At 42.4% G+C, this 273,901-nt stretch overlaps 4 protein-coding genes across 11 annotated transcripts in view; 2 read left to right on the forward strand and 2 right to left on the reverse strand.

Moving 5' to 3' along the window:
* Positions 1 to 40,999: 40,999 nt before the first annotated feature.
* Positions 41,000 to 106,461, reverse strand: SETD3 (SET domain containing 3, actin N3(tau)-histidine methyltransferase). Of its 4 annotated transcripts, XM_064659115.1 has the most exons (13): positions 106,333 to 106,461; positions 79,723 to 79,832; positions 78,010 to 78,102; positions 74,712 to 74,860; positions 73,590 to 73,662; positions 72,817 to 73,073; positions 55,716 to 55,774; positions 53,740 to 53,854; positions 49,592 to 49,666; positions 46,695 to 46,861; positions 45,960 to 46,045; positions 44,127 to 44,287; positions 41,000 to 43,533 (listed from the first exon to the last, which is right to left on the reverse strand). In XM_064659115.1, the coding sequence occupies exons 2-13, from the start codon at positions 79,823 to 79,825 to the stop codon at positions 43,090 to 43,092; spliced, it is 1,782 nt and encodes a 593-aa protein (XP_064515185.1). In that variant the 5' UTR covers positions 79,826 to 79,832; positions 106,333 to 106,461; the 3' UTR covers positions 41,000 to 43,089. The 4 variants fall into 4 exon arrangements, 3 of the variants coding, with proteins under 3 accessions (XP_064515185.1, XP_064515187.1, XP_064515186.1); XR_010431495.1 differs by lacking the exon at positions 106,333 to 106,461 and having other exon boundaries at positions 43,460 to 43,533; positions 44,127 to 44,309; XM_064659117.1 differs by lacking the exons at positions 41,000 to 43,533; positions 44,127 to 44,287; positions 45,960 to 46,045; positions 46,695 to 46,861; positions 106,333 to 106,461 and adding an exon at positions 53,584 to 53,632 and having other exon boundaries at positions 49,599 to 49,666.
* Positions 106,462 to 106,715: 254 nt separating this feature from the next.
* Positions 106,716 to 126,881, forward strand: CCNK (cyclin K). 4 transcript variants are annotated; one of them, XM_064659121.1, is made up of 12 exons: positions 106,716 to 106,858; positions 108,635 to 108,901; positions 109,906 to 109,987; positions 110,586 to 110,717; positions 111,543 to 111,648; positions 111,790 to 111,847; positions 113,960 to 114,129; positions 115,626 to 115,912; positions 119,942 to 119,975; positions 120,571 to 120,645; positions 122,819 to 123,447; positions 126,276 to 126,881. In XM_064659121.1, exons 2-11 carry the CDS (start codon positions 108,705 to 108,707, stop codon positions 123,439 to 123,441), a joined length of 1,764 nt encoding a protein of 587 aa, XP_064515191.1. In that variant the 5' UTR covers positions 106,716 to 106,858; positions 108,635 to 108,704; the 3' UTR covers positions 123,442 to 123,447; positions 126,276 to 126,881. The 4 variants fall into 4 exon arrangements, with proteins under 4 accessions (XP_064515191.1, XP_064515192.1, XP_064515188.1 ...); XM_064659122.1 differs by having other exon boundaries at positions 126,628 to 126,881; XM_064659118.1 differs by lacking the exon at positions 126,276 to 126,881 and having other exon boundaries at positions 122,819 to 124,141.
* CCDC85C (coiled-coil domain containing 85C) lies at positions 124,225 to 234,397 on the reverse strand. 2 transcript variants are annotated; one of them, XM_064659124.1, is made up of 6 exons: positions 233,255 to 234,397; positions 166,083 to 166,159; positions 149,631 to 149,732; positions 136,051 to 136,146; positions 129,561 to 129,659; positions 124,225 to 127,972 (listed from the first exon to the last, which is right to left on the reverse strand). In XM_064659124.1, the coding sequence occupies exons 1-6, from the start codon at positions 233,964 to 233,966 to the stop codon at positions 127,883 to 127,885; spliced, it is 1,176 nt and encodes a 391-aa protein (XP_064515194.1). In that variant the 5' UTR covers positions 233,967 to 234,397; the 3' UTR covers positions 124,225 to 127,882. The 2 variants fall into 2 exon arrangements, with proteins under 2 accessions (XP_064515194.1, XP_064515193.1); XM_064659123.1 differs by having other exon boundaries at positions 149,631 to 149,735; positions 233,255 to 234,389.
* Positions 234,398 to 258,973: 24,576 nt separating this feature from the next.
* The window catches only part of HHIPL1 (HHIP like 1), a 19,884-nt gene continuing 4,956 nt past the window's right edge, over positions 258,974 to 273,901 (forward strand). Inside the window, exons 1-7 of the mRNA XM_064659125.1 lie at positions 258,974 to 259,470; positions 264,185 to 264,831; positions 267,111 to 267,254; positions 267,534 to 267,862; positions 269,707 to 269,833; positions 270,167 to 270,312; positions 273,324 to 273,405. Coding sequence (XP_064515195.1) covers positions 259,177 to 259,470; positions 264,185 to 264,831; positions 267,111 to 267,254; positions 267,534 to 267,862; positions 269,707 to 269,833; positions 270,167 to 270,312; positions 273,324 to 273,405 — 1,769 coding nt within the window. The 5' untranslated portion in view covers positions 258,974 to 259,176. The remainder of the gene's footprint in view (positions 259,471 to 264,184; positions 264,832 to 267,110; positions 267,255 to 267,533; positions 267,863 to 269,706; positions 269,834 to 270,166; positions 270,313 to 273,323; positions 273,406 to 273,901) is intronic.

A 273,901-nucleotide genomic window follows, 5' to 3' on the forward strand; every position in this document is an offset into this window, starting at 1 on the left:
TTATGTTTAGAGTGAGTTAAAAATCCTCTGAAAAATGCAGGGGCTTGTAGCCCTGGTGGCTGAAATCATCTGTTTATTCATGTATAACTCAGGCACATCAGTGTGCCTTAGCACTGAGCTGAACTGACACAACAAGTGTTGGTTTCCCATGTCTAGCTTGTGGCCTCACTGTTATAAAAGCTACTAAGCAGGTCAGCTGTGGAGACATGCAGAAAATGGACTGTAGCCCCCTCTGCTCATTTCCCACAGCCTGCCATGCTCAGTGCAGTCAGAACTGGAAAGCAGTGACCTGCAAGCTGGATATAGTTCTGCTCTTGTTACTCCAAATTTGTTTTCAGTTAAATTGTTCAGGTGGGAAACTGTAGTGTCACTGGAATGGATGTCTTGCTTTTCATTTACTTCCAGCGTGAGCTAATGCATCCTCAGCTCATCCAGATGGAAAACCAGGTCGCTTTATTCCTATTTTACAGGTAGCAAAATTGAAGCAAATTTAATTGACATACTCTGAGTCATAAAAAAAAGGAAGCGCATAAGTATCTTAGAAGCAGAAGTCTGCTATTGTAAACCACCAATTCTGCTTCAGTCCAGGAAAACCAATAGTGCATTTAGCTTTTACCCCTTCTGAAATACAACTTCTAAATATCTGTTCATCAAGTATCAGCATGAATAATCTTGCAATTCTTTGATGTTCTTTTCCCATAAACTGTCATGACTTTCTCTACCAGCATTAGGTCATAAAGGTTTGGATTGCACAATAAATGCTGCCAGAGAGATGATCTCTGTTGCTCTCTGGCACCAAATCTCTAATTGGCTGGTGAGATTGATTAACATGTGAAGCAAAGCTAAGGTCTTTAATCAATCTTAGAAGTCATTTATTGAGAGTATATGACAAAGCCATAAAGGTTATTGCAAATTACATATTTTAATATTAAAACCAGAGCCTTCTGCCTTTGTAGAGGTTTGAATATGCTTTTTCCCCGTGTTTATAATAAATTAAGATTAAAATTAAACAGATACAAAATAAAAGGACGATTCAGGAATGTAAGTCTCTTTATCACTAGTCAGTAATATCCAGAGCACTGGAATTCCTTGCCCCAGAATGCCTCAGAGCCCTGCCCAAGGTTCATTCACCCCAGCTAACACCTGCTATCACTCCAAAGTGGTTACTTATCATCATGTCTGATCTTGATGAGAAATTGGAAAGCACTGTGCACACTATTCTCATTTCTGTCTTTGTAGAAGTAAGATTGAATAAAGTATAGGTGGTTACATGAAATGTTGGTCTCAGCATATAAAGAAGTCATATGCTGAGGGCTGATCCCCTGCTCTGCAAGGCAGAAGGGAGCATTTATCCTGCATACATGTCAGATTCAGAATGGATCCTCAGGGAAGGCTGGGGGTTGTAAAGATAAACCTGTTCCTAAATCTGAAAGCTCAGCCTGAGACTACACTTCTATGTAAGGAAGGGATATGCCAAGAAATTGCATAAGCATCTGACAGCTTGCTAGCTGGATGAAACAGAGAGAGACACCTCTTGGGTGATCTAACATATAGATAGTTATAATTATGTTTTTCTATTTCTATCCACCTGTCTTAAAATTGAGTAACTATGCTGTTAAATTTGGATTGCAATAAAACCAGTCTTCTTTGCATTTACCTTAGCGTTTGCCTTATGTTAAGAGTGACTTTAGAGTAACTGAAAGTCACCCCATTGTAAGGATTTGAAGAGCCTCAAAATAGAGTCCTGGACCAACACCTAGAACTTTCTCACAGGCAGAGCTGCACTGGACCGCGTAGTGACTTGTAGTTCAGGTCCTCAAGGACACCAAAAGAAGGTGTCCATTGGCCCAGGAGCTTCTCCAAAGGACCAGTGCAGAAAGCAATAGCCAGGATAGGAATTTACTGGTATTTATCATTTTCCCAAATCTCACATTTGCAGTATAGCTCTGACTACAGATTTCTTACCACAGAGTTTTTTGTTTGTTCAGCTGCTCTTCAGCTCCTTTTCAGTCACCTCAGGTGAAACAAAAGGCCAGTCACATTCAAGATCAAGAAAAACTGTCAGAACAAGGATTTCCAGGATGGTTCAGAGTAAGCCCAAATTCGTCCCCGAATGTAGATAATATGAAACAAGGAGCAGCCAAGTGTGATTTTCACATATCTCGCAAAGATGAAGGTATTTAATTCCATAACATTTGCTATCTACATTGTCAGATGAAAAAATGAGGAAAATTAGGCACAGAGAAACCTACAATTATTTTTTCCTGTGACCACACCAAATAGCAAAGGAAAATTAAATGCAATTCCAAAACATTCACCATGAGACCAACCTTCCTTTTTTTTTTTAATACTGCAGTCATTGACATGTAGAAGAAGCAACTCTAAATGCATGTCCTCAGCACTGAAGCCATGCACATAAGAAGTGAGGATTTCCATGGGCAATTGAGTGATCTGGTACAAAAGCAGTTAAGTGAAAGACCCTGGTGTTGTTGGCTAGAAAGATGGTGTTTGACCTAAGAAGAGTAAAACCTACACTTTTTGTTTCTTTGACCAATGTAAAAGTCTCCTAAAAAAAAAAAAAAAAAAAAAAGGAAAAAACTAGCAACAGATAAGAAAGGACATGGAGATGTGAAGTTTTGTTTCTAATGATGGAGTCTGTACGACCCTTAATGACCTCCTCCCATCTTCAGGCTCTCAGTGCCCTGAAGAGCAACAGATGCTCAGCTGGTAAGGCTAAATCAGGGCCGACAGCACAGCAAGACAGACAGGGAAAAGGCGAACATTTTTTTCAGATATTAAGTCTGGTATTCTGCCTTTTATTGTGCAGGAGTGTCGTAATGAGGGAAGTGTGCATATAGAAATTAGAGACGGGAAAGGCTGTCAGGTCATCTTGTCCACCTTCCTCACAATGAGAGAGGTTCTGAAAGAAATATACCATTAATGTGGGGCCAGGGAACAGAAGAAAAGGCAGGAATGAAGTGAAATAAGCTCCAAAAGCATTAGTGGCTGTTATAGGTAATACAATTTAATAAATAACAGTAAGGCGGATGTGGACATTAACTGGCCATTTAGATGTGCGTATGTGAAGTTATTAATGACAGACAACTTCTAATATATCCTGCCCATGTCCGCAGTAAAAGTCAGAAAGAGTCCTCATTCAATAGGATAATAAGGCAGTCAATGGATGATCCAGCTATTTGACCTGTATTTTTAGTGCATTTAAATAGAATAACTAAAATATGTTAACTACAGTTGATATCCAGCACATAAGAGAGAGAGAGAGAGAAAGGAAGATGGCATGTCTTTGCAGGGAAAAGGGCTGGAAGCATTACTTAAAACTTCACACTATGCTTAAGGGTGGCAGGAAGGACAGTGAAGAGATTGTATCACACAAAATACTGTACTCTGAGAACCTCTATCATGGCACAACCCTGGTTGGAAATCTTACCATGGAAGAATCATATCCTGATCTAATTCATTTTACCAGTGTTGACTGCAAGCCAATGCTACCTGTCATGGAACAGGGGGCTGCTCTTGTAGTTTAGATGATTTGGCAGCTCTGTGCTGGAAACACCTTCAGACATGCAGGACAGTGGTTCTGTCATAAGCAGAGAACAATTTGTGACAGCTAGAGAGCATCCTACAGATCTGTTCAGCTCTTACCACCCCTCAAAAACCTCCTCCATACAAGGAACAAAATATAAACCCAAAACTTGGTCGTAGTATTTCCTCTACACACAGTGTGTGACTGTAGGTGACACCGCTTTTGTAAACACAGAAGCTACCCAGACTCCCCATGCTTGACAGTCTTAGAAATTCTGCATAGGGTTCATTTGCAGAGCTGATGCTCTGTCCCAGCATCCATCTCTGAACATGTTCTCCAAGCAGATGACCCAACCACTTTGGCATCCACCATGACAGCCTGAGAACAGTAGGGTGGGATCAACTCCACTGGCACCACTGGGCTTATGAGACAGGAAAGCAAATGTCGTGGTGTGTGAACACAGACTGCGTTCATTGGAAGCAAATAGCATGGGTATAAAGCTTCTTTTTTGATTGGGGCCAGAAAAAATAGACACATAGAAGAAAGATGGAGATTGTGGGCCATTAGGAGAGGCAAAAACCAGTTCTTTAATGAAAAATAATTTAAAAAAATTTTAGTCCTACAGCTTAATACTGTCCAGTTCTTTTCGGATTCAATCTACTTGATGATGACTGCTTCTTGTTCCAGTCTTTAGAAAGGGTTTGGGGGAAAGGACATCATTTAATCTCATGACTGACCTTTGCAAAGTCTTTACATACAGAAATAATTAAAACCTGCATACCACCTCTCCTGTTTGCCAACTTGTCTGGCTCAGTAAGCCCCTCCTGAAGAACCATTTGCACCTGCAGCAGTCCTGATCCCTTCCTGTCTCTGTGAGTGTCTTCCTGGGATGCTGATTCACCAGGTTTTTGGGACTGCAATATTGTGTGGGGCAGTGCCAGCACTGGGGCATCTAAATGGCAAGGTCAGTGCAGCCCGAGCACCAGGCCTGATTCTGAGGCGCTGACCTTAGCTTCTGAGCAAGGACATGGAAATCTCTCCAAAGAAGGAGTTAAGGAAAGTAAATCCCAGGTAATTCCAAGATGTTTATCTCTATGCATCAAGACAGAAGGCCACAGATATTAAAAATGTGTTTTTTAAGAAGGCAATGAGTGTGATGTCCCTTCCTTGTGGGAGGAAGGTGGCAGGTGATGGACCAAAAAGCAGTATTCCCATTCTTTTCTTTCCCAGAGAGCTGAGCTAGCATATTTCCCACCCTCCCGCAAGGGTTAATGAGAAACCTTTTTCGTGCCCCTGACTTTGTCTTCCACCCTCTCTGTATTCTTGCTTCCCTTGCCGGATCCATTTGCAAATGATATCACTTGTCTGCATATTGTCACTTGCCGCCTGCCCACCCATTTATCAAGTGTCTGCAGCTCGGCGCAGGCTTGCCCTGTCCTCCTTGCTCCATTGTTCCTCCTGACCCAGGGGAAGGCGCGTGTGAGCGGGGAGGGAAGCGGGGAGGGAAGCGGGAGGGAAGCGGGAGCTCTCCCGCAGCCCCGAGCCGGCCGTGCAGTGCGCGACGGGGCAGCTGGGAAGGGACAATGACACCGGGAGACTGACAGCTCCCCCTCCCCGGCTGGCATTGACAGATGACCTTGCAGGGACAGCAGCCTTGGGCCTCCCCACAGACATTAGTGATATAATGGGCTAGACTGGACATGCCGTCCTGGGAACGTAGGAGGTAGGGAAATCATCCCGGCCCGGTGGAAATAAACTCCGCCATTTACTTTCACAATAGGTTTTTCCTCAAACTCATGAACTTGTTTTTCAGTAACCCTAAAGCAAAATGATCGTGGAATTTGAACACAACATTTACCAAGTCCTAATGAATAACATAATTATCACTTTATGCAAATCAAAGCTCATTTGCATCTGTGAATATTTAACTATTAAAAACAACGCTTTGATCTTGAATAAAAATATGTATATCACATAATCATAGCCTTATGGAACATGAAAACTATCTTTTTTTCTTTCTTTTTTTTTAACTCTACAGTTTTGCTGTGCTTGGGTTTGCTGTTTGAACCTTCTCAGCGGGGACTCCATCTATGGAGCTTCTTCCCCAAGGATGTCCACTGGGGTCTCTTGGTGGCTGTCATCCCAGCTGGGCACATCAGGCCTTTCTCTTCAGGTCACTTCATCATTGGCATGGCAGCCTTCCTTCAGTTTCCTTTTTTCTTGCCCCGTACTGTTTTACTCTTTCATGACAGGAGCAAACCCCAGCTCTGGTGCCCAGGTGGCCTGAGTCCTCCGGTGTCACACACCACTCCGGAGATGTTGCCAAGAGATAGGTACTTTATACATTAATTACAGAGTAAAGGAAGAAGTCAAACTCTGCTTGCATATTTAAATCAAGCCACAGTAATGCAGATTTTTCTCTTAGGGAAAGGTTACCAGTGATCACAGAGGAAGCATGAGTCTTACATGGGAGATTTCCCCGCTGAAAGCTTTGAACCTGGTTCACGGAACAGCCCTGTAAAGGATCACTTTGAGCCAAGGATCTAGAAGTATCCAGGTGCCCAACACTCACTGAAGGCACCTTAAAATTACTAAGAAGCAGCTCTGGAGATTCAAACCATGCACTGTGAGATGTTGAATGATAAACCTCCTGTTTTCATAAAGTGGAGTTATTATCACTAGTTGTTCTGGCTTATACTTCATTAAAAATAAAAATTAGATTTAAAAGACCCCTCAACTTCACCAAATAACTCCTTGCCTTCGAAGTCGTTCATAGGATATTTAACCAAATGAACTAATAGACCCAAAATTCCCCCAAAGGTTGTCATTGAATACAGGCCCTGATCAACAGTGTTGTCTAGTAAGTGGCCTCTAATGGGCTTACCAAATTGGGGTGGGTAAGGAATATCAGGCCATTGATTGCCCTTTTCTTCTATCCGATGGCTTAATGTGCAGGAATGTGAAAGAGTGGGCCCTCCTGCACTGATAGAGACACCCCTTCCCTGCTCCCCCACCCCATCATCCCCTTCCAACTCCAGGCTATCACTTATTGCCCTGCCCTGCCCTGCCTGCAGTAATCCTATATGATAATGGAGCCAGACAGGGACACAAAGCATGTCCTTGACAATAACTTAGTGTGGATGTAGGTGTTCACTTAGGGAAAAAAAAAAATTGGTTCCAGCTCTTAGTTACAATCCCTGCTTAAGTATTCTGCCCTAATGAAGTTTTTCCTGGAGCAAGGCTTGCTAGCCATGTTTCCCTCTTCTAGGTAATCTTGCCTGAGATAAAAAAAAAATCACACTCAAATTCTTTTTCTTTTTTTTTTTTAATCTAGCATTTGGTGAAAACAATCCCTGCAGGACTGTCTAAAGGAGACCCTCCTGAGCACACCCTGAGAGTCTGTGGGCTCAAATGCTTTTCCATCTCTCCAAAAACCGAACTTGGGTCATCCCCATCCTGGCGGAACACAGTAACCGCTGAGCTGTTGCAAAAACTAGGAGTGGTGATGAAGGAAACAGGTGGTAGCACTTGCACCTCTTCTGATATTTTGTAAGCAAAGGCTGGTGTAGAAATTTAACTGCAGGACTGCTTATAGTGCCATGATTCCCAGTTGGACTTCAGTGACTTTAAAGTCTGCGCTGTTTAGAATTTGAGTGTTGGTTTGAACTTTGCAGTTTGGGCTTCAGTCTAGCAAGTGCATATTTTAAACAAAGAAAACATTTGGCAAATAGTTGATTCTGCATGCAGGCAATGTCCCTCTGCTCCACACAATTTATTTTTATAAGGGTCTAAGGGAGATACATTTCTCTAAAAATAAAAGGCATCTGCATGAGGCTGAATTATTCCTTCCCAAACACAAACTGATCTTTTGCTTGTTTTCAAGCACTCTATCAAATTATAACAACAAATCAGCACTGTACTCTTAAAGTTAATGAGCCTATGGCTTCACCACAATCTTACCCTTTCCAGCCCCAAGACACATGCCTTGCTCCTCTAATGCTTTTGTCCATCAGAATTGACATCGTGACCCCTGACCCTTGAAACTTTACAAGTTATTGGCGGCATTTCCTACACACTATGTAACGTGGCAAAGTGCAGCTGATGCAAAAATAAATGATAGGAGAAGAGTAAAATACCAAGGATCATAATATTTTTTTAACCTATGGAACTTCTCTTTGCAACAAATATAGGAAGATGATTTTTTTCAAATTGCCCAAGACATCTTAACATGCATAGCATACAATTTAGTGATGTACAAGAGAGAAACTCTTGTAGATCTCTGAATGGGACTAGAGAAAACACAATTCAGATACCATCACTAATTTGGTATTTTTAATAGATTGCCAAAAATTTTCCAGCACATGGTGAGTTGACTCTCGCCGGATGTCAGGTGCTCATTGAAGCCCCTATGACACTTCCCTCCTCAGCTGGACAGGGTAGAGGAAGTATAAGGAATGGCTCATGTGCCGAAATAAGGACAGGGAGAGATCATGGGAAGAACAGATTCAGCTTGAGGAAATTGGTTTAATTTATCACCAATCAAATCAGAGAAGGATGATGAGAAATAAAACCTAAATCTCAAAAAACACCTCCTCCCCACACCTCCCTTCTTCCCAGGCTTAACTTCACCCCCATAATCTCTCCTTCATCCCCACCAACAGCGCTGGGGAAAGAAGACTTCAGTCAGTTCATCAAATGTTGTCTCTACCACTCCTTCCTTCTCAGGGGGAGGACTCAGCACACTCTTCCCTTGTTCCTATATGGTGTCTCTGCCACAGGAGAGAGTCCTTCACAAAATTCTGCGTTCTGAGTCCTTCCCACAGCCTGCAGCTCTTCATGAACTGCTCCAATGTGGATCCCTGCCATGGGGTGCAGTCCTTCAGGAATAGGCTGCTCCAGCGTAGGTCCCCCACGGGGTCACAAGTCCTGGCAACAAACCTCCTCCAACATGGGCTCATCTCTCCATGGGGCCACAGGTCCTACCAAGAACCTGTTCCAGGGCAGTCTTCCCATGGGGTCACAGCCTCCTTTGGGCATCCTCCTGCTCTTGAATTGGGTCCTCCAGGGGCGGCAGGTGGATCTCTGTTCCACCGTGGACCTCCATGGGCTGCAAGGGCACAGCTGCCTAACCATGAACTGCAAGGGAATCTCTGCTCTGGCACATGGAGCACCTCCTCCCACTCCTTCTGCACTGACCTTAGTGTCTGCAGACTGTTCCTCTCACACATTCTCAGTCCTCTCTTCAGCTGCAACTGTTCTGTGCAGCAAATTTTTCCCATTCCTAAATATGTTATCCCAGAGGCATCACAGTCATCACTGATGTACTCAGCCTTGGCCAAGTATCCAAGGATCCAGCTTGGAGCTGGCTGGCATTGCCTCCACTTGACACAGGGGAAGCTTCTAGTAGCTTCTTACAGAAGCCTCCCCTATGGCCACCCTCACTACCAAAATCTTGCTATGCAAACCCAATACACAGAATATATTGAATAAGTGACTTTTCTGTTTACTTGCCGAACACAAAGAAGCAGAATCACTCTGCTGGGTCACCTCCCTCCTTCAATCTGCAGGCTGCCCCTCAGGAGGGCAACCAGAAATGACCTGCAGAAATTTATGCTTGAGCATCTTGATTCAAAACATGTAGGAAAACAGATGAGAGAGGATGTGAATTCAAAGTGTGTTTGTCATTGCCCCCCTTTTTCTCAAGGTATAGAACAATGAGGCCCAGATGTTATGATTGCAGGAATGCTAAAAATTTCATGAGTTATTCTGCAGGCAAGAAAAGCCACAGAAGGTCAGGCCAAACAGGCTTAGGGTTTGCATAGGGCAGGAGCTGTTCAGAATGAATCTTTTTAGTGTGCAGTATCCATTATCAATTGATGTCAGAGATCCTCTTAGAGATGGATCATCAAATGTTTTTTCTTAGAAGGCAGAAAAATATCCACGGCAAAGTTTCAACATATGTATTTGAAGGGATAGTTGGAGTTATGGAGACACAACTTCTGTTTTGACCAGCTCAGAGTAGCAATTTCAAGTTTTATTCTGCTGTCTTTCTTTCCCATGGGAGGATGATAATGAATTTAAAAAAAAAAAAAGGGTTGTAAACTAAGCTGTGTAAGAAAAGTCTTCTGGAACTCTCTATTTCTGGGTGACAAGTGAACTAACCCTGCTTTCATCTAGTAGCCTGCTGTCAAGTCAGTAGGTTTGAACAGGCTCTGGTCTAATAGTACATAGAGTGCAGCATGTGTTGGTCTGTGTTTTAGGACAGAACCCCAGCTAAAGCAAAGTTCAAGGTTATACCCAAGGCAGAACCATGTGGATAGTTTTCAAAGAACCCCTAGCCTCCAGCAGCTCCCCAAAACTGCTGGGTTTGCTCAAAATGATACCCAAACTGTGGGCATGCTGTTGTCTCCTGGCTCAAGCAGGAGTTGAAGTTTCCCTGCCAGGATGTTTCTCATATCACAGGGGTTTCCCACATGAATGTATCTACACACCAGTGTCTGCAGTGGTGGCTGCAGGAGCTTCTGCTTCTCCAGGCCACATCTGAATCAGAATCCCACCTATGCCTTCTGTTTTAACCCCTCTTGTGGCCTCCCCAGAAAAGTTTCCTATCCCTTCCCCCTGACATCCAGAGCAGTTTTAGGAAAATACCAGGCATACTTGATGGTCTGAGATAAAGATGTAAGAGTCAGCACAACTCTGGCCTCCTCGGGGAGTGAGAACCTGGATACTGCCCATGACTTTGATGGCTCTCCTGCACATCCAGCACCCACCTCTGCCTTGGCCATCCCACTCACAGTGTGGCCACTGACAGCACATCAGCCCCCCATTCCTGAAGCAGAAGGACCATACACACCAGGAGTTTCCCCTATGCCCTCTACTTTAGTGTCAGCACACCTGCAAATATTTCTTCCTTGGAGCAATGCTTCCCCATTCAGAGCTCCTCTTTCCAGCCCATCCTTCCCTGTTCATCTGTCCAGGGTCACCCTCACACCCCCATCTCTTAGTCCATACTACCCACTGACAGAAGAAACTACTGACATAGAGAAGATTGACCAAAGAGGAGCCAACTGATGTCTTCCTCCCATTCAATACAAAACAGAGTGCAGGAGCAGAGGGTTTTGTCTTGGCTAACTGGGGTCATACACACAGCATCTGCTTCGTTTGCAACCAGCTCTGTCTCCTTTCCTTTCCTATGACAACACTCCAACAAGGGTTGGAAACAAGTTGTTCTGTGCACCAGCAAAGCCCGACTGTGGATGGAGAAAGGTGAAGATTCCACAATGCAAACACCTTTCTCTGGCTTCAGTATAGTCATGTAGCTCTTGCTAATGATGAACCTTTCCTGGCCACAACATTTGGTAGGACGAAAATCAGGGTCTCACTTACTTACTTTTCTAATGATTTCTTTTTAGTTTGTCCTTAAGTTCATAGAGACATTAAGCTTTTTTGCTATATATATATCAAGCAGAAATACATTCAACCAGAATTGTCTTAATAAAGGTTAAAAGATTTGCAGTGAAGACGTGTCAAAATACAGTAGCTTATAATTGCCCTCAAATATGAAGTTTTATATATTTACTTCATGGAGAGGAACATTGGTATATATTTAATAAAAGAAATGGAGCCTGCAGGAGGTCTTGGAATGGAACTTGTATTTTGGTTTGGGGTGAATTTCACAATCTACACTATGGTTTTATTAATCTCCCCAAGCATGAACAAACTCCGGCTATTTATGTAGAAAATGGGAAGGAAATAAAACTTAGAAGCCTTTGGAAGTGGTTTTAAACATAGCAGGAGAAATTACAATATTTAATGTCAGAATCTAGACAATTATTACAGAATAAATGGCTGCACGCAAGAGAAATAAACTTTGAACCAAGACTGCTAATTGATACTTCAACAAAGGATACATTTTTATGAAACAGAAATTCTGAAGCAGACTTTAAGCACTTTTGTCAATTAACCAACAATAAAGGTTACAATCAGCACCAGGAAAGCCTACAGTATGATTCCTGTTGAGATAATATTTTTTGATTGAAGCTAGAAAGGTTAACCTGAAGACCTGCAGAACAGGAGCCCAAGAAGTAACGCTCTGGTGAGCTTCCTAACACCAGCTACTGGATCCAGAAGAGTGTGCAGAAGTGTGTCACTTAAAAGGTTAGTTGGGAGATGATATACAACTATAGTCAGCATGGCAGAAAATGGTGCCATGCCCATTGGATCCACAAGACTTGTGGATCACCTTTTGTAAGAAGTGGAAAACCTGATCTTGTGATGCAACCAAAACTGGGAAATGCACACATGTAATGCACACGTGTGCCAGGGACATCAGCACGTGGGGAGTAACATTGCAAACTTTGAATCTGAGGACTTGTTCAATGGTCAATGAAAATTATCATCCTTCTGAAGGGATAGAGTTAGGACCTCACTGGGGCCAGTAAGGATGGGCCTGGGGTGTTTACAGGGTAATCTGTGGTAGGAGCATGTTGCTATAACCTTTGAGTTGGCTCAGGGAGAAGGGTGACTCTGTCCTGAAACAAAGACTAACGCTTTTCTTCCCCTCTTTCTTCTTACTGAAATGCCAGGGCTAGAGGAAGAATAACCAGAGCAGTGAAGGTGGTGAAACAAAATGTTACAAAATGTGACTGATTTTATTTGTCAGGTAGGCTCTGGTGTCAGTCGCAGGTCTGAAAACCAAGCCAACCCTGTTATTTTTCACTGCTTTATTCCTCCTTGTTTCTACTTTTTCTCATAAGAAAGATAGTGGAGGTTAATATGTGTGGGGAAAGGGGATATTTTCCACCAAAGTAAATGTAATTTAAGTGTAAGAAGGAGGAATATAAATTTCCATGGGAAAAAAAAAAGAATTTGAGAAACATCCCATACAAAACCAACTTGTTCATTTAGAAGAAAAAGCCTTCAAGAAATATGTTTATCATTCCCTTTCTGATAACTAAACAATTTTTTGATCCATAAAGCCAGAGTCATGTACCAGTAGGAGTACAGGCATTACATCTTACCAACTCCCTGCAAGTCCCATACACGTGGCAGAAAGTATAAAGCAGGCTGAGTTTAACAGCACAAAGACCTTAAACATGTCATTTTAGCCAAAGGGAACTTATTACTGAAGATCTGAGGCAAAGAGGATCATAAGGGTTGATTAATTGTATGCATGCTTCAGCCAGAAGTACTGCTTTCCTCGCTGTCCTATATGTTCATAACTGAGGTAAAAGGAGATTTCACACCAAAAGAGGAAAACCACACTGCTTTACTACCTAACTTCCACCTATCCCAGTGTATACTGGAATCCTCAGCTCTGGGTTAGAGACACAGGCATCCCAGGGTGTCAGGTATGGGAGAAAGTAAATCTAATACCTCGAGATAGAATTAGAGAAGCTGGAGAGTAGAAAAAGAAGCTGCCCAAGCTGACGGATAAGAAGTGTCTACAAGAGGCATGAATGGTGAGAAGTATTTAGTGGTGAGGCAATTAAGCAGAGACAGTTTTAGCTACCGCTGGGAGAGAAGGTGGCACCTATCTCCTTTGGGAGTCCTGGCTCCCAAATCCTTTCCTGGAGATAAGAAAAAATACTAATAAACAACTAACAGTAATCTCCCCCATATTTTTCCTTTAGCCACATAAGAGGTAGGAAATTGCTTTCAAGTCTTCCTGCTCTCTCCTCGCCCACACATCTGATTAGAAAGCAGATTTGAACCTTAGTCTCCCATTGAGGAGAGTGTCCTCACCACCACCTTCTCAGGTATTTGGAAACAGGACTTTCCTAATATATTCTGCTGAATCTGATCTACTTTACTGTAGCTAATTAAAGACCTGCATTCATTTATAAACCAAACTTGACTCTCTCACCTTTCTCTGTAAGGCTAAAGGATGAGGATATATCCCCAGAATGAGAGACTCAAGTTTAAAACACTTGTCTCAAGTTTTGAGGTCAGATGGCTATGAGGTTTGAAAGAACTGGTTCCCAGAAGACCTTATAGTATTTCCCACTCCTCTAAGCAGTTCAGAGTGTGCCAGGAGATGAACCCATGTGTTTTCCTGCACCATTGTAGTATCAGCCATACATGGAGCATCCATCATAGGTGCTCATGTCACTAGTTCAATTGATGCTGTCAGTGGATGTCTGATGGGTCACATACCTTCCCAGGAAATCTAGCTGGAGCAGTGCTCCTCCTCCTGGATCATTGCAACAGTGATAGTGTTTGTGCTCCTTGCTCCACAATAAGTAACAGTGCCAGGAAAACATTTTGTCAAGGATAGGAAAAACTGACTGTTCCTCTACCTACTTTCAGTAGCAAGGGGAAGTATTAGAGTTCTCTTAAAGAGGAGAAAATTCATGGACATGAAAATAAGGTGGGAGGATGAAACCTGTCTGCATCAGGCATCCTCCTCCCTCCAGTACTACAGATGCCCTATCAAGAGGAAAAGGTTATGTAATGTAAGAAGTCTGCCTACAAAGCCTGCTGCTACAAGAGTTTGCCAAGAAAAGAGACTCGAGAGAGAGTACCTTACAACAGCCTTAGAGCAAGACATTGCAAGATAGAACCTCAAAGCAGGATCTCTGAATAATAATCTAGAAGGGGTTAAAAGGGTAGAAAGACCACTGAATCGACCAAGAAAGCACATAATGGGCCATCTCTGGAGCTTCTCACTCATCAGTTTTACTGCTAGTGCTTCTGCTACTGCAAATAATAATAATAATAATAATAATAATAATAATAATAATAATAATAATAATAATAATAATAATAATAATGGGTTTTTTTGGTTACAGTAGAGTGTGGAGGCCTGAGTGACTGGGACTGGTTGTATTTAGAATTCAGCCAGCAAGGAGAGAATTTGAATCTAACAGGAGGATGGACAAATTATCACACCGAACTTCTCTGGTGTTCAGTGACATGTCCTTAGGCCCATCTAACAATTAATATTAGGTGACCCATATGACTGACATGATCATGTAATAAATGTGGTTAGTATGACCAATGAACAAAGAAAAATACTGTTGCTGCCCAGTACCTCCCTGTTGTCCAGGTAGTTTTGTTTTGCCCTGCATTTGTTTCAATTCTGTTATTCTTTCAGACAGGACCTGGATATGCATTGGCATGAAGGAAGGAAAAATGAGGTGTTTAAATACTTAGCTGCCTGGTAAACCATGAAATAAAATACTCAGTCCTGGTTTGATTCAAATTTTTATTAACAGTTTGACATTGCCAGAGACGGATGCCAGGAAGATGATTACTGTACCCAGAAGTGGCCAACTTGTGATACTTCACTGATACTTCTGGAACCGTTCATCATTTGTACATACATGTGTTAAGTATACATTGCTCTCTTCCCTTGAGCACTGTGATTCACATACTGATGGTATCAAGAGATCCCAGTGAGATGAGGGCCCACGTGGGTTTGGGACACTTACCCGTGCACTTGCTCTGTCTTTCTGAAAGAAAAGCAAGGAGGTAAATAGCCCTGTGCCCTCTTTACACACACGCAGAGCTGAGGTACAAGTGAACAGATTTACTCAAGATGCCACAGGCAATCCATGGTGAGGCTGGGAACCAAATCTAGATTTCCTGAATCCTCTCCAGTGTCTTAACCTCAAAAGCACCCTTTCTCACTAATCAGGTATATCAGACGAGTCATCAGACACCTATCTGCTTACCCTCAGATTTGTATACCTCTGTGGTCCTGAAAACTAGTTTGTTCTCTCCTGCCTCGCCCACAGAGGTTTGGTAGGGTGGTAAAACCAGCTTAAAGACTTCCTTTGTTCTGATGACAGGCGCTGCAAATTGCAACTCTGCCCAAGCCTCTGACCTTGGCCATGAGGTCTTGAGAGATGAAACAAATGTCTGGTGGGCCATATCCATATGGAAACTTCCTCCCAGTTTGTGCCATGTTAGGTGTCTCTTGCAGTATCGGTGGCTGGATGTGTTGTCTTAATGAAAGCAGTGTAGGCAAACCAATGAAAGAGGCTCATCAGCAGTTCTCCAAAACCACCTTACCTGTAGACAGAAGGTAGGCAGGACATGGTCTGCTAGTTAGAAAGCGCACAGATCTCAAAAAGAAGCCAACAGCCTGGAAGTTGCCAAAAATCACTGCCAATGTCTGCAGGTGAGGATACTGTTACCTTACCCTCAGTAAATTATCCCAGATTAGACAAGCACAGACTCAAGAGCCATAGGAAATCTCCAGGTGAGTTTGTTAGCCTTGGCTCCATTACTTAGTCAATCTTTATGAGCAGAATATCTGCCTTTCCATTTCCTTTGAAAGCAGGTGCTGCAGACCTTGTCTCTAAGCACAATCAAAGTCTGCTGTGTTGAAAAGAAAGTTGACAGAGGTAGCAATAGGCATGACAGGAGCATATGAGACTCCTTAAGCTAATCATTAAAGCCAGGATCAAGAAAGCAAATGCTTACAAGTGCCTCTGTCAGTCTTGTCAATCCAAGAGAAAAAAAGGAGATGGGGGGTGAACTCCTGAAAAAATAACAGCTGAAAAGTGAGGCTGGTGTGATAAGATGGCAATTCCCGAAAAAGGTGATTCAAGCAGTAATATATATTGGTATTAACTAAAAACACGAAAAGCACATAAGGAAAATGTTGTGACACTGGCAATCCTGAGTGGAATTTAAGAAGAAATCAACAGTTTTGAGACATTAGCCTATCATCCCCAGAAAAATATTTTTACTCTTGACTAGAAAAATAAAAAGAGGATAAGTTTTAGAACTATTGTAGCTGGTGGCAAAATTTCTACAGATCTCAGTGGCACCAAGACTTCATCCTGGGAACTTTGTTATAGGAAAAGAAAACACCACTATTTTGACCAACTGAAAGTCTTTAGCGGGGAGAGCCCAAGCTTTTCAACTTCGCCACTGTTCCCACCGCCCATGGATTTTCTGAGCTCCCCATAACAGCATCATTCCCGAAGATTTGAATAGCGTGTGGATGCATCTGCACTGCCCATTATAGCACTTAATGAGCTAGGTCTAAAAGAACTAGCTTGAGGACGAGAAGCAATCCAGACTTATTAGCATGGTGCTCTACCCATGCTAATTTATTGTGCTAATGTAGCTATACCACTTCTAGGTATCCCTGAACAACACAGTGTTGTGAGATCTGGATCTGCCAAGAGCACAGATGTGTCAGTAGGTTGAACGAGGAAGGTCTGAGACTAACAGGTTGGTAATGTGAGGTACACCGAAGGAGGCTATTACTTTGTGCTGCTTTAATGCCTTCTAATTTTTTTAATTAAAGCTTGGTTACAATATCCTGTAGGGAAATATCCCTTACTGGCAAAAAGAGTAGGCTAAGAAACCTCACAAGCTCTTTTCTGGCATTAATGTCTATTACTCTAAGTCCAGCCCAAACTTGCAGGAGAATAAAGTTACCACACTCCTACCGCAAAGACTGTTGTTCTTTGACAGTAATTGCTGTTTTTCCATATACAAGGACCAGATCATCTACTTTCATTCAAAATGACTTCTTTAAGATTAAGGGAAAACAGCAGCAAGAAGAAGAAAGGGGGGCAGAGTGGGGGGGGACACGGGGCGGTGGTGATGGAATTAAAATAAAATGCAAGGTCTCCAAGAGAGACCAGTGTGTGTTCGCTTCTACGACAGGCTGGAGCAGGCAAGAGGAGAATGGCTGCTGCCTCTGCACACATGCAGAATTTCTTTGAAATTTCCCGTGTTGCTGGCAGGCTTAAATGTTTCCTTTATTACACAGGCCTTTCAGGGCTCCCAGTCATTTGAGTGTGCTGATATCAAGCCTCACAAATGGCTGAAGTCCAGCGAGGTAGCAATTGGATTCATCTCTTTACTTGGGATCAAGAGAGGCGCCAGCTACATAAGCGTTTGGCTCTATCAGACCAGCAATGCCTCCATGAGCACCCCCTGATATAGTTAAGTCTGAACTGTCCCTGTGCTGCCCCATGTTGCACACTGAGAGAGTAAATCATGTGGGGAAGAAAAGAAGCATCTTGTTATTTCTATCTTCATACCATCTTAGTGGTGGTTGACAGTCAGATCCTGTCAACGTCATTGTAACACAGCACTAGGAACAAAAACCAGAGAAATAATTCAAACATGATAAAACTTTCACTGGAATTAGTCTGGGAGTGAGCTGGCCCTGGAAAAGGCAGTGGGACAGGCTACTGGCAGCTGCCAGATCCCCACTAGAGGTAACAGCAGTGGTGTGAAAAAGGGATTGATCTGTGGGGCTCAACACGAGAGCTAATTTATAGCTATGTGGATGCATTAGATAAAGGAGCTGTGGCCTTTTCCTTCCAGCATAGCTGTGGTCATCACTTTATTATCCCTGAGAAGGTGGAAAGCATTAAAACCTCAGGAAACTCTTGTGCCTGTTGAGTGCAAGAGTAAAAGCGTGTTAGGCAGCCAAATTTACCTGCTAAGAATTAATTTTACTTTCTCTGAGGCTCAGCTCTTGTTTCCACCCCACATGCACGTACGCTGTGGCACGCATAGACAAATATATGCACGTAAATACTAAACAAATACATTCACCTTGATAGTGTTATTGAATATTCGATACGGTCAGATTGCTGAAGTTAAAAACTCTCCAAAGAAAAGAGTTTGCAGATTTCTGTCAGCCAGAGATCTATTACTCATGCTCAACCATCTGGTATTTAATGAGAATATGACAAGCTGATTGTTGGTTGTTTTTTTTTTCACATGGCAAATTGAAAAATGCGACTTTTTGATCTGTATTTTAATTACACCCCCTCTGATCTCTCTCCCTTGCACTTTCTTAGTAATATGATTTTAGAGAGTAAACACACTCTGACTTTCCCTATTAGCCCTGCCTCTCGAATGGGTAAAGAAAATGTCATTTTTTTACATTTCTCTGATTTACCTGTGTTCTGTGGAGGTTTAAGAAACCTCTTTTTGTCACAAGTAAAGAACTAGGGAAGAGCTTCCAATGGGAGGTGAGTCTGCTTGACTCTGCAACCACCCTCAGTCCTTCACAGCTCCCTGACACCCTGCTTTTTCCATGCCACTGCCACTCTCATGGGAGGGGAGTTATTTCATGTTACATTTCATGTTATAGGCATTGCTATTATCTAATAAGCTTATCGTTTTGCTCAGATACTGGCAACATAATTAGAAAAAAAACCAACAAAACACTTCTGCCACAAAAAGAGGGGAAGATTTTACAAGTCCTAGAAACCAGGGTTTTTGTCAGATTGACCCTGTTCAGTTCATGACATGTCAGTGCCTGCTTGGTTGGGCCTCATGCCTACAGTTGCAGCTACATCAGACAATATATGAAAGCCTGACTTTAAAGGGACTGGACCCAATCACATGACATCTTTTTGTCCAAGTTCCACTATCATGTGACAATCTACAGTAGATTTATGAAATTAAGCACAGATGGCTACTTTGTTTTTGTTCTTTGAACTGACAGCTGCTGGTGTAAAAATAAATTAAATTAAATTTCATATAAGTCAGACTTTGAGGGAGTTTTTTTTTGGTTAAATAATCTTTAAGGTCCCCCCCGCACACACATACATACATTTTAATATTTTACTGGTTCTTGCCTTCACCCATGCTCCCAGCATACCCTCAGGAGACTTCCCCAGCCACCCTGGCAGAGACCTCCTTCCTCATCTGGGCACACACCTCTCAAGGAACACTGGACATTCAGCCCCCATACCCAAAGAGATATCAACTTGTGCCAAGCCTGGCCAGTGGGCATAACTGAAGTGGGGCCATTTAAACCCACTTTCCATCAGGAAACCCAGCTAAAAGAAGGGAAAACCCCATGAATCCACCACGCTGCAAGCCTGAGGGAGAGTATTTCTAAGCCCTTAGGAACTGTCAGCTCTGGAAGGCTGCATCTGCCAACAAAAGTGGGAGGATTGTTAATAACCAAGCTGCTAATAATCCAATATATAGGGAAAACTGAAGGAAGTCACTTCTAGGTAAGGAAAGTAATGGCAGGTGCATAAAAGAGAATGAGCCGACTTTTTAAGAAAACAATGTTTCAGGATTAGCCAAAGGGTTCTCCTGTATTCACAAATCTCCATGGAGCACTTTAAAGTCTTCTGTGTTTGTATCATTTAAAGTGCTGCTATTTTAGGTCAGTGTAAATAAGTCATGTGTGCCGTCAGCCTTGTACAAGTGCTTTCTGCTGCTTAATAATACATGTGCTTGTCCATTATAGGGGCTACACGGGTATGTGTTGGGATCTAGAGGCAGTCATGCAAAGATCCTGTCTTTGGCGTGGCTACTTAATGCTCTGAGTTAGGGCATAGGGTGTATAGTTGAGATGACCCAGAGCAGGACAGAGGCTAAACAGAGCTCTGATCACAGCACCCAATAAATAATTCATAAGAAACTATCTCATGGTATCACTACCATCAATCCAGCACTATTGCCTTTTATTTTATTTATACAGAGATATCAGGGTTCTACATAGCAGGGGGTTAATTGACCACATCAGAATTTTGCCATTTCAATTGCATTTCATCAGTTTGCTGGGGTTTGGTGGGTGTTTTGGAATTATAATGTCTCAAGCTCCTTCATGGAGATGCTTGGCACAAATGATGCTATTCAGATGCAGCATCCTACAGGATGCAGCAAGCGGAGCATCTCAAGCCTGACAATCCCTTTGGATACACACAGATACTGAGCTGCACTCTCAGCTGTAGTTTGTGCATCCAACAGACTCCCACCCGTGAACAGTATTCCAATGATTGGCCTCAAGTGGGAGCAGGACATTCTGAAGCCAAGCTGCCCACTGACCTGGCATTCTGGGCTTCTGTATTGTGCACTCCTTTTTGTGTCCCTGCTCTCTTTGGGTCTCTTTTTCCATCTAAGTAGTATATTCACCAGCATGGGGACTCTAACTATGTGCTTATCCAGAAATTAGCACAATAGGGTCCTGTTCCCTGTGGCCCTCTAGGCAGGACAGCAGCAAACACAATTAGTTTCAGTAAGTGCCTAAATGACACAATAGTGTTGTGCAATAGCCTGAATACAGGACTTTCTAGATCTCAATCACTTGATCATTTTGCAAAGTCACAGTGAAATGCAGAAGTGATGGCAAAAAACTAGGCCTGTCCATGATGCATAATTACTGAGTTAGTGCTTAAGAAGCACTCAGGGGTTGGGAGCTGTGAAGTCCTGCTAGGAAGCCACTGTGCCACATTTTCTTCAATACATCTGCATGTTGCTGCATCCAACTAGGTAGACATCATCCTGAATTAGAAGTGTGTTCTCATTTTATGAGCCAGTTGCTTTACCTTGGAGTCTGTGGGGAGAAAATGAGTTGAAGTGCCTGTTTTTCATGATGGACATCTGAGACAGTTAATAAGGTGATATTTGTAAAGGATTTTGCCTTGTACTCCTGTGATTTTGCTCCCAGAGAAGTCAATTCAGATTTGCCATTCCTCCAACAGAAGGAAAATTCAACCAATAAAAGAGCAAACTATCATACTGGAAAAGCCAAATCTCCAAGTCTGACTTGCTGGGAGGGAGATGCCAAAATACCGTTACAAATCTATGCCTCAGTACGAGTGTCAGGTTTGCAAGGTGCAAACACTGTGCTTATGAGAAAAAAATGAAGAGGGTTTTGTTAGCAAAAGGCTTGCCCAATCACACCTCCACAGACCTCTGCAGGCAACTGAAACTGAGCACAATGGCTGTGAAATTAAGAGCTGAAGAGTAACTTGGTGAAAGAAAATGGTGAGAAGAAAAAAAAATAAATGTAATTTAAAATTGTCCTTTCCCCTTCAAATGTTACAGTACTGATTTCTTTGACAGAAAAATAAGTATGTGCGTGCGTATATGTGGTGAGTTTTAAGGAGAGGTTTAGAAACAAGATTTTTTATAGAAAACAAAGGCACATCAGTTAATAAGTATGCAGTAATGTTGAAAAAGCCCCACAATAGCGCTTCTCATGCATATGTGGGAGTGAGTGATTGTAAGAACAAGTGGTGGCTGGTTGCCTGGGTTTATCAAAGCCCAGTAGGGCAGGATCACCTCTTTGTCTTTGCTGGGCTGAGAGTCATCAATCCCTCCTGTTCCTTTTCCGAGCTGTGAAAATGTCAAGGGAGAAACTCCTCCTCCTCTAACAAACCCCAAGTGCCGCACAAGCCCCAGCTCCAGGCAAGCACCCACTGCACCGTGTGGCTCACCGGGGCCTGGGGGAGCCAGCCAGGTTTCACCGGCTCTGTGGGACAGCAGAGATGGGCAGAGCTCCTGGCTGGCGGGATCCCACAGCTTCCAGGGCTGGGCTCCCTCCAGGGCTGGGCTCCCTCCGGGGCTCGCAGTCCTCTGCAAAGCAAGTAAGGGCAGGCCTGGCCCAGGCCCATGGGAAGAAAAGGGACTTTATGCTGCCTTTTAGCAGGGGCTGGCCCCATTTCCATACTCTGACAGGGCAGTGCTGGAGGCAGCTTTGTTTTATGGTTGAGCTTGCACCTGAAACCACAGCTCCCAAACAGCCTTGAGACTCAAGTGTGTCCTGTTCTGCAGGGTTCCTGTCCCTTGCTCCCCTTCCCACCGACTCATCCACTCAGTCATAGACCCCAAAGACCCCTTCTTAACAAGGCAATCCACAAACTGTTTACCCTATCTCCTCAGCCCCCAAACAAAATCCTGCTGAACTCCAGCTCCCTGAGACTGTTCCAGTGCTCATGGAACCCTGAGGAGTTGCAAGTCACCTCAAATACAGGAGGAGGGAAAGGGCCCTTGCTGCCTGCTGGGAAGAGCCCCCCATGGAGAGCCGTGGGAGACTGGCCCAGTCCATTTGCAGAAAGACACGGTCTGTTAGATGCTGTGGTGGGAGGCAAATAGGGCAGACGAGAGGAATGCAGATGGGGATGGCTGGAGGGGCAGGGAGGAAGCCAGAGGGTGGCTGAGGGCAGGAGGGGAGAGGAAAGGCTGGAGGACAGGGAGGAGGGTGGAGAGGGTGATGAGGTACAATATGACGTGGGAGATGTAATCTATGGCAGAGCTGTCCAGAGCCTCCAGGCTGGGAACTGGGTGACTGAAGATGATCTTGGGGAAGCAGATGTTTTCACCGCACCTGAGGCACAGCCCCCACCCAGGGGAAACAGCACTCACCATCTCCCTGCCAAGGCACTCTGGATCAGTGCAGCCCGTGTGTGGAAGGCTGGGCACCAGAGGAAGGAAATCGCAGAAGCATTACTTCATACAGAAGTGTTGGCAAGCTGGAAACTGAGATTTTCTCTTCTTCTTTACCTGGCACGACACTGGGACAGCGCGGAGGGATTATGCTGCTGGTTTCCCCAGCAGGGCCTGAGCTGGTGGCTGGTGGCCCGTACTCCCTTACCATGGTAGAAATGAGTGATGGTTTGCAAAGGCACTTGTGCAGCTCTGTGGCCTTCTCCAGGAGTTTAGGTAGAGACTAAACTCTCCCTGATTTTACGTGGGCAGAGCAGAATTTTCCCAAGTGTGCAAGTATGCCTAGCATGAGAGAGAAATATTTCTCTGCCCTCCATCATTTTATTGCAAAAATGATTCTACCAAAAACATTCAGTCCAGGAAGTGATTTCATGAGGAGACAGTCAAAGACAAGAATCTGAACCAGGTAAAACCCCAGAGCAGTAGCACAGGATTAAGCACAGGATTTGCCCCAGCTTGATAGTGTTACTGTGCTTGTAATTAAAAGTCTTTTTTCTTCTGATTGCAAAGATAACCATCTAAGTGTTGCCAACCGTAATCCAAATCAGTCTCACATACCTAAGCCTCTGAGAAACAGATACCATTCTATTGCTGTCAACAAAGCATCATTGCTGGTGGCAATCATTCACTGCTTGAGTGTTCAGCTCTTGTTTTTTCTTTGCTGCTGCTGGACATAACATCAGACACTGGTGGTAATGTTTTTAATTGGTGCTGACATTGCCAGGAGAGTTCATGACCCTCAAATATTTTATATCATGTGAGATCATTTAGAAGGGACAGAGAAAAAAGAGATTCCTCCTTCTCTGTAAAATTTACTTCTTAAAATTTCAAAATCAAATATTAGCTCCTACATCACCTTCATTGCCCAGATCCTCTCCTCTCCTCCAAAGCAGCCTATAGCCCACAGCACATCCATCTTTGTAACTACTAGTATAGACATATATTCCTATGGCTTAGAAAGAAAGAGAGAGTAAACAAAGTAAACCAGAGAGTTTCTACAATGGCAAGTAAGGAACCAGGTGGATTAAATGATGCTTTTGAGGTGTATCACACATTAAAAGGATGAAGCCATTGTCCTTCCAAAGGGACACTGTTAGGCAGTGTACCTTCTACATTCAACATAGCCCATTTTTAGGAAAAAGAAACACATCACTATATATTGGCTTTAGCATTTATAAGGAGAGCAAACAGGTAAACCTGTAACTTCCGTAACTTCCTCACTACACAAGCAGAGTTAGGGGAGATAATCTTGGTCTCAACAACAGCCAGGACTGGCCCACATCCCTTCTGCCCCTGAGCATGGTCTTGGCTACCTCTGTCAGCTCCTGTTTCTTCCTCTTGTGCCAACCACCTCCAGGGAAACAGTTCAACCCAATTTCCTAGAATAGAGACATATATTTCTCCTTCTGCACCATGAGTAGCTGCTGCCGCCTATGGGAGTTGTCATCCTTCCTACATAGGAAAAATACAGTGAAGGGAAGAGTCTCAAATCCCATGCAGGTTTAAGAAAGAGCTTATTTCTAGTCTAGGGGAGCAGAATGTCAGCCCCACTGTGTCCGATGGCAATCCCAGCTCAAGAAAGCAGAATCTGCAGCACTACCAGAGATTTCACCACCTTCAACAGCTACTGATAAGCCATTAAAAGCTACTTCAAATATATCAAACTAAAAAATAGCCCTAGATTGGCTCATAGTTTCAATACACATTAAGAATTTATGCCTGTCAGCCCAAAGTTTGTAGTAAGAGATGTTTCCTAGTGACCTGGGAGTAGGTATGTAAATAGTGAATTAGCAAAATGTCCGGATGACACAGAATTTTTTAGGTTACTCAAGAATATGGGGAGCTACGACATGTTCCAGAAAGACTTGACCAGACAGCATGATGGAAGATGAAATTCAGCATAGACATGTGCAAGCTAATGCACACTGCAGGAAATAATTTAAGCTTTCATACATGCCAAGGGACTGTGAATTAGTGATGAGAGGCATTATGGTGGACAGACAATGCCTTCTGTGAAGCTGGCTGCACAAAGTACAGTCCAGGTCAGCTCATGAATGAGGGGAAATTCAGCTATCTAAAGGTGAGTGGGCTGGTACTTACATAGGAGAAATCTTCTAGGTCAGGCTGGAACATAATTTAAAGCTACCTGGGAATGAGGCAGCTCTGGAATCAATTCTCTCCCTTTGCCTCAGCCAGGTCTTCTGGGGCTCACATCTTACACACTGAGAAGGTCAGGATAGTTGTCAAGCCTTGTAAAAGAGCTGGACCTCACTGAATTCTTTTTCCATCCATGAAGTCCTTGTAAAGTGACAGATATCCTGACAAGGGCTCAAACTTGGCAATTAAATTCCCATGAGCTGGAATTAGAAAAGGTGTCCCACTTACATGAATAGATTGCATAAATTGTATTTGGAGGTAGTTTCAACAAGGCTAGTTCCCTGGGTTTTGCTGTGAATGAGCCAAATGTACCTTTAACATAGGGCGCTATTGAAGTATTACTAAAACTGAACCCCTCTGGAGTGGGAAATAGAAGATCTTTTTTTATTTTTTTTTCTTCTTTAAGACAAGGAGCATAAAACAATGGCTGGGAGTGAAAGCCCTGTAAATTAATTTGTATTATAATTTCTGCAACGCCTTTGTATATAAATGGAAGTTACGTACATAATTTATTGATGCTGGTATATGTGAATTGGAGTCTCAAACCCCCTCAAACACGCTCACTCAAGCATGATGTGTAGAGCACTAACACTCTCAGGCAGTGTGCAGATTGCAATAGTAAAAAAAAAAAATCACTCTAATACTGTGAGTTAAAATAATAAATGCAGGAATTAGAGGTTTTTACCTCTCTGTAAATAAATTATGCATATGTAGTTTTAAATTAGCCAAATTAAATGATTAAAGACACTCCATTCCTTCATAAACTTGTCTCAGGAGTAAGGAATGCAGCATACAAGCAGAGTTCTCTGATTCCTCTGAGCCTCGCTGTTTCATTTGAAGCAGTCTTAGATGCACTTCCCTTTTCTCACAGCTTTGCAAGGACAGGAGGAGTTTTTTCTTTCAGCTAATTATTTTGAGATAAATGCAAGTGTTGAGATTAGAAGCACTACTTTTGTTTGCATCCCCTCGTTGGGATGTTGCTGGTGCTGGAGAAAGTAGCACGTGGCTCCTCAGAAGACAGCCTGCCCATAGCAACTAGTTCCAACATTTCTGCCTCTGGATTTAACCAAGGGAGTCAAATAGGCACAGCTCTTCATGGCTGGGCTGGCACCATAAGTGGACAACATTCCTGAAATGCAGGTCCACAGAGCCTTCTCTGCACAGAGTACTGTTGTCCCATTCTGGCAATGATTCTGTGATTTGCTGTGGACCGTGGCACTGCGGTACATTGGTACCGTGACTCACACTTGGCTACAAACATTGTTGCCAAATTTCCTGTGGGTGGGAGTTTAGGCCATCGCTCAACAGATGCATTTCTTACTCATTCCATGAAATGGCACTGCAGCCTTGAGTCTAAACTCACCAGTTACAAGAAGAAACTGCAGAGATTTGAAGTGTTTCTTTCCCAGTATTACCAGTGCTGTCCTACCACCATATTACCAGACAGGGCTTGACTGTGCTATGTCCTAGATATGAAATTAGCTCAATTCTTCTAGGTAATATCTGGACAGTATCTGTTACTCTCAAAGCACTTAGCTCAAGCTCATTTTATAGGTGGAGAAGCAGGCACAGAAAAACACAGCACCTTTCTCAAGGTCACAGGGTAGGTCATGGAAGAGCTGGGACACTTGACTATCGCTGTATGTCCTGCCCCCCAGTCAGCACCACCTCCATGGTAATTTCATTGGCTGAAAACAGAGTTCTCCAAAACACCAAGAATGGTTCGACAGACATCTCTGTCTTACATGCAAGATATTGCATGATGTTGTTTCACATCTTGCCACTGCAAGATATTGTTTCAACTTTACTCAACACCTCCTGAGCAACTTGGTTTCTAGACAGCTCAGGCATTTACAGATGTTAAAACTGCTTAAGGTTATATTACCAAAAGGGTCTACTGAAATCCGCATATTAAAAAAAAAAAAAAAAAAAAATCACAAAAAAACAACAAAACCCCAAAAAACCCAGGAACGCCCATCTTAAATAGCTTTCAATTGGATTTTGTGTCTCTACATGCAAAGAGTATACAAACTTATTACTCTGTTAAAAAATGTGTATTTTAGTGGAACTCTCTCCACAAAAATCAGCTCAAATGCTGATGGTCAAAGCAATGTGAAAGCAGAATGATTTTAAGTGAAGGCAGTGCAGGTATGGCACAATGCACAGAGCTTGCTAGCATTTCTTCTTTAATTGCACCTGTAAGTACAGTGTGCTGTTATATGCATCCATTCACTGTATTTTGACCATGTTTCCTCTTCTTGTCATGAAACCAACCTAGGCTTAACACGTTGCATGTAAGACAGAGATGTCTGTCGAACAGTTCTCGGTGTTTTGGAGAACTCCATTTTCAACAGCAGGAGTTGACTCTTCACAGCATATAAGCAGTGCTTTGGGAATCAAGTTCTAAGTACAGGCAGTGGAATCAAGAAACATAACAGATTTTAAAGTGCAACTTCATGAGTTTATGAAGGGAATTATAGATAAATATGAAAAATAGTATCTTCAGGGAATCAGATTTACTAATCCAGAGGTTCCTGAGCATAGTATGCAACCCATCTTTGGAATTAGGGTAGCTGTTCCAGGGTAACTAAATACTAAGGTTTTTATGATTCAGACACAAGGTAGTTACAATGGACTCAGGTCAAAATGAAAAGAGTTATTTTGAACTTTAAAAAAAAAGTATTATTCATTTGGTTTAAGCTTTGGAAGAGAGTAGGGAAAAATTTTAGCCTCAGAGTGCCAATAATGATTCTGCTTGATCCTAACTAAACAAGCTTCAAACTGCTTCCAAGATTTTTTTAAATGCTATATAAATCTGTCATTGCAATCTTTACTGCAAGTTTTTGAGTACAAATACAGCCTCATGATGAAACGGAGATTATTAGCTCATTACGTTTATAGCATGAACCAGAGGTTTTGGATATTAATGGGGCATATACACTGGAAAGAGTCGTGATCTTCTATTCCAGAGTTTGCTGCAGAATTGGAACAGTGGAATGTAATGTTCACACAAAACAATGACTGGCCATTAGGCTATGAGCTCTTTGGAATTTGGTTCTAGTGTGATGGGTCACCTATTTGCCATGGCCTCCAGCATCAGTTCAGTACAAATAGTGACACATTTTCCTTTGCCCACCTGTTTGCAAAGCTTACTAGGATGTGTTTTCAACATCACAAGAAGCTGCTACAAGCTGACATCCATGTATACATACAAAATGTGCATCACAAGGCCATGAAAACCAGGAAATACTTCACACTTTTAAATCACCTAAGTCCTTGGGTTTGTGTTTGGATTCTGTGAGAGATACGTGTGAAAGACATATGTGAAGGGCAGAGATTGTGGCATCTTTGATGGCAGGTACACAGTGGGGTGGCTGAATGAAAGTGCGGGAGGAACTGAGAAAAAGTCTGAACTAAAGAGGACATGAAAAGCCTGGCTCAGGATGGGGAGGGGCAGGGCTGGACCTCTGCTCCACATGTGTGTGGTTTGGCAGTAACCTACGCAGATCAGATCCTTCTCTTGCCTGATTCATGTCCGTGGCTTTTTCTGCAGGTGAGCTTCAATAGAGCAGCCCAGAGAGCCAACCATACCCTGGGCTGCATCAAAACCAGCACGACCAGCAGGTCCAGAGAGGTGATTCTTCTCGACTCTGCTCTTGTGAGACCCCACCTGAAGTGCTGCATCTGCCTCTGGGGCCCCCAGCATAAGAAGGATGTGGACCTGTTGGAGTGAGTCTAGAGGAGGGCCATGAAGATGATTAGAGGGATGGAGCCCCTCCCCAACGAGGAAAGGCTGAGAGAATTGGGATGTTTAGCCTGGAGAAGAGAAGGCTCCAGGGAAACCTTATTGAGGCCTTTCAGTACCTAAAGGGGCCTACAACAGAGCTGTAAAGAGATTGTTTACAAGGGATAGGACAAGGGGGGATGTCTTCAGACTGAAATATGGGATGTTTAGATTAGATATTAGGAAGAAATTCTTTACTGTGATGGTGGTGAGGCACTGGAACAGGTTGCCCAGAGAAGTTGTGGATGCCCCATCTCTGAAAGTGCTCAAGGCCAGGTTGAGTGGGACTCTGAGCAACCTGGTCTAGTGGAAGGTGTCCCTGCCTACTGCAGGGGGGTTGGAACAAGATGATATTTCAGGTTCCTTCCAACCCAAACCATTCTGTGATTCTATGGTTGTGAAGGCTTGCAGAGACCCTGCTAAGAAACCATACAGCTCTATTTGCAAACATCTCTGGCCTGACACTTGCCTGACTGAGCAGAGGCATTTCTTTCAGACCATTTCTAGGAGATGCTTGCCTCAAGAATTGCCTAGAGCAGATGATCCATGTTCTTCCTTACTGAATGGCTGTATAAACTAGCTCCTGAGCATGACCATATTTAACAAGAGCCACAAATACCTATTCTGTACAGTCCTTATCCACAGTAAAAAGTGAAAGTACCTGGAGAGACAAGTTTTGATTCAACCCACTATTGGGAAAACTGAATTTGGAGCTGAACTTCATAAACTTTGCAAGCAGTTCTGTAATGTTATTTTTCTAAAATTATGACTAAATGTGAAAAGTGTGGAGTTTAGCAATCTCTGATCCAAAAAATGTACTGGAGAACATGTCCCTATTTTTATCCATGTAAGTAAAAATATTCCAGAAGACATTAAACTTGACTGTAGAATTTCTTGTCAGAACATGGCATGCAGCACACAAACCTAGGGAGATCAAAAAACCACCAACACTGGACTTATAAAAATAAGGAAATTCATCTAAAAAAATTAACTGAAGAAGACGTAACAATTTCAGGCACAAAAAATTAAGATAATCATGGGCCTTTTACATTCTGGTCCAACATACTTGTTAAAAGGGACAATGAAACCTGAGAACTTTTTAATGCACCAGAATTCAAATCCAGATGCCTAGAAACCAAAATACAGGCTCCACCTGTGAACTGTGGAAACTGTATCATCAGTAGTCGTGATGGAAACAATGAGTATGGAATTCATGAGACTGTCAAAGTAATATCAAGACAAAAAGGACTATTGAAGCACTTTAATATTTGACCAGGCAAAATGGCAATTAAAAACATAAATACCACCATAAACAGCCTTAGTGTTATGAGCAACAGCATATATACCAGTTGAGGAATCTTTGGAAAGTACTGAAAAATTAGAGGAACACAGAGGGGACATCCTAAAATGACTCTCAGGCTGGAGGAAACTTTCAGCAAGAGTCCTTCTGTGCCTGTCTCATCAAAAGAAGCCTGGGAGGTAAACTTAACTATTCCATACAAGTATATTCACAGAGGGAAATTTCCAGGGACTAAAGAGAGAGCTTTTGCATCCAGCAAAACAAAGCAGCACAAAATCTACCATTAGGACCTGAAGCAATAGGAAAATTTTGTTTTTGAAAGTGAGAGTCATCAAATATTGAAACAAGCTGCCAAGAATAGCAACAGAATCACCATCTTTTCCTATCATTGTATCAGCATTTGTCTTGGACAAATGCACATTATGGATGTGTATCAGATAACTGAATTCAGCTGAGGGGGTCGGGGTCAGTGATCTAGTGGACCCTTCCAGCCTCAAGGTATAAATCTAGAGCTGGTGTGGTTACTCCTAGTGCATTCTGGAAAGGATATAATAGCACCTGCTCAGGCTTCGGGGCTTTCATTAATCTTTTTAAAGGATCAGGATAAGGATCTTCAAGGAAACAGCTTCCCAGCTGGTTCCTGAGCTACTTGTTCTACATTTCTATTAAGCATCAGTAGTGTAGACCCTGCCTCCTTGTACTTCATTGTCTTTTTCATGGTCTTTTTGGCTACCAGGCCTCTTCAGACATGCCCGTAGCTAATAGCAACTTACTGGTTACTGGAGAAGACTTCTCACTTCTACAATATCATCCAAGATTCACAGCTTGTTTCAATAGGTGTTCCCCTGCAGCCCAGGGTTAGCTAATAAATACCTCGATTACAGCACTCATGAGAGATGATTTACATTTTTTCATTAAAAATGTCACTGGAAGTCCAGTCTTCCCTTGCAAAAAAATTTGAAGCCACTGACAACATCATATATGGCTGATATTAATTAAAGTAGAGGATGACAGTACTTGGAAAATGACCTTTAACGAGTGCTTGTTCTTTAGTTAGACTAGGTCATTACTAGAGATTACTGAGCACTTTCAATAAAGCTGGAATCTCTGACTCATCTTCAGCTCTAAATTTGAACTATGAAAAGTAATGGAGACTCTTCATCTACCCCTGCTACTAGCCTGCCCCACCACAACAGACTGCTAGTAAGCCCAGTGTATGATTTGCTCCAAGCAGCAGAAGAAAGGAGGTGGTAAGCTTCACTTTCTCCCCCACAAGCAGAGTCTTTTCTTTGCTGCACAGAATCAGTCTTGGGAAGATTGAAGACAACCATCCCCGACATATTTCCTTTTATCATCAACACACAGGTTGTGGAAAAGGGAAAAAAAGCAAGCTTGCAGTCTGTGTTGTCACAGGCAGCAGCCATGTCCAAACACAGAGGCAGAGTTACTTTAAGGAGCTGCACTGCTGCACCTTATCCATGGCAGTACCTTCCCTGTACCACAGCTTCACTCCAGGGCAGTGAGACTGCAGTTGGCTGTGCTCTGAGCTCCCCGATGCCATGGTTCATCCTAGTTTCTTCTGGGGAAAGAAGAAACCTTAAAACACTGGAGTTTCAGTGTGCACTGCTGGAAGAAATTCATTTAGAGAGGCTCTTTGTGCTCGCACTTCAGTCACACCAGATGTCATGGAGCTGAGGACAAAGCTGCAAGCATGGCAAACACCATGCAGAAGAAAGGACAGTGGGGGGCAGTCACTCTGTTCCAGTACCTCTGGACAAGATGGGGTGAGCAAAACAAAAATCTCCCAACCAAGTCTCTCTGTTTAGGGAGCAGGGCTTCCCACCATGCTTGACAGCCAGTGAGTGGGCTCCGCCAAATCCTGCAACTTGCTCCTTTCTGTGTGAGCCATTAAATGAAGGTTCTGGGCATAAACTGTGCTGAGAAATTATGCTGCAGTTTAAGAGAGTCAGAACAGAAGGCCTGCTTAGGAAGCAGTTTGAAATTATTGAGAGCAGCACTTCACATTTCCACAGCAGAAGCCTTTATAGGCTGGAAGTCTCAAACCTTGATCACTTCCAATTGAACCACTTATAAAAAATGTGCACTGCTGGAATATTTTAAATGACTGTGTGCAGTGTGTACTGACTGAACATTAGGGGCTTCAATTAAATAACAGTTCAGAACATAATGAACTGAAAAATTTCACACTCTCTAAAGTGAGATAAGTATGAAGAAGAGAGAATTAAGAAGTAGTGCTCTGAAAGTGGCACCAGCCACTGCCTGACAAGATTCAGGCAGTAACATAACAGAACAGTTTGTGAATTAGTGTGTTATGCTTGGTTCTGGGATTTTTTTCCAGACCCCTCAGAGAGCACAGGAAATGGTCAGGTCCTTTTATGAAAAAAGGGTGACAGTACTTGTGCTGAAATTGGGGATAAAACTACCCTGTGAGCTTGGCTCAGTCATGTCTGAAGTTAGGCACTTCTGGAAGCACAGTTAGTCAGCTGTTCCCTGCTGTGGGCTGAGCGGATAATCTGGAGCTCAAGTCCAAGGTTCTGGTTTGAGATTTAGCTAATACCAATTCCTTCTGCAGTTCTTGCATTTACTAATGAAATAATCTTTTCCTATGACCCACCTGAACCAGACACAGTACAGCATCTGAAACTGCTTACAGGGGTGGAGAATGACACAGCAAAGACTGTACCCAATGCCCATTTTCTCTGAATGTCAATGAAAAGAGAAAAAGGAAAAACAAAGGTAGAGATCCTGCACCACTGAATGAGGCCCTTGCTCCAGAATACTGCAGCATGCTTTACAAAAGGAAAAACTGACACAGAGTGCCAACATACTGACTTCGAACTAGGGCTGTTCTCCTTTTGTTCCATGGTTGGCTTGTTAGCTTTGGAGGTAAATCCCTTTACAGACTTCCATGATCTCTAGAGCACATTTATTTGGTTTGAAATGGAACAAAATGAGAGATCTCATTCCAGTAAGTACCATATCTATCCTATTATGAGAGAGGGCATGGGTTTCTTTAGAGATCTCGCAAATATGAAAGATGTTCAAAAAAACCCAACAAACTAAAAACCAGAAAAATTGACACACTTCAGATTTTTAGGGTTATTAGGTTTAACATTTCTATGTTTGAGGTTTTAACAGACTCATTGCTATCGTTCTGTATGTATTACCTCATATCAGCCTTACAAACATCTTGGTGGCACCTGCTCTATGTGTGTCCTTCTCCTTCATAACTGGTGAGATCCTATAGCCAAGTGCCAGCTAACCAAAGCAGCTGTACTTTTTAGGAGCCCATGAAGGTTGAAGATGATGGACAGCCATATCAACCTCTACCAAGGTTGGTATATCACTTACATGCTGCATTTGACTTGATATTAGACTAAAAAAGTCCGATAGCTTAAAAGCATGTGGATCTTATTTAGTGGCTATTTCAAGTCAGAGAGAGTTAACTCAGTTTGCCAGCAAGTGTTCATGGGGATATTAATAATCAGATGGGAGTCAGGAGCAAGAGCCTGCATTTATTCCAGTTTACCTGACATAAACCCAGCATATGAAAAAACTGATCAGATTACAAAAACCATTTGTAAGCATATGCAATAAGCTTAATGATTTAGGAGTTCTATAAAAATTGTAAGTGTGCTCTGATCTTCAAAAAAAGCTTGTCAAATAAAATAAAATAGGAGGGAAACTTATGCACACTTCCTCAAGCTCCATATTGCCAAACTGATGAGCCTGTTATCAAAGACTCAGTCTAACTGGTCTTTTGAGGAATGTAGGAAATCCAGCCCAGACCACTGAACTTCCATTCTGTCATGCATAGAAAAAGCATCAAAAGCAATGCAAAAACCTTGCTCCTCAGACAACCATGTAATTACCTGCCCAGGGGCTAAGTTTCTACCTTCCCCCCTCAATCTAAATCGACTTGTAATCTTAGGGCTGAGGACTAATTGTCATCTTAACTTTGCCTATTTCCTTTAAGAGAAATTTGAAGCATTGAGAACAATGCTTTGCCTTTTCAGACGCCTCCTAAGTGGTGGGTTTCTTGTTTTGTTTGCTATAGCATGAAGTGTCAGTGGTCAACTATGTTTTATTGGGTCAGTTTGAGGTTCTCTGCCTTTCAGACTGTCTCTTGTCCTCCTATGTAAAGGAGGATGAATGGTACTGTGGCTGGACCAAAAATCAACTTTCCAATTCAGATCCAAGTTTGTTCTTCACTTTGCAGCAAAATTCATTCTTGATCACTTGTACCAGAGGACAAAAGGCTGTTAAGATATTGATCTCTTTGAATCTTTGACTTCAACATTTCAAAGAAACGGGTTGAAGTCACAGAATCATACTACCTTACACTCTCAAAAGGTAATTTCAAATCCAAATCAGAGGTTTTAAACTCAAGCTGCTTTTGTGAACCAGGCATGCTTCTTCTGACTTTCATGGCTGACCACGAACTGTGATTAGGGCTGTCTCCACATGGATTTTCTGTAAGATAACAACATATAAGCTTATGAAGCAGGTCTGTCCTTAAAGCAGAGCACTACCAGACTGGTGATTTTAATGGGACTCAGCAATCTCTGAGCTTTCCATAATTTTGCCAGGTTTGAAGATGACCAACAAATTCTTCACAGTTAACACTTAAGTAACTTGAAAAATGTTTAAGCCACATGTAGGGAAATGCAGAGATCATGTTGCTGCCCAGGTTTTGTTTTTTTAACAAATCAGAGCCTCGAAACATCAAAATAGGATGTCTTGATACATCAAATGTTTTCAGTTTTCTACACAAGGAAGATATGCTAAATCTCACCCTTTCCTACAGATTTGTGCAGTTTAGACTAACACATCCCTGAGAAACATTTTTGTGAATAAATCAACAGTTATGCCTTTCCTTAAACACCTTTTGTTACTTTTTATATCTGTATCACAACTACTCATTACCTCAAAGAGTCTTTAGAGGTTCTCTCATATAGAAGTTCCACCTTGACTTTGTTTTCTGTATTTGACTCTTTATATCTTCTTGGAAATGGGATGTTCCTCAGTGTTTTCTAAGTTATTTGCAGTTGCCATCACTGACCAAACCCAGGGAAGATGCCAGATCAGAACAGGTACAATTACACCTGTGAATGCCAGTCTGTCCTTGGGGGAGGCTCAGCACAGCCCTGCTGTTATAGCAATACTTTCTTCCCTCAATCCATGACTAGGGAGAAAAAACCTGCAATGCTTAAATATCTTCTATTCCTAAAGAGGAACTGCTTATTTTAGTAAACATTTGTTCTAAACATGTAGCAGGCACATCTCTTTTTCTCTTTCTAGAAACAACCTTTTAGTTTGTTCATAAAACTATTATTTCACATGAACCTGAAAATGAAACCATCTCTTGTGACCAGCACCACAGATGCAGGCTCTGCCACCTTATTGTAGTCCCTTCTTCATGTCAGAAAACATAATAATGCTTCTTCATCTCAGAAAAGTACTGCAAAAATTCAGCTTTGTGAGAGCTGCAAGGCATTTAGAAACCATCGGGAGAAAACGTGCCATGAAAGTGAATGTCTTCACTGCGGGATGCAAATATATGTTAAGCAATAAAATTCTAGTTCCTAAATAGGCTTGTCTTGCTTTGATATTCAAGGATATGAAAAAAAGACATACATACTTCTCATTTAATCCTGCCAAGATATAAAACTTGCCTATTTTTATACAGTTGCCCAATATGGATGACAAAAATAGCTTTCTTAATAAAGAGAAAGAAGAGGAAAAGACTAGCTAATTTCTTCTGATGCAAAGGCATGAGGTCCACCTCAAGCCTGCACATCATTTTTAGGCTGAAGTTCTTACCTGTTGAACCTCATACCACTGAGAAAAAATGCTGCTGCTTCTTGAAACTCAGCTTAAGATGTCTGAATTGTTCTGTCAGAGAATATTACTACTCCCAAAGGTAAAATCCAAAGAAAAGATTGATATACTTTGCTGAGAGTAAGCTTGATAACTATCACTGTGCTGTGTATTTGCTTCTTGCAGCAGATGACATTTGATCATTTGAAATTATTACTTAGATTTAGCTGAAAATATTTTGAATCAAGTGACTCTAAATCATCTGTCCCACAAGTATTGCTACTAACTAGTGAGCATTTAGACAGCATTAGCACAGGTTAATAACTCCCCTCAAAGGGAGAAAGAGCAGAGAGTACCTCAAGTGAGATTGTGCATGTGTAAAAACCTCTGGGGACAACGCAAGAGTTTTTAAAGCAACAGCAAGACCTCTCCTGTGAAAAATAAGCCACAACAGTGCCAAACTGTGTTGCATTCTAAACTCAAAAACCACTTTTTTTTTTTTCCAGGAGGAAATAATTTCATCTAATCTTGAGTGATGATATTCAAATATAAATGCTGTGCAATTACATTGGTGCACATGTTAATACTGCTGGACAGTTTGTACCCCTGTACTTGATGTGAGCCTATTCAGCAGCACAGGACTGAGAATTAGTGACAATTATATAGCCATTTTTAAGGTTTGGGTAGTAGTACTTGCACTACTTAATGAAAAAATTATACAGGAAACACTATTATTTTCAATCCACAGCTCCTTATTATTTGAAAGGCTTGTATGTCGTTCCTGCACTGAAGTGTTCAGCACCAGCCTATACACTGCTGCAGTAATACTACAGAAGGATTCACTGTCTTAGTCAATACCTAAAAACTTAAAAAATGTATGTAAAAAATAGGTTTCCAAAAATCACTCAGCACTGACATAATACTAAAGATGCAATGATTTTATTAACATAGCAAATGACTAGTTCTGATTCATCTGCAAACACTTCTTCAGTGGATGATACAATTTAAAATTAATAAATATTCTTTTTGATAGATACTTTTCAGAGGTTTCAAAAATGTCAATGTAATTTTTAAGCAATAGCTTAAGAGACAAAACATGCCAATGTATCCTTCAGGAATCGATGCCGCTACTTTTAACTCATCTTGTGGCTTATTGAAATCTAGGTATTATTAAAGAATGCAGTATAACTAGGCTTTGGTCATCTGAAAACATCATCACTGTTTCCTTACTTTGTTTTTTTATGCCTTTCAGCTGTGGTTAGATGCTGTGTTAGAACTGTGGGAAAAATCACACGTGAAAAAAAGGGACAAATTATGGATTTGCACAATTAGAAGCTAAGGTAGAGTAAGTTAACAGGGACATAGGTGGAAATTATTTTAAACAGCTTACTGTGATGTATACTTTTCTATTTCATTTACCTGTAGTCTGTTTTAAGCTATTCCTTTTATTTCAAATCCATAGCAGTTCTGGCCCTTTTGTTACTAACCATTCAACAGTATCTTGACAGCAGAACTACATCTTCGTTCTCATTTAATAACTATTTATCATTCTGTATCTGCCCATTTTCAAGAAGGAATAAAGTTAAGTGTTCCAGAAATTGGAAAAAATTGAAACTTGACCTTTATTAAGTGGGTTAATTGTCACAATCTCAGCATGTACGAAATTAATGACCAAAAAGTGGAACTTCAGAGTTTCAGAAGACTAGGTTAATGTCCAAAAAAGTCTAAACTCTGACCTTCTTGACATATGCCAAAAGAAACAGCCACCCTAATAAATTACTACCTGTGTGCAATTATAATAAACCATTCCTAGCATCCAATCACTTGAATTAATTGCTGCGAGGCAGTGGGACTTTCTTACACATATTCAAGGCAATCTAAAAATTCCTTTGCAGTTCATAGGAGGCTATTTGTGCATGCCTGTTTCAGCATGGAGAGTCAATTTTAAGGCACATTATTCATACCTTTGGACCACAAATCTGTATACAACCCCACTTACTAGCGCTGAAATTAGGAGCCTTACTAACAGCACTGAAAGCGGTGAACCAGCACAGAATAAAGCAAAGGGAATGGAATTTCCCTTAACCCATATCATAAGGCAATTGCTGGGTACAGGACACCTACACAGTTTCCAAATTTCAGCCTTACAGAGGAGAAACAGACAACTTTTGTGAATATGACAGCAAACTGCAGCATATTTAAATCAAACAGCATTTTCAAAAAGAAAGCTAAAAGAAATAAATAAATACTCCATTTGCATGGATCCAAGTCAGCAGCACAATGCAAAATCAACTGACTTCCAGAGCACCATGTCAAACACTGATGAATGGGCCAAGAGGACAACCCACACTTTCCGATGCATAGCGACTGCACCAAGGGAGAGGGCAAGCGGCCCCAGCCCAACACAAAGCAAGAGGCCACCTGGTCAGTAACATCTGTAAGTGAAACAAGGAACCAAAATGGAATTAAGCTACTCTTGGTCTTTTCTCATGTATGGGTTGCTACAGGGAAACGTGCTTTTTGGCCCTGTCGATCCTATTCAAAGGGCATATGACCTGTGTGTTCATGGCTGTCAAGTTGGCCCATTTTTTAAGAACAGTAATAATAAATAAAACACAAGTGTTTTAAGTTCAGCTATCTAATTCTTCTGGTATTTGAATCTGTGCTTAAATAATGGTGATTCAGATGGGAAATCAACATTACTCACACATGCAAGATTCTATTCCCTATCCTCATGCACATTTTAAACACCTTTCTGAAGAAGCAAAGTCAAGTCTCAAAGGGCTACAGAGATCTGTTTCATTCCAATTCATGTTAAGGTGCTCAAAGGCACAGGATGTGGCGGTCAGCATCATCTACTTTGCCATGTCTGAACTGGATTTAATTGGAAAATGATTCTCTGGTTTCTCCACGCTGGAAAGATAGAAGACTCAGGTTCAAAAGCCTCTTCTGTGCTTGATCAACTTTATATAATAAAACTGTCCTACACCCAAAAATATCATGTGAATGAAGGTCTCTAAGTCTAGGCACGTTGCTTCAGGTCAGTGCCCTGAATACAACGCTTATCTTCTATTTTCACACCGCTCTCTGTGGTTTTGTCCAATCCTTCCATGTTGGATTAGCAAAGCCTTTCCTTACCCCCTAGTGTCGAGCAGTTGTCCCACAACGGCAGAGGAAAAGTTAATGGACAACAATGACTCCAACCCAGACTCCCTCTGGTTGCCCCAGCACTGCACTGACAGCAAGGCAGCAGCCACTTACATCTGCTCTTTGCTGCCAGGTCAGCACAACACAACTGTTTGCAATCTGTATGTTTTCACCAGTTCCTAGGGGAAGTGAAGCCCTTGTCTAATTGTGAAATCAAAATCTCACAGTAATTACAGAACTGACTGGAGATGCTTTTATTCTAGAACACTCACTGAAATAATTCCTAAAGTTCATATTCTTCAGAACAGCAACCTCTGCCTCCCAGACAAGCTAGCTGCTGTTCACTTGTCCAGCTCTTATCTTCCACTTCAGAAAGGATATCTCCTTGCTTTCCTCCCCTATCTAGCTTAATCTTCCATGATTAAAAATGACACCAGGTCCAGAAACCAGGACCATTTGTGGCTTTTTTTTCCTTAATTATGGATTAAGATTTATTTTTTTTGTTTTAGCTGAAAAATCCTCCACATGGTTTCCAAACTTGTGGTATTTGTTAGGAAATAGATGTAGAAACTGAGAAAAGCTAAGAAAGCTCTTCTAACCATGAGTCACCAATTTAATGTGCTGTACTTTGCACAGCACACAATGCATATAAAGAAGAAAACATGATAGAAACTATTAAATATAGATGGTAATTATGTGAAAATCATGTGGTCATATCTGACTTCAATAAGGATCAGTTAAAAATCTTCCAGAGAAAAAGGGATGGGTATTGCTTCATCAGATAAATTCAGCAGAGCATGTTTTTTCCTGAAAACTCCTGTCTGGCACAGAGTACAAGAAATAGTTGGACTGACTTTCAGTCCATAAAATCAGAAAAGAGCAGTGGATTTTGGGAGCACTTTTCTTGTGTCTGACTGAAAATATTTCAAATAATGTTTCATAATTACTTTGCATGTCTTTCTATAAAATAAGAGTGGATGGAAGGGACAGCAGCAGATACTAAATCCTGTTTCTAAACATGTGAAATAGAAAAGTCTGTGTAACCTAAATCTTCCAGAGTACCACTGAATCATGGAGGTTTCATGATTCCATGATGATCATTCCTCTCTAAAGGCAAATTAGCCTCAAGAAGGCAGTCACTGTTGAGCTGCACAGATTTTCTGCACATACCGTCTTTTAATGATGTTCAAAGGAAAGAATACTTATTCTAGCCAAGAACATAAACCATCTCACCTCCACAGTCAGAAGGCTCTCATTTCTCCCTCACTGATGACAGCACTAAAGCTAAGGTTGCATTTACACTTTACAAACATTTTTCAGAGTGGAGGTTGTTGCTCAATTTTGTATATTTGACTTTATCAACAGAGGGATATGGACACCATCTCACATACAGAGCCAAACTAGTTATAGGTTGTTAGGGAAACGATTTATCAGTAGGTAGGTTCATGTAAAATTCAAAAGGTTTTTTTTTCCCCTGTTTTGCTTTTGGAGAACAGTCCGAGAAATCCAAGTGATGTCTTTCTTACAGGAATACTTTAGATAGCTAAACAGAAGCAAGATTTGGCATTTAGCCTGGGATTAGTGTGAACAGCCTCTTAACCAAACAGTATGAAGAAAGTTAACTTTAAAATGCTTTGAAAGGTCTGTTTTCATGACAGATGGTAATAAGGGCTCATCAGTGCCAATTTTTTTTGTTTCCACCTCAGTTTTCAAAAGCTTAAGTTTTAGGTTAGTGCTTCTGAGGAACCGTCACATGCATAGAGGAAAAATGCAAATTACAAAATTAGATTACGCACTATTTTTATTGTGTGTAACATATTTTTCTAAGTAACACTAACAAATGAAAAGTAAGAATTTGACCATGCATTCAATAGAACACTTTCCCTTTCTGTTTACTAGAATATTTTTCTTCCCCCCAACCCCCCCAGCTATTTCTCCTTTAATCTTTATCTGTCTACCTGAACAGGTATTCCTCTTCCCACAGACCCCAAAAGATACAGCAGTCAGTAGCAGGTAGAGGTTTTGGTTGTATAATACACTCACTAGTGAAGACATGGTAGAACTATATTTTATTCAAGAAAACCCACACATTCTGTCCTGTGGTGACCACAGGCTTTGCTAAGCCATAGATATTAGCAAATACTGGAACAAAATACAGTGTATCAGATTGAATCAAAGCATTTAAATTCTGAATTACAGTTATAATTTTCAGGGAAGGCTAGTTTCAGAATTGCATCATAATACCTAGTACAATGTTGTGCAATGTAAGTGGCAGAAACAGAAATGGAATATTGGTCCTAATAAAAACCAAAATGTAATGACTTTTGTATGACATTTAAATTGTCAAGACAACAATTCATAACATTCTACCAAAGGCAGCATATAGTTACAAAAATACTGGTCCAGCATCTTGTTAGTGATGAAGCAATATCCAAGGTGCAATGGCAACGTGCCATTCTTAGTGAAATATTTTTTAAAAAACTATTTTTTCTATTTTCCCCGCACTGATACTAGCTGAACACCAGAACTGCTATGACAACCTGAAAGTCACTACTTAAACGTGCATTGCACCAAAGATTGATGCAAAAGCACATTTTCCAAGTTGCAGTATAAGAGAAGCAAAATCTAATAAAACTATGAATATGCCAAAAGAGATTTTACTGCAACTGACCTTGGATGAGCAGTTCGCAACCTCTACTGAGCTTTGAACAACTGTCCAAGCTTTCCATTCTATCCATTATCGTGAACTTAAGGATACAAAGGCAAAAGACAAAGTCCTTAATATTGAGAACAGAATTAAATCACTTTATACTCCTCTAAATTCACCAACAAAATAAAAATATTCCACCCTCCTCTCCTCCCAATACCCAGGTAATTTCAAAGTCAAGCCTTGGAATTACCCTTGTTCTGATATTGCACAGTGCTAGGGTTGTATTGTTTCCACCGAGAAGTTAAAACATATAGTATGAGGGTGACCAAAACTGCTGGTGACAGTAGACCTGCTTAACCTGTGGAGGTATCCCAGGAAATGTGCATCAGATGAAGACACAATCTAAATGGCAAAGCTCAAGGCATACTTGGCTGAGTCTGGACTTGGGCCAAAATTACATCAGCCTGCTTGCCATTTCCTTTGAGAAAGCAGTATCAATTAATATCTTAACCAAAAGACAAAGCTGAGTAAGATCAGGTAACCATGTCACATTCAGTGTTACATCCTACACCACAGAAATGAAGGAGTAGCAGACAGGAATATTAATAATATTTTCCTTTTAATAATGGTTTAGTCAAAAGTGTAGCTTTGAAAATCTCTAGCTAGTTGTGAAAATCTGAAGAAGCTGGGAAGCGACCTCACTTTGATGAGTACAGTTTAAAGCTGTGGTTTGGCCTATCTGTTTTCAAAATCTCCAGAAGCTCTGCCAACCTTGTAAATAAAAAGTACTGCCTGGAAATAAAAAGTAGTCAGCCTTTAAAAGTTGGTGAATGTTGTACTGTAGCAGCCTAACTCTGACTGAAGAAGATGAGATACTTTTATACAGTAAACAGAAGAGAAAGTAAACTGAAATCTTCAGAGATCACTTAAAGTGTATACAGTTTGGATTCTCATCAACATTTAAAACTACCAATCATAAGGTTGCCACCTTACCTTTTTCTGGACTGGCACACCTGATTTTAAACAGGTTTTCCCCCAGTCTCCCAAGTTTCTGATCCTCTCATCCAGTTTTCTGCTGTAATGCTCTCCCACCTTCATGCTGAATACCGAGTCAGTCCTGCCTTCTGCTTTTCTTGGCAGGAGGCAGTGCAAGCTTTTAATTTCGGTAGTCAGAGTGACAGAACAACAAACGCACAGCAGATAGAAGAGTTTAATTCTTCCCCAGGAAGAAAATACATTTGGTTCAACAAAGGGCTGCAAAATCTTCCAAAGGCACCTCTTTCCCCAGTTTTTGCCTGAAAGCAAGATGGCAATCTTAATTGAAAAGGGATGCTAAATCTTTTAAATAACTTAAAATTCAATTTTATATAAAGCAGCAAAACCATTTTTCTCTGCAGAAAGAGAAATGTTAACAAAGAAACACACCAACATAAATGCACTGTTCATAAACTTCAGCTAGTTTAATTTCACAAGAAAGTAAAATTTTAGGACTATTCTTTAACCTCATCATTACTTTCTGAAGAAGATTCTTTGGCAGCTTCAGTCCCTCTGTTGCTTTTCTCTTTATTTAGATTTTCACTTTCAGATTTGGTCCCATTAAATAGAGAGTTTTCACTGTTTACAAACCCATTCTCTGTGACTTCAGCATCAATGGCTTCATCAATCTTTAAGTCCCCTTGCTCTTCCACATCTTCTAGGTTTCTCAGGACAATAGGGAGTCTAGAGTCTGCCACAGTGTTCTCCAACAAGGCAATATTGCTCTCTTCATACTTAGGAAGCGGAGCTCCATCTGCCATTTGTTTGGTATAATACTCTCGGCTGGCAGCTGCACTCTTCACTGCTTTCTCTAAGATCTCTTTTTCACCCAAGCGCAATTTGATAGCCATGACCGCATGTGGAGTAAGGTCATGAGTCTCCAAGAAGGACTTATCACCCTGTTAGGAAAAAAAAAAGCAGGTTTGTTAGTAACAACCAACACAATAAAACAATCCTTCACCTTTCCTCTCTTTCTGTTAACAGTGACACCAGGATTTCCAGGCTGAGACAAATGGACATGAGGGGGTCTGCAAGGAGTCCCAGTCAAATTTGTCATGAATTCGTAAAGAAGCCCAAAATTTCTCTCTATAAATCAGTCTGCATAACAAGCGAAGTCAGGTGACTTCACAAATATATGCAACATGTAGGTTCACTTATACACTTGCAATAGTAGTGCATTTTTTTGCAGACTGTAGAATGCAACTCCAGACAACAAGTTGAAACTGATTCCCCATCTTATTTGCAGAGAAAAAAGCAGGTAGTCTCTATTTGGAGAATCAAAGAAAAAATACATTAACAAAATTACATTAACAAAATTTTCTTTTTTGCAATCTTATTTGATTTTCCTTAGATAATGCAAAACTGTTTCTACACTTTAAAAAGTACAGAATGAATTATGTACTAACATTCAGATTGAAGTTTGCAAAGACAAGATGAAGGACAGAACACAGAACAGTTCAGACACTTAAATTACACATAATGATGACTTTACCTCCACAGTTGTTTTATAGGTTTTCAAAAGAAGGGATGCTCTGGCTTCTAGGAATGTCCAAAGTTTAACTTCATTGTCCCAGCTAACAGGAAACTCAGAGTTGCCCAAAGTGAAGATTTTGTCAATGGCATGCTCACCTATCAAGTGTTCCTTCAGCTCTTCTACAATAAGTACAAAACCAATCTGTTAAAAAACAATCTGCTTTGAGCAGCTAACAAAAAATAATCCTCTCCTCAAATAAGAATTATCAGATATGCTGGCTATTTCTAGGGTTTGGCTCAAAGAGACAACTGAAAGTCTTGAGGTCAGCCGAAAATCGGCATTCTGCTCCACTTGGAAATAAAGATACTTTATAAATCACAGCCTCTCATACACAGCAGAAGCCTGTGACAGTGAGATGGAATGTTCTGTAAAATACTTGATAAACAAAAGGGACTAAATGTTTAAAGAGTTCAGTGAACTTTTTGATAATAAAAGGAACAGGCCAAAGAGCATGTAAAAAGCAGTGGAATTAATTTTCCTATTGTTTTGGTAATCTTTTTCAGTAGCAGAAACTTCCTACAGGTGGTCAGAAAAGACATCCATCAAACTTCACACAGAGCAGAAAACATTTAATCAGCTCCTTGACATTAGACAAATTCCATTAATCTTTCAATTAATAAATTTCACTCCTGCAAAGCAGTTATCACAAACTTCACTAAGAGCTTGCATGTAGGTTCTTGGTATTTTCTTATACAGTATTTAAGACATAAGAATAATCTGAGCACAATCATATACCAGAGAAATGCAATTAAAATGTTCACTGGATATATTTTCCTCTCCAAGCCAAAATTCCCTTCCTCATTAGCATCCTAAAATTTTCTTTACTTGAGTTTACTTCCCAGAACTGTCAGGCAATTGGAATAGATGACTATTGTAGCTCCCTTCCAAATGAACTATTCTAATATATTCTAATTTCTTTATAAGTTCTAAAAAATGAATGACAGGAGCAACTGAAGACATGACACTAAATAAGGTATGCTGGTTTTATTAAAGAAAGCAAATAGAGCACATGCAAAAACTCAACAACTTCAGTATTCCTACTGGTACTAAAATCCACATCACCTGCACAGTTTCCCTAACTGCAAGAGAACTCTCTCACTATCATGACAAACTCTCTCACTGTCAAAGCTACATCTAACCAGCAAGCACCCATTATGAATATTATGCACAAATTAGGTGAATATTTATTAATTGTACACATATTTTTACCCCACAAAAAAAGTAACATGAGTACAAAGTACTCTGCAAACAGTACAAATACAGTTTGCAAATACAGAAATTGGTTTTAAATTAAGAATTACCAAAATATTGAAAATACTCATCTTTGAAATGTCTCTTCCATATTTCTCCTACAGTACAGAATATTCCAATTCCATACTTAAATGCTTCCAGCAGTGATGGCTAATGTGCTATGATTTTAAGCATGTAAACCCCTAGGCCTTGCATGATCTTGTTCCGTGAACTATTTTGAAACCTAAGAACTAGAGATCAAGCTTGAAAGCTCACTCATTCACAACAGCCTGGGAGATTAAAAGAAATAAAAAATTGTATCATCTCATGCTTTAGGAGTTACTGAAATATTCCCTCAGAAAGCATAGCTAAAAATTGGGTTTCTCACTAGCTTATAGATTCCTTTTTAACTTAAACTCCTCAACTTTTCCGATCTTCTAGCTTAATGTTTTATATAAATGTCTATCAATTTCTGGGCTAACAAAAAAAAAAAAAAAACAACCAAAAAAACCCCCACAACAAGACAAACATAAATTAGGTTATCTTCATAAAACATCCTACCTTCACTCATACAAAACACTCGAAGGAAAGCCAAAAGCTGGGCAGAGATTGCAGGCTCAGTGGCGTGCAAGGCAAAAACACTAGAACTAATAAAAGAAATAATCATACAACAACAGTAAATGCAAGTTAAATTGTCATATCTTTGAACTTATTTCTACATAAAAGACCTTAAAGTAAATGTACTGTTACAAAAGTAACTTTAAAAAAAAAGTAGGTAATACTAGTTCAAACTGAAAAGCTTCCCTAACCTGGGAAATTGAAAAGAAAAGAAATTTCTGAAAAGAATAATTATCTCTACAATTTTACACTTAAAATTATTTTACACAGCTTTCATAATAAATTCATGAAAATGCAATGTTTCATGTCTGCTGCTCCTAATAGTACCCTCTGGACTGAAAGACTAAAGGAAAATGCTGTGATTCATATACTGTAGTATGTCTGCAAGGGATAGAAAAGAAAGAAAAACCACAGATTGCTTCAAATTAATCCTTCCTCTGTTTTTGTTAAAATGGTTATTAAAGCAAAGGCTTTTTTCCTTATATATGGTTAAAATTAGATGATAATATAGCTCAGAGAACTTCTGTAAATATTATTACAATAACTTTAATTTGCTATACAAACAGGAGAAATATTACACCTAAGAAAACTATCACAGAACAGTCTTATATATGCTCTACTGGACACTATATACCTTGGAAACGTTTTAAAAAACCCATGGCATTGTGTTTTACTTACGTTGGGATACCAGCACGAGCTAAGACCTCTGCCTTCATAGCATACAGCCTGTCACTTTTACTCACGCCAAGCTTTATTTTCACTCTGTCATGTGAATTATTATCAAAGAAAAAACCACTGTGGATCACAAATTCAGCGTTTGACCGAGTGCCATAAAAAATGTAAATCTAGAAGGATGAAAAGAGAAGTGAAGGGACAGGAAAAAAGCTTAAGATCAGCTCACAAAACTGACATAATTTGAAAGTTATTTCCCAAAAGAGTTACTATTCTGAGTACAAGGTATATTTGGTTATATAAAGAAACATGCTTTGTTTTCTGGTATCGATACAAATGGTGTATATAGTGTGGCAATTATACTTTAGAGGTAGATTTAAACATATCCACATAACAGAGAGTTTGAGAGAAGTTCTTATTCTATACTTTAAAATAAAAATGATTTGTTTTCTCATGCTGTCATAAAGTATCAGTATATGGAAATAAGCTTTCAAAGGTCCTATGCCTTATAAAGGCTAAAAAAATAAAAGACAAGGAAGGTCCCTTAAAAGAAATGGTGTTTCTGGAGTCATTTTCCCCAACCAAATGTCCACCCAAAGGAGTAACCTATACTGCTGATGGATCAACTTTGCTTTCATTTTAATGTTACCTTAAGCTATGGATATACCACCGTGTATCATACAGAGAGATCTGAGCTCTGTTCAGGCAGTACTTATTTTTGCCTTTTACTCTGAACTCTTTTATCTAAAGCATACAGGTTACATTATTTCACATTAAAAAAGAAGTTCCTAAATATAACCTGCAGAATGTGTTTAACTCAGGGCTAGGCTGTATGAAGTGCATGCATGGGACTAGAGGTCAGAGTAGCAATTGTCTTCTCCCACATCAAGAGGATATTTTCCCACTTCTGTTTGATAACAGAATTGTCAATTAGAAAAGGAAGTTTCAACAGTTACAGAAGTCCTTTCTGAACCTCAGGGTACAGCAATGCTCTGGATGCCTGCAAGCTTCCATTCCTCTCTAGCTGACAGGGAAAGGCACAGTGCTCTCTAAAGGGCTCAATAACAGCAATGATGCCATTTACTTTCTTTGTTTTCAATTTTATATTAGAACTATTTATCCTAAGCACTAAATGCTTAAGGATGATATTAAATTATAGTAAACATTATACTGTAACACACTCATATGATGAACACGTGACCTGCCCAGGCATATTAAGGCAATGGTTAAGGAAAGAGATGCTAACCCTCTCACGTTTTAAAACTAATGTGATACATCTCATATTAAACTAAAAGTCACATATCATGCGTAGATTACACAGTATACTCTTATGCCCCGTTGACTGTTTTGGAAAAAAATCCAATTAAACAGAATGAGAAAGTTGCTTTATTTCAGGCCAGTGTTTGATAGATTCTGTGGACTTTACTACCTCACATTTTTCAGTAGTAAAAGCATGGATCATACACTCTTCCTGCTGAAACTGTAAGAAATAACATCTGTACAGTATATTAAAGGACTGAAGCATTATATAATTACAGTGCTTTAAAGATGTCACTAACAGTTAAAGTTTGCACAGAAATTTACAAAAAAACAACTCTGATAAATAGCAGACAAAGTGAAACTACTAAAATAAAATTGAAATAGAGGAAGCCTCTATAATTGAAATGGAGAGACCGGCCAGAACAGCTATATGCCATTGCCAGCTGTGGAAAATTATAAATTGGATCACTTCTGGAAAAACTGTGGACCCCTTTTAACTCACCACACCACTGCTGGAAAAAACAGCAAATATTTGACTACCATAACAAATTCTGAGAGCAAAAATACACAATCACTGTAAACCCCAGCATAGCAATGAGGATAAAATACCCCTGGAAAGACACATTAAAAAAAAATTCCAGACACTTCCTTGCTAAAAAAGGTAACAATACATAAGAAAAACAAAACCCAAAATACTATAAATTGTAAGACTGGCAAGATTATACAGTAAATGTAATAACTCAGAGACTGAGTTATAAAACATTTAAGGATGTTTCATAGACAAAGCCTTTGTCTGGCCATGCTGACTGCAGTTGCTCAAGCAGTAGGAAAAAAGGAGTGCTACTACACTTGAGGGTTTAGGCTGGCTGCTGACACAGCACAGGAGATTTCCTACACTCCTGAAACCACTGTCTTCAGCGCATCACTAGTTTGAACACTTGTTTTTGTTTCTTAGCAGTTTTGATCAAAATACTGGATTCTGAACTGTTCCATGCATCTTTACAAGACTCTCCCTGTATTTCAGGGTGAAGAGGTAAAGGCATGCATGCCTCTGTGAGAGGGAGGGAGTATATTTTTAGGTCATTTCTCATTTTCACTAAGCATGACAATGACAACATGGGTAAAATGACTGGCAACTCTACTGCATTTTGCCTCTTAAATGAATGAACACTAACAAGAAACAAGCCAATAAGATTGTTAAGAAAGACTCTGTTGAAATCTCTGAAATCTCTGAAATCTCTCTGAAATCCACTGTTGCAGACAAAGTGCTGCTCCAAATCTAAAAAATATTTATCTTTGGTCCTTTGCATATGGCCTTTTATTAAGCTCCTCCAGAATATCAAGCCTGATGCCTGTGTATGTGCACTTACCAGTGATTAAACATTTCAACTAGTTCTCTAAAATATGAGGAATCAAACTCTCCTATAGCTGGGGTCTACCAAGTGATAGAAACTATTTTATTCTGCAAAATGTACACTTGTTTAGTTTGGTACTATTTTCACACAGAATTAGCTCAGCATATTAAAATGCAAATGTAGCAGGGTTTAACCCACACCACTCTGTCATCAAAATTTTGTAGGGAGTTACCAAGTGTCCACAGAACTTAATGAAAGAACAATTATGTAGATAACTGTTCACACTACCTGTTCTCCAGCCTTGAAATCCTGAAGTGCCACACATTCACACCGGTCATCTTCTAGATTGTAGCCTGTAGTGATCTATCCAAGGAAAGAGTGGCAAAAGCACTTTTAGCATTTTATATTTGTCTCTCCCACCATTGACACAAAATTTCATATTGGAAATAGATATTAACAACAGAAATTGCATACGTTTCTTTCTCTGCATGACAGAATATAGCTGGTAGTGTTGGCTTTACAACTCCTGAGCAATCTTCGCATTAAAGGAAATAACCTACCTGAAGCGAGCAGAAGGCTCTGAGGGAAGTAGCCTCCATAGGCCACAAAGTGCCATGCTAAAGCCAGCAGCTTGTTATAAAGTTCTGGAGCTTTCAGTCATTCCCATGAGGCCCAGGGGAGCAAGGCACTGACAGCTCTATATGCTGTGCTTTATCCTTCAACTGCCAACACATTTTTGATCTCTCAATGAAAAAGGATTAGATAACTATGGATCTTTAGGGGATACAATCTTCAGAGAATTATAATTTACTTGAAAATAATCCCTTTATCTAAAAGTTAAGTAATACTCTTAAAATGCTAAAAGGATTTTTGTGATGGTAGCAGGCAATGGAAGAGGATAAACTCTCTTAACAAACCTGTATTTTTCCAAAAACAATTACTAAACTGTAAAGGGGTCACACTAACAAGTAAAGCTATCCTAAAAATGTAATATTTTTATAAAGTGACAAACAACACATTTTTGAATATTATTGCCAAAGATGCAGCCACAGGATGGAACACAAGCTGCTGAAAAATCAGAGAGCAACGTTTATGGTGGGTAGTCTGAATTCAGCACTGACAGAGCTAACTTATGGAAAAATATGCTCTGGGCCTGGGGAAAAACCGGGAAGAGGCCAAAGATTCTCTCTCAGCCTTTGAAAATGAAAACATACTTTTTTTGTAAGCTGGCTGATGTGAGCTGCAGTATACCCTGATTCCCATCTTGGATGCAGCTTGTCCAAAGACAGAACTCCACAGATTATATTGAAAGCCTGGTTGATGGCTTACACATTAATAGTTTCGCACTGCTTGCATCATCAAATGTGCATTTGTCAGCCAAAACAGTGCTTTCAAAGTGAGCCTGGGGAACTTGCCTCTGATGGAGCAAATCCCAAATGGCAGCCCCAAGCACAGGCAGCCCAGCCCTGCAGACACCTGCGTGTGGGTGCCACCACTGCAGGTCCACCAATGGGTTCGTGGTATGTTGAGATCAGAAGAGACCATGAGAGTCATGAAATACAGTCCACTGAGAAACATAAGCTGTAGTACTTGAACACCTTTCATTCAAAAAAAAGGAACTCTTGACCTATCCTGAAATTTTCTTAGTGCGTAAACTCAATGAAATATTTCTGAATGTGAAAAGTCCATTCCAGTCCCTCGAAATGCTGGTGGAACAGGAGACTTTCACAGATTGGAGAAATTCCAGTATTTTAAAAGGAGCATTCTGTCAGTTTAAGCATGCTTCACTAGAGTACTGATTTTTTTTAAAATTTATTTTTGCCTTTAAAAAAAACCCAAAAAACAACAATGCATGAAACCCAGCAGCACTTCTGAAAGATTTTTCTACAAAGCATAATGGAGTGCTAGATTCTTATTTCCTCTTTCTTTTAATAGCAGTCACGTAAGAGAATTAACAGGGTGTTTACTTCTCTTCCCACATGATAGCTGACAAATTGCATCCCTTCAGTTTATTTCTGAAGCAGACTGATACATGAATTTCAAGTTGTGTATAAAGCATGCAATAGTCTGCTTGGTCAGTGATTAAGGATGGACCCAGCCCAACAGGCAGAATGTAGCTTATTCAAAGCTCTGTCAGAACTGGTAATCAACGTCTGACTGTCAAAATACAATCCCACTAAAGAATAACAATGAGAAATGCAGGAAGACAACCATTTTGAAATAGTTCTTAGAGGCAGGTTGATCTAATTAATAGTGTCAGAAGCAACAAAAAGCTGGATGGACCTAGCTCCAGTTAAGATCCATAGAGCATTTTATTATCTAGATCATGGAAAGAGGCCTTTTGGAATAAAGTGAGAACAGGGACATACAGTAGCTGATTGACTCAAGAAGTATTTCAGCTCTACATTTGGAATAAAGTAGACAGGGGTGTGCATTCAGTGCCATCTTTTCTTACTGTCCTGCAATGAATAACGATTTCCTTCATGTATTTTAAAGGGTTGTGCTATGATTAGAGCTCAGTTCACCTTCATCCCACTCTACAATAATATAAACTACAATACAGACAGCTTACAGTTATCTTAGCAGTTTCCCCCCTCCCATTTCTAATAGCACATGGAACTAGCACACAACAAAAATTGTTTAGTAGCTTTTCTTAACCCATTAGTAATATTACAGTTTTCTATCCTTCCTAAATGTATATCCACTTAAACTATTTTCTGTAGAACTATGAAATAAATGACTGAAGTCTTTACATACATACAAAACTTTAAGTTCAGCACAACCCCCCCTGTCCTTTAGGATACATTTCAGCATAAAAAAATGCTTCCAGTCCTGATCTACTACTGTATTAGCAAGTTTGGCTCCAGAGGCTGGCTCTATAATCAAACTCATTGTTAAAGAGCATAATAAAAATAAAAATTACTTTATCAATTTAAATAGAAGTTTGAATGAGTAAAACAACATAAATAGCTGCTCTTTTAATATATGTTACTTAATTTTTTCCCTCTCTGAACCTTAATTCTCTTCCTCTTTCCTCTAAATCCAACTTTGAAGGCATTCATTAACAGTTGTCTAATGACTACAGACAAGTCTCTGCAAAAGTATCTGAAAGAGATGCCCAGCAGGAAAAGGGTACAGGAAGTACTGATCCTTGCAGCTACCACTTGTATTATAAAAACACACATTTCTAAATTTTAAGCAATTTTCTTTATACTGGAGACTCTCATGTGAACTTTATTTCTAAATCAAAGCTGTGAGATTGCATAACAAATAGGCAAAGGCAAGAATCACTGTTAATGAACAACATCTAATCACCTTGCAATAAGGAAAAATAAATAAATAATAAACCCCAAACACTTGCAACTTCGTAGCCTGGCCTACCGTGCTGTAATTGGTACAGTCATAGTAACACTAAATTAGCTAAATGTCAAGTGAAAAACAAGTTGCTTTACAATTTATTTATTTAAAACAGACTTTACTTATACCAACAACACTAACACATACTGCTGTCCTAACGCTCGCGTCAACTCTCCCACAAAAGAACCAGATTACTTGAACAGTATGGTCATGTTCAGTGCTTACAATAAATAATACTATCTACTGAAAACACAAATAGAGGGTATGAATTTTGAACTGTATATGAGCACGACTAAATAACATTGATAAGCCACCCTCTTCTGGGTTTCCTCACTTCAGCATTAACTGACCTGTTAATGAAACCAGGAACTCATTTTCTGAACTGGCGCACATAAGCCAAATGTCAGCAGGTCTGACTTTCTATATACATATGTCACCTTTTAAATGTTTAATATGCCCTAAAGTAGTATTTTTGCATTTTGTTTCTTTGATGTACTAACAGATGTACTGTTTTTGTTGAACCAGGCTTTGTTCTTCTTGTTGCCTTCTCCATAACAAGACTCTGTGGGCATGGTTAGGAGAGCAGGCAGTATTTCTTAGTTGCAAATCCCTAACCACTTTCCCTAGTAGTGGTAGCTACAAGAGGCAACCTCCATCAATGTCTGTTTTCTGTTCTCAGAACAAATCTGTCCAGTATTGTGAACCATTTTCAGCCCATCAAAAACAAAGGTCCATGTCAGGAGACTATTCAGGCTTGTCTGGAAAAAAAGGTATTAACAAAAACTTTTAAAAGTACGTATAGGTATATAACATGCATATAAGACCTAACTTTACACAAGTATCCAATCACTTGAAAAGTTTTCTCTAGATGAACAAAGCTCTCCCTGAAAAGCTATCGTAAGACATTTGAGAAACTGACAAACCTTTCTTTCAGATATTGGGTTTTTAGGCTCACTTGGGAAGAGAACATACCTGTGTTAAGAAGCATAATGCAAAATATTACTAAACTGTTCTACAGCACTTGAAATGCTTAATACTTAAGCCCTAAAGTCTTTCAGCAACACTGAAGAAATCCTTACCAGTCCATTAGTATGATTACACATGTCCCACAAAGGTATCAGAGCAAGTGTAACTCTGGAACCATCTTCTGTTGGAATCTGGTTCTGCCGTGTCATAACAGAGGAAACTGCCCATCTGCAAAAGTTAAAAACAGTAGATGGTCAATGTTCAAAACAGTAAAATAAGATTGGCCATAGTCCCACCTGAGGAAAGCATTTAGAGTGGGAGTTTCCAAACTTAGTTTTATTAAAGATCACACTGACTACAGGCACTATAGAAGGCGATATAACTTGCAGGAAAAGCAGCAGCTCCCAGGTTTCCAAGACATGCACATAGACCAAATGTCCTCTTCTGTGCTGTTTGCAAGAGAACCTTCATACCTTCCATTGGTTCCATTCCCCAACCAGGATCCACTCCGTCACCTTCTGCTTCCCCAGCCCCTCACTGCACACGTATCTCCCACTACACATCCCAAACCTGGGGTCAGCTATTCCTGCAGGTTTCAGAGCAGTTCACTGCTCAGTAGCAGGAACTCTCATCTGTGTGTAGACTTTTGTAAGAGCCAGGGTGTATTCTACCACTCACTCTCTAAAAAGCTTATGTACTGAGTGAACTGGAAACCAGTGTCACCACCTGACACATGCATGGTATTTTGTTAAGTGTTTCTCTTCAGTTTGCAAGCTTTTGGCTTAGATCAGTATTGCTAAATTTTCTGCTTAACAGAATTGAGAGAAAAAAAATCTGCAATATTCCAAACAGATATCCAGGTAAAAAGCATGAAAAGAGCATAACACAGTTTAGTACATAGACATCATTCAAAACTCTTCTAAGTCAGGTGAAGTAAATTAAATGACAGCTACCTATTCAAACATAAAAATCTTTATAAGAGCTTAACATTTCAGTATTTTCTAAAATTTCATTTTTTATTTTATATCTGACAAAAAATGAATATTAAACATCAAAGGAAAAAAAAAGAATTTTAGTTTCACCATGGTCTGGCCTTAATACATAGATGTGTTGTGGGTTTTTTGGAGGGAAAAAAAAAGGAATGCCATCAGAAGGTCAAAATAAATTTAATTCCCACAGACTCCAACACTAACACATATTTAATATACGGAATTAGACTTCCAGAAGGATTTCTTCAGGAGGACTACAGATTGTTTAGAAAGACAGTGTCAAACTGAAATCTACCTAATTTCTAAAAAGAAAGTTAAAACTGTGGATAATTTTGATAAACAAACACTGTTTGAAATATAATAGCAATATGCTTCTTGTTAATTGTAGTAATTTGTCTGTAAAAGTTTAGACCACTTCGCATGTAAGTTGGCGTGTTTCTCAGTGACCCTGTAAGTGAAGGAGGTGTGCTTTCGAAATTCCACTTTCATAGACTTACCCAGCAGCACAACTAGGCTAAAAAATCCCTCATGAATGCCTTTTATTCATGCTCTTTTAATCATTTAACAGAATTAAAGCTCTCATTATCTTAATTATTATTCTTTTTATCTTAAATTTGTCACCCCTTATAGCACCTCCAAGTGACACTCATGCTTCATGTGAATAACTTCTGTTCTCCAGCTCTCCTGTTCAACAGCAACAGCTCTACATATTAGCTTTTACTACTCTGTGGTCGTAAAGGCTTTTATTAAAAAAAAAAAAAAGAAATTAAAAATAAATTCCCCAAACCCCAAAACTCCTTCAACATTAACTGAATTATTTTCTTAAGAAACAAAGAATTACCTTAGTCATCTCAGACTATGTGTGCCAGTTAGCTAAATTAACTGCTCATAATGACTATTCTTCTGTAACAATTAAAATCCACATATTTATTTTATTTTCTTCTTCATTAAGGAGGTGTATCGGTATCAAATCCTACACTTAACATTTCAGTGACAATAGGGCTTTCCCACCAATGAAGAATTTCCAAGGCCCCACAGTTCACCATATTAAAAAAAGAAAAGAAAGAAAGAAAAAAAGAAGAATTAAAAGACAGACCAACCTGTAGTCGTCATAAGTGAAAGAATCCTTTAAGGGCAGTTTGCTGGCATTAGGATGGGTCTGCAAAATGTAAGTTGCATAAAAAGGTGAAAAGAGGAAGAAAAGAGAAATCAGAAATCAGTCAGCAGAATTTCATTATTTAGCTGCCTAACAGATCCTAACAAGAGCCAAATGAAGCAGGAGGCGTCCAGCCGCGCTACAGAGGGATCATCATGCTATTATGCTCTCATACATCACTGTCAACTTAATTTGTTGTGCCCAGCAGCCGCCATAAATCTGTTTCTTCATATTTCAAGACTGGAACCCACAGACATTGTACAAAAATAAAAAAAATTTAAGGTGGACTGAGGATGTGAAGGTAAAACAAAATCCAGCCTTTGATGCACAGTGGAGGAAAGAAATCCCACAACAAGCGTACATTAGCTTTCACCAACTTCCACATTTTCCTCTCCTCTGGGATATCAGTAAGGTATTTCACAAATGCAAGAAATATTATACAAGATTTTCAATTCTCCCTTGACACCTATAATGGTGTTATTCAGTAAAAGTTGCACTATACCTCTGAAACAAAAACAGATTAAAATATTTAAATAGCTCTGGTGAAAAACACTGATTAGACAGTATCTACATGAAGCCATCTACGCATACTCCTACCTAAAAGTGGAGCTATGTCATTTGAAAATGCATACTGCAGTTGTCATTAACAAGCAAATATTTAATTTCTAAAGGCTTTAAGAATGTGTGATACCTGTTACTTTTCTGACTAATTAACTTATTAAAAGTCTTGAAGATACAGGTAGCTTTAAGCCCACATTCACACATTTTCTTTAGAACTTTGTTCCAATTCACAAATGGAAAGCCATAATAGCATAAATTTTAACCTTCAGGTTCAATTAGGTCTCCAAGATGAATTGAAGTAAATGATCAAACGGTTATTTCAGAAGATACAAATGATTTTTTGCACAGCTCTATCTTTGCTAGCTCTTAATGCATGAAGCTCTATGTAGTAGCAGTTTTTTACTCTTGATGCATTAGCATCACAAGTACGTGGTAATTTATCATTTCTCACTGTAATGTACTTGCTGGCACTGTGTGCAGGACAGTAGGGGATGAGGTAAAAGTGGCTCAAACCGTAAATCAATTAGAAAACAAAAGCTTGTGCTCAGTGCGCAATTTTAGGCAAATTATATATTACAAAAGACTGCCAATTGGGTGTGAGGTCCCAGGTGGCTGGTCTCCCTCAGCCCCTCCGGTTAACCCTTTGGATGGGCTTTCCCCAGAACACGACTGAAGTTAACAATTCCAGTAGCTCCTGTCCCTCCCCTCATTCTTTTATTTTTTCCTTTTACAGCACTCTGCCTTTTCGTACGATTTTCACTCACATCGATGACACGGTCATTGCATAACAAATCCCTTCGAGTTTAATTGTAGCAACACATTGCACACCGAGTTATTTCTTCTCACAAAAACGTTCAGCACAAGCCCAGGACTGAGACCCAAACCAAGACATTTCAGGAGGCACCTTCGCTGCAGTGCTGCACCCGAGTCCAGAAATGAACGTGGAAACTCAGCCTTCAGCTGGAAATAATTGTTACACACAAATGCCACCGTATAGTATTGATTTATGACAATTTAATTTCAACTTTTATTGTTAGTATTTTAATTAATAAACAGTAGCTTGATAAATTAAGCAGGGAAACCCCACCAACAGTGCGAGCATCAGCCCCTCCGTTTCCCTTTAGACCGCTTTTCCACGCGGTCCGTGGCGATCGGTGCGAGGACTCGGGGTCTCATTCTGCACCTCAAGTTTTCAGAAGACATTTTACACTCAACCCCCCGGATCGCCCTCGGTCCGTTCCCTGCAGACCATGCCCTTATCCCGGCGTTCGGATCCCGCTCCCGCCGCCCCCCGGGCCCTGCCCGCGGACAGCGGCGGCCGCGCGGGCCGGCACTGCCCCCTGCCGGCGGCGCCCCCACAGCGCGGCCGCTCGGCCCGGCCCGGCCGCGGCACCGCCTGCGGGGCGAGGACGCACAGCCCGGCCGCCTCCAGCGCCCCCAGACCCTCGCTCTGCATTACCCACCTCCGGGGTAAGCAAGCGAACCCCCCGTCCGAGCGGGGTCCGGCGGCTTCATCGCAGGAGAAAGACGCTGGGAACGCAAATACCCCCGTCTGCCTGCTCTGCCCTCTTCTGCTCTCCTCCCACCCACCAAGCAGCGGCTATTAGCAGAACGTGTTGTTTTTGCAAGGGCAATAATCGCTATGGTCACAATGCACTAGAAGTGAAATGCACTAGAGACTGCGCTGGGCTCAACAGCCTAAAAGCGACGGCTACAGACATTCCCTATGCCCAGCTCCGGACCGGGAGCACGAGCTAACAGCTTCGACCAAACTTGGAGCAAACAACCACAGGACGCAAGACATATACATGTTGTCATTGTCCTGTCTGTGACAAACGTGTATCAGATCAGTGGACTGCAGTGAGGTCAATTGTTCATTTGACACAGGCAATCCCTCTGTAACATCCAACTTGAACACCCAACCCACAGGCAAAGATTCCGGATGCCATCAAAGATCCCGGATGCCACAAAATGCTCTGTAACCGTCCCCATTTGTAAATCTGCGGAACTGAGGTACTGCCCCTATATGGACACTATCCGTACGTAATTCACATAAAACCAATAGTAAATTACAATAAAGGACAAAATATATGGTCTTAAAAAGACACAAGGCAGAATAAAATCCCAGTGTATGTAATTACCATATTTTACAATATTCTAGTGGCTATTTTAAAGTTAAGGTATGTCAGCATATTTGGTCATGTTAGATTTCTGACTTGGTCTATTTTACTATGTAACTTAAAAACCCTATAGATTACAAGAATCTGAAGACACACAAAAAGGAACAATATTCTGATTAAAAATTTGATTTAGTATGCAGCTTCTCTTTATAGTCCCTTGGTAAAAAAGAAATCTCCCTAACAAACACTTAATAAAACCTGTCAATATATCTAGAAAGAAAAATGACACAAATGCATTAAGTATTAAATACCCTTGAAAAAAGTCACATATTCCATGAATTTTTGATGTACTATCTTGACATTAATGTAAAACCTTGATATTTATAATTGACAGATATTTAATAAAGTATAGAAGATGACTGCTGCATAGCATGCAAATTGCTCAGACTGATCAAAAAAGATACAGACATATTTAAACTAAACAAACACTTAATACGTAAAAAAAATCAGATCTAGCTTTTACAGGTTCACGCAGCTAGGTCTCTACAGATTAGCTTTCAAATGTGACATTATCCACTGCATGAACCCTAATTTTAACTTACCAAGTCTGTATGAAGTAGTTTCAGAAAGTTGGGAGGGGAAGCTTTAAATAAAAAATGGGAACATGAAAATGTGAATATATTCATTTAGATGCAGGTCCTGACATTCTACTGAAAGAGTTATTATAAAGAACAAATACCATCTATTTCGTTACCCTTTCTGTGAAAATATTGTCAGAGCTGGCAATCAGGGTGATGACCACTGCAAAAACAAATAGTGGCATGCTGAATTTCATTTTCCTCCTGATGCTGCTATTCTTAAAAAAAAAAAAAAGGAATAAAAAAAAATGCTTTTTTCCCCTTCAGTGTTCCAAGCCTTCTTTGAGACATTTGGAGGATATCTCAAAATAACCAGAAATATTAAAAAGTAACAGTGATTGCTGCCAGATTGTCTGCAGCCACTGTGGAAAGAGACAGACTGTTATTCTAGTCACCTAAAACATTATCAGACTAGAAGCCAGTTACTCAGTATGGCAATCAGAGAGGGGGGGGAGGGGGCGGGAGAAAAGGAAAAAAAAAATTAAAAGGACACTTCCAGACATTTTTTTTCTCTTTCTGTGAAGCAGCAATATCCAGGGGTTCATGCCTCATGTTTAATGTCTCTCAAGTCAGCAACACCCCCCCCATGCGCCATAGGGGCCTCTGCGCGAATAATTTCCCCATCACATTTTTGGTGGACATCACAAGATAATGATTCTCAAGTCCCACAGATTAGATGCTCGGGGACTTCTCCACTTTTGAGAGGACTCGTTTTCATTTGAATGGCATGAAGGCTGCAGTGGAGAAAGGGGGCGTGCCTTTCTGGCTGAGAAGCCACATAACCTTCACTTCTGTTGTCCAGCCTAAGGGCATTAGACCCCTGTAAAAAAATTGGCCAGACTATCAGAGGCAGTAACCCCCTCCCCTATTCAATCATAAAATGCTAAAGCTCATTTATCAGAGCTCCTAATCTTAATGGGCAATTTCCATTAAAATTAGCTTAATATTTGCTTGTTTACCAAGTGATGCAAAGTACAAGTCCTATTACTGTAACACACAATAAAATGTCTCAGTAGAAGGAAAATTTAAAGTTTACATAGTGTTAAATCTGTGTTCTTATCTACACTACTAGATGCCTTGAAAAGAGCTAATGTATTTTGATGTGATGTCATATTGACCAGTATATTCCTTTGTGCTATTAACCCTTGTACAATCCAAGTAAAAAAAAATTAACTGAATCACTGGATGTGATCAAAGCTAGGTTTTTTTATAAAAGGGCACCACCTTTTAGCTGAGATAAAGTGACCATCGGAGTCACCTACTACTCCACTGTAACACCTAGTTAAAAAAAAAAAAAAAGATAAAAAAAATCCTTGCTTTGTTTGGTTTCCTGAGCTTATAGACACAGAGATGCTTGGATTTCCATGAAGAATATTTCAAGTACTCAAAAGTCCAAGGCAAAGTTGTGGGCAATCACTGCATCAGTATTACTAAATGAAATTTCAGTATTTTCAAAAACCTCTTGTATCCCACTGAAGTGGAGACAGCTCCATTTCTATCTCAGAAAAGTATCATAACAAGTGTTGAGATTATACTGAGGCCATCATTGCACTCCCCTCACAGCCCCCAAAACACTATGGGTGCTTGAAACAGTTAAAGCCCAAACCAGTCTAAGCTTCCACCTTGTTAACTTTCATTCCTTTGAACATAAACCCCAAGGGTTAGTTGCTTTTGACCAAACAATTTTTTCCTCCTCTTCTTTGCGCATTCTCCCCTTTTCAATGTACTCATTAACATGGGGAGATTTCGTTATGAGCCTTGGTGGATGCTACTTGATGGTTTCAGGCCAATGTGTAGGTGTACAAAAACACAAACACACACACACTTTCAGGGCCAGAAGCAGGAAGATCTGTCAGCATTTGCTGGTTACTGTCCCTTTCCCAGCTCTGGAAATCCTTTGAAGCAGCAGCCTTGAAGAGAAACTCCTCTCTGTGGAGCTGCTGAGGCTTTAACTGCCCTAAAGCTAAGTAAAATAAAGAATTCAGAATGGAGGATCCTAGCAATCTACAGGGAAACAAGAATTCACTTTTTCCATTGGACATACGCTGTCTAACCTAATGAGGGAAGTCAGTTCACTGTGCAGGACAGGAGACAAAGCCAAAGATTATTTCACTTGGTAATAACAGTTTATAAGTACAGAGGCATGCTCTGGAATTTTCAAACAGCCCAATTCATGAAACACTAAGAATAACATCCACAAACTTGTGCTGTTATATGACTTTTCTGAGGGAAGGGAGATGATTCTACTTTGCAAAACCTAATAGAATGAAGCTTAAAATAAAAAAGGTACCACAGGATTGAAACTTATTAAATCTAAATAACATTCTTGCTTATTCTTTATGTCAGCAATTTTTATTTACTTTATGCCAATATACACAAGAAAGCACTGTTCCAGACTATTAGGGGATTCATGCAGCGGAAGCAAAGTGGAATGACTCCTTCTGGTGCAATGGAATTTAACTGCACAGTCCCTTTTTTCGTACCTTCTACCTGCAAAAATTGTTCTTAGTTAATGAAACAGCAGTGGCCTAACAGACACTCAAACCATTAACTACTAACTCAAGGGTCTGAAGGACTGACAACCCACTTCACAAACAAAGTGGACGTTACCATTTGGTTGACAGTGTACACAGAAACAATTCTGAACTGACTGCAACTGAGTGCCCTGCCTACAGTCCCATGGCATCTCCTTTATTAAACAGGCAAGACAGCAGTGGAGTTCTCAACATCCACTTCTTGATCACTCCATTTACAGAATACTTCTTTAACATACATAATTCTGAAATACTAGTCTTTCCTAAAATAGAAGACACTCAGAGTATTTAAATTAGTGACCAAGTTTTCTTGTCCTTTCAGAAAACCACTTAGAGCCCCATTAAGGGCTGAAGTGGGAGAAGCCAGGCTGAGACTGGACATGTTTTGCAGCGAGACAGATTCTCCACTTCCTCCCATGCCCATTCACGTAACAAAGACACACTAGGTCCATTATCTCCTGTGGTAAATCTCCTTATGAAATATGAGTTTATTGTTCATTTTGAGCCTTAGATTGATAGGTTCAGTCTGCAGTGCTTCATGCACACAGGTACCGTAAGATATCTACAGTAAATAGCTTCTTCGCAAGGGTCTATGTCTGCATACCACAACATATCATTTACTCTTTAGGCTGTCCCTGAGGTGTAAGGTTTACCTTGAGCATTTTTCATTTCAGGAAATATTTTACCTTGTTAATTTCAGGAGCTGGACTTTGATGATCCTTGTGGGTCCCTTCCAACTCAGAATATTCTATGATTCTGTTTAGTGCAATGCACAGGCACTATGTTCATGCACAAATTCATCCCACAACTCTACTATTAATTGAGTGAATCACAAGCCACAAATAAAATGCTCTGATGGAAAGCCTGAAGCGAACTTCTTTGAAAGGACAGGGACAGTATTTTCTATTCATAACCACTTCACAACCAAAGAGTTTCCTAACAAGCACCAATATTATGCAGTATGGCCAAAGTTTGGTTACCTGTGAATCAACTACTCAAGCCTACAAACAAATCATACCAGGAGCCATTTAGGTGGAAGCTTGGATCATGATCATCCCCGCTGCAAAACTGCTATGGCACATGGGGCATGGTAAGTCCTGGAACCAGATGTACTGGGACTACAGTGGCACACACATCCAAAACTAAAAACTTGTCATTTCCTTTTCAACTCACATTCAAACCGTAGTACAAGAAAATAAACTTTGGTTTACTTAGCAACATATCAATGTCCTACTGTGTGGAGTATTAGCATTGGGTCTGACTGAAGAGGATAATCCACTTTGTAATTTAGTTAAATTACTAATTTTAACAAAGATAAGTACCCTGTATAATTTTTCAGTGCTTAAAGAATACATCCTTTGAGTATTTCACTCTAAGAAACATCAGCTTGTTATCATATTTTAAATTTATGGAACATTTGTAACTGCTGTTATATCAAGAAAAATATTGAATCTGCACAATAAGTACAAACTTTATATGAGAAAGTATACTTGTAAGTGCATGATAATCTCCTGATGTCTGCTGAGGCACTCACTTCCACAACAGACACAGACAACATCTCCGGGGATAAACTCAAATGTCCCGGAAAGTGCAACTCAGTTAAAAAAATAAAAATAAAAGCAACTAACAGAAAATCAAACAAAAAACTGTCCCCACTCTATTGGCTGTAAAAAGAGATGCTTATCTGCATTCTCAAGCAGAAGAATGGTTGAGAACCCCATCTTCAAAAAAAATGCCTTAAAAGCCCATAATACTAACAAGAGAACGTATTATTCCTCCCAAATGTGATTTAAACTGTGCAGAAACAAATTTTGTTTTGCACTGGCATATATGCTTTGAAGTACATCTCTGCTTCTCTGGAGGAAAGCAGGCGTTTAGGCGAGCATAAGAGAATCCAAACCATCCAGAATATAAAATAAATTAAAACCTACTGATTAGGAGTTCTTAACAATGACTGTAAAAAGAAAGATAACATCTATATCCAAAATGAAAGATATGTTTTATCCTGTCTGTCCTCCAACTTAGGAGCATTTTGACTGTAAGAAATAGCAGACTTCAAGTAGGACGTGCCTAGGCCAGCACGGTCCAACTGGCGCCCATCGCCTGAATCTGGACCACAGGATGCCTCCATATGGCCTGCCACCTTTTCCTTGGAGGAGATAGGGAACAGCTGTTTGAGGAGCAAACGCTGCCCGAACAGCCAAACACCTCCTCCTGTGTCCGGCTGGCTCAAAGCCCAGAGCTGTCGCCGTGTTCCTGTGGAAGGCAAGGAAGGAACAGGGGAAGGAGGCAGCAGACCTCCCACCCACGTAAGGACTTGAGCTCTTCATTTGTCTGAGAGGGACAGACGCAACCCAGCAAAGCCTGGAGCTGCTTCTGCGATGGAGTGGGGCAGCCACAGGAATGGTCCAGTGAAGCCCCAGGATCTGCTGTTACTGTCATCATAGCCGGGGGTGGGATATACCAGAAGTGACACGAAAATCAGGAATTTGGCACACGCTTGCAAAGCCTAAACCACCTTACAGTAGATACACTAAGTGGTACAGTACAAGCATACTGTCAATCTTCAGCTTGCTGCCAGCAAAACAGATTAATACAATATTTTGGCCTTCACAGAAGAAAAACACAGAAAAACATAAATATATTCTATTATTAACTGCCTATTGATTTATTATTGATCAAGCAGAACAACTGAGGCACTGAAATTCAGACAAAGCAAATTAAATAGCAACACTATTTTACCTTTGTAGCTGCTCACTCCATGCAATTTTAAATCTCTCCTTAAGGTGACATGTATAGCAGAGAAGTAAACAAAAGGTAAAGATTTTACAGGGTTTACAACTGTGCCATCTTTCTTCTACCCATTTTTCACAGTGTTGCTGACATCACTTCTGAAAAAAGCTATTTGACTGGCATGCCAATGAGTATAAATCAAGTAGGGGGGAAAACTGAGAATCCTAAAGACCTACCTAGTAGAGAAGCAAAACAATTCTGCTTCCAAATATATTTGCTTTTGACTGCATATTGGTTGAACTCTTTAGAAGCATTAAAATATTCTCTATTATATCAACTTAAAAATAATGAGCAACTTCCAAACATTTGAATAAAGTGTTTTAAAAGGCAGGATACTTGTCTGCATTCAACTCAATTATCATTTAGCACATGAAAGTTAAATGGTGGTATCTTCAAGCCAAGTACAGAGAGACACCAGACGTTCTACTTCACGCTGACCTGGAAAATCATATGCTTATGGCAAAAGGATAGATTAAAAACAGCACAGAAAAATAACGTAAGAGCAGCATAAGTCATATTGAAAGCATCATCACAACTTCAAAAACTGGTGTAAAAATTAAGCTAGAGATGTGAATTCTCAGCTAATACAACCAATAATGAAGAGTTTTAAAGATGATGCTATAATATTATTTTGAAATCTAGAATTTGATGTGTTAAACATCCTAACTAAAATGATATTCCAGTCTCCAACAGCTAATGACTGGATTTTAGAATTTCATTCACGCTAAATCAATTAGTCAAATTTTATATGAATAATAAATCAAATTTAGTATCTGATCAAAAGGGATTACAGCCTCCAGGAAATTAAGTTCTCTGTCCAATACGGCACATAAACAGATCAAAACATCTTTGGATGGAGTACTGTAAAGCTTGTATTCACAATGGGACTACAATAACACTTTCACAAACAGTGTCCAGATGTCAATACACGCTAGTCAGAAAACTAGTATGAATGTGTTCTTGTGGAATACTGGATGAAAGAAAACTACAGATAATCTAAAAACTTCAAACCACTTCTACCAAACAGATTCTATATTAAAAAAAAAAAAATTAAAAAAGGGTGTGATTCATGGGGCAGCTTCTGCCTTCTTGAGAAAGAGTAGCTTGACAGAAGGCAAAGAAAGCACTGGCAAGTATTTGCTCATTAACTTTTCAAAGAAGCATAAAACCGAGTCAAAGAAAATAAAACTTACTTGCTAAAATGTTACTTAAATAGGTGACTTTGCTTTCTCCATTTGGTTTAATTCTAAAATTCTTACTGATCTTTCTTCTATTAGTGAGCCCAGTGCAGGACACAGCATTCTGGGTGTGGCCTCACCAGAGGCGAGTAGAGAAGGATCACCTCACTCAACCTGCTGCCAACACTCCTAATGCAGTCCAGGATGCCATTAGCCCTTTTTTGCTGCAAGGACATATTGCTGGCTCACCTTCAACTTGTCCCCAAACATACTAATGGGATTATTTCACTCCAAGTTCAGGACTTTGCACTTCTTGCTGAACTTCATCAACTGGCAGCCAATTTCTCCAGCCTGTCAAAGTCCTACTGGACGACACCTTCCCAAGGACTGAAGTGAGGCTGACAGGCTTGTTGCCTAGGTCCTCCTTCTACCCTGAGGACAGGAGTGGCATTTGCTTTCTTCCAGTCCTCAGGAACTTCTCCTAGTCATCATGATCACTCAAAGATCATCATAGAGTTTGTGCTGGAAAGGACCTTTAAGCGTCACCTCGTCTAATCCCAACCATTATGAGCAGGGACATCTTTAACTAGATCAGGTTGCTCAGAGCCCCATCCAACCTCACCTTGAATGTTTCTACTAATGGGCATCTACAACCTCTCTGAGCAACCTGTGCCAGTGTTTCACCGTCTCTTCCTTAGATGTAGTCTAAATCAACCCTCTCTTAGTTTAAAATTATTACCAGTTGTATTCTTGCAAACAAGCCCTGCTAAAAAGTTTGTCCCCATCTTTCTTATAAGCCCCATTTAAGTACTGAAAGGCTGCACTAGGGTCTCCTTGCAGCCTTCTCCAGGATGAACAGTGCCAGCTCTCAGTATTTCCTCACAGGAGGGGCGCTCCAGCCCCCTGATCATTCTGTAGCTGTCCTCTGGACCTGCTCCAAAAGCTGCATGTCCTTTCTGTGCTGGGGACCCCAGAGCTGGGTGTACAGTACTCCAGTTGGGGTTTCACCAGAGCAGAAGGGTTGAATCACCTCCCTCAACCTGTTGCCCGCTCTGCTTTTGATGCAGTCCAGGGTACAATTGGGTCTTTGAGCTCCAAGCACACGTTGCTTGGTCACGTTGAGCTTCTCACCCACCAGCACCCCCAAGTCCATCTCTGCAGGGCTGCTCTCAATCCCTTTAGCCCACAGCCATATTGACAGCATGGCTTGCCCCGACACAGGTGCATCACCTTGCATTTTGCCCTGTTGAACTTCATGAGGTTCCCATGGGCCGACTTCTCAAGCTTGTCCAGGACCTCTAAATGGCATCCTGACCCTTGGGCATGTGAGTCACCTCAAAATAACCCTCAGCACTTGTCAGTGCATCCCATCAGGGCCCATGGACTGGGTCCTGGTTTGCTTAAATATTCCCTGACCTGATCCTCTTCCACCAAGGGTACATCATCCTTGTTCCAGCCTTTTTTCCTGGTGAACGGTACCTGGGATTCCTGAAGGCTGGTCTTACTAGTAAAGACTGAGGCAAAGGAAGGCATTTGGTACCTCAGCTTTTTCCATGTTCTGTGTCACCAGGTCCCCTGTGCCATCCAGCAACAGGCCTACATCTCCCCTAGTCTTCCTTTTGTCACCTATGTACATATAGAAGCCCTCTTGGTTGCCTTTGACATCCCTTGCCAGATTCAGTCACTGCTGGGCTTTAGCTTTCCTAACCACATCCCTGGATAACTGGACAATGTCTCCATATTGTTTCCAGGTTACCTGTCCCTGCTTTCACCCTCTCCATGCTTCCTTTTAGCGTCCATGCTTCCTTTTTGCCAGGAGCTCCATTTCATCTATACAGGTTTCCTGACATTTTGGCCTGACTTCTTGCTTTTTGGGATGGAATGCTCTTGACCTTAAGGAGGTGATCTATCCATATTAACTACATTTTCTTTCTTGGGTGCTTCTTCCCTCCAAAGCCTTAACCCACAGAACTCTTCAAGCAGATCCATGAAGTGGCCAATACTGCTCTCCTGAAGTCCAGCATTGTGACCTTGCTTTTTGGTCTGCTCCCTCCTCTCAAGATCCTGAAATCTATCACCTCATGGTCACTACAGCCAAGGCTGTCTTCAGCCTTCACATCCCTGACAAATCCTTCCTTGTTTGTAAGTATGAGGTCAATGAATGGAAGTAGCACTTCTCTACTGGCTCCTCTATTGCTTGGACAAGGAACCTGTCATCAATGCTCTTCACACACCTCCTGGATTGTTTATGCCCTGTTGTGTTGTTCCTTTAACAAATACCAGGGTGGTTGAAGTGCCTTGCAAACATGAGGCTATTTTTAGCTGTGTATAGAAGGCCTCATCCCCTCCTTCCTTCCTCCTGATCAGGCAGCTTATAGCAGATGTCCACTACGATGTCACCCATATTGGTTTGAGTTTGGATGTTTGTTTGTTTTCTTTATGGACAGATAGTTTGCTGGTGCTCTTCAGAAAAAGCTGCAGTCCCTCAGTGGACCAAAGACTACAGGCTGAAAACACTCTCGAAATCAATCCCAGACTGCCATCCTGGACAGTCCTGCAAAACTGATCTTTTTTCCAGTACATGAGAGGCAGCTACATGCAGATACCACTTACACATAGAGTGCCACTGAATGCATATACTGGCTGCCAGGGCAAAAGCTATGGCTACCTAATGGGCTCTGCTGGTTTCAGACTTATCACTTCAAAGATTTTAAAAGTCAACTAAAATTATCATAAAATTGCCTTTTATTTAGGCAGGTAATAACAGCCTTTATTAGAGCTGGGGAAAAGATACAATGCTGCTTCAGACCTATTGTGTTCAAACTATAAATAGTTTGGGCCCTTCCACCTTTTCTAAGTGCACTCTTTGTCTTCATGTCTTGTTTTAACTTACAAAAGCCCCTCTGAATCAGGGGCACACAGATACACTGGAAAAATCAAACATGAAGACCACTGTATAGTCTTTCAAAAGAGGTTCAAACCTGATTGTGTTTTCTTTAGGAATATAATTTCACTGTGAATGTCTGTAAACTATATGGCTCCCTCTTGTGCCTATTATACCACATTTCAGTGTACAAAAATTTTAACATTAAGACATAAATATCTGGGCTTTGTTCACCCTTCAGCAGGCATGCAATGCCCATAAATGTTAATGGAAGTCACATACATACCTTCCTTTCTCTTCCCCTGAGAAGAGAAAACCCTGCAGCTTACAGAATTTCTCTTTGGAACAAACTACAAAAACATCTTGCAAACTACAGGTCTGCAGCAATGAAAGCAGTCTTTTGACCATTCCCTGTATTTTCATAGCAACGCAGAGGCCAAATGCACCTTTAAAGTACATCTGTAAGAACTTTTAACTATTTTTTAGTTATCGAATTACATATGTTTAGAGAGGTGTCAGGGTGGTTTATAGAGCCTGGCTAACATGCTCAAGGGTTTATTTTTGTCCGCTTAACATCCCACCTGTTTCTGCTTATCAAAGCAGACAACAGTTTAGCTTGCAACAGCTGTGAAATTCATAAATCTGCCCATTCTTCATGTGCACCCAGACTAAGCACTTGGAGAAAGAGTTAGAACTGCAGCAGTCACCCTTATGGAGAAGTTAAGGAAACAAAACAGCACTTCTCAAAGTTTAAAACTGCACACCTATCAGAAGCCAAATTATTTTAATAACAGTCTATCAATCCTATTTGAAAAGAAAATGAAGCATTTGAAAAAATGATTTGTTAACTCTTTTATTCCCCAAGCCATCAGAAATATTTTTTAGACTAAAAATGCTGCAATTAAAATATTTTGCCTGCACAAAATAGTCCCTTTTTGAGTATCTTTAAATATCAACAAAACAACTTTTATTTTAAGATGCTGCTAGTATTACTTTCTGCATTAGAACAACTATCAATAAAGTAAGTATAGTTTTAAGATTTTTGTATTACAAAAAATGTATTTATACACTTAAAAAAAAATTAGTCTGCATATTGAAAGCAGTATCAAAATCCTGGTCACACAGGACAGCTTTCATTAAAAGACTTACACTAAAGCAGTAGTAGTACTGAATGAAATGATGCTAAACAACCAAATCTAACATTCACTTACATAAAGCTTACAGAGTACACTGCTTTTAATAGATAAGTTGGTTTGCTTTGCTTTTTTCATTTATATGACAAATTTTTCTCTTGCTACTTCTTCCCTTTTCCATATGCTCATGAATTACACTTAGCACCAGTATTTTGTGGGTCAACTTTGTTCACGAAATGATATGAGTGCATGCAAGCTGATACTAAAATTAATTTTAGCTTTTCTGAATAATGAAAAATGGCACTTTGTTTTTAGGGAAGAAAGAGGCTTTTATTTTTTCTCTATTAACTTTTTTTTCCACCATTTCATAAATTACAAGCTCTTATTTTTGATAGCAGAAACAGAGATCAAAAATTTTTAAAACTTAAGGAAAAATTTTCACCAAAATCATTAATAATAGGTACCCAGTACATACACTTGGCACTCCTGAAGCCAGCTGAATTTATATAACTTTCTAATGGGATATTTACTGAATACTAGTAAAGAAACATTCAGCTGAAATGTGGTTACTTGGCAGTGCTGAAGCAAGGCACCAAACAACCAGAACACACTTAAAATTTACCTAATATTTATTACATCTCCTTCTCAAAAGAAAAGTAAATAAAGCAAATGATTCCTACTTGATCTACCTTCACGCTCACATTCAATGTGAAGCAACATCTATATTATACAAGAACACAAAATGTATAATTTTTCAGGAGAATAAGAAAAAAAATCTGATCTAGTTTTCTGACCACATCTGACCAGAATCTGCATTTTAACAGTTCATACAAAAGGCAAGAGTATACTAAATACTTTCGTGAGTATACTAATGTAAAGCTCAAAGAGAAGACAGCCATTTATTTGAACATTATTTCCACAAAAGCTTCCCACTGCTGCAGATCAAACCGAACTAAACCAGTCTCAACAATATCAGTCTGAGAAGTCTTCCTCATGAGCCCCCATATCAACTTCTATAGAATTGCAAATTTAAACCAGAAAATATAACAGTGCACAGTATTAAAGGCTTGTTACCATGTACAGCACATCCCCATCACTGGAGTTCTAAAGACATTCTGCCCCTGAACTCATCTAATGTACATTATTCTCTTTGTTCAAACTGTCCCTTTTCTTAACAGTCAACAGTAGACTTTGATGTGGAATATAAATTATTTTTTAGTGAGATGTTACTTTGACCACATTAGCTTAAATGCTATACAAACAATCCTTCATTAACTTTAGGGGACAATAAGAGAAATAGCATGCATTTGCTATCCTTTTAACAGATTATGTGCCCCAGGAAACTTTCAAACAAAAATGTTTTGTCAAACATTTAAGATGCTTTTCACATAATAGATATTTCATGCTTCAACTGATGTCACATTACTGCATTTTATTTACTTTCTTCAGCTGTGTTTGCATCACTTTGATATCAGTCTTTATATATTCATCAGTCACTGAGAAGAGGTTCTGAAATACTGTACACAAAGCAGTCAAAATCAAGGATTTTATTCCAGATCTTTTTTATCTGTAAAACTGTATTTCATTTTTTTTAATTAATGTTGTGGTCACATAACCTCTCACACACAGGACTAGTCAATGAAAATAATGGAACTAGTCATAGTGATAGTTCAGCTACCTGATTAAATACTGCAAGAGCAAGAATAGCAGTTGGAAGAATTGGATAATGTTCCACAATATTCTGCTAATAACAGAAGACCTTTTTATGGGTAAAAAGATGTTCTAAAGACACAACATTTAGAAGCTCTTTTTGCTCAAGAAGTACACTTTGAGAGACAAAGTGAAAGGCTGGAAGGTGAAGTGTGGACTGGCAGCCTAGGATAGCACATGGCAGGAAAAGAGAGTGGCTGAACTATTGTTTCCTGAACTGTGATACCTGGAAGAAAGAATTTTGTTCCCTTCTGACATCAAAGACACTGTTTATACCCTACTCCTTGTGCATCTGACTTGGCTTTCACCTGTTTTTTTTCAACTACTTGAGTTTTCAAAATGTATCCCTCCGTTCCTTACATTCAGCAAACTGACACTGTGTTTGAAACTCAGTTCTTGAAACACCAAACAGCTACATAAAATAGTTTAACCTTTGTTGAATTAAAACAGTTAATAGAAAAGCTTTGGAGCTCTGGTAACACTGAAGGAGAATAGAATTGCCTATGTCTTCTCATCTCTCCTATGGCCAAAGAAAATATCTCTAGATTACACTGTTGGGAAAATTCAGCACACAGAGTCATATGCTTTTTACACAGATTGTGCTACAAAAAGCTTGGGATGTTTGGACATTGAGCACTCCCTTGAGAACAACATTTTACCATTCACTTACAACATCAATTATGTCTAGATATCAGTCAGAGTAACACAGTTCTATCTTAGAGACTCAATTTAAATCATTACTTCAGAACACAAGGAAAAGTTCACCCATCCCAAGCCTCTCCATACTCAAGTTGTTACCAGATGGGTTTATCTTTGTGTTTGAAAGCAATCAAAATAATTATGCTAAATAGAACAGAAAAAAACAGTTAATCCACGGTCACTGGAAATACAACATATGCAATGGTTTTATTCTGTCAATTAATAATTATCATTTTACTTTGTTAAGTGCAAACTATATTTTTTCAAAGAATCACAGAGGCATAGGTTGTAGATCTCTGCAGGTTACGTAGCAAAACTTCCCATAGGCAAACTTCTGGAAACCAGCAAACAGTAGCAAGATGAAAGCAATGACTGGATCATCCCTTATCTCCTTTTCCCCAGAACAAACAAATCCAGCTCCCTCAGTCTCCCATATGGATAAAGGGCTGAAGCAAGTAACATCTTAACAGTCCTCCTCTGATCTCATTCCAGTTTGTCAACATCTCTTTTGTGCTGGTGGGACCAAAATTGTACAGTATTTTAGGTGAAGCCTCACCCAGTTTCAAACAAAGAGCTGTAATCACTTCTCTCAACCAACTAAATACATTCTTATATACTCATTAACCTACTGAACTGCAAAATTTTAACAGCAGTTCAAAAAAACAGCAGAAAATTGCTTTAATGATTCAGACTTTTAAGAGCAACACTCTTGTGCTGTTATTTAGTATCACTGTTTTCACACCTTCCTCAAGGACCATGAGAACAATATGTATGTATTACATTTAAGATGCTTACCTGAATAACTTTGTAGAAATAGGCATACTGCCGAGCTGTATTTTTATATTGGCTAAAAACATCATGTATGGCCTGAGTTGATTGAAGATACTGTACTTCATCCTCTTCAAAGTAGAGAGGAGTATCATATTCACTGGGGAGTGTCTGGATGTAGGGCAGCCAGAAAGAGTTGGGGTTGGCTCTCTCACAAAGGAGATGGAATGCCAACGTTATATTGCCCATGGCTTGAAGAATTCGATCTTGAGAATACAGAGATCCTGAATTAACCAAAAAAGGTGAGGCACTAAATTAACTGTCCATGGAAAATATAACCTTAGATTTACCTTAAATTAACATGATGAAATAACATGTAAGAATTTAACAAAAAAAAAAAAGCTTTTCAGGTTTCTAAAATTTTTAGCTGCCTACACTGTATTGTGCTGCCAGTTTTTTAATACAGCAAATGCCTTGTGCACACACATGATGGAAGACATAAAGAAACTAGAACAATACTCTCAGTACCTCAGAACATTTTATCTCCAACAGTTATACAAGCTACATTGTATGTGTTCAAAATAACACACACTTGTGGAAGATATTTAGTGCACTCAGCCAAAAACAAACTGGGAAATTTAAATTCCACTGACACTTCAAGCTTCTAGGTATTCCAAACCTGATGGCTGGCATGACAAGTAAGTCCTGTAATAAAGAAGATCAGCTAAAAAAAGAAAGTCTCCTGTTGAATGATCCTATAGATATTAATTTCTTGCTTAAGAACTTCCTGAAGCTCTTACCTAAGACTGAATTTTTAGCTGACTCAACTGTCATCAACAGTTTTCTAGGAACCCACAGAAACAACTCTTCAGCCTACAGAAAGGAAAAATACAGAGGGTCAGTTAGCATTTATATGATATGCCAAGTCTCTCAAATGTACATTGACTTTAAATTACAAGTTGTATTCTCTTTTTTTTTTTAATAAAAATATTCTGAATCAAAAATCTTCTTCTCTTCCACCTCGAATTAAACAAACAAGGTATGTTTCATATTGTGCTAACCAAATGTTCTAATCTGCATTACACAAACCTTTGAAGACAGACACGTAAGATTACAAAATAAAGTGCTTCAGTTTGGAACTGCAAACATGTAGGTTGCCCACATTACTTTAAAGTTATCAGACACATTATATTGCTAATAATTATGTGGTCGAATGCTTTTTCACATTCGAGTTTTTTCACATTGGCCGTTCTTATTCTAGAAGAACTGCTCAGGATTTCTAGGAGCTTATTAACTGTGAGCTATTAAAGCCCTAAAATGAATATACTATGCTCATTTTCTAATATTCTTACTATAACAGCTGATTGGTCTTCAAAGCTGTAACATCTGCAAAATGGGAATGGAAAGACAATCTTAAATGCTTACTTTGTAACAGTTGGGTAACTGCATGTGTCTATATTCCTTACCTGATAAAAGATATTCCTTACAATTATTGTAATTTTGGGTTTTTTTTTCATTTTCACTAGAAAATAGGTATTGCAAATACCTTCTTCTGAGGCAAAAAGACCACTTCTTTAAAAGAAGGGACATGAAAGAAGAGACTAAATAGTTAGAAAACATGGAAGAAAGGGATGCATAAGCAGGGTAGAGTACTCTGGTGATTAGGTAAGGAGTATAGACAATACAGAGGAAGAAAAAAAGGAAGACTAATTGAAAATTCACAATACTATCAGTAGTCATAAAAAATAATACTCAATTTTATAAATAATTTAGTTTCTCAAGAAAGCAGAGCTGAGAACATTTCAGAACAGCAGTTTCACAAGCAGCAAAAACGGGGAAGGGAAGGTGGTGAACATTTCAGAGCTCTGCAGATATATTCCAAACACGATTTTCTAATCTAAGTCAAATGTTCACATGCTCACCTTTATCTCTCTTGTTGCTTTCAAACCAAATCCCTCCTCTTCAAAGTTAGCTATTTCAAAACCCTCTGTGGATGCTCCATTTTCAGTTGCCCACTTTATCAATTCAGGGAAGTAGTCATCTCTTTTTCCATCAAAGACAATAGACAAACCTATATACACAATTTATTAAAAAACAAATGCAGAAATAAGAGGATCTAGAAAGATAAAGAACTTCAATATAAAAGCCCATGGAAAAAGTTATCTGCTATCCCACAGCAGTGCTACTTTGAAGTAGCTGAGTCAGAACTGGTCTTTGTTAAGTGTTACTCAATACTATACAAATGTCACACCCAATTTTCATCAACTTCAATATTGTGCCAAACTGGCTTACCATTCATCTTAAAAACACAACCACCTAAACTGAGCTGTGATGAAATATGAAGCTCTCCTCCCCTTTCCCTTTTAAATAAGAAGAGCGAAAATATTTCCAAGCTTAATATTGATGATAAATGCAATCACCACCACGTGTTGATACAGACACAAGGAGGAATTTGAGAGGCAAGATGCAATTTCATTAATTCAGCACTGTGAATGGTGATAAGCAGATCTCAAGGCAGTTAGCCTTTTCCTGTAGCATATGGATGTACTAAAATATCTAGAGACTGATCATCCTCCTGACATCACGGAGCTTGCTTGTGCAAATTTTTACACTTTGCTTCTCCAACAGGCATTTCCACCAGCGAAATTACAAGCTTCATTCATTTCCTCAGCTTTCCCCTTTACTGTCATCTGATTTGAACCTCTCCATAACAGTTCCTGGCTATACTCAGCCAGCTCCTTTTGTACCTCTGTGTGTTCTCTTCAACCCAAAATCTAGTGGCAGATCACTTTAAAAGTGTCCAAAGGCCCCGGAATGCTCCAGCTATTTTATGAGTGACAAAATGTCATCAACAAGATGCTTACATCCGAAGACACTTTGGTTAAACAGAGGTGATAAAATATGGTTTTAGATTAAAAGGATTTTAAGAAAGGAGCATTAGTGTATTTAAAATATCCCCTGCCTCCAAATTTTGCATTTCAAGCCCCAGAACCAATTAAATCTGCAGTTAACTTAGAAGTGCAAGTATCATCTAAAACTATAGTCTTTGATGATGCAGTATAAAAATTCAACATTAATAAAGTATTTTTTGGAATGTAATGACCTCACAAATCTAGAAGACTAGTTGCATAGTTTCTACAGAACTTGGCAGGTGTTTATACTGTCCAAGACTTTCCTTTTGATTTCCAACTTTTACTACTGTATAAGGCTACTGGAAGCTTTTAACACCCAGCTTGTATTTGGGGCCATTCTGTAAGCATCTTTGAAATTCTACCTCTGTTCCTCATATACAATGTGGTCCAAATTAAAGAGAGGATCAGGTCCTTTAAATTTAAGCACTATTGAAGAACAAGTTGTTTCTATATTGAACAAAATATAGCTATCCTATATAGAAGAAAATCTATACTGAAAAATTATTTAATATTTTCCTAATGAGTCAAGGAAAATTTTAAAAATTAAAAATACTCAGTTTTCAAATTGTTTTCTATACTGAAAATGATTTTAGTTCATGTTCTGCAACCCAATATTCTAGTCAAGAAAAGCACAAAGTATGACACTTTTGGCAAAATACACTAATTTGTACATCTCAGAGTTCCCAATAGGAATTGATACTTCCTCTGATAATTGTCTAAAGCCTTTATTGAATGCGAAAACTGCACAGTATTACTGTGTTCCACTAAAAAATAGTTCTGAAAGACACCATATTTTCACACTCACTATGTACATAAAAATGTTACATTAAAAGAAAATTGTATGTCAACATTGTTGTGCTTAGTAGGTTTTGCATCTTTCAGGGAAAAAAATACGCTCTATTAACATAATACTATCAACTAATTCTACCATCTCTGCCAGCAGCCATTTTCCCCATGGATGGTTTGATCTTTCTGGTGCAGAAGAAAGATACAGTGAGCAGGCCAACCCCAATGCTAACTCTGCTCTTATAAACCCAAACTATGATTTACTATAACACATGTATTACATCAAAGAAACTTGGACATGTACCATAAGTTTATAGAAGTCATGGCACAGTAAAAAAAACGGATCAAGTTCATCTCTACACCACTACAGGATGCAGTCACTCAAACAGTACCATTTATTCTTCCATATGCCCTCTGCCAATAACTGATGTTCAGAGGTTTGTAAGTCCTTTCATGAAGTAAGATTTTTATGCATCAGTCAAATATATTAAAACAGTGTGAAAGGGAAATTTCAAGCCTCTTAAGTACTTGCTTTATCAAGTAATGCCATGAACCAGTCGAGCTCCATTTATATGCAACTTGGCTTTTTTGCTGTTACTGTACAAACACCAGAAAAGAAAGAATTGTTTCAGGACTTTTCAGGTATGTCCAACCCAAATCTATTCATCGCAAGGTTAAAAAGACATTTCTCAGCCATGAAAACACATCAGTCATAAAAGAGGTTAATTTTACTAAAATTGCATGAAAAGCCTTTTCTAAAGCATGCCTCCAAATACAGACAAAAATAATACGAAAAAAGTATCATCAACACCGAGCTGTAGCAGGTCATACTGGAAGAAAACTGTACTAGTCTGAAAAATACGTATACCTTAAATTTAGGAAAGCTGGCAATAAAACTCCATGTTAGCTGTGGTATAAAAAGCATTTCTTTATTTTAATTATGTGCTTGAATTATAGCAGATAGATTTATTAGCTGATGTATTTATTTTGTGCATTTACATATTTTTGTCATCACTTAATGTCACAATGTTGTATTGCTGTTTCAACATTCAGTAAAGTGTTGATGTAAGAATAAAATAGTTACAAAATTAAGTTCAGAATGCCCAGATTTATAGAGGCAGAGCAGCAGACTAGGCAATCAGGAATCAAAAAGGCCTATTATTCTCTGAGGACTTTTACTTCTAGTCCTTCAGATTGTCTTCTTATCACAATCTCAAGCTCCTTTTTCTACTCAGAATTCTCACAAGATCACCTGCCTGTGATAATCATTCAGAATTCTGAATATTAAAATGGTTAATGCCAGTGGTCATGCCCACCAGAACATTTCAGAAACACTTGCAAGTGTAAAAAGCAACTGCATGTCAGAGAGTAAAGATTTCTTTTTTGACACAAAATAATAGGATTGCATAATATTTATATAACAACGGCAAGACAAAGAACATTCCATTTTGCTGTTAACAGACAATTCTTTAGGCAAATCAATACTCAGAACCATTGTTATCTTACAGTCTTTCATCTTTACCTTTTTGCTTTTTGCGAATTTTCTCAACAAGCGAACGGATCTGTACATATTCTTCCCATTCCTTTCCAGGACCTGGGGGAGGACTGCTGCATTCTGGAAGTAAAAATGCCAAATAAAAATGTTTTCTTTCATAAAGTAGATTCTATCATTTTAACATCAGAGTTATGGCTTCACAGCAACTTAACTGAACTGCAGTACTACTTGTCCTTCAAATATGTTTACATGGCAAATAAAATGATCTCCACTGTTAAAAACATCCCATTATATGACAGGTTAGTAATTCAGGCTTTTGAAATTTTCACAGTATAACTTACCTGAAGTTATTTTATTTTTGATATTCTTTATGACATAAGAAAGAGCAAATGTCTAAAAAGCTAGGAAGAAAAAAAGGTAAACAACCAGGCTATTGAGTAGATAGTATCCCAAATAAGACAAACAAAGAAAAAAGTCTCTGTTTTCAATAATTCAAGCAAAGCATTCTGTTTACATTAGCCTGCTTGCCATCACTCTTGCTGTAATGAAAGCAGACAACAATAGCACAGAGCTTACCTTAAGTAATTGAGAAATTTGCTGGTACATACATTTGACCTGCCTAGTCAATACTGTTTTCACAGATGCATTGATACTGGAAGGACAAGCAAAGGAACACAAAGCCATGCTTTAGCTTTAGATTACATCCACAGTGTCTCTGCCAATATTCTAAATGCCAAGTGTGTGGATTTCTTGATCTAAGCCATGTAAATCCAAGTGGACAGCTGAAGATTACCTTGCTCAACCGATTTGAAAAATCCTAGCACTGATAAAATATGGAAGCTTGACAAAAAGAACAGCTGATACTTGTCTTTGCTTAGCAAATTAGATCTATGTTTTATTTTTGGTAGCAAAGCAGAGGCCAATGATAGCATAAGCATCAAACTGCTTTGACAACTCCTTGTCTTCTCTTTGTGAGCAATGCTAAGAAAAATTCCAATTTTTCTAAAGCAACATTTTGATGTGTCCAGGATATTAAAATCTGGACTTGTGTTTCAAAAAGAAATGTAGCTCAGCACAGTTACTAATGACAGTAGAAAGAGTGTAAGACAGTATTTTAGCATCATCATATGAAATTACTCTCTGCTTTTCATCTTTACTAGAAATACTGGATGAGTTCCAAGTTCCCCAACAAATGAAACAAATCTTTGGTCTATACACAAGAACTAAGCACCACGAAAAGTTTCCTAACAGCAACAACAACAAAAAATTTATGTAAGTGACAAAAATATCTGTGCAGTTGAACTGAGTTGTATTGCTGCTTCACACAGTTAATTTCTCTAATATCAGTTCAAAGTACTGTTCAAATGATAAATGGAAATAGTGCCATTCTTGAGGTCTACAAGAAAAACATTTTTGATAAAGCTTCAATGTCAAATTATCTAGTTTTTTAAAAATCTAATCTCACCCAGTATTTATACTTGTGTTGAGATGTAAAGCCAAAAGCTGCCACAAATATGGTATGTCCAATACATACACATTTAAATAAGCTAGTAATGGTATATACTAACAGAGACAGTTCAGTATGTATCTCAGAGTATCTGTCTTAATTTAAGCATTCTGAAATAGCAAGCTTGGCCACTTAAAGAAAATGAATATAACTCGTTGGCTTCAGCAAGAGAATGTTTTTGAGTGGTTTGCACGCCATCCCTTTTCCCCGAAAAGCATAAAAACAAAACTTACTTTGCAATAACTCACTAATTAGATTCAACATTTCCTTTGGAGATACTGTTGCTGTGGCTCCTGTACCCGACTTCTGAGTTTTTACTCGGCTCTTCTTCCCCATCTTCCAACTAAAAGAGATTAAGAAGCACAGTGCCACCAATTACTATGAAACAAAATATGATAAATATGAATGGACAAGATCTTCTCTTATTAGTCACTTATAAAAAAAAAAAAAAAGATGAGGAGTTGTTTCTTGCACAGGTATATGTGCAAATATTATTTGTATGGCCTGAATGTAAGAGCCATACAGTGCAATCCAAAGCAATATTTCATCTAGTTGCACATTAATTACTTCAGGATAATTAGAAACTAGAAATCTTAGAGAGAAAAAAATTATTCAAATCTTGTGCAAATTTATTAGTTTTGAAAAATATTATGGATTCCAAAGTATTCATCCAATATAAAACCAGGTTATTTTACATCATCAGCTGCACAATAGACATCAGCTAAATTAGTATTTTGACTGCACGACAGCAGTAATTCAAATTGAATCAAAAATAAAGTATCTCATTTCAAAATAAAATCAAAATACCATATGTATGTATATATCTTTGCAGCAGCTTCTTGGGGTTCAACACAAATAGTTACGAAAAACCTGTTTTCAGTTCCCACAGTAAATGGGACATCATCCTAGGCTTGTTTTCAAATATTCAGAGCCCCTTCTTCTCATGGAGGACTTAAATCACACAACACCTCCCTGGAACATCAGTGCAAGTAGGGTGTGAAATATCCAGGGAATTTCTGACATGCACTGGGAGTAGTTTCTGATGCTGGCAGTGAACAGCCTTCTAGGGGAGGGGTTGTGCAGGATCCAGTGCTCATGAACAAGGAAGAACTGCTCATGCATAAGACAGCCAACAGCTGCCTTAGATGCAGTAATTGTGAAATTGTAGTGTAAGTCTTGAGGAAAGAAAGGAAGGAAAGCAGCAGAGTAAAGACTCTGGACTCACAGTAGATAAAGCTGGGGATTGCTCAGGGAATGAATGGTAAGCAAAATGCCCTGGGAAGCCACAAAGGAGCACATGACAGCCAGTCATCTTCTTGAACTCTTCTCTGAGCACAAAAATAAGCCTTCCCAACATGCAAGAAAATCAGCAGGCACAGCAGGAGGCCAGCTGACTGTACACAGGACTTCTCACTGTTTCAAATGAAACAGAAATATATGTACAGGGGAAGTGGGGACAGGCAGCTGGAGGAGAATACAGATGCACTGTCTGGGCAAGCAGAAAATGAAGCAGGGAGGCCAAAGCTTGTCTGGAACTGATATTGAAGAGGGATGTGAAAGGCAAGAAAAAACATTTCTACCATGAGCAGAAGACAGATTAGGGAAAGTATAATTCAGCTGCTAAAGTGGGAAGCAACCTAGTGATGAAAGGTACAGAAGAAGCTGAGGTACTCAACACCATGGTCTTTACCAGCAAGATCTGCTATCAGGTTTCCCAGGTTTCTGCATCTGGTAGCAAAGTTTGAGGGAGAGTAGCTATCAAATCAGAAGACTATCTAGGTAAGCTGGACCTATGTAGGACCAGATGGCAAACATACAAAGTACTGAGAAAGCTAGTTGATGTCTCTGGAAGGTTGCTGGCTACCATCTTTGGAAAGTCATGGTAACTGCCTATGACAGGGAACAGGTAACTTAAAAACAAACAAACAAAATCCAATCTAAAAGCAAGGTGGAGGCAGGAGAGGATAAAGGATCCAGGGAACTAGATAGTAGTGAGTCTCACCTCGTTTGCTGTACAAATTGTAGAGTGAGTCCTAAAAGGAAACTATTTCCAGGCATGATGGACATAAATGTGACTGGAATTAGACTTTTAAAAGCAAACCCTGTACAACCAACCTGACTGCCTTAAGCAGAAAATGGTGGCTTTGTGGACCAGGGAGAATTGGTGGTTGCCAGTGCTTTGACTTAAGCAAGGTTTTTAACACTATCTTCCATAGCACCCCGGTTGTCAAACTGAGGAGATGTGAACTGAACAGGTAGGCAAAAAAATTCCTTGGACCATGAAGTTTAAAGAGGTATTGTAAATAATTCTAAATGCCAACTGGTTAGATGCAGTATTCCTCAGTGGCTGATACTGGCCAACATGATCAGATTTGGATGCTAGGACAGAAAGCATCCTCAGCAAATTATGGGGAAAGCAGTCAACATGTTGGAGGGGAGGGTCACAATTCAGAAGAACCTCAGCTGATTGGAGGAAGCAGCAAACAGTAACTTTGTTAAGTTAAACAAAGACAAATGTAAAATATCCTGCATTTGGGAAGGAAAAGATCCCATACAGCTTTATTGCTGCAGACTGGACTGGCAGCAGCTCTGCAGAAAAGGATTTGGAAATAGTACCCTAGGAGACAGCAAGTTCAAGCCAGCAGTGCACCCTAAAATCAGTGAAAACTAACTGTAGTTTGAGCTGCATAAGCAAGAGCACAAACAGCAGGCCAAGGGAAGCAATTATTCCCTTCTGCTTGGCATTCGTAAGGCCATGTTTAGAATATTGCAGTTTTGGGCCATGCAGTACAGGAGGTGCTGGCAAACTGGAGCAAATGCAGAGGAAAGCCACTAAAATAGTAAAAGGGCTGACACATGACATGAAAGACGTGAGGGAGTTAAGTTTGGTCAGCCTGGAGAACGAAAAGGAGCCCACTACTGCTTTCACCTATGTGACAGGGAGTTATACAACAGGTAGAGGCAGATTATTCTCAGGGAAACAGTGAAAGCTCAACAAGCAACAGACTTAGTGCTGCAAGGGAAATTCCAAATAGATATAAGGAAAATCCTCACCATGAGGGTAGCTGAGCACTGAACAGGATGGAGATTTAACAGCATCTCCAAGCAACCTTGGAGATTTTTGAAATTTGACTCAGCAAGGCCCTAAGCAACCTGATCTAACTTTGAAGTTAAAGCAGAAAATTAAGCCTCTCAATCTCCAGAGATCCCTCCCCATCTACATTTTACTGCAACTACATTCTACATGTTACTGCAACTGAAATTTTCACCCATATAAGGGCAGCCTAAGTAGTCTATATTGGTAAATGATATCTTTCTGTACAGCATAGAGGATTCTATGTCCAGTTACTTTGCAGTGAGAGGAGAGTCAAGACACATTCAGGTAACTCTGGATATCTGAAAAATTTCAACTGTCTGTCTAAGTCATCAAGATCACCTCAGCCAGAGCAGCTTTAAGTTATCACACACTGCACAGTAAAATCCATAAAAATGCTAAAAATTACTGTACAGAAGTAGTACTTTGGATTCCAGGTGTTCTGAGAACTTTGTATATATAAAAGGGATCCTTTTATTCTTGGTCAGTGCATTTTCCTCTCATCCTCTATCAAAAAGTTTTGTTCTTTAGTAGCTCATATTAATACTGGAATGTATTCACAGAATCAAATGGGTTGGAAAAGACCTCCAAGATCATCAAGTCCAACCCTTGATCCAAAACTACCATGGTTACTAGACCATGGCACTAAGTGCCACATCCAGTCTCATCTTAAAAACCCCCAGGGATGGTGAATCCACCACTTCCCTGGGCAGCTCATTCCAATGTCTGATTATTCTGTAAAAAATTTCTTCCTAATATCCAACCTAAACCTCCCCTGGCAGAGCTTAAGATCATGCCCTCTTGTCCTACTGCTGGTTGCCTGGGAGAAGAGACCAACCCCCACATGCCTACAGCCTCTTTTCAGGTAGTTGTAGAGAGTGATGAGGTCTCCCCTGAGCCTCCTCTTTTCCAGGCTAAACCCCAGCTCCCTCAGCCTCTCCTCAGAGGACTTGTGCTTGAGTCCCTTCACCAGCCTCGCTGTCCAAGCCATGGGCTGCCAGCTTTTTCAGGAGTATGCTATGGGAGACAGTGTCCAAGGCTTTGCTGAAGTCCAGGTAGACACATCCACAGCCTTCCCCTCATCCACCAGGTGCATCATCTGATCATAAAAGGAGATCAGGTTGGTCAGACAGGACCTGCCCTTCCTAAACCCATGCTGGCTGGGTCTGATCCTTTGTCCATCCTGTATGTGTTGTGTGATTGCACTTAGGATGATCTGTCCCATAACACTGAGGTCAGGCTGACTGGCCTGTAGTTTCCCAGGTTCTCCTTGCAGCCCTTCTTGTGGATTGGCATGACATTTGCCAACTTCCAATCACCTGGGACCTCCCCAGAGAGCCAGGACTGTTGGTAAATGATGGAGAGCAGCTTGGCAAGCTTTTCTACCAGCTCCCTCATCACCCTAGGATGGATCCCATCTGGTCCCATAGACTTGTGAATATCCAAGTGGCTCAGCAGGTCACCAACTGTTTCCTTCTGGATTACAGGGGGGCTATTCGGCTTCCCGTCTGTCTACCAGCTCCAGAGGCCAGTTGTCCTGAGGATAACCTGTCTTACTGTTGAAAACTGAGGCAAAGAAGGTGTTAAATACCTCAGCCTTTTCCTCATCTTTGGTGACTATGTTCCCTCCCCCTGTCCAATAAAGAATGGAGGTTTGCCTTGCCCCCCCTTTTGTTATCGATGTATTTGTAGAAGTACTTCTTGTTATGCCTAGCAAAAGTGGCTAGATTGAGTTCAAGTTGTGCCTTTGTCTCTCTAATTTTCTTTCTACAAGACCTAACTATATTCCTAAACTCTTCCTGAGTAGCCAGCCCTTTTTTCCACAGTCAGTAAGCTCTCTTTTTTCCCCCTAATTTCCTTTAAAATTTCCGTGTTCAGCCAGGCTGGTCGTTTTCCCCACCAGCTTTGCACACTGGGACAGCCTGCTCCTGTGCGTTCAAGACTTGCTTCCTGAAGCAAGTCCATCCCTCCTGGACCCCTTTGTTTTCAAGGGTTGTTTCCCAAGGTACTCTCTGAACCAGTCTTCTGAGTAGGCCAAAATCTGCCCTGTGGAAGTCCAGGGTAGAAGTTTTATTGATGGCCCTCTTTGCGTCCCTGAGTATTGAAAACTCTATCATTTCATGGTCCCTGTGCCCCCGACAGCCTCTGACCACCACATCTCCCACCAGCTCTATTCTGTGAACAGCAGATCTAGCAGGGCCCCACCCCTGGTAGGCTCATTTACCAGCTAAAGCAGGAAATTATCCTCTATACACTCTAGGACTCTCCTGGACTGCCTCCTCTCTGCTGTGCTGAGTTTCCAGCAGACATCCGGCAGGTTAAAGTCACCCACGAGCACAAGGGCTGGTGATTTTGAGACATCTGCCAGCTGCTTGTAAAATAATTCATCACCCTCATCATCCTGGTTGGGTGGTCTGTAACAGACTCCCACCAGGATGTCAGCCTTGTTGGCCTTCCCCCTGATTCTGATTCACAGGCACTCAACCTTATCATTATTGACTCCAAGTTCTACAGAGCCAAGAGACTCTCTAACATATAGAGCTACCCCTCCACCTCTCCTACCTTGCCTGTCCCTTCTGAAGAGATTGTAGCCACCCATGGCAGCACTCCAGTCATGAGAGTCATCCCACCACGTTCCCGTGATGGTGACTACATCACAGCTTTCCTGCTGCACGATGGTTTCCAGCTCCTCGTTTGTTACCCATGCTGCGTGCATTGGTGTACATGCACTTCAGCTGGGCTGCTGATTTCACTTCTAACTCAGGCTTTCCCCCTTAGGCTCATCTCTGGAGAGCCTGGTTTCAACCCCTTCCCCCTTCAAACATAGTTTAAAGCACTCTTGATCAGCCCCAACAATTTACAGGCTAGAGTCCTTTTGCCCTTGCTAGATAAATGAAGCTCATCTGACTCTAGCAGACTAGGTACCACAGAATTTGCCCCGTGGTCGAGCAGCACCAACCCTTTAGCCACCTACTGATGAGTTTTCCTACTCCTCTCCTCATTCATCCCTGCTACTGCAGGAACTGAGGCAAACACCACCTGTGCTCCTGTCCCATTAACTAATTGACCCAGCGCCTTGAAGTCCTTAATTATTGACCAGCAGCTGAAAAATTCTAGTGGGAAAGGGACATAATCTGGCTGCTTTCCTTTTCCATTAAAATTAGAAGGAACAAGAAAATGCCAAACCCAAGGCTTATTTTAAATATTAACTTCAAATGATAAGGAAGCAAGTTAAGGTTAACATTGTTAACTTATTAATTCAAAATTAAAGGAGCTCAAAACTGACTGAAGAGCAACACCCCATAAAAGGAAAAAAAATAAGGCAAAACTATATGGTGTTTTCCGAAGGGAAGACAAACAAAGCAGGACTTTCATCTTCTCATATTAAATACAGTGCAAGGACAAGAGTACCTGAGTACATGGAGACTGTGAAGTCCTGGGGCACACCCACATCCCCTGATTTTAGCATCTGACGGATATCAGAGGCTCAAACAACCCAACTGCACTGCTTAACTTTATCAGTCCCCCTTGAGTTGCATAAATTCCTTTCCCAATACAGTTTCTACCATGAAAAGCCCACACGTGAAGGCTGGTAAGGAGAAATCCCACAGATTCGGTGTGGGAATCCCTGTCTGGTTACATCCCTTGAAGTTTGTGAATGAACACTTGGACATCCTCTTGAAAGCTGTTGCTCTACCACAAACAGTTACATTTGTTATGAGATTTCTTAACACTTTTCAGCTCATATGAAGGAGCCAGTAACAATCATCAAGAAATCCATGTTGAATTTATAATAGTAGCAATTGAAAATAGCATCAGTATAAGTGGTCAACCTGCCATAATGCAGTGTGAGCAAAGATATAGAATTCAAAGTTTATTTTCATCATCTTCCCATAATACACTCTTTCCTTCTGGTTTTTTTTTTCATCTTTATCCCCCAGTAATTTTCTCATAACTGTAAAAATATAAACAGCTCTTGGTCCACCTTCACAAAGACTTTATTTGCACATCACCTACTCACTTGAGTGTTCTCCTCCCCCATATGCCATCCTGTTACATTTATTTTAGACTCTTCTGCTCTTAAGAAAAATCAAGTCAGATGGGTCTGTCATGGATCCAACAGCAGGTTTTGAGATGGAGTCCAAAATCTTAAGGGCAAGAATAATGCAGTTCGGTATTGATTCACACAAATGGTTTTCTACATTCTCTCTAAGCACAATTCCTTGCATCTTTAGAATCGTCACAAAATTAAAGCACTCACACATTGTATTTCATCTTAGAAGTTATAAACTTTGACATATAGTTTATATCATGCCACTCAAAAATATTAAGATATATAGATTGAACAACCTTGGTTTCTCATTTCTAAGAATGAAGAAAATTTATCAATCAACAAACTGGGGAAAAACAGTCTCAGCAAATGTTCTGTATACGCAATTACCAAAATACTACAGGCTTTTTTCTTTACTTTTTTTTAAGTTGTATTTAGAGAAAAAATCTGCTTGAAATACAAGCAACCATCAGTAGATTTATGAGAGAAAAAAAAGAAAACTGCACATGGAGACATGAAAACTGCATTAAGCAGTCAGAACAACAATACAGCAATGCATGAAGCTGTTAAAGTATGGTACAGAGCACTAAATTTTGAATTTTTCCTTGTATGAAACATGTTAGTAGGGAGAATCTACTCTTGCAATGAAAGCATTGCCAAGAATTGCCTAAAGATAAAGCTGATTTTAGATTATGTGAACTTCAGCTTCCCAAATACGATGAAAAGAAAAACTCGAACAATGCTTTGTCTTTGCACCACTATCATAAATGAATATTGTTACAGAGGCAAAAAAAAATATCCTTAGCTGAAATCTGCTCTACGCAAGTAAAAAATTCAAGGCAAGATCTGTCCCAGCTACTATTAATGCTCAGATAACAAACAGCAAACATACCACAGGAAAAAAAAAATGTTCAGTGAACACGACTCATTAGATTGATGGCACCGCAATCAGAAATGTATTTTTTCAGTAGGCTGCCACCAGTATATGAATGTGAAATAAGCTCTGTAAATATCTCTGCTCTCTCCTTTGATACATGTATCCTGTCTATTGCTTCTTAGTCATCACAATTTCTAGAGAGGAAATTTTTTGCATGCATGATTAAATCAGCAAGTCTCTCTCACACAAAAAAAGCAAAATGAGCAGACTGATATCTTGAGATATCTTGTTAAGGAAGTATTTCCTTTTAAGGAATCATCCATCTTGATCAAAACTGTTCTTTTTTATCTAATTCCCAATCAGAAAACCAGGTTTCTACTTCCTACATACCTATCCTCATTCACTGCTCAGTTACATGAAACTGATACAACTATTTAAAATCTAATGCATCTGACAGCTGTATTGTGTAGTAAGAGCCATAATTTGAAAGGGTTTGCTGCTATACATAGCTGTCCAGAAAATGTATTCCAAATACCAACACAGTGAAGTCTGTGTAGCATTAAAAAAAAAAAAAATCACATTTTATAAAATATATAAACGTAGATTATGAAAGTTTTTTCAAAATTTCTGAAAACAAACAGAAAGCATAATCTGATTTCACACTCAGAAAAAACCAGTTTAGTTGAGCAGTGCTCTGCTGTATTTAACCAGGAAATGAGTTATAACGATAGCAGGAGACCTAATATGGAGAAAGTAAGTGTGGTTCCTTTGTGAACCTATGTTTTGTAATTCAGTTCATGAAATAGATTTTAAAGTTAAATTTCAATTAAAAAAAAAAATCCTGGAATTCCAAGAAAGATTTGCATCTTCAGAAAAAACAAAACAATATTTTTTTATTTTTAAATAAAATTTCAGATACTAAGTATCTTTTTTTACAAGTGACTAAAACTATTGTTTAGAAAGAAATAAAGTGAGCCCTCTTCTCCACACAGCACTGAAAAGAAGGCTGTTTGCCAGTACATGCATGACAACAGAAACAATAAATACATATAAAATAGATATATATAAAATATAGCTGCACAACATGTGGAAAAAAACCAAAAAATCCTTCAGATGAACTGTAAACTTGATAAACATCTGAAGAAGCAGCAGTACATATTTCAGTGGAAAAGTGATTTGGATTTCTTTTTTTTTTCCTTTTTGAGTTTGGTTTTCTGGTTGTCTTCTGGCGAACATTTCTTAAATACTATGCCATGTTTTCTTTCAAACGAACGTTGTTGAAAATTCCTGAAAGCATTTTGCAAAGAGCAAGTACACTGACAGCAGTGATGAATAAGCTTGGTAACACAGAACGAAGCCACATTTCCAAATATAGTGTATCAGCTGGCTTGGCAAAAAGAACCATGCCAAAACTGGCAGTGAGCGGTGTAAATGATCCATCCCCCATCTAATACTGCTATCTAAGTGCAGTTGTGTTGTGTCAGACTTTGAACTTGTTTCCCCATTGCACACAAATAGTATTTTAATGAGCTGAAAAATATGCCTCCTCTTGAGTTACAGCTTTAAAAAGTGAGCATGTTCACCCAACAGCTTTAGAAGGTAACCATGAGAAGCCTGCAGAAAAATCCCCAAAGTATTAAAGAACTGCCACCCAGTGCATGTGTTTTTGTTGTTTTGGGTTTTATTTTTAAAAACATGACTGCTTCAGCATTTTATTTAAGAAAACTAATATCTATGGTATTAGAGAACTTGACTACATCACAGGAACACATTTCCTTACTGAAGCAATGCCAGGCTCGGATGATAAAATACAGATCTTCCCAAATAATACTTCAGAAAAAAATAATCCATTTAATCATTAACGATCCCCCCAGCTTTACATATTCACATGCCAACCAAGGAGTTCACTGCAGCACTACCTAGAGCTGCAGTTGGGTTTGACAGAAAAAAAAAAATCTATCCTAAAGCATTGTAAAGACACCTACCTCTTGCAACCTTTGCTACAAAACTGTGAATATATGGTCACAGTGCTGAGCAAACACTCTATTAATTTTCAAGTATTTTAACTGTGCTAGTTTTAAAAAAATATCCTACATGAGGTAGAATATATGAAGTCTAATTTCTTCTGGAAATGTATCTACCTTTCTTTTCCAATGGCCTCAGAATCCCTGCAGGGCTCTGTTACCTTCCTCATCTCTTCTGAGACGCCACGTTGCTTTCAGTTCCCACCCCACACGACCACACCAGACAGGCAGCATCTTCTTTTGCAGGTTTCGATATAACTGCACATGTTGGGCAAAAACATCAGCACACACGTTCACTAACTAACAAACAGACCAAGCAGATACTATTTTCAACACAGCTTTTTCTCTAGCAAAAGGGCCATCTCAACTTATTTGAGTTCTCCCACTGTCAAAGTCGATTGAAAGCATCCAAGTTGATGGGTAAAGCAGGAAGGACTGAGCAGCAAAGACAACTGACATGGTCCTCTAAGCCTTATTTGCTTCAGCTATTCCTTTTTACTTTACACAGTAGTAAACCAGCTACCCAAAAGTTTGCCGAGCTTTTACAATGCCAATCAAGTTAGGAATTCCCACAGCAAGAGCTATCCATCCAAGTTTAACTTTGCTTCAAGGACTCACTATATTTCAATGCAGTATCTTAACATTGAATCTTCTTTAATTCAGATCCTTGTAGATGCTAATTACATTATGTTCTCATTATTACATAATAGTTCCCACTCCACACATCTACTTGGCACACACTAGCACAGAAGGCGAGGGATGCAGATCTAGAATCAGTATTAGAAGGACAGATACAGGTCAACAAGGGCAGACAAGGGGAAGATGAGGGAATTCTCAAGCCATGCAAAGAGCAAGGAGAGGTGAGTATAAGTAGGTGGTTGTGGGATATGTTCCTTGGCTTCATCGAGAGGGAGGACAGATGAGTGGGATGCACACAAATGAGGCATGCAATTTTTTCTTCTAGTTTGATTGCCTAGATTAAGTCCTTTTCCCCTCTACTGCAGAGAAGGAAGTGTATCATCTCTTATATCAACATATGTTAAGAAGCCCAGGGTCTTAAGGGACAAGCTTAATGCCTCTAGGCAACTGACAGGAGTTCTCCAATCTGTATGTAGGAGAACACAATTTTACACTTGATATGACCAGTTTTACACAGAATGTGATCTTTTGCTTCCACTGATCAAGGTTTTTTTTCTCTAAACTTGAATCTTATGACTGTGGCTAAAAAGATAAATACATTCTATAGCAAATAGAAAGCATGAAATCAAGAAGTGTAAGAACAGTGTGGGTGGAGGAAGAGATCTGTGATCTTTAAGAAAAACTCAGCTTATACAGTTACAATGAATGCTATGTTTTCTTGTGAAAACCACCTACATTATGTCACTTGGAAACCACATTAACATTCTCATCACTCCTAAGGTATTAATCTAAATGTTCCCACTAAATAAATGACTAATTAGTTACTGATTCAATCCCTTTCCCTCCACCTCTCTCACCTTTGCTGTACTCCACCCCTTCTCTTCTTGCTATTAATTCTCCTCTTCTACCACTGCCCTTTCCTTTTTTCTTCTATTTCCTCTATAAACTTGCCCCAAAAGCTGCACTAAATACAAATGTCATTTTAGTTCACTGTGTTTGTGTATTTTCTTCCTCCACTATGTTTCTGTTCTTCTATTTAAGCTGCAAGTTCTTTTGGAAGCGGGACCTCCTGTGATTATAGAGGGGTTATAACAAGGAAGCCTTTCTTTTTTTTTTAAACAGGATCTGAAGTATTGCCATAACACTGATGACAATGCTGACAAAAATGACCTACAGAAAGCACTAATAAGATTAATGATAGAAAAGCCCATATTGTTTCCACTTATGACTGCATTCCACTTAAAATACAATGTAAATTTATGTTTCCCAAGAACTCCCTTAGCCATAACCCACACTATTTCCTTCCCTAAGAGCTAGCTTTGATATACTTGCTCCTTGTGGCAAGATACTGTTCAGAATCAGTCTATGCACAGCACAACTGATACAGTTTGCCCTATGTTTTTCTGCTCTCCCAGAACAACTTGGACCCCTCACATGCAGTCCATTCTTACTAGTTAATAATCTGTACACTTTTTTCTATATAAAATATAAGGATCAGCACACTTAGGTTTTCCATTTGAACATCAAGTAAAGAAAACCATCTCCAGCAGCAGCCCACATCTCCAGATACACATTCTGCAGAAGAAGGAGATCCTGGAACACGAATATATTGGTTACACAGTGTCGTTTTTTTCCAGTTCCATCTTACAAGGTTCTGATTACCATTCCTCCCTCCTTTTCTAATGTCTGTTCCCTGGATTCGAGAACCCCTAAAGTCACAGGTCTTTCTCCCCAGTTTCTCAATTAAAAAAAACTTACAATATTCCCTCATATCTTCCCACCTCTGAAGAATTGCACTGAGCAACACCAACCATCTCCCAGAGGAATAGTGAGATCAGAACTTGCTCTGCTCTGTTTCTTTTTAAAGTCTACAGTTTTCATCCTTATCTTAGCCTTCTTTATTTCTCTTCTCCCCTCACCCTGTCTTTTACCAGAGGAAAAGTAACAGTGACAGCAAGCAAAAACAGGTAGAGACCTACAGGAAAAGCATGACAGAGGGATTTTTCTCCAGTATATTCACCCCGTTTCTTGTGGCCCAAGCTGCAATGTAGTAAGCTTCTCTTCTTCATGAGGCCTGTGAAGTTACCCAGGTCAGCTTCTCCTACTTCATACACAAACTCACTTTTATTTTCATTTCAAAAACCCGTACATTTCCTCTCTCAGGTAAAGCAAATGAAATAGGTTGTCACCTTCCCTTCTTAACAAGAACAGTATTCCTGAGATAAGCTTTCCATAAGCCTCAAGTTTTTTGATTCTAGTATTTACTTCCCACACCTTTTCTTTCACAATCAGTTAGCAGATGGATTTTATGGCCTTCAGGAAGTAGGTACCCTTTACCTGTCTACAGTCTCTGGGCTACTTGCTTCTCCTAAACATCTATTTTCTTCAAGCAATCTACCAAGCCAGTTGTTGTAAGCTTTGCTGTTCTTTAAAGTAGACACAGTGCCATATGAAAAGTACAATCATCTAAATAAATGGAACTGGTTATGAATAAATTCTTAAACATTGAATGAGTAAACAACCAAAGGGGGAAAAAAAAAGACTGATACTGAAAATGTCTCTCTAGCTTTCACTAATGAAAAGAATGTACTGGCAAAAAAAAAATCGTTAGAAATATATGCCTATATTCTTAATGCTTCCAAATGAATGCTTTGTTTCTTCTCCTATGGGATGGGTTACACAGTTACAGTGTATGCATCTGTTACTGCTTTAAAAACAGTTACCATCAACTAAGTAAATAAAAAGAACATTGTCAGATTACACTTTTGCCCTTGTACTTATTCAGAAAAATCCAGTTCTTGCAAGCCATCTGTTTTTCAATAAGATCATCTTTTTACTTAATTCTACAGCTGGGCTGTTTTCTAAGGCATAAGACAGTCACATGATTGACTTGTGTTTCAATACACCCAGATGTAAAATACATTCTTAATGTTTGTGAGAACACTAGTTACATGTTTTATTCTGGAAGAGCTGTAATCCCAGAATAAACACCCTCAACATATACAAGAAACTTGGAAAAAATTTTGGTCTACAAAACATGTAAGATTAGGTGTTGTCAAGACCTACCCTCCCAATGCTCACATAAGAAAAATTCACAAATGGTGTAACTATAAATATGGAAATGTTAATACGGCCCAAAATCTTTATTAGCCAGTATGTCATAGCTACACAAGACTCACAGTTAGAAAGTTACTTTGGTTTTACCTGTTATCCTGTACACATACATACTACAAAATGCTTAGTTAAAAATATTCATATGCTAAGACATGAACTAGTAACTACACACTACCTTTGCTGTACTTAAACTGATTTGTAAAGATCTAAATATTCCACAAATTTCCAAAATAGCTCCTGTGATGTCTTAATGCAAGCTGGTTTGTTTCCCACTGAAATGTGCCAACGAGGCTCAAAATCACTTTAGCACATTATTTCAGTGACTCCTTGACCCATGCAAGCAGCGTCTTCATGTAAACCAAAGTATCAACGATGACTTATGAGATCAAGAACTGAGACCTTCTATCACCAATTCCTGTATTTTGCTCGGAGTCAGGCTAAGTAACAACACTAAGAAAATTAGTGACTGATGATGACTATGAAGGCAGGAGTTAAAGTTCAGCAATACTGTGTTAACAGAGGTGCAACAAAACACTGTAGCACTCATTACATTGCCCAGAGTGAACAACTGAGAGCAGAAGTTCTGTCCCCATTCAAGACAGCTCACGTACTTCAAAACTTTGACAAGGCCTTGTATGCAATTACGAACTTTAGGATGATAGTGTCCCAGTACACATTTCCATGGGAATTGATTTTAACTCAAAATGTACATGATGCATGGCTCACTGCAACTGTGTTTCGGTCACTAAGAATCATAGCAATTTTAACCACCAAAAAAGAGGTGAAAGAACTTCTAACAAAAAGTTGACCCACTCCTCTATTTGTGTTAATGGGGGGGGGGGGGGAAAAGAAAAAAGGTATGTGTTTGTAGCATCAGATTTTTTTATTATTACTAAATTCTGTAGGATGCACAGAAAAGATTGATGCATATTGATACATATCACTATATACTTATTGTACCTGCTTCATATAACAGCCAGAGCAGAAGAAACAGAGCCTGCTTGAATAGTTTAAAAAAAAAAATCTTGGGTAACACTGCATAGGTTTTCTTAAGTCCTTTTTTAATTGCATTATAGTCAATGGCATAAATAATACAAAACTAGGCAATAACATATTTTCCAATTAACCGGACTGTCTTCAAGGAAGAGATTTAAAGCTGAAGACACTTAATGCCAAGGACTACTGTTTAATTGCAACAATAATTCCACCTAAGTGGAATGCCCTCAAGCAACCTAGTAGCAATTGGGCCCATGATTATTGCTATGCACTATCAGTTCTGCTTAGTTTTTGTCTTAACACCTTTGACTCCCCTCTTGTTTTCTACACATACTGCGATTCCAATACGATTTACTATTGCCTCCTGGGCTGCTCCTTTCCAATCAGATAATTATCTAGGACCATCATACTAAAAAACCCACATCTCCAATCTCGGCATAGGTAGCAGATCTATAAAAGGGATGGTCACAGTCCCTGGGCCCTTCTAATGTAATTAATTCCCATGTTGAAGTTAGTCCTCCAAGCAGCCAGGTGATGCAGATGTAACTGTACATCAGATACACCACATCCCTTTCATTTAAAAGAACTTCCTACCCACAAAGTCCTTGCAATATGTACACGAAGTGGCAAGAAACCTCTCGCAAATCACTCATGAAAAGGAGGAAAGGAAGATGATATCTACAGCAGAAAACAAGTATCTACAAGCTTTAAGACCTGTTCTGTGCTACATGGCAACATAAGCAATTCTTGCTCTCAAAATGAGTTTTCAATGTACATTCATGTCTTGTAACAACTTAAATTGGCTGAATGTTTCAATACCACTGCTGGAACCAAAAAACCACTTAAGTACCTATATTTGGACACTGAACTGACACTACCCAGTGTGCACAATTAAACTGTGCTTGAAATTATAGATATCTGAACTCAGCTACAGTTTTGTGTTGCTTCCTGGAACACCCTGTTCTTACGGAAGGGAATCTAAGCAGTTTTAAAGTAACTGCTGTATTTTTCTCTAGCTAAGACTGAAGCACAGCTGTTCCATCAAGCTTCTGCAGCAGATGAATGCCTTAAAGATGTAGTCAGAGGTGGTACTGCTGGCACTTCACCCTGACCAGCAGTCTTAGGATCACTATCAGACCACAACAAACAAAACACTTGGATGGTCCAGAAGTGCCTATTTAATGCCCAGGGCTTCCAGGATGCAGCCAGGAACTGTAGCACAAAGTAGTGTGACCAGGAAAAGGTAAGTTTGGAGAATTCCAGTGGATATTTGTGTACCTTTTCTTAACCTTTCAAAGACATGTGGGGATATCTACACCAGTTAATGTGCTTGCTCCTAAATTATATTGTGTGCCTTGTGTAGTTCTGAAAGACATCTGACAGCTCATGTTGAAATAGGACTGAGTTCATGGTCACAGGGAGGAAAAAGTTTGGAGTGGCAGTGCACCTCTGTGGGACTGTGCTGTACTATTACCCAATCATATGGTACACCTGCCTGCCTTCCTGCTCTGGGTGCAGAGTGACATCAGCTAGTTGTATAAATTTATATAAAAATGTATTACTGGACATTCGTGGAAACAATGAATGAGCATTACTATAATTCATTCCACGTGTACCCATGGGAAGTTTGAGGAGAATTGAGTGCTTTGTTATATGGCAAGGTCATACAATGGTTGCCAATGTATAAATTGTTGCAGTGCACAGATTTACTGCAATGCAAGTGGTAAGAAGTACTCTGGGGATGCTCTTTAATAGCTTAAGAGAAACATTTTACCAATAAATTTATTACAGAGCTGCTTTATTCTGCTGAGAGAGACCACAGCCCTCAAGCCCAGTTACAACTACACTTCAAGCCACTGTGATTTTAGTGTCCTTAGAAAACACCATGGCAGACCAAGCACTCCACATTTCTAAATCCCAAAAGAATACTGTTTTGACAGTTGGGTGAGGAACTTCTGACAACATTTAAATGCTTTGCACATTGCAAAAAAAAGAACTTAAGAAGCTTCTGGTACGAATGCCTTATAAGTGATGTAATTGAAGGCTTAGCAACTGTTGGAAAGTCTTCCAAACCCACTAGCCTTAAGCCCCCTCCCTAGCTAGTGGTTAAAATGATGACTATTCTAGAAAGTGTGCCTAGAAGTTTCAGGTGAAATACCAGCAGTTTTTTGATCTTTTTATTCTAGGCCTCGAAAGCAAAGTAACATTCTTTAAAGCCCCTTTATATCTCATGGCATTCACAGTTGGCAACTTGAGCCCTTACAGTCCCCTCCACGTTTAACTCAAACGCTGCAATGGTTTGAAATAAGGAAGCTTTCAAAATGGACATTTATTGGACTCTCAGAAACAAGAAAGATGCAGCAATATTAAGTGTTACATGGCTTCAGATTTTGATAAAGTAATAACTGAAGTGTATGTGGACCACAAGGTACTGTAAACTGTTCAGAAGAATGATGGTAGAACTTTTCTGTATGCTTGCAGGTGACAACATAGACCAAAGCAGAAACATTACACACATTACAAAGTACGGGGCCTACGTTAGTTCCAAAACACATCTAGGAAGGCCACACAACTTTCTGAACAAACCCCTCCTCTTCATATTAAGGCAGAAAGACTGACCAGCATGTTTTCACAAGATAACTGCCTCTAGTATACTAATACACTGTTAACATGCCTGCTGAAAATGTTTTCCAGCCTAATTTGATGCAAACCCTAGCCCTGTCACCAACCTATCCCTTTGACCCCTAGGCATGCACTGAAACCCAGAGTAGATCTGACCAGACCCTACAAGCACTATTCCAAAGTGTTCAGATAAGGAGCTGCAATGATTTCTGTAGCCTCTCTGAGAACCTCTACAAAGCCTGAGTTTGTCTTGCCTCCAATCCCTCCAAACTGAGACTTCAATGTTGTTATTTGTAAGTATCTGCATTCCCAGTTCCCTGGGGCTATCTCGCTCCTGCACAACCAGCAAAGATAAACCACTTGCATCAGATTCCAGCAGTTAGGACTTCAACAGTCCCAGGCTTCTGGAGGCTCAGCACCTTTCATCTCATCTGAGATGTGCATGGCTTCCTGAGCTGCAGCAAGGAGCCACAGTTCAAGCAGCAGCCTTAAGGACTCCTACCGCAGCCAGAGCCCGTCTGCCTCACCAGGAACACCACCATGTCTTCTGCAGTAAAGGACCACAAACTGGACATTACATTAACCAACAAGTCACACTTGCAAGATGAAATTTATATCCATCAGCCCAAAATGAAAATTTGTTCCTACCAAATATCATCTCAAGAACAAGGGGAAAAGCAGCAGCATGACTCCTGACAAGACTGTCTGGTAGCGCTATTACGATTCCCAGTTCTTGTAGCTGAGTTTCCTGCTTCCACAGATAGAATCATCATCTACTAGTCTGGCAAATTTGTAGATAGAGATGACTTCCACTCAGACCAAGTAATTCTTCCTTAAAGAGGACAAAGGACAGAACTGAATACAAATATCGTGACTATTGCAGTGAAGCCACTCTTGACATCTTGCTGCAGGTGATAACTGGTAAATCTCTATCCACTAGAGAAAAATGCACTCTGGGAGCAACAGTACTTTCCAAAACTAGACTGCTCATGTCCTATGCCTTAGGCCAATGTGTCACATACTGTCAGGACAGAAGTCTGTAGAAATGTGTTCAAACCAGCTTTTTGTTATTAACCTGATCTGCCATTTGAGAGTTTTCTGGAAAAGATACAACTTTATCTTTACAGAAGGTAAAATGTTCCTCTAAGTTGCACAGAATTTTGCTTTATTGGGAGTGCAACAGTAAAACCCTGGTAAAACAAATAGAAGTGGCATCACTGCATTACCTTCCCACTTTCAAACTCTGCATATGCCATACTTTTAAGTCTACAATCACTGTTTACTAGGTTTTTGGCTGTTCATATCACTATATGAAACTCTACCCATACATCCAAACCACTTGCAGAGACCAACTCCAAGATATTACAAAACAGAGCAAGCAGTTATTGTATTAGTCTATTTTATTTTTGTCTTCTAAATGTCCAAACTTAAAGTGCAATGGGCCAGTTTTTCATATTCAGGCATGAATTCAAAGACTCAAGAAGCACAAGAAACAGGTTGTACAGGCCAGGCATCCTACAGTGACAGAAGGAAATTACAACAGTATCTGTCATTGTCTTGAAAGCAGGAACTCTATTTTCTAATAGAGCATTGACAAATGCAAAAATTGTAATTTCATGAGCCCTTAAAGAGCTCACTAGTATTACAAAACATCAGCTGAGAACAAAGTGAGAAATAACTTCGTGAATGCTGACTTTTGGAAAAAGGGGCAGAGAACAGATACAATCTGAATCTGACAACCACATGAAAATCCAACAGTCATTTTCTGCAACTGTTTTACAGTTTTATCAGTGTACTCATTGTATCAGCACACAAAGCTTCTCAAACTGGTCTGACAACATCCATTTTACTTGCTCCTGACTGACAGAATCAGGTGCAGCATACTCCAGAGGAAATGGATGCTTCTCTATTTTAAGGAGAGTTAACATATTAATATGCTATCAATGCAACTCTGCTTAGCAAAGGGGAAGATGAAACGTTGTAGGTGGTCATCCAAAGTAGCCAACCATTTCTTTCTTCACCAGCCAACTCTTACTACTTTCTGCAAGTCTAAAAATACTATTCCAGTACGCAAAGTTCCTTGAGCAAAGACATTCACCCAAACACAGCTCAGCTTCCTGCTGAGTTCTACTTCATTTGAAAAAGGCAGCTTCCAAAGAAAAGATTATCCCATTGCAAGATCACTGATACAAATACGACAGCCTCCAAACATGAAGACATAGCAGGAATATCCAAACCCAGGCAGTGTTACTCTCCACAGTGAGCAGTAGTAGTTATAAAAGGGCTGGGGGATTACAGAGGTTATCAATGGAGAGCCACAAGACTGTTGAAATTAATCATTCACCAGTTTCCTGAATCCTAGCAGCTCAAACCAAGCCACCTGGAAGCTCACAGACCACCCAGATGCCATGGTCTGTACAAGGCAGTGGAGTATTGACTCTGAAGGTTGTGAGCCTATTTTGAAAAGTCAGCTTTGTTTTTTGTAAAAACCTAAAATCTGGACAAATGAGTCACAGGCTTTTAGATACAGGCCAGTAGCTATTTCTTAATAACATTTCAACAAGAAAGAAACTATGCAGATGCATTAAAGAAATGCTTTCGAGTCAAGCGTCCAGTTGGCAAAACTGAATAAATAAACCTGCAAATATCTGCAGGGCACCAGCAAAGACTGGAAGATCTGAAAATTTTATCACTAGTTTTGAAGAATTAAGAAAACCAACTTTATGAATATTAGTATCAACCTCTATCCCACTCTCAGTAGTCAATGGAAGAGCATATTGGCGACAATTCATTATAGCCCAGTGAAAGTCTGGAAAAGCAAAACCAGAAAAAGGTGTGGTGACTATCAAAGCAGTAAAACAGAACCATTTTGACATAAATCCTGAAATGCTGTCTATACAGGTATCAAAAACACAGCAAAATCATCTATATGCCTAAACACTTTTATCTTCGGATGATAGTTTTCAAAATGATAAATCATATTCTGTTGTATTTAGGGGGGAAAAAAGTAACATCAGATGTTCCAACAAATCTTATATAGCTTCCTGGAACCAGAGATTTGATGCAAGAGAATAACTTGGTATTTGTTCATTCAGGCATCTGTTCATTGTTTCACAAAATATGCCCTAGTGGATTACTACTTTCACCTCTTCTAAGAGTATATAATTGAAAACTGAAAGATGGAAAGAAAGCTATTCTGCTACTACTCCACCATTTTTAACATCTTAAGAGGTAAGATTTAAATGATCACTTCCTCAGGAAGTGATCTCAGGAATGCCTCTATGTGCAGGATGTTAAGTGAAGATGGCCAGAGGTCTGCATGAATGGACAAGATACTCCTGACAAAACTCAAACAAAGAAACAGAACAGGTGGAAGCAAGGCCAGGTTACTCAGGAGAAATCAAGACACTCTGAGCATGCAGGGTTGGGGACAGGAAAGCTAAAGTCCATTTGGAGTTGAATCTGGCAAGGGACAAAGTACAAAAAAGACAGTAAGAATGGCTTCTACAGGTGCATCAGGAGCTAAAGGAAGACTAGGCAAGGTGTGAACCTGCTGTTGAATGGGGCCAGGGGACCTGGTGACAAAGGAGACAGAAAAAGGATTTTGGTATTCTATATTTTCTTTAATAATAAGACCTGCCTTCAGGAACCCCAGGCCCTGAGACCTGGTGTAAGGAAGACTTATCCTCAGTGAAAAAGGGTCAGGAAAATAAACATTTAAACAAACTTTAAAAGAAAACCCTCACATTGAAAAGGACCACTGGAGACTGACTTGTTCAAACCATGGAGATTCGGTCACCAGCCAGGGTTTAACTAAAAATGTGTTTTCTGATGCTCAGAAGGAACATCCTCTCTTTCAGTCACCTCTTGTCACTGGGCAGCCCTGAGAAAAGCCTGGTTCTGCCTTCCCTGCAGTCTCCTTATCGGGTATTTATACACACTGAGAAGACCCTGCTGAACTTCTTTATTCTCGGTTGAACAGTCTCAGCTCTCTCAACCTTTCTTCATATGAGGAAAGTCCCTTAACCATTTTGGTGGCCCTCTACAGGAGCCTCTCTCACACTGGGAAGCTCAGAACTGGACACTGCACTCCAGATGTGGCCTCATCAGTGCTGAGTGGAAGGAAGGTGCTAAAGCAAGTAAACTTCGAAGCCATTCCCGTACAAATGAAGGGCAGGGTGACTGGGAATAGTCAGCATGGATTTATGAAGGGGAAGTTGTGCCTGACCAACACTGTAACCTTGATGGGAGAGCAGTGGATGCTGTTCACCTCCACATTAGTAAGGCCTTTGACAACATCTACCATCACATACTCATAGACAATCTGATGAATTACCAACTGAATAAGTGGATAGTGAGGTGGACTGAAAACTGCCAGCACTGCTGGGTTCAAGAGGTTGTGGTGAATGGCACAAAGTTCAGCCAGAGGCCAGTCACACAGGCATTAATACTGGGACTAACGCTGATTATCACCCTCACAGATGACCTGAACAGGGGGACAAAGTATACATACAGATTCACAAATTATATAATTGCAGACACTAAGACACTGTTTACTTGAATTACCTAGAGGCAAACCTGTAAAACCAGATCTTTCAGAAGTCCTTGTCAGAAATATTTTAATGCAAAAGTTTTTAAATGCAAAAGCTTCTTCTCTCAGTTCCTGAAGTTATTATGTGGCTACATCTATAAACTCTGTCATCAGGTAAAGATAACTAAGTACCTCCAAGAGTGGCCATAAAGACAATTAATCGAACTCCCAGAGGACCTGGCGCAGGCAGGAAACAACCTCATGCTGGGTTGGCACCAACCCCTCCCCACAAAGTAATTCATATTCCCTTAACTTACCATCAGAATGGGCACACTGAGAAAGACAGGTTCCATGGAAGTGAAAACCCACACATCACATCCTCTTCCTACTCTACTAAAACACTACATGAAAACTTTGGGCAGTGGTGCCATAAAGCATTAAAGGCAAAGCAAGATTCTGCTACATTTATTAACTAAGAAATACAGGCAGCATTTGCAATGTAAGAGACTTAGTTTTACTGAAATAATTCCATCACTATTTTTGATGTTCTAAAATATATACAAGCATATAAAAAGCACAACCTACAAACTAATCTGCATGCAAAAAGCTAGAATCAGACTGCTGACACAAGAGCCCCAGAGATGGACTCCTCTCCTTTCAGTACAAGTTATCACACTCTTAACAGAAACAATTAAAAAGCAACTAAATAGAACTGATAGAGTTTACAGTCCATCTTCAGTTACAAAAACAATTTTGGCCTATATTAAAACACTGGCAGAAAACCATGGTGTTCAAGCACTGCTGTTCAGGCACTTCCAGAACAGGTCAGCCAATTCAATCAGAGATATTGGGAATACATCCAAGAATAAAATAAGCCAGGAAGTAGATACTTTTCTATCATCCCCCAATATATAGCAGCCTTTAGCATCAGGCTCAACAAATCCTCTTGAAAAGTAAAAATCCTTCTCTCAAATTAGAAGTTATACTGTATTTTGATATTTAATAGGACATTAGCAGCTACATTCTCAGAAACATGCCTTTTCCTTTATTTCTGCCTTGTGTTTTACCTACATCTGGCCAATTTCAGGGCATGTAAACACCTGTTTGCATGTACTCACTGGAGATAAAACTGATCTCAAGCAGTCATTCCCATCTCTGCATGCTTCAGCCCAGGCTAGAAATACAGGTGGAATTCTCCCTGAAGTGACAAGTCTGGGATCTGTTACCAGGCCAGAGCAGCAGAATAGAAATGCAAGACTACAGCCCTAATTCTTCCTTATTTCAAAGAAAGAAAAAGCATTAGCAGACTTGCTGAACAGTATGGGAAGTGGTAAAGGACAGACAGGGGTAGATGGAGCAACTGGAATAAGTCCTTTGGTAGAAGAGATGCAAGCAAGAGCCAATGTAGGGCAGAGCAGCTAAAAAAGAAAAAGGGAGCAGAGAAGGTTACAGCAGAGGAAGGGCAAGAGCAAAAATGTAAAGCAATGTTAAAACACACTTGGGCATGAACTTGCCTCTTAATTACTACAAACAAGCCTCTTCAAAGTCTACCTCCAAATACACAAGACTAAGGCCAGAAAACACTAACAGGGCATTTTTATGGAGCAATGAACTCCTGCTGTACTTTCAAATTTGAGAGATCCTTTCTTACATTTCACACTTAGTAGTCTAGGTTAAAACATTATTAGATATATAAAACCAAACATAGAAAACTGAAGTGTCTCTAAGTTAGCTGGCAAAGGATGGCCAGAGTCAAACTAATAATCCCACTTGCTATAACAAGCTGTATCACCACAGGTTTGCCAACATGAGCACAAGCCTAAAGCATATGGAAAAGAGGAAAGACTGAACCACTGCTGTATACACTGCATACATCTCTCCTGCAAAGAACAAACTTTGCTAATCTCATTTTCGTTTCAGGTTAAGGAAAGAATGATGGTAGATAAATATTGCTGTGTTACTGAGACGAAGCCAAACCTATAAAATAATATCAAAAGAAGTTATTAAAATTAGCTAAATGTTTATTTTGTGCACTTGAAAAAAGCACCAACTCCAAAAAATATAGCTAATTGCTGGGAATCAAATTCCAGAAGACCTACTCTTATAATTAGAATAATAAAAAATAACCAAAAACATGTATTGACAATATTCTTACTTGGGATGCTCCTAATCTGCCAAAAAAATGAAGTAGTGTCATTTTGACATTATTTCCCCCCCACCCATTTGAATCTAGCTAGATACTAAATACAAGACTGCCTCATGAATTAAATATAAACTTCTGGTAAGAAATTATTAATTTGAAGGTAACACAAAATGCTGAAAGGCAAAGAAAAATGGCCACATCCAAGAGAACAGCTCAAAGAAATGTATTTCTTAAATCACTTTTATCAGCTTGCTAATTCTGAACTATTATATTATTTACTACAGGATTGTCCCTACGTCCCTTCACCTTCCATGAAAGCTCTCTTAGGCACAAAGGGTGCTTCTTACTATAAACACCTCATTGATCTTCTAAGGGAAGATAGTTTACTAACTGCTCCACAGGAAACAAACTCTTTCTTAAAGATTAATAACTCCACTGTCTCTCTCTTGAGCCAGCTCCTCAGACAGCTATTTGAGCAGGAAAGAAAAAATATTTACTCTTTGCACAAAAGAAGTTGTTAAACTCTACCACTTTGCCAAACCACTTTTGTCATTTCATTTCTTTGCTTGAGTTTTGTTCCTCTGGAAGACTCCCATAAACTTTTTTTCTCTTAATTCCTTTTGAGCAGAATTAAAACCCTTCCTGTACTGTTTTTATTTACATATTCCTAAATATGTTCTTAATTTAGGAAATATTAACCTCTCTGTATAAAATATAACTCCTCATTGAGAAGCAAGCAAAGACAAATTGACTTCAGCCACCAGCATGGTCAGACTTAACAGAATTCCCCAGGCCTCCAAAAGCTCTCAGTGCTTAAGCCACAGGCATTGTGAGGTCTCCTTTAAAAAGCACTATGACAGTCTGAAAAGATACAGATCGCCCAAGATCTCCAGTACCCTTAAAGTGCCTCTTTCTTTTTCAAAGAGCAACCCCTAGAACGCTGAAACCACCCAATTCATCAGTTGAGCTACATGATCAGCACAACTATGATGTATTACAGAGATACAGTAGACATGTCTAAATAGATTATATTTATTACAATAAAAATATCATCCAGATGTACATTTCTGCATGCAGAGAGGTATTACACGGTTTACTTTTAATTTATGTACCATACCAAAATTGGAAGTCTATTTCAAGGCACATCTGACTTCAACTAGAGACCAGGCCACCTCTAGGAACAGTGACATCCAGATTATGAATGATTCCAGGGTTTCTGGCATTTCTTCCTCCAAAACCCTAAATCTCTTTCTTGGCACACCATGTCAAGAATGTATTTTCAACTGTGCTTCAATATACACTTCAATCCAGCCTGCTAAACATAACCGTAAACTTTATTAAAGCACAAGCTGGCACGCTTGAATCTCTACCATATTAAATTACTTAATTGAGCAAACATATCAGGAAACACCCCCGCCTTCATGCTCATCACGCCTTTCCCTCTAACAACTTGCACACGGGCTTACTATTTTATACCAGGAACCTGATAGCGGACACACAGAATGCCGCAGCTGTTTACTCACCTACAAAATACTTATGTTTCACTGTTGTGAGTTATGAGCTCACAACAACTGAGAGCAAAAAACACTTGTGAGACATTGAGCTAATATTTGTAGCAATTGTCACAGAACAAAACTGTCAATCAAAGAGACAGGTGCTTGCTTACATTACATGCTCTTAGAAGGATCAAAGACAATTCGCTTTCTACTTTGATCTCATGAGCAAGCTTAGGTCCTATGGACAAGTCCACCCAGAAGAGCAGACACCACGCCTGGGGGAAGAGCAGCCTTCAACTACGCTGTGAGAGACAACTTCCAAAAGGAAGAACAGAGCTTATCCTGATGGCTGAAAATCCCCTTACGGTAAAAAAATCACACAACAAATTCAAAATTCAGGAAGTTGCTAAGAACTAAAGGCAAGGCAAAGCCTCAGCTTAAGCAACTCTAACCAAGTGCTGCTGCGTAAGAAGGAAGAGGAAGGAGGGTTCCTCAGATGGGTCATCTCAGCAGCTCTTGTGGCAATAGGGGAAGCCTAGAACACCGAGACTGCTTTAGGAGTAACGCCCCTGCAGGATGAACAGTTTAGATGGTTTACTGTAATTTTAAACCCCACCTTTTTTCCTCCAAAGGCTTAACCCCATTACTAAAGCAGGCTGCAGATGGGGCAAGAAAGGAAAGGAACCAGAGCACTCCAGCCAGAGGAGCCACACACTGAGTCAGACCCCAGCGCTGCAAGCACGGGAGCCTCTCCGGGAAGCTGGACTAGGAGAAGAGATCATTCAAAATGTGTCACACACAAAAAAAAAGAAAAAGAAAAAAAAAAAAAAAGGAATTACATCACGGGGAAAGCAGCTTTAAGCCATTTGTTTTACTCTGGTTTCTGATCACCCTCCGGGAGGGGCGGGGGGACGGGGCCAGGGAAGCGCCAGTGCCGCCGCCTCGCTCACTTTAACCCCGCGGAGGCCGGGCTGGAACGCGCCGGGGGGGCCCTCAGCCCCTCGGGCCGGGCGGGGGGGAACGCCACGGCGAGCGGGGCCGGGACTGCGCTGCGGGGCCACGGGGAAGGCGAGGAGGCCCGGCCTGGCCCCAGCCCTGCCCCGCGGGGGAAGGCGGGGGCGGCGGGAGGGGGTGTCCGGGAAGAGCAGCGCCTCCCGCGGGGTGAGGTCGCGCCGGGCGGGCTGAGGGAAAGGGCGCGGGCCCAGGCGGGGCTCTGGGCTCGGGCAGGACAGGGGGCCCGGCCGGCCCGGCCTTACCTCCCTCCCTGCGGCGGGCGCTCCCGCGGGGCCGAGGCGGCGGCGCGGCCCGAGGAGGCTCAGCCCGAGCCCCGCCGGACGCGCCGCCCGCGCTGGGAGGGGAGGGGCGGCCCAGGCCCCGCCCCACGCTGCCATTGGCAGCACCTCCCCCTCCGGCACCCGCAGGGACCAATCCGCGGCGAGCACCGCACCGGCAGCCTTTTGAAAGGGCACGGCATTTAAACCCGCCTCGGCATTTCTATTGGCTAGAGCAGCTGGCAATCTTCCCCTTCCGGCTCTCTGATTGGTCCACCTCGAGGTTGCGTCAACGCGTCGCGCGCCTGCCCGGGCTCGGACGCCATTGGAGGGGACGAAATTGGGCGGGGGGGGCGGGGCGTCGTCCTCGCGCTAGACGCCCTTCCGGCGCGATGACGCAGCGCGCAGCCTAGCCTGGCTCCCAAGATGGCGGCGCGCAGGGCGCGGAGGCCGCGCTGCCGCTGAGAGGTCCCGCGCTCCGGTGCCGTCCCCGCCGCTCCCCGTGGACCCTGTGAGTGCACGGGGCCCGCCCGGGCCGAGACCCGCCGCCAGCGGAACGGAGAGAGGGAGCGGGGACGACCGCGGTGGGGAACGAGCGCCTCCGCGGGCACCGGCAGCGCCGTGTGCGGCAGGCGGGCGGGTCTGGGAGGGGCTGAGCAGAGCTCGGGGCTGCAGGGGACGGAGCCGCGCTCGCGGTCGGCGGGGTCGTCCCAGGTAAGGTGGAAAAAAAGCTGCGATCGAGCTCCAAAGCTCTCCTCCGGATTAATGGGGCGCGTAAATAGACAAGGAAAAGCTTTCGTTGTTCTTTCCGGGCGGTGCGGGCTGGATTGGGACCTTGGAGATGGTTCGTTTGGGATGTTTGCGGGGTGATGGTTTTCATTCATTCCCAGTTCTGTGATCGGAAATGCTTTCGGCGCTTACAGAAGCGGATCATGTCGCGTCAGGCGCTTTCGAAGTTAATTGTTTTTTAAGCCGTTTAGATGTTAGGAAGTGAAATAACTCGTAAAGAAGAAGAAGCCTATCAGTAGTAAAAAATAGCGCTTTTTCTAGTAAATAGGATGAGAATGTGCGCTCGTGGCACGGCGCGCTTTTGTTGGTTCTGGAAAAAGTTTTTAGTAGCCATTTCCTTTTTTTTTGGTGACAGTTTTCGTCTGTCTGTGACCGACAACACGCGTTGTGAAGGTCCTTCCGAAGCCATCGTGGGGCAAAGACAGGTTCCTTTATTCTGGAAAAGAGAAAGTTTTTGGAGTTGAGCGAGGTGCTGACTGTCGGCATCGGAGTTTTTTTTGGCCGTTCACGTGATCTCTCTTCCGTTTTCGGAAGAGAAACGTCTGGAAAAGCAACAGCTTGATCATAAGAGTTTTACGTTTGTTTTTTTCCTGTGGCTGTTCAGCACAGAACGAATACATTGCATCATGTGTTAATCACTATTTGTTATGCAAACCCTTGCAGGTGACTGCAGTAAAATGCATAGTATCTGTAGTTTGTGGAATTGCAGTGAGAGTGGTTTTGTACCTGAAAGAAATAAAGGCAGCAAGTCTTCATTTTGTCTTTAAATTGAGGCGTGACTGAACATTGGTCATAATTCAGACACCAGAAAGCTGCTGCAGAGCTTTGTGATCCGAGTGTTTGTACACAAAGTGCCGGCTGGCACAGTCTTGGAGTGTAATCAGCTGCCTTGTTTTGAGGCTGATTTTAGATGCCCCCTTATCCTGCAGACTTACACCAGTTGTCTTGATTTTGGTATCTGAAGGAACACTGTTTTTGTTACTTTTTTCCTTCAAGTAAACACAAGTACAGATCACTTTCCAAAGCTTTCTGCCCAGCGGTTGCTCCTCTTAGCACCAGGGATATCGGTGAGAGCAGGCAGGTATTTAAACGGACGTTCAGACTCACCTCACCAATAGGTTTCAGGTTACCAACAGTGAGTAGATCCCCCCCAGATTTTCAAATCTTGCTACTGCCATCACTGAATTGTTTTTCCCTATTCTTATGGACAAAGTAGGTGGAAATTATTCTACTAAGAAGTAGCAGATATTGTTTATTATGCATTCATGAAGTTTCTTTATTAAATAGAGAATAGGAAGGATAACCTATGGCTGTTTCTTTGACTGTGTTTGCAGTATATGGGGAGGATAAGGGCAAGGATATTTATTACTTGTCTTTGAGCTCAAAAAAAGTCCTTTCCAATGGGCAAGATTAAACGCTACTCCACTCCTCTTTGAGTAAGGGGGAGTGGGGAAAGTCCTCTCCATTTTTAACAAAATCCTTTTGTCTTTTCTTAAAGGTCCTGAAGCGACTCTCTGGAGATACCCTTTTTGAAAACTTAAAAAGCAAGGACAATTCTGTTTTAATAAATGAAGGAGAATAAAGAAAATTCCAGCCCTTCTGTAAACTTGGCAAACCTGGACCATACAAAGCCATGTTGGTACTGGGATAAGAAAGATTTGGCACATACTCCATCCCAGCTAGAAGGGCTTGATCCAGCTACTGAGGCTCGATACCGCAGAGAGGGGGCCAGATTCATATTTGATGTGGGAACACGTTTAGGGCTGTATCCTTTAAACTCATGTTGGTGTGAAATGTTTGTATGAATGGTGGGTTTTCAGAATAAAACGTACAAGAAGTGTCACGTGCTCAGTTAGCTGTTCAACCATTTTTGAATCATTTATAAAAAATATTTTTGTGTTTACTTGCCTTTTGATTGAATGTTTTCCTGCACAATTTTTATCCATTCCTTGGATAAACAAGGTTGCAACTGAACCATTTTGGCAACAGAGAAGTAAGCTGATACAGACTTGCCAATTAAGGCTAACTTTTGTCAGTTATGAAACTCAATGTCTTAGTATATTAATCTGTGTAACTTCTCAAATTTTGATTTTTGCACTCATTTTTCTATGGATTGTGTATCTGAGACTTCCAACCTCTGCCTCCTCAGTCTTGGTTTATGGTGGCTGGTTTTTTGTTTGGTTGATTTGAGATTTACAACTTTGTACATGTTAGTAAGTCCTCCCAACTGTCCCACTCTCTCATAGACAGCCGCTTAAATTTTCTGCTTCCTATTTTTCTATGCTTCTTTTAATCTCCTTAGTTCTTCGTTTAATAAAATGTGATGAAAATTAAATTTTACTCTTCTTAAAGAGAAGGTTTTATTTGCATTTGTAGTTGTGAATAGTTAGTACTTTCCTCCACACCAACACTTTAATGTGAAGTGATAATTGTTCTGTTCCTTCATGTACCTGCTGCTGGTTTTGACCTTCTCTAGAGCAGGTACAGTGTAACACAAGGATGACCTTGTGTGGATCTTTCTGTGGGGCTTTGCACACCTCCAGTAAATGCTTTAGGTATCTACTGCATCTAGGCTGAATCAGTATTTACACAGCTTTAAGGAGGTTTGTGGCTTTTTTTTCCTAAAGCTCCTGTTTTACTTGCAGTGTTTTCTGACTGGTCACTGAACAGCCAATTACTTGAGGTACTTGATAAAGCAGAATCCTTCATGTATGTTTGGTTTTAAATTTGTTTTATGTCCTGTTTGAAAGTCCTTATTCTGCACCACAGACATTATGATACTCTAGCAACTGGAATAATTTATTTCCATCGGTTTTATATGTTTCATTCCTTCAAACAGTTTCCAAGATATGTAAGTATTTATAATATTGATGACTTAATTCAGTGACTGCACTAGGAATGGACTACTTGAAATTCTGATTAATCAGTTGGGTACTACTGCTGTCCACCCTTCTGAATGATGGGAAATAAACAGTTTGTCTTTTAATCATTACAGCTTAAAATACACTGTTCTTGCTTGTTTACACATTTCTGTTTACACTTAGAGGAATATTGACATTGCAGTTATGTCTTACTGAGACTGTTCTTTGAGAACAGTAACAGCTATAGTGCTGGCACTTCTGTGTTGGCTGAAAGGAAAAAAAGAAGTGTAATACCATCGTAAAACTACTTGACAGACAATGCTGAACCAGGACAAATTGTGCTTTGGTTTTCTGACCTTGAAATGAAATTTTATAAAATGGATAGTCCTCCAAAATCTGTATCTTTCCTTTGAGAAAGTAAAAGTTTAAATTACCACTTTATTAAAATTAGAAATTAATATGCACATTAAGTCTTTCCTGGGAGACTTCTGCTGAACTGTTAATGGAAGCTGACAGTGCTTTTACAATGCTATACTATATTGCATATCTACACGTAGACAACTTTTTGAAAGCACTTTGGTTTTTTAGGTGACAGGAGCCTGCTGTCTGTTCCTAGCGGGAAAGGTTGAAGAAACACCTAAGAAATGTAAAGATATAATTAAAACGGCTCGTAGCTTGCTAAATGATGTACAGTTTGGGCAGTTTGGAGACGACCCAAAGGTAAAAATATTCATGTTGAAATTATTTCATCCTGTTGTAGTCCAGCAAAGTGGCATATGTTCTTTAGAGCACTGGCTAATTTTCAGTTGTTCTAAATTAAATTAGATGTTCAGCATGCATTTATGTCTCTTCTGGATGAAGTGATGGGTAGCTAGGAAAATAATTCTTCCTAATACAAATAGCTTTGGGAGCTTACTGGAATAATTGTTTTTATAAAAAATTTACATTTTATTTAATGTAAATTCTGATGTTATTTTGCAAGTCAAAGGAAATTTGAGTAATGTCGGTCAGAGCAAGAAATGTCATCAAGACATAACTCATATTTAACAATCTTAATGTGATTTTAGGAAGCAATTAATAGCAAATCTTAAATAAGAGAACTAGATGTCAGAAGTATTGAGAAGTTTCCTGTATAGGGTGTTGACTTAGCAAAACTGCTTCTCTCAAAATTTCCTTGTTATAAATAACAGAAGTTGCTGAAACTCATGAGAGAAATGTGATGAGAGCTTACATTTTTATTGTGATTTTGTGTATTTGGCACTTCCGTGCTGTGTCTGATTCAGTTCATTCTGCTGTGGAGAAAAAGGAATTTTAAGCCCCACATCCCCTGTCCTCCCTCAAATAAATGTGAAGTAAAGGTATCTTGGTTTAAAATGATATTTTAAGTTGGAGAGATTTCTGTTCTCCTTGGAGACAAACCCTAATCAAGCAAAAGCAGACAAACATCATTGTCTGGAGGTGCTGTGTAGTCATGCTCTACAGTAGGGTAAAATATCTCTGGGTAAAAGACGAATAACACTGTGGTTACCTTGTAACATTCTCTAGGAAGAAGTGATGGTGCTTGAAAGAATCTTACTACAAACAATAAAGTTTGATTTGCAAGTGGAGCATCCATACCAATTTCTTCTCAAGTATGCCAAACAACTCAAAGGTAAATTATTGCAAGCTGGGCAAGTAATACCTGTTATTAATTTTCAGAACTTAGTATACATTAACAGTACAAGAATATTCTATTTCAAACTATTTGTCCCTCCTGATTTTATTTCTTAATTTTTATCTGCTTGTTTTTCAGGAGACAAAAATAAAATTCAAAAACTGGTTCAAATGGCATGGACATTTGTCAATGACAGGTAAGATAGTGTAGGAAGCTTTTTGAAAGTGAAATAGTTACTGTTGCTAACTTTGTTGTGAGATTAGATATTTCTTTGACAAAAGTTTCTTATTTGTTTTCTGCTTGTCACATGTTTTCCTTGTCGTGTTCATCATTTTTTCTTTCCATCATTACCATGATAGTTCCATTGACCACAGAATCCAGAATGAGTACAGAAGTAGACTATTAAGACCTTTGCAATTTTGTGGTAGTGATTTAATGCTGCATTAAAAAAAAGAAGTTAAGTTTGAAAGGGCCAAAGCAAATTGTAGATCTCCAGGATAGAAGCTGGTATCTTGCCCAGTCTGTGATATGTAGCACATTCTGAGAAAAGGAAATCATTTCTCAATTCCATCATGTTGATCAATGTATTTTTAATGTGGCATTTTGGTAATAGTGAGGTAGCCATTAAATTCAATAAGGAATACGGTTCTTAGCACTAATTTACAATTTCTTGAATAATGAATTTGTAATACAAGGACTACCTCAATTAGCAGGAGTGTGTATAGAAGCACTTCTCATGTGTAGTGTCCTGTTAAAAAAAACCCAACCAAAACAACTCGACACACTTTAGTCTTGTTAAGGAGGATTCCACAGAGCTGGGCAAGTTAATTCACCGAGGATGCTTAAATGTAATTTTTTATTTCCATAGCAAACTCTTAAGAAAATGTGTAAAGTGGCCTGACTGCTCAGAAATGGTAAATACATGGCTTTCAGTCATGGCTACAGCAGTAGAACATCATAAAAAAGAGGTGTATTTCTACTCATGTGCCTGATTTGAATTAGCCTTGTATAGGTTCACATTCTGTAAATATCACCTGAACTGTCCAAATTAATTTGAGGGAAATTAATGTGTATCTCAAGAGATGTTTACTTCAGCTGCTGTCAGTCTTGCAGGTGATGATCTTACAGGTGGAACAAAATTATGGCATGACTGTCACTGCTAAGTTTGTCAGGGAAAACTGCTGTAGTGTATCCATCAAAATTTTGGCACTATTGTACTTGGAATTAGATAGTGTTTAATAATTTTTAAAAATGAATAATTAAAGAAAATGCACTTCAGAAAAACACTTGTATGGAGTTGGAGGGATCATTCCAAATAATGCCTAATACTTACCTCTGTTCTGAAGAGGCTGTGTTGTGCTTACTTAATAAGCACCTTGTTAGAAGTTTACTTGTTTTCTAGGGTCCTGGGACAATAATTCTGTGCTTTGCACTACAGCCCTTTAGAATAGGGGATTCTGTTCTTAGCACAGCCTCAGTGAATTCACAAAAACTCAGCTGGCTAGCTGGATCTAAAATTCATAAGTAGACCATATGTTACAGAATCTACGGAGAAAAAAGAAAAAAGGGAAAAGAGAGAAAAAGTATTTCAAAATTTAAAATTGGTAACAGGAAACAGTAACTTTGATTATGACAGAAACTTATTGAGTTAATATGAATAATACTAATAATATGAGTTATTTTATCATTAGCTTTAACAAAAGCTATTCAAGAGATAATCTTTACAGCTTGATCTAGAACTCGCATTGACCTTACAAGTTGCTTTACAAGTTCATGTTGGCTGTTCTGTGGGTTTGGGGGGTTTTTTTAGTACTCGTTTACATTTTATTGACAAACATTTGGAAACTAAAATCCAGTGTGGGTAGCATTCCTTTACCAGTGCAATGCAGTGACAGCACACAGTTGTGTAGCAATGAACATGAACACTATATTTACTGAACACTACAGGTGAGACTAACTGCCCATACTTGAAATATAATGCTGTCTTTTCCCTCTTTTTCCATATAGTGTTATGTTTTGTGGTTTTAAACCCCAAACTTGATGTTCTTGTGTGTTGTATTGCTTCTGTAGACTGATTCCCTCTCTATTATTTGTGCAAAATGACCTTGTTTCATGATAGTGGTAGCACAGAAACAGTTTAGTTTTGTAAACTCTTCTGTTTAATAAGGCTCTCAATGCCCAAGACGTTAAAAGTGTGGTGGGGATTTTATACACTGTTAGTTATAGCTGTTGTACATTAAAGTGTTGTACTGTGACATTTGGGTAATCTTCAGGGTTGTGTTTTGTTTTGGTTTATTTTATATTCTAGTCTCTGCACTACCCTGTCCCTGCAGTGGGAGCCTGAGATCATAGCTGTTGCAGTGATGTACTTAGCAGGACGTTTGTGTAAGTTTGAAATACAGGAATGGACATCAAAACCAATGTACAGACGATGGTGGGAGCAGTTTGTCCAAGATGTTCCTGTTGATGTTTTGGAAGGTATGAAAACCGTTTACCACAAACAGAGGAGTATTTTTTTTACTGTGTGACCTAGGTCATAAATAAATGCAACTTGCTTTTTATCTAGGTTTTAGTCTAAATAATTATGTGTCGAGTATGTAACTCAGGTAGTATGTGCTATACCTTAACCAGGTTTTAAATTGAACTTACTAGACTGGCTTAATCTAGAAGCATACTTACTCATCATGATTAGTCTTCTGGTTAATATTTGCTTTACAGCTTGGTTAGTTTATAAATCGTCATGGTATGTTTTCAATTTTTTAATTATTCCCTTCTCCCCATTTTAAATGTGACTCTACAAACACTGGAACTAATGGAGCCTGGTTTCCAGTGGTTTTCTCATTGATAATTGACCTCTGACTGAATTATGCTAGGTTAGGGGTTTTTTTGTGAATTTATTATCGGGGATGAATTCAGATAGAGGATGAGTTATGGATCTTTTTTATCAATACAGCTCTCTTAAACTTGTCCTCTTGAGGGAGAGAACCCCAGGAAGTTCATAAAATAAAGCAAGACCTTTCTTGACTCTGTTTAGGAAATTGTGGTCATGTGGCCAGTCGTTTGTCTTCATTAAAGTTTTTATTGACTTAGAAGTGTCAGGCTAAGCATGCTTTAGTACCATGAATTGCTTTAGAAATATTCTTTAAAAATTTATGGTTGTCACAATCTGGCATTGCATTCTAGGAAATTAGAACACCATGTGTTGCTGTTCAGGTGCTTTAGCCTTTGTTGCTCTTAGAACTTAGGTGAATACCTTACAGTTCTGATTTCTTAAATGGTTACTTGCCTTGGCTTTATTGCAGCTTTTTTTCAAAGTTCCTTCACTTTCAGATAGATCTTCCTCTGAATCCATGTCAAAGAGGGTTGTAGAATGAGAATTTCTGCAGTTTCTGCTATAGCAATAGTGAATGCTTATGGAAAGAGCTCATTTGGCTTTTTTTAGGAAGGTTTTCTTTTCTTAAGTGCTGTTATTACACCTGGTTATCAGTTGGATCTACATGTTTTCTTGCAGACCTTTAGCTCCTAACGTGTTGGAAGAAGATATTTGGTCCTTTACTTAGCTACCTGAAACTTTTTTGACTGGCTTAACTAGATGTGTATCTTTTAGCATATAATCATTTTTCACTCCCTTTCTTGCTGTATTGCAATATTGTTAACATGGTTACCTGGCTCTCCAGGCACACAATAATGATATACAATGTATTAATACCAAGACACTCTGTTTTTCTGAAAGGTGTGCATATACATCTACATATTGTTCAGCATAGGCAGAAGAAACTCAGAAATGCAAGTATAAATTGAAAATTAGTCTGTTTAAAAAAAGTCAAATCTGTGTTCACTGTAACACAGATTTGCAATGAATTTTTCCAGAGTTGATGTCCAGTAAAAAGCATAGTTGATAATTGTGTGTTAAATGTACACTTGTACATGAAAATGGTATAATACTTTGGATTTCTTTTTTCATTATTATTAAGATATCTGTCATCAGATCCTGGATCTGTACTCACAAGGAAAACAGCAAATGCCTCATCATACTCCTCACCAGTTGCAGCAGCCACCATCTCTTCAATCTACACCCCAGGCACCTACAGTACAGCAGTCACAGCAGTCCCAGAGTTCAGAGCAATCACAGACTCAGCAGCAAAAAGAGTCGCAACAGTCAGCACAGCAACAGCAGCAGCAGCAGCAGCAAACACAAGCACAGCAATCTAAAAAGCCATCTCCCCAGTCAAGTCCTCCTAGACAGACTAAAAGACCAGCAGTAAGTTGAACTTTAACTTTCAATTTATTTTCAGGCTGATCTGATGCCCACTTGATTTGAAGGCCACAGTGTGCAGCAGACTTGTGTTTGCTTTAAGAATGAGCCTGGTAATTAATTTTATATGGTAGATTTTCATTGGTTATATAGCAAGTATGTTAATGCAGAACAGCCTTTACAGGTTTGGCATATCACATTCTTATTCCACTTAAGGCAAAACCAGTGGAGAAACAGCATGAGCTATTAAGGTTCTCGGTGTTTGTGGTTCTGTGCTATCAAACTTTCTTGTTTTCTCTATTAAGCAGGCATGGTTTAGGGAAGGTTTCTTGTGCTACACCTGAATGTAGAGATGTGCATAATGATGATGAAGACGTTGACTCTTTGATTGCAAATTTTAAGAGAACAGTGGCCTCTAAAATAAAAGTGTGTCAAAATTCCTAAAAACAGACTTTCAAAATAATCTAATAACAGTAGAAGCCTAAATGTTCATCATACTTTAAAGTCTCACTTTGTCCGTACTGTCACTTCATAATAAGTGGTCCATTAGCAGTTGGATAGTATCACAAGTACTCTGAGAGCTTTTCCACAGTCATCAAGTTCAAATTAACCTTTCAGACTTTAATCTACACTTTTTAGGATTATTTTTTATTCACTTTAAAGTTATCCCAAGAAAGGGCGAAAGTGTTACCCAAATCTTCTTGCATGTACTTAGCAAGAGGAGTGCTTTCTGAAGTAAAATCTTTGGAACAAGTCTATGTAGGAAGTAAATTTTGTACAGCTTTTACAGCTTTTGCTTTAACTTGTAATTAATGTGGGCCCAAACTAGAGAACAGACATTGGGGGGAAAAAATCAAACCAACCTAAAAACCAAATAAAACCAAAAACCATGAGGAAGCAGCAAATGCTCGAATGCTTGAATGAAATGGATTTGGAAGGGTGCAGCATCTTCAGGATAGCAGCCTCCCAAAAAAGACAAAAACGAAACTCTGTAAAATGTTGATCTTGTAATTGCAAAATGCAGCCTACTACAGGAAAACACCTGCACTGAAATTTTTAGTTGTTTCACTGAACTTTAGCACTGTGCAGGATAGAAAGCAGATAACGTGTTAATCAGCTTGAAAATTGTGAGAGCTCTTCATAGGTATTGTGTATTTCTTTTCATGCTTTTATGCCATCAGCACAAATTCTGTTTGTGTTCTCAGACCTCTAGGGCAGGGAACTCTCTTGGCACATCAGAAACTAGCAATAACAATTTGGGGTTTTTGATGTGCATCCATTGGATGTTGTTATGAATGCCTGTTCATTCACGTAACGGCCTTTACAGTACTACTGATTTTGCCCCATCACATGTTCTAATGAACTACCTCATGGAAAAAAGTGATGCCTTTTGCATGAATACTATCTGTTGTTCTTTAACAGCCACCTTTGGTCAAGCCATCAGAGGAACTTAGCTTTTCTTGAAATTAGTTTCAGGTCTATCACCTAATAATTAAGGAAGTAAATAGCACAGAGAAAAAGTTAAATCCTAGTACACTGTAGTCATCCACAACAAATAAAAAGCAAATGGGGAGTCAACAGGAGTTGTGTAGGAATACAGCACAAACGGCACGAATTGGAGAAAAGCAAATATGGTGATCTGAAATTGTTCTTTTTCCAGAAAGCAGTCTGGGAGAACAAGATGTGTGGTGGTTGAAAGATTTACTTGGTGCTTCTAAAATGTTCTTCAGTTAGATGTACCATAAACCTTACTTAAAAATTTTTGCCTCCTTCTGTAAAGGCTTTGCATGACATCTTTGGTTTGTGCAGAACAGAAATACGCTTTGTTCCTGGAGGCCAGATTTTCAGTTTACAGGAACTCTTATAACTCTGTTACCTTCTACTGAGCCAAGATACTTTCAAGCAGCTGAGGCATTGGCCCATGACTTACAGACCCACACCAGATGTCTAAAGCATCTGCACATCCTTTGCATCTCTAGTTGTGAAGAGTGCTCAAACTTTCAGTTGATTTCACTAAAAATATATTATGAATCATTAGATGTAAATAGTTCATTTAGTTGGATTAAACTAGAAATTGTTAGTGGGAACAATTTTAATGCGCTAGAAATAGCAGTGAAAGAACAGCTCCATTGTGGTTTGAATTGAGCTGAAAGTATTAAATATCCATCAGAATGCTAATAAATAAGGTTGATTATTATTATTTATTATGACCCTGGGATGTCCTGGCTGGGCAAATACAGAGTACAATACAGTAGAAGGACCAAATAAATGCTCATCTCTATTTTAGCAGCCGCCATTAGAGGTGATTTAAATGTTTATAGATTTTGGTTTTGTTGCTGCTTGATTCTTTTTTTTTTCTTTCTTTTTTCTTTAGCATAAATAGAGTTTAAACTGATGTTTGCTTTTCTGTCACACGAGTTATTTGGCTTCAGTTGCTTCTTGTTCCATTCTAATGGTGTACCTCAATTATGTTATTTTTTGAACATTGTTCCATGTTAACAAATGCACAGTAATTTGATTTCTTATCACCTGATCAACTGATTTCACAGAATGACTGATTTTTGGAAAAGGTCCAATCAGTAGTGGAGATTTGCTTCTGTTTGAAAGTGCAGGAAGAGCTGATGTTTGTGTGCAGTTTTACAGGCAAGGAATTAGTTTAGTGCTAGAAAGTCAAGAAAAGACCACCCAAGTAAAATGAAGGCAGCAGATGAATTTGTGAGAGTCACCAAGAAAAAAATATGTGTGTTTGAAATAGAAAGATAAAGATTGTCCTTGAAAAGCTGGAAAGCAGCTGGAAGGTGTCTGGAAAATTTAAATGACTATCAAAGGAATATAAGAAAGAGGTTGCCTCAAGCAGGCAAAAATGGGACAGCAAAATTTTTGAGAATACCTATCAGAATTAAGGAAAATTTGTTGTTTAAGTTGAATTGAAATGTATGTCCATTCTTGCTGTGGAAAGTGAAGGCAACAGAGCAACAGTTTGTGAAGGTAAAGCTACTAGAGGTAAATAGTCCCTTGAAAAACCCTTTTCATCGAAAAAACGAAGAAGCTGTGTACCATGCCCCTCTGACCTTTATCATTAATTTTAAATACATTTGTACTTAAAATTTCAGTTAAGTTTTCTGCTTTTCTCTGAGACCATTAAGTCGTCATCTCAGTGGGACTGTGTAATCTGGAAAGATTTTTTCTTACTCCATTATCTGAGATTCTTTAAAAAAACTACAATACACCAACAACCAACCAAACAAGAAAAAAACCCAACCAAAAACTTGTGATTGGAAAGATGATGTGAGTTTTTGTGGGTTTTGCTCAGAGTGCATAAATTTTTTTTGCAGGCATTACATTTGGTTTTTATACAATGCTTTCCATCTGAAGGCTTCTGAAATGTTCTGTGCTGTGCAACACTTTCACTGCCCTCCTGTCTTGGTAAATAAAGCATAAAGGCCTGAAGTGATTTTGGCAAAGGTTGAGTGACAGGTCAAAGCAGAACCTGGAACAGAGGCCAGGTCTCTTGTTTTCAGCTCAGTGAGCAGCGTACCAGACCATGACAGATGTGCAGTGGATGATAAGTACATTAAATGAGATGCAATACTCCACAGTGAGAACAGCAGAAAATGCTGTCTCTAAAATACCTGCTATTTTTCCAGTCATCTCATTCTGCCAGTTGAGCTGGGCTTTGCCAATGTGATTTGAGTTTATTCAGTGTTTGTCTTGCATCTGTCGAAAGACACCATAGAATCATTTAGGTTGGGAAAGAGCTTTAGGTCATTGACTCTAACTGTTAATGCTGCACTGTCAAGTCCACCACCAAACCATTTCCCCAAGTGCCACATCTACATGTCTTTAATACCTTCAGGGATGGTGACTCAACCACAATATCTGACCACCCTTTCCATGATGAAATTTTGCCTAATATCCAATCTAAACCACTCTTGGAACAACTTGGGTCTGTTTCCTCTTGTCCTGTTTACCTGGGAGAAGAGACTGATTGTAATGGTCTTATTTTAATCGTTTTTTTTTTCCCTCTCCAAACAGGCTGTATCTCCAAAAGAAGAAACAAAGACAGCAGGTAAATATTAATATTCTATTCATATTGCTTGCATTTTGCTGTTTAAACTAGAATAAGTCATTTGCTGACATGCACTTTGTTTGCTTACAGGCTTGGCAATTCTAAACTATTTTAATCCTGATAATGCATCTTTAAATATATACTTTAAATATATTTTTCTTAGAAGGTCCTAGCTGCAGAACTTGAAATAATTGAGTATAACTCTGCCTCAAGGGTCTCATAATACAGTCTTAATTCTGTCAACTTCTTCTGAGATGTTTCAACTATTTACAAGTTAAAGTGTTGAGCTAGAAAACATGTACTTGCTCATCTTCAGTTACATACTGTTATTGGGACAGTTTGTCTCTAGTTAAAGTTGTTTGGACTTGTGGGCATGGGTTCTTTTGGAAGACTTGTATGGGATACTTGATGCCACTTTATTTATACAAAGATGTTGATTTTAGTTTTCTCTATTAAACATACCTAGTATATAGGATTTCTACTGTACTTCTGTATAGTGTAATATGATATGATAATCATTAGTGTGAGACCAGAGTTGGAATTTGGAAAATATTGCAGAGCAATAACCAATTAGGAACTGATAAATGTTTTTTAGAACCACCGCCACCATCTAAAATTTCTAAAATTGAAACTTCACATCCACCAATACCTCCTGCACATCCCCCTCCAGGTAAGCTTTTATTTTCTTCAGCACATTTACTCTTGTTGTTAATTGCCTTGCTTTTCATCCAGGTCATGGTAGGTAACAGTGTGGGGGCAGGGGATTGTTGCCTTGATTAATCAGCTTGGCAAGTTAAAATGTAAGTTCAATGAGCTCTAGAGGGAATTTCATGTTACTAGCACAGGCTTTTCCAGACAGAAGTAACAAAACTTATGATGGAAACAAGACTATACTGGGTGGACAAGGGCAAAACAAAGCTGCAACTCTTAAAGGCCTAGGAGACTGAAACTAATTGTCAATAGCAGGCAAGAAGGGACTTGTGATCTCAAAAGGAAGGCAGATGCCATATTAGATTACTAGATGGGCTTCCAGCTGTCCTGTAGAAGTCCTCCGTGCATCTGTATTCCTATACATCTCTAGTATAGGAATTCTGCAGGTGTGTCACTTCTAAATACAAGGGACGTGTTCTTTGCTGCACATCAGAAGATGACTTTTATCTGCCAGAGAACAGTAACACTGCACACATGCCTTATGTTTGCCAAATAAACTGTACTGTTGTAAAAATGTGCTTCCAGCGCCTTGATGCATTAGCTGTCCTTCCAGTGACCCTTAAATATGACATAAATATTTTACAGACCACGGTCCATAATGTAACTGTAAGATGACAGCTCAGAACAGGAAAGTACAAGAGAGAAAAGCAGTGCTCTGAAATACAGTAGGACAATTTTTCCCAGCTGTTAAAATCTAATGAAGAATGAAGAGTTTTTTTCTAAATACCATGTTCATTATTCCTTCAGTTGTTAAATCTTGAATGCACATCTTGCATCCAGAATGGTTCTGAAAATAAGCAAATGGAGAAATTACTGCCTGCTATAATTTAGGAGCTAGAAGTCATTGAAATCATAGGTACCACAGCCAACATACCCACCTTGTGTGGTTAATTATGTGGCTGTCCTAGGGGATGACTTTGCTGTTAAAATTATCACTGTTTAGATAAGGTAAATCCTACGTAGGCAGGTAATAGATTTATTTCCCTTGTTACCTAAAATTTTCCTCTTTGAATTTGTTTCTACAAAAATATGATTGTATGAGCATTGAAACATTTTCAGAATAGTCTTTAAAGGGCAACTCTGTGGAAAAATAAGGTGAAAAACAAGAATGCATATTGACAAAATTAACACAAGTACTAGGAGATGGCTTTATCTCAATTTTTGTTTCACACTGACAGTTTAGTATGCCACCGGAAACGACTGCCCTATACCTGCTTCTAAATAACTTTTCTTACTGAACAATGTTTTAGATGCTTATATATATGAGCAAGATGGATGTCAAGATGCCCCAAAATCTTTTTTGTGGGCCATTTTAATACTGCCTCTGTCCATACAGAGAGGTTGCTATTAGGTCAGTCATCCTAGGGGTATTATTTACTTTATAGAGTCTGCATTAAGTGGGGGGGGAAATTCTTATTTAAAGAGAAGACAGCTTAGAACATGTCCTTTCCAGAAGTGGCCAAGTGTAATTCTTTAAAATGCTGACCTTTTTATGAACTTCTCCAGAGTGTCAGGTGCTGAGTTCCCTGAAACTAATCAGTAGAACAAAGCTGATAAGATTTTATGTCCTTCTTACTTACCCTCCGGTTTTCCTTTTGTCTTTCTTTTGGTAAACAGGTGTAGAACTGAGTGTTAAAGACTTGAGACTTTGGTCTGTGTTCTCAAATAATATTTCCCAATATGGGAGGCAGGTGAAGTGCAGAGGGTAATCCCAGGATACCTCCTGGACTATCAAAGAGGTAGAAAGGAGGCCTAGACTAAAGAAGATGGAAACACTGACCAAAAGATTTTTGGTACCTTGGATCCCATGACTTTTTAAATCCACTAGTTGTGATTCCATCCATCCAGTCTGCTAATTCTGCTGATTGTACAACAATATGTAAATTACAAAAAAATAGTAATAGGAAAGGAAGCTGAATTTAACTATTACAATGGGAAAAGCTGACCTTGAAGCTTTGTTAGGCAGCTTAGTTGTTTTTCAGTGACCTAAGAAGGTCTGACTGGATACCATGTGACATTCAGAGACATAGAGAATTGAGTTCTCTTTTGCTATGTTAACTGGAAGAAAAATACAAAGTATTGAGAAGCTGTTATTGCCACTTCAAAAAAATAAATGAAATTTTCTTTTCCAGAGCGGAAGCCTCCTTTGACAACTGCAGTTTCAATGGGAGAACCAGAGCAATCTACTACTGTGGACTCAGTAGATATGCCAAAGGTCCAGATTCCTCCCCCTGCTCATCCTGCCCCAGTACATCAACCTCCACCTCTGCCACATCGTCCCCCGCCCCCGCCCCCCACCAGTTATATTACAGGGATGTCTACTACAAATTCTTACATGTCAGGGGAGGGTTATCAAAGTCTTCAGTCAATGATGAAAACAGAAGGACCAACATACGGAGCTTTACCACCGGCCTATGGACCACCAACTCATCTACCATATCATCCTCATGTCTATCCTCCCAACCCTCCACCACCAGTTCCACCTCCTCCCCCTGCTTCTTTCCCCCCACCCAATATTCCACCTCCTACTCCTGGATATCCTCCTCCACCTACATACAATCCTAATTTCCCACCTCCAAGACTGCCTCCAACTCATGCAGTACCACCTCATCCACCTCCAGGGCTGGGAATGCCACCAGCTAGTTACCCCCCGCCTACTGTTCCCCCAGGTGGACAGCCACCTGTCCCACCTCCAATTCCACCTCCTGGTATGCCACCTGTAGCAGGACTGGGACGTGCTACATGGATGAGATAGCATGAGGTAATTTGCACGATACGTATATGTTGATTAGGCAGGAGTAGCTAGCCAAAACCTACATTGTAAAGATGAAGAGGAGGGTAATCTGTATAATTTAGATGAAGAAATGAGAGTAAATGAAAATTTAGCTGATCTGTTTGCAGTATTGTTTATGGTGAGTTATATAGGCTTTTAGATTTTAATCAGCTTTGCAGTATCTATTCTAACTTTATACATTTGACTTAAGTTTAAATTGTCTTGACTTATTCCAGCACTGGATTACTTTGTACTAGCAAAACCAGCCATATTGGCTCAATTATATCAGTAAGAAGAAAATTTCCTTCTAGAAATCAGTGCCTATTTTTGAGTATCAAAATAGCCAGATACCATGATATGTGATCTATAATAAGAAACTTCATTTTTAGTAATAATTAAAAGAACATGATGTCAAGCATGAAAGCTGCTTTATTTAAGGGAGATTCTGAATGCTAGCTGACTGGAATAATTTTGAGGTGTTTGCCTTGCTGATAGTTTTGGTTTGGAATGTACTGGTATCTTAAAATATTGTATGTTTACACCTATTTGCAAATTCCTGTACATAATATATATATTTTCTAAGTGTTGAAGTCTGAATGTAACAGCCTACTGTGATGTACATCATAGTTATAAATGGGACTACTTTGTTCACTCTACCCAAATAAAATTGGTTCTGAATTTAGTGGATTTCCAGATTCTTCATATTAGTTCAGAATTCACAACTATGGTACTTACTGCAAGATATTTCAGCAGTGGTCTCCCAAATCTTATTCATCAGTTTATTTAAAAAGAATGTATTTTATTTTATTCAGCTAGAAGTATACACTATCACAATCAATTTCTTACTTCATTTTTACTAAAATATTTCAAATGAATGTTTTACACACATTATCAAAAAAATCTGTACTATTACTTTCCCTCCCCAAAAAAGCCAGAGTGGTTCAATAATAGGTAAAAACGCGTGCTAAGGTCTAAAGAATTTTGCTATATACACAACAGCAGGTGCTAACTTTTCCAGTTCATTGTAATTCATATACAGAAAATATAGCAGGGCTGTAAGATCACAGGTTTAACAGAAATCAAACTTTAAACTGATTTCTAAAGCAGCACAAATAGACTTTCCCCACATTATGAAAAATATACAATTTTATCACTTTACAGTCATGCACTTTGAAAAAGATCAGTAGTACTCTTCCCCCACAGTTTCTAGAAAGATAAAAGGTCACTTTAACACTGATTTCTTTTAATATCTAATATTTGGATAAAAATGTGCCATTCTCAAACAAGGTTGTGCTCGGCAGTCTTATCAAGGTGCGAAGAGCCAACTGAAGCTGGTTACACTGCAGCATTTCAGGAACTGTTAGGAAAATGCTGCTTACTTCAGTCACTCCAACAAAAGTCAAGGATGTGATTTTACTTTTCTTAAGCAAGCAAAGTCCTTTTGTAAACAGTGGATGCTTTCTTTGCCAGAGGATTGCAGAACCCAGGGCTTCAATCTTGAGGAAATTGTCTTGGGCTATTGCGCCAAATATATCAATTTAATGGCCACTATTTCAAGGGATGCTCTCCTCCAACTTAATGTACAAAGCTCCTCAGGTAGTTTTCACTGGAGACTTAGCACATAGTGAATTTAAATATGCATATAAAATACCTTTTTAAACAGCTGAAAATTCAGCACCCAAGTCATCCCGTAAAGTCATTGATCATCATTTTACCCCAGGAAGACACTTAATAGCTCAAATAGAGCTAAGTATGATGAGTAGCAAGCCTAAAAACCTCCGAACAGTAACACCCCAAGGTACAGCACTGTTGTGTTCTTCTGCAAATTCAGTGATGCACATCTTATATTGAAGATGATGCTGCCAAATAGAATCTTAAAAAATCAATGGGCAGTACCCTAAGTATAAAGGTTGTTCAGATGAATTGCTGGCTACCCTGTAAACTGGCTCTCCAGGATTACTGAATTGACCTCAATCGCAGCACTGTTTCCCCTGTAGGTGAGATCTGCAGGTAGAACAAAACAAGCTTTGCTTGAAGTCATTGAATAGACTTTGAGAGAAATTTGATAGCAGGAAATATCTGGTGAGACCAGTAGTCTGATTAATGTAGCTCTTCTCTTGTTGAGAGGACCTGCTAGCCTAATATACCCCTTTAACAGCAAGCATGTTATCAACACAGTTAACTTCATGTGCTGGCAACATTTGCGTTGCTTTAGTTAAAATTCACTGACATAAATTAACCTTGTTCCAAATATACTTAAATTCTCTGCTTAATCCAGTGATTAGATGCCATCAAAATTAAAATGGGCTTTCAAGCAGATAGATTAAAGTAACCCTGTTTGACATTAGATGTTAAGAAAGAGTGATGCCTCTGCTTTGCATCACCTTTTCTGGTATGGAAATCTCAAGGTAGAAATTGTACAGTAGGAAGACAAGTAATTGTCAATGGTGACTAGAAACTGGAGGTCAAAACAGAAAGCGAAGACGGGGAAATCCAGAATCCTGTAAAGTTCCTGTGCCTTAAGGACACAGTCAGACTCTAGAATGGATTTTTCCATACTCCATGGGATGTAAATACTATTAGACTGAGAGCTAGCTAGCTCAGTGTTCACTGACTGAGCAATAGGAAGAAATCTACTGGTGAGTGTGTGAGTGAGAATATGTGCTTGTGTTTCGGGGGTGGCTCTTGGTTGTTTTTAAATAACCTACTCGACTGTTACATTTTTATTTCTGCAATGAATAATGACGTGGTTCTTACTCTTATGGGTTACTGTGTATTTCGGTTGTATTCCTTCTCTATTTTTTGACTGGTTACAGGTTTCGGCTCTGACACTGCAAATTCTTCACCCAGGCAGCTAGTTTATTGTACGCCATAGGACCAATTACCTTTCATAAGTTGCAGCATGGGCTCCTTGGTATTGTATCGGTGCTCCTTGTTAATACAATACCACAAGTCAAGAACTCAAATGGTAGAACAAATTAATTTAAGAGGAAGAACCGGTCCAGCTAATTCAGCTGTCTGTAGCTGTGACTGATTCTTACAGAGAATAAAAGGAAAGGAATGGTGTTTGAGGTCATTACATCTTCAAAATAATCACTAAAATCAATGCAACTTTTGAAGAGGAGGCTTTGATCTTTTCACATGCCTGTCTTTAAAATTATGTTACAGAAATGAGTTCTAATAACGAAGCCCCGCTTCCTTGGACTATTGGGAAAGAACATCTAATGAAATACAGGGACAGCTGCTGTGACAACTTGGAAAAGGAGGGAGTCAAATTCTTACAACTACACAGGCAGCTACTCCACAATAGCAAAATATAAGTCCTATTGTTTTATATACAACCATTTGAAGAAGGAAAAACTCACTTGTTTTGGTTCATTCACAAAAATAAAGCTTGAATGGCAGGAAGCAGTCTCACCTGACAGCCCGTGTTTATGGAGTTTTTATTCAGCTCTGCAAGGTTGTTGTTTGGTTACCTTACACAGGAACCAGTATAGGTGAGGGATCCAGCAAGAACATTAAAAAAACCCACCCAAATCTTCCTTATGTGAAAGATGAGCTGCTCTTGAAGATCCTGTGAAAGCCATAAGCACTGCTAGGATGGCAGTTTCTGCTGAATTACTTTGTAGTGAAAGCTTTACAGGAAAAGTGTTGCCATATTTGTAGGGAATACTGGTGTGTGGCTAAATGACTTCATTCACATTACAACTGCAGAAATCTTGTGTCATTTGTTCATGAAAAATAGTTCATTAACAGCTGATACAGAGTCTCAAGCCTTTCTGTACGCTTGTGTGATGAGCACCACCATATAAAGTATGGTGGTACAAGTGTTTTTAGCTTGCCACTCAATGTTTTACACAGAGCCTTGTGAAAACAGTTGCATGTCATTCTTCAAAAGAAGGACCTCCAAAAAAAGTGTTAGCAGCTCATGAACTTGGCAGGCAGTAAGCCAATGAATTTGACTTGCATTTTCCTTGGAAAGTGCTGCCTGGAGCCACTAACCCAGCTATGAATCACTGACAAGTGGGTGGACAGGAGCAGTAGAAACAGTGACTTCTCCGCAGGTCAAGGGTTCTTCTTGTTCCTCTTAGAAATTCTCTGGAGTTAGTTAATTCTACAAACAGACCATTACAACAAAGCAGATTTGGACTACAATACAAATGATGCAAGTCTGGCATTATTGGATGGTTACCCATTGAACAGTAGTTCCAGAGCACCACAGCCTGGAAATCAGGCCTTTAGCTGCCATATTTACACTATTGTTACAAAAAGAAGCTGGGGAAAAAAAAAAAAAAGAAGAAAAAAAAGGAAACCCTGAAAAAAACTCAACCCCAAATCCTAAAGAACAGGCAGCCAGAAACACTGAGCTCTGCCTCTTTAGTCTTCACAGAATCCATCACTTCCAGTCACCAGGATGGTGTTCCTACAAGGGACCCTTGAACTGGTTTCCTGACAGATGTTGCCTGATGGAGGGTTTGGAGCTCGCAGCATCACCCAGCTTTCGCCAGACAACCTGTAAGAAAAAATAAAGTCATGAGGGAGAGAAGACAAGGATTAAAAAAACCCAAACATCAAAGCCTCTGAGGAATTGCAGTATTTTTTTAATTGCAATTGAAGTCAAAACCAGCCCTTTCCTGGATCTGGGCTGCAATTCTCAGCAGGGACACTGGATGGCATCTGTGCACCATTTTCCAAGAAAAGAAACCATTGATGCATTTTTCTAATTAGTCCCTCTTGAAATTAGAACCGTTTTTGCCTGGGGTAATAGTATAAAACAAATACACTAGATTCAGAAGTTAAGTTCAATGGAAGGTCAACCCTGCCATGCTCACAGAAAAGATGCTACCATGAACAGAAAAGATAATGAAAAAGATAATGATTAAAATTATATACACATGACTTTCTAAAAACATACATTTTATCCCTCTAGGGCCACTGGGGTAAGGGAGACTATTTAAAAATAAAACAAACTGCAAAACACTGCCTTGAATCTACATAAAATGAATATTTAAAGAAAAAACAGCTGATGAGAGACAAATAGAAATGAATCAATTCTGGAGGATGAAGTTATGGTATTTTACCTTTCCCCTAGCATAGCTATAAGGGACTGTGGCATCAATATCCAAAAAAGCAGGCTCTCATTTACTCTGGTCTTGGCTCTGCTTATCAGGATCCAGCAACCAAAGCGAAGTGCCTCCGCCCTTGCCAAGGATGCTCAGAGTGATTTAGCTCTGCAAGATGCACTTGTGTTCTTTCTACTCTCCTTTTAGGACTGAGGTGTATTTCAGAATTTAAAACAGAGCATTAGGCTCCTCTCAGCTGCTGGGAGGCACTAAATGATGCCACTTGGGCTGACCTCCAGCGTGGGCTTTAAAAAAAGAAGGCTCATAAGCATCATCCTCCCTGCTGTGGGCAGTCGAACAGCACATCCCCAACTGTAGGCATCGTGCAGCTCGGGCTGTGCTCTAGCAGAAATCCCAAACTCTTTGTTCAAAGCCAGAGCGTGGCCAAGGTGCCTTGAGGCTGGAGGCAATGCCATGACAGCAGACACCCAGCAGACACCTCAGAGCAGTGGTTTGGTACAAACACTCACCATACAGGATGTGGCCAGCTCAGTTAACAGTGTGGTTGCCCAAAACATTGGCAGTGCTAATAGCACCCCACGTATCATAACAAGAAAATTCTCCCTCTGATGTTATCTTATGGTTTAGGTTCAAACCCATTCAAGCTGTTCGGCTTTAAAGATGGCAATCAATTGCTGCTTGGCCCAAACCACATCCCTAACGGCACAGGTGGAGACAACTGCTAAGAGGACTCTCCTAGCCGGGGAGAGCCCCGTGCACATCTCTCAGTCAGCTACAAGAGCTACTCCACAGCCTTGAAGGCAGCAAAGTGGGAACTATCTGCTGAGCAAAGGCTGCTCCGTGCAGTGAACAAGGCACTCATGTTACAGACACCCAAAACAGTGGTCAGCAGAGCCTCCACTCTTCCCTTGTGCCTGTAGGCCTCACAAGGCTTACACACAGCAGATCCCTGCTCCTCCATACTTCTAACAAATGACCACAAAAGGAACCCCAAGAGTTGCTGAGAGGAGTTATTACATTGCACATTTCGCGAACAATCGCCTTCTCCTTTTCACTTAGGTCTTCTTCATAATTGTCTTGCATTTGCCTGTCCAGATTTTCATGGACCTCAAGGACCTACAAAAAAAAAATATTAAAAAAGCATTATGATCCTCAAATAATTATTTGTGTCCCTGAGAACACCATTAACAAGTATTTAAACTGGCAGGATTCACAAAGCCTCAAGACGAGCAAAGACGAGCGTGACACCAAGCTCAGCACCTCCATCCTCCCTGTTCCCCTGCCTCTGTCCCACCACCTGCATGCTGTTGCTGCTGCCACAGTCCTGGGGGACCATGTGACAATTGGCAGCAAATTGCCTGTGTCCACAAGCACATCTCTTCCAGGAAGGCTGCTGGTAGCCCCACGTTCCAGGCAGCCCCCCAACAAGGCAGCCCCCCAGCAATTTGTGCTCCCTCCTTTCCCGTCTTTCACAGGAGTAGGGCTACTCTACTCCCTCCTACTAATCCAAGTCATGGAGCAACTGCAGTGAGCCCAGGCCAGCAGCCTTTAGGTCTGACGGTGTTTTGGCCTTCAGGGAAAGAAGGGAACAAGGGTTTGTATCACTGAAAATCCCACTGTGCAGCTGAAGTGTGTGGTCTTCGATCAGCCACGAATTTGCAGATCTTAAACAAACATGGCTAATTTCACTCATCTTTTGGCTGAAAATTGTTTCTAACTCAGTTTCTCAAGGGAACCCCTTGGAGGCCCACAGTGACAGCAAGAGCTGGGCTGTTATAATAGAACCCTTGGACCCTGAGATGCCTATGTGATTCCCAGCTCTTTCCCACTCCCCCTTTGAACTGGTTGCAGCCAGGCTGTGAAGGGGACGGAAACAGGATGGGGAAAAAAACTCCATCAGCACCACTTCCACTCACAATGCACACATGTAAAGGTAAAGGCCTTGGCCAGAGCTGGCACATGAGTGCATTGCCTGCACACACCCCTCCACCCAGGATTGCAGACACAGCTACAGAGTAACACCAGCTGCTCAGTGAGTTCATCTGGTGCAAATACTGATGACCCCAGACTGCACCCACAGTGGTGATGCCAGGCACATGCCTGCAGCACCCTACCCACAGGAGACTCTAGGGGAATGAGGTATCACTTTTCCCTCCTGCTCGTGACTATGGGGCTTTTCCCATTATATTCATAAGATGAAAGCACTGCGAAAAAATGGAGACATGGCTGTAAAGGACAGGAAACCCTTGAAAGGGAGCGAGAGAAGGATCTGAGACTCTCCAAGGGGGCTCCACTCTGTGGCTCAGAGGGCATCTCCACTGGGCACTCCCAGATCTGGGAAGAAGCAAGTTTCCTTGAAGAGGTAGAGAGGTGACACAGCCGCAGTAGTGACATGCCAGAGTGACACATCCAGTGCTCATGTTTGTGAGCTTCTGGATGCCACTCAGCCTGGTGGCTGGGCCACACCTGCAGATTTGCTTTGGGAAGACAAGTAAATATGCTGTGAAAGCAGCTCAAAACACTGCAAAAAAATAGTGGAAACATCCTGCCTGTGACTTATTATCTTAGATTTCAGCTTGGCAAAGTTTGGAAATAGAAGTGTGACTTTTAACCTCTTTGCCTCAAACAGCACTTGGAGACATGCTCCCTGGGCACTGATTCCCAGGCCACACAAGTCTGGTAAGATGCTGCAGGTCTATGTGGTTGTTGTGCCCCACCATATGCTGCCCACACCCTGCACCTCTACAGCCACTCAAGGGGAGCCAGGGCCCGCCACATCCCACCTGGGGCACATACTATCCTGGCCACCTCTACAGAGCTCCTCCAGGGAGGCAGTGCCCAGCTGTGGCCAGGTGGTCCCTTGATTACAGAACAGAGGCTGCCTGTGGTTAAAAGCAACCTTCACTTCCCACTGGAAACACACTGACGCGAAGAATACCCCTCCATCACATCAGCATGCATTCAGAGAGCTCCTCTGGATGGGCATATTGCACAAGCTAGGCATAACTCAGTGCAGGACTGCCTCCAGATTTTACTGCTGCCTCTATACACCTCACCCAGGGTTTTGCCACTGGTGAGCAAGGTGGTCAACTCAGTGTGCAGGGTCAGAGCTCCTGGAATTACCCAACGCCATCAAATAGCACAGCACATGGTCTTATTCGCCACAACACATCCATATGCATGTGAAGATGTACGACAGGTGTAGTTGTATGCACAAATATTCCTATACCTCCTAGGGAAGTACAGAGCTAGATGCAGTGGTAGGATGGTTTCACTCTTTGCTGAGGTGTACAGCAAAGGCTTCTCCATGAAATGGGATACCAGGGTAGATTATCCCCTGGTCTGCTTCAGCACAGCAATCTTGCTGTACTGGAACTGTGCTACAAACAAAAATAGGTCATTCTCCTAGGGCCCTTAACCCACTTGGGACCAATCTTGCACATATAACAATTATCTACATCCTTTCTAAGAGGAGAGGAAGGGCAAGAGGGATGCAAAAAGCATGTACGTGCTGACAAAGGGAGCATCTATATTTTGCTAAAGAGGAGGGAATTAATTATTGATTCAGCTGGACTCACACATTGAACTTGCTTGTCTGGAGTCTGTGTGCTTCCGATGCTGGCTGCAAAGCCAGCAGCCTGCAGAATCACATCCTGGCGTGGAGCGCCAGGGCTGCCTGGCTGGCAGCTCAGCACCAGCTGTGTCCACAGGGCAAGCGTCAAGGACAGCCATGGTCTAGGTTAGTTAAAGATCACATCAGCTCCAGCCTCTGCTTCACACAGCCATCCATCTTACAGGCACAGGAGTCTCAGTGGACTAAAATAAACTGGTTTTCTACTACTTGTGCTTAAACTAAAGCCACACTCCTTAGTCCACGAGGTGTGAAAAGGTGGCACAGTGTATTTCTTTCAGTGGAAATGTCTTTTAATAGTGTTAACCAGGCAGAGCTGGAGCTGAAAGTTGATCAGATGGAAGTTATGTTTGTACTTAATTTCCTAATCTCATTTACTCTGGAAACTATCCTGCTTCCCAGGCCCACCCCATGTCTGGGTAGGCCCTTTGTAAAGATGTGTTAGCATCTTGGGTATGGGAAAAAGGGATTCGGGGTGATAAAATTCAACAGCCTACCCTGGAAAAGCATGTTGGAAGAAAATGCACTCTGAAGACTGAAATCACCTCCTGAAGAAAGACAGGAAGGCCTTTTCTTAGTGCTGACCCAGCCTCAGCCATTCTTAGATCCTGCCAGGTGCCTCTTGGTCTGTTTAGAAGGAGCAGGTTAATGTTCCTCCAGTTACACCACTGGGGACTATGGACATACCTTCCCATCAGCTGTCTATGGCTCACCTAAATTTCAAGGACTGTGCATTCAGTGTGGGTCTAAGAAACTGGGGTACATCCTCCTGTGATTTCTGATGCTTCCCAACCCAGGGAACTTTCTGAAGACAACGTGCACCTTGCTCTCAATGAGCATGCTGGCTCATCTGGCTTTCTCCCTGCCAATACATAAAATAAGGAACATCTCAGGTGTTCTTTGTGACTGCACTGACCTCTGTGACCAAGGCAGTGTCACCTCAAAATCACCAGGTCCGTCACATCCACCTCCTTTCTGACTTGCTGTACTGGCCCCACATGGCCAAAATATAAACATATTTTAAAAACAAACCAACAATCAAAAAAACACCACCAAAGAGTCCGAATGACAGTAATAGCAGGTTGGAAGAGGAGTTGAAAGTTGAGGTACTCATTTCTGCGACAAAAAGCACTCTGGGATTGAGGAATGATTTCCAAAGGGTGCAAACCTCACTGATTTTGTTGATTCATAAGTCAGCTGAACAAAGCACTGGGGAACACAGCATCCTACTTCAACAGTGGAACAGTCCATATGACCTGCTAGGATTTTTCCCTAGTTTTGGAAGGCTAAATCCTACCTTACCCACGATTAGTGGGAGTGATGATCACCTGCTTGATGGCTCTGTGAGCATGGAAGAGGTCCAGGCTGCTGCTGTGGGGGCAGCTGGGTTATAGGCTAAATGTCATTCTCTTACATTTGTCTCCTCCTCACCTCCTCATGTCTCTAGCAGGTTTGCTCAGTTCCTAAGAAAAGTGCTTTGATGTTCAGTGAGATACTGAGCTGTAGCATATGTACCTTTTATTCTTCTTAGCAAAAACAGCTGTTAGAAGTGCCAACCTGTCATCTTGCTCCTTATTTAGTAGGTGCAAACAAACAAAACTATTTCAGAAGCAAAAATAAAGAAAACCCTAAACATGCTCAAGGAAGAACTTATGGTAAATTGCAGGCAATGCTTCAGCCACATAGATAGCATTCAGCTGCCAGAAAATCCCAAGGAAAAAGTCTGGGGTACATTACATAGGTGGGTGCAGACAGAAGCAATCCAGAAGCCCTGCAAATCCATGTGGAGTGCACAGTCCCTCAGTGACCTTTGTGCGGGCATGGAGCTGCATCCTGGCAGCCACATCACTTCTGGACAGACTTGCATGCAAGCATCCCACAAGACAAATGAAGCCAACTTCATTTAAGCCAACAGAATAATAGAATGGTTTGGTATGGATGCCATTCACTAGATCAGGTTACTCAGGGCCCCCCATCCAGCCTGGCCTTGAACACTTGCAGGGATGAAGCATCCACAACTTTTTTGGGCAACCTGTTCCAGTGCTTCACCACCCTGTGAGTTAATAAATGTCTTCCCAATATCTAATCTAAACCTGCCCTCTTTCAGTTTAAAACCATTGCCCCTTGTCCTGTCATTACCTGACATAAAAGTCCCTCTCCCTCTTTTTTTATAAGCCCCCTTTATAGTACTGGAAGGTGCTGTAAGGTCTCCATGGAGCCTTCTCTTCTCCAGGCTGAATAACTCGAGCTTCCTCAGCCTGTCTTCATAGGAGAGGTGCTCCATTCCTCTGATCATCTTCGTGGTCCTTCCATCTCTCCTTGCCTTTTCTTACAGTAAGGAGCTAACCTGCTAGAGCCACAAGGACTTCCTTTCACAGCCAAGAAGGGCTTTCCCTAGTATCCGATGTGGTATAGCCAAAGCACAAAGTCTCATTTGTAGGCTGCTCTCTTCTCCTCCTCAAGGGAAGGTCATATCACAGGAGGTGAGGGTCTAAGCTAGTAGACCAGCTAGGTCTAAGCTAGTAGACCAGCTACATGACAGGGCTGGCACAGGAAAAGCTGCCCAGTTCTGCAGGGTGCAACTAAGACCCACTCCACATGCTACAGCATGCTATGGCCTAAAAACCAATCTGCAGCTGGAGACCACCAGCTCACCACATTTCACTGTGCCACAAGGGAGAAGAAGAGATTCAGACCATGACTAGTTTCCTCAGTCTTTTCAGTTTTCAGATGATCCTTGGAAATGGGCCATAGGATGAAAAACTAAACGCCTTCTCATCCCTCCACACTGACCAGCAGGAGAATTTCCTCCTCACTTCAATTGTGAGAATATTTTTAACCTCAAGTCAATGAGCAGGACACATCACGTGAGCTCATTTATGCCCCATGAGATGTGACTGCTATTTCACCTGCTTCCTGATTCAAGCCATGGCACTTGAAGACAGACAAATTTACCCCACTGGCCAAATTATGAAATCGCAGAGAATTTCATCCAGCTCTTTCTAGGAATCAACAAAGCTCTGAAGTAGAGGGATTAATAATAAATGAAAACAACCAGTCATCCAACTTCATTTCAATTCCTTTATATGAGTCATTGCACCAGACCTTCCAAACCTAATTTTCAGTTTCCAAGAATCTTCCTCATTAATTTCCAATCCTTTCCATAAGCTTATCAAACTGCATCTTAAAACCATTTATGTTTCTTGCCCTTACTAATAAATTCAGTCCTGTAATTCCTAAAGCGAATAAGAACCTAATTTCTCCCCAGAATATGATCATAATCAATTTATAAGTATTTGATCTTATAATTTAAAAACATTGCCAACTCTGCTTAATACTATCCCTCACCACCACCTCACCAAATGCAATGAAGAGCAGGAACAGAAAGGTACAAACCCCACAGTTTGGGAAGAAAAAGCCCACAGCAGTAGTCTGGACTGCATCAGGGCTTGGATGACTAAATGTAATAAAAAACAAATTAGTACAAAGTGTCAGAAAAACAAAGGTATCACATGAGTTTGCAACGCTGTGCAAGGCATCAGGCATCAGCATTTAGTTCACTACTGTCACCTCAGAGACTCAGTTTATGCAGGACTGATGAAAAGAAAGGGTAACCAGCACCTTCAGCATCAGAAGCCTTTGTTGGAGGCTTCTCACCCCAAAAAATAGCTGTGCATAATCTTGCTTAGCTCTGCAACTATTTGAAGCAATGATTATTCATCATGATACAGGTGCTGGTTACCAATAATCTGCCTGAGTACTAACTTTCCATTTTCAGTTGTTTCCACAAGAAGAGCAAATGGCCAGTTCTGCCACTCAGCTTTTTGCACCACCTGGCACTGCACTGCCTGGCTGTGGGGGTCTGCACAGCCTTACCTTCATAGCATGCACCACAGCCTCTGGCTTCTGACCAACAGGGACATACCCTGTTGCAGGAGAAGATGCAAGATCAGATGTCATGCGACCCGGTCCCTGTTGAAATAAGAAAAGATATGCTTTAATTTTTTAATATCCAAAAAATTTGAGCACTGGTTTGTCTCAAATTCAATCCCCTTCATCTACCTGCAAAGACAAAAGACACCATCACCCCTTCCTCACAAGCCACTTGATTTAATGCCACTTAAGTGTACCATCACTCAGTCTAGATGTATTTAGGCAGGAGATCACCCTGGTTTAAAGCTAAATTGATTCAAGAAACATTTTTTTTGCTCCCTTAGGATAACTTTGTACAAGGACAAGATCAAACACTAGTCATCCTTCTAGACAAGGGAGTAAGGCAAACAAGATGATTTTCCAGCTTAAAACAGTCATTTCTAAGAAGCTGCATTTATGAAAGAAACAGTTGGCATAACTTCATTGCTTCTCTGGCAACGTTTTCCCATGGACATCAAGTACCAATCTTCAGCTACAGAGAAAATTGTGAAAGCAACCTTAAAACAAGCAGATGTCCAAACCTAATGTTGGTTGGGTTTGTTTCCAAAATGCTGGCCAGTCCTCCTGCATGAAGGGTCCCATTGGGAAAGATGCCGAAATTACATTCTACAAAAGATTTCTTGCTGTCCAACCAGCCTTGTAAGCACTTTTCATAGGGCTTTCCTTTTTTTACAGGCATCCAGTTTGGATTATGAGAGACACAATATCTTTATTCAATGAGATGCACCCTGCCTGTCCCTAATATTTTTGCATTGCTTTGTAGCACTGGGAGAAATCAACAATGAAGTCATTGACCAAACTTGTATTTAGTCTTCACATCCTTTAGGAAACACAAAGAATTATTATACTTGGGGGCCTCTGAAAGCAAATTAGGATGGCAGAGCGGCATGTAGCACCATCCCAGGAATGCTTTCACATACAACACACGAGACGCTCAATTCTCGTCTTTTCCCTGTTTAAAAACACAGCATGTTTTATGCTTTGTCTCATCATTGTGCCTTCTGTGCAAGCTAGCTATGCCCGAAGAATCATAGAATAATAGAATCATAGAATGGTTTGAGTTGGAAGGCACCTTAAAGGTCATCTAGTTCCACCCCCCCTGCCATGGGCATGGATGCCATTCACAGGTTGCTCAGGGCCCCATCCAGCCTGACCTTGAACACTTGAAGGGAAGGGATGGAGCATCCACAACTGCTCTAAGCAACCTGTTCCAGCACCTCACCACCCTCAAAGTAAAGGAGGACCAATGGAGGGGCACTTCATCACCTCTCATTCTTCCAAATGTTTTAAGTTGTAGGGGCCTTTTTACCAATAAAAGTGTTTGTGTGCATATATTAAAGAAAAATATGGGCTAATCCATTAGGCTACAGACAAAAAGGCATGGAGCTTTTCAAGCCCTGGCCACTGATCTGTGCTTAACCCACATCACGACCAACAGCCATTTACTCATAATAGCAAACCATGAAGTGATTTGCTGGTGATATAAAAACTTCCTTCTGAGAGGAAGGCATCTCAGAAAAAGGAAAGTTAGGTTTACTAATCCCACAATAATTCTCCAAGGTTATTTAACAGATTGGGAAAGCAGAGAGACCCTGAGATGCTCACATGGTTCTGGACCTGCTGGCAGAGGGTTACAGCTTGTTGGAGCTGTGCCCACCTGGGGACATGTCCTCAGCAACCCCATCCATAACATCATACAGAAAAGGCAGAGGCTGGGGACGGAGCACTAAGGGCTGGATCCAGCCAGTCCACAACTGGCTGCAACTTAAGACTGCAAAATGGGTTAAAAATTTCTCATGGGGCTGGTAAATGCAACAGAGTCCCTTCAGAATCAGCATCTCACAGAGGTTAAAGACACCAATACAGGTGTTAATTACTCTGATTTCATCATGAAAGCTGCTTTCTTTCCAACAATGACCAGAATCATGACGACTGAAAGCAGAATATTCACGAGTTTGTGGCCACTAACCATACTTGATATGGATCTTCCCCCATGGCCCTTTTCAGAAGTATCACAGGAAATACCAAGGAAAGGTCTAACATCCAATATTTCTTCAGAGTTGAGAGTAATTTGACAAAGTAAAAGGAATTCTGTTGGATACTGCTGCTGACAACATTTTAAATACAGTTTTCTGGCCAAAACAGGTAGATCACGAAGTCTCCTGTATGACAGGCAGCACTAGCTTCTCCTCACAGAATTGAAGTCACTAATGAGCTACAAAGCACTTCTATGATCGCAATCACTCTCAAAATTATTACAGAATACAAATGAAACCAGAATGATTAGAGAGAAATGTTTTCTAAAGAGCTTGATCATACCTAACCAATCACCATACTGACAAGATAAAAGTAATCCTTGCAAGCACAGTGATGCACTGGATATATTGTATCACACAAAAAACATTCAAAGGGTCATCTTTCTTCTCAGACAAGTGGTTGAAATCACACAAGGCCAATCAATTGAGCAGCCTGTGAACACAGGTAGAGGATTTGACTGAAGAAGGGAAAAATAATGTTAAAGAATGAAGGATGCAGCAAAAGAGGCAGACCCAAAACTTGCAGTCAGAGTCTAAGTGACAGATTACTTCATTTCTAAAATAGGCATGATCCTTGATCCTTAGCTTGGAAGCCAAAACCCCCAGCCAACTGAAACAGATGTCCAAATTGCTGAGTGCAGTCGTCAGCAATGGCAAGTGCACCACACAGCCATGCCACTGCCTGCTGTGCCCCAAGGCACAGAGACCTCACCACCATGCCAGGCTGTTGCTACAAAAGGCCAAACATGCACACAAAAAAAATGGGGGAGCAAGCAAGGATCTCACCAACATTCCTGCTCTTTGCAGCTGTAGGATGCAACCAGAAAAAGCAACCACCATGCTAAGGCTGGCTTAATATTTATGACTGCACTTAGTGTTTTTGTGCAGCTGCGCCCTTAGGAAAGGCTCTTTCTGGAGACACAAGGAGCTGGCATTTTTTAAAGGGGGTTGGTGCTTCATTCCCACTGATTTCAGTGTGGTCCACAAAAAAAAAAGCTTCAGCCAGACTCCTATCAGCTTCCTGCACAGTGGCACACATAAAGGAGGCCAGAACAGACAGGACTGCAGTCAGCAAGGAAACAAATGACAACATATCCAGCAGGATGCACAGCCAGCCTTTGGAGGATGGAGGAGAGGAAAATGGGCAGAGTTCACCGATACTGTTAGCTGAAGGGGAGGAAATGGAAGGAATTGGAGATAAGGTCAAGGTTACTATACTGGAAAACTGCCAACACTGGGAGAAGGGAGGGAATGGGAAGAAAGAGGAGGATGTGTATTTTGCCCAGCAGGAAACCAGCTGAGGTGAAACTCAGGGGAGAGGGAACCAGAGATCAGAGATATGAGATTGGAAGAAGAGCAGGAGGGCAGGGGAAATCTCGAGAAGTCAGCATTAAGGCAGTAGGTGAAATTGCACAGATAGAGAGGATTCCTCATGCCTAAAACAGATGCATTTGGAAACTGGGTAAGAATTACCACAGCTGCACCCCAACACTCTAACTCAGCTAATCTGAAGACATCCATCACTGCAGAAAACCATGCCCTTCCTGTTCCCTATAGCTGACATTTTCACAGCCATGGGAACACAACTGACTCAGCACCCTGACAGACAATAATAGCAAGGTTAATCTGGTTACATCCCAAGAAGAAGAAATTGTCCATATAGGCAAAAAGCAATATGGTGGGTTTTGGGGCATGCATCACTCTCAGTTTCCTCTCCCTGTCTGGTTATCTTAAAGACATCATCTTTGTATGGACATATGGCTTTTCCACTTGCTAGGTTTTCATAGTGTTTGGTAGCTCAGAGATGGTTCAGTCTTCAACTTCAGACATGTGGCTGAGGCACCACATAATTATATAAATGAATGGTGCTATAAGACAGCTCAGAAATCACCAAAGAAGATGCCATTAAAATTTATAATAAAGTTGTTGAGAAATAGCATACCCCTTTCTGCTTCAGCCACAGCCACAGTCACCCCACTAAAAAGAAGAGCTGCTCAGTGGTGAGATCACCAGTCTAATTAAGGTGGGGGAGGGGAGGCATCCAGGTCAGGACTCAGAGCTCCAAAGCACTTGGAGCAAGCACCTGTCTTCCCTATGCACAGGGTTTGTTGACCACTGCACCCCGAAGGCCCAAAGATACTTCTCCAAGATACATTTTAAGTAGCAAAAGTCCTAGGGAAGCAGAGGCTTGGAGCCCTGAGTGACCCATCCAAAGCTTCTTTGGCAAGTTGGTGCTTTTGCTTCTCAGCAGATCACTGTGGCTGTTCAGAGCATTCAAGAGTGTTGTAGCATGGATCTCTGATAAGTTCAGCCCTGGAAACAACAGCCCTATCTCTGCTGCCAGGATGGTTCTGGGACTGCAGTGTCCTGAGAGGATCCTGGTGAAGCTTTTTGCATCCCTCATGGGAGGCCAGTGCCAAGTACCCCCATATTCAGGCCCCCTCCCACTGGGGAAACAGCAACAAGAGCTATTCCTTTGTGACCTCTGTGCAGACAGCAGTACTGAAGCACCACGAACACATTCCCCTTTCAGCCCTTGCCTGCTCCTCCATTTCAAGCACATCAGTGCCAGATATTTGGTGGTATTAGTGATGGGACCAATGCACTTCTCAGAGCTTACTGTCCCCACACGCCATCAGTCCCCTCCCCATTCCACCAACCCCATATTGTGCATGCCCAAACCACAAATCCATCAGAGAAGCTAAATTCTGTTCCAGACCCTCCCGGAAACCTCTCACTGGAGCCTACTGGGCTTGTGGTTCAGCCTCCAAGTCTGTAAGGAGATTCACAGTCCAGCTGTATCACTGACTAAGAAAAGAGAGAGAACCTCTGCAGATTCTTATGCCAGAGCATTCTTGAAGCTATATGCTACACACAGGGGTAAGTTCCCCAGTTCTCTATTGCTAGAATGATGTTTGATCCACTGACAGCCTCCAATCCAAAGCAGAAAACAAAGCAAATCAAACTAGCCCTATTCACTGCCCCAGCCAAGAACCCAAAATTCATCAGCAAAGTAACAGTGCTAATGTTAGAAAGGAAATCCAAAGACCACAAATACTGCCAATGATCCTTTTTAGTCTGACACCAAAAAATGAAGAGCAGAGGCCTCAACTTGCTGTACCAAGCCACAATGTCATTACCAGTGTCTAAGACCAAGTTGCCTAATGAGTCCTTGCTGGCTCTCTCTGGTTGCATGGGATACGGTCCAGCACAGATGTGACAAGCACTGCCATCAATACTCCCTTCCTATGTGTCTGGAGGAACAAAATTAATAAGAGTCTTTGTAATAGGGCACACCGCAAAGTCCCGATAATGACACACCTCCACAGAGGTAAAGTAAGGCTTAATAACAGTGGGAATGCTTCGGAACCCAAGAAGAAAAGAGCCTAACTAGGGACGACAGGTGTCTGCTCTTTTAGAAGTTTTGAATCGGAAATCTAAAAAAGAACAAAGAAATTGTGATAAACAATTTCTCCTTCATTCCTCCAGGGACCTGAAAAGACATGAGACCTTGGTCCTGCCATCAGTTTTCAATCACTTTCTGCTCAATTATATTCTATCTTTTAATGACACCCTCTCCTACCTCAGCTCCAAGAGAGCTATTTTTGATCTGCAGAAAGGCTGCAAAAACTAAGTTTCAAAACCCAGAGAGAACATCATGCCAATTTTACTTCAGCTAACAGGCACAGCCCAGGTACTGAGGATGCTTCAGATCAACGTGGAGCATACAAGCAAACATTAATGCTTCTGAACCTCACGTCATCTCCTTGCCTTCTATAAATGTTTGTCTACCATTTCAAAAAATAAGCAGATATTTAGAATTCAAACCTGATTAAATAAGCCACACTTTTCTAATGGCATACCTCAGACAACATTAAAGCTCAATGGAGTCATATCAGACACTGTGAAGTTTTTATTGCCAAGACAGAACACAGAAAATTACATTACATCAGGCACTGCCAGACAACTCACAATAAAGTTCCCAGGCACATCTATTTATCTCACAGTGGTTTTGTTTGCCGTCTGCTTACCCAGGTTTGAATTATACTTGGACCCTTCCTTAGCACCTCTCACCATCCAGGTGTTTTACGTAAATAGAAATGTCAGTGCCACTCTGCAAATTAGGAACTGTTAAGGGACAAGCAGGAGGCAGTAACATGCTGACAGTTCATGGAAAGTGGATGGCAGAGCTGGATAGTACCATGGAAAGGTGCCATGTCTGGCACCCAAGTCCCGGTGTGCTGACAGAATGGGGGGCCCAGCACATTTTGTTTTTTTGAATAGTGCATGTGGCTACAAGTTTAAGGAAGCACCTGGAGCAGCTCCAGCCAGACATTGCTGGGGGCAGATGGGAAAAACTGGCAGCAAAATCAAGGACTGAGAGCACAAGGCCACTCTGGCATGGGAGAAGGAAAGCACCAAAACCCTGAAGCATGATGTCCCCATCAGAAAAGCAGCACAGGCAGCACCAAAGGCAAGCACTGGGCTCACACAGACTGATGGTCCATTCAGAAAGAGGTATCTCCCTTCACACAGAGATGAGTGGCATTTCTGGGCAGTCACACACAAAAAATATCTCCTCTTACCACCAGCCTGAGAAATTCCCTGGGCCCCACAAAGGCAGATCAAACCCCCTCATTGTTTTGCAGCCCGGGCCACATTTCCTGCCCTCCGTTGCCTTGCAGCTGCAGAGGGTTGATGTCTGAAACAAAGCGCCGGTGCCGCGGCGCTGAAGCGTGACATGACTCCGGGCTGACATTTCGCCCTCCCTTCCTTCAGAGTCCTTTTCCTCTCTGTTGCATCTTTGCATGCCCGTGGCAGCTCTGCCATTGCCACCATGAGTGGTGCTCCTGAAGGGGTCCAGTTCCTCTCACAGTCCTGCAGGGACAAGGCTCCCTGATGGCACCCTGGCAGCAGCCCCAGGGCTCCTTGCTGGCTACAAGATTTCCTGGAGGCACAAAGAAGCGTCGGCTCCTCTGCAAATCACACCATGCAAAGAACAGCCTTTTTGCCACCTTGCTGCAGAGATGCCAGACGTCTGATATCTGAGCATGGGACACCATCACGAGAGCCAGGGAGCACCCAGGTCCTTTTTGTGTCCTGTCTGCCTTGCAGATGATCCAAAGAGATGATGAGACTTGGTTATTGTTATTCCATGCCTACTGTGCAGAAAGCCTGCCAGCATCCAGCTCAAAACAAACCACCAGCTCCCTTCTTGTGGGTTTAAATGGCTGCACAGCCCTACATTCCCAAAGACACAGGGGGCTGCCTTGCAGCTGCGAGCACTTGACACTGTGCCACCCTGCCACCAGGCACACCAGAAGAAACATGTGGAAGATCCCACAGACAGCTGCAGCTGCCCAGCACAACATAGGTCCCAGCCACCAATGGGAGTGAGTGCAGAGCCATCAGCAGTCTGTATTAGCATCTTCCCTATCAAATCAAGGGACTTTATCGCAGATGCTAATCTCCTTTGGCATTACTTAATTTGCTGCCTTTAATCGTAGAGAGCAGCTGGTCATGTAAACATTCAAATTCCATGAATTAACTGCTGGGTCCACAGAGGAGGCAGACAGAGCCAGTCTGCGTAGCTCAGCCACCTCCTGCATCATCGTGGTCTTCCTGCATGTCTGCTTAAGTAAGAAAAAGGGCTTACATGGCACTTTCTGATTAATAATGAAAAAAATTAACTGTTTCATTGCTTTCTCAGCACAAACATCATGGACACCTGACAAAAGAATAGCCCTTCTCCCCAGCAGGCATGTATGGGCTGTGCTAGGGCACTGAAGGGAAAGGAAGATTTTGGAGACTGTCCCAAGCAGAAAACAAAGTCAGGACATTGTTTGCAACTGGATGTCATTACAAACAGGAAGGGTGTCTTTTCTCAGTACCACACACTCACAGAAGATCTCAGCTCCAGGCTCGGGAGAATCCTTGGTGCATGCACAGCTGGTGAGCCGGCTTCCTCCAGCATTGGCAGGGGAGAGGAGGGCGGTCACTGCATGGGTTGGTAACAGCCCCGGGGAGCTGGGGCAGGTGCACACTGGTAAAACGCCCCACCAAGAGCTTCAGCTGCCCCCTCAGACGGTGAAATTATTGCCAAAATGACATATTCAGAGCAGTTGCAGCCCATAACTACCTGACACAAGGGAACAGAACAAGAACAAGTCTGTCCGGACAAAGCAAGCCCACGCTTGTACCAGCAGACAAGTGCACTAACTCTGACTGACTCACAGGGGCACTGTCAGCGTAAGGATTTTGAGAGGTGCTACTTCTTTTAATAAAAGAACATCAAACAAGTTTGTTTTCAGAAGGAAACAGTGGATATTTTTAACACTTTCCTGATTTTGAAGCAAATCTGATTTGGGGATGGCCCAGGTGAAAGCCTCTGGGTGGGTAGAGGATGCATGCAGACACAGGAGGATACCTGCCCACACCTGTATTACCCTTCCATGTTTCCATTTCAGCCTGGCTGCCCTCCCAGGCCTGGGGCAGAGCAAGGGTCTGCTGTGCCTCTGCCTGTTCCTTGACCCGTTTCCAGTCCCACACAAATGCATGTGACAAGTAAGCATGAGAACCTACAGCAGATCCTCAAAGCAGATGCTTTTTTTTTTGCCTCCTGTGGATATCTGTAAAGGCAGATTATGGATACAGTCTGTCAGTGCCTCTTTTGCTCATCAAATCCCCAAACTTTGTCTTTGGCAAACTTTGTACACGTTGGCTGTCATGGGGAAAAAAGCAACCCGCCGCTCAGAGCCTCTGGAATAACAGCTGATGAAGGGCAGCTGCCTTCAAAAATGGATCAGCTTGTTCTCAGCTGCTGGTAATACACTCTGAAGCTTCCCAATAGCACTCCCCAGTCACAAATGGTGACAAACCTTTCATTTTACTTTCCCTTCCACAGCCACTGTTGCTGCAGCAGCAAATTAGCTGCCTTGAATTTCTCTCTTTGTCTGCTCAATAGCATCCTGGTGGTATCAGTGAAGCTGGTGGGAAGGAGCTTCTGCCTTCTGCCATCATTGTTCCTCAGTCATTGTTTCCCCTGCCTAAAAAGGGACCATGGCCATCACCACCGTGGGAAGGTGAGAAACCAGCTTGGGGTCGTCCTCCAATGCACACTGGCAACACTCAGCTCACCTGACAGCCACAGAGATGGGGCACAGGGATAGGAGAAGGCAGGGGGACCATCAGAGCACTGCACAGGATGGGCTTGGTGGAGCAACAGAAGGGGCTGAAGACATTTTGAGAGCCACAATGAGATGCTAAAGACACAAAGGCGGTCCTGGGGATGGCAGAGGCACCAACCAGCCCAGGGACTTCATGCAGCACTGACAGGGGCTGGGGGGTCCTTGCTGGCAGTGGAAGGGTTTCTGTCCTGTGCTGTGCTGTGCCTGGGGCCCTGCTAAGGTCCTTAGTGCACCAGGTGACTCTGCAGGGGTCTTCTTGCCTATGCCAGGTTGGTGCAGGAGCCAGCTTGGTCCTTCCTCTGCAGGGAACTGAGGGGGAGATACCGAGTTACCTTCTCACTTTTCTTCTGCCTTGGCCTTGTATTGAAGAGGATGGAGACCATCATCTTTCCAGCCAAAAGGAAGAGATAGGATGGTCATTGGTTTAGCTACTATGTGCCCTCGTATCACCTCTCCTCATCACCACTCTCATAGGCTCAGCAGCCAGCCAGTGCTTCAGCCAAGGACTCTCGTCATCCCTTCCCACCCCATCTAATGGCTTCTCTTTACACCTACATACCACAAACATTTGGGTTTGTTTTTGCAATAGCATGTGTGCCATCTGGCACAACGGAACACACCTCCCCCGAGTATCTCCACAAGGCAGAGCTACAAAACACGGCTCGTTGTGACAGCATGGTGGGAATTAAGGGAAGGAGTTGGTGCTATAGCCAGGCAGTCAGAGGTGTCTCCCAGGCTTTGCATCCTGCACGAAATGCACGCTGGAGAAAAACACAGAGACAGTGCCAGGAAGCCAGAGACTCAGCAGCCCTCTCAGTCGAGTGTTCTCCACTACATAACCACACTTCTGTTTCTCTGCACTTTCCTATGGATCTTGATGTTTTTGAAGTAGCTCTAGGGAGGCAAAAGAAATTGTGACTCCCCAGTCTGGCCTCTAATCTAGGCTCCTCAGAGACACAGCTTTGAACATCCAAATGGAAATCTCACTTTTATCCAGAGATACTTACTGTAGTCCTCAGGAACATACAAACGCTGGGTATTGGCACCATCATCATTGTCTTCTCAAAAAGAGAGAACTTTTCTCAGCTTTCACAGAGTGTATCTTCATATACTTTCCCCAGGCATTCCCAGCTCCAGACCCCAGATGAGCACAGGTCTCTTCCTCCAGCCACCACCTATAGCACCTGCAGATACATCCTCCTGCACCCAGACAGAGAACCACTAGGAACTCCTGCTCCTCAGCAAGGGAACGCTACAAACTCAGTACAACAACTTAAGGAAGGAGAAGGTGATGATTATTTTAACCTGTTGCTCAGGTTATTTTAACCTGCACACCTACAAACTCACACATTCACCAAAAGGTTGTCAGGGTCACTGCGTGTGACACAGAGGACAAGGGACACCCACTAGCAAGTCCTAATGACAGCTCTGGCATCCCTCCTCGTTGACAGCAAAGAACTGGGTTCTGGGACACATTTTTCACATGCTTTAGGAGTCCCTCAGTGGTTACTACAGGCTGACCTTTATCTCAGCATCTTGGTTACTCACCCTCCATAAACCCTAGGAAAGCTGCTGCCTGCTGCTTCCTTTTCATCATTTTGAGCACATTATCTAATCCTTCCTCTTGGAACCAGAGGAAGAACAATCATGGTGTAACACTGCTCCCACTATCAGGGAACAAGTCTTCTAGGGATGAGCCATCTGTGCTGTGGCCTTATCACAGCACAGACCTCCTGGTCCTGACATAAACCACTCATCCTATGGTGTTTACCCATTTGTTTGCTGTCAGTCATGTCTTTGGCCATGAGCACAGGCTAAAGCACCCCTTGCTCCAGAATTCCTGCTGGTGTTTTTACACACACTTTTCCACCCACACTCATTCCACACCAACCTTAGTACTTCCATTACAAATCTCTACAGTGGAGTCAGCCTAGCCAGCTTGCTCTGCCCTTCTCAACCCAGGGAAATATAAGTCCCACAGGGAGCTTGTTGCCACCTCCTCTCGTGTCTGAGCCAAAGAAAATCACCCTCACCTCCCAGTGGACACAGGGAGCCTCTGACACACCATGAGATCACTCTGGGTTGCAGTTCCCAGCGCTGGGGAGATCAACCAGTCTGCTAACATACATATCACACCTTCCCTTTCACAGGCCAGGGTCTTGTAGGTTAGAACTAACCCCCAGGACTGCTTTCCCTGGATATTTGGCAACCACGGCAGACTACAGAGCAAATCTACAATTCACCCTTCCAGGATCCATTAGAAACGCCAAAGTGTGTCATTAACTGAGGTACGTCAGGGCCATGGAGAGCTGGAGTGATGCCAGCTTGTAAACTGTGACAGTGAGGGATGTGCTGAGGAACTTCCTCAAGGAGTTGCACAGGCAGTGACAATGATGAAACTCTGAATGGATGTGACAGCTTTGAAGCTGACATCAATTGTCCATCAGTCACCCGCATGAAGCTTGTGCAGGCACAGAGAGAAATGATTTCTCACAAACTTAGGCCTGCTCTCAATAAAAAAAAGCTGCAGAGAAACTCCAGTATGTCTCAATGTCCACTTCTGGGAGGTGCCTAAGACATTCAGACATCTGCATGAATTTGTGATCGTTGCCCTTCATCACGAAAACATTATATCATGTCAAGCCAAAAACCAAAGGGATTTTGATAGGAATAAGTAAATAAATGGCTATGTAAGTATCCCAGAGGATGTGGATTTGGATGCAAAGCTGGTTTTGTTTTTTCTCTACCATCTTCCGGCAAAGAAGGCAGAACACAGCCAGGGTGACAGATGAAGGTGAGTGTCACACAGCACCCAGGCCTCTCCAAAAATGCCAGGTGCCACCTCTTCCTTAAGGAAGGAAAGAAAATAGGGACAAGTGGCCAGGAAGGGGTCCAGCAGGCAGCACCATCTGCTGCCAGCCCTCACAGAGCCCTGGTGAGCTGCGGGGGCTGATGCTCAGGCAGAAAACTCTCCTGCCAGCTCTCAGCCCCAGCACAGCTCCTCTGCAGAGAGCTGCTGGCTGTATCCCAGCCTGACTGACAAGATAAACATGAGTGTAGCACCACTTCTTGGGGCAACCAGCACAGGCTGACTCAGCGTTGCCTGCCTGGAAGCTGGAGATCAAAATCCTGAGCATAAGAGAAGCAAAGAAAACTCCCCAAAACTGTAAGGCTGGCACAGCCAGACAAACATCTTCAGGTTCATGTCTTTCTGCACTCCCTGCAACGTCTACTGTCTTTATACATGGGGCACAAAGTTGGAAAAGTGAATATTCATTTGGATGGTTTTATTCTCTTTTTTTTTGTTTAAAGCATTTGAATCATTTGGCTTGAAGTTTGCAGTTCAGCAGGGACAGAAAGGGGATCTGCTTTCATACTGGAGTTTTATTTACAGAAACTTTCTTAAATTATTATTAAATTATTATTGCTCCCTTCTTTACTACTCTAATATATACACTAAATCTAAAGAATGACTTTTACCCAATCAAGCAGCCAACATACAACCAGCCTACAGTACCCACAGCTCTGCTGACCAGTGCCCCAGAAACAGGACAGGGAGGTTTTCCAGCTGTGCTGTCATCAGGCTTCTGTTCACAGTCACAACACTCACAGCCAACTCCCACCAGGACTCTCTGACTGCACCTATGCTCTGCCTGTAATCTGGAAAACAATGTCACCAAGCAAATGCAGAAGCCCAAGCAGTGAAGGGAACATCTGGAAGGCAATCATCTACCAGGGCTCGGGATCCTCAACCATGCCTGGTACATGGTGCAGGAGGAGTCCTGGCACAGCAGCACAGTATCCATCTTCTGCAACAGGCTTTAATAGAGATTATTCTGTTGCTTGAGAAGAAGCAATGCAGGCAAATCTTAGGAAACATAAACCTCATCTGTGATACAGAAGAGCCTAAGAACTTATTTGCTAAAGCAACCCTGATCACACACTGCCAGACACCTGGCAAGCCTCATCCACAACCAGCTTTTTTACTGCAGGCCCGGGGCATTTACAAAGAAGCAGCTGCAGGTATAACAAGACTCACCCTAGCTTTAAAGATGCACAGCAGTGACTGTCAGTTGACTGAAAACCTACGCTGGGAAGTTAATGATCCAAATTCAGGTAAAGACCAATGTTCCAGGGGCTCCCCACCCTCCCAACAGCTGCAGGTATTAGTTGCACATTTGCACCACCAGTTTCAGGGTGAACTGACACCTGGAAGAGCTCCCCCATAATCTTCACATGCCCCTTCCACTTTCAGGGAAACCCACGGCTCTGTCTACATAGGTAAGGAAACTTCTCTTACATTTTGCAGGGCATCTTGATACTGTGGCAGTGATGAGAGCTGTGACTCAGAGTGGTACGGGGACAATCCTTTCCTCAGAGTCCTCAGGTCCCCCGTGCTGGACTGCTGCAAAGACAAGGACAGAAAACAGGACACTGTATCAATGAGATAAAGGAAAGCTGTGCTGCTCCTGGCCCTGTCCTGGCTTTTCCCACGACCACTTCTGACCTGTTCTCATTACTTCTGCCTGCAACAACAGTGATAGTAAACACTGTAACAAAATGCTTTTTTCATGTCCAGACCTGGAGAAAACACCTGCAAGCAGCTGGAAGTGAACTGTTCAAGACCTATTCCATTAGGTGATACAGCAGGAAGGCATTTTTGGTTTACCTAAGTTCCTACACATTCATTAAAAACATTTGTTAGGATGCATATAAAAAAATATTTTTAAGATCTCAGATTAAATCAAAATCAGAAAAAATATACATCAGGGGACATTGTTTAGATTGAGAGTTTGTAAACAATGCTACTATGATTCACCTAAACTTGCAAAACCTACCTTGATAGAAAGGGTTTCTTATTTGGTTACAAATTTGCCTGCAGCCACAGGTCTTTAGCAAAGTCAAATACATAAAGGTCATCTATATGACCCTAGAAACCAGGTAAATGCAATCAATAGTCTGCACTCAAAGGGAGAAGCAGCACTGGGTGTTAGGATGACTGAATAATCTCCCTGGGACAAAGTTTCTGCATTGTGTTGTTAGCTAGCTCAGTGATTTTGAAATGTGACAGTCCTAGAATGAGAAGAGTTTTTCATTTATAAAAGTACACTCACAAAAAGTCAATACTCAAGTAGCCAAAATCAAAGGTCTGGGAGAATATTCTTTCTTTATTACCAATAAACATCCTCATTAACTTTTCATATTTTTAAGAGTATCAAATACTGCACTGTCCTCTACTTTAAAGCTACCAAACATGACCTTTCAGATTTTTATGCTCCATTAAGACTTTCAACTTGCTTTTGCTGTAGAAATGATGTTTTCTACTTCAAAAGAACCAAAGAAAAATCATTGGTGCAATAAAATTTAAAAGGAAATCTCATAAATCAGCTCAATTGTATAAAAAAATCCCTCAGTAACCCAAAGGCCCAAGCATAACTGAGACTTTAGAGACTGTGGCCGTGCACAGATCTCCGGAAATACTGAAAGTTCATTTACATTTCCTGCTCCAAGAGAAGAATTGGTGCAGTCAGAGTGGATACGTCATTTTCTATCAGTGTCAGAAACATTTTCTTGTAGCTACATGGCCTGTTTAGCACACATTCATCTTTGGTTTTATTTCAAAATGTTGTTTTAATACGTGAAAACTTCTACAGTGACTCAGTGCTTACACAAACCTTCTGGAGCCCTCACCCTATCAAATTTCTTTTTATAAGCTGTAAGGAGAAGGGAAATTTTCAAGAAAGCCATCATGAGAAATGGATGCTAGTCCAGTATCATGCAATCTGCTGGGAAATGTTGTGTCTCACATGGAATCAAGTGATACAGAATGACTTCACCATATCAGATGTCTGGGATTCCCTTGAATTTACGAAGTGGCATCAGAGAAGATCTGGTCTATATTTCTTTCACATTTCACAATAGAGTCAGAGAGAGATCTGAAGAAGATAACTCCTTCTGAGGCCGAAAAGTGACTGCTGCAAAACTGAGTTGCCACCACTATTCCTGGGAGGTATTTCAAAGGAAGGTTAGCAGGTCACAAAGGAAGATGATGAGAAGATTCTTAATTTACTGGCAGTGTCCCAGGCATGTGATGTCTCTTGCTGGTTATCCTGAAAGAAATTTACCTTGCCTGGTTTTCCTTCCACTGCCCTGCTGTGTGCAACCTCTTCTTCACTACTGTGTGGCATGGGGACACAGCAACCTCCTGGAGAGGTCCTGACACTCTGCTATCCATTCATTTAGGTTGTCAGCTCAGGAGCTCATGCACCTTTCTCTGATATCCATGATGAAGGGGCATTTGCACGGCCAAGGCAAAAGCAGAATAAAACAGCAGAGTAAAAATGTGAGGCTATAGCTTTGTGATGGAGACCCCAAAGGTTGCAGATCTCCTCGAAGGCTCCGCTCCAGAAGGGCAGGCGTTGCCTCGACAGTGTTTAGAGGCTCTGGATTGCTCAGACTTATGCAAAGCACAGAGACCTGCAAGATGCACAATACTTATGGGGCAGCAGGAGTATAGAAACAGGCCCAAGAAAGAGAGATTTGGTAAACATTTGTTTGCATCCCAGAAACTTGCTCTCTTGCCACCAGCTCTGAATGGGTTGGTCTACATTCAATGCACCACATGTTTCATCACGCTACAGCTTGTCCTCACAGAAAGTCAAAACACTTTGTCCACCAAAGGAAGGAAGGCAACAAAACCCAAATGTAGTCAACATGCAATATCACATTATTGTGCCTAAAAATACGCTAGTTTAAATTGATTTAATTAACTGCCCTATGCTCCTGCCTGGAGCAAAAATCTGCGTTAATTTCAATTTGTCTTAAATTGGTTGAAATTGTGTTGGTAAATACACAGATACAGTCAAAACTCTGCTCTAACAAGTGTTTATAATGGATTAGTTCTATTGCTTTTTTAAAGCAAATCCCATTTAAGACAGTGCACTAGTGTGTGACAAAACTATTGTTAGGTTGTTTCAGTGACTGCTGATTATGAATATGACCTAATGCATTCAATTTGATGGAAAGATTCCCACTGAGTTCAATGAACATCAAAACAAGCTCTTAATTAAAGAATAGAAACAAAAAAGAGAAAAAAATAGGACAAGACAAAAAAAAAAGACATCTAAGAAATAAAAATGCTGAACAGAGATCTATCCAGAAGGGGAACAAGGTGTTTGGGGCATAGAGTGGGTTTGCTAGGGCAAGAAGAATTCTTCATCTGCCACTATTTATATGACATCCATGTTGGAGATGGCCAAAGTAATACTTTTTCCTCCCACTGCCTGTCATGAAGATAGTCCCTTTCATGAGCAGTCCATTCAATGCAATTTTCCTTCTATATTTTCTAGAAGTTATTTCAAAATATATCTTACTCTAATTGTTTGGGTTGCTTGCCTTTTTTTTTTTTTTACAACAAGCTACCAATCACAGTTCTGCACTATTTATCTTCCTTGCATTGGAAGAAAATATGTATTTCTTCACCATAGAATGAAAACTGCTTTTTTCTTCCTTTTTAAAATTAAAATAGTGCAGTGACACATCTTCAACAGACCCCCCTAAACATTTACACATTCCTTGGGCTTTGCTATCAGTGTTAGAGCTAACCAGGAAAAGAAAGTGAATCCCTCATTAAAAAGCAATATGACTAATGATGCATCAGAATGAGTAGCCATTACTCCACTTAAACCTAAATTAAAAATCCTGATATTTGCATTGTCAATTCATTCACAAAATGAAATCTCTTATTACCTTACCTAATTTTCATTACTGAGATGTAAGTGGATCCCAAATTGCTTTTCTACTCAGAAAGGCATTTTAAAAGTACAATCCATGATCATCTCTGTTCATCATCATTGCTGGAGATTATGTTGCCAGCTAATGGGCAACATGTCTATAATAAATTATCCTTCAGGTAAAATCACTTCACATTTCTGGAGTTCCAAGGAATTTATCAGCAAAATCATTTTCATCTGAACTAAAGCTCCCTGGGAGCGTGCCGTTTCGATTAAACTTTTATTGGAAACATTTCCTAAGCTGAGGAGCAGTGAAGAGGGAGGGAGACAGCAAAGGAGACCACGAGAGAGCTGAGGAGACTCACAGTCAGTCTTTATCCAACCTGATCAAATTGTGTAACCTGAAAAACACTTGTCCCTAGCAAAAGCCAACAAATGGCTATTGACTAGTCCAGAGTGGCTCTTGCTCTTTTATGTGAATTTTTTTCAAACGCTAGTTTCATCCAAAAGCTAAACAAAATGAAACAAAACAAAAAACAAACCAAACCAACAAACAAAAACCCCACCCCAAAAAAAAGCATCTCCCAACTTTCCCAGCAGTACAAAAGTGCAGGACCTGCCCTCAGTCTAACTCAGCACTACTCCACATGGCATTGCCTCCCTTTCCCAGCCCATGAGCATGGAGACAAGACTGCAAACCCAACAACTTTTCCTGCAGTGCAGTGCAAACCTGTGCTACCCACTGCCAGCTCCAGAGTGGTCACTCCAATACAACTGCTCTTCAATACTTGGAAATAATGACATGACATTTATTGCTAAATTTTTCAACTAGGTTGAACCTAGAGTGACCCCAGAAGATACTGTTCTTGAAACAAAGCCTGAGATCTTTGTCCGCCTTTTATGAAAGAAATGGACACAGACATGCCCCTCCCATTAGGGAAGGGAGTTTGGCCTACTCATATCAGTGGGAAAAGAAAAGGACCTACAAATCAGGGTTTTAGTAAAAATGGACTGCAAACCCAACTGCTTTTTTTCTGTCTAGAAAACAGAAGCAATTTGATTACAGAAGCAATTTGATGGGTGGAAAGTGGTATTTTCCATAACAAATAATATATAATTTTAAACATAAATAGAAATTGAAGTCTTGATGGTTACCAATGCTTAAAATTACATTTTAAAAAAAAAAAGGCAGAACAAAACAACAAAAAAACAGCAAACACTTGTTCCTATCAAAGCTTTCTATCCTGCTAGCAGGGAGAAGAAATGGTGGCCTCTGACTTTTTGACCCACTGTGCTGAGTGATTCAATTGAAAAATAACACAAATAACACAAGAAGATGGATGGTGTTTGGGGTATTTTAAGGTCAAAGTACTACAAAGAAACATTTATTTTCCTTTCTGTTTCTGTCCAGTAAAGTCAGATCAGCACTGTGGCTATGTTGAACCAACTGCAAAGATAAAGTGTTGAAAACTTAGAGACAAGTTAGACAAATTATCTTTTCTGTTACCCTTCAGTGTTACTTCTGCTAGAATGGAGAAAAAGGAAGAAAAAGATTTAATTTTTAAACACTTTGATGTAACAAAATGGACTGTTCTTAACAGAAATTAAATACAGAAAGACAGAAATTTACTTGACAGAAAGTCCTCAGCATTTACAAAAGAGATTAGCAAAAAATCTATTTCAATTAGAAATATGTGTTGAAGGGACCAAGGAAAATTAAAAATCAGCACTGTCGGGTTCCAGTAATTCATGAATTAGCATTCAAAACAAGGTTGTTACATAAGTAGCCTTTAATTGAAAACAGTATTTTCTCCCTTCTTATAAGTTGTAACAGATGAAGACTGAAAAAAGTTTAAAAACTGTATTTAATCACAAATTATCAATTTGACTGTGTACCCTGTGGAAGTATTAAAGTCATCAGGGCTACAGCTTCCCTTCTCCCCACAGGCTGTGGGGTCATCTGGGATCAATTTGGGTGTCTAAACATGGGCATCCCATGCCTAAGCATATCCAAGGCACTCTTGGAGCCTTGGTAGGTGTGATAAAGAGCTGCTGGAGACCTGCATCCTTCTGCTGCACAGCAGGAGCAAGGAGGGTCAGGCCTGGTGTCAGCTGAGGACTACAGCCGAGCACCTGAGATGTTGCTCTCTTCACCTCTTTGTAGCTCATTTGTAACCTCCTGCATTGTGAAAGCTTTCTCTCCTGGTCTACACTTCATTTAAAAAAACCACACAACGAAGCACCAATTCGAAGGCCAGAAGTCCTACAAAGCCCCTTTTTGTTTACTTCTGGGGAGTCTCTTTATAAAGGGATGGCAAAATGTGTCCAGAATGCAGAGGAGAATCAAGCATACATGAGTCACCGACAGCAGACTTCCGAAAGGGCTGTCATTTCGGAGGGTTTATAATAATCAGCTTCATTTTCATACAACAGAGACCCACTTGCACTAAGCTCAAGAGATGGCAGATCACACACCACACCACTTAAATGTATTAATATTATATCCACATTTCAACATAACTTTAGAAGAAATTATGTAACAGCATGAAATGTAACTAGATGGAAAGCAATCTTGTGAAGAACTCAATATAGACAAGAGAAGATACCCTTATTGACACCAGTTCAGAAGATTTTCTTTGGACAAACAATTATGCCACACCATCATCCAGCCTTCTGACAGACAAGCAATTTCCATTTTTTAGTGGTTACCTCCCCTTCTACAAAGCACAGGATTTCCTTAAGACATCATTTAAATATCAGAGTGAAGCTGGTCCTCATCAACAGGGCAAGGGCATGGCACCCTGACCATGTAAGCTCAATAAGGATTTGGGCTTATGATTCGGGTAATTCTCTCTATGTGAAAAAAAAAGTCTACATGGAAAAAAAAATCTCATTCTTACTTCAGATTCTACTTTCACCCCATAAATCTAGATAGAAAACTCTGTTGAGACCTTGGCTTTTGGTTATACACATTTGTGAAGAGGGAAAAAAATTGGAAGGTTTTATTTCAGTCTACTTTGTCGGACTGCCTTCATCTTTATGGACTCTTGTACTGCCCATTACCTGGATTACTTGCCCATCACTGTAATATAAATTCTTAAACCTACCAGCAACAATTCTCTAAACCATAACTGTTCCAGTAATTGAAACTGCCTCAATTTTGACACTCAACAACCCATTGTTTGCAACTGGGTAATTAAATGGAAGGTTTAGCTCAAAATCTTTTCCTGTTATTTCGTGCAGCAATTTAGCTGCCAGCTTCTCTTCAGGTAGGCAAATGGCTTTGATCTGAAGTTGGCCAGAACTTACTAACCAATGTCTATTGCACAAGTACAGGCAGAAATAAAAATAAATTAGTGGCATATTTAATACATTCAGATGATTAAAAAATGGAAATCACCAACATTAGCATGTAAAGAACAAGCAATCAGAGCCCCAAACAACCAGCAACAGTATTAAAAGAGAGCCCCTAGATCCAAGAAGCCGTTCATGGATGCATTAGCTCTCTGTACCTTACTGAAATTTCATGGCAAGCTGTTGCAATCAGCCAGCTAGAAGGGAACAGAAGAATATAATACATTTGGAAACTTAATAGAAAAAAGTTATTTTATAATCTTGAAAAAAACCTGTATCTTTACCACAGATGACCAAACCCCTCTTCCCATATTCATGTACAAAGCCTTGCAGCCCATTATTATCTGCACAAATATTAACATCTTACTATCCAGATTTAGAGCATGGTGACCCCACAAACAGTTGATAAAGCTTGATCACCTTATTCTTCTTCACAACTACAGGTATTTTATCATACCTGCAGAGTTCAATGGCACTCTCAGAACACATCTCTCTGTAAGAATGACCTGGCCCAAGATAGCCTTAGTAAGTCCAGCAGAGCAGTGATACTTTGCTGAGGCAAAGCAAAGCAGAAACATGTCTCAAATAATGTGAAGGAGACATTGCAAAGCATCTGCCTTACACAGCTCTCACATGGGCAGCAGGGCAACAGCCCCTGTTTCTCATGACCTCAGCACCACACATGAGTGGCCCTGTCAGGCAGCCTTGTGCCCCAGAAAACATCCCCCACCACACTACCTTGCACAAACACTTCCTCCTTATCTCATTAACCTATGTTTTAGTGTCTCATGCACCAGGAACCTGAGGGATGGGCAATTTCCCTGTGTGAAGCTAGTTAATAATTGAATTAAGGTTCAGTAATTGCAGTTATCACTACAAGATATATTCAAGGAAAAATAAGCTCAGCAAAGCACATATCTGACACATATGTGAAGAGTTCCATTAGCTTCAACAGCATTTATCAGGCATATTGGAAATTACACACGAGAGTGCAATAAAAAAAAATCAACGTATTTGATTTTGAAAGAACTCTGCAAATAAGAAAAAAAAACCTAAGGGATGAGATTAAAACTATTTAACATCTTCCATGTCATGCAATAATATGAGCTTTCTGTAACAGGAGAGATTAAACTCCTTTACACTGGTTCATATCCCTGTTGTATATGTAGCACATCCAGGGATCATTCCTGAATTGGTGACAAAGGCTTTAGAGGATAAAGACACCTACTCTCCTGATCCCCTCCCTGGGATTCAGACAGGAGGTCACAAGCACACCCTCACCCAGTTCCATCAGTAAAGCCATTTTCAGCAGTTCATGCGGAGTTGGGAATGGTGTGACCCTGAGAATGAGGTGCACAGCCGTTGTGCAGCAGCAGCACAGGGGGCTGTGAGGAGGAATTTGGACACTGTGCCATGGCTCGATCTCAGCCATTCACAAATGTAACGCACGGACGAGGATCCCCAATTCTGCCTATGCTCTGACTTCCCCCTCACATCATGAGCTGCATTCATACAAGCTGGAGGGGCAACCAGATTTCATCTGGTTGCATTGGCCACAGCTGAAATTTTCTACTGTGGGGGGAGGTAACAACCTTGGGAAAGGCAGAAGACAGTCAGTAAGAGGCTTAGCAGATTTCACCATGTAAAATCACTACTGGAAAAATACTTTTATTAGTATCTCAGTGGGGTACAGGCGATAAAAGCAGTGCAAATTTCAAACCTCTCCATTCTCTGTAGCAACGGAGGTAGGGAACTTTAGTACACTCTTAATACTGTATTTTTGTCCTCTTGTTTTAGATCTGCAGAGAAAGATCAAACCCATAACTCATGGGAGACTCAGATAATCAGTTCAAACCAAATTGCAGTATATAATTATAATCACACAACTGGCAGGCTTTGCTCAAGAGGAAATATGAGCTGGCACAGCTGAGAGATTCAAGTATCACAGCCCATAACCCAAACAGAAATGCAGATCAATAGTTAACAAAGCCAAACAGAGCTATAACCATTGACATTTGGTGTAGCCCCAGTCTGGTCTGCAGCTTGCATGTCATGAGTTTCAGAGCCACAGACTAATAGAGCCCATTCATGGCTCATTAGAATCAAAATTAGTGTCTTTATTAGGGATACCAATGGAGAAGCTAAGGAATGCTGCCCCAGTTCCTCCAGGCAAGTAGATGTAAATGTGGATGTAGTATTAAGCATAGAAACAAACTCAGTGCACCATCCCCTGGAGTCACCTTTCATTTTCTCCTGTCAACTGCACTCCAGGCAATGAGGCCAAAGGGAACCACACTGCACCTCCTCCAAAAAGCTCAGCCACAGCAATGCCACTGGGATACCTTTAAGGCACTTCCCACATCCCACAAAACAACAGGGGTGGGAATGAGAAAAATAAAGATCTGAATACCCTCCTGATAAATCAACAAAGGTCCCTTGCAGGCTTTAACTAACGCTGGACACCAGCTGACCAAGGGCTCTGCTAACCTTCTCTCTCTTCTTTCAAGCAGCATTCAGGGCAGGATGGGCACTCAAGTCCCTTTCTTCTGGAAGACCACTCAGATATTCAAAGTTCTCTGCTGAGCCAGGATTTAAACAGTCAGAGACAATCAGTTACAGCCAGTCTCAATTTCTATGAGATAGTTTGAATATTCTTTAAAACTCTCCTATAAAGATTTAGATTTGCATTTTTGGCTTCGTGAAAATCAAAACAAAACAGAAAATCTTGTCACAAGCTTAGAGTTTTGGGTAAAGACACTATTTTTTTCCAAAGCAATGAATGGTTAACATCCTTCCCATACTTCTCCAAGTTGTTTTCAGATATCAGACACTGAATGTTTCTTGAGCTGGGCTTGAATTTGGCATTTAACTCATTGCAAAAATCTGTTTCTAAGCCTCTGCAGCTATTGCTTAGTTTCCCCTTGAGACATTTTTCAGTCCTTCTCAGATGGACTGATCACTGAGATTCTGTGTTCTTTGAACCTCTCTACATGTTACAAAGACACAAAAAGCTGCTTCTTCATAGCCTGATCTAACTCCAGTTAACAGCTTTTTCCCTGGCCCTGTCCTCATACCGAGAAAAAAGTAGAATCTAACGAAATTATTACAAAGCTGGTTAAGCACAGGATATTACTAATCCTGTATTTCACAGCTGGAGGTTAAACTGAGCCTCATTAAACCCAATGTTCTTGCTTTACCCACAACAGAAACAAATGGGGCATGGCAGAGCTTTGTGTGTGTGCATCTCTCTCACACACACCCGTACACAGAAATTCAGCTCCAGTCCTTTCAAAATTTAAGTTGCAAGAAATTATACGATTGTCTCAAATTTGTAAGACTCAATCAACTGAGTATGTCTCTGTCTATCTGTTAATCAACTTCTGGATCCAAATCTTCTTGAATTATAAATATAATAGGTTTTTAGGGAACTCTATTTATAGTCTCATAAAATCCCTGGATACCACGGGCAACAACCCCAGAACACACAGTACACCATCCAGATGTCATTACAAGTTGCAAAAGCTCATTTTTGTCACTGATCATGCATTTTAGATATGCATGAATGCAAGGTGAATGTCAGGAGAATATTTATTTTGGTAGGTAGCAGCTCAAGACCCTGATGTCCAGAGTCAACAGAAGGAAATCCATTGTCTTAAAGGGCTTGAAGGTATTTTGGATGCACGTCTGAGACATGTCTGAACTGCTTCTATAAACTGTACATCTCTTATTTGGGGAGGAAAAACACTTTATTGAACAAGTACATATTATTTACTTACATCTCAAGTCAATCTATTGGATAGCAAATTGGTCAGATCAGTCTTGTCATTTTAATTCATAAAAGAAGGAGGTGAAATGAAATACACTGGGACATCAATTGGTTTTACATGCTATGTTTTCTTGAAGATTCTACTACCACAACTAAGGAAAGAACATTTGAGAGATTCTGTTAACATCTTTTGCATTTATGCATGTAGACAATGCAATGCAAGTTAGAGGCTTAAATCAAAGTTTTGAGAGTGGTCTCATGAAAGGTCTCATAAGAGAAGATCTCAAGAGAGAAGGTCTCATGAAAATCTGGTTCTGCTAGAGCTGTACTCCAAAATGCATGGAGTCCTGTAGGAATTCTCACCATTGACTTGAAAGGAATATTTGGATGTGATCTCAAACATTGATCTCCTTTTTTATTACTTAAAATTAATATGCAGCTAAACATTTAAACACTGCCTAAAAATGGTAATATAGTAACTGAGGGCACGTCCCCTTCAGTATTCTGAATTTAAATGGAGACCAACTGCCTGGAAAGCTTTTCATGTCTGAGTTGCTCTGTATTACAAAAAAAAATCCAATTTCCCTTGTGAGACCTTAAATTAAAGCAATTATACTTATCCTCCTCACATACAAACAGTAGGTAGACTTTGGGGAAATTAGACAGGTTTGTAATTCTGTTCCTGTCGTGGTGAGCGTGTGCAATGCTCCTGGCACAAGCCATGGCCTCACAACAAACCTCCAGAGCCAATTCACAGGGAGGCCCAAAGTTTAAGACCTTACAGCAACTCTGAGAGCAAAGAGGCAACTCCACAAGAAGGAACTGTTAATGGCAGACTTGGCACAAAAGCAACCGATAATAAAACAACATAGGAAATTGCAGTCCGACTCTCCCAGAGCCAGCCAGCACATTGTGGGCAATTTATTTTTCTCCTCCATCCTCCGCTCCTAGGGAAGAGATCGGGCTCTCCACTGAATGGCATTTACATCTTTCTTCATCGCAGTACTAACAATTATGAGGCTCTTTTCGATCCTGCAGTCCACATTTCCCCCCCTTGTTTTCAGACCTATATGCTGGGAGCTGCCTGCTGAGTGCACGGTTGTGCCAAGATCCCACTTGCCTAAGAACTGCAGCAGCCTGCAGATGCCCTGGCCATGGAAGCTCCCAGCTCAAACACCTCAGCTCTGTTTTAACAGCAGTGTTTACACCCATTGCCCACCATCATTTTACTATCTGCACAGCTGCAGCCTTCTTTTAATTTAGGCTAAGCATGCAGTTTCTTAAAAACAAGACCAAGCATAGTTTTCAAGAACTTCTAGGGATGCTCCAAAGATCTTCCAAGGATACTCTAAATCCCAGTCAGCTAGCAGGTAGACACTGAACTGCTGTGAATGCTGGTGATACTGAAGTCTATTCGCAATTTTAATTAAATACTCTTATGTTCTTCATAAATCCCAAGGGCTGTCACTCCACAGAGAATTTTTTTTAATTCTGCTCTGCTCCAGGGGACTTGAAATTTTCCCTCAAAGATGCGCCACGACCTCATTGTCAAACGTCCAGTTACTCAGAGCCTCACCTGCCCAAAAATCTGCTCTGTTCAAAGCTGGGCTTTTTGAAACAAAGGTGTACAATGTGCCCTGGGCATCTTTGAACAGAAAAATGCCTCTGGCATTTCTGTTCTGGAGGGAAAAGCCAGACACAGCTCAGCAGAGACTATAAACCAAAAAGAGTCCCGATAGCCAGCTCATGGGGCACAGTTGTTAGTTATAAGGAGAGAGAACAGGGTGATGAGCCCACAAAGCCTATAAAATTCAGTTTTATTTGAAAGTGCTCAATCCTTGCCATTGTACAGAATGAGCTGAAAATGCAAGACAATGTGAAAGAATAGCCAGAAGTTTGTCACTGTTATTATCTCTAAAATGTACGCATTACTTATAAAACTAACCAGAAATGGCCTTTGGAGTTCCTAAATGTTATAAACACAGGTCTCTCTAACCTTAAGGGGAAAGTGTGTAATTAAAAATTCCTTTTTAGTTCAAGGGTCAGTGTGAGATGGCTTAAGGGGTCTATTTTCTGCTTGGACACCTTCAGCTCAGGGGAATGCCTAAACCTAAACCAAATATGGTCTCTCCCACCTCAGGGGTTATATCTTAGCAATACGGAAGGTAACCTCACCTAGTCAACCACATACCACTAAAGAAAGGTTAACACCAGCTCTCCTGAACACTTCCCACAAGACACAGAGGAAAATGAGGACTTCTCCCACGTGATGTTGCACAGATTGACTGCATGAACACAGCAGAACTCAGTGCACTTCTTCCCTGGAGAATTTGAGACTATAAAAATGATGCCCATGAAGCTCCCCAAAATCAACACACAACATTCCTTGGAACTTGCATTCATCCTCTTTATACTTCAACTAAAACTTCCAGAAACCAGCTACACTTGTGAGAAAGGCTCACACTGTCAACCCCAGGACACAGTCAAGTCTCCACTTGGCTTTGTGGGGTCTTTGCCACTGTGGAGACATCTACACCTACCAGCACTGGAGAGCAGGGACTGAGGGGCCTTTTCTGGTAGTAGCATTTGCTACAGCATTTCCCAGAACTGCTGCCAGAGATTTTGCCAGCACAGCCATGCCACCCAAGAAAAAGTATGACTTTCCAGCTAACACGGCCATGCCAGCAAAACATTACAGCATAAACTTGAGTAAAAAAAGTAAAAATTGGAGTAATTTCTCCTCAAAGGAGAATGGGAAGAGCAATCTTTACTGATGGGTTAGCAAAATAAGAAGCAGCTCATTTCACAACTGGAAATACACGTCTCCTCCCCTAGAAAGCAAAAGATGTCAAAACAACAACAAAAAATCCTATATGGCTATCATAAATAACACCCCATCTCCATTTATTTTCCTCCCACTGCAAAGTGTGGCTTGTGAGATGGTATTTCTTGATCTCCCAAGAGTAAGAAAAGCTCTCTCCATTAACCTGTTCAAATAAGTCACTAGAAAAACAGAAGTGTGAATCCCCACATACTGTGTTGCAGGTAACATGCACAGCGCAGAGCAGCTGCCAGGCACAGGCTGGAGAGCTTTTGACTCTCCCACTGAGGCTTTCTTCCAAAGTGCTTATAGAAGAAGGTTATGTCGGGAAGCAGGAGAAAAGTGCAGGCTCAGGACCTCCTGCACCAACTTAATGCCACATCAGAAGTGGGTACAAAGACACCACCTCTCAGCAGCACCACCAACAGATGCTGAAGAAAAAGCAACAAATCTTGCTCAAGATGCACCAGCCAGCAAAGGGGTATTGTGTCACTGGCCACTGGAATATAAATCCTCCTTTAAAGCTTGCAAATATCCCTTGCAGCACCGGCCTTCTCGGGTTTCTCTGGATGAAGCATTATTTCAGCTCTATGTTTAGCACTTGGAAGGAATCCAGGAAGACTTCCATAACCACCACTGATTTGTTAATCCCTTAATGCACAGGCACTGTTTGTTACTTAGGATGTCAGGTTTCACCGCTCCTCAGCACGCTGGTGATAGAACTTCTTGACACCAGGCTGCAAATATTATTGCAAAGTCAATACTCCCAGGGAGAAAGACAAGCTGAGTTAAAATGTGACTTTGGTGTTGACAAGCCAGTTTGGCATTGCAAAGTTCAAATGGCCGGGATCACCTGGCAACTTTCAAAACAGAAGGAAGTTTGCCAGGATCCTTTTTGACTGGAGTCTTATCCCAAGATCCGCATGGTAACAGCTAAATATTTTCCAATCAGACAAAGCAAGTAAGAATACAGTAAGTGGATTATAATTTTTTGGGCAAGTGCTGGGAGCTACATGTACATATGCGTGTCAGTTTGTATCTATACAGATTTTCCTAATCTTTCTCACTGAAAGAGAAAAAAAATCCAAATCTGGGTATGTGGTATGACAGACTGGAGGTGATGCAGCTCAGTATTCCCAGGGAGTTCACCCAGGTTATGGTAGCTTCAACACTTCTGTTGCCCTAAGGAAAGCTGACTCTTGGCTCACAATAGATAGCATGATCTAAAATAGGTCGGATCCTGGTCTTTTTGGAGGGACGTTAAGACATCACACACAGGCTGCACAGCAGGTCACAGCCAGGGTAGCATCAGTGCCTGCTGCTGCTGGGGAGGTGGCAGGCCTTCTCCAAAACACAGAGTTATTTTAAGGTCATTTCTCTCCCTCCTGAACTCAAATGTTTGTAGTGACACAGTCTGAACGGTGATGACACCTGAGTGGAGGAAAAGGTACAGCCTTCACACCCAGGACAGTGCAGAGTTGAAGGGCTGATGCATTAGCCTGAAGCAGCCCCACACACCCCAAAGCTAACTGGGCTTCATCCTCCTGATGCAATAAGCCCAGGCAGCTATTCAGCCCCTATTTATTACCATCATTAATTACCAACCACTTTTTTTTGACCTCATAAAGCAGATCAGACAGAGCAATGTGCTCGGCTGTGGCAGGACAAAGCTAGGCCAAGGGCACATCAAGCCCATCCCCAAATCCATGCACATCCCAACTGTCCACACACAGCCCATCTGCTTATCAATAGCTCCAATTAAATAGTCTCGGGGTTTCGACCGCCACCAGACACCAGCTCACTCTCAGTTTGGGAGAAAGACAGAGGAAGTTAAAATTAAATTAGCAATCGATTAATACATGAAGCAACTCCAAAGCTGTTGAGTTGAGCACTCTTTTGGGGTTTAACCCTTTGGTGCCCTATGAGTTTCGTTTCATGGCTAGCAAAGTCAATGAGTACATTGGAAATATGGGAGAATCTTTAAAAAGGCTCACAATCAGATCAAATTCAGAAAAACTAAGGTTTGACAAAATTATTTTATTGAAATTTCAGTAAGCATAGAGCTCTTTATTATTTTTGTTTGTTTATTTGAAATGGGAATGTTTTAGAAATATGATCCTGGAGCAGTCTATTTTCAGATTTGGTGAAAAGAACAGCACAATATAAACTGGCAAAAATGTATTTAAATAATTTTAGAAGGCCTATTTTATTTCCAGTCCTTATAATTGGAAAGAATCTGGAACAAAATCACTGTGAAACTCGGTGCTTGAAGTAAGAAGCAAGGTATAATAAAAAAGCCTTTAAAGTGCCAGGAGGGTAGAACATAACACAGTGGAAAGATGCAAAGAACAAGAAAAAAAGAGTAACTTTTCCAATGGTCTAAATAGACAGTGCTTCACTGAATGCAGCAAAGCTGCCCCTGTTTATACTAACTGCTGGGTTTTACAGGGGATCCAGAGGACATACCAGACAGAACAACTGCTTTCTTCCCACTGTTTGACATTGTTCTATAAAGACAGGTAAGCATCAGGAGTAATCAAAAGCCCAGTGGCACGTGGAGTAGACTTTGAAAGGGAGATGTAAGCAAAAAGTGCCACTTTAGAGAGGTCTGTTCGGATTCAAGTAAGATCTCAAATAAAAGCTGGGAGCCCATACAGCACAAAACTATTCCCAAGGCGGTCCTTTGAATACAGTCTCCTCTTTCAACAAGATAAAAGTCAATGTAGATGGGCAAGCAAGACAAAATCCTACAGCAAGGGCACAGGAAGCGCTGGGCTCTCACAGCATCCCCAAGAGCAGCAGTGGATCAAGGAGCTCTGCAGGGAGGCATTAATGCATCTCTGAAACACACACGGACACTAACAGAGGATTCAATTTTTTTGTCCTACTTTTTTTTTTGTTTTTAACAAAAGCAGACCAAATTCTATCTGTGGGGGCTAATATGAAAAGACCATTATGTTCTTCCTGGGTAGGATGTTTACCAAAAGCCCTTGTGCATTCAAATGGGCAGTCAGACACAGCCATATGGAAACCGCAGAACTGAGCCACACTACCACCTATGAGGCAATAAAAACCTACCTGGGAAAGAAGCTTGTTGTCATCCTCCAGCAGTTTCACTTTTGTCTCAAGTTGCCTGATATAGTTGGAAGACGAATCTTTAGAAAAAGAGAAAAAAAACACATTTAAGCTTCTTGTATTAGAGGAAAGCATTGTCAAACAGTAAAATGTTTTCCCACTCTGTGGAAGGCAAGTTTGGGAAAGACCTAATGAATAAAACCCCATGTGCATAGGGTGAGGAAGGGAATGTATCACAATGTTTTTTTCACTAAAAAGCTGAGGTTCAGCAGTAGCAATATCTTCCGTGAATCCTTACTGGTGCCATCAGTTTTAAGAGTGGGGGGATACAGAAGGAAAGTGAAGTTGAACTACTGTGGCTTGTATTTTTATAAAAGTAATTTCCTGGGTTTGAAAGCAATTCTCATTCATCTAAAATGCACTAAAATACTCCACAACAGAACAAGATGTTTCCTTTTAGGCCTGAATAAACAACCCCTCCACACACGTGCCTTTTGCTTTCAAAAACAACTGAAAAACTCACAAAAGTAAGCTGTTGGCACAGCTCTATGAGATCACTGCCACAACTTCCAACTGCTGTAAAAAGGAAAGAAGTGTATTCAGCAAGGCCACAGAGCTGCAGCATGCACACAACAAGTACCTCCCCAGGACATCTGTTTTTTCTAGTGGAAGCACATGACACTAACCAGAAAAATACCAGGACAATAAAATACAGAATATCCTCACATAATATGGTAATATTCCACCTGAAGGAATTTAGTGGCCAGTTTACCATTGCAGTTAAGACAGCAACACCAGACAGGGTGGCCTAGCATAGAAGATAAGTTGCTGGAGAGCATTGTGGGTGGCTTACTGCTCTCCAAAGCATCTGGCTTTTGTTTAGAACTGTGCTTTGAAACAACACATTTGCAAATTTCACAGGGGAGAAAATAAAAGAACCTCGGAAAACCTTTTCTCCATTTTCATTATAGCTTAGTGACTTCCTTCCATCCACTTGGAACTTTGCAAAATTTCTTCTCCATTTGTAATTTGGGTAGCAGAGGCCATGAGTTGTTACAGCAGGAGGAAAAAAGTTTTGCAACATAAGCATATAAGAACATCAAACATCTTCCACACTGCTAAAAGGGCTCTGAAAAGTGGAATTGAATTTTACCTCATTTCATTTATTATGGCATGACTGCAAAAGACACTATTCAACCCCAGGACTTCTTGACAAGTGTGTATTGGTGAGGAACCAGGTGTTAACAAGGGCACCAGTGCTGGTCGATGTGTGCTGCCCCTGGCCAGTGCCTTTCAGGATCAGCCCCACTATGGTGAGCAGGTACCACTGGCTGCAGCTCTGCACACACCAACACAAACCCCTGCACACGTGTGAGGTTTAAGCTGGCTCTGTGCTAAACAGCTTCTCTCTGCCTTTGCCAGTAGCTGCTGAACGCACTCAACACTAAGCCTGAATGCCTCTTTTTGGCCACCCTGGGGACAGTTCAGCAGAAGAGCTAGCATGCAAGCTGCAGCTAATCACTGAGAGTGCTTTGACCATTCAAGAGAAAAACTGGAATATGCTTGAAAAAGTGCTACCATAGACAAGTGCCAAACCACACATAAAGGAACAGCAGGAAGGATCCGAGTCAAGTGCCCGTCTAAAGCACAAACACTTTCAGAGGAAACATGCTCACTTTTTTGTCTGGATCATGCTTTGTCCAAACCCAGGAAATCCAAACAAGTCCTCATGAAAAAGGTTAAGAAGACACCATAGGAGGCTATGCCAGTTCAGTGAACAGCTTAAGTGGTTGTAAGGTTCACAGCAACATCGCCCTCAGCTGCAGGGACCACAAACTCTGCCCAACAACCACTCTAACACAGGGGGAGTCTCCAGGTCAGATAAGAGAGTAAACCAAATAGGTTATAGAATCAATCTATAGCTTATAGAATCAATCTACAGCACCTTCCCTGTGAAGGCCTCATGTCAACAGCACCACAAATTTAGCCATGCATAGCTAAAGGTGGCAAGTATAATCCTGCAGTAGTGCTGTAGTCAGCAAGATTTCAGCATCAGCTTGAACAACTTGCTGAATTAGTAATGAACCTGTCCCCCAGCAGGGTGTGAGGAGAGTTTGAGATTGTTAAACATAACGGAGGAGGACCATGGACCCTTTGGTCTGACCTCCTCCGTGCCCCAGGCCACCACACATGGTTAACTTACCCCTAAATTCAGTCCAATAATACCCATTTGGCTAAACAGTTCCAAAACCAGTCTCCATATCTGTTTGAAGACAGACAGAGACTCCACCACTTCCATTTGTGTGTTGGATACAACAGCTTCCATTGGTAGATCTGGTCAGATTAAGGTGTCCTTCCCATCTGCACTTCAGCTTCACTGATGCCCTCATAGTGCCAGGGTAGCAGCGGAGCTGAGCACCTCTACAAAGTGAATGCAGTAACCCTGATAATACAACAGGTCCTGATTTTTATCTCAAAGTATCTGGGCATTCAAAGCAGCTTCAAGGAAGGATTCAAAGTGATGTCAAAGATGAGGCTCAATCCACATCTGCCTGGGAATCAGAGCTATGCCTCTGGACCAAGCACAGTTTCTGAGTGCACAAATTGCACAGACAGCAACACTTGTATAAACAAGTGCAGAAATGCTCGATAATGCTAAAGAAGATCCCAATGTGATGCTGATGTGACGCTGATAACAGACAGAGGCTCCACAAGAACCACAGCACTGACTAAGCCTGTTAGCCCATTAGTAGTCCAAGCCTGTTTCCCAAGCACCAGGGAGCCTGCTATATGCAGTGGCCCCCCTCACCTTTGTACTCTCTTATCACTACTAAGTGTTTATAGTGTGGACTACCATACCACATTGTGTGCAAAGAACAGCAACAAAAAAAAAAAAGAAAAAAGCCTATGGGAATTATTTCTGACGCAAACAAGCCTTTTCTCACAGTTCTGAGCCCACAGAGGGCAGAGAGACTGGACGAGGTCCATTTCAGCAGCTCTGAATTCAAGCATTCAAGTGGGAAGTTACCCAAAGTGGAGGCTGGCAACCCAGACCTCGTGAGCAACCTCTTCAACATGTGCTTGTGGCAGGTTCCAGCACTGCTAATGGCTACAGGAAATTTAGGTTAAGCAGATGAATGGTGACACAGAAGCTGTTGTGTTCAGGTCCTGAATGTTGTGTTCAGGACTGACTGGCTGGTTGGTGGAAAGAATAGAGCAAGACTGACAAGGAAAAAGAAACGGAGAATTATCTTCGCTTTGTGGTTTCATATCCCCTATCAAAAAAAAAGGGGACTCCTTGGGAAGGCAAGCCCTGCATCCCCAGGAGCCAATGCACACCACAACTACCCCTAGTCTTCAAAGCCTGCTCTGAGACCTGCTAGAAGCAGAATTCTTCAGACACCACTGTTCAACTCCAAACCATGTCTGATATCTGACCTTAGCCAGAAAACACCCTATGGCAACATAAAACATACATTAAAAAAAAAAAAAAGAAAGAAAAAACAAATTAGCTGTTTAGTCAGCAGAAGATGCTCCATCTTCTGAGGCTGAGAAACAGTGCTCAGAGCCATCACCATCCTTGCGGCCCTCAGAGATGAATCGCCCCCATCTTCTGGAACTGCCTGCGTGGAGGTAGGGGCCAGATGAGCCATTTGCATCTTGAGTTCAGGTTCAAAAAAAATCTCATAATTCTCACAGCAGCAGGCAGTAACACTGTAGGGCTGAGCAGCAAAACCCCAGGCTAGGTCTCTCCCATATTAGATCAAGAAACACATTCCCAACATTCTTCTGCCTCTGACCTTCCTCTTATCAGTGAATTTCCCTCCTCTCTTGCCTCCCCCAGAGCCAGGAGACAAGGACGGCCCCACTGACTCACCCAGGAGAGGCAGCAGAGCTGGATCACTGACAGCTCAGACCCCCTCATCCCCTTTCATTAGAAATCCAAGGAATGGTCCTCACTGCCTTGTCAAAGCCTGCTGCCAGCTGTGAGGAATGCTCCAGCTTCACCAGCCCAAATGCACTCTCCTCAGTGGCATGAGCAGCTGCCAGATCAGGGTACGGGGGCACACGCCCAGCACACCCACCCAGCCACCACCTCGTGGCACTGATTCCGAGCCCACTCACACCTGTTATTTCCTTGCTGGTGACTCAGCATCTCACCCTACCCTGGCCAGACAACCACAGCGGTCAGATCTGTAGAAGTGTGGCACCGTGAGAGGAGGTACAGTATGAAAGAAGCAGACAAGTATGGTGGCCAAGGACACACAGTCAAGGACAAGCTTTCTGGGAGCATGCTCGGGCACTCAGTGCTGCCTGGGATGCCAGCAGGGGCAACATCCTCCTCTAGTTACCCCTTGGGGCCACAAGCACCAGCTGCATGAGCAATGGGTACCTTAGTGGATCAGATGGCACCAGAGGGAAGGAATTTCCCACTCAGCACCCTCCCTGTGGCAGCCATCACACTTGGTGCAGAAGAGGAAGTCAGGGAGAGAGGCAGAGGCATGCCCTGCCAGGCTGCTACCTGCAACAGCAAAATGGATGAAAACTGTGACCATCAGCAGCCATCGCTCACTTCCACAATGTAAATGCTTCAAGCTAAATTGTTCACAGAGATGTAAAACCTGCAGTCCCATTTCTTTACTAAGCCTTTGGAAAACTAATTGGATGTAGTTTTATCTCCATAAGAGGTAGAAGAGTCACATTCCAGCCCAGGAAGGAGTATTACTGTTATTATCCACCCTCCTCAAGATTTACTGTTCTAAAAAACATCCATCTGGAATGGGATATAATTCAACTTGGATGTAATCTAGCTGAGTAACTTTTCTCTACATAGATAAACCACTTAATACTCATTACAGCTAAATGGAGGTAAGACAAATCACTCAACCTTGTTTTAACTCAACAGCCTCTGAAGAGAGCAGGGAACTGCCTGGTTCCTCAAGCTTTCTAAAAATATAAATTAGAAATTGTTTTAACAAACAAAACAATCTTTCAGCCTGCAGAGCACAAAACACTATAATTTTAAAAGACACTTGGAGACACTGGAGCCTTTCTGATTCTCATCTGAGATTTCAGAGGAATCTGTCAGAGGGGTAAATATGATGAATTATACATTTATTTTGACAATAGGAAAAGAAATGGTTTTATTTCTTTTTATTTTCCACTTCTCCAAACCACAAGCATGCAGAGCAGAGGTTTGCATGGTAGCTACATGGTTGGGATCAAGACACTTTTATTTAAGACCTTTTCATAATGAGGCATTAGCAGTTAAAAGAATATAAGAAAAACATGCAAACCCTTTACTTAGGGCAGTTCACAGCAGAGATGCCAGAAAAGGTTAACATAGGTGTCCATGAGACAAGGAAGCTGCTGAGAGCCCTTTGATGGGACTCACTCACAGCAGGACGGTCCCTGCTCCCAGCCTGGGCAGTACCAAACAACATGGCAAGAGCAGACTTGAAGCAACAGAGGTGCTTTAATCTTCTTCCACAGCACCCTGCCGAGGTTTTGATTTGGTCTTATTGATTTGCCTTTTTGCTACAGAGTGGGGGTTGCGCAGTGTCCAGCTGGAGTGCTGGCTGGCAGGCCAGGACCATGGTGCCCACTGACAGCACTGACCCCTCAGGCACCACAGAGGTGCCCCACATCCCCAGCAGCCTCGCTGCCTCCCACTGCATTTTCTCCCCAGGAGCTACTTTTACTAACCATGATTTGAGACAGTAAAGCACAGCTATACCTTGTCAATGTCCTGCAAACATGACTCTTCCCGTCCTCATAAAAAGCAGCATCCCTAAAGGGATTCTCCCAAACCAAGGAGGAAAGGCACAGGAAGCAGTGATGCCAGGTTTGCACCTTGTGGCCAGCTGCCTTCTTTGCATGATGGGGTGCTGACATATTTGCTTCCTCTCCTTCCATCAAAGATCATCTCACAGAAAGGCCTTCACCTGTGCTCAATAAAACACTTTGCTCTTTGTTGGCAGTTTCATTATCACATCTCTGCTCTTCACCACCATATTTCAGATTCGTAATGCTCTACTGGTCTTGCTTTTTGACACGGACAAGCAGGCTGAAAAATGAGCCAACGGTTACATCTTGTAAAGAAGTTGATTTATTAAGGCAACACCACTCTTTCAGAGCAGCTGGAAAGCAGATGGGACTCACATATCTTATTATGTCATCTTTAATGACATAATATTGTCATTAAAGGAAATTATTGAGAGAGATGGACAAACCCACCACCCTTGCCTTTTCCTAGCCAGCACCAATCTTTCTGCTCTTACCAGCAAACCCCATTCCCGATGTCCTGTTTCAGACTGGTATGCAAGGCAAGTTTTCACATCAGGCTTAGCTCAGTGGATGGTTAAATGTGAGCAGGGACACCTTAAATCCAAGGCCGAGTTACTTTAGTTTTGCAGGTGCTGCCCTCTGCTATGGTACCACCAGGGCTTTCAGGGTATGCTCCTTGGTTTGCCTTGGCATAGAAACACAGAATAGTTTGGGTTTAACAGTCATATAGTCCAATCCCCCTGCAATGAGCAGGGACATCTTCAAATAGATCAGGTTGCTCAGAGCCCAATCCCTCCTATCCTTGAACGTTTCCAGGGTTATCTACCACCTCTTTGGGCAACCTGTTCCAGTGTTTCACCACTCTCACTGTAAAATCTTCTTTCCTTATATCTAACCTAAACCTAACCTCTGTCAGTTCAAAGACATTAATCTTTCTCCTACTACCACATGCCCTTGTAAAAAGTCCCTCTCCAGCTCTCTCATAACCTCCTTTAGGTACTGGAAAGCTGTTCTAAGGTCTCCTTGGAACCTTCTTTTCTCCAGGCTGAACACCCCAACTCTCTCAGCTTTTCCTCAGAGGGGAGGTGTGCCAGCCCTCCGATCATCTTCACATCTTCATTTTCATGATCATCAGGTCGAAAATACCACACACTGCTAATCCCAAGCCCCATGCCTCTCCAGTAACAGCTTGGGGACAATTTGGGTTCTCCCTTGGGATGTGGTAAGAGAATATGCACCAAGAAGGTCTGCGGCAAAGAGAAGGTCCCAGCATTTTGTAGCTTTGCAAGATATTCTGCAAGCAAACCATACCAACCAACTTGTCCCATCACCTCATTCACTGTCAGTTCTGCTGGGAGCAGTTTCCTCTGCACTGTGTCAGCCAGTGCTAAAGAGGTGGCAGGAGGGCATTTGCAGAGAGCTAAGGCCAAATCTTGAATATTTCCATAGCTGAGGTGCTGCAGCACATTTACTGAACAGACACTGCCTTGGACTATGCTAAATAAATAAAAGGCCCATCTGTAGCGTCCAAAGCCACCCATGATAACATCTATCTGAATAAGACTGGTAGGATCAGGCCTCATTTTCAAGGTGGAGGTGACAGCTCACGTATAGAGCAGTATATTCAAACACTAGTCAAGACAACAGCAAAGTGTATTGCGAGTCCAATCACAAATAACAAAAAAATATGGTCTCAAACTAATACACATATTTTTAATGCTAACAAGCCAGTGGCTACGCACTGCCAACATGGCTGTGCTGCTGCAATATGCTGCTCTGACAGGATGGAGCATATGCCACTGCAGCTATTTAATTAACATTTCATAGCAAGCCTCCAACTACAAGCTCTTAAGTTTTTCAAGACTGTATGTTCTCAGCTCAGTTTCAGTTCATTAGACCTGTCTGGGTGCTTAGCGGCCTCAAGCTGGCCTGTAACAGCCTGGTAAGGTCTCTCCTGAGTTTGGCTGTTACAGCTCACTATGGTGACTTCCAGCCATGACATCATCTCTGTGCACAGCAAAATATCTGCCCACAGTGACTATCGGCAGGGGCTCAGGAGCTCCTGGTATCTTACCAGGATTTCATGAGGAGGTGGCTGATAGGGAAGGAAGAATATGTGTGTGTGGGCCCATGTACTGCAGCACAGTCAGGAGAGAGCTGTCTCATCCTATTAGAAAGTGGACACCAGTTTCCGCTTCCTTGCTTGGGTGACCTGTACATGACAATCTTTGTGGGGGTTGTCCCTCCCTCACAGCATAGCACAGTGGGAACCACTGGAGAATGCTTGCATCTGAGGATGTCTAACCCACTCAAACTATAAAACCTGTTTAACAGGAAGGTGGTAAAACATCTTGTCATATGAAACCACACTTTCCCGCTCCTGAATGGACAACCGGGAGCTGCTCTTCTCCTGCTGGGAGTGGGCAAGGACAACTGTACTACTGTGGCCCTCCAGGGCTCTCCACAACTCTCCTGTAAGCCTGTGTGCAGAGGACAGCACCTTCACAGGCAGGCTGCTCAACAGACTGCCTCAGCCTGGTTATTAATCACTACTGGTTGTCCGGGTTTCTTGGGGAGATCTTTCCTGCTATCTCCCAGAAATTTTGAAGGTAAACAACCACGGAAAAAATGGTGTTTGTTTTACAAGTTTTGTTTAATGCCTGACTGTGGGCATCATCCCGAGAACAATCAGTGTAAGTTTTCAGTGGTTCAGCCTCAGACTGAGCTTTCGGTCAAGAGTGAACAGACTATAATTAGATGCAATAAGCAAACACAGCAATAGAAATATTAATGTCCAAGACACACACAGCCAGACAGTCTTGACTAGCATGCGAGTAACAGAGGAAAGCTGATTTACAACCACGGCAGCGCTCTCGCTCCCTGCACATGGAAGCCTGTCCTATCTGAGGAAGTAGGTGCTCTCCAGATCAATTCCAGGGGCTGCAATACCTGCAACACCCATTACAGCTCAGCAACACCAGGCAGAATTCAGGTTTTCCTTGGCCCCTTTAAGAAGCCTTTTGCTGTGCAATCATGTAGACGTACTCAATGAATTCTGCCTGAACGCAGAAAGGACAATTCTGAAGAAAGTAGGACAGTGCTCAAATAGCAGGTGGATCAGAATGATCCTCCCTTCCAGACACTGTGAGGCCAGCATTTCCCTACCAGTGGTTATTAGTTGATATGAAGGGAGAAAACAAAAGATACAGAAGTTGAAGGAAAGACAGGGGAGGATCAGACTGACTACTGGATGTGATGCTGCACTCATGGTAACTTGCAAAACAGGAAAAGATGAGTAACACCAACAAACTGGAGGCTCTTTGATTGCCTCATGCCTTAGTCCACATAGCTTTATTCAAAAACCTTTGCTTCCCATGTCAGAACTGCACTGTAGCAGTGCAGGATCTTCTGCTGTTGCCAATCCCAGCAGAGTAAAGCCATAGCCCATTGACCAGTGCCAAAGCAGTGAATTAGGAGATCATCATAATCTTCCTTATCCTGTACCTCTCTACTATTGCCACAGATGGGCAAGGGCTGATCTACTACAGTATAGCCTGAGCAGGACCTTCCATGAGAGTCTAATTTTAGAAAGAGAGAGATAAATCCTTTTCTTTTGATAGACCTACGGATTGCTTCTTGTTGGTACCACCTTCCACCTTGACCCACATGAAGGAACATCCAGGCTCTCTGCTTGAAGTTCAGGTCTCAGCAGCCAGTTGCACTGGACTTTCCCATGGGGGAAGAGAGAGGTGAACAGAAAGTTGTGTCACCAGTGCTCATTTGGGGAGCGAAGATACAAGTCACTCACTACTAATGGGATTCTGCAGCTTTAATGATTACGAAAAGGTTAAAATGACCTGCCAGGCACCCTCAGCTGTTTAAGCCTCTTTTCCTTCCTCGTGCTGCTTTAATCTTGATAGCATGATCACGTGACCAGGTCAAAAAAAGCCCCAAAGCCGATTAGTGTCTTTCCACTGGTTACAAAGGACTCAAAACATTTGGGATGGTGTGGATCTTTCAGAAAGAGTACCCTGCTTTGTTCCATAACCTCCTTCTGGGGGCACTGACAGACGCTGCACCGTCTACAAGTTAGCAAGAGAGTACGGTCCCAGGGGAAATATCCTGAAGCCGAGGGGACAGGCTGTACTCATTTCCACTTGCATCAGTCTAGTTACTTAATTCCTCCCTCCCATTGCCAAAACCCAACCCTTCCTGTCTGACTTTGGGTGCTGCTGCAGTAGCCGCTGTCCCTGTCTCTACAACATCAACCAAAGGCTCAGCCTGTCCCACTGCCAGCATGCTACGCTCACAGCCTCTGCCGAGGTCAACCCAAACTTTCGTGGCAGCATCCTTTGGTCCTCATACACTGAAGTCCTATGAGAAAAGATCTTGGGGGCTATTGCGATTTGCAAACTGGGCATGAACCAGTTGTCACACTGAGGTAAAAGCAGTATTTGGGGTCGTCTCACAATGCAGAAACAAGAGCCCTGTATGTAAACAGGGAAAATAATCCTCCTTCATCAGTGCTTTTAAAGATCTTGAATAGGGATCTGTGTCCAGTTTTAGGCATCACGCTTCAAGACTCATGCAGTGTAGTTGGAAGGAATTCAGGAGAGAAATAAGGAGGATCAGAGTGTGGAAAGTATAATCTAGCAGGAGAGCACAAAGGAATCCAGATTGTTTAGCCTGGAGAAGAAAAGACCAAACATAGACACAGTAATGGATTCAAATATGTAAATGACTGTCAAAAACAAAAAAAGTGAATAAATTGTTCTCCATAACCATCCAGAAAGAGCAAGCTCTCTAACAAGAGAGATATTTAAAGGTTAGATAAGATTGCATTGGGAGGTGGTGGAATTGCCACTGATGACAAATTTCAGAAGCATGTTAGACAAACATCTGTCAGGAGTAGCTTAGGTAGAGCCAAGTCTGACTTGGGGCAAAGGGACAGGTTGGGTGAAACAGAAGGCCCTTCAGTCCTGCTTTCCATGCCTACCCTGTACAATATCATATGAGAAAAATCTTGTCTAATTCATTCAAATTCCAGAAACCAAACACCACCGTCATTTAATGGCAAATGGCCTCTGTTGTCATGTCAGATTCAGCAATCTGAAACCATTCATGCCTTTTGGTTTTCCGTCACTGGCAGAAAGTCTCACCTAACTGCACAGTGACTGGCAAAGAAGAAAGCAGGGCTGGCAAGACTGTGTGAAGAACAAGTGCTGGGGTAGGGCTCTCTGATACTACTGGGATATTTGCAATAAAAAGGTTATATAAGAAACAGTTGGCTGTTTTAAAATACAGCCAAAGATTTCAAAAATTAGCACTTCTCCACTAAAAAGGAGAGGTTTTATCTTTAAGAGTTATCGTTTCCAGCTTTTCCACATAAATTCACAGTCCTAAATCACAGAAGGCCAACATGCACAAGGCTTGGTATGACTATAGTAACAACATATGGTCTCTAGCCGAAAGAGCTTAAAAAAGAGGAGGCTCAGTGTATGTAGGCAAGTTGGAGAATGCCAGGAAACTATGTGTGTTAGGAAACAGCCTCAGAAACACTGACAGTCCAACTGCGGTCAAGGCTCATAGACATCGTGTCAGAGGAAAGGGCTGAAGAAGGCTATGGAGACAGTTGAGTCTTTGTCTGTGAGTCTTTGGGTAGCACAACAGAAAGTGCTAATTTGAAAACCGGGGATGAGGGAATGGAAACCAGGTTGTCTTAAGCTATTTTAATAGTCCAGAAACCCCCATAGTAAGTTGCTAACTTCCCCCAAAACTATCTTCTGGTTTCAGAAGGTAGCTGTCAGAAGCCCAAAGACTCTTGAGTTCACACTAGTTACACCAAAAAGAGTTGCAAATGAAAGTCAAGTTCAGTTCAGAGACTTTGCCACCCTATCACAGTCACAAAGCTCTGGAAATAAGGCCAATCTGAAATGTTTGCATGCACAGCTGCTGTGCTAGTTATCTCTCACAAATCCACTGAAATGAGTGCAAGTGTATTCTAGAATCTGCTCCCTGGTCTCCAATTTGCACTATTATCACTCCACTTCTCAGCAAGGAGAAACAACGAGCATCCACAATCAGTATGTTTCTCTTTGATCTCATCACACTGACCAAACCTGCACAGGATGTTTGTTCCAAACCTGAACACATCCCAACACATGCAGATTTGATCCCACCCTTGGATAGGTAGTGGGACTGATGAGGCTGCAAAAGCTCCACCAGATTTGACAAGACCTTTGCTAAAATTTCTACATTTTTATGGCAGATTTCTAACCACCGATGGTTCAAAACCTGATGAGAAAGACATCAGGTTAATTCAAAGCGTTGTGAAAGAGAACAGTTGTGAATGAGCTTTGCTTTGAAATTTTAGGTTTGTTTGAATCCTTTAATATGTTCTCCTGGATAAATTACCACTACCTCCTAGGTAAGAAGCATTGCCAAGTTTCAGATGGCTGTAAATCTTCTATTCAACACTGTACATACAAATGGGCCAGTAGGTGTTATGCAGAAGTTCCCACTGCCTTTGAAGGAATCCTGCTTAGAAACTGATAGCACAAAGCAGTCCAGCTGCAGAAGGGCTCTCTGGAGTTTACAAAACTATTTCCTAAGCAACCTGTGGGGGGAAAGGCAGATTACCAGATTAATTGATGGGGGTTTTTGTTAAAAGGGTAAATAAGATCTTAAATAGTTGCAGAAGTCTTCCTTTGGAAACATCAAGTTGAAACTTTTGCAGGCTTGAAAATGCATTTCGGGTTGTAAATCTGCTCCCCCTTTTCGCTTGGGAAGATTCTTCTGGACAATAAATGCAGTGAGCCCAGGAGAAGGCTGCATAATTATCCACTGCACACAATGGAAACCAGCCTTTCCAATTCGGTCCTCAACCGTCAGGAATCCAAGCTGCGTGATAATTAAAACTCAAAAATCCTCTTCCATCCAGAGAGAAATTTAACTTTCATTTCCACTCCTCAAACAACCCCACCATGTTCAGGAAGCCCCCCATTAAAAAAAAAAAAATCTCATAGATGCAAACGATGCCCTTCTGAGTACTGACAGGAAAAATTTAATTGGCAGTGAGGAAAAAATAATGATTAAGTTAATGAAAAATAGGCTGTATTGACTCGGGCCACTCAACCATTCCTGATGAGGGTAAACAGCCCCCCTCCTCCTTCCCTGCTCCCCTCGCCTTTGTCTGCTGGGCATGGCAAGGCTGAGAGCAGGAACGCATTCAAATGCGAAGCCTCGTTGGGAAAAGGCTGGAGTCAGATCAAAGTCCTTCCACCCAGGGGCCCACCAGAGCCCAACTCTTGTTGAATGACCTCCATGTGCCCGTGAATTCATTACCCCCCCACCCCTGCATAGGCTGCCCTACATCCCATCTTTAGCCTCAACACTGTCTGCCCCCATGTCTCTCCCTGGGCCTACAAAAGTGCAAGGTAGCAAAGGTGCTCATGCTTTTTCCAGCAAAAAGCATTTATCCAGTTATGGCTGGCATTTATGCGCAGGATGGCTGTTCCCAGCCAACAGCACTCATTCCCACATTGGGGCTGCCAGGGGAGGGCTCTTGCCCAAGTCACGAGGAAGACGCCTGGTTTCATGGCGTCACCCACTCTTGCCATACTACTTGGGATGAGGGCGGGTTTGGGAAGTTTTAGGCAAACCAATTTTTTGTAGGAAAACACTGCTTTATCAGAAGAGCATTTTTTTATCACACGCACTTAATTTCATGTGATTTTTAGCTCAGGATGAAATTTCTCGGTCAGACCCTCAGAGAGAGAAGGGGAGAAAGCCTAAAATAGCTGTGAGTCCATGGCTTAAGGCAGTCACCAGGAAATGTCTAAATCCCTGCACACTAAGCTTTTCTGGAGTTGGGAATTGAATGCGTATGTGTCAAAGATACACAAATTTCTACAGCCGCGGATATGGAGCTTTGCTAAATTGCAGGCAGAAACCCCACACCCGATCTTATTTGCCAAAAATAACTGCAGTAATAGAGCCAGTGGCTCCTGCCAGCAAGGATAGGCACCTGTGCGGGTCCCAGCATTCACCCATAGTTCAGTTTTGGATCTCTGTGTATTTTGCAGTTAGCTGGTTTAACGTGCTGGACTCTCACGGAGACCCAGTGTTTGGGGAAGCAATGTTCTGCTGCAGTCCAGAGCAGCAGAACCTCTTCCCCTCAGTCCCCTCTGATTTGAGGGATTTTCTGAGGTGTTTCTTCCCCTGCCTAGTTCCTCCTTTCTACCCAGCAGCAGAAAGCCCTCAGCTCCAATATCGTGGACTGTAGTTAAACATTACATGCTGCAGCTGCCTAGTAATTTAACTCACTTTTGATAAACAAAATCCAATGCCAATGTGATTATCAGAGGAAGGTGTGCTTCTTCCCAAACATTTTTAAGGACTCAGTATAGACAGCAGAAACAGCCACATAAAAAATGACAAGGTATGTACAGTTAATTCATGGTACTTCAGTGTCAAGCTGGAAGATGGCATGGATCCAGTCCCTGCTAGCTTTCACCTGAGAAAAAATTCAACCAAAAAAACCACAAACAACTGTGGCACAGAGGAGACTATTTATGCCATCAAATTACATAAACAGAGCAGAGACTGTTGTCTATGAGGGTGGAGGGAAATCTTCTTTTTAGAAAAGAGCAATGCCCCTGCTCCTACCTGCAGACCTTTCCTGCCTGCACCCGCTGCCCTGCTGTGGGAGTCAGCAAGAGGAAATTAAACAGGAGAAGGGCTGTCAAGTGTAATGTGTTGGCTATGCCAAACCAGCACAGCCTTTTATGAGGGCCGGCTGCGAACAGCAGTAGGCCAACCAAAAATATGCTATAACCCAGAACTGAGCAGACCAGGGACTCCAGATACCTCAGCAAGTGACATGGGATAGGGCTGAAAAATCTGAATACAGCAAATGCATAATTAATGACTGGAAAGAAAGGCTAGACAATACATATCCAAGAATTTCCTAATGCATAATGTCAAAAGTGAGTAGAAACAAGGTGGAGGCACAGCTTACAGTGTATCACTGGGATGGATTGAAATAATGAGACAAGGAAACAAAACCTGTTTTAAAATAAGTTAATAGTACAATGCTACTACAACAAAAATAGCAGAATCATTTAGAAGTAGCAAGTCCATCCACAGATAAGTTTCCCTGATAACTGTGACTCGCTCTTGTCTATGCTACCACCCTGATCCAGCAGTTTTAGGAAGCACCCTACAACGCTGGTCTTTGCCACCACTGATCCCTTCCAGGGATGCTGAGCAACCCTTGCTGTGAGGGAAAGTGGCCCAGGAGCAATCGCAGGGAACTGCACCATCACCTTGCCTGTGGCAGCCAAGAAGAGCCCAGGCATTTGGCCCCTGGGTAAAATAAAATCAATCCTGCAATGATTCAGAGGGCAGGCAATCGGAGGAGACTTTCTGATCCCTCAAGCCAAACAAGTGCTCACACAGCTTTGCAAAAGGGCTGTGCAAATCTTTGCCCTGTTTCTCCGAGGTTACATTCAGAAACTAAAACTATGCAATGCAGCCAGCTTTCCCTGTTATTTATTAACTGGTTTATTGTCTCTCAAGGCCTTTGGACTGGCAGCTGACCACTCCCTGCCAGGCAGGTTAACATGTGTTTCTCTGGGTCTTCAAAGCTTCATAGCTCACACTAGGCCTCCCTGCTCCAGCTGTGTGCCCATAGGATCCACCTCTGCATGTTGGCTTTCAATTGCATATTCTGTATTTCAGCCTTGAAGAGCAGGCTCTCAGGAGTGTGGATCCCTGCTCGATCCATAGTGTCACATTCGTGAGTAGGTTCTGTTTACACACACCATGGCAGAGCTGAGGCAAAGGGAAGGAACACAGAAAAGGACCCTGTCATGAATGTCTTCATTCCAAACCACATATTGCAGGCATCTCCTGTCTGCTCTCTGCAGAGGGTCACCTGGGGCTCCTCCATGTCCACATCTCAGGACTATCTGAGAACTAGTAGAGGCAGAGAAGATAATCTTATTTCCACAGGACAGCTCTGTTACATCCATAAAAAAAAAATACTTCAAAGCACAGGCCCCCTAAAGATGCGGATATCCCCTATCTGCACCCCAAATAATAGGTGGGTTAATCTTCTAGGGGTGCACACTGCACAGAGGTGGGAAACAAACAGTTCACCCAAAGATAAAGGGGGCTTCTTTGGTTCGGGCACAAGGATGGTGAAGGAAAATGTGTGGACATTCAAGGTAAAGCCATTCATAAAAGAATAAAGATGTTTCAGGTCATCTAACATAGAGGTTTCCAAACTCACATTCTTGAGAGATACATCCTATGGCCTCCTTCTTACAAGCCAGACATTATTTAGAAACAGCATTTTGAAAGACCATGAAAATTAGGGGGTGCTATTTCAGTACCTACCAGAGCCCTGACTCACACCAGGACAAGTCCCAGCTGCTGGCTTACTGGTAATTTCTTGCTTTGGAAGGCAAGAAATTTTAGCTCCCCAGAGCTAAAAACTCAGCTGAAGACCCTGCAGCCTCCTCCATCCCTCAGAGAAATGCACTGTCCCTGGGGGGAAGCCGTGTCTCCCTGCTGCCCCCTAAGTCACTGATAACATTCATCTCCTCCCCAAAGCCAGATTTTTCTCATGTTGTCATTTAAGCGCAACCCAAGTAAGTGCCCATTGCTTCCCTTGAGAAACCGTGGTGCAGCCTAATAGCTTTCACCTTGAGGAAACATTTCCTGACAACTTTCTCCTTCACCCAATTTCACCCTGTTAATCCTGGTTATACAGGCTGGAGCCATCCCACACCATGCCTCCTCCACCCTGCAGACAAAGGGGCTTGATGGGTGCATCCCTGCTGAGGCTGCTTACTCCCGCTGCCAGAAAAGTGGAGACCCAACCCTCACACTCCCTCACCGCAGCTCAACCTCCACAGGCATGTGAGAAATGCCTGGGAAGTTGCTTGCATGGAGGGATTCATCCTTCCCCCACCCCTTCTCCCCCAAACATTCTCTGAATGTGGTTTTAATTGACAGGTCGTCCCTGCCTTTCTCTAGGAAGTGCTTTGCAATGCCAATCTCCATCCCATGAACGCACAGCCTGCACAGCACTATTTGTGTTGACCAACAGGAATTTAATCAACCTACAATAATAAACTGGGTAATACTCAATTGTATGAAGCCGCCAGTCAGATGAAAGGATTTACAAAGGCTGGATTGATCTCCAAGCCCTGGCAGCTTTCCCACGGTCCCCTTCTAATCTGTGGAGCCAAAGAGAATACATGAAAACTCCGAAATCTGGGTTCTCCTCTGGGGTGTGTTAAGTTCCAATAAGTCAAATACACATGTATTTTTTTTTCACGCCCCCCTGCTCTGCATCTGGCTCTTACCTAACCCTAAAGGAGCATCGTGCCAGAGCAAAGCCCCCTCGGAGACAGCCAGCTTATGTAACCACTAATGCCATAAGCACTACAATGTCTTTAGTGACAAAAAGGCTCAACACAGACTCAGATCAACAGCAGCCAATTCACCACAGAGAATTAAAGAGTAACCAGTGTTACACTGGGAAATCAATCAGCATGGCCATCACTGCTTTAGCACATAGCAACTTTCCAGCAGGTATGGGAACATCTGTCATCACAAAGCATTGGAAGGATGGTGTTTGCTTACTTGGGGGAAGAAAGGAAAGCAAGGAAATGCCCCAGGGCACCTTTTAGCTGTAAATGCCCTTGAAGGACAGCAAACCTGAGGGTGTTCCTGAGAGTGGCCGCTCAAAAAGCTGAGGAAGGATCTTATGGAGCTATTTTCATGTGTCCCCTCTGGCTCTACACTCGTGCAGGCTGCTCACACCCTCACTTTCTTCTTGCAGAACCTGTCTACACTTTCAGCTGGGAGCCCTGCACTGGTCACCATTGTGGGAGTTGACCCATTTGCAGTAGCACTGGCCACTGCTGTGGGAGCCAACAGCATGCAAGAGGGACAAGAGGTTAATTCAGGCAGACCACCGTCCTGCACAAGACGTGGTCCATCAGCACTGTGGGTCTCCTCTTCCATCACCTCAGTGGCTCCCCCTGCAACACACAGACACTGTCATACAGCTGAGCGGTCCTGTCCCATGCAGCTCAGAGCACTCAGCACCTTTGGAAATGACCTCTTGCTCACATCATTCAGGCAGTCACAGCTGATTTCACAGCCATCTCCCACAAACCAGGCAAGCATCTCGGTTTGGGGCCTGAGCTGTAGGAATTGGGAGCACCTGTGATACTGCCAATGGTGGCTGCACAGGGGCTACCAAACCCAAAGGTAACGCTCTGGGCTTGGGAAGTCCTTGAGCTGCAAATCGCTGGTGGCCGGTTAAGTATTGTAGGGAAACACATCATTGTATGTGATCATCACGTTGCCCTAGTTTTAATTCCCTTGAGCACTATTGGCGACAGGACATCAGGCCAGGGGGATCTTCAGTCTGATCCAAAGCAGGCACTGTCACAGTTTCAAGGCCATTTTCACCTCTACTCATCACATGGCGCTGCAGTGGTGGAGAGGACCACAGCACCAGTATGACTCTGCCCCACATCCAGCCAGCTATGACCATGCTGACCTGCACATCAGGGAGCTGGGGACAGAATTAAAAGGAAAAGAAAAATTAAACAAACAGAAAGAAGTACTCGAGCAAGGGGGGGGCAACACAGCAAAAAAGAGCAGCAGTAACCAGCAGTACAAGCAGACTGGCAATAGCTGCTTTCCAAGGATCAGTTGCAATATCTGATTCATCCACGTCCCTATCAACTGTCATAGCATAGGACCTAATAAAAGACACCTTAAAAGCCCATCAGAGTAATAATTTTGCTAGGAGTGGTTATTCAATCCATTGATAAACAACAAGATGGTCTGGGAGAGACCTGCAAGCACAGATGCCTCCCTTGGCTAGGAATCAGCTGGATGAGTAAGCTGAGAGCCCACAATGTGGGCACTGGCTCTGCTTTATGGCCAGCCATGGTTTGCGGTAGGATGAAATCAGGGACAGAGATTTCCTGTAGTGGGATGAGATCTGGGCAGAGGTTTAGCAGCTTTCATGCTTCAAGCCAGAGTTGCTGTTTGGGAGGTCAGTCCTCTGTCCACAGAGGTATTCACCACAAGTACTCATCAGAAAAACAAAGGGAACTTCTCTACACAGTGGTGAGTGATCCCCTCTCCATCCCCTGCTTCTTTACTTTAGGAGGGACCAAGAAGGCCAGCCTGGGAGTCACATCTCCATTCCACTCTGGTCAGCTCACACCACCTCCACCAGCTGGCTCAAGGGAATAAACACGCACATACACCCGGCACCTCAGCATGGCAGGGCCCTCCCTCCCCTCCAATCTGCACTAATCTCCTACAGCGTCTGTGCTGCAGAAGATAATTTAGAGGCAATGGCATGCTCCCGAACACATCGCCTCTCTCACACAGCAATTAAATGTACATCAGTGTCTGGCTGTCCTGTATCTTTGGGGCAGGAGGGATTGTCATCATTTTAAAGTCATGATTTACAGAGGTAATAATCATGGCACCAGCCTCATTACATGCCAACTTTCGGGAAATTAGGTGATAGATATTATTCATTAAGTTGCTACATGATGCCCATATCCATCCATCTGTTACAGCTGAGCTAACATTTTGGTTCAGAGCATGCAAGCTAATGGCTTATTTTTAGGAGGGAAGCAGGCACTGTCATGAAAGGTAAAGGGGAGAAGAGAGTAAAACTGCAACTGGGTAAATAATTTTCAAGGAAAAAAAAATTAAACAGAGACTTCTCAGACCTCTCAGACCTTGGAGACTTCATGAGTACCCAGCAGTTCTCAGGCCAAAGCAGAGTGATAAGCAAGACACAACACAATGCTCAAAAATGTCACGCATGAGGCCAAAGCTTCATTCCTGGCGAGCTCAACCAGCTGCACATGCCACGGAGTGGATTCGTTTGGGATTACTTCATCAGGCTACTCCATCCCACTGAGTTGCTTGGGAGGCTCTGAGAAGATGTTGGGACTTTGCCCAGCACATGGTGTCCAGGCTGTGGGTTGCTGCTCCCCTTCCAGCAACTGGAATGGGACTGCATGAAGTTATGTTCGCAAAGGCCCACCTGCCCTTCAACCTCGGAGTCCAGGGGTCCTCTAGCCATCTTTGGCTGCTTCCAGGAGCCAAGGCCAGCTTTTGACAGCTCTAGAATCATGGAGATACATGTCCCCTGTCCCTACACTTGACTTTACACACAAGGGAGTGAAGGAGAAAGATGCTGGAGATCTGGCTATCACTCAGCACTGGGACAAAAAAGGAGACACAAAAGAGAGCATGTCACAGAAGAGACAAGGGACTCCAGCACTTCTTTGTTTCTCACCCAATACTACTTATCATCCAGATTTCCCTCAACAAACACTGAGGTAGGAATTTTTAGAGAACGCATTTTCAGGATTATTAACTCTCAAAAAGGGGGAATGAAAGGATTCCTGCAAAATATCTTTCGGGTTTTATCATTTTAGGGAAGGCTGTGTTCTTAGGCACAAAAACCAGAGGATAAGTGCTGAGATCTCAGACAGGCACATTCTTACATTGCACAGATACCCACTCTCAAGCATTAGTCATCACTAGTTAAATAATACAAATGGGTTCCCAGCAAATTTCTTGCCAGAAGGAGGAGAAAAGCGAGTCCTGATGGTGCTGCGGTAGCCGGTGCCAGCCTTTGACATGATGGCTCTGCAAGTCTCTGACAGGCAGAAACAGAAAGAGCTTCATGCCCATCAAGGTACAGTACACCCAGAGGCTCAAATTTATCTTCTCTAACCCTACTTGACCCTTTTAACAAGCATTTCCTCAAGCAAAATGCATTAAGAGGTATCACAAAAATAAAAGCACTCCTGTTTACTCCCTCAAAGCATAAAAGTGCTGGGTCTGGCCACAGAAGATATCAGAGCTGGTTAGAGACCCCAGATTTGGGAAATCCTGTAACAGCAATTGCAGAAGGGCAAGAATTGGAGTGTGGCCAAAGGCTAGGAGCTGGAAAGTCTACTTTATACTTAAAAGCTTGCCACTAACAACAGGCAAGACCTAGGCTTCTGTGCCCATCCAACTGCAGGCAGCTGCCTAAAGGGGCAGTACTACCCCGTGGCATCCCAGGATGACCCAGTGATGCAAAGCATCCCTGTCTGGGGCTGGCACGAGGCAGGAGGGGACGTGCAGCTGGGCATGGGGAGCCAGAACTGGCCCTTGGCGGCTGCCCAACACGAGGTCAGTTGGAGCTGCCTGTGAAACCACATGCCCAGTGCTTCATCATCGAACCAGAGCTAATGGCTCCCCACTGCTTATTCCCCTCCGTAGCGCAGGATACTCGGCGAAGTGGAACGAAAAGCGCACTGTGATGTTCCACAGCCTAGTTCAGTCAGGGTAGCATCCCAGCCACACTGGGTAGCAAGCCTGTTGTCTCTGCAGCATTAACAAATCTAGTACTGCTACACAGCACTTACAGCACTTCCCACACAACTTGATAAAGCTCTGAGTGCCAGGCTGGCACCGCCAGGCTCCAATGGTGCTGTACACCTCCCCCGCCCCAAGTTCTGCCCTGGGTCTCCCCATCGGGAAAAAAAATCTGAATAAACTAAATATCAATAAAGCTAAGCAAAACTTCCTGCAGAGGTAAGGAAGTGTTACACCCTGGCTGAACAGCTCAGTAACCTGAGGAATGATAAAAAGCCACTGCCTAGAGTAAGTCACACATCCATATGCTTTTCTGGATCAGAGCTGTGCATCACAAGCCTTCAGCACAGCCATGAGCAGCGTCTTCCTTGCCTACCCCCAAGCCACACACTTGAGGCAGCAGGTTTTCTTCTCCCCACCATTCCCCACTCGCATGGTGCAGCCCACGTGGCAGGGACATGTCCTGCTTGCTAGCACAGGTAGAACTGCTGAGCAGAGAGCTGCAAGGCACAGCACCACGCTGCACACCAGAGGAGTTACACCACCCTTTTTGTGAGCCGAGACTACCTCAGATATGTTTCTCTGTAAATATAACAACCAAACGGGAATTTTAAGGTGCCCTTGACTATGCTCCTATAGCTCTTCTTTCAAACATAATGCATTAGCACAGGTTCCCAGGTGGGAGCTGAAGGGTCGAGACCCATTTTGCAGGGCTGCCTATGACTTTCATAGCATATATCATGAGGTTAGATATTGCTATTAGGATGAAAGGGACAGTGTGATAGCAGAATTCAGGATTCACACCGACAGATTTTTGTTCCTTCAGGACTCAGCAGCATTTGCCTTGGGCAATAAGATGGCAGGGAAAGCGAAATGTTCAGCAACTGAAAGGGATGAAAATATGAACACAGACTAAATTTTAAGACTAAATTTGGAAAAGGAGGTATGAGATTCAAGAATATAATTTTCCTTGCAATACAAGCAGCAGGGGTAAAAATTTCAGAAGGCAGGCAGTGTCAAGTGGCACAAGACCACGTTTCCCAACCCCAAAGGTCCCTTCTGATCTCCTGTGTCCCTTAGCACTGGTGCATTTTGCATATATCCATCACCACATCACACACAGCATCAATGTAAGATTAATCCAAGGGGATGGCCATACTCACTGTGCTTTGGATATTAGAAAATACTCTGGGTTTTGGACATTAGAGCATTTCTCCCTTGTGACAGTAAATCTGGTATAATTAGGTAAGGCATAATTAAAAATAGATTTCACACAAATTAATTTGCAAACACAAAGATTCGGGAGCAAATTCAGTCCTGGTTTAATTCTACTGAAGTCCCTGAAATGACCTCAGGGACGAATTTGGCCAACTTGAATACCCACGTCTCATTATTACCAGATGAGCTGTGCACCTACAGAGGCATAATGGGTCTTTTGGACAAGTAGAGATGGACCCGTACAGGATGGAGGCAATGTATAAAAGTGCCTCTTGGCTTAGGATTCTCTAGCACTCACCTGCTGGTTTCACTGATGTTTTTGCTTAGGCAAAAAATTTAGTTTCAGCTTTTCTACAAAATAACACAAGTAACACACTTTCCTTCAGGTCACTGCCACAGTATAGCAAGTGCTGGGTGGCCCTTGGGAATGTGAGCTTTCAGACAGATTAATACAGCTTGACTGAAGAAGGGAAGATGACAGACACTACTTAACAGACTCCAAGTTGGGCTCATCCTTGAACTGAATTTTCTTCACAATCTCACGATCTCCCAGTCAGAACAGTCACTCCTCATATAACGAAGTGCAAATACTTTTGCTGTTGGTACTTTTAATTTAGCTGTTTGGGTTTTTTCGCTTTTACTGGCATTGTCTAAATTTTTTAAGAGGATCTCAAATATTCAGATGCCAGAACCACAGGTTCAGTGACAATAACTTAAAAAACACCATGACAAAATATTTTACAAATATTCTCATGTTTCCATGAAATGACTGGCAGTTTGTTAATGTACTATATGCTTACTCAACAGATTTGCAATCACCAGAAAAGCCATGGAGCCCTCACTACATAAGGCCCTTGGAAAGTTTATCATGGGGAGCTGACCAGTTACTGGGTCACCCTTGACTTTTTAAAACCTTTTGTGAACTAGAAATAGTGATATTAAAATGAGGCATGCATATCATACTTGTCTGTGGTTTTGCACATAAAGGACACCACCAAGGGCAAGAAAGAACAGACATAAAACAGAAAATTTAACTCTTCGTCCTCTCCCCTCTTGGCCCCCAAATTGCCGGTCAGTCTGTTGCACAAGGCCACAAACTGTTTTATTTCATTCAGACCACCAGTGTGCCGGTGTCACAGAGGCAGCAGAGTCCAAGGTGCAGGGAAAGGCAGCTGCCAGGCTATTCCAGGCTCTTCCAGGCTGCAGGCAGAGCCCTGCCCGTGGCACTGCCACAGTGGGGAGCGCGCAGCCCCACGGCAAGGCACGTGCCACTGTCAGCGTTCGGGGACCCACAACCCCCTGCTCTAATTTTAGCACTAACAGCCTTGCCAGCATCTGGGGAAGAACGTCTGCCATGCAGACGCAGGCAGCCAGCAGCCAGTGGCAGAGCCCCAACAACAGCAAACCCCTGGTGAGATCCATGGAGGGTATAACAGCACCAGGACACAGCCAGGAGCTGCATCTCAGCTGACTGGCGCACGGAGAGCAGTGGCAGGAGGAGCACAATGCTGGCCTAGAAGCACAGGTAGGATCGAAGCTGGAGGGGGCAGGCACAGCCAGCACCCAGGACAGCCCTGCATGCTGCCCCAGGTGCATGCAGAGCCCACTTCATGACCTCCCTTTCCCCTGGAGAACACAGAATTGTTCAAAACCCTGGCCAAAACCACTGCACTCTGAAAACCTTGTCCAATTCACCCATTGCCTCTTCCCCTAAGAGCAGAGCTCCAGCTGCCAAGGATAAAACAGTTTAGAAAGGGATGTTATATTGTGGACCAAGCTATTGGAGAAAATCCCACTTTTATCTTAGCAAAACAACTTTCCCTTCCTACTGCTGGAAGAAATAAAGACTGTCCCCACCTATCTGCATTGCATAATCAAGCTGTAGCACCTAAAGCAATGTTTACCTGAGAAAAGGATATTGGGCAAATGCTTTGTGCCTAGTTTCCAGACTGGAATGAGATGCAGCACTTGAAATCCAAGAAAACAACAGTGGTGGGTATCAGCCAGATCTGGGGATGACCGGCTTGGAAAAGCAGACTCCTGGGATGACTGTGGATGTTAGTGGGCCAATTCGACATGAGCACTGGGGAGATAGGCAGGACGAGACAGTCAGGTTTTTCCGCCAGTGGAAGGTGTGATCCCAGAGCAAGGTTTTTTCCCTGCCATTGCAACCCCTGAGAGGCACCAAACCCACTCCTGCAGGACCTGTCAGCACATCAGCACCATGCCCTGCACCTCCCAGCCCCGCTGCCATCCACTCGCCCCGCTCGCTCCTCACCCCCTCCTGCATAGTCATCCAGGTTTTCATCTGTTCAGCATCAAGAAGTCAGTTCAAAGGCATGGATATGAAAATGCTGGGAGCATTGGGCCCCAACAGGTTAAATCCACCAGTCCTTGCTCAGACAACATGCCCACACAACAATGGGAAAGTTCATGCCTTGTGTTCCTAAGAGTAGGAATCTTAGCTAATATTGATGCTCATTAAAAAGACAAAAACCAACAAACTAAATCCAAAACTCTTTGCAAGGCTAAGAGGGAAAAAAAAGGTCCTACAGTCTTGGGAAATGTCTTTCCCACTGGCTTCTTTCTCCTTAAGGATTTGGTCTAGGCTTGTGGGAACTTAACACATTAGAAACTCGCCCATAATTTGCATGCCCCAAGCAGCAGGGAGATATCATGAGATCTGGTACTCCTGAGATTTCTTTCCTTTGGCAAAACATATTCCAAAAGATTCACTTAAAGAAAAGTTCACACATCATTACAATTAAACTGTATCCACCTAGTGAGTGAAGAAAGGGCACAAGATGACACATTATCCTGTGGTTTTATTATACTGGCTTTACTCCCTTACCTCATTTGCAAAATTAGGGTTGGTCATAATCCTTCCATCAGTCTTTCCTGAAAATTAGGAAGGGACCAAACCAGATTTTCCAATTAAAAAAATATTCCCACACTTTTAGAGATGTGAAAATGAATTCACCAAATATTTCATTTGAAGGAGCTTTCTGAAGTACTCGCTTGGCATCTGAATGCTAAAATGCTTCTTTGCAAGCGATCTGGGAGATGCTACAGTGAATATTCCCCAGAAACACACACAGCCCGAGTGATCCCCTATTTCATGCATTCCTCTGTGAGGGAATGAGAGAGAATGTGGGCCAGAAGGTAGGCAAAGTTCAAAACCTTTAAAATATGTGGTTTAAAACAGCATTGTTTGAGAATGCTGCTTATTTTCCCATAAATGCTCAGGGGCAATAAAATAAAAGCAAATGAATCAAGAACACAGAAGTCTGCAAATGCCTCAGAGATGAGGACTACGAAGCAGCCACCTCTGGTGTCTTCTATCAGCCTCTATTTCCCTTGAGCTGCAAAGTCAGACCAAAGAGGTCCTCCAAGCAAGATGCTGAAACCCCTTTTATGCGGGTCTGAGCCACTCATTGCTGTGCAGGACCCTAAATGGGATAAGCTGGTGTTTCTGCTTCTGCAGGGAGGAAAGAGAACCCAGAATGGAAACAGCAAAACTGCAGAGAGGTAAGGGAGCAAGGTCTCCTTCTGTAGGACTAGGGAAGGAGAGATGTCCCGGTTACCATGTTGAGTGCAGAGGACCAGGCACTCTGCACCTCAGCCCACTCAAACCCACCAGTGGGTGCCAAGCTTTGGGAACTGTGTTCTCCTGGCTCCTAAGGCAATATTCATTATTTGTAAAAGAGTGGTCTACCTGAGAATGTTGGCCTTGGAGCTGGGTGTGACAGCAGCACCCCGGCAATCCACAGCAGAGACTGAAGCCCCATTTTGCAGTGCCCAGGAAAGTCACCACTGCCCAAAGAGCACATGATTCAGCTGGACATGGCAAATGGAAGGAGCCTTGCTATCTCCACTTTGCTAATGGAAACTGAGACACAGAGGAGCTAAGTGACTTGCCTAAGGTCACACCAGAAGTCTGTGGCCAATCCCAGCCCCACAAGACCCAATCCACTGCCTTAACCACACACCAGCTCCTCTTTTTTATGTGGTGACTGGGCTGAAGCTGAAGAGCTGCTGACATTTCACAAGGCAAAGCCACATCCTCAAGCCCTTCCTTGGCACACAGCCCACAGCAGCCAGCAACTTCGAGAGCAGCAGTGAAGTTTCATGCAGCAACTGGAGTACATGGCTCATATTTCTTCCCTTAGAAAAATCATTCCCTTGGCCCCAGCCCTCATCCTGGCCAATGTCAGGCTCTCCATCACCTCCTCTCCTTTACCTGCAGGCTGCAAACAGGGAGCCAGCTGTTGCCATAACACTGTTGCCAAGGAAATACAACAATATGCTTATCAATAAAAAGTGTTGGGTGTGCACTGACAAACCAGTTAAATTCCCCAGGCCTGGACCCACTCCTCCTGTTCTTCAGCTCTCCTAACCCAGCTGTGACCTTCTCCGTTGCTTTAGACATTAGTGCACGCACAAGCAGAGACACAGAAAGACTTATTGGCCTGAGGAGCTTCCTCGTTCCTTCAGTCCAGCAACAGGTTGACCTGAGAGGCTGCATGGTCTCCAGACCCAACAGAACAATGCCCTGAGGAACCTCCTCTGATCTCATGGACAACCCTGCTTTGAGCAGTACGTTCCAGCAAAGATTTCCTTGGGTCCTTTCCAGCCTGAATTACCCTCTGACTGTTCCTGGCTATTGTTCTGAACTCCCGCTGCTCCTTCACTGCCACAAAATGCTCATTCCCAGCCGGCAGCAGCACTGGTGGGATCTGAGTATCTCAGTCCCCACTTGATCATCCACATGAGGAGCATCTCCTTGCTTTGCTGCATTCCACAGACACGTGGATGTCACTACCCATGCTTACAGCTCTTGACTCTGCAAGAAACAATAGAACTTGGTATAGAAAGCTAAGAGCCAGATTTTGTAAACTTTTATCAAGGGAAAGAAGCCCGAGTCATTAATAGGCATGAAGCTGGGTACAGCTGGCCCAGAGATAGGGAATAAAGGCCAGAAACTCAGTCTTAACAGTGGAGTTAACCAAATTAGGCTCCTGGAAATCCACCATTGAAGAATTCCCAGACAGCAAATGAGGATTCCCAAACGCACAGCAAATAGGAAATTCTGACACTGAATAACGAAATATCAAAAAATGAAGTATTGAAAAATGAAATTCAAATGTTTGAAGAAAAAAAATTTAAAAATCTACACACGTATAATCAGGCCAGAAAAAATGTAGAGGTCATTGTTACAACAAAGTGCCCTACAAAGAAAAAAATGAAAATATTTTGAAAGCTCCTTCCCTGCTCTAGGATACACTCCAAGGGACTCTTATTCTCCAGTATTTGTGCAGGAAAAACTCCAACCAGTGGTGCCTACCATGATTCAACTCTCCCCACCTACTGCTCTCTTTTCTTTTAAGGCTTAGATGTTTTAAGAGACCTTACCTAGACCTAGGGTTTTCCCCCATATTTTTGTTAAACAAAATTTTAAAACCAACCTACCTGAGTGCTCACATTCTTCCAAACAAGTTCACACACACCTCTAAAATCAGAAAGAGGAAATAACCTAACTTGAGAAACAGGCTGAGATTTACTTTATTTTAATTATTGAAAATGGCAGTGTTAATTTCAGGGCCTTCAATAATTCAGCTTAATTACCCAGGAGACAAAACTGTCAGACCAAACTCTGTAAAATATATATAAACAAAACAAAACAAAACATAGCAGCAGCAGGCAGAATGACTGAATCTATTACCCTAACCCCCAATAAAAAATTATGCTGCCAGGCTCTGGCATGGCTGCAGGTAATAAAAGTGATACTGAACATTTCAGGAGGGAACAATGCTCCTGCATGCAGTTGGAAGCAGGTGACAGCATCCTTTCTTTCATTCAACTGGGGGTTTTAAAGCCGTAGCCCCTCAGCCTCTCCGAATTCTTTTGTTCGGCAAACAAGGCGCCCTGCACAGATGGCACTGACTTGTGAGACAAACCACTCCGGTAATTGTTCATCCTGGCCGTGAGCAGCAGGAGAGCGCACGGAGCCAGGGACCGCGGAGCCGCGAACCACCCTGTGAGAGGCATCTGCACCTTCCCCTCCCCCGCAGGTCTAGGGACAGAGTGTGCAGGGGCAAGGAAAAGCTGGGGGGAAAAAAGAAGCATGTCCTAAAAGGAAAGCTTAGGTACCAATACGAGTTGAATCAGTCGCGACAGCAACACACCCGGAATCTTTGCTCTGCCTTACCCAGGAAACCTCTCAAGCACAAAGGAGCGCATCCCGCTATTTATACGCATCACCGCCTCCCTCTGTGCCAATCAGAGCCCCGTGTTCACCCGCCTTCCCAGCGTGCTTCTCTCATTGCCAGTGAAAATGGACCCCGCCATTTCATCAAATTTATTTATTTCTTCTTGCAAGCACATTCAAGAGGGGGAAGGGAAAGAGGTAGGAGTGCCCAGGGACAGGACCCTCAAAGAAATCTGTGTCAGCTTCTTGTCACCAGACCATTCCTCAGAAAAACAAATGCCAAGTTAAATTCCATAAGCCACCGTAACCACCATAAATGTGAATTCCTGCAAACAGAAATACCATCAAAAAGGTCACAACCATAGCAAGTGTGACCTGTGCTTGGAGCCAGGCAGAGCCCTGCCCTCCTCCTTTGCTGCTCCTGCATATGGAAGAGATGGACAACAGATGCTGCATCTCCATGTAGAAACAGAAACCGAAATCTGTGCCTTTTATTGGAAGCACTGTTGTGGAATTTGGTAAATGTGTAACATGCTCAGTATCTAACTAGCATGACCATAAACACAAAAAAAAAAAAAGAAAAAAAAAAAAAGAAAAGAAGAGCCTGCGGCAAGACTAATATTAATACCCAGTCATGTCACTCTCAATTAAGTTCATATCTAATGAGCCCATTTTCTCCTTGCACTGTCCACTGATGCTGTAAGCAATGTCCAATGAAAAGCATAAAACACTGCTTCTGGAAAGCAATGATCTGTACTGGTGAATTTTGAACCGACCAATTATGAACATTATTTTTAATGGAATGAGCAGGGTTTCTACCAACTATAGTCGTCAATGCCATGAAATGTCTGTGTCCACAAAATGTCCAAACACACTTCTCTCAGACTGCAACAACTATTGCTATTACTTGACTTGCTATTCTATTATCTCTGTAAATATATATATATGTGTGCATATATATATATAATGTAAATAAATCTCCAGTGCAACCTTGCTGACAACCAGCACTGCATTTGTACTGAGAATGCCCGTTTCCCCAGAGCAGCAACTGTTTCTCTAGATTGCACAAGATCTGAAACTCGGTGGTCAAATCTATCCAAGGAGCACGCTTTATTATTACGAACGATGTAATTTAACTGTGTTACCCTAAAATCAACATTGCAGCATTCAACCACGGAAAAACTTACATCATCCCCAAAAAGGGCTTATCTGCTGCCTGCAGAAGGTGTGTCAGGGAGAACCAAGAGCAATGCTTGGCAGATCTCAAGCGAGTAGAGCAGGATAGCACTGTGGCCAAGTGAACAAGTCCTGACACACAACCTTCCCTGGAGGAGGTTACGTTACACCCGGATCCTCCGCTACAGCCTTCATTCCCACAGGCATCCATCCATCCCTGGGTTGCACTCCGTGACAAGGTACAGGCACACCCTCCAAATCATTTTAATGAAAACTAGTTGAAGGGAGAAAGTTAACCTGCCTCTCCAATCCAGTTCACTTTGTAGCCTTTATAAAATTAAGTTTTGGATTGACTATATTAATGTAATCCATATTAGCCTGGAGGCAATGTGGGGCTCTGAAGCACAGGGAAGGGCAGCTGCTTTGCTCCTGAGAAGAGTCGTCACCTTTCCTCATTGTGATGCCCTGATACACTACTCTCCCTCCTTCTTTTGTTCTCAGGAAGAGATCACTTAATCCCAACGATGTTACAGTGCATGGCTGGCTGGTTCTCATCCCCTCCCAGGGAGGTCTGGAGCTTACAACCATGTCTGAGAAGCTTTCTATATTCCTTCTGCATTTAGGAGACCCAGGAATAAACAGGACCAGCTTCACACCATCATATGGACATGGTGCTGGCCCACCCTTCTCAGTCAGTGAGAGTGTACTAATAATGGGTGGTTAAAGCCAAAATACAGATCAAAAGCTGTCCTAGCCAGTGAGAGACATACTCAGATAGGTGCAGCAACAACCTGAATGCAAGTTTTGAAGCCAGCTACAGGTCTATCCTTTCCAGATGCATCAATGGTTGTGCTACACTGTTGGCCCAGCTTGTTCCACAGCTTTGGTCTGCTTTCATCCAGCACTTCATCAGTAACATCTCATCTTCTGTCCAAAACCAACAAACACACAATTGCAAGCCACAACACTAATCCCAGTGGGGTGTTGGATAAAGTAGGAAGTTTGTGTTGATCTTCAATCCTCCTTTCCTTCTGTTGACAGAATTTTCTCACTGCTTTCTCCCTGTTTCAGGTAACAAGTGTTTCAAGGAGGGACAGTGAAGGAGCAGAGAAAGAAACACACACTAAGATACAGTCCATTTATCAAAGGTTTTAGCACACAGGTTGAATTGTCCAGGAAGATTCCCCTCAAAACATTTAATAAGAAAAAAACCTAGATTTTTTTTCTCAGATTGGACCTGTACTTGCAACAAAATCAAATCTCTCCCTTGGGGTGGGAGAAGGGGAAGAAGAAATGCTTTGAGCCAGTTCAACCTCAAAGAAATAATGCTGTTGTTTTAAAATTACCCATCCTTCTGTAGTCAGTCAGTCAGAAGTGATCCTTTCCAAACCTATCTGCTTTGTTTTTTCTCACTGCTTTAGCAAGGTTTCAGAGGAGAAGGAGGACATACAAGAAAAGTGAATATTTTCAGGAAGTATTTGAGTCCCACATGACCCTCACCCCCACATTCACACGCTGCAATCTGATACAATCATTTTATTACAGCTTCAGCTCTACTAAATCCAATTTATCCACCAGGCCATAAATCTTGCCGTGTATAGCAGCAGAGCTTTGGTTTCCAGCTCCAAGAGATGCTTCACCCAAGTAATGAGTGTCCCAACTGGGTTACTGTTTAACCTGCAGTGTGGCAGTGGGAAACAGAGCGGTACAAATGGCAGTTTGCACGGCAGTGTGTGCAACTCCAAATGGCAAGTCAGCAGATGATCGAGACCCAAATGTTTTGCAAATACAGAGGAAGAAAAAGAAAAATATTTGTATTCAACAGCTCCACCAAGTCTGTACAAACACTTCAAGGTCGAATTCACGTGTGGACTGTTGAACGATTGGTCGTTGTGTTACGAAATTCTCCGTCCAAAACCCTCAAGTTTTAAGAGTGTCTGGCAGAGACAACAGACCTGGTAGAAAATCCAATCTGTTTCACAGGGTAATTATCTCCCATCTTTTACAACTGTTGCCAGTATGGGGAGGGGGAGGGGGGAAGGGAAATTAGGGTTATCACCTCCAAAAGCTGCAAGAGCCCTGTGTCCTCTTGCGCCATCGCAGTGCCTGGCAGCCTCGAAAGGCTGAGTGCTTGCACAACTCCTGGGCTGGCACCCAGCCCACTGGTTCAGGGAGGGGAAAGCACGGAAGCAGCATCCATCAACGAGCAGAGAGAAAAATGCACAGGGGTGTGATCCTAAGCTCTGGGAAAAAGGCTGGAGGGCTCCTTTAATCATTCCTTTGCCACAGGTAATGCCAGTTGGGACACAGGCTTGATGCCTGATCTGGGCAAGAGGTTTGGCTGCGAGGTACCTGTTGGCCATGTTTTGGGAGCTTGCTTTGCTTTATCCTTCAATGTTAAGTCTGGATGTAGGAGTTGTCTTGACTTTGATGATGGAATTCTCGGACCAGGACAAGCAGATTGGTGGCAAGGAAGGAGAGACTGGTGAGCAACCAGTTTTGCCACCGAAGAAAACATGCTGGGTAGCTGGAAACCCTTTCTATAAGGTCTATTTTGAGCCCAAGCATAAACTGTGATTCCAAGGCAGAGGAGGGTCCTCAGCCCACATTACATGAAGAAAATAAGGATGGTACCTCGGTTTGGTTTCATGGCACACGGTATTACCCCTGCCTCCATTTCAACAGTTTGTTATAAAAGCAGTTGAAGCACTAGGAACAAAAAAAAAAAAAAATTAATTCCTAAAGCAATGGCAACTTGCCAAGTTTTTAAAGAGGCAAAGCTTGAGTGGCTCTCTGGAAACTCAGGTAACTCACTGCATGAGCCAAAGGGAGAAACTAAGTACTCCAGTCCTTTTCCTCAGCCTCCTGTTTTTCATGTATTTCTGCTTGACAGAAAAGATAGTTACAAGACAAATGGAAGTCAGGACTACAAAAGCAAGGACCTGCTCGTAGGTACTTCAGGGACCCTGCAGCCCTGCCAACAAACTCAGCCCAGGCTGCAAACTCTGCTGGAGCTCCAACAACCCAATCGGGAATGTGGGAACCTCAAAGTTACCAGCCCCCGTGCCAAGGCAGTTCTGAGGCCAGGCCATGCTCTGGTTATGATGCCTTTCTCAAGGAGTTTGTTATTCCCTACAGAGGTGGACACACTGAGCTCCTGGTGACCAGCAGATGGCCTGTACCAGCTCCTCCCTCTCTGCTTAGCATCGCCCTCACACAGCCAGCTGGTTTGGGGCATAACGCTTCAAAAAGGGAAACAGATTGATTTGACAGTCCACTGGAGAACAAGACTTCTCTGCAGCCTAGAAAACATGACCTACAAAGGATGACTGAAGGAACTAGGTTGTTTAGTCTAGCGAAGATTGAGGATAGACATGATAACCATATCTAAAATACACGACAACTAGGTGGAAAGAATAACCTGTTCTCCTTTCCCACAGCAGATTGGACGTGGCAAAACTAGACCTAAATTGCAGTGATGAAGATTTAGGTTAGAGGTTAGAAAAAGTCTTCCAGTTGGGAATGAGAGTGCCATACTGGAAGTCATTGCCTGCTGAGGTTGTGGAATTGCCATCTGCAGAGGTTTTGAAGACCCGGCTATAGAAACATCTATTCAGATATGAGCTGGTCTTGCCTTACAGCAGAGAGATGGGCTAGATGACCCCTGGAAGACTCATATCCTGTTGCTGCTTATTCAATTAGTAACAGTGGTTCACAAGTCAATATCACAATTTTCAAATCAATTTGTTCCTTTGAGGCCTGTTATTGACGTCTGCAATTTCATGATAAGCCCTGTCCTCCCAGGACTACTGCTCTGGCCCCAGATTCCTACCAGTAGAACAGGCAACTACAGGAGCATATGTGCTTTGCACATTGTTTTCCATGAAGTGGAGGAGGTCCAGAGCAACTACTCTTGCTCACGAGGACAAGATTTCCAAATGATGGAGGAGCTGACAGAATCACACAAAACTCTGGAGCACAGCCATTGCTCTTCTGAGCTGGTATCCCTTGGTCAGCCTGTCACCAATGCAGCCCCAACCTGTCCACGCAAATGGAGATTTTTTGAAAACAATTTTCAAATCTCCATGAACATTTCAGTTGCCAGCCCCCGAAGTCTGCAAGCTGACTTCTGTAATCACAAGGGGTGTATTCTGTCTTCTTGTACATGCATACACCACACAGATATATAAGGCATAAAACGTGACAGGTAACCATCAGGGGGGGAGGGGGAACAGTGTCTAAGCAGACATCAAGAATGTATTAACCTTCTGAACCCAACTCTCCTGTGACATGCATCTGCCTTAGTTTCACCTCAGAGTAGAAAGTCTCCAGTTAAACCTATGTATGAGAGGAGACTCAAGCCTCTTCCACCTCCCCATGTCAAAAACCAGACACCAAAACAGAAGGTCCAACCAGGATCCTGGTTAAAGACAACAAAGCTGGGCCAGGCTTTGCTTCCTGTCACAGCACAGCCAAGCCACTGGTCAGCATTTCAGCTGAACTGCCTTCCCTTCCAGCTCCCTGTCCCTCAGGGCATCATTTCTTCCTTCCAGGACCTGTCAATGGCCAGCTTGCATTGGAGAATACAGATTTCTGGAGCCAATGGGCCAATTCAGCCCAACAAGCTGAAAAACCTTCTTCCTAAAGTTCCCATTCAGAACATGCATGGCAGCCCCAAACACAGCAGTCTCGATGGTACGGAAACAAATGTAAATAAGGCACTGACTGATATACACCACCAGAAATAAGGTACTGTGTAAACTGAAAATGGTCTGGCTTTAGCAAGGGCATAAGGAGACATATTTAGACATATTTAGCATCTTATTTTAATCCCTCTAAATTGCAAGCAGTATTTCAGCTATATTAATTCTTTGAAGTGAGTGGTTCTCCCCTAATCATCCTGGTTTATGTTTACATTATGAGGTGTAATGATGCATCTCAGGAATGTTATGGTATTAGTTAAATTAACTAAGACAACTCTGCCTGAAAACTGATGAATTTTAATGTGTCAACATCAGATATGAAAATGCAGTTGTGTGGGTCTCCAGATTCACATGACCATATGGTTTGGAATTCTAATTAACTCCTTTGGATTTCATTTCACATAACTTACAGCTACATTAATTCAATATTTTTTTCAGAATTTCAGAGAAACATATATTTTGCCAAGCTGTGAGTTTTCAGAATAAGTGTAAGAAAAACCTTTTATTTCCCCTTTTTCTGAAAATCTCATCTTACTTCCCCGCGGGCTGGCATTGTTCCCAAGCCAGAGGTCAGCTGGAGCTGTTCTTCTGCCCCAAACAGTCTGGAAAAACCCACTTTGCAAGAGCCATAAAGGTTTATTACTAAAAACAAACTCGTTTTCAAATTGTTATTGCTTTGAGCAATCAATCAGACAAACTCTCCGGGAGGAAATACAATCCAGCCTTCTGAAACACAGTGATTGTGACAAGTAGGGATAGCACAGACCCTGGAGCCAGGCACTGCTATCACCACTGCAGACCATCACAGTCATATGAGCATTGACAGAAGATTTCCAGCTCCGTGGGGTGTTGCACAGCGCATGGGTTTGCAAGTTCCAGTTTGGGGACAGTGATATTTTCTCTTCTTTATCTGACCCCATTTCTTAATGATCCACATTCAAGATCTCCCTCTAGGCAACAAACAACATTTACTTGCGCTTCCCATTAGCTAAACCAAATCTGAATAAAGTGAAAGTACAACACACATTCATCCCTTAGCTCAAAACAGATCTAGTCAGATGTATGTGCCATCCACCACTACTTTAGAAAAAATATTTCAGCACAGAAACTAGTAATGCTCAAGATACACACGGTGTGAATGGAGCAACTACAACATCACTCTCTGGCTTTCTGAAACATGTGCAATGCTTTCAAAAGCCAGGTACACTACCAATAGCCCTCAGTAGCCTTGAAAGACCACCACAACTGGTCTTTCAAGCATGGCAGGCACTGGTTCATGCCCAGTAGGAGGGCTCCTATCTGTAAGCGCATCTTGGCATGGCTAAATTCAGGTAGGATTTCTTCTGATACAGAGTTACACAGTCTCACAGCACGGCAGGGAAACGATGGCCTTGAGAGGTTTAAAGATTTAAGATGTTTCTCTTTTTCCTTTTACAAGAGTAACAAGTAACTACAGGCACTATCAATTTAAAAGCTCAACTCTGCAAGAACAAAACACGCTCAGCTTCCCATCCACGGTGCCCTGCGGGGAAAAGGTTTTAAAGCGTCAGACAATGTTTGTTCCATTTTTGAGAGGGTCAAGCGGACCCAAGATTGGGATTGCCAGATCTGCAATTTCCTGCATCCCTTACTTCAGATAATTGCTAGGGAAAAACTGATCACAAAAACCACAATGCAAGTGCAGAATTACTGGTTGCACTCCCCAAGGTGGTATTACAGAAGCACTGGTAAGGGCTGGGCGATACAAAGCCCAGCGACAATGGGTCCCAGGAGGTGCTGGTTGTCTCCAGTCTCTAAAAGGAAACGCTCTGGAGCAGGCACAATGGTTTTGCTGCCACAATGGTCAGTCCCAGCTCTATGTCTGAGACTCTGAACACTGCTCAACTGCTATAGCAAATAATTCACCAAAACACCAAAGTCAATGGGCATCATTCTCAAAGAGCATTTAAGTACTCAGTTTTCCTTCAATGGGTATGAGGCACTTAAACATCGCCGAGAATTTGGGCTACAGACCTGCTCTCCCAAAATCAGGTCATTTCCATATTTGCACAAGGGAGGGTAAGAAAACACCAGAAGGCAGCAGGGCAAAGGGCCGTTTCAGCTAAAGCAGGGACACAACCAGAGTCTGGCAACTGCTGCTTTTCCCCTTCTCTCCAAGGGACTAAAACCACATCAACACAAGCCACCGGCCACCACTCCTCTCCCCAGGTGGGAGAAGCTCACCTCTGCCTGGCCTGTATAATCTTTAGCACCATTTTCCCTTAGCCACCTCTTCAGCAAAAGAAGTGGATGAGAGAAGAAAGACTTCTCCAACAGCTGAAGCAACACGGCCAGGGGCTGGGAATGCCATCTGGTCCTTAGGCTCCCTCCTAGTCCCCTCCCCAGATCCAGTTCCAGATCTGGCACTTTACTTCTGGAGGAAGGCGGGTAGCCCGACTTCAGCAAAATAAATAAATAGATCTGATGAATTTAAAAGGTTAAAAATCCGTCTTTCCACCCCAAAGTGTAAGAAATTACTTGTGTGGTCATAAGCAAGGGGCAGCTTCAGGCCTGTTTTGAAGCTCCAATTCACACTAAATGCCAGTCCTACAGGGAGAGAACAATGGTGGGAAACAAAACTCCAGAAGTACTGAACAGAGCATTTCTGAAGTGAAACAGCAATACAATTTCATCTCATGAACTCTATAAAAAGGTATTACTAATGCACAAGACCCCCTCTCTGTAAATGCTGTGTGACAAGCAGTCAGACAGAGACGATGAGCATTTACTTAACAACAAAATCACAGGAAACACTAAAAAAAAAAAACAGATCCAGACTGCAATCCTAATCCTCCTAGCAATCTTTTCCTTAAATATTATTATTATTATTATTATGTAGTTGTTATTTGCATTCTAAGCCCAGTCACAGACAACAAGCCTTGTCTGAGCTACTGTTAATACACAAAATAAAGTCAAGTTGTTCATCCCCAGGTGACTGGAGATATCACAGATAAAGCAGGGACATGCAAGGAACTGTGGGAGCCTTGCAAGGGCTGCCTCTCTGTTTCTGCTCAGAGACTAATTTCACCAAATGCATGAGATCCTGCACTGGCACCCACCGTGGTAGAGCAGCCCCATCTGAAGCTGTGATAAACCGTCCCACCTTCCCCACGCACCTACCAAGGATCTGCCATGTTCTCCTCAATTTGTGCATAACACCTAATTGTTATTTCTCCTGTGGAAGTGCTTAAAGACTCCTAAAGGATTTACAGCCCCATTACCCCAGGCACCATAAAAGCAGCGAGCCCAAGGTCAGTTCCCAGCCTCAGAGACAGGTGGGATTGTACACATTAACCATGGTGGTCACTAAAGCCTCAGGTAGCTCCCAGAAAACCTTTAACTCAGCCTGAGAACAGCAGATGGCAACTCATCCTGCACAACTGAAGAAGTGAGGCTAGTTTCTGCATTTCTTAAAGAAAAAAAAAAGATCAATTTAAAACTTGTTCTAAATGGCTGTTAAGGAAGAGTTTGCTTTAGGTTCCATATTTGTGTGAAAGCAACACAGTTTTACAACAAGATATTTCCTTTTTAAGACCCTGGGGCTTTTTTACTGGAGTTTTCACCCCATGGCAGGACAGTGGCAGTGAAGCAGAACATCATAGACAAATAAGGATGTGATATGCTGAAACACTGCCTTTAGATGAGGGAGGTGGACATTCTTCAGTTCTGACAATGACATGCTGTTTATTAAGGCTTAGAGAGTCATTTCCTAAAAAATATAAACTTTTATTCAAATCCCAGAGCAGTTCATAAGCCTGATGCTAGCAGCCATGCTCATATAAATCACTGACTACGTTTTGATAGCAGTCTCATTAGCTGTTGTATAAGGAGTTCATGTACACATTGATGAGTGCTGATCACTCCCTACCTTCCCACATCTTTTCAAATAGGTGGAACATGTGAAAATAAATCTTCTGTAGGCTTTGAAAAGACCAAGAAGCTTCAGAAAAGGCTTCTCATCACCATTTTTTCCAAGTGCAAGCAGAAGAAAAGATCCACTGAAGTCTCTACTCTTTCACTGGAGAAATTGCAGCTGCTCTCTCTTCTAGGACTCAGCAAGTGGTCCTTTCTCAGACAACATCCCTGCTGATGCAAGGGAGTTAGGAGGCTGGACTCTGACCTGGGAGATCATCCACTCCCTCCAAGGCAGATGGATCCTGCAGTGCACCAGCAGGCAGGGCTGCCACAACTGCCTGTGAGAGAGGGTCTGCATACCCCATGCTCAAGGAAAACGATGTCTGATCATGCCTTTGCCTTGCATTTATTTTCTTTGATCCTGTCTACATTTTCCTCTCTTCTAGACTCATTTGCTGATGTTCTCCCTCCTCATCTTCATTGCTTGCTGCTTCTCTGCTTTCTTTTGCTTCTGTTTTATGCTTTACTTTCACTTCAAGTATACATATTTAAACAAGCAAAATCACAAATACCCATTCCACCCTTTATATCAAAATACAGACTCTTGACCAAGCAGTTTGATTGCTTGGCTCAGGCCAAGGAAGGCAAAGAGTTTATCCAGACAATCTGTGATCCATTGGCAGATCAGTGGAGCCACTAATCAGCTGGTCCCACTCTGCAGAGAACAGCAACTTCTTCCACCAGGCCAGCCATCTTCAAAAATGCCACTTTTGAGCCTAAAGCCTTGTCTGAACACACATAAGTCACATCACTGCAACAGTGTCAGTGCAGCCTAAGAAGAAACAAAAACCTTCCCCTTTGCTCTGATGCCACCACACCGGCGTACACCTGTGTTCACCACCACGCTCTTTCCACTCAGGACAGTGAGGCACAGCATGTTCCTGCAGCTAAAGCTACGCCTCAGACAGAAGTAACTACGCAGGTGAGAGCAAACAAACACCAGAGGCAGGCACCAAACCCACTGGGTATGTACTGCAGTACAACACACCTTGGGAGGCTCCCATTCCTCTGCCTCCCAATCCTGGAAGCATGTGAGAACAGAGCAGTTCTGGCACCACGTGCTCTTCCTCCTTCCCAGCATTGCACTCCCTCCCAGCCCTCCTATCAGAGGGGAACCAGAGGGACACACCACAAGAAGAGACTCAAAGGCATCAAATGAGCCACAGTCCAAGGGTGAGGACTGGCTTGGGGCTTTTATTGGTTTGATTCCTTTGAGGAAACGATGCCTTATTTTTAATAAAATAAATAAATAAGTAAATGTGCCCAGTTTTTAATGAACTGGATCACCTCTTTGACTTGAATTGTATCTGTTTCAGCAGTGTGACCGGGCACTTGAAACCACCGCTGATAACAGCCCTGTTTCCCACCAGCAGCAGCAGACAATGCCCTATTACGTGTCGAGACATTAAGCAGATTAGCAGCAGCAGCCTGTTTGAACCCGTTTTGCCGGCTTGGCTCCGGGGGAAGGCTCAGGCTGAGGGAGCAGTTCCAGTTTGGCTCCACAAATACAGCTTCAGAGCCTGGCAGGTGCTAAAGTCCATCCCAGAGCAGGTCATGGGCACATTCTGGCAGCTCTGCAGAGTGATCAGCTTGCAATCCCAGCTCAAGGGATGGAAATTCAGAGCTTGACAGCCATCTCTGATATACACCAAGCTCTGTGGGATGCAAAAAGAACCATGTCACTAAAACTTCAATGCAGCCATTGGAAACCCAACTGTGGATAATCCCCAGGGCTGGTTCACCACCTCCAAGCAAGGACCATTTAAATGCCTCCATCCACACAACAGGGAATCGCTGTTATTTATTGCTGCCAGTCCTGCACAAAACCTGGAGGAAGGCAGTGTGCCTGACTCAAGTAGCTAACAAGTGTACTGCTGCCTAAAACAGCGGCTTTGTGCTTTTATGAAATACTTACGGCCAGAAAGCATGAGGAGGAATGGAGAAAATAAAAACGTCCCTTATCATTCAGGATGCTTCAGCAGAGATTAGATAAATCAGATGCTTTTCAAAGCAGGAACCCAGGTTGCCAGAGCTTCCCTGACAAGCTGGGAGGTTATGGACAGTCCAGGGGCTCACTCTTAATTCCCTTCGTTCCAGGGGAGAAAAGTCTTGGATATTTTTTCTTCTGTTGTCACTCAGGGCCATACTATGGGAAAGGATTAGAACCACTGTTTAAAATTCTTCTTTCCTACATAGTGCCAAGGAATTGATCACAGGATGGATCCTTTGACTCAAATATCTGTTTTTCCAGCCCTGATGTCTGCCTTGCAAGACCCTCAGTGCAGTGGAATTAAGGCTCTTTATTGCTCAAAGCAGAGATTGCCCAGTTAAAGCACAGGCCAACCCACTTCAAAGGCATCGTACTCAAGACAGCTCCAGAAGCAGCCCTAAACTCAGCAATAAAATAATCAGAAGCCTTGTCCCAGGTCCCAGCACCAAGCATCAGAGGAGGCAGAGGGTCAAGTGGCAGGAAGGAGGATAGCTAAGTCAGTCTCCTGCTGGAACAGGCTGTTTTGGGGAACAGTTCTGCTCCAGAACAACTGCCCCAGTCCCCTTGTTTCTGGCAGCCTTGCTCCAACACCACAAACAGGGTCACAGTTTTGCTCACTGAATAGTGTGTGAGTTGGGCATGCTTTAAACCACAGACACTCCTCCACAGCCTGCAGTTCCTTGCCTGATCTGCCTCTCCCGTCCCAGTCTCTTCCACAAAGAAAATAAAATCAGAATGTGTAGTGCTACGGTGAAGAAGTATAAATGGATAGGAAAAGTTTTTCAGGAGAGGCCAAAATTTGGATACTTTTCCCCTGTAGCATTCCTGAATGCAGAGCATCATTTCTAGCTTCCAACTCTGACACCAATTAAGTTCCTGTACCTCTGTCTCATCCAACACAGCTTCGATGGCCAGGCCACAGAGGACATGGAAAGCCAGCTCAGGTGAGAGCCAGCTCAGCTTAGCTCAGCTTGCAGGAAAGAGAGGTTTTGTAGGTCCAAATGCTGCAGATTCAACTCCCTGGCTTGCTCTGAAAATCAAAATTTCTGTGTTGGATGGACTCTGAAGCACAGCAAGCTTGGTTTTCCTTCGGGTAGTTTTACAGTCCCATGAGCAAGCTTATGAGATGGCTGCTCTGAGAGAATCATAGCTCCAGGAGCATTTTCATGAACCAGTCGTCTCATCGGTAGCAGCTGCACTAAGCCTTAAAGCACAACTGGAAAGCAGCATCTTGGCACTTGCCTTGTGGCTTCCTAGAAAAGCTTCCCTTTCCACCTCCTTCACCACAGGAAAACCTCACTCTCCACCTCTTAGAATAGCAAAAGCTGCAACTGAGGGATTCCTGAAGGAAGAAAAACCAACGCTCATTCCAGATAAATAGCTTCAAGGATTGGTTACGCCAGGACTTTTTCGAGCACCCTTTACTGAGGACTTCTCAGAGGATCCCTAGCAAGGACTTTTCCAAGCACCCCCAACAAAGACTCTTCCAAACATCCTGACCAAGGACTCTTCCAAGTGTCCCCACCAGCAGTGATGGGCCGAAGCAGTCTGGGCCACCAAGCAGCCTGCCCTGCCCTTCACAAGATCCAAGAACCCAGCAGCTGAAAGCCCACATCAGCTTGCAGCAGGGCAGGCTCCACTGGCCTCAGTGACACTGGTGCTGCCTACAAGGAACAACACTTCCAGGAAACAAGAGTTCAAGCCAACGCAGCCCTCACAAGGTTCAAGCTGCTGTCACTTATTTCCGTATAAAGACAATTTAAAAGCAAAGGCTTGTAAGTACCTCTCTGCTGATCATTCTGCAATAGGACAAATACACTGGTGAATACAGAAGGAAAGCAAACAGAAGGACTCTGCTTTGTCACCCGTCCTTTTTAAAGCAACATATCTGGGTTCACAGCTCTGCAACTGGGAATGATACCCATTCAGTGATGGTTCTGCTGCAGACCGTACAAGGAAATTTGTAATAAAAAGTAAAAAAGCCTGCCCTAGCCTACAAACCCCAGACTCAGGAAGGTCCCATCGCACCACATGAACACTTCAGAGCACTTCTTTTCTCTCCTTTGAACACCACTCAGCAAGAAAGTGTCTGCAACCAAGAATTTCTTCCAGCTCTTGATGGCAAACAAACAATGTACACTCACTATTTTTAGTTATGACCTCGGTTACTTAATGACTTCAAAACATATGCTTAATTCACACACACGCAAGCAAGAAAAATTACTCATAGGCAATGAATAACAAGTGTTTGACATTTAAATGTGACTTATTTGTAAGAGTAGTTAACATTTGTATTAATTAAGGCACACTCAATGCAAGATTGTTCTGTGCCATTCATCATAGTATATATGAAGATTGTTGTCTATTTCAAAAAAAAAAGAAAATTACGTGTGATTACCTACCTACCACATTAGTATTATTAAAGACAGCAGAATGCCACTGAATTTTAATGCAATATTCTCACTGAAAACCTCATGAAAAAGTCAAGGCATGGATGTCATCAAGATGACAGGCCTTGATGCACAGAGCAAAATACAGCTACAAATCCTCTGGTATTAAATGGACTGACAGCACTCTAACCCTTTGAAAAAATCTATCAGTTTATCACATTTTTGGGAATGTTTGTTCATGCCCAGATCTAACTGGATCACACAGACATCTGGAATGGTCCTTTCACCTGCCTGGAGCAGAAACAGCAGTAATAAGGCTGGGAGACAAATTGCAGCGGATGAGCTTTAACCTGGCATCTGCACCATGGAAGGAAAACTGAATCAACCAATATTCCTTACCAGGCAAGGGCATTTTCTGGGTATCTATTTTCCATTAGAAGGAGATGCTCCTAACTAGGACAAGAGGAAATGGTCTCAAGTTGCTCCAGGGGAGGTTTAGATTGGATATTAGGAAAAACTTCTTCACCAAAAGGGTTGTCAAGCACTGGAACAGGCTGCCCAGGGAAGTGGTTGAGTCAGAATTCCTGGAGGTATTTAATGAGGTGTAGACTTGGGACATGGTTTAGTGATGGACTTGGCAGGGCTGGATTAAGAGTTAGTCTTGATGATCTTAAGGTTCTTTTCCAACTTAAATGATTCTATGATACTACAATAATTAATTCTAGTTTAACAAGATTACTGTTGGTGTTGTAGCTGTGGGATTATTACTGGAGCAAGCCCACCAAAGAAGATGGGACCAAGGCCCTTGGAGAGCAGGCAATGCCACAAGTTATTCTTCAGAAAGGCAACCACCCTTCTTCAACACTCAAGCCACATCCCTTCCAGAAACATAAACTTTCCTAAAGAAAAGCACTTCTACCAGCACAAATAAATAAATAACAATGTGGCAGCAATCACCCCAGCTTTTAATTAAACAGCAACTGAACAAACAGCTTTAAGTGCTGCCACACCGGGATGGCCGTAAGTAACTAGCTCCTGCCGCTGCCCTTTTGGCTTTGTGCTCCCAGGGTCAGATTCTTGGCATACCCTTCCCTGCAGCCCTGCCTTTCCTTTGAAGTGGCACAAGCTCTAGTTTTGTTGGGGTTTTGGAGGTTTGTTTTTACCATAAGGGCAAGCACCACGCCTGGCACGCACCAGGCTGCAGGCGGGGATTTCCTTACCCTCCCTGGGACTGGAGAGGTGTTCGGTGGAAACAGTTCCCAGGAGCTCAGAAAAAAAAGGCAGAAAGCTTCAAAAAGACACTACATTAATCTCAAGAGTTGCTTCCTACCATCACTTATCAGCTTCTAGGAGAGAACTTATATTTCTAACATCTAAAAAGGGATCTATGGCCTGGTAGCACGCATTCATCATGGTGCAATTCCACCAGCAACAAATTTGCCCCTCCCAGGCCCCCTCCCTCCCCCCCTCAACTTTGTCAAACCCACCTCTTGCCTCTAGAAAAGAAAAACCCGCAAAAAAAGCACACCACACCTTTGTAGCCTTATCTTTTAATGCAACACAATATGTTGTGTTATATATTGACAGCTCAAGTTTTCAAGGTTTTCCACCCTGGATTGCATTATCAGATCTCCCTCATCTCAGCACTGAGGAAAAAAAAGACAGTGCTGTTGAAAGGTAAGTACTTTAGAGTGAATGTGCGTTGTTCCTAAGAGATCAGGGATAGCTTTTTTTATTTAAAAAAAAAAAAAACCGACCTTAAGATACCAGGCATCATTTTCACTTCTTTATTAAGCCAACGAACTGTTAAAGTGCAGATTATCCCCCGTGCCAATAACACCTGGCAGTACATAAGACACTAAACATTTTTCCTGTAATGACACTTCCATTGAAATATGCAGACATTTGAACTACATTTCCAGAAAGGGGGAATATTATTCAGTGAGGGAACACAGATACACTGAGAGGTGAGAAGGGGTGGCAGGAAAATTGCAGGCAATTAGTATTTTCCTGACTTAACTGTAATTTGTGAATTTGTAAAAGTCCTCTTCTGAAATGCTGGCTAATTTGATCTGAGAACAACTCAAAAGTGTCTGTTGCATTCCTGCCCTCACAAACACAGGCCAGCACACCCACAAGAGTCAGACCCAGAAGAAAAACGATGCCAGTTCCCTCTGCCCCCTGCATTCACCCCAGCAGTGGGCAGCCCCCTCCCACACCACCTGCAGAATTGTAGGCTCCCTGCAATCTAATCAAGGGCTGATGCACTCGGTGAAGGAACAAGGGAGGAGACTTCAAGTGACTAACAATGCTCTTCAAAGAGAAAAAACATTTTCCCATGGTTTAAAATTACCATCTGAACTTTAGTAGAAAAGCGATAGCGGTGTCATAGCCAGAGGTACCAGATAGCATTACCCCATCCCCTGTCACATGGGAATGCAAACTGCAGCCCCACCACAGGTAATCCACATTCTCAAAATATACTGCTGACCTGCGTGCCCAGGTGCCCCATCACATAGGTGGTCTGTTTCTTTAGAAGAATGCGACTGGGATTTCTTTGCTTTCATGTCTTCTCTGTTTGAGAGGCTTTGGGAAGGGTCCCACCACACATGTGAAAAGGGGAGAGAGGGAGGGGGTCCCAGGGGAAAGAAAGGGGATGTTCAGGTAAAGCCTGCAGAAAGGGTAAGAAGTTTCTTTGACAAGACGAAGAGTGATCACTTCCTAACAGCTTAGACACAGGACACCACTTCACATGTGAATGTATTTACACTTAAATAATACATCTCTGTGACTAAAGGCAAGGAGTAATCAAAAGCTGCCATTTCAGCTGTGCACTGCAAAACTAAACCCACCCCAAAAGTGAAATGCTAAAGGGAGGACAGAGAGTGATATGCTTTTGATTTATAGGTTTTTAAAATTAGCAGTGGGGGACTTCTCCCAGTAGCCCTTGAGATGGTCTCTGTTTATTTGAGGAGCTCATCGGAGCACAGCCACAGGACAGACTCCTGTTCAGCCCCATAGCCCAGATGGAGCCCAATCTACTCGATCAGTATTTATTTACCTTTAAATACAAAAGGAAGGCTATCCAAACAAAAGTTGAGAGTGTCCAGCAGATAATTAAGTACGCTAATGCACAAATCTATTTAGATAAGAGTGAGCTTATTGGTACAATCAAAAGGCAGGTCACAGTTTATAATCCATTCTCTGTATAAACAAGCTCTACCAGTGACCCTCACAACGAAATTGTACTTAGGGGTAACACCCTCTCCCTCACAAAATCCTGACCAGTACAGGATTTTGGTAGTCCATCTCCAGGGACACTGCATTTGGGCAGCTGGATGCACGAGTTTCCCAGTGGCCGAACAACTCGAGGCTTTGGCCCACTCCCCACTGTGTCCTCCTGAGTATTCAAGTCCCTGGAGCTCCAGCCATCAGCCATCTATGCTCATTGAGCTGTCACTGCTGGCAGCATGCAGGAGGGCATCAGCAGGCATCACAGAACCCAAGCCACTTTTGGCTCAACTGTTCTAATGAAATCACAGCTTATCTATTTTTATTGTTCTCTGTATACCTGCCCTGTTTTCCTGTACATAAATTATTCTTCACTTCCTTCCTGAAAGAGCTATTACTTAACAGCATAGCTGGCATTAACTATTGTATCACATCCCTCCAGAGATCCATTAGAGCAATGATAGAGTGCAACACCAACAAAAAAACACATGCACAAACACTCCCTGAATTAAACCCTTGCAACACAGCCCTTTCAAACAGAAGAGCCTATATAAATGGAAGAGATCAGAACACAGTGCAGTGTGGACAGATTACCTCTTCCAATTTACAAATATAAAATACATGGGCTATAATTTATCATCATTCTGACTGTTCTGGACATATCTAACCCTGAATAGTCAAAGATGAATATTGCTTGGATTTTGCCACAGATATTGAGGGGAGGCTGGCTTTGGATTCGGGCAAGGCTGGCTTTGGATTTTCTCTGTCTCTTGAAACTTGTTTTCATTTAATCTTAATTCAAATTATCTGAAGCAGTCCTCTCACCTAACCCAAAGAAGTAACACTGGACTTGGGCTTGAAAACTGTCCACCCTACTATTTCAGGGCAGAGGTATCTCTTCACCTAATGACATCTTTACACACAAAAAAAGTCAACTAAAATAACAATTCCAAACCCTGGCTGATCAGAAGTAATGCACCAGCTTTATAACACATTTAAAATATACGTTTTATTCTATAGAAATCTTTTTTTTTGATTCCGATCTTGTTTCAGCATCTGTCCCCAAAGCAGCTTTCAGTGGATGATTCCTGCACCCTAAGAAAGTTACACCGACTTCCAATACCCACACAAAACCACTGGTCTCTAATTAGGAATTCAACTGAATTAGTATTATAATGAAGCACAGAAAGCTGCCTATAGGCATGGATTTATTTAACTAAGGCCACACTGTCTGGAGATTAGTGAACAAAGTATTCCCCCATCCCTGAGGTGCCCGGGAGGTGCCTGGAGCCCTGGTCCCTGCGGGTGGGTAAGGGCTGCACAGCAGAGGCAGCACCACCGGCTCAGAGAAAAGAGATGCTGGCAGGTGGTGAAGAGCCCACTGCCCAATAAGCCTCCTCCCCAGACACAAATGCTCTCTCACAAGGTAAATACAAATTATCTCAAATATCTTTTGTTTGTGCTGTCCTTACTGCCACGGAAGTGGGTGGGAAGAAGCACACCACTACCTTCTAAGACAATAGAACAAACAAGAAGTTCCCCTCTTCTGATGCAGAAGGCTTTAGGCTTCTCTTAAGGCTTTAGGTGCAATCCTGTTCTAATCAGCTCCAGCAGAAGCCATGGCACAGGAGGTGTCTATGGCAGCAGTAACATTGCTCTGGAGCAAAGCGTGCACATTTGCTAAAAGCAATAGAAACTTCCTCTCCTGACTGACACTTTTTTAGCCAGAGGAGAGGACTAGTTAGTGCAGAGCTGCCTTGAACAGAAGGGGAAGTCAGTGGCTCTTCTCCAAAACTCTGGAGGCAAAAGACCAACAACAAGCCCTGGCTACGTGATAAAAGGGAAAACAATGCAAAACCACAGGGAAGTTGACACAGCAGCACAACAAACTGCTCTTCCAGGGAAAGGACTCTGACCTGGGACCTACCAAGGTCTTACCTACAACTTGGCCTTGGCCAGATCACTTTCCAGTTCTGAACCAGCCATCAGAGAACTTAACATCTCCAAATTCCCCCATAACCAACTGATGAATTTAACATCACAAAGACGAGGTTTTGGGTTCTCCTAGGCAATTTGTGTGGCCTGACACATCTTGGGGGTAAATGTTAGCCCAGTGATACTTCCCTTACAGCAAATGAAGCTTCTCACCCCTTTTCAGCCCCAAATATAGAGTCAGGTGTTCCAAAATACAAGTCAAAACACAGTTATGAAGGGCTAAGAGAAAAACTGGAGAAGCGGGAATCCCAAACAGGTTTTGCCTGGAGGCAAGGGTCAAAAGCAGTGAGATGCAGTAACTTTAACAACATAATTTTACAAGATTAAAAAGAAATAGGTCACTCTGTCACTGCAGAGATTGGGTGGGATTAGTTTAATACCAGTTTGCCCAAATAAAGGTCAAAAACAGCTCCTCTGAACAACAAAGTTTAGAGGGTGTGGCTATTAGCAAGCTGGTTTCTTAGATCATATTTGTGTACTTGTCTAGATGGGTCTGAATACAAGGCAGATGTCACCTAAGAGTGTCCAGGACAAGAGAGTTTGCAGTGGCTCTCAGAGGCAGATTTCCAAGCCATGGATTTACAACTCTGGGTTGCATGGGCTTGTCTAGATTTGCAGAGTGAATCTGCCAAACAGTTCCATGCATGTATTTGTAACACAGCCCAAGATCTGTATACAATCCAACTGGAGGCTCCCACATGGTGTTTAAGGGATGGCACTAGGCAGCAGGCCTCTGCAGCATGCCATGAGGCTGAAGCTTCTCAAAAAGCCGTCCTTGGAGGAAATCAAATAACAGAGTATGCCACAGCATCATACTTGCTGTGCTATCTTAGCCTTTGGCCAGTGGCAAATATCTTTGCTTTCAATCTCTAACATTTTCCACCACCATTCATGCAGACACGTAACTAGGATTCAGTCACAGCCTAATACATCCAGCATAGGTCAATCACCACAGGCAAACCCATGTGGATACAACCCTGGATCATAGGAAAGGAAACTCGGTCTAAAAGCAGATGAAAAAAACTCAAAATAGCTCCAGAGCACCCGGGAACAGCCTCAGATGCAAAAATTGAAATATGGAAGAGTTTGTTTCCCCCTTAAATACTCTAAGTCACTTTGGGCAGTAGCCTGCACCTTTATTTTTGTCAGGAATGAGCAATCTTTGCTCAATGCAAATACACTCCTGATCATCGTAGAAATTAAGCTGGGTTTGAAAATCACCAATTGTATGACTCTGTCCTCAGTTCCATACTTTCAGTGCCTGCCTCTCTGCCCCAGCATCCCCACAACAGGGGGTGATCAGACCCTGCCCCAGACCCAGCTCATCCAGAAACTCCCTATCACACTGTGCAGTCACGCCAGCTCACTCGGTCTGAACAGGCGCTTGCTCTGCATCAGCATCCCTGGCTTCAATGCCTGGAATTAGACTCTGCAGATTAGGCAATGTGCTGAGGCTTATCTCTGTGTCTAATCACTAATAAAGTTGCAACCTGGTGCATTTGTGCCGTATTAGGTCTCGCTCAACAACACGGACTTTAAAGGTCATCTGCCTCCTCCAATCACTGCCAGGTTTGTTGCAGCGGGCATGCCTGTCCCGGTGGGTCCCGCTCCCACCGACTGGCCACCACCAGCAGAAATCCAATTACGGGCACAATAGTCCCAGCCCGGCGAGGCTCCCGGGCCCCTCGGCACTCCCGCCCTGGCGCCCCCTCCACAATGCCCGCTTTTGTCTCGGCCTCGCTATTGTTTGGGATTCTCTCGCATCCCCGGACACGGGATAAAGAGCCGTGTTTGGAGAGATGTTTATGAATGAGGTCTCAGAGCACAAGGGTGCAGCAACGCGGGGCTTGACCGTGGACAAAAAAGGTCGTGGTTTCTAAAAGCCACGTCGAAGTGAAATCATTAAAGATGTAATACGCACTAGCCAAGAACAAAAATTATGGATAAACAGAAAAAAAAGAAGCGAAATCCTAGTCCTTTCAAAGTGAAGGGAAGTTTTGCCACAGAGCTCAGTGCAGTCAGGGTGTCTCCCAAAATTTCTATTACAAATAAAATACCTAGCAGATCCCATTGCTATAAGTCATAGTTTTGAAAAGAGTTTACATTGAATTGATTTCAAAAGGGGGAAAGAAATTATTTTGATTTAATGAGAATGTTTTCTGAATAAAAATATAGCAGATAATGGCAGCAAACAGTAAAATATGTGCCAAAGAAACTAGGTGAGAGATATCAGCTAATGAAACTCTAAATCATCCTTCTAATGTCAGAGGATATTCTGATCTTCAGACGGTGTAATGAATATGCTACACTAAATTCATAAAGAGGAAAGACCTACGTGTCTTTTAAGACCTGTAGGAATTACAAGGGTCTTCCCAACAGCATATAAAACCAGGTCAGTTCTGCAGTGCAAATGTCTGAGAGCTCAGGCAAAGTTAAGCAAAACTTCTGAGACACCTTCAGCACAACACACGAGTCCTGCTAAAAGCCAAAACCCACCTTCCTCACACATCCAGGCCTACCAGGGACAAAACCACCCACAAACCCCATCTGTCACATGGGAAAGTGCCTCTTCGTGAGGCTCTGCTGAGCAGAAGATGATAGTAATATTGTGTAACCTTTCTGGACTTTAAAGAATAGAGGCATACATACAATTGCATTCAATGAAATATCGTATGGTAATGAGCAGCAATGGAATAGCCAAGTATAAATCTCCCATTCAGCAGAATGTCACATATATAAATCTATTTACCGAGGATTCCTCTGTAGCTCCTACCATAAAAAATTATCAGGAAAATGCCTTGTGCACCACTAGTAGAGCAGGGATTCAGAAAAGCAGGCAGGCTGTTCTTCACAGGGAGGTACTGATAACCAGCCAACCTGAGAGTTTGTTACAAATGTGATATTAATTGCACTCTGCTAATTTGGTGTGTTTGCTTGTGTGCTTGGAGGGCTGAAGTTGATTTTTTTTTCTTTTTTAAACTAAGACAAGAACACCAATACACACAGACCATAGTACTAAGCTAAGTCAAGGGGTACAAAGGGTTCACTAAGGCAAAATCCAGAGCCCAAAGTCCACTCACTGAAGGAATTACAAAGGCTCCTTTGACTTCATAAGCTGTATCGCAGTGCAATTCATAGAGTTAGAATTATTGAATCATTTGCGTTGGAATAGACCCTCAAAGATCATCAAGTCCAACCATTAACCCAGCACAGCCAAGTCCATCACTAAATCATGCCCCTAAGTGCCACATCTACCAGTCTTAAATACCTCTGGGGATGGTGACTCAACCACTTCCCTGAGCAGCCTGTTCCAATGCCTGACAATCCTTTTGGTGAAGAAATTTTTCCTAATATCCAATCTAAACCTCTACTGGTGCAACTTGAGGTCATTTAGTCTGGTCCTATTGCTTGTTACTTAGGAGAAGAGACCAAATTCCACCTTACTCCAACCTCCTTTCAGGTAGTGGTAGAGAGCTATAATGTTCCCTCTCAGCCTCCTTTTCTCCAGGCTAAAAAACCTCAGGTCCTTCAGCTGCTCCTCATCAGACTGAATGGTATTCTGGCCTAGTTTCTGCTCAATGTAAATGTTTTATGTAGGTTAATCCCAGATAAATAACTGTTTTCTTGCATTATCTAGATCTTCCACTACACATTATAGGGTGTATTAGAAAGATTAAGCACTGCACAGTCAACTAAGAGCCTCTCTACAGGATGCTCCTGCCCCAGCTCTGAAAGGATGCCACGTCACACACTGAAATACCCCGTGTATCTGCATGACTTGCCAAAACCTCTTGCTAATCACCTGAAGTTTGCTATTTGTAGCCATGAGCAAACAGCATTTCAGAAAAGCTTTTGTTCTCGTGCTGAAGAGCTAAGGCTAAGCTGCGTTCCAGAAGCAGCCAGATAAGGAAAAAGGTCACATGCCAATATAGCATTTAATATACCAGAATCAGACTAAAAACACGGTACAGTCATATGGAACAGGCAACTGCTTTAATGGTATTTAATTCAGTGAGACAAAGGTCTGAAGTACAGCAACACACTGAACACAATTTCACACAGGGAAGACATGGACCCACTGGAGCAGGTCCAGAGGAGAGACACAAAAATGATCAAACAGCTGGAATACCTTTCCAAGAGGTAAGGCTGAGATACTTGGGGTTGGTTCAGCCTGGAGAAGAGAAGGCTCCTAGGAGACCTTATTGCAGCCTTTCAGTATCTAAAGAGGACTTATAAGACAGATGGAGACAAAATTTTAGTAGCTCCTGTTCCGATACAACAAGGGATAATGATAATAGTTTTAAATTAAAAGAGGGCAGATTTAGATTAGATCTAAGGAAGACATTTTTTACAATGAGGGGGTGAAACACTGGCACAGGTTGCCCAGAGAGATGGTCGATGCCCCACTCCTGGAAACATTCAAGGTCAGCTTGGATGGAGCTTTGAGCAACCTGATCTGGTAGAAGCTCATTGCAGGGGGTTTGGACTAGATGACCTCTAAAGGTCTCTTCCAACTCAGACTATTCTATGATTCTAAGATCTGACACCAGAAATGCTGCTAATTCCAACAACCACATCATGAAGATCACCACCTCCACACCCAGAGCTTTACGCTCTTTGTTGGGATCCTCGGTGATCTTTCAGTCCTTGAAAAAGCACTGAGATTTGGAAGCAGTTTTTCAGGTCAGGAATGTGAAAGCAGTATGTGAAATGTCTGCTTGTGTATGCTTATCCTACAGCTAAAGAGGGACTTCTCCCTCTAGAACTGTCTTTTCAGCAGTTGCCACCAAACACTGAATTCACACACAAAATATTTACAATATTTATCTACGATCCACACGATGCTCACGTTGCAGAACGTCCTACTACAAAAATCTGTACAAATAATGCAGACATTCTGGGATGAACATCAGAAGAAGCTGCTAGGGAAAAATCTGTGTATGCCCATTGCAGGGCCTAATCCCACCTACTTTGCAAGGCGTTTTTCACAGGCATCACTCTCACTGCCCTTTGACATGGGCAATTATCTGCTCCCAATCCTGCTGACCTCACATTCCTTACCCACCTGCAACTCCCATGTAGAGATAACAGAAGTTTGCATTCACTTCAGCTAAATCTCTTTGTTCTGGGCAAGGAAACAATATTCATAATGCCCAAACTGATTTCATTCCAGAGGATTAGTTTCGATCTCTGTTGCTGTAGAACAAAAAGGCGAGCAAGAAATTATCATCAAATAACTACAATGCTTTATGCTTTACAAAGGACACCCAGAGGTTTGCAAAAAAAACAATCCTTTTGCTGGAATGAATCTGCAGTAAATTTCTGGGCATGCCTCAGATACACTTAGGAAGCCTACCAAGTCCTGCAGATAAGGTCCAGGACTGAGAGTTGGCACATGAAAGCTCTGCTGCCTGCTCTTTGCACACTTAGGCTAGTCAACATCTAAACTATAAAAAAGGGGAATAATGCTACTTCTCAGACTTATAAATATGCTATGAGGCCAAACTCATTAGCGTTTACAAAGCACTCCTAGACTCCTTGTCTGGAAGGAGTTATACAACCATAAAGTATTATTCATGCTGTTCTAAGGCAGAAAAGTACGTATTACTGCAAATCCAGCAGTAGCTTTTCATGCACCATTAAGGTTTACTACACTGTCTTAATCTAATCATAAGCACTTCAGAACCCAGATCTGTCATTCGAAACATACAGATCAGAATTCATCACTGAATAACCAACTGGGTCAACAACAGACAGCACAGGACACACGTGCCCTTTTTTCCCCTCATACATCCCACACAACTACAACTGAACCATTTAATTTGCATCTTCAAAACTCTATCATTATTGGTTTTCCTGCCATATTGCATTATGTCTACTCAGGATTTTAGCAGGTTCAAAACTCAGATTCTAGATCTGTTTGCACATTTTTAAAAAGCTGATATGGGAAGGAGTGCAAAGTTCAGGTCTACACCTCTTCCAGCATTTATCGAGGAAACTGGTTCCTTCAGGCAACTTTTTCTGCCCATTATTATTCTGAGATCTCCTTCGCTTGTAATTTTGAAAATGTATTCATAACTAGTGGTAGACTTCCTTTTCACTTGCTGATCAAAACACAATCTTTATAGCTCCAGGCACCATCATCAATGCTGAGCTGGAGGGAGTTCAATCCAGTTCAACAAAATCAGCTGTTAAAAATAACAGCTAGTTCTCAAACCACATCTCTGCACTGATTTACTCCTCCATCTCCTCCTTCAGGCTGCTGCTGTATCCCTTTGCAGTGGTCTCCAACTCCATCTTGAGCTAGGCAGGCAACTCTTGCTGCCCACTCCTCACACACTGTGAAAACATGTTCCCCCCCAGCTCAGCACAAGGGCTGCATGGGAGTTTCCTCTCAGCTTGACAGAAGTTCTCCCCCCAACTACACTCTTGCTCTCTACTCTCCTGCAGCAGCCCCAGGATGTAAGCACCCCCATGGCTCCCCATGGCAGGTCACACACTCCATGCTGCCCAGCCCTTCCCTCCAGCTCTACAGATGTCATTTTTAGCAGAAGAACTCTGTCCCTTTTGTTTGACACAGTTTTGGTTTAGATCCAGATATGAAATCTCACCTTTAAGAAAAGGTCAAATTCAAATGTCACCATCCTTGGACATAAAACAGTCGGGGAGTTTCACTATTTAAACAACAGGTTTTTTCACAGGGGCAGTTCCAAGCCTTTCTCAAAAATATTGTGCTTGCTTCACTTTGAACTGCCAAATAAAAAAAAAATCAAAAAATGACAGTCCTGTAATTTTTATCCAAATAAGGCAGAATGAAAGACAGGACAGCAGATCTTCCATCAGAAACCTACTCTGTCCAGCCTGGCCAAGATATTGTAGCAGGCTGAAAGGAAAAATAGAGGCCTCTCCAACAACTGCATCAGTTGCTGTTTCCATGATCCATTCCTCATCTTGCAGGTCTCTGAGCAGACTTGTCTCCACAGCTGTGTGATCGGAAAACTTGTTGGACCTATGCTGTCACAGACAGAGGGCATTTACAGCTCTGGACTGACACTTTGTCAAGAACACAGCCCCATGGCCAAGAAAATTAGCTAGTCACCTCAGCCAGTTCCAAGAGCAGTCTGAATCACTCTCAGAATACTTAATACTCTGAAAATGCTAAGCACCCGTCCTTTGAACAGAAGATGCCCTTCAGGTATCCCAGGTGGATCCTCAAAGACAAAGATGCTCTGGACCACTTGCCATTGTACAAGCCCTTGATCTGCTGCTACAGACCCAGAGCAGGATGTGACCTGCACGTGCCACCTCTACCCACACTCCTGCCCTCAGCTCTCATTTGCATTAGGGAGAAGATGCTGTTGAGTTACAAAATGCTACTTTACTTCTAGGGAAATAAAAAAATAACAACAAAGCACACAGAAGTGGATAAATATATAGCTTTACATTTGAGCACAGATTAAATGACACCAATGTTTAGAGGGTTGTGTTTTTAAAAGAACAAATTTCCAGAGGAACTTAATTGTGTTCCTAGGGTTAAAGAAAGGATTTGTGTGGTCCAGTTTCTCTTCCTTACTATGCTGTGAGTGATGGATGTGACTGAATACAACAATCCACTTAACCCCATAGGATCTACACTCATCATTTAAAGTAATTAGGCAGCACTCATTTGGGGTGATCCTTTCTCTTCCCCTTTCTGCTGTTTAGCTTTACACAGAAAAAATATTTAGTGTATAAGGCAAAAAACAAACAGGAATATAATTAGTCCTTTCAAACTGAGATGTTGTTTAATTTAACTAATTGAAAAGAGAGAAAGCGAAAGCTCACACTGCGTGGCTAGTGGCGAAGTCATAAAATGTCACTTTTCTGAGGTTCTTACTCCAGTAATTATCTTTTAGACAAAGAACAGTGACTCATAAATCTGCTTTTTCATAAAAATTCTACACAAATTCTACACAAAAAAGTCAGCAATAAAAAAGCCCCCCTCCCCTTTTTTTCTTGGTCAACTTGAGGCTGAAACAAGGTCTTTATGAGCTGTGGGAGTGGAAAGTCATTAGGGCTTCAATTCCAAATGAAAATTAAGGCTTTTAACTTCCCATACTACTCATACTGACAACCTTTCATACATAATTGCCTAGAAAGAGTTACTGCAGTCTTGTCACCCTCCCAAAGCATCAGTGATACGCTGACAAAAGATCCTCCCTACCAATTCCACCACACAAATGGAAATAAAAGCTCCTGTGGTTAAGAAACTCTGGGTTCACACCCAAGAGTGACTCCAATGACTTTTCAGTCAGGGTTTGTTAGGAGTTACCAAATTATTGGCATCAGAAATAGAGCAATCAAGGGATCAGGTAAGAATTTAATTGGAATGGGGAAGGGTATCTTCAGCAATTATGGCAAGGACACCACTGCTTTGCAGTGACACGGGGAGCAACATGACAAGAAGGACCCCTCAGCTTCACAGCTGTGATTCTTCACCTCAGCCAAAACTGCACTAGGCTGACAGAGAAACAGCATTTTAAATACACATATATAATATGATATTGAACTGGGCAACATAGATGGGATGAGCTGAAATAACAACAAATGCTGTGCCCAGTCTCCAAAAGATATTGACGTAACCTGTTGCTGTGACAGCAGTATCTTTCTACACTTTTCTGTGTCTGTAGAGAGGCAAACACTGTTCTTTATCTAATTTTGCTCTTTGTCTTCTCATTTGGGGGAATTATTATTTGACAAGTTTCTGTTTCTTTGAGTTGGCTAGAGACAGTTCATGCTTCATCATCCCATGGTCCCAAGAAGTAGATACAATACAGGTAGAAGCAACCCAACATGTAAAGTGCCTTTATCCCAGTAAAGATGAAACAGGATTTGAAGCAACTCCAAAACGGGGAATTAGAAATGTGCAGAGTTACTATAAAGGCTTCTCTTTCCTTGCTAGTTCAGTATAATTCAAAACCTGTGTTGCTTGTTATCATTGGTATCATAGGAATGGTGAGAGGCCTCATTTGAGGTAAGGGTCTAATTCTGTTGAGCATTGTATGAGCACGTTATAAATGACCCAATGAACCACAAGAAACTTGGCGAAGACAAAGGAAATATATTATCCTGGTTGTATAAAAAGAGAACCACAGATTACATAATTTAGCTAAGATTACAGCAGAAATCCATGTAACAAAGAGAAAACACTCCAAATCTGAGTCCCAGTTCAGTGCTCTCATCTGCAGAACTATCCATCCTTTTGTTTTTTTAAAGATTACACCTAAAACAATACAGCCCTAACTGATGTAATAAAAAGAGGACTGCATTTTATTACAAGAGGTCAGGAGACAAGCATGGGAGACTTCCAAATAAACTGCTCAGAATCCAGAAGCAAACAGCTACACCAAAAACTCAAAAAGAACAACTTTCAGAAGACAGTTGAATACAGTCACACACGTGCTGCTACATCCACATGGCCTGGAGGACTGAGCTGCAGACATCATTATTGTTCCTGAGGTGGAAATTGCAGCCACTCCAGAAGAGGAGATCTCCACAAATAAGGCATATATTATTGTGTTTCAGGACATCAAGGAGGAATAAACACATAGGCTTTAAAAATTGATCCCTATCTTTTAAAAGGTGCTAAGAGGATGAAAAAAGAAAACACTGTAAATGCTTTCAGAATTGGAAGAAAGAAAAGCTGCTGCACTGACTGAAATACTCAACTGGTTTGTAGCCTCAAAAATAAACATCACAAAGAAACAAATGAATAATTGAAATAAAGCAAGCGAGTACACAGGTACTTGTAACAGCAAAGGACAGGTGTATCAGCAGCCTGACCGGCACTGAACAAGTGACTCATTCCCATCCTGGGTTTCAGCTGCAGTCAGGAAAATGGACAAGGGAACATTTTATCAGAGTTTTTCACAATATGCCATCCCTGAGCAATGCACGAGCCACTGGTGAAGATCATATAACCTATAACTACGTATCACATTCAACAGCAAACAAGCTTTTAACTCAGTGGAAAGGGATTAAAAGCTCCACAGATCCAAAGCATAGATCAAAGTTATATTCAGCTGCTGGGAAATAGATAAATATGAGACTGAAAATCCCAATAAGGGAGATAAGAAAAGAAAACCAGGAAGACAAAAGAATATTGTGCATCACAATAGTTAAGACTTCCTTTGTTAGGAACTGGAAAAGATTCAGCATCAACCGAAATTAGTTATTTTTTAGTACTGATTCTCTGCTAGCATCTGACAATGCTACTCTGCCATAAAACAGTAGACTTTTATGTAGGTTGTCCTGGAACCTTTTCTATTAGATCCTACTAATAAGAAAAACGGGGTGGGGGGTAAATTGCTGCATGTATATAACCAGTGGTAGTCCTCTGGCAACACAAAAATCAAGCAGACTATTACTGAAACAGGCCAGATTATGTCCATTGTTGGAGATTAAAGACACCATGGATCTCCTTTGAAAAAAATACCAAAGTGAGTGTAAAATGTCCAAGTTTTAATCTCATTCAAGTCCAACAGTGTCCCACAGTAACTTCACTGGGTGCTGAGATGTACCACACCACTGAACAGTCCATAGGCTGATACAAAGTCACAGCTATCCTTCAAGGAGCACAGTGTCACAGGATTGGCATTTATAGGACAAGGCATTATCAATAAGTGTCATATAGTGAATGAAATGTACTTTAGCAAGGAAAAAACTGCAGCTGAAAGATGGATGCTAACACTCCAGAGACTGCTTAGTGCTTAACCAAGAGTCAGAAACCAGGAATCTTGCATCTGTGATATGCAGCAACCTGTCTTCAGATGATTCAGGAGGGAAGATGTGGGGAAGGACAAACATTTTTTAAATCTAGTCAACCCCACTAGATCAGAGACTGACAGTAAGCCTCCTCCTGCATTGGTTTCCATAGAAATATTAAGCTTTGGGGACTGGAAATGCTGTAAGGCTTACTTCTTCTTTTCTAAAACAATGGTTTGGTTTTACTGCTCTACTTTCCTCTCCATGGGTCTTCTGCAGCATAGGGACAGAGAGGCACCTGCTCTGCAGCTCTCCCTGCCACATCAAAGCAGGGCCCTCAGCACCACAGGGTCTTGTTCCAGTGTCCTGGGAAGGCAGGGGTGGGTAAGACACGGCTACCAAACCCCCAGGCATAGGCAGCCCTGGAGCATATTACTGCCCTGGAGATGGTTTGAAACAGCAGCAAAGTATCTCCTCTTGCTTCCTAGACTGAGCCCTGCTCCACCCATTTGCTCCACACACTTCATCTTCCATCTCCCACAGGCATTCAAATGCCACTGACCTTCTTGCACATGAATGAAATCCCAGCAGGAGAGGAGTTTGGGGATGAAATGGTGGGAAAAGCAGCAGCATCCGGTCCTGAGTGTCACTGCACAGAGCTGGGGGATGGAGCAAAGTCTGAAGGGCTTTTCAGAGCACTCCTGCATTGATTGAACTAATTCTGCCAGAGAGCCAGGGTTGACACAACCACAGAAGACAGCTAGCGTGTCACCCCTGCGACTGCAGTTCACAGCTGGCCAAAGCCCTGATGCCATAAGCCCAACACTCACCGACTCCCTCTACTACAGACAGCCCTCCCACCACAGCCACCCCAGGCAAACAGGAGACATCCCATCCTACAAGCCTGTAGGAGATCCCAAGCAGACGATAACTCATATGAGGTTTAGGATTGCTTCAATCTCACTGCAAGATCCGTGAAGTCTCAAATCCAATCAAAACTAAGGTGTAATCTACTTCAAAGGAGTATCTGTCACAAAGACCCTTTACAGGAGAGCCTCCGAGCAAGGTGAACACTTGGCACCACAACCACTGCTTGGAGATGTAAGTCAGTACAAGCAATGAGCTTCCTGAAAGAGGCAAATAGCAAAGCAAGAATCAAATCTAAGGGAAAGAAGAGTATATATATGTGTATGCACAGGGGCTAAAGTAACCTGGCATAAATGGTCTCGGTCCAGACATGAGTCACTAGAAAAGTGTTCAAAATAACCTGTACAGCAGCCCTCAATTGCCATGGTGATAAATGTTTCCTAATGCCTAAAAGCAGCTAAGTCCTGAACTCCATGCACCTCATTCACTAACAAAAGCACTCATTATATTGAGAAAAAAAAAATCACAAATGAATTGTGGCCATTTTAAGACCTCCTCAGATCAAGGGCTGATTTACACACTCTGGTTTCAATGGGGAGTACTGTGCTCACATCACCGCTAATTCAGAAGATGGAGCTGGCTTGCTTTTTGCTTCACAATTCAGTAGGCAAGGGGAAGATAGATTCTCTGAGACAGTGTTACTTTTTCTGCCAGGAGTTATCTATTTGCAGAAGTGGGTCAACTTTCTCTTGGTGGACATGTTCGTGTGCGAGTGCCTAGCAGCGCTGCCTGCGCGGTTCTGCCCGCTCCGCGTGCGGAGGAACCTCTGCACATAACTATTTATGGCAGCCAAGTGTTTCATGAATTGCAGCAAGTTAACCACAAGGGGATGATGACATTTGGCGACAGGGCAGGATGAATTCTGGCTGGCAGACAAAAAGTCAGGTTAAAAATACAGAATGCAGAAGCAAACCCAGCCAGTTGCAGCTAATTCGCAGGAAAACTGGATGTGCAGTCCCCAAACCTTCCCTGTTCCAGGCGAGCAATGTCATGTGTTTTGCAGTGGGATGCATTAAGACCTAGGTGTGAGCATGGAAAGAACTTCAGCCTTCCGGGATCAAGCATTTTAACTGTATTTTAAATGGGCTTAGATTTTTTTCATTTGCCTCACTCCACACCTGATATATACCAGAAATTTTTGCCACTTTAAGCACCTCACCTCCATCTCACCTACCAGTGAGATCAGTCACTGTCCATCCTGCTGCTCCCAGAGCATCTCCAAAGGGTAGCCCCAGTAGAGAAGGATGCCACAAGGGCAGCCTGAGGGAACAACATCAGCAGACCTTGCCATGGATATGTCTGTGTCAGATGCAAGCAAGTCCATAGCCATGTTGGAGCAGATAAAAAGCCCAGTGCCTCCCAGGGTGGGCCTCCAGTATCACTCAGGTTGCATGGATGTGGTCAGCCTTGTCTCCACAAAAGCATTAATCCTTCAGCTTTCAGAGGCAATGCTTCTGTTAGTGTTGGTATTCGTGCCCCTCATCTCCGCACGTACATCGAGTGTAACACCTGCCAGGGCTGCATTTTGGGTTGCCATGCCTGCCACTTAATTAGATCACCATTTAATTCGATCCTCAGCTTTATTTGATGAAATGCCTCCAGAGGACCAAATCATTTACATGTAACCAACACAGTTTACTTCCCTTATTTTGATTGCTCTTGACAAGAGTAAATGGATAATTCTATCACAGGCCCATAGAAAATTGTCTTTTAATCAATACAAGTTTTTTCCTTCAACAGGAGAGCTGAGAACAAGATATCTCTACAGAAAATTGAAAGAGGAAAACAAAATTAGAACACACTACCATGGAGAATATATTTCCAGATATGGCCCAAATTTAGTTTAAGCATCCTGAGCCTTGTTTTCAGGGACACCAGTTACGCTGAAGTTTTAGAACCAAGCAGGCTGGCACACAGGCAGTGCCCTAACAAGAAGACAGGAGCAGGCAATGACAAAATTGCCTCATACAAAGCTCTGTACAGAAGCCCTTTGAATTAGTGGCCAATGACCACTGGCTACAAGAAACTCAAGCTGTACCCTTCATGTTCGAGACCTCAGCATTGATAAGTTGATTAGCAGAATTCATTGAACTTACAGCAGAGATGGAAACAGTTGTTTCTACAGAGGTCTTACATCTATCTAGTGTACCATCCCAGGGCAGATTTCCTGGCTTAATCACAAGGAATCTGTATGTAACAGCCTACAGCACCAAAAATAACAACAGGTTAAATACGGCAGTATTAAAAAAAGAAACTAAAGCAATGTTCTTGATATAAGAAAGATAATAACTGGTCAAGTAGACAAACACCTGCTTCAGTTTGGCAGGAGCCACTGAGTTCTGAGAGGGCTCCTGACAGAGAACAGGACTTTCTCTGACTCAGGCTGCTGTGCCCACACAGTGTGAGGACTGTAAGGGAGTGACATCTGAGTGCTGCCGAGAAAGGTGCTTTCCTCTCCTTCCCCAGAGCTAGCACAGCTGTAGTGGAAGAGTGAGCAATGGTCACCATAACACCTGTAATAGGACTAATCTCATCTGACTTTAGATGGTTGCATATGAACGAGCTGGCCAGGCTTCCTTCAGAGCATCAGAGGGAAAGAGCACAACCAGCATGCAATTCTTCTCTCTTTAAAGCAGACATAGTTGACATAAATCATGACACCAAAGTGCCTTTCTCCACATGGCCAATAAAGGAAGCCCAAGGGAATACAGATGTTAAAATCTATATTGGAGATATTTCACCCTTTGCTTCTGCCCCTGCATCTTCTCATCTCAAAGGCCTCATTAATACATCATAGTAAATAATATGTATATTGATTCTTAATACACTAATAAAAACAAAGTATTTTGGCTGAAAGGGTGTTAGAAGAAGAAGAGAAATAAGTACAGGGTAGCTGCATGACCAATCAATACCAACCCACAGGGGGGAACAGTCATTTCTCTTTGCCACCATTTTAACTGCAATATATCGTACCCTATAGGTAAATATGTGGACATTTACAAGTGGGAATCAATAGAAATAGAGATCTTCCCACCTCCTCACGCAGAGAGACCGTTCTTCTTTCACTGGAGAAGACAGCAGCAAGAGGCCATAGATTAATGTCTCTACTACTACTGGCTCTCTGCTTGTACCCCCAGATTCCTTCCAGGCTTCTCTGACTACTTTTTAAGTGTTGATGTTTTTAATAATTTATAAAAACAAAACAAAACAATGAACAAAAAAGCTCATTAAAAAAAGAGCATTAACAGTTCATCTAACTGGAATAAAGTCAGATACACTAAAAACCACCCAGTCCATTTTGGGAACCCAGAGCAAGGAGTTTCAGAAGATCTAATGACAAAATTCAGCTGAAATATAAAATATAAAACTAAAGCCTGAAAGTTTTGCCTGTATGCACAGGATTTTCTCCCAGGCACATCACTAGTTAGCCAGTCTGTATGCCTCCAGGCTTGCAGATGGATAAACAGTTGTCCCAGTCAGATCTAGATAAGGCTAAAACCAGTAGAAGCCCTTGCCCTGGCCTCAGGGAGCTTTGAGTCACTCCTCCCAATGTTCCCATATACCTCACAATCCAGAGACATATCCTATGGTACCTGAGGGCTTTTTTCTTCCCCCAAGTCATGTTAATATCACCCAATGCTTTTTTTTTTATATTATTTTTTTTTTTAAACCTAATTCTGTCAGGAACCAGGCAGTCCCTTCAGTATGGCAGTCTAAAGTTGGATGAGCAGAAAGACTGTGCATGCACACAGACTCACACCATGCTTATAAAGGAAAGCCAAAGCACTCACAAGTACACACAGTGACTGTCCCTCAATTTTTGTCCTAGATCTGTGGGTTGGTTTGGGAGAACTGTGTCATATCAATACACACGCAGCTGGCCAGTTCCATCACACAGCTTGGAGATGCCCCTGTCCCACAGCCCAGGTCTCAGCACATATAGAGAATGGACATACTACTTACTTTCAGACCAAGCAGACTTCCTCTTGGCTCTCAGCAGAATATCCAGAGCTGCACAAGATTACACGTGTCATCTAATATTAGCCATTTTCACACTATGTTATACTTATTATCTTATCTTCCATGAGTGAATAACTAATCATCAGCTTCCAAAATTCAATTTATAAAAGTAAACAGACTTCAGAAAAATGAAGCAAAGGTGGATCACCAGTTGGGTTGATTTTGCTTTTTACACTTACACCATTTATACTGAATTTACCTTACAAATCTAGAGTTCATCACCTCACACTGAGGTGGGTCACTGGGTCCAATAAATCAACCCCTGGTTTAACAACTCACTTCCAAAGGACTGCTGAACAGAAAATGAGAAACATTTAACCCACCTTTGTTCGCTAAGATTTCACTAAAAAGCAACCTTCCTAGAAGTGTTGTAACAGCCTCTATACTCCTGACTCCTCCAGAAAAGCACTAACAAGTGAAGCTTGGTGTATACTACTAGCAGGGGCAGCACAGTTCTGGACTTTCCAGCTTCCAATTTCGGGACCTTCCAGCTTTTCCATAAGCAAAAGTGCTCTAGCAAGCAGCTCATGAGTAGCAACCTTGCTCCCACCAGCTGTCCAAGGCTCCTACTGTGTTCTTACTACAGATGCTGAATTCTGCCCTGTGTCCCTTTCCAATCCACCTCCTGTCCCTAAGAAAATACACAGGGTTGTTTATTTTGGTGTTAGCTGAGCTGGCCAGGCAGTGTCTGTTTTACCCACCAGTTAGTTCTCCAGTGCTTTAAAGGCATGAGACAATAACAAACCAGACCCAAGTTTACAACCTAAAAATGAAAGTCCATTTTTCCTCTGACTTCCTTCGGTTTTATGCCTGAAGAAAAAAAAATCACCACGAAAAGAGTACAAAAAGGCTGAGATCTAGGTTGCACACACAGATGGCAGGGACAGGACCAGGAGACACGGCAGGATGCTCACTGTGGGGCTGCTCCGTGACAGCTCCACCACCCACCTGACGCATCGAGGTTGTTTTCCACGTTCACTTGCTCCTGCCCTGCTCCTCCACATTGTCATAGGCTTAACGGAATTGTTGCTTGGTCCCAGGCAAGCAACCTTCCCAGACTACTTGCTGTCAGTCAAAAAAGGGGCCTGATAAGCCCTGCATTTGCATATGTATTGAGAGGCACTTCCAAAGGCACAGCCAGGGAAATGGCCTTGCTGAATACCGATGCTATCTGAGAATGACAACTATTCAAGTCATTTTACAGCTTCACTACCTAAGTGGAGAGATCAGGCTTGTCTGCATCTTTACAAGGATTATTAGCTTTAAAAGTGCTGATCATATCCGTTGCACCCTCAGAAATGAAGCTGCACAGGTTCGAAGGAAAGAGTTTCAGTACTGCGCACAGAAACCACCTTCCACAGGCACCCCAGAATCAGGAGCCACTAAAACCTAAGATCACGCCTGAAATGCTCGAGCCCATATTCCTCCTTCCTATACAGGAGATGAGAAGGGATGTAAAGGTAGGCACGGAAACAGGCACGTGCAGATGCTCTGACATCGCTCCCTACACTTACCCTGCATAGGGTAGGACATGAGACTCAGCTCTCAGTCCCCTCCAAATGATACTGCTGGGCACAGTCCCACATACAGTGTTTGAGAAGGGCAGTGAGGACCGAGCTCTGCAAGCAGAGACTTTCCTCTTTGTGCAGACAGGGATGACTTTGAATCCCAGGTGAAGCATCCCACAGTGCCTCACCCCGGGTTTAAGGGACAGCTCTGAGGCTGTGGCGATGCCTTATGTACTCCAGAGCCCCGGGTTAACAGATTAATTCAACTAGCTTTGTCCCAGTAAGTTATCAATACCTAAAAGGGACATGGTCTAAGGTTCACAAACCAGAACTGTGAAGCCCTTGTGTCCCAAAACAGTAATAACACATTCAATAACTGCCATGTGCTCTCCACATTGTCTTTGTGGAGAGCAATGCTTTAGGAAAATAAAATCGAGTCACGTCAGAAGCAGAAGCTATCTGTAGATTTACAAACCAGATACTTCTGATTTATACAGCACTAGAAGAGAGAGATTAAAAAAATTCCACACCAAACATTTAAAGATGCTTGCTGTACCGTGCACCATCTGGTGACTGGATCATCCCTGAAACCAGCAATCCCTGACTACTGCGTGAGGTGGCCAGAATGTCTCCAGCTATGAGTTGAGACACAGCTGCAGCAACAGGACCACAAACAGCAAATTTGTGGATGAACACAGTACCTGTGAGCTGAGTTGATCAAACCTGCATGCTCTCAGATCTCTTGGGACATAAAGACTTGCCATAAATCAAAAAAAAAAAAAAAAGGACCACCAAAAGCTCTGGGAGCTGAAAGCATGGTTGTCTGGTAAACACATCCACTGCTGACATCAATCAAAGCCAAACTCTGGGGCTTCACTCCCCTCTCCGTGGAGGGAAAAGGGCACCCCAATCAGAAAATAGTCCTCTGTGCTTGGACAAGAGGTTTAAGAACATTAAAAAAAGTCTTATATACAAGAATTTATTAGATTGGTGCCTGAATTGATTCCTATTGAATCCTCTTGGATAAATTACTCCTTCTAGAAGTCAAGTATTTGGTCTTATTGGTTTCAAAAGAGAAAAAAAATCTCCATTTTAAAGACATTTCAATATTATTATTTTAATGCCTGATGACTATTAGACAACAGGAGAAACTTTCTTTGACTATGAACTGCCAGAGGAGGCTTGGCACGATTTCACTGTGGAGCTTGTTTCTAACTTTAATGATGAGCCTCAACAAAATTTTGAGTACAGCGTCCCTTCGAGAGTAACCTCTTCTCTACAAACAAAACTCCTCTTTCTGAAGCGGAGCTGGGGGAAAGCCACAGTTGCATCTCTCTAAAACTGCTAAGCACATCACAGCCAGCCTGCCCTAAGAGCCCGTGGAGCTAACAGGTGATGCTCTGTGGGACAGACCTGCACTTTCATCAGATGCTTCCAAAATCTCATCCCAGGCTCTTTATCGATGTTATCAAACTAGCAAACAAACAAGCCAAACATAAACCAAAATATTTAAAGGGGGAGAGAGAGGAGGAAGAGTGGGAACACAATCAGTGTTTATTTAACCCTGAAAACTCAGGCTGGTTTTTGTCAAAAAAGAAACGCAAAACAAACAAACAAAACAAAACACCAACCCTGCAGATAAAAGAGGCTCCAACCCTCAACCCAGGACATTGATAACACCAGTCAAGGGGCACCACCACACACACACATCACCCTCACAGGTGCCCCTCCCCGGCCCCCGGGGCTGCCAAAGAGGTCACCAAGGATGAGTAGGGTTGGGAATGGCGAGGACCCCTCTTCTCCGGAGTCCCTCACCCCGCCGCCAAGGGGGACCGGACAGGCAGGGGGAGGGGGCGCCAGGACAGCGGGGCGGGGGGAAGGGGGGCAGAAGCTCACCATTGAGGCCGTTCGGGATGCTCCGGTGGTGAAGGGGCGCGGACAGGTCATCCATAGACCTCCGCATGGCCCCGGCCTTGCTGTCGCCGGCCTTGTGGTGGTGGAGGTGGTGGTGATGGTGGTCGGGGCTGCCCGCACTGCCCGTACTGGAGGTGCTGCTCCCGTCCCCCACGTCCCTGGTGGCCGAGCCCCCGTTGAGGTTGGTCAGGCTGGCCTGGCTGTCGATGGAGCTCCGCGAGCCGGCCCCGCTCCGCTCTTCGTCCAGCATCAGCACCATCTCCTTCAGCTCCACGTTCTCCCGCAGGAGGGTCTCCTGCCTTGCCTCCAGGTCCTTCAGCTTCTGCTGGTACATGCCCACCTCCTTCCACATTACGCTGGCCGTGTGCCTCCCGAAGCGCTGCCATTCCCTTGACAGCTTCTTGCCTTTTTGCCGGTCGTCGTCCAAGAAGCAGCAGAGCTCCCGTAGCTCCTGGTTGTCGTCCTGCAACTTCTGGTTCACCTCCTTCAGCCCGCGGATCTCGTGCAGGTGAAGCTGCAGCCGACGGTTCACGTCTTTCATCAAGTTGCCGTGTTCCACCATTAAGTTCATCTTTTCATTCTCCACTTTCCTTAGTCTTTTCACCAGCTCCTCCTTGCTCCATCTCAGCATCTCCTCTTCTGAAATTTTGCTCAGGTCTTCTTTAGACCCTTCCAAGGAATTTTTTGCCATCATCTGTGCCTAGACTGCTTTTGCTCTCACTGGATAACAAATGGTTCGGGTTATTCGGATTATTTCGTTCGCCTGATTTCCTGGAACTAAAATTCACTGTAGCATCTCGGGGAAGAAATATTATAGTTCTCCGTTGAGCTTTGGACAAGGAAGAAGAGCAACGCCGGACTGGAAATTCTGCTCCCCCACAGACCCCATAATAATAATAATAATAATAATAAAAAGAAACCACAAACCAAAGGAGGTGGGGGGGAAGGGAAAAAAAAAGGTGCCCCCCCTGCCCGGGTCCTGGGGGCGACAGGTTATCCGGGAGCCAAACGCTGCCCGCTCCAAGCGAAGCCTCCGCAGGGATCGGTCAACTTACCCCGGGCAAAACAACTACGCGGCGGCCGCCCCCCCGTTCCCGGGCGCTCCGTCCACTTGTCCTCCCGTTCCCCCCCCCCGCCGCTCCCGCCGCTCCCCGCCGAGGGGGACCGAGCACCGCGCCCCCGCCGCCGCCGCCGCTGCTCCGCTCTGCCGCCGCTCGCCCGCAGCCCCGCCGCGACCTGGGGCCGAGCCCGGCGCGGTGGCGGCCGATGCCGGTGCGGCGCTGCCGAGGAGCGGTGGGGGAACCGGCGCCTTCCCGGAATGGCTCAGCCCTCGGGAGGGAGGGAGGGAGCGAGCGAGGGAGGAGGAGGCGGGCGGCCGCGCCGGGGCTTGGTCCCACCTCCTGCCGGGCAGGGCGGCGCGGCCCTACCCCAGCCGAGCCGAGCGGCGGGGAAGGAGAGCCGGCTGCTGGCGGCGGAGCGGAGGGAGCCGAGCCTGGCCAAGACGAGCCGAGCCGCGCCACCCCCTTGGCTGCCGGGCTGGGCGCTGGCCGGGCCCGGTGCGCCGCGCCCGCCCCGGCTCGGGTTACCGGAGCCGCGGCCGCCGCAGCCAATGCGGGGCCGCCTGGCGCCTTCGAACGGCAGGTACAAAGGGACGGGGCCGCTCCCTCCGCCCTCCGCCCGCCCCGCCGTGCCCTGCCATGCCCTGCCCGCTCCGGCTCACCGCTGCCCCCCCACCACCCCGGGGCTTCCACCCTGCTTTTTGCCTTTTTTGTTTGGTTGGTTTTGTCGGGTTTTCCCAGGTTTTTTTAGACGAAAGCTACCGGAGAGAACCCCATCCCGGGAAAGGGTGGGGTTGGACAGGCAGGAAAACGCGCCCGCCGGGCGGCCCGGGGAAGCGGCGCCGAAGCGGCCCCGGTCCCGCTCTGTCCAGACGCGGGAGGGACCAGGAGCCGCGGGAGCGGAGCGAGATCTCCCGGAGCATCTCCGCTGCCGCCGCCTCCTGCCCAGGGCTTTGTCACCGGGCCCCGGCCCCGCACCTCCCTGCCCGGCTGCTCGACCGCCCCCTGGGGCGGCCGCCTTTGTCCCCGGGTCCTTCCTGCTTCGGCAGGTTGAAGGAATCGGCTCCAGCATCCCTGCCGCCTCTCTGCTCCCGGGAGCGGCATATTCCTTTAGACCTCACTGATGCGGGAGGAAACTGCCCTAAGAAGCAGATAATGCTTATTCCTCGGTAAAATCTGCCCAGATTCTGGTGGTCCTTCTGCCAGGAAGCCAGCATGCCAGCATCCCTTCTGCACACATCGGACAGAACCTAGTAAAGGGTATGAAAAGTTCATAAAGTGAATTTCCTAGGCAACATGTGGGCAGGTTTCCTATATCCTTACATCACATCCTGTGAGTTTCCGTCTAATGCACTTTTCCTTGGGCTATGCTATCTCTCTGTGGGCTGCTTTTTGGCCAGGATCACATTGTAAAAATTAAAGATGCACCAGGACACAGCATGAGTCCTTAAAAAGCCCCAGGGAATTGCCAGCTTTGTGTTCCTGAGGAACCTGAGTAAATGATTTGGCTCCAGGGTTAATCCAGTGCAACCTCAGGTTTCTGACCGCTGGAAAGCTGGTCAAGACACCCTCTAGCTATAAAGAAACATCAAATCCGATGCCAGAGCGTGGGATGCAGAGCATATGGCCTGTGCACGGAGGGAACGTTGGAACAGAGAGGGATGGAGGATTGCAACTTCTGCCTTTTGGTGTTGTCTTCCTCAGTGTCAGTCGGTAAAGCTGCAGTTTCTTCATGTTTTTCTGCACAAGCCTCTGTTCCTGGATTTCGGAGCCCAGATATACCCTGAGCAAACTAAGATAACTGCCTGTTCCCTACTGAAGCAAAACAGCAGAGGTTCTCTGCTCCTTCATCCCATCTGTAGGCACTGTAGTCCCTTTTCTCCTGAAGAAGCTATTATCCCATTATTATCAAAAGGGTAAGAGGAGCTTAGGACAGAGCACAGAGATTAGTTCACTTCATGTGGAATTTGCAGGTGGTGGATTCTCGGTAACACACTGCACAGACATGAAGATGTGAAGAGGACAGTCCTCCCCTAGCACAAACATGCACCAGAGTAATTCCCTAGAAAGGAGGGAATCACATTGTACAGCCAATGGTAAGGCCTGCTTGCTTCTTTCAGGGGGAATTGCTCTGAGCAGATAAAGCAGGGGCCACCCAGGACCACAGCTGTGCTCTGACCTGAGTTCCCACCTTAGTGACAGCTCTGCAGAAGGTTCAGTCCTGGCCATGGCTGGTCAGGCTATCCTGAGGCTACCATCTGAGCAGCAGAGTCAGCCCTTAGGACATGAAACAGGTGTCCATGCTGAGGGGTCACTGCTTCTGGGGTCTGGCACCCCTCTGACAGGTCCCAGACAGACCATGCATGGCCAGCGTGGCTTGGGACCAGGCTGTGTCCCATCTCCTGCTTCTCACCACCCTGAGCCACAGCTCATGGCTACATTGTGTCTACAAGGCACCCAGGCATTTTTTGAGCCAAGCCTCTTATTTACAAGGTTTTAATCACATCCTTCCCCACAGGAAGGGGAAAGTGCTTCTCCCAGACCCTCCCAAGCATTGATCTGATTACCAGGTCCCTGGCCAGTGGCCGGGAGAAGGAGGAGCAGAGCAAGGGGACACTACAAAGCAATTGTTCGTCATTGACTGAAGTCAAAAAGGGAGAGAAACCTCCAGCATCTGCATCACAGGCACAGGTGATGCTACACCATGGTGGTGCCTGGCCTGGGCAGTTTATTGCTGGGCCTGCCTGATGTTTGCTTCATCAATTCCCCAAGAAAAGCTGTCTTTCCTAGGTGAAACCTTTCAAAGTTTGAGCATTATCGATGCTTCTGCAGAGACTGAGCCCAGCAGACAGGGGGGCTCCTCAGAGGAAGCGAGGAGATTATTAATATCCACAGAGGAAGTCCCTGTGATGATTAAGACTTGTTTTCAGTATTCAGTGGGTATGTCTGTGCTTTCGGAAATGTTAACATCACAGATCCACCCTGATGCCATCCACAAGGGGTTTGCTGTCATTCTGGTGCCTAGGTGGCTGTTGAAGCATGGTGACCTGCTGTGTTTGGGTATCCAGAGGCCTGTATGCTCGACAGGTGGCATTGAAGCTGCCAGGTGTCCAGATGGCACCTGGTCCTGATGAGTACCCCATGAAAGACTCCTCTATTAGCACTGAAGAGAGCAGGATGGGGTCAGTGAGTTTGAGTGAGTGTGACCTGAGTCACATAAATACTGTGCATCATCACCTGTACTGCTCCTTCATCTTCCCTTCAAAGTGGACCTTACACTGCAGTAGAGGAAAATCCCTTCATCTTGGAAAAGCAAGGCAGCAGTGCTAAAGCAGAGGTATCAGAAAGGGTCTGTGGCCCAGGAGATCTATGGGCACAGTGGAACTGGGGGCTGGGTTGAGGTAGGTGTTTAAATGCTTTGATAGCTTGGAGGGAAAGGACTAGGTCAGTGCAGGTTTTATGATCGATAACAAACTCAGTGTTGCAAAGCAGATTTTTAATCAACACAAATAATACATAATGTTGGAATATTTTTGATGAGTTTGTGATTTTAGTTCTAGTGAACAAACCCCGTTTCCTGGTGTTATTCAGAAGGCATTATGATTTCCTTGTGCCAGTTTAGCTGAAGTGTAGGAGCAGTTGGTAAACAACACACTATGGATTCCCTCTTGTTACATCTGGCCATGGGGCCTTCTGCAAGCTTCCAGTGAAAAACATTTTAATATGCGTGTTATCTTAAGCTTTTGATGCTCATGTAAGACAGCATCAAAGCCCATCCCTTGCATTGAATCAGATGGACACTTCCACCCTCTTCAGTCAGGGATGAAATTTTAAAGCGAATTATAGCAAGATAAGGATTTTAGAAAGATAGCACAACAACTTACTGGGTAAAATGTTCTTGATGTTAACTCCTGAACTCAGCAGGTGATGCAAAAAATGAATTTGGTCCCTGACAGAACACAGCAATACACAGCCTCATTGAAGTCTTACCAAAGCATTCCCTCTACAGGGATACGTCAGTATTACAGAAGACACCACCACAGCTCAGGGCTGTGCTGCCGCTTCCCCCACTTCCCCGGAGAGGGGTGGCTCTCCCAAAGCCCACTCATCAGGTGTGGGAGTGGGTGGAGGGGCAGGATTAATCCCAATGAGACTCTCCCAGGTCCTTGGTTTTCCAAGGCAGCCTAGGAAACACACACCGCTGCCTGTGGATCAAGACCACGCTCCAGTTTACGTGCACAGGGGACCCATCTCGTAGAACACATTCTCCATGAATCATTTACATGGGTTATAAATCCTCTGTGGCACTGGTGCTTTCTCATAAATCAGAACCAACGACTAATCCTTGACTAATGTTTTGAAATACAGCATCCAGATTGTGACAGTGGGAGTCCTCCTTTGTGAGACAAAGCTGTGCAATAACAAAAAATGTGCAATGCTCTAAATCTATGCATTCAAGTTAGGCACTTCGCTTTCAGCCTGATTAAGCAGTGTTTTCAGCCAGAACAATTTTCCAGGTAGCAGCTACCTGAAGAACTGTCATGTGCCATCCTTCTTTTCCCAGGTCAGCTGAACCTTCCTGTGAAAAGCCTTCATGCCTCCATTTGCCCATCTGGCTAAGCAACAAGGAAAATGCAGTCCCTTGGAAGATTATGAAGCACTCCTTAATGCTGGCTTCTGGCAATAGAGCTGGGCCATCCAGTTCATTCACTCTCTTTATGAAAATGGTATGTTTTAGTGGAGGATTTCATCTTGTCTCCACAAAGGCTTTTTCTTTTCTGCCCTGAAACTGCTAGTAAAATTCTAAAATGCACCAACTTGTTTGAAAGACTTCAGGATATTCACAGAATTATGGTTATGACCAGCAAACTCTTTGCCTTGCCATAAAAACAGGTCCTCTGAAAGGCATAAGCAGTAGCCTCTAAACATTGCTACAAAGAGCTGCGTCCAAACTGGAGACAAGTGGAGATGAAGAGCTGTTCCTTGAAGGAAGGCATGGGAGGTGTATGTGCTCAAGATGTACCTTAAACTCTGTTTTCCAGTCCCCTTTCAAAGTGTCCTGCATACACATGTTGGGTCCAGATCTGCTCCACACAGGCACCCTCACAGGGCTGATGGAGCAATACTAAGTCTTAGTGGCAGCTACAGAGTGGGCACACATAGCATGTTTGAGTCAAAAAGAAAAAGCCCATGAAAATCCCCTCACCTACAGTGCTCAGCACAACTTGTTTTCATGCAAGTGCCTAACCATTTCACGCAATACAATGGAGTTTTTTCCCCTCATCCCTAATCTGTATGTTGGTAAAGGACTGGAATCTAAATCCTAAGAAGCAATAGGCAATGCTGATCCTACGTGGGAGCTCCAGGTGATTGACGTTTTCCAAACTCGTGCGTAATAACTAGAGCAAAAATTTCACTGCTAATTTAGTGTGTGGTGAGGATCCAACTTCATTGTGCAGTCAGAAGGTTGCACACAATATCAGAATTTTTTTTTTTTAAGTGTTAAGAAAAATCTCCAAATTCCTCTTACAATGTTTGAATCATCAGAATCACCATGTGCCTGTGAGCTGAGGCCATGTGGTGGTGAATTGAGTCACCAAAGAGGAGTGACATGGAGACTTTTGATCCAAGTGTGTGTCAAGAAATAAAAATTCGATAAAACATCTTCTGAATAGGTAAGAAATCAGACAGTAGCAGGAATAGAGAGACAGGCAGACTGGTTCAGAGTGCTGGCCCCTGTATTGTCTCTGCCAGTGGCAAATACCAGATGCTTATGAGAATACTGTGAAAAACCTGCCCATAGGGTGAGTTTCCTCCTCTCTGCCATCTGGTACCACTTGGCTTCTTCCCAGAAGCACTAAGGTTTACATCACTTCCAAAAATATTTACTATTCTACCTAACATGGGAAGAAGGCCAGAGATAGCTTGATATGTCTTTTGCCTTTTGTAAATACTCCTTCATAAATAGTTGATCTAACAAATAGATGGTAAAAATGGAAGGTAAGAATTTATACCTGTCTTGGCATCACTAAACTGCACCCCTCACTTACCCTGACATCAGGGTACATCATCGAGGACAAATTCTGCCCTGGTTATATGCCGAGCTCACAGGAGGGGTCTCTGTGTATCTGGGGGCAGAACTTGCTTCCCGCAGTCCGAGGAACTTGCAGGAGGTTATTTTGCAAGACAAAAACAGTCCCAATGTTTATAATGTTTATAGTTGCATCTCTTCTGGCTATGCAGCACCCAGCCACTGTACAAGGCCCAGGAAACTCCAAAGATTTAAACCTGCTTCATTTAAGCGACTGGTGATTTAAACGCTGGCTTTGCCAAGTGTATATTACATGGACTTTTTTTTTCTCTTGCCATCTCTATTCTTGTTTTTCTTGCTCTAAGAACCCTTCAACAAATCTTTTAGGGAGGCAGAGTGAGTGCTGTTCCATGCTTGATAATGAATCTATAACAGTTTCACCTGAATTATCTTTGTCATCATTGGTTTAAAAACAGGAGAAAAATTAACATGAAGATAGAAAAATTATCAACGCTGTTCTCAGGGAGCATTCTGTTTCATGGACAGTGATTGTAGCCCAGTCAGCCTCTGATCTTGGCAGATTGCCCCCAGACATCCCATGCCCTGGGGAATGCAACAGCCCCTGGGCTATTCAGGGCTGCTCCATTCCACATAGCTCCTCCTTTTCCCTGGCACAGCTCTGTGCTTGGGCTCAGCACTGCTGGCTACAGTACAGACACCTTGCTATTCAAGCAGATGAGGCCATTGGTATAAGCAGCATGAGGTCAATGAAACCCGAGCAATTCTGCAACAGAGAAAAGAAGCAATGTTATACGATCTCTCCATCTTCATTACACTCTAATTTCTTATTTCCAAATGAATAAATGACCTTTTAGGTGTACTGAGGCACCAGGGACTTAAAAATACCCAGTTTTGTACTATAAGCTAGGCCTGTAGGTACCCTTTACTCAGTGATAAAGAGTATTTTCTGCTTGCAAGACAACAACGAGGACCTAATTTTGCCTTTTATAGCTCACTGAAACCACTGGGATTTTATAGCAGATAAGAGAGGAGAGTCATGCCCTAAAATGCTGACACCACTTCTATATATCATAGAGATATCTGAATAATTCATAGTGTCAAGCAGCGCAAGTTAAAGGAACAGTGGCATAAGTGACAACATCCAGTTTTAGTACATTCAGCACAAAAATTAATATTCCACAAATTTCTTTCTTACACAAAATCCATCATCAGCCTTTCCAAGGAAAAACTACAACAGCGTTACAAAATGCAGGCTGATACACCAAACACCAATCCCAAAGGGGAATTCCTTTTGATGGGACACATTACCCCTCACCTTTGCCTTGTGTGGTATTTGAAAGGGAATGAAATTAAATTGGGCTGAGATTGGAAAAAGGGTCAATAAAAAATGTCCTTCCCCTTGGGCTCGTTCTGTCACAGACATGTTGCAGAAGACCCCGCTTGCTGTTGCAGGTCTCCAGGCTATGGATCCCTTTCTGTTCCTGATAACAACTTCCTTTCAAAACAATTAAGTTGAAAGCAAAGGCTGCAGATTAGCTGTTTATGCTGCTGGTTCATCAGGGATCCTGAAATTCTGAGGATGTTTTGGATCAAAGCCAGGTACTTTTCCAAAGGGCCTTCACCATCACACTGAATTGAATGAGGGAAAGCCCTCCGGGAAATCACGCTCGCAATTCAGATATAAATGTAGCACTTCCAGCTTGTCTCTTCTTGTGCGTGTGAAACTAAAAAATCCTCTGGAGTTTGTAGATGTGTTTTCTACTCTGTGCTTCCCACTCCTTAGTTTGGATCGGTGACTCTTGCTGGGTCTGATATTTTGGGCTGGGTGCTGGGCAAGAGATGCCTTGAGAACACTGGCACCTTGCTGGCTCCACGGTGCGGGGCTGGGGACCACGTGATGTGTTCTGCACACATGAACCAAGCAGGGAGGTGGTGTCATTTTAGACCTCCTGAAGGGTGATCCTCTCAGTCAACACACCAGTTGGCATGGCTGACATCCTCTTCCTGGCCTGAGTGACCACAGCAGGTCCTGGTGGCCTCTCTGCGTTCTGCCCACTTCTGCTGCCACTGCCAGACACGGTCACTGTTACCAAACAGAGATGCCATCTGAATATAAAGCCCAGGTGGGGTGTGAGGATCAGATTGCCATGGTGAAGTGATGCTCCTTTCCCAGCATGGCAGTGGCTGTCATTAAATTTCCTGCACCCTGTCACCAGCATGATGAAGCCTTCCCCACAGCTCAGTGGATCACAGCAACACTGGTCTGGATTGGGCTTTTGCCTCCTGCAAGCAGGTTGCTGTGCCTTTGTATTCACTGCTCATTATCTGAGGGGGGTTGTTTACCTTCGCTCCAAACCCTCCCCTCTCAGCGGCCCACATTATTGTCCATGGCAATCATCGTTCCTGCAGAAGTAAAACTCTGAAAGTGAGGAATTAATTGCCTTAGGGCTCTGATCGTTTCTAGTGGTGCGGAGATAATCTGTCAGACACAGGAACCATTCTAGTGCCGAGCAGCCAGAGCAGCAAAGATCCCCATACTTATAATCTTATTTTTAGTCTCTTCTCTTCATTTCCAGAACAGACCAACTCAAAGATTTACGTTTTGGGTACAACTCAAATTTTGCTTGCAGATACTACTTTCAGCCATGATGTACATTGATTTTGATGGCATGCAGGATGTATCAGGCTTAATTGATCAGTTCTGCTTGCACATTTGAGCTTATTTGCTGTACTCCCTGCTTTGCCTTCATTAGAAGTGAATGTAATGCTCAGGAAAGTTTCCAGAATTGACAACTCTGGAAACCAAAGTTCCAGCTGAACAGATCGAATCACCCGTGTGATCCCTGCAGCTTAATCCCATGTCCTTTAGGTCAGCCTTATTGCTGGGATCGCCAACAGCATCACCCACGAGGACCAATCCTGTTGGTGAGGATCCTCTGGTCTGGTTACCTGCCTGTTAAAATGTGCAGTGGTTTGAACAACCATCCTGGTGCTTCCAGCTGAGCCCTGTGGAGTTCAGCTCTCTGCTAACTGATGTAACTGGCCTTCTCCTGAGCTGGGCTAGACTTCAACTGGAGGCTCAAGAGTAGAAAATATGGCAAAGTGGTGGCAGATGGTGTAGTGCAACAAGGGAGTAGCACACACTGCCACCAGCAGAAGATCGGATCCAGTTTGCACATAAAGCTTCCAAGCTTTACCTTAACCTTGCTTAATTCAGTAAGTCTATCTTTGGACTAGAAACAGTGCCAAGCACTGAATTTCTCTGTGTCAATAAAAAGAGTAGTTACATGGTATTTCTGTTTTGGTTGCAACTGAGAGATCTGCAGAGAATAGTGAAGGAGAGAGGCTGTGGGAAAGGAAGTTTTCATGCTGGACTGGGAGGCACATTTCTGTGCAAACCCTGTACAAGTAATGAAAAGAGAGAGAGGGATGGAAAAAAAAAAAAAGATATAGAAGTTCCCTTGGTAGGAAATTCAGGACTGGTGTCTAGGTTAGACCTAAGTCCATCACAGGGAGGCAGAAAAATATCCCCCAGGAGCCATCCCAGTGCCTGAGGAGCAGAGAGCAGTGATCAGGGTCTGCCCTGATCCTCCTGCACATGGGACAGCCTCTTCAGCCACTTGGTATTTGCTCACCACCCCCTTGGGCCTATCTGCTGCCATCGGCTCCCAGAACCACGTCTGTGTGAGATCTGTGATGGCAAAAGAGCTGCACCTCCCTTTCCCGCCCTCTCAATTGCTGAGCATGTCTACATCTTGCACTGTTTGCTGTGTGAAAGGACTGCTGTTGCTGCTTTTGTGCAGATTATCCAGAGCAAGTAGTCCCTAGATGCAAGTCTAGTGTCCTTGAGAGACATACTGATCAGGGAGGAAGCCTTTCTGCAGTCAGTGCTGTTACCCTGCATGGGCTGGAGTCTACAAATGGGGACCACAGAAGTGACTGTCATACAAACTGTAACAGTAATAGCAATATGCAGAAGATTTCAGAGACATGCCAGCTCCTCTTCTTACACCTCATCACCAACATCAGCACCATTTCCCTAGTTTTAACCCCCAAGCAAAGGTCTCTCCTCACTGCTGGGGGCTGGGGCAGAGGCAAGATGGGCTGTAGGAGCCACAGGTCACTGCTGCCACCCCTTCTCCTTCCTGCACACAGTCACGCTTTTGTTCCTCACTTCACTTACCTGACCTGTCAGACTGGAAAAGCCGCCGTGGGGCCTGGAAGGGGACCCTGCCCACTATTGAACACCAGCCCTGCCAGAAGCAGCATCTCTACCAGAGCAGGAGCCGTTCATTTCCATAGGCAGAGCTCAGTGTTGCCAGGTTGAAAGCAGGAGGAAGGGAAAAAAGAAGTTGCAAGGGCTATTTTTGCATGTAGTGTCTTCAGGTAACAGTTTATTGCCATTTCTATCCCACAAGCATGTTGTTTTGGAGCTTGTAAATACAGCTTGGCTAGTGCTCAATTGGGTCAGTGTCCTTGGTCAACTTTCTCATTAACAGGTGTCCACATCTCAGCACCACAAAGAGAACCCAATTATCAGACTCATCCCTGACAGTGATTTACCAGATATAGGGAGACATGACTTAGTCACCAGTATGAGCTTGGAAGTATGGTCCCAGCCAAGAGTGAGGTGTGCTGATGGAGGAAAAATGTTTTATGCTAAACTGCTTCTTTCCTTCACTGCCCTTGGACAGAAGGATTAAGCCTTTGGAGGTACCAAGCCTTGTTGTTTCAACAACTTCACACACTCGTGCTCTTTACTGTGGTAGTGCTAAAATACTCTAACAGTCTCTGCTTAAATCTTGGGGTAATTATCCCTGCCCTTCCAGAGTGGTGTGCAAGGCAAGAGATGGCAGATCTGTATCTACAGCAGCCCGACAAAGAGAATACAAACTAAGAAGACTTTTTTTTTATCACATTATTTCAGTACTTTAAATATTAGGCTAATAGTTTTATTTAAAAAAAAATAATAAAGAAAAGAAACGCAGTGCAATGCTAGAAGTTTAAAAATCTCGGAACTGCAACTTTTATATGTTTGCATTTGACAACCAAAGTACAAAAGGCTTGGTACAGAAAGAAATGCAACTACTTACTGCAAATATTGCTTTTGCTAAGTAAAAGTAGGACTTGCCTTCACTTACAGCATGATCAGTCTTAAATGAATCTTAAATTCATAGGACAGACAGCAAAAGTGAAATTAGTTTGCAGTTGATAAATGAGATCAGATTTTTTTTAAATGAAAATCATTATGTTAACTAATTATATAATTAATCAATACTAAGCTTATGATGGGCAACCTGGCGCTGGAGAGAGCTTAATATTTCCCCTTCTCAGACTCCGTCTTACAATCCTACATAACTTTGGCTATTAACCTAACACACAGCAGTTACTGCAGGGAAAAAATGGACAACTAGTGAAAGCTGTTACCTGTCCACATGCTATTTCATTAGCAGAATCACCAAATGAATCACCAGGCCTCAGAGCAGTTGTTGTTTTTCACCTACTACATACGAGCAGCTGAACCTTGCTGAAGAACTGCAGGAAAGTGTCTCAGTAACAGCAGGCATGCTTGATGGGTGATGCTTAAAAGTCTGCTGCCCCTGAGCTGAGCAGCCCATCATATAGGGGCAGCACAGCTGGACTAGGTGATCATTGTAGGTCCCTTCCAACTGAAGTCTTCTGGTCTATCACATTTCGCATATACCTGTAAGAGTGGTAGCTCATGTCCAATGCAGGAATAATGTTGAACAGCTCCAAAGCACTTTTAAAATAAACAGGGGAGACAAATTATTTGTGCTACAGAAAAATCAACGAGGAGTGAAAGTAGAATGACCATTTATACATCATTTATATGGTCCTTTTTTATTTTTTACTTCTTAGTGGAAGCTAAAAGAAGAGCTTTTGATTTTAAGTCACTGACTATGCTTAATCACCACTAAGAAGGAGTGATTTCCCTGTAACTGGGCTTGCCAAACAAAAGCTGAATTCGCTGTGAAAATGAGGGGGAAAAGGGAAATAGAGCAGGATGAGAGGAGAGGGTCTGTGTTACCTGAGGCATGGGAAGGGAGGCACACTGAAGCTTGCTTTGCAAAATAGGCTCTACAAGATAGACCAGCATGAGGTGTTGGCAGCAGGAAATCCTTGCACCACCATCTCCCTCATCCTCACTGCTCTGGCTGTGTCCACAGCCAAGTTTGGGAAGAAAGACCCTCACTGGCAACTGGGGACTAATGGGAAAGCTTCCAGTTTAGTTTTCTTTCTTTTACACTACTACTGAAGGAATTACTTTAAGGCAAGTTGTCTTCCTGCAGCCTTGACAGTGCAATAGTTAGAGTGATCATAATATAATTATTACTGTATGAGAATATGAAATCAGCCATGAGTCTGATGATATTGTTATCAGTGTCCAAGCTGATTGCGTTATAACAACAGCACAGATAAGGAAAAACATATTTGCCTTTTTTCAAAGTGTTTTATTTGGTATAATTTAAACTCTCTTTTTGTAGTCTTTAAAGAAAGGCACAATTTTTTATAGATTTGGTTTTTTGTGTTCAGTATTGTGTAAAATAATCCTTAATACATTCCTCATTCTTCACAAAACCCCCATACTGCTAATTGGGTGATCAGATAAAATTCTTACTCACACCCAAACAACTATAAAACCAATTTATTTACAACTGCAATGGTACTAAAATTAAACTCAAGTGTGAGAACTGCTTCTTTCTGAAGGTCTCTGAATGTCCTTCGAGTTTATAATAAGTTCTCATGGGACACATGAATTCATGCCCTTAATCCATTTTGACTTTAAAAGTCCGGCTTCTTTTATGGAATGTCTCATTATACAAGCTTCAGCAAATGCACTTCCATCACTTTTCTCTGAAGTCTGTTTAATATAACATCTTCTGAATTATTTAATGGGCAAATATATGGATTAAATAAAGCAAACACATCTACCAGAGCTTCTGTATGCCGGACAAACTTTTGACCAAAACTTTCAGTCTTTCTACAGCTGTCATATAAAATCCCTAAACCTCAGACCTGGGCAGCATTATGGTCTCTGTGCTACAGCATAGCCATACCTAAAGCTGTAGCAACAGGTCCTTAGGGATCCCTCCCCACCTGAAAGAGTGGCAGATCCCAGAAAAATGGGAAACCATCTTGAGGCTAACAAGGGTATCAATCACCTTACCCCAGTGCGTGACGTGGACTGGCCAGGCAGACTCAGAGGTCATGTCCACCCATTTCTCTGCCCTAGTGCTCCCCAGTCACTGCTGTACGATTTTCACCTTCAATCACAGCTTTTTTCTTATGGCTTACATTTTGTTCAGTGCTCTTAAATTCAATTCTAGGTTGTATTTCCATGTTTTGGAGTGATATATAGTCCACGGTGAATGTTTACCCATGTAAGTGTAAGCCAGTCTGGAGTCAGCCTCTGATTAATTTGAATTTAAATCTGCATTTCATTTCTCCTGACCTTTGAAATCTCCCTCATGGCTACTCATCAGGAAACCTTGATATGATAAATTAGAAATTCTTTTAGATCTTGGAAGAGATTGGAATAATAATCACACAGCTTCCCAAATATCCATCTCAGGATTTGTTAGTTTATTTCCAGAAACTAAGTAACAAGAGTCACAGAAATTAATCTGGAAACATATCTACATGTGAATTTAAGAGTAGAAAAAAGTAGCCTTCTCCTCCCATGGCTCTTTCAGACTTTAAAATTCAGACATTCTGACCACAGCTTTAGATTATTAGTGACCCTTTTCTGAACTGTTTTGACCCCATGGTTTCTTTACATGCCTTGATTAATTTTATTCATAGCTGAAACTGTGAAGCAAACACAGCAGTCAGATGCATCTGTTAAAGCTGAGAAATTGAACTGCTGTTTTATTATCCATAGCAGTCTGGGTGCAAAACAACCAAAATCAAATAAAAAACATCCCCAAAGTTATTGTTGTCTGAGCCAATTATCAGATTTATTTGTTGGTGCTGAACAAAAAATGAAAACAAACAAACGAAAAAGAGTAAGCTTACAATTTTTTCAGGATATGAAATAAAACCGACTCCAGACAGACAGTGTGGCAGTTTGAGAAAGATGGGCACAGAACAGCCAGGAATCTTGAGACTCTCCAGCACCAGAACACTTAAGAGTGAGGGGAATGGACAGGTACCCAAGAAGCACATGGGTAGTATTTGCCTTTTAAATTATCTCTTTTGCTTAGCAAAGGGATGTACTGTTTAGGAATAAGTCTTAGAGCCTGTAGTTGATCACCACTAGCCATAATGCTAGGTTGCTAAATGGGGAGAGATAGTGGAAAAAAGACAACTTTTTCAAGTTTAAGGTCTCATTAATTCCATTAACTGGAATAATTTGGATTCCTATCCATAAGTAGTTTGTCAATGACAGAAGCATCTCAGTGCCCCATGAACCCAAAAAACTGGTTTCAGTCCCAAGGAGCTCCCTGTCCAAAGAACTGTGCTGTGTTTTGGACCTCTGGCTTATGAGTTCTCTGTAGAACACGGCTGTAAACTGCATTTGAGTGATGCACCCTGGTTGCATTATCCATGGTCTTTTCCTTTTTAGTGGGTTGTTTTAAACTTTCTCTCATGTAAGCACATATGACAAAATATCCTGGCTAAAATCTTGGCCCAAGTGAAGTTGAAAGCTGTGCTGCCATTCACTTACATGGCTGAAAATTGTGCCTCCGTGATCTACAGAAAGCAGGCCTGAATTCTCACAGCTGTATTTATTTTGGATTTTACTTTCTTGTTAGATGTCAAAATAATGGAATTATACCTGTGTTAAACAAGATGTTGGCAGTCTTTCATGTGAGTATGCAGGAGAAAATCATTTTTCCTCTGAGTGGCATGAAACAGATTTTCATAAATATATTTCACAAAGGTATTCAGTTTAGTTTCAGCAAGAGTTCATGGACCTCTTCCCTAATGAACTGTATGACACAATTAAATTTTATCACATAGCAGACCAGGTCAGTTCCAAAATTTCACTTGATAATACTAAGTGTACACAATGAGCTTCTTAGAAATTCAGCATACTTCGTCTGATTTGCCAGTTAACTTTGCATCTCTACAAAGATATCTGAAGCTCAACATCCTAGAATAATGCAAATAAGAATGGCTTAATTTGGGAGCTATTAGAAAAGTAACTTCAGTTGATATGCATCTGGGTTTTCAGGAAAGTCATTCCCCAATGCTTTGGCAGTAGAAGGTTGCTCCTTCCTGACATTCAATTCAATATTTTACTTTAGTGTTTTAACAGTCAATTATTTGGCCTGGGCAATTCCAGTCCCACCTAATACAGTGAGAAGGAAGGCTTGAAAACCAGGTTTGCATATTTGAGCTCAGCAGGAGTTTTGCAATAAATGTCATGGGTTGGCAGTGGAGCCTTAAAGGAAACACAGTGTAAAAATATATTGTGTTTACACTGCAAAATTAGCCAACTATAAAAAATGTAATTTCAAGGATTGTAGTGTATATTCTATTGTATTCTATTTCTAGTCTGTTTATATTTTTATTCTATTCTAATCTATTAAATTTTTTATTCTATTCTATTCTATTCTATTCTATTCTATTCTATTCTATTCTATTCTATGCTTTTATTATTCTTTTCAGTGATGTACTGGCTTCCTGTACTTTGTTGAGGTCCTGGACATGACAGATTTGTGTCAGGGGGGCAGCAGTTTGGGAGCCTGACTTGCATTTTATGCCAAGATCCTGGAGATTTCTGCTCAGCAATTACAAATGTCATAGAAATATCATAGAACTGCCGAGTGCATCAAAATTTTATTCATGGCATGGTTTAAATTCAATCCATGGGGCTATGAAGCCTTTGAAATGGCCGTAGGTGATATGAAAGCTCAATTCTGATGAGGTGGCAGAGCTCATGTGACCCAGTTTCAAAAGCTTGGTGCTGCAACAGGGTGGGAGGAGACTGGCAGACCCTCCTTTTGCCCAAACCTAGAAGAATTCCCTTTGCATGGGAGGAGTTTCTTGCATATAAAGGGCAGCTCAGATGTACAAGCAAGGCGAATGTGAAGTTAATATGGGGAAATGGGATGTCAGGAAGGGAGCATGTGTCCATGTGTGTGTGTGCCCGCACGTAGGAGGGAGCTTGCTGGCTTTTTCTGCAATTTTGAAGCATTTCTCTAATAGCAACAGACAAATAGCCCAAGCATATATTACTGCTCCTCTGCTTTGTTGCTCATTGCCCAGACAATGTGGTGATAAGCATAGAGAAATGCTCAGGGAGAGAAATGCAGCAAAAACCCCAGTGTCCTTTCCTACATTCACATCTCTTCTGCAATATTAGCCAAAGCAGACAGATGCCCAGACATCATCCTGTATCAGCCCATCCACTGATCTCAAAGCAGCACTAACAACACAGAAGTAATTGCAAGGCACGAGGATGTTTTGTTTTGCATGGAGTCTATCTCCATTTGATAGTAACCATTTTAAAGTCTGGAAGAATTTTTCACTCACTAAGCTGATTTTACAAGCAAAGAGAAGTGCTTGTCAGCAAAGGTTAATGTAGCTGTCACTGCAGGAGAGCCCTGTGGGTAGAAAGAGGCTCATCTGGTTGTTTTTTAAAGGGCAAGAGTCATCACTGTGAAGGAGGAATTTTTCCATTTCTAGGAACCTTTCACATCATTGTAGTGAACTGCTACCTAAGTTACCACTTCTCTATAGTTTCTCTATTTTCATGGTTATCAATATTTATTTCTGTTATTTGTATTTTAAAGTCTTATAAGATGTTCTTGTCCAAAATTAATAAAATCTTCATTTGAGAAGATGAAAAGAGAACTTCTGGGTGTTTATAGGGCTTGCACTTGTACAATATTAGAGTGCTGTGAAATAGGGAAGGACTGTCTCCCCTTGTTATTGAGGAAACAGGGGCAAGAAGAGACTAAGCACTGAAATTAGACTATGTCCTCTAACCTCCTGCTTCACATGTCACAAATACCTTTAATTCACAGTGGTGTCATTTTAAGGTAATTGAATCCAAGACTTCAACGTCCAGGCTACCCCTTTACCAGTGCGTGAGCTCAAACCTCCTCAAGCATCCAAAGTGAAATCTGTGCAGTTATGGGCTAAGTACCCCTAATTTGTGTACAGCAGTTGCAACAGAGAGAGGTTTGGCCATGCTAGGCTGGCCTGGCCATATAGGGTCTCACACTGGATGCATCCACACCCTGTGGTGAGCTTCCTCCACCAGGATGCCACTGGCACAGCCAGGGGACACACACACTCCGTGTAACAGGAAAAGCCCAAGAGTGATCCTGAGACTACCAAGTATCAGCTGGCTTTATTTACCCCGGGTTACCAGGAGATGGAGTCGTGCCACTGGAGCATAGATCCAGGCAACGTTTTGCTTCATAGACAGGATCTTTAGTTGAAATATTCAGGGAATCTTCTCTTGGAGCTTACAGAGAAGAAAGCTGGCAATGCTGTATGCTTGGAGGAAAAGGCATGGAGGGGAAGAAGGTGGGTGCTCTCTTCTGAGGATGGTGCTGTGAACAAGCCAGTTTCCCACCTGTAGTAAGTTAATAGAGGCTAATAAAGATGCCACTGGATACAGCTCACATGGCAGCTCTTTGTATGGTAACAGGTCTTAGGTGTTACTGAACTAGATTCAAGGCAAAGACTCCAAAGTGAAAATCTAGATTTAGAACCACTTGAGATCAAAACACTGTACACACGTTGCATAAAGAATAGGGAAAAAAAGCACTAATACTTGACCCAGAGTCATCCCTTTAGTTCTGCCATACCAGATAGAGGAAATATCTGTATGGTAGCAGGCTATGCATTGGACATCTCCACAATCTAGCTGAAAAATCTACTGACAGAAGAGATTGTACCCTGGCAGAACTTCATGCATGAAAGCTCAGTGCAGCTGCAAGATTTGCATTATCCCGACAGGTCTGCCATCTCCTCCAATGGAGTCAAGAGGCAATCCATCCTGGAGCACCTCAAGGCCTTCCTTGGGCTTGTAGTGATCCTGAAGGGCCACCATCTCTGCTCCTCAATCCACAGCATTTAGGAGTAATAAAGAACTGAGAGGCCCCAGGAAGCTGCCTGGATAAATGATGGCATTGCCTGGGTTGTATAGGGCAGAGTCAGCATTTAGAAATAGCACCTCTGTAGCTGATGAATAGTCAAAGCACCAGGAGAAGTGATGATTTTTTCACTGCTGATGCATGCTCAGAGGGAATTTCCTTCTGCTCCTGACCCAGATGTTGATACAGTGAACCAGACTCTGTTCAATCTATTTTGGGTTGCTGCAGCATGCCCCAAGGGCATCCAGAAATAGCAATGCTGTGTGATCTCCAGCGACCTGCCAATTATCTCTGTGTGTAATTCAAGCCGTTAATTTTGACATATATTAGCTGTAGCTAGTTCAAGACCTCCTTACCTGACCTCCCCCTTGCTTGATTGTTGGGGCTGTGGGAGGTGATCAGATCATCATTTCCCAGATATGATCTTTTCAGGGCTTGTGGCAGGTCACTCTCAGGGAAAATCTCTTTGCTCCTAAGCTTTGCTCCTTCCTGCCTGCAACAGCCAAAGCCGCAAAATCCTTACACCCATCAGACCCGCACTGAAAATGCTGCAGCCAACACAGAGGCCAGGGAAGAGCCAAGGGTAGAAATTACTTTAAACACATGTACTCCTACAGCAGCAGACACTATTGCTCATGAATTAAACATCAAACAAATATCGCTCTCAATTTACAGTTATTTCCAACAGATCTTAGAAAAGTCTGCAAAAATAAAAATTCTACACAACACCTAGAGTTTGTGCGTGAGCTTGGGACTCTTGATAGGGTCATGCCTTTTTGGCTTTCACTGCTGTATTTCTGCAATGCTTTTAAGTGCCACATCTGCTTTTGAGCATTTTGAACTATGTCAAGTTGACTCATAAGTCATAATTGATACACAGACTATGAGACTTTTTGCTTATGGCAAAATAACTCTAAGTGTCTGAAAATGCCATTCTTTTAAAACTTAGGATTTAATCCTATGATTTAAGTCAATAAGATTTTAGAGCTGGGTTTGCAAAGGTGTAGAGGCACCTACGGACAGTGGAAATGCCAAAGATGCTGAAGTACGTCAGACACTGAGCCTGCACGGGCACCAGGCACCTAACCCACTTGGGACTCATAAAAGGCCATCACAACCTTCCACCAGAATTAGGCTGTGAACAAATTTAGTAGTCTGCAGTATTGTTGCTCCATTACAGCCTTTTCTGTGGGGCAGAACAGTGACAGAAGGGGAAGCAATCAGAACCTGCTCAGAATTTCCCTCAAGTTTCCACAGACTGAACCTAGAACAGGTTTTATTTGAGGCTACAAGATCTACTGAAGCCAGTCAGTCCAGCTCTGCAATGTCCCCAGACCACTGTAGGAACTGCTGTTCTGAGAGAGATGCTTGGTGATACCCCACAGTGGCAGATAGCTGTGCCAGGGTCAAAGCCCTCCTCAGTTTTGGGGAGGGAAATGATCACACGTCTTTCTTCTTGACTTTGCCCAGAGAATGTGAAAGAAAAGGCACCAAATCAGTGATGGAGGAGCATGATCTCCTTAGCCCTTAAATGCAATACTTCCCTAAACAAACTGAAAATTTCCATATTCCCATATTAGAGGAAGTCTTTCCTTGAATATTTCACAAAGACACTGGATTTAATAGGAAACCAGTGGCAGTGTGGTTACCAGTGCCTGCTGGTACTGGGGCAGATATACAAGGGATGTAACTACCCAAGAGTTGTCAGGTTGGGTCAGGATTCTCCAGGTATCCTACATTTCCATGGCTCCTGTTCCTCCAGAAAACAACCCACTAGGTTATCCACATGGACTTTTGTAGCTTCTTTCTTTCTCTTCTGTTTTGTCCTTCCTGAAAGTTTATTTGGCCTGCAGATATGTCTCTTACGAAATACATGTCTGAGGGCTTGGCTGAGCTGCCAATGGATCCTGTTTCTCAGAAAGGTTTCAGAAACACTGAATTTGTAATATCTCTGGGTTTAGACCAGCATCCATTCTCTTGTGCTGCATGGCCTGATTACTTTGGGGAAGAATTTATCAAGTTACAGCTTGAACTGTATTGGATATGACTTGCATTTTCAACTATTAGAGTGTGAATATATATGTGAAAAACCTGTTTATTAGCTCTTTGTCCTTCAACGGTGGTGGGGTAATAGCAGCATTGGCTGCTGTTAGTTTTGTTCCAACAAAGTAACATTTTTGTGGTCCTTAATCAAAAAAACCCTTATTCTCTCCAAACTAGAGATGGAACTGAATGATCCTGGGACAAAGGCATGGATCCAAATGGGATTTTTCCTTTTCAGTATGGGCTCCAGCTATGATTAATCACCTTTTCTTTCAGTGGAATATGCTTGCTTCTGTAAGTGAGCTTTTTCACCTCTCAGAGGGAACCGAAAAAGAGGGGTATTTTATTATGCTTTGGATCACTGATGAGGAAAGGCTCATTTGTACAATTCACTGAGCAAGTCTTTTGGTCTATTTCTTGTTAGAGACAAATTATATGGTTATATGTAAGTTACAACACAAAGTACTCAGATGTTACATAAAATCAATACAGTGCTTTCTGAAAAGAAATATACATTTTAATGCCTTTATTATTTCTCTTGTGACCAAAAAGGAGAAAAGATATATGCGCTGTAAAATAGACAGAACCCATTCAAGGGTTGTTACTTATTGTTCTATTGCTGTTACTGCTGGGAAAATAGTGGTAATTTTTAAAAATCATTTCTACATGATCTGCTTTTGTGTGAGCTGATAAGAAAATATGTTCTTTCTGCACATGCAACACATAAGGAGTGCTTACTGTCCATATGGGCTCTGACATTAGAATTTCTGTGGTAGCGAGTTGTGAAGCAAAAAAGCAATTATCTGAGTGCGTAAAACTGACGTTTTACATCCTGCCTGTGTATAAAATCAGCATAAGAAGGACAGGAAAAGCATTAGCACTGTGCCACCTATGTGGAAATCCTGTATATTATATGCTAGTGTTGAGCTCTGCTAATTTACTTCATCTGCAGGGCTGCCCCAGTGTTTTGTACAAACATCTGCTGTGACACATGACACAGAGCCCAGAAATGTGCACCAGAGGGTATTGCCAAAGGTGCTTCATCACAACAGGATTAAAGGATGTGAAAGACTCGTGTGGCTCCATTAGCAGGAGAAATTAGGTCTTTGATGCTGCAGTGGTACATTTCATTCCATATCTGAGTCATCCCAGCATGCCAAGACACAGTGGGATTCCCGCTTATCGAATCCTCTGACAGTATTCCTGATATAGCACATGATACCGCCTGCACCGGGTTGGCTTCTTGGGTTTCTTGCATTAAACCACTCCTTAATATCAAAATGTGTTGGTAGGCCTGTCACAGCCAGTGTGACTTCAGCTCCTGCGCAGCATGTACTCGTGTTTGCTGCCAAATCATCTTAAATAGAAGATGCCCATTCGGTTTTGACTGTGCTATAAAACTATTCTTTCATCTTTCCAAAGACTTCATATTTTTTTTTCCGACTAAAAATACTAAAAGCTGTGTGAATGAGCAGTTGGATCCATGCCATCGGATCACTTCCACACCCCTCAATGTGGGTTCTGTTCTGTTCAGGCATTACATTGCTCCCATCATGGGTTTGAGTGTACATGCTGTGTACAAGCACACACACATTTCCTTTGTTTCATTCTCTTAATAATAATGTGCCCTCAGTATCTCCACCAGTAAGGAAGATAAAACACTAAGAAGACAAATGAGGAGCGGAAGGGTTTCATGATCAGATGTGTGTTGAGAAAGCAAAGCTGAATTTCCTTTACAAAGAGCTATATCCCTGTATTTAATTCCTGACTGTTATGTTTTTAGGGATGGTGTTCACAGCTGACTTGGTTATGAGTACTGTGTCTTCTGGCAATTAAAACTCAGAGCATTAAATTCTTCTTGAGAATGGAGTTCCAGACACTGGGTCTAATATCAGTCAATTTGATCAAATGCAATTTGGTTACATTTTTAACCAGTGTGCCCATATTTCCTCTGTGCCATGAACACTAACAAATTTTAACATACACAGAAAGAGTGAAAAAATCTGGAAATTGCACATTCAAGGAGCTCAGTTTGAGGGATATAAGACAGTGTTTTTGAGCTTCAGGGTATCTACAACTATTAGTTGCTTTGATCATTGCTAGGATTTCAGGTTTCATACCCCAGACTTATCAACATTTTTTAAATGTAGAACTTTTATGGACTTCAGTGGGAATAGGAGCCATCCAATATCTTAACAAAAAACCCCAAACAAACAAAACCAAAAAAAAAGAAGAAAAAGAAGAAAGAAAACAAACCAAAAAGATATCTTTCCAAAAGATGATATACAGCACAAAATGTTCAGTTGATTGACTCAGGTCACCAGGCTCAAAGGCAAGTGTTGAAATTATCCAAATTAAAAATCAGTCATTTTAATATAAAGCCTCCTGAGTGTCAAATTCTCAGACTACCATGTGATCTTGGTGAATACTGCTAAAATCATACTTCATCCCCATTCTGCATGTTATTGCCCTCGAGTAGGAATGGGTGAGACTTCAAACTTAGCACATCAGGTCAAGGGTAGCAGTTCCCCGCCAGCACTTAGTCTCTAGAGATGCCTCTCCAGAGAACTCATAAAAAAATAACAAAGTGGTGATTAAAAATATCAATAAACTAGATCTTGAAAGATTGCTACAGGGTGGGTAAGCATTGACTGTCCTCATTTTTATGAATGGGAGAATCCAGGCAGAAAGATAGTGTCTTGGGAATAGTAAGTACCTAGGCAGAGCTGGGAAGAAAAGCCAGAGCTGTGTGCTTTACCCACCACACCACAGATCCCTCAAATACAGTCCATGAGCTTCTACCTGTGTCCTGGGAAGCCTCAAAACTCAGCTCACAACAGTTTGTAAAATAATCCATCTTTGACATAACAATCTCGTTATTGAGGCCAAGGCAGCTACGGTCTCTGCTTCAGCAGTGCCTTGCCCATGAACTGCAGTGCAGTCCCCAGCTGAGGGGTAACCAAAAAATTGCCCTGCCTGAAAGAGCAAAACACTGGCAGCTCTGGCATGTTGCAAATGCACACAGAGGACTTACCAAAGGTATTTTGTGCTGTTTTGCAGTGATGAGCAGATCAAATCTATAGTTCCTGTTGTACAACTCACTGCTAAGTATGCACAGTATTTAACTTTCCTTTCATTTCTGAAATGTTTCATGGATGCCAAACTAATCAAGAACTTCAATAGCAAATCAAGAGGCTAAAAGTTAAATCTCATTATCCAGAATATGTTTGGTTACTGCAATCCATTCTTTATATATTAAGCATTGTTGCAGTGTTAATTAACAGTGTTTAAAAATCATTATAAACACTGAAACAGCAGCCAGTGTTAACAACAGGAATAAAAGATTAGCTGGGATGAAGAGGGAGATGCATTTACATCAGGGGTTTTTTATGCAATATGGGGTTGCATAACTGCATACTCATTTTTTGCACAGCACGCAAACTTTTTGGGGGCAGCAGCTCGATCATGTGCTTTCCAATGCACTTACTGAGCTCATCCATGAAAAAGTGGGTTTGAATGACCAGAAATAAAAGGGCAGAGAATTCTCAGGTGAGATCATCAGGTGTTCTGGTTGCCTGCACATTTGCAGAATTTTTAGTGACCTTAGCAGCAGTTACGTAAGCATACAGAGAGAAAATAAACTCCTATTAAATGCTGTAACACATATGGTCTCCTGACAGGATGTTCCAAGCCACACAGTAATTTTATAGTCCATATGCACTGTACAGTAGTTCTTTGGTCTCAAAGCAGGAGTCAAAAATAGCATATCAGCATGAACTCCACATTCTTTGTCTTTGAGGGGCAGTCTGTGTGTTAATATTAAAACACATAATACACCGTGTCTAGCTGTGTTTAACAGAAAAAAAGTGCCATCTACATGGGACTTGATCTTACTAGCTGATAACATCACATATGATATGGCTATATGATGTGCAAAAGTCCACCACTGCGAGTAAATGTTTTCCCAGGGTGTGCCATGAGGCACTTTAGGGTAAGAAAAGTGTCATCAGCGATTTATTTTGGGGGGGGGGGGGGAGGCAAAGAGTTCCTGGACAGCGTGGAGGGAGAACTATTCTGAATGGGGGAATATCTTCACAGAGCAACATATGTCACCTGGGCTGTCTGGGGCCAAACGGTATAAGGACCCCACCAGTGAGTCTCATCCCAGGACGAGACTGCCAAAGGATGCAGAAGCACTAGTTGTACTGAAGCTAAATTCTGTTATTAAATATGTCAATCGGTCGTATAAACGCTGAGCGCTATATTCTTTAGTGTTTTGGTCATACAAAAACCTCGGCGACAGAACTGAGCTCAGCAGCCAACACTTGGGGAGTCAGCCTAGGGAATTTGTTCCCAGTACGATCCACTCTGGTGTCGTATGCTCCACTCTGGTGTTGTGTGACACGCTGTGCTGACTGCCCAGCCAAGTACCTGCCCGGCTGCTCTCTGGGCGGAATCAAACCAAAATCGCCCGTCCAAAGCCATCACCGAAGCGTGTCCGTGCGTCGAGCGGCGCCGCGACCCCGAGAGCCCGGGGCCGTCCGTCCCGGCGCTGACAGACCTCGGGGCGGCCGCTCTCCGCGCCCCTTCTCCCGCGGGCGGAGCGGGGCCGGCCGAGCCTCCGGGCGGGCGGCAGCGTCCACCTCTGTCCCGGCTGTCCCGGGGGGCAGCGCCATGCGGGGCCCGCGGGGGGCTGCGGGGCGCGGCGGGGCTCGGGCGGCCCTGGCGCTGCTGCTGGCGGCCGCTCTCGCCCCGCGCCCGGCGCGGCCGCACCCGCAGTGCCTGGACTTCAAGCCGCCGTTCCGGCCGCCCCGGGGCCTCGCCTTCTGCCGCCGCTACGCCGAGTTCGGCTGCTGCGACCCGCGCCGCGACAGCGCCCTGCTCCAGCGCTTCTACCGCCTCAGCGCCCGCCTCGACGGGCACAGCTACGCCGCCTGCGCCGGGCACCTGCAGGACCTGCTCTGCCAGGTGAGATCAACTGCAGGACCAGCTCTCCCGGAGCTCCTGCTGCATAGCGGGGCTCCGGCCGCACAGGGGCTACGACCGCGCTGGAGGCTCCAGCCGCACAGGGAAAGGTCTTCCGATGCACAGGGAACATCACCAACCGCACAAGGGTATTCCACTCCCCGCAGAGAGCTCTGGCATCAGCATGGATGCTTCTGCCCAGTTGTGGGGCTTTGGCCCAGGTGTGTGTGCATCTACCTGAGCAGGGCTGCATCAAGCCCAAGTATGGATGCTTTGGAACAGACATGGGTGCATTGATCCCAGGGGGATGCACTGGCCTAGGCACAGAGTCTTTGGACAATCCAGGGGAGTGTGAGCCTTGGCATTAGTTCCCAAGCCTGGACAGGAGTACAGTAACCACCTCACAGGTGCATCAGCCATGGTATTCATGCCTGGGCCAAGACATGGGTGCATTGGCCCACACATGAGTGCATCAGAGATAGTGCAACAGCCTAGGCACATGCTCCCATGCAGTGGCAGGAGCACCTGTCCATCATCAGGTGTCCCAGTGGACCTTTTGTTCTTTGGTACATGTCTGAAACAGGAACAGGGATGTTGTTCTGCACTCAGCAGTGCTCTGAGGTTGTTATGTGGACAGTTACAAGTGGACCTGGTGAAGACACCCATGGGGGACCTGCCTGCACAAATCATGCTCCTTGTTATGCCCAATTAATGGGATCAGGTGGGTTTCTTTGCTTTGGGTTACACCATCCTGAGATGCTTTTAACATGTCAGGTGCTAAGAGTCCTGATGATGGGCGCAGAAAAATGCCTGAGGATGTGGCCTAGAAACCTCTGTGATGGCCATCCTGCACAGGGAGGAATTTCCACTCAGGGTTGTTGTTCTGTGGCCAGATATGATAGCAGGAGGATCACAGTCTGCACAGAGCAAAACCTCTGACCCTATCATCAGTGGTGCCCTCACATGTATGAAAATGCCCCTGAGACAGAACAGTGGAGGCTCTGCGCTGTGCAAGTGTAAATCTTAAATTAATTCAGACAGTGGAGTCTCGTCTGCTCTGCTCAGACAGGATCAAAGTGGCTTTTCAGAAATCCTGCTCTTAGCATTTTGCAGGATACCTCTTGTGTTCCTGAACGCATGAAGAGAAAGACAACCCTTTTCCACATCAGCTTCTAGAGACTTGACTTCTATTTCATCTCTCATTGTACTGGTAGCAAAAAAACTTTGAATATATTCCTGAAACAAGCGATGTCCAAAAGTCATTTGCAGATAGGAAACCAGTTAGCAGTGCCTGATAAGCACTCCTGCCTCTGGAAGTGGTAACTAAATCTCCTATTTTTGTCAGAAAGCCAACTGAAAATGTGTTCAGAAACAGAGATATTTCAGTGTGGGATAAATGATTCACTAAAATGTTCAGATGAGCTCAGTGCGTCACCAGCCCAGATGTGGCTACAAAATACCACCAGTGGCTGCACAAGCATGAAATGGAAGTTCAGATGTTGCAAACAATCTAGAACATTAGGCTTCCATTCATCCATTGTATATACAATTGTTATCCTAGACCTGAATTAATAAGTGGTTTTCTGTGGCTTATTGAGCACACTTCTGCTCACAATTCCTGATTTCTCTCAAATGTGATCAAATTATTTTGACAAGTGTCTCAGCTTACACTTGTGAGGATTCTTATCTTCCCTTAAATTTGTAGAATAATTGAATAGTTAGGGGGTATCTAGTCCAAGACCCCCTGCAATGAGCAGGGGCAACTTCAACTAAGGTTGCTCAGAACCCCATCCAACCTGTCCTTGAATGTTTCCATGTATGGGGCATCTACCACATCTCTTGGCAACCTCCTCCAGTGTTTCACCACCCTCATTGTAAACAACTTCTTTCTTATATCTAATCTATATCAACCCTCCTTCAGTTTGTCTGGTCGTATCACCAAACACCCTTGTAAAAAGTCCCTCTTCAGCTCTCTTGTAGCCTCTCTAGATACTGGAAGGTGCTATAAGATTACCCTGGAGCCTTCTGTTCTCTCCCATACTATGAAAGAGCAGATGCCTCATTCTGCTTCTCAAGGAACATCTTGCTTAAAGGCTTGAGTTTCCAGATGGAGGTGGACAAGGAAGGTCAGGGACACAGTGAAAGTTAAATGCTTTTCTGAGGAGTCCTGTTGCTTCCTCTAGGCTCACAGCAACAGTAAATAAGCCATTGTTTGATGTGGGTGTTCCTTCAGATTCAGACTGTTGTAATTCCTCAGATAAGTAGCTGCCACTGAATTCCTGGAATAGATAGGATGGATTTGGCTAGCTTGTCTTAATGTTTTCTGATGAGTCATTTTCATAGTGCAAACCCTTTTCAGTGCTACTGAAGTTACTGATCGTTTGGCCATTAGTTTCCTTGGTCTTTGGACCACATCATAGTTTAAAATGAATGAACAGACCGTGTAATTTGGAAATGAGAATTTAGAACTGTTAGTGATGCTGGGCTGTGACTAAGGGTAGAGTTTCTTGGTATTTTGAGCTAAGCGAACATGACAGGATAATGTGAAGGGTGAAGGATCACAACATTTGCTTCAGAAGCAGAGAAACTCAGGATCAGGCATGAAGCTCCATCTCTCATGGAATAAAAGTTGGAAAATATTTCACATGTGTCTGGAAAATACCCTAGGCACATGCTTGGGTACTGTCTGGCTGGTGATAGATCTCTGAATATCACTGTCGGTGTAATGCTGCTGTAATTAGCCATATGCCACCAGGAATATGGTAAGGATGGAAGAAGTTGCCCACAATTGCTATTCAAACACACCTGAGGCTGGTGTGAACAGCCTGTAAGGCAAAGTGACAGGGAAGTCATACTTCTGGACTACTTTTAATTCTGAATCTGAAGCCAGGGCATTGCTTTATAATGCATAAGATCACTGCTTGCTGTGAAAGATGCATTCAGAGAACTGAGGTACACCAGGGTACTCAACGGAGGGGCCTCCTTTCTCTGAATGAGAAACCTCCATAGGCAACAACATATTGAGCTCTCACCCAGCCCCCCCCATCAAATTCCCTTTCTGTGTCATTTCAATTTGCTTTCTAAGGCCAAATTTTCAGTCATTACAACTGAATGGACTAACGCTCCCTCTCTTTCTGTCCCTCTCCCTGGCACACCTCGTGTAACTGAGCCGAGTGCGTTACCCAGTCCGCCTGTGTAATTTCAATGATTTGTGTCACACGCAATCTTCTTTTTACCACATTCATTGCTGCTCATTTGAGGGCATAATAACCTTCATTTTGCAATGAATGGCTTGACATTCCAGGAGGAAAGCTTATTGTGCACTAATGATCTGTTATATGGCCCCTCAGTTTATTATGGTATGTAATGGAAAATAAAATAAAAATTAAATATTGTGTGTACTTATCAGCTAATTTAAACGGTTCAGTATCTCAAATGTTGTATCTTTTCAGCTATTGAGTAGTGCTGTAATCTGCATTAAGAGATAGCTCCCTATAGATTTAGAAACAGTTCCCTCTATTTTTTTCTTTTTACTTAGCTGGTTTTGCTTAGTCAAAAAAGAAGAAATGTAAGCTAGGAATAAAAAATACAGAATTTATTCAAGTAGTATAGTTTCTCTTCTGATCTTTCTTGCCTCAGTTGTTTATCTACCCTGTGAAAATAACTGAGCCTCCACAGAGTCATGTTGCATTTTTTGAAGAGCACTTTTGAAGTGCTTGTTGGGAAGATGCATTACAACCGGACAATATTGCGTGTTTGTTACAAGGAAAAGCCCTTCCAAAGCAGAACTGAGTCACTTTGGTCAGTTTGTAATTTACAGACAGTTTACTGGAATGCAGTTTTTCATAAGGAGAATCCACTGTAGGAGTTCTCACTGTGGAGAACGCAATGAACTGTCTGAACATGATCCAGTCCTCAGGTAGATTTCCAAGGCTGCACCTTCCATAAACAAAGGCTGAGCTGCAGGTGCAGCCAGTGGACATTGCCTGGATTGTGGCCTTTGGTGCTCACGGAAATCCCTTGCAGAACTTGGTGAGCCATGTCATGATTATGAGAAATCATGAGATTTCACCACTCCTGGTTGGGGATATAAACTGTCTATAGGCAAAGATCCACTAGCAAAGGCAGCTGGACCCAAGCAAGGACGGTGTATGTAGGGAGAGCATCCTTCTCCCCTCTTCTTCTACTTTCTCATTCCACTCCTTCCAAGCTGTAAATCCTATCCATGTCTGAGGTGCATATCTGGATTATCAGATGATGAGGTATGCATGTTGCAGGCTTTGGCCCTGGTTGCCTTTCCCATTCCCTCATCAGTCTGGAGACACAGGACCTGAATCTTCTCAGCTAACTCTTTGGTTTCACTTCTGTGCTGTGATGAATCTTCTTGTTATTTCATAGATAAAGTCACAGCATCCAAGAAAGAAAAGTCTCTTTTTCCCCAGTACATCCCTAGGGTGATGTAGCAACATAGGCACCATTGCTGTGATTGAAATAAAGAAGCATGAGGAAGCCAGCTTTCACCAGGAATATTGAAGATCATTTCCACAAATGCTGAGATAAACCCCCTTTTTAAGATCTTTTCCTCTGTTAACACATCTTCAGAATAAACCACAATGTATCTTGTAATTAAGATGAAATATCTTCAGTTAGTATCACCGCTCAGCTGTTTCAAATCTGGTCCAAGAAATGACTTGAGATGTTTTCTCTCTCCTTCTAGGAATGCTCTCCATATGCAGCTCACTCATATGATGCCGAAGATCCCTCCACCCCCGTGCGGACGATACCAGGACTTTGCCAGGACTATTGCACGCAAGTGTGGCAGAACTGCCGCTCCATCTTTCGCCTCCTCTCTGCAGACCGAGAGTTAATTGCACTGGAAAACAACATGGCGAAACTCTGCCGTTATCTGACCTTGGAGGACACCGACTACTGCTTCCCACACCTGCTGGCTAACCAGAACCTTAACCAAAACCTGGGGTTAGTCACCGCCGACGCGGAGGGCTGTCTCCAGCTCTGCCTCGTGGAGGTCGCCAACGGGCTGCGCAATCCCGTTGCAATGGTGCACGCCAACGATGGCACCCACAGGTTCTTCATTGCAGAGCAGGTTGGCCTGGTGTGGACCTACCTCCCCGATGGATCCAGGCTCGAAAAGCCATTTCTGAACGTCAGCGAAGCCGTACTTACCTCCCCGTGGGAAGGAGATGAGAGAGGGTTTTTAGGTATTGTCTTCCACCCTAAATTCAAATTTAATGGTAAAGTTTATGTTTACTATTCAGTTGAAGTTGGTTATGAAGAGAGAATCCGGATCAGTGAGTTCAGAATTTCTCCTTCTGACATGAATGCCTTGGACCATAATTCTGAAAGGTATTGTATACACATTTCTCTGCCAAACGTATTTAAGATTTCAGAGGGCAACTTGTGCATTTTTAAAGGCTATTAATGAATGGGACATATTTAGCTTAATATTGTTCTTGCAATCCAGTGTGTTAGCACGTTAGTCCAAGTCCATGTCTAGCATGTTGAAGTACAGAATGTTTGTGTCCTCCATGGATGAACTGCAAGTGTTCAGGGATAAAACATTTACAATTCTCAGTTCTAGTATGTCAGAGGATTTAACTGAACATGGATGAAACATTATTTTACAGTTAGTATTTTGGTTTTTTGGTTGGGTGTGGAGTTTTTTCTGGTTTGTTTTTTTTTTGTTGGTTGGTTTTCTTATTGTTATGATTACACTTTAAAATAGACATCGGCAAATTCACTCCGAAGCCAAAGGTTTCCAAAATCAGTATGAGCAAACTGAGTGATACCATACCAAAGATGGATTTGGTCCCACGTTTCTTTATCTGAACAACACCTCAACCCTGTGATATTAGAAATTTAACATCAAATTAAATAAAATGCAAGCCACTATGTTATTACGAAGTGCATTTTGATTGGAAACGTAATTTGTTTGAGTCTGGTCCTGCAGTTGATCCACATCAACATGTGTCTTGTTTGTGGAGTCAATCTATAGATTTAACCATGTCATAGATCCGCTGTTTTGAGAGATCCTTGAATGTTATGAATGCTAAGATATTTGCTTGATATGTGATTTGAATCAGGGGCTTTCCAAATACTCTGCTGTGGATGATTCTAGCTCAAAAATGCATGTAGCCTAATGATAGAAAGGGGATACTGGTTTATAAAGCAATTAGAGCAATTCAGTGTAAGCAGCACTGTAGATGACAGGTAAGGGGAATTAAATGTGGTCCTCAGGAAAGCAAGTCAGGACCTTAAACCTGCAGATGTCAGGGCCCATGAGCTGTCTTGTTTAAAAATCCTCAGGGTCTATGTTTGTAACATTTTCTTTGCTTATTTAGCTTATGGTTAGTACGGCAAAAGCTTAAGGAAACAGAATTGTGGTCCTGTTGTGCTTGTGTAGGCACAGGTCCCACTGACTTCATCCTGTGATGCTGCCCAAGAGGGAGCTCAGGCTGACATGTGGTGTGCGTTGTTTCGGCAAAAAGGCGTGTGTCTGTTTATCCTCAGATACTTGCTCAATGTGTTTTGGGTTTTTTCCATCTTCTTTGAGAGGCTGAGGAAGATTTACCTCTGTGTCTGCACGGGATCCTTCTTTGCTCCTTCTGCTAGTTGGAGTCTGTGCACTCTTGCACAATTACCTTATCACAGAGGGGGTGACATTTAACAGGAGGTGACAATAACTCCATAGTTGGGTTCCTTCCCACAACTCACAATAACTATCAGTATTTCAGATGGGGAAAAAAAACTAGCTAAAAATGAAGCAGTATAAGTGAATATTATAATTCGCTTTTTTTCATGCACTGCGAGCATGAAATCTGGACTTTTTTTAAAAGCTGGAGTGAAATAAACTTCAGTTGTTACACCTGGAAACCTTCACTGCATAGATTTGTGGCTTTACCATTCTATAAAATTATACTTTAGATATTTCACCCTTTCCTTACTATGAAAGGTGCATAAAATAAACAAATAAAAGAGAGAGTTTGGGTTTAATATTAAGGTAAAGTTTGTTGGTACTCCTTTGAATAACCTTGGTCAAAATGTCAGGTTTTTTGGTGGGGCTGCTTTTAACTGCTCTTTAAACTCATAAGGTCCTGAGTGTGTAATTCTCATTTATGGATTCTTCTCTCTGTGAGAATTCAACTATTCCTTAATGTTTGAAAAGTTTTATGTTTGCCTTGAAAGAGCCTGTCAGGATTGTGCCAAATGCTGTACAGATGCACAGATGGACTAGAGTCCTTTCTCTTGCAGTTTACAACTGGATATAAACTCAGGTGCCTTTTCTTTAAGAAATATAAAGAAAAATAAAAAAGAACTTTAACAAGGAGGAAGAAAGAATCAGAGGAAAAGTATAAGTAATAAAAATATATCTTGTCGTGTGATTTCACAGATTTTCCATATTGCACAATTTGGCATTTCTGTAATCTGGAAAATATGTTGGAACTATTTAAGGTTAGAAAATCAGTTATGGCCAAGCAAAATTCAGTAATGTGGATGTGGAGGAATTTGTATCAAAACTGACCTGTAACCTTGGCATCTGTCAAGGGCAACATTGGCATGACATTGCTCTGCCCTTTCCTTAGGTAATTGGCATAGATAATTGCCTTCTCCCTGTTTTCACTTAGGATAATCCTGGAAATAGAAGAACCTGCTTCCAACCATAATGGAGGAGAGCTGCTCTTCGGAGATGATGAATATCTCTACATATTCACTGGAGATGGAGGCATGGCTGGGGATCCTTTTGGGACCTTTGGAAATGCCCAGAACAAGTAAGTGTGGATCCATCCCTGTCGCAGCTCCAGGCTACCAGCACTGCTCCACGGAGCAGTGGGGCGTGAGAAGTCAATGCCAGCCACCTGAAGGCTGTTTGGAGGCAAAAGAAATTATCTTGAAACGGTTGCTTTTTGAGAGATATTCAGAGACTCGTCTTTTTCAAGACAGAAAGAATGAAACCCTAAACCTTCCAAAACCCCCATCTCTGATGTTTAAGCAAGGTCTAGTTTTATTTCTTTATCTTTTCCTCTTTTTCTTTTCTTCTCCCAATACAGATCAGCCCTGCTGGGCAAAGTGCTGCGGATTGATGTGAACAACAACGACCGCGGGCCCCTGTATCGGATCCCTCCTGACAACCCTTTTGTCAATGACCCTACGGCTCGCCCTGAGGTCTATGCCTACGGAGTGAGGAATATGTGGCGCTGCTCTTTTGATCGGGGTGACCCTCACACCAAGGAGGGGAAAGGGCGGCTCTTCTGCGGAGATGTGGGGCAGAATAAATATGAAGAAATTGACATCGTCGAGAAAGGGAAAAATTACGGCTGGAGAGCAAGGGAAGGGTTCAGCTGTTATGACAAAAAACTTTGTGCCAACTCTTCAATGGGTAAATAGATGTGCTCTATGAACTACCTGCATCTCCCACTGCACAGTTTTCTGCGCCATCATTTTTAATTCCCGCCCTCAAAGCCTGGCTGCTTGGTGGTAAACATACCTCTTTGAGATGTAAATCTATACTGTCTCAGTCTAGAAGGGAACTGACTTGGACATAAATATTGAAAGTCCAAATGTTATTGTTTCTGAATTAGGAGGAAAGTGAAACAGGCTAGCTGTTGTTTTTCTAGGTGATCTGTGTTGTTAGTCAAATTACTTGGTAATTCTGTGGCAAGGGGACAATTTCGTCTTTGCCACATGAAATAAGCTTTCATGCAAGAGCAAGAAAAATTTGGAGCAATTGTATTTTTCTCCATAACTCACAAGTAGTTTCCTTATTTTTTAAAAGAAGAGCAAAAACATATTATGTAAGCTGATTGACCCATATGCACACTGCCTGCTTTGCAGGTATCTGAATGTATGGTGTATCTTTGTTTCTTTTAGCTATGCCAAAAAGGAAAAGCTTATTTTTTTCAATTTTTTAAACTGATCAAAACTGGATTCAGGATATTTGCTGGCTGGCTAAATTTCAGTGCACCTGTGAAGTCAGAGTGTTATTGTGTTGCAAGGTCTGATGTGGACCACATCTTATGCTGGAGCCTCTCCCCAGAGATCCAGGGGGGCAGTGGGCTGGAACTGATTTGCATCAGCTGAGATTCTGATTTTTTTCTCTTCTACACGCTATGTCCTATGTGCTGTTATTTAACTTTCTCCCTTTTATTAACTTAGCTATAATTACGGTGGTAGTGATGAAGTATTTTTTGATAAAAATTTTGAGAGCAGGGAGCAGATTTTTCACACTCCCTTTCTAAAGCAGTTGTCAGAGAGCTCGTTTAGCACTCTCCTCTGTGACAGCATCACGTGAGCATTCCTGGCAGGCACTGTACTGAGGTCTCCAGGGATTCAGAACAATTTTTGATGCCTTTAGAGACCCTTTTGTTAGAACAGTGAAATGTCACAGCCCTTTTAGAATAAGTACAGCTGAAGTGTAGAAAACACCTGCTTTAGGTGAAATGCCTCTGGTGCAAGTTCCTCCCTGGCAGAGTGGCTGGGTTTGCTCCTTGAGGCATTTGCTACACAGTCAGAGGGAAAGGCTGTGAGGACAGGAAGGAGTACATGAGGTACAGTACCATGAGGTAACTGTAACCCAGGAGTTTTCAAAAGAAAGGGAAGAAGGCACCAAATCAAGACCCTCAAAATCAGGACATCTCCCTCTGTTTTATGTCTGTCTTGTATTTTAACTTATATTTTAAATGAATATGCCAGTACTACATCAAGCCTCTGCCATACCATAAATATTTGATGGCCCTTTCAAGTTAGCTCCCCCATCTCAGAGGAAGAGAAGCTATTTGTGCTGACATCTGACATATCTTTTCATCAGTGCCTGCAGTCTGGAGTTACCCATCTCTTTTTTTCCTTTCACCACCTAAAAAAAGCTGCACTGAGCAAATATCTCCTGCATGGATGGGGTGACTCCAAGAGTAACCTGTGAATTCTTAGCGAAACCACCCAGGCTCTGTAGAAATGGGCCAGAAGTGGCACTAAAAGAGATGGGCTGTAGTGGGAGAAGGACTCAAGAGAGCAGTGAGGTCTCGGTGAGTCTTGGTGATGGGCAGGCCTATCAAATGTGATTCCAAAAAGGTGAATATCAAACTACATACAACTCTGTCATCACTTCATTTAAATAGAAGGTGCTCCAGTGAACCTGACTGCACGCTGCTAGTCTCAGAACAATCTAGATAAACAGCTATTCTGCGGTGCATGTCAAACAAGCCACGGATCTTTTCTGCCCTACAGATGATGTGCTCCCAATTTATGCGTATCCACACAAAATGGGGAAATCTGTTACAGGAGGTTATGTCTATCGGGGCTGTGAGTCTCCAAACCTGAATGGCCTGTACATATTTGGTGATTTTATGAGTGGGTAAGTAAACACTTTGGACACTCATCAAGTTGTACCCCAAATGTCCCCAAATGTCCCCAATGTCAGCCAAAATGTCCCCACATCTTATGGTACTTAAACCCTGCCCTCTTTTTTTTTTTTTAATGAATTTGTGTTGCCACTGAAAGACAAGGGGTTGCAGGCAGGGTGTATAATATATTTGGTTTAATATTAACAGTTCTTCATTTTTCAGAGAAGCTGCAGTTCCTATTGCAGCTATTGTGGGTAGGAAGCATTAAATATCCTTTCAGGTGTCCACGTTTGTGCTCATAAATCACCTTGGTTGGGCTGTGGAAGTGTTCTTTTGCCTTGCAGACGCCTGATGTCTTTGAAGGAGGATCATGCTACTGGAGAGTGGCAGTACAGTGAAATCTGCATGGGGACAGGACAAACGTGCATGTTCCCTGGGCTTATCAATAACTATTACCAATACATCATCTCTTTCGCTGAAGATGAAGCAGGTAATCTTTTAACTTTTTTGTCACACTGGATGACGTTTGTGTTTTCTCTTCAGACTAAAACATCAGAGAAGGGATCAGAGAGGGCTCCTGGGAGCAGCAGGTGGTGGGGAGGCAGAGCGTGAGTCTATCAATCTTTAAAATGGGTGGGTGAGATTCCCAGCATCTCCTAAACACCAACCCAAAGTTACAATGCTAATTTTTGAGGTCTGTGTGCCATAGAGTGCCTGCAGGGGGAATTGGAGAGTCAGTTCCCTTGGGACTGATTCTGGGTGCACTGGACTGTGCTGCTGCCTGCATACCTGCCCTCTGGAGAACAGGGAACAGTGGGGGCAAGTAGAATAAAACACAGCTTAGAAATGAAACCTCATTCTTCACAGTGCCATGCCATGGGGAATGGAGGCCCTGGCAGCCTGAGAAGCTGATACCCAAGTGAGAGCAAGTCTATGTTCTTGGCTAGTCAAGAAGGCTGTGGGCATTATTAATGGATACAGGGAAGCAGATGTCATGAACAGCAATCATGTACCTGCTCACCCTGGCCTGGGATATTTGTAACTCTCAAGGTGAAGCAGAATGAAAGCTCTGTGTTATGTCTTGAGTGAGGCATCAGCAAAAGGCTGCTTAAGTCCATATTTTATTTGTGTCACCTGGGATTTTCCCTTGCATAGGACTGAAAGTCTCAGTGGAGCTTTGCACAGCTGTGTTTTCAAAACTGGAGAAATTTTACTTTCTAGAAGGGAGATGCTGTGATTTGAAAAGGAGGAAATAAAGAATCCTGGGGTGAAAGTTGGTGGTTGCTCCCATTGTTCGTACAAGGCTATTGCAGAGTGTGCAGCCCCTGCAGCCCCTGGACACGAATGGGGGGAGCACAAGCCCCACAATGTTCAGCACCATTGCTGAGTGACACACCACATGTGTGACCCAGCAACGCAGGAGTTGTGTTCTGCCCTGTTTCAGGGGGGTCCTGGCTCACAGTCACAAGCACCTGCTTCCAGAATGCCCCAGCTTTTAAACATCTGGTTTTCCTGCAGATTATGTCAAGTTTGGATGTTGCACAAATCATATGAATGCAAATTTTAGTTTGTAAATGCAAATCATCCAAATTAAGTATTATCTTGAAAGTTTGACTTCTTTTTTTTTTTTCTTTTTTTGAGTTAAATTCCAATTTCTTTAATGGTTAATATTCATGGAAGTTAGAGATATTTCACAGTGCTGTGGTGAGAAGCATATCTTACCCTAAAATCAAGTAACTTAATTCAAATCATCTTAATGTCAAGTGCAATATCAAGCTGTTAATGGTGGCCCTTGCTCATGCATGTGGGAATCATGTCCCTTGTCCTGCATCTGTCAACAGACTCTGGACAAAGTAGGGGTGAAACACTGTCACCCTTCTGCCCTGCACTTTTCATGTGTACCTTGATTAAGTACAATAGAGCTGAGTGGAGATTTGGGCTAGAGTATCTCTTCAGAGGTAGTTAGTTGCTTTGTGTTTGTTTTATAGTAATGGGAAAAAATTTGTTGATAACAGTGTAGTGAGGTTGCTTTATCTTCTGTGAACAGCTTTATCTTGCACCTTTTTTGTGTGCTGGGAATCTAATTTTTTACTATTTTTTCAGTTTATTTTAAAAAGGTTTTCTTCACAGAAGTATTTGAGTTTTGGGGTTGTTGCTCTGATGAATGTTAATCTGACTGGTGTAGTCAATGTGTTTATTTGGTGGAGACATCTATATTTTTGGCTCATTGCATGGCCATTATAAAGCCAAAAGCCCTGTGCCTGGGCAGTGGAATGTCCAGGACACCCCAGGCACTGTGCCATGTCTGTGGGGCACATGTGTGTAGCCTGTGTGCTTCATGGCCTTAGCATCCATACTTCTGCCTGATAATTTTCAGGAAAGAGGAGCAGGATGTAAAGCACAAATCACTGCACTACAAGATGCAGTGCTGGGTGTTTCCCATCTCTGTTTGGATCAAGGCTGCCTCTGGCCTGTCATTAATGAAGCTCACCAGAAAAAGGAAGAAACCAGTCAGGGGTGGCCAGAGATGGCTGGTTTCTACCCTGGGAGCATCAGGAGGAGCTCAGCCCAGGGCAGCACAGGAGAGCAGGTAGGAGGAGGGAGGCTTAGCACCAGCTGCCACCAATTCCCACACCTTCCTTTGCTCACTCTGACCCCTCTGCTCCTTCCCTTCTTCCCTGTAGGGTACCCATAGGGCACCTAAAGAAATCTGCCTTGCTTACTAAACCAGTCTCCCCGTCTCCACTGCCTCCTTTTTTTTTTTCTCTTCTTTTTTTTTTTAAATATTGCTAATTTATTTTTTTCTCTGATCCTTTTCTTGCACCTCTCAAGCACTTCAGCTGGCAAAAGAGTGCCAGAGGGACTGTTTATCCCAGTCTCCTCTGAACAACAGGAGAAGAAGGATAGAAATGCAGTTAAGAGAAAATAAGTCAAATAAATGGTGATGGACATTGTTTGGCTGAAGGTTGAGCTCTATCCATGTGACCTGACAGAGGTGTGATTAACCAAATGCATTTCGTGTGAGATACATCTCATTTTGTGAGTGTCCTAAAGAAAGGAAAAGCAAAATCTTATTCTGCTGTCATTCACCCAAAGGAGTGCTTCATCCAAATGAGCAGAAGACAGTGAACTTTCCTAATTTCCTTTCATTTCGTTTCAACAAAGGTATTCAAGCTTTGACTGGTTTGCATTAGACACAGATCAGAATGAGATGACAAGTGAAGTCTGGGCAGGTGAACTTGCAGTGGAAATTTGTCCAAATAATATGATGCTATGTAAAAGGTCCCACCCACTAAGAGTATTTTATGTCAACGAACTGCAGATAAACTCTCACTACAACCCCAAATTTTAACCTGCCTTTTTTCCTCCAATATCCAGACCTCCATGCTGGTTTGCATTTCCCGATGCTCTCTGACCTGTGATACAGAGTTAATGTCTTTTTGCTGTACAGGACAGAAACTCCACAGAAAGTTTTCATGGCTGTGCCTGTTTTCTTCCCAGGGGAATTGTACTTCATGTCTACTGGTGTACCAAGTGCCACGGCTCCCAATGGAGTGGTGTACAAAGTGGTGGACACCTCCAGGTATGAGATGTTCTTGTTGCAAAGCCTGGGTGTGGTGCAGTGAGTCCAGGTGTGGATGTGGTGAGTGATGTCTGACTCACTAACTCTTCTCCCATGATGGGCCCTTCTGTGAAGATTGTTCAAGGAACATCTGGAGCAACCCACTATGGGTCTGCTTTGCTCTGGCAATCGTGGGGCTCTGCACTGCCTGGTGCCAACTTGTTATGGGGCCTGTTGGTGTCATGTGGGTTGGGAGATTTGTTCCTGAATGCTAAAGCTGTATTTTATAGGTAGCTTGTCCTTCTTGGGCAAAGTTGCTCTAGATTCCTGCCCGAAAGGAGGCAGTTTTTCTCCAGGTGTTTATTCTCAGTTCCTCTCCATCCCTTGTATCCAGCTGCACCTCCCACAAGAGCCCTGTGGCCAGGCAGCTGCAGCTGAAGTTGGACCAGCGTGACCTGCAGTGCTTTCTTGGGCAAATCAGAAATGAATGTCAAAAAGTACATTTTTTTTTAATATT

This window comes from Pseudopipra pipra, chromosome 6 (assembly GCF_036250125.1).
Source record: "Pseudopipra pipra isolate bDixPip1 chromosome 6, bDixPip1.hap1, whole genome shotgun sequence".
NCBI lineage: Eukaryota > Metazoa > Chordata > Aves > Passeriformes > Pipridae > Pseudopipra > Pseudopipra pipra.

Bases quoted from the DNA above. Each gene is read 5' to 3' on its own strand.
- CCDC85C (XM_064659123.1), bottom strand. From the start codon at position 233,966: ATGATGGCAAAAAATTCCTTGGAAGGGTCTAAAGAAGACCTGAGCAAA. The intron at 166,160-233,254 runs GTGAGCTTCTGC...CTTTTTCTAAAG, and splicing joins CATCCCGAACGGCCTCAATG to ATTCGTCTTCCAACTATATC. The intron at 129,660-136,050 runs GTAAGGCTGTGC...TTTTTTTTGTAG, and splicing joins CTGTGGTGCATGCTATGAAG to GTCCTTGAGGTCCATGAAAA.
- SETD3 (XM_064659115.1), bottom strand. From the start codon at position 79,825: ATGGGGAAGAAGAGCCGAGTAAAAACTCAGAAGTCGGGTACAGGAGCC. The intron at 74,861-78,009 runs GTAAAGATGAAA...TTGTGTATATAG, and splicing joins AATTCGCAAAAAGCAAAAAG to GTTTGTCTATTGTCTTTGAT. The intron at 73,663-74,711 runs GTGAGCATGTGA...TCCTTTCTGTAG, and splicing joins AAGCAACAAGAGAGATAAAG to GCTGAAGAGTTGTTTCTGTG.
- CCNK (XM_064659121.1), top strand. From the start codon at position 108,705: ATGAAGGAGAATAAAGAAAATTCCAGCCCTTCTGTAAACTTGGCAAAC. The intron at 111,848-113,959 runs GTAAGATAGTGT...TTTATATTCTAG, and splicing joins TGGACATTTGTCAATGACAG to TCTCTGCACTACCCTGTCCC. The intron at 115,913-119,941 runs GTAAGTTGAACT...CTCTCCAAACAG, and splicing joins GACAGACTAAAAGACCAGCA to GCTGTATCTCCAAAAGAAGA.